The sequence below is a fragment of the Ovis aries genome, chromosome 26, assembly GCF_016772045.2.
Source record: "Ovis aries strain OAR_USU_Benz2616 breed Rambouillet chromosome 26, ARS-UI_Ramb_v3.0, whole genome shotgun sequence".
In the NCBI taxonomy this organism is placed as follows: Eukaryota; Metazoa; Chordata; class Mammalia; order Artiodactyla; family Bovidae; genus Ovis; species Ovis aries.
In genome coordinates, this window is record NC_056079.1 from 5551789 (window position 1) to 5840146 (window position 288358).

General features: G+C 46.3%; 2 protein-coding genes and 1 long non-coding RNA gene across 13 annotated transcripts; 1 reads left to right on the forward strand and 2 right to left on the reverse strand.

The window, feature by feature from the left end:
• The first annotated feature begins 4753 nt into the window (after positions 1 to 4753).
• Positions 4754 to 232647, forward strand: MCPH1 (microcephalin 1). Of its 11 annotated transcripts, none has more exons than XM_060406927.1 (15): positions 4754 to 4921; positions 6108 to 6199; positions 9760 to 9878; positions 27758 to 27845; positions 30855 to 30969; positions 31894 to 32037; positions 35091 to 35180; positions 37030 to 38199; positions 51806 to 51915; positions 75051 to 75088; positions 77303 to 77465; positions 101576 to 101653; positions 220947 to 221184; positions 223274 to 223454; positions 232311 to 232457. In XM_060406927.1, the coding sequence occupies exons 2-15, from the start codon at positions 6188 to 6190 to the stop codon at positions 232342 to 232344; spliced, it is 2580 nt and encodes an 859-aa protein (XP_060262910.1). In that variant the 5' UTR covers positions 4754 to 4921; positions 6108 to 6187; the 3' UTR covers positions 232345 to 232457. The 11 variants fall into 11 exon arrangements, 10 of the variants coding, with proteins under 10 accessions (XP_060262910.1, XP_027818403.2, XP_042097324.1 ...); XM_027962602.3 differs by lacking the exon at positions 4754 to 4921 and adding an exon at positions 5075 to 5125; XM_042241389.2 differs by lacking the exon at positions 4754 to 4921 and adding an exon at positions 5148 to 5227.
• On the reverse strand, positions 43577 to 49714 carry LOC132658693 (uncharacterized). Its single transcript, XR_009598621.1, has 2 exons — positions 49549 to 49714; positions 43577 to 48466 (listed from the first exon to the last, which is right to left on the reverse strand). It is a non-coding gene; the product is annotated as an uncharacterized LOC132658693 (long non-coding RNA).
• ANGPT2 (angiopoietin 2) lies at positions 100841 to 159102 on the reverse strand. Its single transcript, XM_004021671.6, has 9 exons — positions 158506 to 159102; positions 128781 to 128936; positions 125301 to 125422; positions 120725 to 120957; positions 118501 to 118625; positions 113024 to 113125; positions 112094 to 112260; positions 107404 to 107534; positions 100841 to 104647 (listed from the first exon to the last, which is right to left on the reverse strand). Exons 1-9 carry the CDS (start codon positions 158794 to 158796, stop codon positions 104487 to 104489), a joined length of 1488 nt encoding a protein of 495 aa, XP_004021720.1. The 5' UTR covers positions 158797 to 159102; the 3' UTR covers positions 100841 to 104486.
• Positions 232648 to 288358: the final 55711 nt, after the last annotated feature.

Sequence of the window (288358 nt, forward strand, 5' to 3'; positions counted from 1 at the left end):
AGGAACAGGCATTGGAGGGTGTGGGAGGGGGTGCATCTCCCAGCCAGGGCTCCAGTGGAGTGAGGGCACACGGGGATTCGGGAGGGGGCATGATCAGGTCACACCAGCAGCACCTCCGTGGCCCCTCCGACGGCAGCCCCTTCCCGAACAACATCAACTCCTGCCTATCCTGGAAGCAGCATCTAACGTGTCCTCCCAGTTCTACCCTTGTGGTCCTCGCCTTCTGCATCCAGAACCATCTCTTCCCTAGGTTAATCTGGACTTTGGGAAAGAAGCCTTTCACTGTTCTCCCCGCTGGCCTGCCTGGGGATCTGACGGCCCTGCCTCTTCCTGGAGAACTTGGTCCCCAGCTGTTGTTGCACAAGGAAGCGGGAGTGAGACTGGGAGTCACTTGAGAAAGGGAGAGACAGGAGGAGCGAATGAAGGGGAGGAGCGACAGAGGGAAGGAGAAAGGAAGGGAAGGGTGAGGCAGCGAGAGGGAGGGAAGAGTGGGTGAGGGAACAGAGGCATCTTTATTCTAGAGAGAAATTCAAATCTGTCTTAGGAGGCAACAGTAACTGATGGTAGGTTGAGTAGTGGGGGTTAAAAAAACAATTACTTCTGCATATAAACAGTCATAATATGTAAAAAATATTTAGCAGCCAGTATGGCCAGTGGTTACCCACTCCAGTATTCTTGCCTGGAGAATTCCAAGGACAGAGGAGCCTGGCGGGCTACAGTCCACGGGGTCGCCAAGAGTCGGACACGACTGAGCAACTGTTACTTTCACATACTGGAGGATTCTTTAAAAAAGAAATGGCCAAGGCAGCTACCAGTGATAAGGGACACTGGGAGGTTTGGAGGGATCCCATGGCCCCCTGACTGGGCCTAGTGGTAACCATCTAGCTGCTGGATCAGGGCAAGCCAGACGGAAAGGGGGAGAGATAGTGTTGGGAGGGAGCAGGCAGAAAGCCTAAGGTGGTTCAAGACCCCAGCTGGCTTCCAAATGGTGCCGAATATCCAGTATTTCAGGAACTCATGTCGCTGTACTGATGCATCTTGGCTTGAATAGAGCCCCGGAATAGAGACCTTTTTTTAAAAAACAAATTTGAGGTCATACCATATACATTCTGGTGCTCTACTTTTTTCAACTTAACAATATATTGTAAGCATTTTCCCGTGGGGCTTAATTTTTGGGTTTTGCTTTTGAAAAGGATTTCAGGCAATTTAGTTTTGAGTCGGAATCAGGGTGTTGAGGGGCAAATGCTCCAGGCCACAGAAAAATATCTGAAACAACCTGCTTGCTAATGGTGCGTCTACCCCTTTCCTAAGTCTGCGGTCACTGGATACGCTATAGGTGTGTTACGTCGCTTCAGTCACATCCGACTCTTTGCCACCCTATGGACTGTAGCCCACCAGGCTCCTCTGGCCATGGGATCCTCCGGGCAAGAACACTGGCACGGCAAACATCTGTGAATAAATGGAGGAACAGGTTAAAACAAGTGCGGTTAAAACAAGTGATGGGGAGAGATGCTGACTTACATTTTAAAATGTCAACTACGGGGGACTTCCCTGGAGGTCAAGGGTTAAGACTACTTCCAGTGTGGGGGGCCACAGGTTTGATCCCTGGTCAGTGAACTAAGATCCTGCATGCCACTAGGAATGCCACCACCCCCCCCCCCCCCGCAAAATTACAATTACTAAGGTAACTGAAAATAACGACTTAAAAAAAAAAAAAAGCCAGCACTAGCAAAGAAGCATTTCCCTAGAGATGTGTCTTGCTACATTTCATCTACTCACAGAAGGGCAGTATTGTGCAGGTTTTCTGATTTAATTTTACAGAGATCCTGGGAGAAATAAAGATAATGGGCCATGTATTTCTTGGAACTTAAGCAAAGTGGCTGGCCTAGGTAAAAACTCTTGTAAAGAATCCTTATCTTATTTGGACTCATATTTGAGTTAATTAGGATAAGAACATTACTTCTTCAGTCTGCTATAAAGTCCCATTTTTATTGCTGTAAGACATGACAAAGACAGAAAGCTAAAATAATCCATCACTGTTCTTGCAAATCATTTTTGGCTTTCATTGCCTTTACCAGTGCTTTTCTTCCCTTTTCAGTTATTCATTTATCTCAATTCATGTGTGCATGGTTTTTGCAATTTTTTCAACGTTTTTGAGGACAAGCATGTTAGTTACTCTGTATCATCAAATAATATTCTCATTTGAAAACACATGAAACCTTTATTTTAAAAGTGTAAGTTTGAGAAAAGCATAATTTGCCATTATTAGTATAAAAAATGCCAAATTCCCTTCTAATACTAATAATTAAGAGATTTATATTTTCACTAAGAAATTACAAAGTTTTAAAGTTTTCTATCAGACAGTGTATGCTAGTCAAATCTCTCTCCACTGTCTTTTTTTTTTTTTTTTTTTTTTAGGTTTTGTAGAAACATCATAAAGAAAAATGTAACTCAGTGATCTATGCCTCACCTTTGAAATTCATGCATTTCTAGGAAACCAGACCTACTTCTGCCCTAAATGTTGATGCAGTACTGTTGAGAATGGAAGAGTCTAGAGGGAACTTCAGACTCCGGGCACCCGCATTTCCTTCTGAAGCCCTGAGCCTTTTATCTGACTGGCTTGCCAGGCCTTCTCAGCGGCATGCTCATCCTGATGGTAGGAAGGTTGTCAGGGAGGAACCTCTGAAAACTCACCTCCTGCTGAGCTGAAGTGCATGGCTCAGGAAAGTCAATATTTTCAGTCTACCTTTGTCCTCAGTGCATATAAAAGGGCTTTGAGTGTTTATCCCTTTTATTACGGGTGAGTACTGGCAGAGGAAAAAAACTGGCTTTCATTTTTTATACTTTTGCAGAGAGCAAAAATGAAGAAGCGCAGGGAACTTATTTCAGACTTTAGATCCTTTCTCTAGGTTGTTTTATTAGAAACTCGAAATAGACAGGCAACCATGAAAAATAAAACTAGCGAGTATTAGTGTCAAGGCCGTGTTTCTTTGAACCCAGTAGTTTAACTTTGTTCTTAAGGATGAGATGTCTGTAGTTTAGGTGATAGAGTCGCCTTCTGCTGTGAAGAGGTGGTCAACCAAGTGAGAAGCAAAATGAAACTTTGGATAGGGGCAGGGGGTGGGGGTGGGGGGCTTCCATACATTGTCTTTAAACCTCAGGTGACTATTATTTTTGTTTTAAACAATCCATTTGATGTTATTTTTATTTGTGCAATCAATATGCATTTAGATTTCACCATAGTTTAACACTTTTTCTTATCTGTTAGTCCTTCTTGAGCTGAGTTCACACTCCCAGGTAGACTGTGTCCCCATTTCCTCAGGGTAGAATTTATTAGGTGTGATGATGATATAGGTATTGATCAAAGATTTGAGTCCAGGAAGTGGGGTTTGGTGGTTGCACATACTCAACATAATTCTTTAGAAGCACAGTGAGCTCACTGGGCCCTATGAACGGCTGAGTGAACAATTAGGGTTGAATGAATGAATGAATGAAAGGCGAGCAGTCCATAGTCTTGTGCACATACCCCTCTGCTGACTATAGTAAAAAGAGCTAAAGCTATTATTTTCCATTTCAACAAGTTTTAACTGTTAGCAGTAAACTTTGTTACTTTGCACTAGTCAGGTAACCTTTCTTGAACCTGATTTCTTATTGTATAAATTGTATAATATTGCTTAACAGAAACTGTTGTGAGCATGAAGTGATACAAGGTATGAAAGAGAAAGCATTTTTAATTGTAAAGGAGTTGGGGAGGGCGCAAAGGAGGCTTCAACGGTTAGTCTCCAGGTTACAATAATAAATACCTATAAAAGAATAGAACTTTAGTGAGAATCCAGGAGGAAAATACATGTAAGTGCTATATAATAACACTCACCTTATGAGCAGGATTAAATTTGACAACACACCGAAACTTTAATACACCACTTACATGATTAGTGTTTGCGGTGCTGTGTGCTGTGCTCAGCCATGTCCAACTCTCTGAGACCCTATGAACTGTAGTCTGCCAGTCTCCTCTGTCCATGGGATTTTCCAGGCAAGAATACTGGAGCAGGTTGCCATTTCCTCCTCCAGGGGATCTTCCTGACCCAGGGATCCATCCCTGGGTCTCCTGCATTGCAGGATTCTTCACCCACTAGCCACGTAGTGTTCATTAAATGTCAGCTATTATCTCTACTATTATTAATGCTTTTCTACAAGCAAATGAAACTTGGAGAGTGTTAGTAACTCATTAACATCTCAGAGCTAGTTAGTGGCTGATTGGTGGTGGTGTCCAATTGCTCACTCCTGTCCGATTCTTTGCCCGCCATGGACTGCAGGCCTTCCTGCCCTGTAGTGGCTGATATCAGCCCCCAAACTCCAAGTCCAGTCTGATTTCCAAATGAAGCCTGTACTTTAACCATTAGATTATAAGGGAACTCCCTTAAGATTATGTTTCTCTAAGCCTGGTAATAGACTATATCCTACATGATAGAACACAAAAATGGTATTGAAATCATTAAAAATGAAACTTTTCACACGTTTGGTGGTTCCTTCTTTAATACAGACAACATGGGTCCTTTAACGTATTCAGTGTTTCGGGTAGATTAAACAGAGAACGCTTATCAACTAGGGGCAACAGTAGTCCCTTCTTACACATCACTGCAGGGAGGCTCGGGGTTGGGACAAGGTCCCGAAGGACGCAAGCGCGCAGCCCTCGGGGCGGGGCCTGCGCGGCGGGGGCGGGGCTCCCGGGCTGGCGGGAGGCTTGAAACCCAGACGATAAGGAGCCAGGCTACTACTGAGTGCAGGCTGCCCCGCTCCCTCTGGGATTCATCCGCTCTGGGATTTGCGGGCTGTAGGGCTCGAGGGAGACAGCCTGGCTAGGGGGACCTCCCGCGGGGACCGGAGACCCCGGGTCTCCGCGCAGGAGCTGACGCGCCGTGTAGGTACAACCCGAGAGAACCGGCGTCCATCGCCCGCGCGGAGGGGTCTTGGTCCCGCCCGCCGCCCCCTATTGGTTGCTCGGGGGACGCGGACAGGCGGATTTCCGCAGAGCCCGCCCTGCGCATGCGCGCTGCCGCCCTGCGTCACGCTTGCGCGTTCCCGCTGCCCGTTATGGCGGTCCCCGGGGGCCCCGTACTGAAAGGTGAGCAGGCGGGGACCGAGCCGGCGCGACGGCGGCCGGGCCTCAGGACGGGCGCCCGAGTCGCGGCGCCCCTGGGGTCGCCAGCCTGGCTGCCGGGAGGAGGTGGGGGTCTGTCCTCTAGCCCAGCACCGGAACCGCCCGTGACGGTTGGGGGTCCGTCTCGGAGCCCAGGGCCCGCGCCGCCCCACCTGGGCCGGGTCAGGCGCTCGGCGCAGACGCGCGAAGGGCGGGGAGGCTCGGGGAGGGGGGCGGGGGGTGGTTTTCAGCTTTTCCTGGGTTCTGGCGTCTCTGTATGGCCGGGTGGATTTGCGGGGATGGGGCTCTAGTGAAATTAGAAGAAGAACCAGTAACTCCTCTGCCTGTTCTCTGTCAGTGTGACCAGAACCTCTCAGTGAGGAATGATTCCTTCCAGGCACGCCTGAAAGGCACCAGGCTTTGAGCAGGGAGGGTTTCGTAAGCTGTGTTCCCTTCCCCGCAAAGTCTGCCTGTTGGCCGTGTTTTTGTAGGACCTGCAAACTAAAAGTGCCCTTTACTTTTTTAAACGCTTGAGGGGGTGGGAGGAACCGGAGGAGGAGGACAAATGAAGTCTATATCAAATTCAGGCTTCATTTTCCATAAAGTTTTGTCGGAATGCACTTATGTTTTTGTCTTTGACTGCTTTTGTGCTGCAGCCTTCTAACTGAGTGGTTGTTTGGCCCTCAAAGCCTAAGATAATTGCTGTCTGGTCCTTTACAGAAAACAAGACTCTGGCATTAGAAAGTTAGGTTTGGTTTAAGAATTTGGGAAGAGTTGAGAATGTGAACTGTGACGTATGTATGAGTAAAGTTGTTTTTCCCTTGAAATTTTAAAGAATCTAATGGCACTTTTAGCAGAAGAAATCTTAAATTTACTTTTTAATGTGAATAGAATAGGAGAAAAATCTGTTGAAATCTTTGGGCTGAGGGTATATCAGATATATTTCATGCTAGCATTTTGTTTTCAGATGTTGTGGCCTATGTTGAAGTGTGGTCAACCAATGGGACAGAAAATTACTCAAAGACCTTTAGGAATCAACTTGTGGATATGGGGGCGAAGGTAAGAAATTCACTTTATCATTGCTACACCTGACAGTCGTCTGAAACATATGGAGATCTACTTGCGTTTTCTTATTTGGGGAGTTTTTACTTAGAGCACGATGGACAAAGAGGACAGTGGGTAAGTGGCAGCAGAAAAAAAGGAGAGAACCATGGTATGAGAAATTGAGAACAGCTGGGCTTGGGGGTGACACAAGAGGAGAGCTCCAGGGTGGAAATACAGGTCCTGCCAGTGGCTGTTCGGATGCCTGATACTCTTCATCAAAGTGTGGAATACAGGAAAAGGAACAGTTTTTTAAAGGGAAAAGTTGTGAATTTGGGGATATTGGAAATACCTGATAGACATTTGGATGTACAAATCTGGAACTTGAGATTGTCAGGTCTAGAGATCCTGTTTTAGGCATCAGGGACATAAGAGTCGGGTGGTGACTACCCAGGTGATTAGAATGAAGAGTGCTAGGTGGAGCCTGTTTAGTGTTTGCAGGGCTGGTATGGGAGTCATGGACCTCGGGACGGAGACTGGGAAGGACGCCAGGAGAATCCAGAAAACATGCCTGGATGTGGGAGGAGGGACAGACTTCAAAGATGGAAATTCTAAAATGGTGCCTAAGTTTACGAAAAGTTAGGATTGGGGAATATTCTTTGCGCTTGAAAGCTGTAAGGTCCTTGTTGAGTGTCCCCATGTCCAATGAGCTGGGTTAAGGGAGTCATGGAGACCTGAGGAATGGGGTGGTGACAGCAGCAGCTCGAAGCCGGGGTTCAGATGTGAGCCAACTTCGTGGCTGGGGGGTACTTAGGGGAGGGTGGCTGGTCGGCTGGTGAAAGGAGAGATTAACACAGGTAAGATACCACTGAAGCCAGGGCAAGGATTAGGGATGATCAGGGCATAACATAAACTGGAGGGCAGTGTTCTCCCTTATTCAGGCAGAGTGTCTGCTCCTGCGTTTCCTTTGACTCACCCTGGTCCCTGACCTAGTGAGCAGGGGAAAGACCCAAGAGCAGACTAGGGTGACAGTCAGAAGGCAGGGCCTGGGGTTTGCTTTTGAACCTGAGAAGACACTTTTTTTCTGCTAAATCGGAAGGTAAACCCATTAGGATTTCGGGAGGGTTTCCACTTGATACCAGCCACATACTTGGGCTCCGCGTGGTATTGTGACAGGAAAAAGCTGCGAAACATAGGAGTAGGCAGAATGGCTTTTGAGAGTAGTATTAAGGTCTTGGATCTCTTGAATTTTTTTCTTCCCACCTTTTATTTAGCAATTTTTCAAATAGAAAAGTTGAAAGAATGGTATGGTGAATATAGACCCAACAATTAACATACTTGCTTGGACTCCATTTCTCTAAACAGTATATGTATTTTTTTCCTGAACTATTCAAAAGTAAATTGCAGATACCATAATTTGTCCCTACATATATTTAGCCTGTATCTTTTAGAACAAAGATGCCTTCTGTGTGACAGAAGACCGTTTCACATCTGAGAAAGCTACCAGTGATTTCCTAGCAGCTTTTTGCAGTGTTTGAATAAGTTTGTAATTCTGTCAGCATGTAAAAGCCCCACTGCTGTGTATGCTTGGTCTTGTCTGTCTTTACCTTCAGCCATCAGAGTGTGTTTCTGGTGGTGTATCAGCCTGGTGTGAATTTCCATTTTCCTGTACATCTTCCCATACTTATTTTGAAGACCCTGTTCAGGTCTCCACCTCATGTTTGCATTGGGTTTTTCTTTTTCTTCTTGATTTGTAAGCATTCTTTATACTCTTCAGTTGACCCCTTCGTCAGCCCTGTGAATTACAATATTTTCTGTCTGTGGCTTGCCTTTTCACCTTAATAGCATCTTTTGATGATAATGGTAGTTTATTCCTTATGGTGAGCTTCTGTGTGTATATCTTGTTTTAAAAAATCTATTTCTACATGCCAGTTGTGGGAATTTTTCTCTTATTTTCCAGAAGCTTTTATCATTTTGCCTTTCACATTTAGATTTACAGTACATTTGAAATTAGTTTTTGTATGTGGTATGAAATCAGTTCTGTTCAGTCTCTCAGTCATGTCCGACTCTGTGACCCCATGAATCGCAGCACGCCAGGCCTACCTGTCCATCACCAACTCCCGGAGTTCACTCAAACTTATGTCCATCGAGTCAGTGATGCCATCCAGCCATCTCATCCTCTGTCGTCCCATTCTCCTCCTGCCCCCCACCCCCAATCCCTCCCAGCATCAGAGTCTTTTCCAGTGAGTCAACTCTTCGCATGAGGTGGCCAAAGTATTGGCATTTCAGCTTTAGCCTCAGTCCTTCCAATGAACACCCAGAACTGATCTCCTTTAGAATGGGCTGTTTGGATCTCCTTGCAGTCCAGGGGACTCTCAGGAGTCTTCTCCAACACCATAGTTCAAAAGCATCAATTCTTCGGCACTCAGCTTTCTTCACAGTCCAACTCTCACATCCATACGTGACCACTGGAAAAACCGTAGCCTTGATTTTTTCCCAGTGGGTGATCTCAACACCATTTATTGAAAAGACTGTCCTTTAGCACAATGACCCCTTTGTCATTAGGTAACCAGGTTTCAGTGCCCATACAGTCTGTTCTCATGACAAACCCCCCTATCTTAATTACTTTTTATAATAAATCTTACCCTTTGTTCTTCAAGTCAGGGGGTTCTGGCTTTCTTAGTCTTTTGCTTTTCCAGATACATAATTGGAACTGGTTTGTCAGTTTGCAGCCTGAAGCTTCTTTGGGATCTTAATTGGTATTGGATAGGGAACAGCAGATCAGTATGGAAAGAACTGACGTGTTTGTACACGGGAATCTTCTAAAGCATCAACATGATGTATGCCTTTGCTGATTTGGGTTTATTTAATTTTCTCAGTGATGTTTTATGATTTTTCTCTGGTTATTTTGTTGCTGTTATGAATGGTATCTTTTGAATTCTTTTTCCTATTGCTGTTATATAGAACTAGTTATTTTGCATATCTGCCTTGTCTCCAGAAAACTTACCAAACTCTTCTGAATTCTGTCACATTTTTGGGATTTTTAACAATGTGCACAATTGACTCTTACATGCACAGAGCCGTTTTATTTTTCTCTAATCCTAACACTTTTTCTTTTCTTGACATACTGCGCTGGCTGGGGCCAGTTGGATAGAATGGAGATACTCCTCAACAGAAGGGTTTTAGCATTTCCCATCATGCAGTCTTATACCAGCTTTCAGATCCTAATTTACTGTGCATTTTCCTCACTAATAAACATTTTAAGTTCATCAAACGCATTTTTGGCATGTAATTGGTATGGCTATGATTTTTCTCTTTTACTTTGTTAATGAAGTGAATAATGATTGACTTTTTGTTCTAAACCAGCTTTGCAGTCCTGGAATAAACAGGGGTGAGAATGTATTATATATGTTGGTTGATACTATTTGTATATACTATTGTATATATTGGTTGATACTATTTGCTAATTATTTTGTTGCTTTTTTGGCAAGTGTCTACAAGAGTGACACTGGCTTGTACTTAAGAAACTTATGCAGATAGTAGTAAATTCACCTTTGTTTTCTGCCTTTTGTCTGCAGGTTTCAAAAACTTTTAACAAACAAGTTACTCATGTCGTGTTCAAAGACGGGTACCAGAGCACCTGGGAAAAAGCACAGAAGAGAGGCGTGAAGCTCGTCTCAGTGCTCTGGGTTGACAAGTGAGTCCTTTCTCCTGGTTTTTTTTCCCCCTTAAGTTATCTAGTGTTGGTAGAGTGTGGAGATATTTCGCATGAATCACAGACCTAGATAAAGTTTTGTTTCCATCTTTTCTCTGCCTCTTACCGGGGGCATCTGGCGTCCTCAGTTTCCTAGGACGAAAGACGGGTGTGGCGTAACTCCCAGCTTGCCCGGAGGCCCTGAGACAGAGTCTGTGTGGTGTGTCGAGGGAGCAGAGAAGCCGATTGTTAGTCTACTAAGGTGGCCAGTCTCTGCCAGAACACCACCAACTGGCCGTAAGCAGCAGAAATGTATCTCTCAGACTTCTGGAGGCTAGAAGTCCACAATGGAGGTGTCCACAGCGTTGGGTTCTTCTGAGGCCTCTCCCCTTGGCCTGCCGGTGGCCATCTTGTGCCGGGGTCCAGCCCCGGTGGATCCAGGGAATTTGAAGGGGAGACGGAGTCAGTGTCCTAAGTAAGAACTATTTAATTAGAAAAGAGAGATTAGGAAAGAATAGTAGGAAATTTAGTGGAGAAAAGAGGCTGAATAACTTGGTTTACGTGGAAAGCTAATAAAACCTTGAGACAAGAGGTTTGTACCATCTACGTAGGCCACTGGCACCCGCTTGAATAGCGGAGGGTGCCCCGCCTTGGGCTCCCTCTCGCCTTGGGCTCCCTCTCACGTGGGTCTTAGAAGCCAGGGCAAGTAAGTAGACATGGTGAGCCTCCACGCCCCAGATGGGAATTCAGCCAGGAAATTGAGTAAAGAAGACACAGGGAGACCAAGCTGCTTCGGTGAGCGAGGCCCTATAACTTTATTTTCAAAAGGGCTTTTATACCTTTCCCACAAATGATGCTGTGTACATTATCTTCTGGCCTTGGAGGCCTGTGAACATTTTAAGACCCTCTTTTGATAAAGGCTGCTCAACCAGAAAACTTATTTTCCCTTGAAGTGTGTTTTCTTTATATTTCTAATCTATGTCAGCCTCAGAAAGTATCAAACAAAGTTACATTTTCAGGAAGCAAAGGTGCAGCTAAGTTACAACAAAGAAAGAACCAATTAGCTCAAAGGTCTGATGTGGTTAGTTTCAAGGCTACATTTGTTTTTTCTTACATTCTAACTATGTTAACAAATGTGCTCCCAGGTGCACAGTGGATAAGAGATATGAGAACTTAGCAACAAGCATTGGCCCAATAATGAAATCCTACACCAGCACTACTCTAATAACTTAACTCTTTGAAAGGCTTTATGTTTTATTAGGCTTCCGTGCCTCTCACAGTTGGGGGGGCTGTAACAATCACATGGGTAGTTGTAAAAGTCCGGGTAAGGCAAGTTAGAGAGCCATCAGAGGGGTTTGAGCTGAAACACTCCTTTTATATGCAGAAGACTGTTAATTGGAGCTCTAAGTTAACTTTTTCCAGAGAAAGGTGATCGGGGATAGCCCCCTGTTATGTCAGAAGAGTGGAAAGCACAGTACAATAAAGCAGGCAGACTCCGGTTTTGGGGGGTAGATGCTCAGGAAAATCCAGGGGGACCCCTGAGGCCTGATCTCAGCCTTTGCTTTTTGCCAGGCCCCCTTCCTCATGACCTTTGCCATGGGCGGGATTCCCCATGCTGGCTCCCAGCAATCTTGTTTTTGTCTTCACTTGGTCTGGCTGTTTCTGTGTCCTCATCTCTTTTATAAGGACCCTAATCTTACTGGGTTACCCACCCCCAGGGAACCTCATTCAACCTTCACTATCTCCTTCAAGGCCCCGTTTCCAACTGCAGTCACGTCGTTTGGTCTGGGGCATCAGGACTTCATGTGAATTTAGGGGACACAGTTGAGCTTGTGCAAGAATGCAGGAATAGTCTTAGGGGAGGCTTAGGAGGAGGTTGAGGTCAGAGGGAGTGGGGTATCAATGATATAAATCAAGTTTCCTGAAATCCAGATGTAAACGAGTCATACTGCTGATTTTCTAGAAAACTAGAGTCAATTTACACGAAAACAGTAAGGCAGAATATGAGGCATAGACTTTGGCTGTTGATGTGTGAAGCTGCTCTAAAAGAATTAAGCCTTTCAATTAAAAAAAACTTCAACAGTAAGGCATGATGATTGATTGCATTTCTTTGTCTTCCATTGTCTGGGCAGACTCAGATTCCAGCCTCACTCTCCCCTCTTTTGCTTAAAACAAGGTGTTCTTCATTTTGGATGCATCCTGTTTGCCCGTGATTAGGCTCCCGCTACTTGCTGTTTCCTTCTGCCTCCTAATGGGATGCGAGTTTCGCTCGCCTGGCAAGGCATTGCTGGTTTTTTTCCCCACTGTGTGATGACTGTTGTTTCCTTTGAGGCTAATAAGCTGCCCGTGGGAAGGCAGATTCAGATCATGTAGACCTGCTCCCCTGGGCCCAGGTGTATCGTTCATGGTGGTTCTTGCCTGAACCAGCCTTAACCCCGAGTCTTATAGGATGACTGTTTGCCAAGTCCAGCGCTTCTGGCTGTGCCCAGCTGTGTGCTGTGAACAAGAGCCGCCTGTCTCCCACACTGATTGATTAGTGTCAGCACCTGGTTCTTGTATTTTTCAACGGCTTAGAGTTCACAATGTCTGTCTGGTGCTTAGATCATTCAGATTTGGGTAGTGGGAGTCCCTTCAGCCAGTTCCTGTGTCTCTGTGACCTCGTGCCTGCTCCCCCCCAAGCCCCGGTGTCAGCTGTTTCCGCACAGACCGTGAGCCCTTTGAGTGGGACAGCATCCTGGACTGAGATGTGGGGCTGGTGGGCTCCCAGCCGTGGCGCGTCACCCCTTCTCGGCCTTCCAGGCAGAGGCAGGAGACTCATTTGCTCCTCTCTTCCCTTTTCCGTCCCTATTTGAGATTATTTGATGTTTTAGTTTTTAGACTAAAATTCTCTCTGTTCTTTTTATTTATTTTTAGTGATTGCTTTAGGGGTTACACAATAGATCCTTAACTTCTGAGTCTGCTTAGACTTAGTATTGTACCATGCCACATAAAATATAGATAGAGACTTGGCAACTGTGTGTCCGTAGTTTCTGCCCCCTTCCCCTGTGTTAGGGTGGTTGTATGGATTTCAACCACGTCCATTAGAGGCCTGCAAGACAGTGTTGTCGCTGTGCTCTAAACACTTGTCTGTATTTAAAATAAATTAAGTGGAAAAGAGAGTGTCTTATGTTTATCCGTATATTTATTCTTTCTCTTACTCTTCGTTTCTGAGGATCTGAGTTTCTTCTGCTGTTTCCTTTCAGTGTGAATAGTTATGTTTGGCGTTTCTTTCTTTTTTTGTTAATTAAAATCCACATACTATAAACTCACCCTGTTGGTGTACATTTTAGTAGTTTTTAATATATTCTATTCAGATGTTTGTAGCAGTTATCACTGCCTAATCCAGGACCATTTTATCCCCTCAGAATAAGCTCCATAACCGTTAGCAGTCATTCCCTTTGGGCTCCTTACTCCCAGCCGCTGGCAGCCATCAGTCTACTTTCTGTCTTTGGATCTACCTAGCCTGGACATTTCTCGTAAATGGAACCCGACATTATGCAGCTTCTTGTGTTGGATTTCTTTCCCTTGGCGTCATGTTTTGGAGTTTCATTCGTGTTGTAGCCGGTGTCAGTTTTTTATTTCTCAGAGTCACTGAATATCACCATGTTTTGTTTATCTTCATCAGTGGGAAGACAGACATTTGGTTTTTTTGCACTCTTTGGCCACTGAGTAATGCTGCTATGAGCATTTATGTGCAGGTTTTCATGTGAATATATGTATTTCCGATCCTCGGGTATATATGCACCTATGAATGAAATTTCTGGGTTACACGGAACCCATTTGTTTAGCACTTTGTGGAAGTGCCAGTTTTTTGGATTGGGTGTAGCATTTTACATTCCTACCAGTAATGTTTGAGGCTTGTTATCCCTCTTTATGTTGATAGCCGTTATGTTGTGGATGTGAAGTGGTATCTCACTGTAGTTTTGACTTGTATTTCCTTAGTGACCAATGATGTTGAAAAGCTTTTCATGGTTTAATTGGCTGTTTATATATCTTTGGAGAAATGTCTACTCAAACACTGTCCATTTTTTAAAACTCGAGTTATTTTTCTTGTTTGAGATAGAGTTCTTTATTCTGGATACATATTATTTGCACACATAATAAGACCCTTATCAGGCATATTATTTGCAAACATTTTCTCCCTTTCTGTGGGTTGTCTTTTCACTTTCTCGTTGGTATCCTTTGAAGCACAAGTTAAAAATTTTTAAGCCCAGTGTTTCTATTTTTTCCTTTGTTGTTTCAGTTTTAAATGTCATATTTAAGAAATGATTGCCTGATTGCAGGGCGTGAAAATTTACACCTGTGGTTTCTTCTCAGAGTTTTATAGTTCTGTCTTTAACACTTAGGTCTGTGGTTTACTTGAGTTAAGTTTTTGCACATGGTCTGAGCTATGGCGTCACCTTCACTTTTATGTGTGACTGTCCAGTTGTCCCAGTACCACTGTTGAATAGACTATTGTTTCCCCATTAAATTATCTTGGTGTCCTTGTTAAAAATTAATTGGCTGTAGATAACTTGGATGTATTTCTGGATTCTCAGTTCTGTTTCATTGGTCTGTGTGTTTATCTTAATGCCAGCACCACACTGTCTTGATTACTGCTGTTATCGTTCAGTTACTAAGTCATGGCCGACTCTCTGTAACCCCACGGACTGCAGCATGCCAGGCTTCCCTGTCCTTTATTGTATTCTGGAGTTTGCTCAAACTTATGTCCATTGAGTCAGTGATGTCATCCAACTGTGTCACCCTCTGTCACCCCCTTCTCCTGCCTTCAGTCTTTGCCAGCATCAGGGTCTTTTCCAGTGAGTCAGATCTTCCCATCAGGTGGCCAAAATATTGTAGCTTCAATATCAGTCTTTTCAATGAATATCCAGGATTGATTTCCTTTAGGATTAACTGGTTTGATTTCCTTGCTATCCAAGGGACTCTCCAACACAGTTCAAAAACTTGAATTCTTCAGTGCTCAACCTTGTTTATGATCCAATTCTCACATCCCTCTGTGGCTACTGGATAAACCATAGCTTTGACTATATGGACTTTTGTCAGCAAAGTGATGTCTCTGCTTTTTAATACACTGTCTAGGTTTGTCATATAGCTTTTCTTCCAAAGAGCACGTACCTTTTAATTTCATGATTACTTAATTGCTGTAGCTTTACAGTAAGTTTTGAAGTTGGAAGTGTGTCTTCTCCAGTCTTGATTTTCTTCCAGTTCCTTTGCATTTCTGTATGAGTTTCAGGATTTGCTTGTCGGTTTTGGGGAGGGAGGGAAGGGAGAAACTGGTATTTAATAGAGGTTGTGTTACGTCATTAATTATATAGGTGTTGCATCTTTCGATCCATGGCCATGTTTTTATTTTCTTGTCCGTAATTTCTTTCCATTATGTCTTGTAGTTTCCAGTGTGTAAATCTTGCCCCTTCTAGGTTAAATTTATTCCCAATTTATTTTCTTTATGATGCTGTTGTAAATGGAATTGTTTTCTTAATTTCATTTTTAGATTGTTCAATTATTAAAATACAGAAATATAACTGATTTTTGTACGTTGATTTTGTATCTTGCAAGTTTTTGAACTTGCTATTAGCTAAGTGTCTTTGTGATTTTCTTAGGATTTTTTTGTATACGGTGTTGTGTAATCTGTCTACAGAGATAGTTTTACTTCTTCCCTTCCAATCTGGATGCCTTTTATTTCCTTTTCTACTCTAATTGCCCTGACTATAATCTCCAGCACAGTATTGAATAGAAGCAGTGAGAGTGGACATCTTGTCTGGCTTCCAGTCTTAGGAGAAAAGCTTTCTGTATTTCTCTATTAAGTGTGATGTTAGCTTTGGATGTTTTTTTCTTAATGGGTGGACTTTGTCAGGTTGAGGAAATTTCCTTCTTAGTTTTTGTTTGTTTCGATTTATTATTAAAGGATATTGGGTTTTGTCAAAATACCTTTTCTGCAATTATTGAGATATCCATGTGATATATATACATACATATATTTGTCATTCATTTCATTAATGTGGTGCATTAGATTGATTTCATGTGGTGAACTAACTTTGTGTTCCTGGGATAAACTCTGCTTGGTTATGTTGTATACTTTTGTTTTTTCTAACTGTATCAGTTTGCTAGTACTTTATTTTCACTTTTGCAACAGCTGTATTGTAAGGTATATTGGTCACTACTTAGAATGACTTTTTCTGGTTTTGGAGTCAGGCGGTATTGGCATCGTAGAACTAGTTGGGCTGTGTTCTTCTGTCTTCTGAAGTTTATAGGGATTGGTGTTAGTTCTTTAAGCATTTGGGAGAACTCACCAGTGCAGCCATCTGGGCCTGGCCTTTTTGTGGGAGGGTTTTTGATTAGTAATTCAGTCTCTTGTTACGGGTTTACTTAGCTTTTCATTCTTGAGTCAGTTGAGATAGTTTGTGTCTTTCTGGAGCTTGTTCATTGCGCCTAGGCTGTCTGATTTGTTGGCCTGCACTTGTTTGTAGTATTGTATAATAGTCCTTTGTATTTTGATAAGGTCAGTAGCGGTTCATTCCTAGTATGAATTAATATCGCTTTTCTTTTTGTCTTGATCAATTTAAGCTAAAGGCTTTTCAATTTCTTTGATCTTGTCAAAGAACCAACTTTTGGTTTCTTTGCTGTTTCTCCATTGTGTTTCTTTTCTTTTTTAAATTTATGCTGTAATTATTTGTTTCCTTCTGCTTGTTTTGGGTTCAGTTTGCTCTTTTATTTCTCTAGTTAGAGCATTAGAAAATTCATTTGAAATCTTGACTCTTTTTTGATGTGTTTACAGTTGTAAATTTCTTCTAAGCATAGCTCTAGCTTCATCTCATGAAATTTGGTATTTTTGTTTTATTTCAGGTGTTAACCGTTTTCTCTCATGATTTCTTCTTTGACCCATTGGTTATTTAGGAGCTTCTTATTTAATTTCTACATATTTTTGAGCCTTCTGTACTTGGTTCTGTTTTTGGTATCTCATTTCATTCTGTTGTGAGAGGAGAACATATTTTAAGATTTTTTTTTAAGTGGTTGAGACTTGTTTTTATGCCCTAACCTTTGATCTGGCCAGGTGAATGTTGTGTGTGCACTTGAGAAGAATGTGTATTCATTCCGTTATTGTGGATACAATGTTCTATATATAGATGTTTGTTAGATCTAGCTGATTTATACTGTTTTCTCAGTGTTTTTCTGGAAAAGGTTCAGTTTTCATTCCAATCCCAAAGAAAGGCAGTGCCAAAGAATGTTCAGACTACCGTACAATTGCACTCATCTCACACGCTAGCAAAGTAATGCTCAAAATTCTCCAAGCCAGGCTTCAAGAGTATGTGAACCATGAACTTCCAAATGTTCAAGCTGGATTTAGAAAAGGCAGAGGGAACCAGAGATCAAATCGCCAACATCTGTTGGATTATTAAGAAAGCAAGAGAGTTCTAGAAAAACATCTGTTTCTGCTTTATTGACTATGCAAAAACCTTTGACTGTGTGGATCACAATGAACTGGAAAATTCTTAAAGAGATGGGAATACCAGACCACCTGACCTGCCTCCTGAGAAGCCTTATGCAGGTCAAGAAGCAGCAATTAGAATCGGATATGGAACAACAGACTGGTTCAAAATTGGAAAAGGAATACATCAAGGCTAGATATTATCAGTGTGCTTATTTAACTTACATAGTACATCATGTGAAATGCTGGGCTGGATAAAAAGTCTGGAATCAAGGTTGCTGGGAGAAATATCAATAACCTCAGATATGCAGAAGACACCACCCTAATGGCAGAGAGGGAAGAGGAACTCTTGATGAGAATGAAAAAGCTGGCTTTTTCTCAACATAAAGAAGACTAAGATCATGGCATCCGGTCCCATCACTTCATGACAAATAGATGGGGAAACAATGGAAACAGTGACAAACTTTATTTTCTTTGGCTCCAAAATTACTGCAGATGGTGACTGCAGCCATGAAATAAAAAGACGCTTGCTCCTTCGAAGAAAAGCTATGACAAACCAAGACAGCATATTAAAAAGCAGAGACATTACTTTGCTGACAAAGATCTGTCTAGTCAAAGCTATGGTTTTTCCAGTAGTCATGTATGCATGTGAGACTTGGACCATAAGGAAGTCTAAGCACTGAAGAATTGATGCTTTTGAACTGTGGTGTTGGAGAAGACTTTTGAGAGTCCCTAGGACTGCAAGGAGATCAAGCCAGTTAATTCTAAAGCAAATCAGTCCTGAATATTCATTGAAAGGACTGATACTGAAGTTCCAATACTTTGGCCACCTGATGTGAAGAACTGACTCATTTGAAAAGACCCTGATGCTGGGAAAGATTGAAAGCAGGAGAAGGGGATGACAGAAGATGGGATGGTTGGATGACATCACCGACTTGATGGACATGAGTTTGAGTAAGCTCTGGGAGTTGGTGACGGACAGGGAAGCCTGGCGTGCTACAGTCCATGGAGTCGCAAAGAGTCAGATGTGGCTGAGAGACTGAACTGAACTGAAATGTTTTTCTTTCTTTCTTGATCTGTTTAATTGTTCTATACATTGTTGATTGGGGTGTTGCATTCGCCAAGTGTTTCTGTTAAATTATTTATTTCTCCCTTTAATCTTGGCAGTCTGGCATTTCTTTTTATCAGGTAACAACAGATTTCTGTGGTTTTCTGTATCTGAAGATGTCCCTATTTGTTTGTGAATAATGTTCTTAATGGTTATACAATTCTAGGTTGACAGTATTTTTGTTTTTTGCTTCTGTTTTCCACTGCTTAAAAGGTGTTTCCCCTGAGTCTCTGTCCTCATAAGAAGCCTGTAGTCATGCAAATAATTTCTCCACCGTGAGTACTGTATCTTTTTGTGTGGCTTCTTTCAAGGTTTTCTCATCTTTGGTTTTCAGAAGTTTAAAGGTCTGGATGTGGTGCCTTTAAATTTATTCTCTGAAGATTTTGCTGAGTTTTTTTTTTTTTTTTAATGATATAAGGTTATATATTTCATCTAAAAGCATGATAAATTTGGGCTGTTGTTTCTTGAGATTTTCTCTTGTGCCTCTTTTTCTGGTACTACTTTAATTAGCTGGATATCAGGAATTGGTTAAGCTTTCTTGTAAAGAGCCAGATAGTAAATATTTTAGGCTTTGTGGTCTATATTCAAGTGCTCCCTGCCCTGGTGTGGGAAGATCCCTGGAGAAGAGCAAACAAATGAGTGTAAACAATGAAACTTTGTAACAAAACCTGGGCGTGGGCCAGGCGGCCTGGAGGCTGTCATTTGCCAGTCCCTCCCGTGTAATACAGCTTTTGAAATTTTCCCACAAGTTTCATTGACTCTTTCCTCTTATCAGTTCCATCCTGCCATTAAGTCTATTTACTAAATGCGTTTCAGATATTTTTCATTTCTAACATTTCCACTTGGTTCTTTCTTATGTTTGCATGTTTTGTTTCTTAGCTGAGATTTCCTCTCTCTCCTTTTCTCATCTTTCATTACACATGTATTTTCCATTCTGTGGCAGAAGATGCTTATAGAAATTTCTTGTCTGATCATTTCAGCATCTTGAGGTTGGTGACTGTTGGTTTGTTTTCTTTGTTCCTTAAGAATGTGTCACATTTTCTTGACTCTTCTGTAACAGGACTTTGAGTTGTATTTTGGATATTGTAAATGTTATGTAGACTCTGGGTTCTTTACTGTTACTCCAAAGGGTATTGATTTTGTTTTAGGAAGCAGGTGATTTATTTAGCTTTAAACTTTGGACTGTCATTTTAAGACCTGTGCTGGGTATTTGCTTGGATTCAGTCAATTCTTCAAGCCTTAGCTGCAGGCTAACTTGTTTGCCTCATGGACATGTAGGTCAGGGATCAGCCAGAGACTTGGAATTGTGTCCTCAGAACCTGAGGTTCCCCCTCGCTGGTTCTTTGCTTCCTGTATCCTAGCATCATTTGCTGGTGGCCTTATCTGCCCCAGCTCTTTATTCTGGTTCCTTTGGGCAGAAGGATAGCAGGTGCCCATTACTGACCATTCATATGCATTTTTAGTTACAGATGTTTTTCCACATTTTTATGTAATATATCATTTTTTAAAACATACATATGGTCTTTTATAGTAGATTACCCAGTCACTTGGCCTTCCCAGGTAGCACAGTGATAAAGAATCTGCCTGCCAGAGCAGGAGACATGAGATGTGGGTTTGATTCCTGGGTCAGGAAGATACCCTTGGAGAAGGAAATGGCAACCCACTCCAGTATTCTTGCAGGGAAATTGCATGGACAAAGCAGCCTTGTGGGCTACAGTCCACGGGGCCACAAAGAGTCGGACGTGACTGAGCACAACACACAACCAGCAACTTACGCAGCCTGTCTCCCATTAGTGAGTGTGAAGGGTTCCGCTTTCCTTTTCTTTACAGTCAGAAACAGTACAGCACTGAAGCTCTGTGTACATACTTGCTTGCAGAGGTGTAATCTGCTTGTGGTGGTTGTTCAGTCAATAAGCTGTGCCCGACTCTTCGCAACCCCGTGAACTGCAGCCTGCCAGGCTTCTCTGTTATCCACTATCTCCTGGAGTTGGCTCAGACTCATGTCTATTGAGTTTGTGATGCCATCCAACCATCTTATCCTCTGTTGCCTTCTCATCTTCCTGCCCTCAGTCTTTCCCAGCATCAGGGTCTGTTCCAGTGAGTTGGTTCTTCCCATCAGGTGGCCAGAGTACTGGAGCTTCAGCATCAGTCTTCCCAATGAATATTTAGGGTTGATTTCCTTTAGGATTGACTTGTTTGATCTTCCTTCTGTCCAAGGGACTCTCAGAAGTCTTCTCTAGCACCACAGTTCTAGAGCATCAATTCTTTGGTGCTCAGCTGTTTTTGTGGTCCAACTCTCCTGTCTGTATATGACTACTGGAAAAACTATAGCTTTGACTAAACAACCTTTGTCAGCAAATTGATGTCTCTGCTTCTTAATATGCTCTCTAGGTTTGTCATAGCTTTCCTTCCAAGGAAAAAGTGTCTTTTAATTTCATGACTTCAGTCACCATCCACAGTGATTTTGGAGCTCAAGAAAATAAAATCTGTCACTGTTTCCATTTTCTCTCCTGTCTGCCATGAAGTGATAGAACCCAATGCCATGATCTTGGTTTTCTGAATGTTGCGTTTTAAGCCAGTTTTTCCACTCTCCTTTTTCACCCTCATCAAGAGGTTCTTTAGTTCCTCTTTACTTTCTGTCATTAGAGTGGTGTCTATCATCTGCATATCTGAGGTTATTGATATTTCTCCCAGCAATCTTGATTCCAGCTTGTGCTTCATCCAGCCCAGCGTTTCTCATGATGTACTCTGCATATAAGCTAAATAAATAGGGTGACAGTATACAGCCTTGAGGTACTCCTTTCCCGATTTGAAACCAGTCCATTGTTCCATGTCTAGTTCTAACTGTTGCTTCTTGACCTGCATACAAGTTTTTCAGGAGACGTGTAAGATGGCCTGGTATTCCCATTTCTTTAAGGATTTTCCACAGTTTGTTGTGATCCACACAATCAAAGGCTTTAGCCTGGTCACAGAAGCAGAAGTAGATATTTTTCTGGAATTCTTTTGCTTTCTCTGTGATCCAGCAAATGTTGGCGATTTGATCTCTGGTTACTCTGCTTTTTCTAAATCTAGCTTGTATATCTGGAAGTGTTTGGTTCACGTACTGCTGAAGCCTAGCTTGAAGGATTTTGAGCATTACTTTGCTAGCATGTGAAATGAGTGCAATTGTGTGGTAGTTTGAACATTCTTTGGCATTGCTTTTCTTTGGGATTGGAATGAAAACTGACCTTTTCCAGTCTTTTGGCCACTGCTGAGTTTTCCAAATTTGCTGGCATATTGAGTGCAGCACTTTCACAGCATCATCCTTTAGGATTTGGAATAGCTCAGCTGGAATTCCATCATCTCTATTAGCTGTGTTCATAGTAATGCTTCCTAAGGCCCACTGGACTTCACACTCCAGAATGTCTGGCTCTAGGTGAGTGACCACACCATCCTGGTTATGTGGGTCATTAAGACCTTTTTGGTAGTTTTTCTGTGCATTCTCACCGCCTCTTCTTAATCTCTTCTGCTTCTATTAGGTCCTGCTGTTGCTGCCCTGCAGTGCCTATGCTTGCACGAGATGCTCCCTTGGCATCTCTGATTTTCCTGAAGACATCTGTAGCATTTCCCATTCTGTTGTTGTCCTCTATCTTTGCATTGTTCACTTAGGAAGGCTTTCTTACCTCTCCTTGCTGCTCTCTGAAACTCTGCATTTATTGGATATATATGGTTTATCTTCCCCTTTCCCTTTCCCTTCTCTTCTTTTTCTCAGCTATCTGTAAGGCCTCCTTAGACAACCGTTTGCCTTCTTGCATTTCTTTTTCTTGGGGATGGTTTGGGATGGTTGGGTACACCTGGTGTACAGTGTTACAAACCTCCATCCATAGTTCTTCAGGTTCTTTGTCTCCCACATCTAATCCCTTGAATCTTTTCATCATCTCCACTGTATAATCACAATGAATGTGATTTAGGTCATACCTGAGTGGCAAAGAGTCAGACACAGCTTAGCAACCAACACAGTACCTGAGTGGTCTAGTGGTTTTCCCTACTTTCTTCAACTTAAGCCTGAATTTTGCAATAAGGAACTCATGATCTGAGCCACAGTCAGCTCCAGGTCTTGTTTTTGCTGACTGTATAGAGCTTCTCCATCTGTGACTGCAAAGAATATAGTCAGTCAGATTTTGGTATTGACCAGCTGGTGATGACCATCTGTAGAGTTGTCTCTTGTGTTGTTGGAATTTCCATAGGTTTAAATTCTGAAAATGGACTTTTGGATTTAGAGGGCTTATTACATATTTAAACTTTTGATAGATGCTATCAAGTTGCATTCCCTGAAATCTTTCCTACTTTGTAGGTGAAGTGATACAGCTGATTTCATTTGCATTTTCTTGATTTTTAGTAAGGCTGATCTTCTTTGACAAAACTTGGAGGTAACAGCCAAACGACCTTCATTTCATGTGTCGTGTGTTTGTTTCATTAACTGCCTCTCCAGGCCATTGCTCGTGTTTTCCACTGAGAACGTGATCTTTCATGAAATATATAAGGTCACTAGATGTCACTAGAACCCCGTTTTGTTGGGTTATTTTGGGTGTGTTCTTTCTAAGAGCAGACAGCTGTGTAACTGCAGTTGATAGAATTCTGACATTTCCTATGGACACAAACATTTCCATGTTTAAGGAAGAAGAAATACAGATGAAAGAAGGAAGGTCATGCTTAACGGTCACCTCAGTTCAGTTGGAGAAGGTTGACTCCCCAGGTGGTGCTGGTGGTAAAGAGCCCACCTGGCAGTGCAGGAGACGTAAGAGGGGGGGTTCTACCCTGGGTCAGAAGATCCCCTGGAGAAGGAAATGGCTGCCCACTCCAGTATTCTTGCCTGGAGAATCCCATGGACAGAGGAGCCTGGTGGGCTACAGTCCATAGTGTCACAGAGACAGAACTGAAGTGACTTAACTTGCACAGAAGCATGATCAGAAAGTTAGATTTTTTTTTAACAGTCACAAACAAATAGGTGGGGGCACAGTTCCCAGGCGGTGCTGTTGCACATTGGAGAGCCTGCCCCCCGCCCCTGCGTTTGTTTCCTACAATGCACACGTCCTTGCACAGCCACACCGTGGCCATCCATGCTGATCTCACCAGCCACACACCTGAAAGCCATTGGCTTCACCCCAGAAGCCCCCATGGTGTCTGGAAGGGCTCAAGGGGAGAAAGACGAGGAGATGCAACAGCAGCCTCCTGGGGCTGAGTCAGGCTCATCGGGTATCTCCACTGAGGTGGTCCGGGTCTGTGTCATGGAGGGTCAGCTTGGGGGTGCTGACAGGCCCTCTCTGTGGCGGCAGCGCCACCCAGGCCGCTCCCCTGGGGCGAGTTCACCCACTCGGCTTTTGAGGGAGGCACTTTCCAACTGTGCAGATAGCTGTCCCTCCTCATGCTGTGTCTGTGTGTGTACTGTATCCAGAGGATCATATCTTACTCCTTTCAGTGTTCCTTTTAAGGTTTGAAATGTCCGCCAATGGCCAGTGGTAGCCCGTTCATGGTGACTTGTCTTGGCTTATCATTTCTCTATCATTCTCTGGAAACTTCTGTTTTCTTCTGGCATAGTTTAGTTCAGGCTCAGCTTGTACTTTCTCTTTCCCAGCCCTGGATTCAGCCTTTTCTCCAAGGAGCCCTGGTTCCTTTTAGTGGAAAATAGTATTTGGACCTAAAATCTGCAGGGAATTGGGCATGCTCATTGCCACGGGCTGCTGCTCCTACCCCTTCTCGGGGCAGAGTTAGTGATACGGATGTGTATCCATGCCATGTGTTTATTTCCGTGGCATCCGTGTATAGTCCGTCAGTGAGTTCCCGTGGGGCCCTGCCCTTCCAGCCCATGCCTTTCCTGCCAGCTCACGACACCTCCTGTGTGGGCATTGAGATTGCTCAGCAGTTTTGTTATTTCACGTGTAGGGGGCAAGGCCACTCCATCAGACACTTGCTTTGCTGTCCTGGGTCCCCCTTAGTCCTCGCAGCTGCGTTTGGGGGACTGAAAAGGCAGGGTGGTCCCCTCCCATCTCTGCAGTGTGTCTCAGCTTCGGCCTTGGCCAGAGCACCTCATTTAAAGATTCACTCTTGACATAAATATGTGTGATGGGCCCAGGCAGGTGTCCTAGGATTCACTAAATTAAGGAGGAGAGTCATCGGATTTGTGGGGTCCACTGTCCCTCCTTCTGTTGTGCCAGAAGCTTTTACTCTTCAGCATATGCCCTGACGCAGTTCAGGTGGAGTTGGTCAGCCTTTTAAGGGCAATTCCAAAGGCCCTTTGGAAGAGTGGGGTGTAGGGGTTTCTGGTGGGGAGTCCAGGGGGTCAGCATGGCCTGGCAGGGTGAGGGGGCGCAGCAGAGAGAGGCAGAGCCTCAGGGGTTCTAGGCTTGAGCTCAGGCTGCAGCAGGAGCTGATGGAAGGCAGGGATTGCTGTTTACTGCCTCAAACTCTCCCTGTCTGCTTACTGTTTAAAGAGTTTTCATGTGTCCCAGGCGCACACATCCTCTAGTTTGAAGATCAGTGAGCAGGACTGACCATAATAAAGTGCTGCCTCCTGGGAGGAGGCCGGAGCTGGCCGGCGGGCTGGCTTGGGTGCATCTGGAGCGCAGAGCTCATGGGAGAGGGCCTTTGCTGCTAGGTGCGCACGCCCAGGTGCAGCGCAGGACGCCGGACTACCGAGCCGGCCTCTGGGCGCTCCTCTGTGACTGGTGGTGTTTCCCTCGAGCACCCCTCCCTCAGGCACAGCTAGGAAGCTTCTCTTTCCTTTCGGCCGTGCTCAGACCCTGGCTCTCTGACCACTCCCGGAAAGTAGCCTGGACCGTGGGCCCAGCCGCGGGCACGGTGCTGCCTCAGCCTGGCCACGCCCCCACTGAGGCTGGTGGTTGAGGCGCCGCGTGCTGCCCTGCGCCCCTCCCTGAGTCGCTGGTGGGGGCGGGAGCCGAGTCCCCCGTCAGGACTGCGCTTGCGGTCTGGAGACGCTCTGCCCCGTCCTCCCCTTAGGATCTGCTCGTGGTCCCCCCTCAGTGCCCAGCCCTTCCGTGCAGGGATTCAGGCCCTTGTGCAGAATGACTTGCCGATTGGTTGTGAGGGTGCGGGGCGTGGGGTTCCGCAGCAGCTGTGGGGGCTGCGCTGAGGTCCGGCTGGCCTCGCTGGGTCCAGCGCAGGACTTGTTGGGGGATCTGGGCCGATCCTAGGGCTCCGAGGGCGGCAGCAGCCAGCACTTCTCTCAATCACTAGGTGGGGAGTTGGTGTCATTGTTGTCCTTTGCTGAAGAAAAGCAGAAATCCAGCTGCTGAGTGTTTTCTGTTTACACAGTAGACTGTGATTGAGCGCCTGATGAGTTTGGTTTTGATGTAGAGGCACCAGTGTGTTCCACAGCATGTGCGCCTATGGGGTGCTTGCGTCGCTGACGGATCCAGGCTTACCCCCAGCGCCTTGAGGCAGTGTGTCCACAGCGCGCTCCATCCTGCCTCCGGGCGAGCCTGGGGTCAGACGCGCCTCTGCTCACTGGGGCGAGCCTCCCGGGCTGCTGACGGGAGGAGACTTCTGGTCTTGTGAACTCTGCTGATGGTTTCCTGTGAGCCTCAGTTTCCTCGGTTGTTGAGTAGGAGGAAAGGCGCTGCTCCCCACCGGCTGGAGGAGGCTCTCAGGGCCTGGCTGAGCCACACGCCACTGCTGGTCGTGACCTTACCACCTGTTCATGTCAATAGGATGATCGCAGGTCTCATCACGTCTTCTCTTTGGGTGCTTCCCCGCCACCTGTTTTTGTCTGTTTTGTTGCCTGTAACAGTGGGAAACGGATGACATTCCTCCTGAGCAGGCGGAGCTGGTAAGCTGTGCCAGAGGTAAAATGGCAACTTCCTAGGTCCTTTGCATTCTGCGCCTGACGTGGGGAGGATGTAAAGCTGGTTAGCTTTATGTGTTGTGTTCTTGTGAAGGTGAGGAGCAGAAACGGCCAGGCAGAAGGCATCTTACGGAAACAGTTTTGGCCTCAAGTCACACTTCGAGATTTGTAACTGGTGAGGGCTCTCCCTGATGGCTCAGTGGTAAAGAATCTGCCTGCCAGTGTGGGAGACGCAGGTTCGATCTCTGAGTTGGGAAGATCCTCTGGAGAAGGGAATTGCCACCCACTCTAGTACTCTTGCCTGGAGAACCCCAGGGACAGAGGAGCCTGGGAGGGTACAGTCCATGAGGTCACAGAAGAGTTGGACACAGTTTAGTGACTAAACAACAACAAATTGTCAGTTTGGTGTGTCACCTCCCCAAATTTTTTCAAGGAGAAATGCTTAACTGTTTAATACCATACACATACTCATAAAATTGCCTTTTCATCCTTATTTTAGAGACCTTTTTCTATCGCCACACATACATTTGCCTCATTCTTTATTTTTATTCCACTGTATTCCATTTTCAGCTGTTATTTGCATATTAATGTTGAACGGAGTAATAGTCTTATTAACTACAGTCAGATGTGATTGGGGCCTTATTTTAAAAAGACTTAGCAGATTGCTGACAATTATGTAAACATAAGAGTGATAGAAGGTGTTTGATCTGGGATATGGAAAGATGAATAAAATGTTTTAAGATTAAAATTTCAGTATTATATGAAACCAGGAGAGGAGAAACCATAGGGAAGGAAATTGTTTAGAAAATCATTGTAGTTGTTTAGATTTGAGCAGGTGAATGCTCAGAAGCAGGTAGTGGTGCGGGGATCCCCACGGCAGGCGGGAGGTGAGGGGTGACGCAGGAGGAGCGGTAGATGGGACGCTGGACAAGCTGCGGGAGCTGGCTGCTGGGACCGGGGTGGCTGGGACCGGAGTTGCCGTTTGGCCCGGGGTGGGTGCTTGGCCCGGGGTGGGCGCTCGGCCTGGGGTGGCCGGGACCAGGGTGGCTGCTGGGACCGGGGATGGCTGCTCCACCAGAGTGGCCAGGGCCCATACCTGGGGCACCAGGTGGCAGCAACGCCTTGACAAGACATGCAGGAGGGGGATGCTGTTTTGGAGGAAGGACAGGCTTTCTGGCCTGTTTCTGTGGGACCTTCCAGGTCTAGGTTCTTCGTTTTATGGCCTGTCTGCTCTTGAATTACGCATCTACTGGCATGGGCTTCTGCCTTTAGGAGAGCCAGGCACTGATCTTTTTGAAGTATTGAATTTGTATTGCCTTTTGTGTTCCGTAATAAATGCACTTATTTTAAAGGACTCTGTCAGAGTGGCGCGTGCAGGGGTTCTCCCACTGCTGACTGACCCGTGTGCAGATTTAATGCTGTGTGACTCTCACAGGAACATGCTCCTTACCCCCATCTTGGTTCCGCAGGTGCAGGGCAGCTGGAGTGCACATTGATGAGTCGCTGTTTCCTGCCGCCAACGCTAACCAACACCTACCAAGCCTGCTTAAAAAAAAAGTAAGTGCGTGACTTTAGTGTGGACCATGGCAGTTACAGGCTTATTCATTCTTTATTCCTAGAAAATAAAACCTTTCTGGAATATATTCGCATTGTCTTTAAGAATTGCTGTGGGTGATAATATTCTTCTCACACAGCATTGTTTAATGGGTTATAGGTGATTTCATCCCAGGAGTGCTTTGATGGAGTTTGTAAGAAATAGAAGAGACTGGCCATAGGAGAGCTGACAGTTGCCCAGAGACCAGCACCCACGCAGGGGCTCTGGTAACGACTTCAGGACTCAGTTGTGTCTGTAGTGAAATACACTTGATCTGTTGCTCTTTATTATTTAAAAGTTTTAATTGATTTCTGCATCTGAGTGAACTGTTGACTGTGAAATGTCAGTTTGTTGTCATGTGAGAATCCCTGTTGGAGAGATTAGCAGACTCCAAACTGAGTCAGGCAGAGGAGAGCTATGTGTTTCCTGTAGACTGGGGGAGACATTCCCATGGATGTCCCCACGGTTTCTGAAAATGGTAAATCCTGTATCTCTTTCACATTGCTTCTCAGACAACCTGGAACACGCTCACGCAGGGCTGAAAACTTCAGTGTCTGTCCAGATCGCGTCGGACGGTAGTGACTCTGTGGTAGACCTGCACTAGCTGTGTCTGCTGTTTTAAAAACAAGTGTTTATAACAAACATTGACAAAGCACATTTTCATTACATGCATTGAGTAAACTCAGATCAGGCATATTTCTCCTAATTTCCCTTTCCTCAAAAATTGGTTTTCAGTTTGATTTGGGTTCTTGCAGGTTGTATGATCTTTGTTCCATGTGTTTCACACACGTGTGTGGGTGCATAGGTTTTATGTGAGCCAGGCTGTACTGTGTTACATGTACTGCTTGGTGGGTTACTTTTTCTTCCTTGCCTAGGCCGTGTGTTCTCATGTCAGTGTGTGTATGTGGCTCCACTGTCTTCTGCTTTGTGTTAAATAGCATGAACATCTCTTGGGTTCGGGCACCCTTAGATCATTGACGGTTTTTACTAATTACATGGTTCATGTAACCTGTTTGAGTTTATTTCTCTAAGTGGGATATCTAGAAGTGGAGTTACACAGTTCCACCAATAGTGTACACGGGTGCTTATTTTGTGGCACTGACCTGTGCTGAATATTACTCATCTGTTAAATCTTTCCTAACCTGAAGCATTAATAGTGTCTGCTCACACTCTTCGCCACTTAAGCATTTATTCGTTGCTAAAGGCATTCCCTTTGCTCCCCCTCCCAAGTGCAGGTGCAGCTTAAGCCTGACTCCAGGCCTGTCATCCCGCCTCTGGGGAGGCTCTGCTGCGCTCCCTCCCTGCTGCCGGCGTGAGCCCCTTGCTTGCTGTGCTTCACACTCACTGGGTACACTTGTTAGAGCCATCGCACCGTCTGTTTCTCTGTCTGAACACGCTTCCCTCATCCGCCCGCAGCTGGTTCTCTGAGTCCCTTGGAGGCGCCTCAGGGAGTGGCCGTCTGACTCCCGTTCACAGAGGCGGGTCCTGAGCCTCCCCTGCCTTTCCCCTCCTTGCAGCACTCACCCCCTTCTCACGTACTGTCTAGCTGGGCTCATGGGAGCACAGGGCCCCTCGTGGGTGGCAGTGCTTCCGGACCTGCGGCACCTGGGGTCTCTACGTTCTGCTCGTCGCCTGCCCACGTTGTCGCTGTGCCCCTGGAAAGTGCGGGGCTGGCCGCCTCCAGGTGTGCACACCCCCACCGCCAGGGGCCCAGAGTCGAAAAGCTGACTGCTGCTCAGGACCTGGATTCTATGCGGCTAGCGGCTACTTTGGCAGAAACAGCACAGGCCAGCCTCAGGCCCGCTGGAATTAATCCTTCTGACACGCATGCTGTTTGATTCGTTTGTTATGTATATTTTCTGTCATTCCTGCAGAGAATAAGCTCCTTGATGGCAAGAATCTTTCTATGTTTTAAGACCAATGTCTGACATAGTAACGTTTTTGTTAAATGGTGAATGAGTGAGTTATTAAGGAATTGAACAGGGTGCCAGTTGAGAGCACAGTGTGGCACCAGCCTTGAATGCTGAGACGTTCTTCCTGTAGATTGGGACAAGAGGGATCAGACTGGGATCCACGTGAGCACATTGGGCTGAGAAGTGGCTTCCTTGGATATGGGCTTCCTCGTCTGTTGCACTTCGGGTGTGTAGTTACTGGCCGACTGGAGTTACTGTGGCTTAACGGCAGTAAGACGAGATTAAATAATGGTTCTCTTCTCTGGCAGTTATAGAACAATTCCTTCTGTGTCGTTTTACCATGTCGTGATTTTTTTGGCGGGGGCAGGAGTGGATAACATAAAAGTAGCGGAAGTTAGGAAAAAGAGACTAATTTTAAGAATCCTCATGGAAACGATGCAAAGACCCTGAAAATGCCTCAGAAAATGTAGCTATTTAGTATATAGCTCTTTGCCTAGGTGCTCAGTTGCTCACTCATGTCCGACTCTTTGTGACCCCAGGGACTGTAGCCAGCGATGCGTTTTTGTCCATGGGATTTCCCAGGCAAGAATACTGGAGTGGATTGCCATTTCCTCCTCCAGGGGATCTTCCCAACTCAGGGATGGAGCCACATTTCCTGCTTGACAGGCAGATTCTGTACTACTGAGCCACCTGAAAATTCCCGTGTAGCGCTTTATTCTGGAGAAGGAAATGGCAACCCACTCCACTGTTCTTGCCTGGAGAATCCCAGGGACGGAGGAGCCTGGTGGGCTGCCGTCTTTGGGGTCGCACAGAGTCAGACACGACTGAAGCGACTTAGCAGCAGCAGCAGCAGCGCTTTATTCAGTCTTAATTCTGACCATGTTCTCACAGTTGTAGGAAGAATAAATACTATAAATTGACATATAGTACAAGAAATACCTCTCTAAGAAGGTTTTATTATTGATATTACAAAAGATAACAGCAGTGTGTGTGAAAGGTTTCTTTTCCTGTCTTGCACAATTGCAGTGCGGTGTTAATTTTTATGTTCTTCTTGTGCAGCGCAAGTGTATGCAGCCCAAAGATTTTATTCCCAGAACACCAGAAAACGATAAAAGACTGCAAAGGAAATTTGAGAAAATGGCTAAAGAGCTGCAACAGCAGAAAACCACTCTGGGTAAGCTGAGAGGCCAGCGCGCCCTCGGTACTCGTGTCTGTGCTGTGGCCTCGCTTGCCGGCTGGCTCCTGCATCCTGGGGGCGTGGCTGAGGGGGACAGTGTCAGCCTCACAGGTCAGAGACACAAGTCACTACAGGAAGCTTGAGCACAGCCATCACTGGGCCACACTGTTGAACTAACCATTCACCAGATTAATGGAACTATTTCCCCCCCCCCCCCCCAGGGATGATTATTAAAGATGTGGTCTTTGATTAACCCTATTGGAATGAATCCATTTTTATTTCTTCTTTATATGTGTGTGTGTCTGTCTGTATTTTCCCCCAGAACTTGGTGTTTTTATTTTGTTATCCAGAGTAGTCAGATGTTCGATGATAATTCTTGTAATGATTTAGAAAAATACTTTCAGAGATCATCAGACTTTGAAGTACTTCATGTGTTCTTAGTATTTCTCTTTTTTACCTTTTTCACTGGTCGCTCATTCTTGTTTCAGACCAATCTTGACACGTCACTGATACAGATAAGCAGTTTTGTTAAACTATACTGCTTAGCACAGAAATAGAGAGTGTTCATCCCTGTGGGTGTTGAGCCTGAGCATGATGCCCGATAACTTCCAGAAAACTGCCTGAATCCCTTGTCTCCAGCTCAGTCCGTCCTTTGCCCGAGGGGTCAAGTCTCTCACCCCGGTGCCTGCGGCTGCCTCCTGTGCTCCAGGCCGCCCCCTGGCGTGGCTCACATCGAGCCCCCCTGCAGGGCTCGGGGGCCCCTGGAGCTCCCTTCTTGCCACCAAGTTCACCCGTGGGTTTCTGTCTGCCAGCAGGGAAGGGGAAACCTGCGGAAGGGGGACAAGGGTGTCCTGAAACGAATAACGTTGCCGAAGAAGGAAGGCATGTTTAACTTAAAACTGGGTATTTGTTCATTTTCAGGTACCAATGTTCCTGTTCTCTTGTTTGAATCTAATGGCTCGCTGGTGTACAGTCCGACAGGTAAAGTCTACGGGGCCCACAACAGTGCGATGAAGAGGAGGCTGCAGGAGATGAAGGAGAAACGGGAAAACCTTTCCCCCACCTGTAAGTGCTGGCACTCGACACAGGGAGAATTGTGAAATAGGTGGATCAGCCGTGGAGAGGGCTGCTTCTTTTACATAGTTACTTTAGCTGATGTTTCTTGATTCTCTTTCAGAGTAGCCTTTGTTGATACTTCCTTCCAGAAAATCTTCTGCTTTATTCTGATTTTTTAAGAATATATTGGGTTTTTCGTTTTCTCCAGGTTTAAAACCCTATTTGTTGTATACCTTTGCTATTTAATATATTTGGGATTTTTCTTTCTTAAAAAATTAATCGTTCCCCTCTTCTGAAGTTTGCTTTAGATTAAGTGTCTAATGCTTCAGTTTACCTTTTATTTCTTTTATCTTAAATTTTTTAGTAGTACAGCAGCACGTTTTCATAAAGTGTTGGCCAGTGTAGTGTCTGTAATAAAGCTCCGTCTTGATTCCCACCTTATTCTCCTCTGTCCCTGGGTAACCTGAGTTTTGTGTGATGTGTTTCTCCAGGTCTTTTTCAGTGGGTCATCCATGTAGTCATGAAAAAGATTAGGCTTCTGTATCTTTCTTTGCAGTGGTGTAATTTTTCTTTACCTAAATTATATTGTGGCATACCTCTTACTTTAAACCTTTTTTCATTTAGAAGTATCTTGGTGTAGAATATCTCCCCCCTTTTTTTTTTTTAAGATGGTGCATTGTCTGTTTTTCTAGTTTTTCCTTTTAGAGATAGTGCTGCAGTTCTGATTTTTTTTTCTAGCTGCGTGGTATGTGGTCGTTTTCCTTTTTGGCCACCCAGCTTGCTCCCTCCCGTTTGCTCTCATAACCCACATGCCAGTGGGCATGCCTCTGCATGAATATGTTTCTGTGTGTTTCTGTATTTGCGATAATATCAAGTCACGAAGGCAGACTTCAAAGGTTTTGGTAGATATTGTCAGATTGCCCTTCAGAAAGTCTGTGCCATTTCACCCTTTGCCAGTCGTTTATGAGAACTGCAGTGTCTCACCCTTGCGAACCTGGATGGCTTTAGTCTTCATGTCTCTCTCAATCTGAGATGGAAACATTGCAGTTCTCTGTTTAATTCGCTTCTGAGGTCGCCAGTGAGCTTGCTAGTGAGGTTGGAAGTCTTCATATCACTGACTGCATTTAAATGTTATGCTCTGAATCTTTGTACAACTGCCTGTTACGTATTATTTTCTTTCTGATTTGTAAGAGCTAATTACGTGTTACAAGGATCCTCTCCCAGCTTCTTGTGTGACCACTTGTACTTATATAGCAGGCACTCAGCAAATAGACTGTTGAATAACATGCAGACTCTGCTGTTTATTTAACATACGGTGACTTGTAAGAAACAGATACGTTATATTTAAGGTAGACAAACCTGTTTGTCTTCTCCTTCTGGCCTTCAGGATTCCTGTGATGTGTAGAACTCCTCCTGCACAAGGTTTTAAAGTTGTTGTAGCTGTTACATTTTCTTCTGTTACTCTTGCAGTTTAAGGTTATTTCATCTGTCCTGAATCTGTGTTTGTATATCACGTGCAGTGGGCAGTTAAGGTTATAAGGTTAGTTGTGGCCGCCAATAACAGATAAACATGTTGCGTTTCTTTGTCCTGACAAAGGAGGAGGCAGGTCTGTGCTCTGTGGTGTTCTGAAGAGCCTGGGCCCCACCTTCCTGCCCTGCCTTCCTCGGGGCCAGTTTCCTGTGAGCAGCCCCACCAGCTTCTGTCCGCTGCCACTGCCTGGTTCCGCTGGCCAGATGCAGTCCTGTGGCCATTCCTGGTCGCAAGTTAAGTGCAACCATTTATGGCTCAAGAGCTGCAGAGGCGAAAAGGCACTCTAGATTAGCAGGAAATATAATACAGTTCTGTGTGTTTGTTTTCATACGTCTAATTTAATCTTACAGTTAAGTTTAGAATGGCCAGTGGTATTCACGATGACATAGCTAAGCGAACACAGTAGTTTCAGCCTAGGAAGTAGGCAACAAAACCAAATCGTCTGCAGGGCCTGGCAAGCAAGACTGACATGTAGTCTAAACTGGGATGTGTATTTACACTAATTAAATTTGATTCTGTTGTAAGAGGAAGATGGGAATGGTTGTTGAGGTAGGACACAACCAGTGTCCCGGGGGTGTATCCAGATTGGCTCAGCAAGTAATTGCGTATTTGCCATTATGTGTATGTGGAGTGATTTGCCTTAGACTTCACTCCGTTACTTTGCAGTGTTAATTGCGCCACATAACTGCCTTCAGCATAGTTTAAAACAACTGAGAATTTCATCTCTGTGCTTACCTTCCTTATCTTGATTTATTCTCATTTTATAATTGTTTTCTCAGAAAAGTATCCTTCATAGTCTCCTCAAAAAAAGTCTTTGTCTGTGTGACCAAGGTATCGATTTTGTTTCTGATCTGCACGGCCTTTGAAAATAACACCCATGGTCTTGCTTGTTAAATCACTGGTCACCTGAAAGTCCCTTATGAAACCTCCAGGCTTTGTCAGCCTCTGCACACTGCACATTTGGGGCTGGGTCTTTCTTTGCTGCTGGAGAGTCCTGTGCCTGACAGAACGTTCAGCAGTATCTCTGGCTTCTGCCTGCTAGTTGCCCGCAACACGCTCACTGTCCACCCCACCTCACCCGTGACGTCCAGTGGTGTCTGCTGGGCGCCCAGGCGACCCCTGGTTGAGAACCACTGCTTTGCTCAAAGCGGCAGCCGTCTGTGATAATTGTGAAAAAAGGCCTTGACCATGGAGCAGTGAACCTGACTAAGACGCTCTGCCTCTGTTGAGCTTCTGCTTAGGTTCAAGGTGGCCAACTCCCCAGATCCCTTCCAAATTTTATTATCCTAGGGGTTCATGCCTTTTTTGTGAAATGACTTGTGTAAACTATGTTTTAATGATTTATCAGCAGTAAATTTGAGTAAGACTTCATTTTTGTGCTCTTTGTGCTGCTGAAGTCTAGAATAGGAAGTGCAAGGAGTAAGTTGTGTGTGTGTGTCGTACAAGAGCGGAACGAGTGGGCCTGCTATCAGCCTCATCTGCTCCTAGAGCCCAGAGCCGTGTTAATGAGGGGTTATGATTGTGCTTTCAGCCTCCCAGATGATGGAACAGGCTGATGTTAACACTGTGGACCTTCTGCATGAAGCATCTTTGAACCTTTCACGTGATACTTCGTGTTCAGGTAAAATTATTCTCTTTTCTGTAATATATTTAAGGTTGATAATATGATTTTCCTGTTTGAAGGTTTTTCTAATGAGAAAAACAATTAAAAACTAGAATTGTGAATTTCACCCTGAAATTGGGTGTTGTAATTTACAAAAATAGATGCTATACTAAAATTAAGGCATGAGAAATTATATGACTTAAGCATACTTTTGGTTCCCTTGCTTTTTCTCCTAGATATTTGCTTTCTTGGCACAGAATCGATTGCCCATTAAAAAAAAAAAAAATTGTACGTGAACCATCTGCATACAATTTAAACTATACAGTGAGCTTAAAGTACTGTATTTAAACCATACAGTGATTTAAACTATGCAGTGAGCTTAAAGTAGTGTGTTTAAACCATACAGTGGTTTAAACTGTGCAGTGAGCTTAAAGTACTGTATTTAAAGTATGCAGTGAGCTTAAAGTAGTGTGTTTAAACTATGCAGTGAGCTTAAAGTAGTGTGTTTAAACCATACAGTGGTTTAAACTGTGCAGTGAGCTTACGGTACTGAGAACCAGCAGAGCCAGGAGAGAGCTGGCTCACACAGTGTGTAGTGAATGAACGAACAGGTCAGGAAGTAGGTATAGGTCACAAAAACTACAGGAGACACAAAACAAAGAGGATCTTTGATTAGAATCAGTGTTGGAGAGAATTGGTAAAATTAGAGTTTTGTATTGTGGATGTGGTTTTGTAAATGTGGAAGTCCTTATTTCACTCTAAATGATCATTTTTCCTGGGTGTTGTCTTTCTGGTCGTATTCCATTTCTTAAAACCATGTCACCAGTCCCCGTTAGGGCCGTGTAAATAGCAGTGCTCCATGGCAGGGAATATATTCAAAGTTGTAAACCATTACGGACTGTTTTCTGAAAGCCGCCACAGTGACAATAACAAAGCACAGCCAAGATACTAGGGTGAAACAGAGGCTTCGTTTTGTGCGTGGTTTAGTCTTTAATCTCTCTGTGTTGAAATTATTTGCCCACGTGTCTTCAATTATCCCCATCTTTTTTACTTCTGCCTGATGCACGTTATTTCATGTCAGTTGGAAACGAGTGACAGCTATAATGGAATTTCCTTGTTTCCTTGTGGGATTGCGCATGTTTGTGTCTCATCCTATTCTCCTGTTAGCCCTGTGGCGTGGACACTGATGTCCCCATTCTGCCGGTGAGAACACCAGGGCATGGCAAAGGCAGACAGGTCTGCCATTGGGCTGACCCAGGCTTCGACCAAGGCCGTCTGGCTTCAGAATCTGTACTCCTAGGCATGTCACGCTGTTTGTCAGCCTTTTGAAAAGTGAGCTGAGCTTATTCAGCTGCTATTAATATAATTAAATGTGTGCTGCGTTTCCAGCTGTGGACTTGGGGACACAGCACTGTCCACCTGCTGGGATTCCCCCTGTTCCCTGGGGGCTGCCTCCCTTCTTTCCCTCTAAGTAGCGCATTAATGCTGTGGCTGGGTTAAGACCCCACTGTCGCCTCAGGCGTGGAGTCCATCGCACTGGAGCCTGGACGCGCTGGCCTCCCGTCTAGAGTCCTGGCTTCCTCGAGGGTCCATGACTGGCTGTGGGTGCTCTTCCTGGAGCCAGGCACCCGGCGGGTGGATGTCTGGAGCGCGTTCCCGCCTCCCAACCCCGTCCTATCTGAGCCGCGGGGAGCCCGGCGTTCCTGCTTGGGAATGCTGGCTGGAAGGCGTCCTGACAGAGTGGAAGGAGGACCCTCCTGCACCAAGAGCTGCGCTCAGGGAGCACCATTGTATTGTTATACTGACAAGTATACTTCTATACTAATTTAAACCCTTAAAAAGTGAATTCGTCATTAATGTTTTTCAGACGACTCTTTTGCTGGTGGTCTTCCCGTGTCTGCTGAAGATCTCTGTGGAGGCTCCGCAAGTGGGACTCAGGAGAGGAATCTGGGCGAGTTCATCGCTGAAAGGGGAAGTGACGTGCGTGCTGCGTCACCGGTGCTGCAGACAGGCCGCGTCAGCCCCTCGGCAGCTCCCCATCCCCTGGGTCTCTTGACTCCTCGCAGATCCACCAGCAGTCCTCCCAAGGCAGAGACCCCCCAGCAGAGCGGGGCTGCGGGTGGGGTTGTCACCCCCGTCTCAAAACCATCGCGGCCAGCAGCCCAGGGGCCGTCTGACGGGAAGAGGCGTTTATCTCCTGTGTCCTCCGCTACAAAAGGCCGCCCGGGGGGGCGTGCACAGCGCATGGGCTCCTCAACCAAGAGAAAAAAGACACCGGAGAACTCTTGTCCAGCCTCGGAGAAGAGACAGAAGAGGAGGCGGTCCCTTGGGCAGCGGCCTGCACCCCGACTGCGGTTGTGGAAGGCGGAGAGCGGCCTGCGGTCTGTGCAGAGGGCCGCTGTCAAGAATCTGGCCCTCGAGGAGTTCTCATATGATGATTACTTTTCTCCTGATAATCTCAAGGAGAGGGTCTCGGAGGGGCTTCTTGGGGAGCAGCTGCCCTCCAGACCCCCTCCGCTCCACTGCCAGAGGAGCCTTTCCAAGACCGAGAGGACCAGCCTCCTGGACAGGGCTGACCTCTCCCTCATCGGCAGAAGCCCTAGGCCCGCTGTCGGCACCTGTTCCACAGCAAAGCCCGGCCCCCCCCTGGAGAGGCCTGCGCTCTCCAGGGCAGACGCGGGGCTGGGTGGCGGGACCTCGGGAGGCACGCCTGCTGCTGATGGGACCCCCGGGCCCTGTCCCTGGGCTGAGGCCCAGGGTGAGGGCGATGCCCGCCCCGCTGAGGGTGACACTCTGCACACCCCCAGTGGACTCGTCCCCCAGACGGGACCACAGGGAGACCCCAGCCCTCTGACAGGAAGCAGGGAGGAGATGGAAGAATGGACTGACCCCCAGCTCACGCAGAAAGACGGCGCTCCTCCTGGAACAGCGGAGTCCGCTGCAGCGCACAGCGAGGGTGAACTGAGCGCTGCAGGTGACCGTGCTGAGGGAAGATCCGCGGGGGCGAGGGAGGCGCCAGCCCAAGGAAGTAGCGAAAGTACGTGAGCCCTCTCACAGGTCTCTCCACTCAGAATGTGCAGCAGGGCGTCCAGCTGCCGCATATAACAGCTTTTTCATAAGCAAAATATTTTCTTCCCTTTTTTAAAAAACTTTGAAGAATGTATGTTTGATATTTACAATGGTAAATTCTTTATTCTTGAGGAATAGACAGCTTACTGCCCTGTGGAGTTTCTAGGTTCCTTGCTTAAGCCTGTTGTTACGAGTACATTTCCCTAAGTCCTGTAGGTGCTGCCTTTTGTGGAGAATGGCCTCAAGAGGGTGTCTGTCCTGGTTTCACTGTAGCCTCTCACTCAGCATCGCTGAGCAGAGACGCACACTAGTGGAGAGCTTTTAAAATGGCCTAAGACAGGGAGGCTGTGTACTTTAAAAAGGAAGTTAAGACAGTGTAAATCGTGCATCTGTTTATAACAGTGAGGCTGTTTATTTTAGAAGGGAAATTATGGCAGTGTAAATCATGCATTTTTGTCAAGAAAAGACATAAAAACATAAATGTGAAAGTAAGTTATCAATATTTATTTTTAAAAAGACTACCTGGTGTTAGCTGTGGAGAAATATTTAATACTTTAAGCAAGTAGTTCATTGTAAGAGACCTTCTTAGGTTTCCTTTTATTTGCTTTAAGCATATAATTTAAATAGATTTATTCCTATCTAAACCATGGTAATTAAAACCATGGTAGCAGACTATGTCATTATAGCAAAAGTAACAACAATAGAACAGGAGAAATATCAAAATATCAATAACCTCAGATATGCAGATGACACCACCCTTATGGCAGAAAGTGAAGAGGAAGTAAAAAGCCTCTTGATGAAAGAGGAGAGGGAGAAGTTGGCTTAAAACTTAACATTCAGAAAACTAAGATTATGGCATCTGGTCCCATCATTTCATGGGAAATAGATGGGAAAACAGTGTCAGCCTTTATTTTGGGGGGCTCCAAGATCACTGCAGATGGTGACTGCAGCCATGAAATTAAAAGACGCTTACTCCTTGGAAGAAAAGTTATGACCAACCTAAATAGCATATTAAAAAGCAGAGACATTACTTTGCCAACAAAGGTCCGTCTACTCAAGGCTATGGTTTTTCCAGTGGTCATGTATGGATGTGAGAGTTGGACTGTGAAGAAGGCTGAGCGCCAAAGAATTGATGCTTTTGAACTGTGGTGTTGGAGAAGATTCTTGTGAGTCCCTTGGGCTATACGGAGATCCAACCAGTCTATCCTAAAGGAGATCAGTCTTGGGTGTTCATTGGAAGGACTGATGCTGAAGCTGAAACTCCTGTACTTTGGCCACCTCATGCAAAGAGTTGACTCATTGGAAAAGACCCTGATACTGGGAGGGATTGGGGGCAGGAGGAGAAGGGGACGACAGAGGATGAGATGGCTGAATGGCATCACCGACTCGATGCACATGAGTTTAGGTGAACTATGGGGATTGGTTATGGACATGGAGGCCTGGCATGCTGCAGTTCATGGGTTCACAAAGAGTCGGATACGACTGAGCGACTGAACTGAAGTGAACAACAATAGAAAAGCTTTTTGACTTTCTGATTATATGCACAAATAGGTTTCAGCAGTCAAAAGTGAAAACTCATGAACTTAAATCTCCACCTAAAGATTGTGTTAAAATTTCAGTGAAGCCAAGTTTATGCTTCATTATTTTGTTAAATCCTGAAATCATCTTAACCTTCATCTTTTTTCCCCCCATCTTAATGTTTCTAAAATGGAGAAGTCATAGGGATTGAAATGGACATAGTTGTTTTGTGTATTTTTCCCTTGGGTTGAGACTCCTCAGGATCATCTCAGAGAATTTAGTCTGTGTATTATTAACATTTTTATATCTGAGCTTTCTCATCTATATAAAACTTTATTATATATTTATAAAATACATAAAATTTGACAACCTTTATTTTATGTTCCTTTATGGTTAGTATGTGCTTTTGAAATACTTGCTTTAAAATGATGTCAGATCTAAAGTTAATAGAAAACAGTGGGTATACAGAGGTGTAGTAATTAAGAAGATCCTGTTCTTGAACCTTACATTCTCATTCTTGGTTTCCATCTCAGGTTTTGAATAATACTTAATGATGTGCAAACATAATCAAGTAAAAATTAAAATCTGCTTTCAGGTAGCGTGAAGCACCCTGCAGTCCCAACACTGTGAGCAGTGATCGCCCTCCTCTGGGACCCACCCCACATCCAGGGCCCTGTGGGGTCGTGGGGTGCGGGGAGGACCCCGGAATAGCTCAGTCTGACTCAGAAATGGGTCAGATATTCTTAGTGCACTAATGTCATGACATCTGGATGCCCCCTGTTTTATGTCACTTCAGTAGACAGAAGGTCACTGAATTTAGGGCAGGAAAAGAGCTAACTATCTGGTAACCTAACCCTATCTCTTTGTTTTGTTATATAAAATCAGGACCCACCGATGTTTTAGGAGGTCCATAGTCAGCCCACCTGGCGTTTCCCCTCTTTGGGAACCCAGCACAGGTAACTGCTCTTTGTCTGCAGCCATCTGAGATGGTCGAGAGATGCTGAAACCGTGGAGCAGCAAAGCCCAAGCTGTACTTCAAGCTGTGCCTCTCCAAATCCTCATGTTGAAATAAAAGTCTTTTTTCAATTTATGCTTTCTGTTTACTTTTACTTATTGCCCTTGGTAGTATCTAAGATGTGCTGTAGAGCTTGTGAGAACAAGTTACTGAGAGACTCAAATAAATGTTAGTAGAAAAGTGCATGGAGGGAGAAACCTGATTCATGCGATCAGTCCTGTCTGACTCTCCATGACCCCATGGACTGCAGCACACCAGGTTTCCCTGTCCTTTCTATTTCCCAGGATTTGCTCAACCTCAGGTCCTTCGAGTCGGTGATGCCATCCAACCGTCTCATCCTCTGTTGCCCACTCCTCCTGCTCTGTCTTTCCCAGCATCAGGGTCTTTTCCAGTGAGTTGGCTCTTTGCATCAGGTGGGCAAAGTATTGGAGCTTCAGTATCAGTCCTTCCAATGATTATTCAGGACTGATTTCCTTTAGGATTGAGTGGTTTGATCTCCTTGCTCTCCAAGGGATTCTCAAGAGTTTTCTCCAGCAACACAATTTGAAAGCATCAATTCTTCAGCTCTTAGCCTTCTTTAGGGTCCAACTCTCACATCCGTACATGACTACTGGAAGAAACATAGCTTTGACTAGATGGACTTTTGTTGGCAAAGTGATGTCTCTGCTTTTTAATACACCGTTTAGATTGGTCATAGCTTTTCTTCCAAGGAGCAAGCATCTTTTAATTTCAGTCGCCATCTGCAGTGATTTTTGAGCCCAAGGAAATGAAAGTCTTTCACTGTTATCGTTGTTTCCCCATCTATTTGTCTTTAAGTGATGGGACCAGATGCCATGATCTTAGTTTTTTGAATGTTGAGTTTTAAGCCAGCTTTTTCAGTGTCCTCTTTCACGTTCATCAAGAGGCTCTTTAGTTCCTCTTTGCTTTCTGCTGTTAGGGTGGTGTCATCTACGTATCTCAGGTTATTGATATTTCTCCTGGCAGTCCTGATCCAGCTTGTGATTTATCCAGCCCAGCATTTCACATGATGTACTCTGCATATAAGTTAAATAAGCAAGGTGACAATATACGGCCTTGACGTACTCCTTTCCCAATTTGGAACCAGTCTGTCTTTCCGTGTCTGGTTCTAACTGTTGCTTCTTGACCTGCATACAGGTTTCTCAGGAGGCAGGTCAGGTGGTCTGATAGTTCCGTCTCTCAAGAAATTTCCAGTTTGTTGTGATCCACACAGTCAAAGGCTTTGGCGTAGTCAGTAAAGCAGATGTTTTTCTAGAGTTCTCTTTTTTTTTTTTTTTCCTGTGATTCAACAGATGTTGGCAGTTTCATCTGTGGTTCCTCTGCCTTCTCTAAATCCAGCTTGCACATATGGAAGTTCTCAGTTCAAGTACTGTTGAAGCCTAGCTTGAAGGATTTAGAGCATTACCTTGCTAAGCATGTGAAATGAGCACAATTGTGTGGTAGTTTCAACATTCTTTAGCATTACCCTTTGGGATTAGAATGAAAACTGACCTTTTCCAGTCGTGTGGCCACTGCTGAGTTTTCCAAATTTGCTGGCATGTTGAGTGCAGCTCTCTAATAGCATCTGTTAGGACTTGAAGTAGCTCAGCTAGGATTCCATCACCTCCACTGGCTCGTTCATAGTAACACTTCCTATGGCCCACTTGACTTTGCGGTCCGTGATGCCTGACTCTAGGTGAATGATCACAGCTTCGCGGTTATCTGGGCCCATAAGACCTTTTTTGTACAGTTCTTCTGTTTATTCTTGCCACTTCTTAGTATCTCCTGCTTCTGTTAGGTCCATACCGTTTCTGTCCTTTATTGTGCCCATCTTTGCATGAAACGTTCCCTATTAACCAGTAGTTTCTTCTTTCTAAACTTTTTTAGTTTCATAAACTAAACCAGCACATGCTCAGTGTAAGACAAATCGATAAAAAGAGTAAAACCGTCCTGACCTCGCCTCCTTCTGTTGGTTCATTTAGCAGCTATTTCCATGCAGCTGTTGTGTCCCATGATCCCCTCTGATTCCCAGGAAGATGGGAGAGAAGCGGGCAGTGACTGCTATCTTCCCCCACCCCACACATGCAGAGGCCGTGTCCTGATGAGGATGGGCAGCACAGGAATTTCAGCGTCACATCAGGTGGCAAGAAGCATGAGTAGAAGTGTTCTGGTTAGGGAAGGCAGCCAGGGAGGGCTTCTTGGAGGTGGTGACCTCAGCCCTCAGGCCTGGGCACAGAAGAGGTGCCTTGTGGCTGGGGGCTGTGTTTCAGCCTGTGGAAATGGCGAGTGTGAATGTCCTGAGGTCGAAAATGCTTGCAGGAGCCGCAGTGGGCTCACTGCAGCAGCAGCTACTCTGGGCTGAGAGCGACTGGGAGGAAGTGCTCTCAGGCAGGGGCCAGCCTGGGTTGCTTTGCTTTTGTTTCCAGGTGTGACGAGAAGCCAGTTGACTGATGTTTTGGATGTAACCCCAGGTGCTCGTGCACAGGCCGCGGTCAGTGTGTGCTAGAGACAGGCTGCCAGCAGTGGTGCGTTTCCTTCCAGACGGTCCGTGGGTGTGTTTGCACAAGCGCCTTAAATTCAAGACATTTAGAGTTTACTGCGTGCATAGGACTATGGTGTCCTGGTGTCTTAATGTCATTTTTTGTTTTTGAAACATGTCAGTCATTTCTGTTGTGTCAATGGAGCGGCAAAGCTGCCTCATCTCTACATGTATTTCAGGAGTCAATAAAGTTTTCCAGTAACAAGTCAGAATATTTTAGTCTAAAATATTTTAAACTTTGTGGATCAGGGCGCAAAATCAAGGTATGTAGGTATAGTGAGAAAACCATTTTCACAAATTTTTTATTCATGAAACTTACAAGTTCAGTAAAGTCTTTTGTAATACAATTCTAATGAGGATAGAATTCTCCTTTCGGGGAGAGAGAACTTAATAGGGGTTCAGATTGAGAGCTCTTGTCACCAAAATTGATGTGCAGTTCAGTTCAATCGCTCAGTTGTGTCCGACTCTTTGCGACCCCATGAATTGCAGCACGCCAGGCCTCCCTGTCCATCACCATCACCTGGAGTTCACCCAGACTCACGTCCGTCAAGTCTGTGATGCCATCCAGCCATCTCATCCTCTGTCGTCCCCTTCTCCTCCTGCCCCCAATCCCTCCCAGCATCAGAGTCTTTTCCAATGAGTCAACTCTTCGCATGAGGTGGCCAAAGTACTGGGAGCTTCAGCTTTAGCATCATTCCTTCCAAAGAAATCCCAGGGCTGATCTCCTTCAGAATGGACTGGGTGGATCTCCTTGCAGTCCAAGGGACTCTCAAGAGTCTTCTCCAACACCACAGTTGAAATGCATCAATTCTTCGGCGCTCAGCCTTCTTCACAGTCCAACTCTCACTTCCATACATGACCACAGGAAAAACCATAGCCTTGAGTAGACAGACCTTAGTTGGCAAAGTAATGTCTCTGCTTTTGAATATACTATCTAGGTTGGTCATAACTTTTCTTCCAAGGAGTAAGCGTCTTAATTTCACGGCTGCAGTCACCATCTGCAGTGATTTTGGAGCCAAAAATAAATAGTCTGACACTGTTTCCCCATCTATTTCCCATGAAGTGATGGGACCAGATGCCATGATCTTCGTTTTCTGAATGTTGAGCTTTAAGCCAACTTTTTCACTCTCCTCTGTCACTTTCATCAAGAGGCTTTTAGCTCCTCTTCACTTTCTGCTATAAGGCTGGTGTCATCTGCATATCTGAGGTTATTGATATTTCTCCCGGAAATCTTGATTCCAGCTTGTGTTTCTTCCAGTCCAGTGTTTCTCATGATGTACTCTGCATAGAAGTTAAATAAGCAGGGTGACAATATACAGCCTTGACGTACTCCTTTTCGTATTTGGAACCAGTCTGTTGTTCCATGTCCAGTTCTAACTGTTGCTTCCTGACCTGCATACAGATTTCTCAAGAGGCAGGTCAGGTGGTCTGTATTCCCATCTCTTTCAGAATTTTCCACAGTTTATTGTGACCCACATAGTCAAAGGCTTTGGCATAGTCACTAAAGCAGAAATAGATGTTTTCCTGGAACTCTCTTGGTTTTTCCGTGATCCAGCAGATGTTGACAATTTGATCTCTGGTTCCCCTGCCTTTTCTAAAACCAGCTTGAACATCAGGGAGTTCACGGTTCACGTATTGCTGACGTCTGGCTTGGAGAATTTTGAGCATTACTTTACTAGTGTGTGAGATGAGTGCAATTGTGCGGTAGTTTGAACATTCTTTGGCATTGCCTTTTTTTAGGATTGGAATGAAAACTGCCCTTTTCCAGTCCTGTGGCCACTGCTGAGTTTTCCAAATGTGCTGGCATATTGAGTGCAGCACTTTCACAGCATCATCTTTCAGGATTTGAAACAGCTCCACTGGAATTCCATCACCTCCACTAGCTTTGTTCATAGTGATCCTTTCTAAGGCCCACTTGACTTCACTTTCCAAGATGTCTGGCTCTAGATTAGTGAACACATCATCATGATTATCTGGGTCATGAGGATCTTTTTTGTACAGTTCTGTGTATTCTTGCCACCTCTTCTAATGCCACGTAGTAAGATTTTGGGGACTTCAGCTAATGCCGTTTCACACGGATGGGGACTACCAGATCCTGCTACCAGTCCCTGAGCAGATGTCTTCCTGGAGCGCGTGCTTGCCTAGGAAAGATCTCTGGGATCCCCTGAGAGTGTCCCCGTGTGTTCTTTGTAGCCAGCTCTCCCAGTGCAGATGAAGCACCTCGGTTTTGCAGTCACGTGGGTTTTGAGCAAATGTGTGCTTTGCCCTTTCCTCAAGGTCTGTTAAGTCGTTGCTGAAACTGTAGCTGGCTTGTGGGAAATAGATTATGTTAAATTTTCATGAGAATTGAGATCCCACGGTTTTAACTTCTGGGACCGCAGGGCAGGAAGTGTATAAAGCTGCTTGTTGTTACTTAATGTGTGGAAATGGCTTTCCCTCCCCTTCCCCGCTTGTGACTTCTGACCATGGCTCTTCAGGCAACCACCTGAGTAGGTCTTCATGGTCAAGCAGATAAATCTGACTCCTCCTGGACTACTGCACAGCCGGGCCATTGCAGGTTCCTCACTAACAAAGGTCGCTGAAGGGCTTCCTTCCACTGGTGCCGTGTGGCCATGGGCAAGAGCAGAAGGAGATCCTTCCCGTGCCCGCACCCTCCCCGGTCCCTTGGTCTGATCGAGGCTTGTCTGTGGTTGATGGAGTTGCGTGTCAGCACAGACATGGCTTATCTAAACTGTTCGGTTCTGTCCAGTTGTTAGGTTCTTCTTTTTCATAAATAATAGTCGCCGGTAGAGGCTGATGAAGGCTTCTTAGCACATTTCTATGACCCGAGCTCCATCTACCAGCTCTTGTTGAAGGCAAGTCTCCAGACACACAGATATTTTTAAACATTTTGGCGCACAAATGGGGGACTGTCCACAGATCAGATCAGTGTGCTGAAGTCTCAGGCAATGTCCTTTAAGTTAGCTGTGGTGGTGGTGATGGTGGTTTAGTCTCTAAGTTGTGTCCCCATGGACTTGTGACCCCATGGACTGTAGCACCGCAGGCTCCTCTGTCTGCACCTGATCTGAAAGCTTTACAAGAGGCAGACACGATTCTCAGGGCTCCTTTCTGGATACTGGTCAGCATCAGGCTGCTAGAAAGCCCTCAGCCCTGTAGTTTCTCATACAGCCATTGGGGACCAAGTCTTGGATATGACCCCCAAGTACCAGCTTTGGCAGCTGCCCTATTCATACAGGGGTAGGAGGGTCCTGTGATATTTTAGCTCACCCCTGAATTTAACTGAGAGACATTCCTGGCATCCTTTACTCTGACTGATAAGCTGGTGATACCACCAGTTGCAGCTCATTTCTTTAATCCATTTTGCCAGTTGCCAAAACATTTAGTGTTTGGGAGGAAGGTTTACAGGAGTTGTCTCTAAGGTGTCGTGTTTAGCCTGAGTGCTTCCCCATATCCTCTCCTTTGGAACCTGCCAGAGGAGTTAAGCAGTCCTGGCACCTCGATGTAGGCTACTCAGCCTTAGCAGGAAGGCTGACTACAAGGAAGGTGTTAGAACCTGTTGATTATTTGACCTCATTTGTTTCCTAATTAATCATATGTGTACTCTGCACCTGCTATGTTCAACACGTGAGTACTAGCAGGGTAACAATGATGTGAAGCTCTGTCCCTTTCCTTCAAGCTTAGACGTGCAGGGAACATGTGGTCAGGTAAATCTACATACGAGGATCAGAGATTTCAAAAGATGGAGAGGTGACTCCCGATGGGAGAGGTTATATGGTATTAAAGCTGATCTGCATGTTTAAAATCCATGTGTTAATTATCTGTACAATGATTATAAAGGAAATGATGCCACATCATCTTTTGAAGATTATGAGTAGATTTTAGTTTGGCTTTCTTGGTTAACAAAATGAACTTGATGTTTTGGCAGCTGTGTGTGTGTGTGTGTGAATTGTCAGCTGAGTCTTGGCTTGCATAGAACCTGCGAACTTGCACATACCCCAATTCCCAAAAGTATATATAGAAAGGACTTTCTTCCCACAGTCTCAAAATTCTGCATTCTGCATCACTCTTAAGTAATTCATTATTCAGATTTTAGGAGCTCAGAAGAAATTTCCCCTTGGGACAGTGTTAAAATGTTATAGTATATGCCTTTGTCATTGAAATTATAGACCCTTAAATCAACCCTCTCAAACCTTTTTGGTCTTTGATCTTGCAGAGTGTCTTGTTCTGGTAAACAGTAGTTGCTTAAATATATTATTAGCAGTAGTGTTATTAGTCTTAATTCTGTGTCTTGGCAGTAGGAAGGTGGGGTGTGCAGGGTAGATGTGGAGAGTAAGAGTTTGTTCTGTGTTGCTCTGCCCTGGGCAGGACCTTGCTGTGGACCATCTCTGAAGAAATGTAATGTTTCTTCTCAACCGTGTGTTAAGCTGCCTGCCCATGGTTCTGACCCAGAGAGATCGCCCCTCAGTATTGGAATAGTTCTGAATCCTGCTTATCTCCGCTAGGTGAGGGGAAGCAGTGGTTTAACTGATGCCCTCTGAGAGGCAGCTGGGGTCACTTTCTCACCTTGATGTATCAGTACTTGATGATATTGATAACCCAGACAGATTTTTAATTGGCGAAAGTTCAGGCATAACTTAATGATAAACATTCTGGGGCTATGATTTTTTTCCCTTTGTATTTGGTCTTTTTTCCCTTTGAAATGGAGACCGTGAATCACTTGTATAATGAAGAATGAACATGAGGAGAGAAGAGAGTCTAGGATTTATGACTTTGGTCCTGGATGGTTGATAACACTCATCATACAGGGGTGTGCTGGAGGAAGAGCAGATAGAGGGTGGACGCGGCAGGCCAGCTGAATGTTCCCGGAGGCATTCACAGTAGACGTCCACTAGGTGCTGAGTTTTATCAAGCTGCATCTCAGCTGGGAGGTCTCCGTAAGAGGCATCAAATTAGGAACTTCAGTGATGGATGACTTTCTGAGCTGTGGTGAAATCACCTTTGAGGTGATGACAGCCCACTTGAGGAGCAGACAGCAAGAGTCTCTAGGAGGTGGGTGAGCCAGGACGCTAGGGGTCGGCGTCTGCTCACTGAACTGCTGCAAGGAATGGGATCGACCTGTTCTCCTTTCTTGGCCCTTTCAGCTACTTGCAGTTCACTGATGACATCCTTAAAGAAGACATGAGTCAATGACTGTAGCTCTTTGTGAGCTGATAGTTTAGCATAACTACATAACTCATTTGCTGATATCAGTCTGTGACTGCATGATTGTGAAAACACGTCATTAGCAATGTTTGTCTTAGGTGTTAAGCGACAATGCATAGTCTGGACCTTTATGTCTACGAAACGCTTTGTTGTTATTTAATCACTAAGTCATATCTGACTCTGTGACCCCAGGGACTGTAGCCCGCCAGGCTCCTCTGCCAATAGGATTCTCCAGACAAGAATTAGAGTGGGTTGCCATTTCTTTCTCCCAGGGACCTTCCCAACCCAGGGGTTGAACCCGTTTCCTGCACTGGCAGGCAGAATTCTTTACCACTGAGCCACCTGGGAAGCCAACAGAATGCTTTACAACCTCTTTTCCTGTTCTCAGCTAGAATTGAGGCAAAATGAATGAAAGTAAGAAGCTTGGCATAGCCAGATCTTAGCACACGCTACTGTGTACAGAATACCCTCTCACACGGCCGCTAACCCATTCGCTCCAAGTAAGGTGTGTAGACGCTGAAACCTTCACCAGGGTTGGGCAGTCACCTGGGGCTGTAAAAGGACTAGGACAGGGCAAAAATCCAAGACTGCTGGGGGTGTGATGGGATCCGCATGTGACTGGTTTGAGCCTCGGAAGGAGTCCAGTATTAGGGTCCGTAGGTGGTTTAGCTATCCCACAGTCTGGTTTGTTAGCCCAAGTTAGTTCCCTCAGATTGCCCTCGGGGCATTCAGGCCAGATCCTTACTCTAAGCAATGCAGCCCACGCCTCCCTGCCCAGCCCCCGCTTGCTAGTGGCAGGTGCAGGCGTCTGCGCTGCTGCTCCGCTGGGGGAGTTACCCTTGGGCTCGTAATCTGTGGGTTTTAATTATTTATTTATTTTTCCTCCCTGTTATGTTGCCCTCTGTGCTTCCAAGGCTCGCCACAGACTCAGCAGCGAAAGTGTTTCCTGGTGTTTGGAAACCTCTCTTTTTAAGACTCCCTTCCTGGGACAGAGCTCCGTCCCTCCCTCTTTTGTCTCTTCTTTTGTCTTTTATATTTTTTCCTACCTCCTTTCGAAGACAATGGGCTGCTTTTCTGGGTGCTTGATGTCCTCTGCCAGCATTCAGAAGCTGTTTTGTGGAATTTGCTCAGCGTTGAAATGTTCTTTTGATGAATTTGTGGGGGAGAAAGTGGTCTCCCGTCCTATTCCTCCACCATCTTAGGACCGCCTGTAGGTGGTTTAGAACCTGGCCTTAGAGCATCTAGGGGCTCAAGTTGCAAATGACTAGTTTGAATTCAACAAAATGCTTAACCATTGTTCTGCATTTTGTTGCCACTGAGCTAAACCCTCAGTTTTGAAGGAAGAGTTGAACGTTGCCAGTCAGACCCACCAAACTTAATTATATGTGTTTTATCAGAGAGTCCTATTTTATTGGAAGTACTTGCGCAGCACTCTCATGTTACATGACTTTTAATTCCCGATGGCTCTTAAATCCTTTAATCCTTATGTTGTGTTCATTTCTCTATGTCTACATTGTTGCAGGCTCCCTAAGGAAGAAGAAAGTGTTAGTCACTCAGTGGTGTCTGAGCCTTTGCGACCCCATGGACTGTAGCCTACCAGGTTCCTCCGTCCATGGGATTTTCCAGGCAAGAATACTGGAGTTGCCATTTCCTTCTAAGGATGGGGCATTATCTGTGTGTCTAAAAGTTATGACCAATCTAGATAGTATATTCAAAAGCAGAGACATTACTTTGCCGACCAAGTTCCGTCTAGTCAAGGCTATGGTTTTTCCTGTGGTCATGTATGGATGTGAGAGTTGGACTGTGAAGAAGGCTGAGCGCCAAAGAATTTGATGCTTTTGAACTGTGGTGTTGGAGAAGACTCTTGAGAGTCCCTTGGACTGCAAGGAGATCCACCCAGTCCATTCTGAAGGAGATCAACCCTGGGATTTCTTTGGAAGGAATGATGCTAAAGCTGAAGCTCCAGTACTTCAGACACCTCATGCGGAGAGTTGACTCATTGGAAAAGACTCTGATGCTGGGAGGGATTGAGGGCAGGAGGAGAAGGGGATGACTGAGGATGAGATGGCTGGATGGCATCACGGACTCGATGGACATGAGTCTGAGTGAACTCTGGGTGATGGTGATGGACAGGGAGGCCTGGCGTCCTGCGATTCATGGGGTCGCAAAGAGTCGGACACGACTGAGCGACTGAACTGAACTGAACTGAACTGAAACATCTTCAATGGGCAGCTCCTGAGTGTAGACACCTTGTTGACAAGCATGTTGGCATCCAAGGGCGATGGCGTTTTAGGGAGGCTGTGGCTGGGCCCCGAGTGTCACCCGAGGCTGCCATGTGCCCTCTGTGAAGCTGTGTGCGTTGCAGCTGGTCTGAGGAGTGCTTCAGAGCGCCGGGAACGTCACACAGCAGTCAGGCTCTTTGGGGCAGAAAGAGTGAAATCAAGGAGCATGATCTGAAGCTGCAGCTGTAGGTGAATCATTTCAGTTAAATAACTCACACTCCACTTTTGGTTACTTAGTGTTTCTACACCATTTAGCATCTGACGAAGCCTCATTTGACATATGTTCTATTTGGCTTGTGTGTCTTCAGGACAAGAGTTTGGTCTGAGGTGTAAGTTTGTGGGACATAAAATCACCATCTCTCATTTATATAGATTGTAACCTGAAACTTTGTACCAAAGGCTGTTTTCTAGAGTAACTCAGACTTGCCCCAGAGCTAAGATTTATTTCTTCTAATACAGAACTGCCTTCTTGGAGAAGCTGATTTTTGATCATTAGATCAAAACTGAAGAATCGGAGTTTGAATAATACATAAAGTTTAGGCATTTTTTTTCTTTTAAATTGTTTATTTGACTGTGCGGGGTCTCAGCTATGGCATGAGAACGCTTAGTTGCAGCACGTGGGATCCAGTTGCCTGCGAGGGGTGGTGCGCGGGCCCCCCCGCGCTGGGAGCTGGGCGTCTTAGCCACCAGGCCAGCAGGGGAGCCTCTGTGGGCGTCAGGGTGCTCATCAGGCCTTCAGTTGGACCGGCGGGGTTCTCTGGGACTAGTGCGTTGTCACGTGACAGGTACGGTTGTTTCTGACCCTTGAGTTGTGAATTCCTTGGGATATTGGAGGATAATCAATGGAATGTTATAACTAGACCTCAAAGAGCAAGCAGTACGTAATGTTTATTGTCAAAGACTATACTTTCTTGTTGCCAGAATAAGTGAATTAATTAAAAAAAATTTATTCGGCTTAAGTTGCATTAGTATTTCAGGCCATGTAAACTTGTAGCTAATCTTCAATCCGCTTGGGTTTTAGGTGTGAAAAGTGGACCAGCAGGGCACGGTGTTGTGGCCGGCTCACGGAAAGGCTGCCAGGACCTCCTCAGACCGCGGGAGGAATCCAGGAAGAAGGGGAGAGGCCAGAAGGTCAGTGTGTGCAAACATTGTCTTAAACTTCCCGCTGCTGCCATGCCGTGATGCTCTGCCCTGGGTTAATGCCGCATAAACTGCTCCGTCCAGCTTGCATTTGATTTTTCAAAAAATTAATTATGGGTGGATGCTGGGAAACTCTGACAATAAAACCAAGAGCATTGCTTACATTCAGGACAGAGTTACTACTGGTGGAGCCAACCTCCTTGCGCCCTTTGCCAGGGCATTTCTCGCTTGTAAAAACGCCACCAGCTTCCCTCGAGCAGAGAGCGTTGGCCGAGCCAGCGATTGTTGTTATATCATCTGAGTAGTAAACAGCCACTAGGTAGGAGGTGAAGAGCCCGGCCATCTGGGATTTGTGAGCTGCTCACGGCCTGACCCGAAGCCGTCAGAGGGAATGGTTTTGTGCTGAGACTTGGGTCTTCTGAGGCTGTAGCCTGGGAACCTGCTCGCGCGCGCGCACTCTCTCCTCTCTCCTCTTTCTCTCTCCCCCTCGCCCCCTCCCCACTGTCTCAGAGGGTATCAAGCTCTGAGGCCCACCCGCTGAGGCTCACGTGGGCCACTCCAGGAGGACTTTACATTTGTTGATCCTTCAACATCTGCTCTCACGGCCGAGCTCTTGAATTAGCCCCTTGTTATCCTGTGCCATGTTTTCATGAGGCCAAGAAACTATGATAGAGTGAAACCCGAAATCCAAGTGACAAGGCAGCTGCAGCGGTAAACATGCAGCAACCAGGAGGGAGCCAGTTTTTAGGGGGAGCCACAGATTCACAGGGAAAGGAACTGTCAAGCCCCTCAGCACGTGTGAAGCCCCCTGGGCCGCCGGCTCCGTGTCATGACTGGTGACCGCCCTGAGCCTGGCACAGCTTGCAGACCTGCCCGGCCCGCCCGCCCTGTCCCGGTGTCCCTGTAGCCAGCCGGGGGCCTGCGACCGCATCCAGGATGGGTTTCCATGTCCTGATCTTCTTCCTCAGTGCAGGGTGGCCGCTTAGCCTTTCCTTTGGAAAAAACTAGGGCCAGAGCTGGGCTAGCACTCACTCCTCTGATGCTTGTTATGTGCGCACTCTCTCCTGCCCTGCTCCTTCCCGTGGGTCCTGTCCACCCTGAAGGGGACTGGCCTGCTGCTTCCACGGGAAAGACTGTCCTGGAGGGCCTCCCTGCCCCGTATTCCTAGTCTATCTCTCACCCCTCTTAGCCTTTGGGAACCATGTTTTGTGTTCATGAGTCTGTGTGTTGTAGATAAATTCATTTGCATCGTATTTTAGATTCCACAGATTAGTGATATACTGTGGTGTTTGTCTTTTTTTATTTACTTACTTCACTCAGTATGATTATCTCCAGGTCCATCCGTGCTCTTGCAAAACGGCTTTATTTCATTCTCTTTTATGGCTGAGTATTACATTTACATGCACATACTCACACCATACAACCTCTTTACTCATTCAGTCTCTGGGTTGGGAAGATCCCCTGGAGGAGAAAATGGCATCCGGCTCCAGTATTCTTGCTGGAAGAATTCCTGGACAGAGGAGCCTGGCAGGCTACAGTCCGTGGGGTCGCCAAGAGTTGGACAGGACGGAGCGACTAAGCACAGCACATTATATACACATACACGCACACACACCCTACAACCGCTTTATCCGTTCATCGGTCAGTAGGCATGCAGATTGCTTCCATGTCCTGGCTGCCGTACACAGCACTGCAGTGAACCCTGGGGTGCATGTATCTTTGCAAATTAGAATTTTATCTAAGTATTTGTTTGCCCAGAAGCAGTTACTTTATGTTTCATTTTTGAGGAACCTCCGTACTGTTCTCAATAGTGTCTGCGCCAGCTTACCTTCCCGCCAGCAGGGTGGGAGGGTTCCCTTTTCTCCACACCCTCTCCACCGTTTGTTGTTTCTAGACTTTGTGATGATGGAAGTTCTGGCAGGTGTGAGGTGATAACTCCTTGTGGTTTTGGTTCGCATTTCTCTAGTAATGAGTGACGTTGAGTCTCTCTTCGTGTGCCTCTTGGCCACCTGGATGTCTTCTCTGGAGACGTGTCTGTTTGGGTCTGATCCCCCTGCAGGACTCTTAAGTGGCAGGACTCGGGTTCTGCCTGGGACCTTCTGAGTCGGTGTTCCCTGTGAAAGCCCCCATGCAGTACAGTCTCCCGCCTCAGGAAGGAACCTGGCTCCCAGCCCAGACGGTTCACCTTGTCTTCCTCAGGGCAGAGGACACAACCCGGTTCCCTGTCTTCTGCAGACCTTTATCCTCATCCATCACTCTTGTCCTCATTCACTGCACAGCCTTTTCTCCAGTGAATCGAGCGCTCATCATGCCTGAGGGCAGTGGCCCCCTACTTTATCCCATCTCGGGGATCTGAAGTTGTTGGGGTACCTGACTCACATCCTTAGACATCCTGATGTCTTTAATATGAGGTGCATCTTGGGCTACTAGAATTCTTAAAGATTCCTCCTAAGCTAATTCTAATATGAAACAGAGTTTGGAACCACTGTTATGCCTTAGGGACTATGTCTGGTATAGTTCAAACAAGCAATTTATCTTGGAAGAAGTTCTGTTTGTTTCTGAACTCTTCTCATATAAACTGATTTTATTCTTTAGACTTTTAAGAAAACAAGAACAAAAACAAAATCCTGATTTTATTTGCTTAATGTAAGCTAAGTATTTTAGAAGTGTAAATTTAGTTAGCAAAGGCAATGGCACCCTACTCCAGTACTCTTGCCTGGAGAATCCCGTGGATGGAGGGGCCTGGTAGGCTGCAGTCCATGGGGTCACTAGGAGTCGGACACGACTGAGCAACTTCACTTTCACTTTTCACTTTCATGCATTGGAGAAGGAAATGGCAACCCACTCCAGTGTTCTTGCCTGGAGAATCCCAGGGACGGGGGAGCCTGGTGGGCTACCATCTCTGGGGTCGCACAGAGTCAGACGTGACTGAAGCGACTTAGCAGCAGCAGCATAGAGATGAATGGTCATGGTTTATCACTGTACAGGTTAAAACGAAGAGCAATAACAACATTTTTAAAATTCAATTTAAAATTTTAAAGATACAGTTTCCTGGCAGTGTTTGAGATCTTCGAATATGAGTGTAGGGAGCAGTGTTTACTTTGGTATCTTATGTGATGGCAAGTCAGCGAAAGCACTGAGTTTAGTTGCCTGGAGTTAAAAGCTGACTATGGCGTGACACAGGAGTCGATTGGTGAGTTAAATACAGGCCTCGGATCTGTGGCTTAGCAGTGGAATGCTAGTCCTGAGGGTTATGCTGCTGTCCAGTCATGTCTGTTTTCCCCCACCAAAACTGAGGTCTTACCTGCTTGTTTTCATTCCTTATCAGATTTCAAAACAGCCTGTGTTAAACTGAAATTTCAGACTTTTTAACATAGTCATGTTTTTATGTATAAATATATGTTTAAGGGATTAGATTCCATCAAACGGAACAATTATTGACAGTGTATAAAAAAAAAAAAATCTTGCATCTGGATTTAACATTGAATAAAGCAGTTTCCCTTGTAGCTCAGTTGGTAAAGAGTCTGTCTGCAGTGCGAGAGACCCCGGGTTCCATTCCTGGATCAGGAAGATCCCCCGGAGAAGGAGATGGCAACCCACTCCAGTGTTCTTGCCTGGAGAATCCCATGGACAGAGGAGCCTGGCGGGCTACAGCCCATGGGGTCGCAAGAGCTGGACACGACTTAGTGACTAAAGCACAGAGCAGCTTTACAGGAAATATCTTTCATCTGCTAATGCCTCTACTGGAACAGAGAATTCTCGTGTGTAGAATATAAGATCGTATTTTTCTGTTTCCACATGAGAGCTAGCATCCATACTGTTTCTGTAGTTATGAAAATGGTTTAAAACACATGTGTCTCAGGACCTGATGATCTTTTTTAATCTTAAATTGAGGTAACACCTGCAGGTAAGGTAATGCCCTTTCTGGGCAGCCCTGCAGAGCAAGCCTGTGAGGCTGCGGATCCTGAGTTCTGTGCGGTATAACGGGCTGGAAATGGGGGAGCCTGTGGGTAGAGGTCCCAGCTTGGGTAGGGGAGTAGCCTGGAAAGGATGCGGTGCATCCGGCAGTTCGGGTGGATCCCTCTCATCCTCGGTTGCTTCTGTTGTCAGCCTGCTCCGGGGTCACAGATTTGCAGTCTTGCCTCTGCTTCGGAGAATTCTCATTTCTCTTTCTTTTACTTCTGGGGACTCACTCCATGTATTAACCTGAGCCTTCTGTATCCCATGCCTCATGATTTTTCTGTGTTTGTATATACCTTTCCTTTTTTATCTCCTTCTTTTGTTCTGGGTATCTTCCCTTTCACCCTTCCCCCGTAGAGGTCTATTTTCATTGCTGTTGTTCAGTCACTAAGTTGTGTCTGACTCTTTGCGACCCCATGGACTGCAGCACGCCAGGTTTCTCTGTTCTTTGTGTATCTCCCGGAGTTTGCTCAAACTCATGTCCATTGAGTCACGATGCCATCCAACAATCTCATCCTCTGTTACCCCCTTCTCCTCCTGCCTTCAGTCTTTGCCAGCATCAGGGAAAGATTGAAGGCTCTTTTCCAGTTGGCTCTTTGCATCAGGTGGCCAGAGTATTGGACCTTCAGTATCAGTCCTTCCAATGAATATTCAGGATTGATTTCCTTTAGGATTGACTGGTTTGATCTCCTTGCAGTCCAAGGGACTCTCAAGAGTCTTCTCCAATATCACAGTTTGAAATCATTAATCCTTTGATGCTGTCTTCTTTAGGGTCCAACTTTCACATTTGCCAGCAAAGGTCTGTCTAGTCAAAGCTGTGGTTTTTCCACGAGTCATGTATGGATGTGAAAGTGAAAGTCTCTGACTCATTTCCAACTCTTTGAGGCCTCATGGACTGGGAATTCTCCAGGCCAGAATGCTGGAATGTGTAGCCTTTCCCTTCTCCAGGGGATCTTCCCCACCCATGGGTCAAACCCAGGTGTCTGCACTGCAGGCGGATTCTGCACCTGCTGAGCCACATAGAAAGCGAGGATGTGAGAGGTGGGCTATAAAGAAAGCCGAGTGCCGAAGAATTGATGCTTTTGAGCTGTGGTGTTGGAGAATACTCTTGAGAGTCCCTTGAACTACAAGGAAATCCAACCAGTCCATCCTAAGGAAATCAGTCCTGAATATTCATTGGAAGGACTGATGCTGAAGTTGAAACTCCAATACTTTGGCCTCCTGATGCAAAGAACTGATTCATTGGAAAAGACCCTGATGCTGGGAAAGATTGAAGGAGGGAGGAGAAGGAGACGACAGAGGATGAGATTGTTGGATGTCATCATCGACTCAATGGACATGAGTTTGAGTAGCTCTGGGAGTTGGTTCTGAGCAGGGAAGCCTGGCGTGCTGCAGTCCATGGGATTGCAAAGAGTTGGACATGACTGAGCGACTGAACTGAACTAAAGTCACATTTGTACATGACTAATGGAAGACCATAGTTTTGACTAGGTGGACCTTTGTTGGCAAAGTGATGTCTCTGCTTTTTAATACGCTATCTAGATTTGTCATAATTTTCCTTCCAAGGAGCATGCGTCTTTTAATTTCACAGCTGCAGTCACCATCGACAGTGATTTTGGAGCCCAAGAAAATATACTCTGTCACTGCTTCCATTGTTTCCCATCTCTTTGCCATGAAGTGATGAGACCAGATACCATCATCTTAGTTTTCTGAATGTTGAGATTTAAGCCAGCTGTTTTACTCTCCTCCTTCACCCTCACCAAGAGGCTTGATCAAGCCTCTCCAAGATCACTATTAGCTATTCTTGGAGAAGGAAATGGCGACCCACTCCAGTCTTCTTGCCTAGAGAATCCCGTGGACAGAGGAGCCTGGTGGGCTGCTGTCCATGGGGTCGCACAGAGGCAGACATGACTGAAGGACTTTGCGTGCATGCCTGCATTGGAGAAGGAAATGGCGGCCCACTCCAGTGTTCTTGCCTAGAGAGTCCCAGGGGCGGAGGAGCCTGCTGGGCTGCCATCTATGGCAGTCGATATGATTGAAGCGACTTAGCAGCAGCAGCAGCAGCAGTGCTATTGTTATGATAGACCTGTATATTAAGTTTTAAAGCTTCTTTGATTGTATTTTTCAGTTCTCATCATTCTATTTGGATTTTTTTTAATTTCCAGTGTTCTGCCAAAATTGTTTGTTTTGCTTTTTATTTCTCTGTGCATAATCATACTGTTTCCGACTCTAAGCCCGGTAGCTGTGTCCTCTGGCTTCCTCGGTCTCTCTCTCCCTTGTCCGCTGTTCCTCCTCGTTTTCTGCCATGTGTCCTCCACCATGCCTGTGTGTTTCGGCCTGCTTTCTGGCCGAGTTGAGGCCATCTGCGGTCGCGCTCCTCTCTCAGAGTGGCCAGCTGTCCCCCTGGCTCACCTGCAGGTTTCTCGTCCTCCGTGACTCGCTATCTTCTCAGCTCGGCAGTGTCTCCGGCAGTGCGTCTGTGTCTAGTCCAGCTTCACCGATTGTTCACGGTGGGGGGTTGTCCTGAACTACTTGGTCTGTCATTCCTGGACATAATGGGTGGATTTTAATGGCCATTAAAAAAATTTTTTTTTTCTCTAATTAGAGACAGGATAAATCCTTCTCTGAGAAAAGAACAACAAGAGACCAAGTCAGCAGAATTTTTAAGATGAACATTCAAGTCATTGGTTGCAGAAGACATGCTAACCATCTCTTAAAGAGTTGAAAACAGATATAACTCAATAAAGAATTACAAAATCTGAGAGCTATTATCTCCATTAGAGATTTTTTGGTTTAGTACTCACTTTTAATGGGAAAAGCCATCTTGTTCATTGGTGGGAAACTGTCTTTTTTCGACTTATTACTTTAAATATATGCTTATAAATTCATTGAACCTTTTATTATTTTGAGACTCCAGTTGAGTAGTGCCATTACCTCCATAATCTTAGCTTATAATATGTGGCTCATTGGCAAGGAAATATATTTCTGCCATCTTTTCAGAAGGACAAGCATAAATCGTAACCTGTTTTGTCTTTTGCTTGTTTAATATTGTCAGACACAGAACCCGATGAAGATAAATATAACGTTAATGCTAGTTATACAGTAAATGTATATGAATATGTGGGATTTTTTTCTCCTCCAAAGTATTTCTTCTACTGCTTCTGTTACTTTTGTTATTGTTGTTCAAATATTATCAGCCTTAACACAGTTTTTCTTGTAAGTCATCAACTGGACAAGAAAGCGCAGCTTCCCTAAGAGGGTCTGTTTTTAAGTCTTGTTTTGGGGCCCCCTGTACCCCGCAGGTCTGTCACGAGAGGGCGAACGCTGGGTCAGAGTGTAGGGAGTGTCTAACTGGCTTCATAAGCTTGGAGACTTAGAGCGAAGTGAGGAGCCCAACAGTTAAAATTATACAAGTGCATTTATTATATTTTTGAGTCGCTACGTTGTGTCCGACTCTTTGCAACCCCAGGGACTGTAGCCCAGCAGGCCCCTCTGTCCGTGAGATTTCCCTGGCTAGACCACTGGAGGAGTTTGCCATGCCATCCTCCAGGGGATCTTCCCAAACCAGGGACTGAACCTGCATATGTTGTGTCTCCTGCGTTGCCAGATGGGTTCTTTAACCACTGTGCTGCATTGGGAAGCCCACCCTTATGACAACAGGGGTTAAAAATAAAGAGAAGCAAGAAAAGACACTACATACCCGATCCAGTGCTTAAATTTCTACATCTCTTATACTGAGTAGAAAACAAACGATGAATAATGACTTGCATGTGTTCCAGTAATTGCTTGTTCTCACATATTTTATTAGCCTGTGCGCCTTCCAGGACACAAGCTTTAATCTTTTGATACTCTTCATAATACAGCGTGACACACAAAATTGATGTTTTATAAATATTTACTGAGTGAATAAAGTCTGCATGCATTTCCCTTCTGTTTTTTTTGAGTTCTCATCTTACACTATCCCTAGCGCTTTTAACCATCACCCAGTGATGTCGTATTCATCATAATCTATCTAGGAAAGAGGGCATCTGTGCCGCCTCGATGTAAAGCAGAGCCGATGCTTCCTGGAGCCTCCTCTCCTCCCACAGGCCCCTGAACAAGCTCTCCACTGCGCTGCGGGAGCCGCTGCTGTTTCACGAATGTGCTCTTACCCTTCGCAGTAATTCCAGCCTGGCTGCCTGCCACTAGATAGCGCGCTTGGCTAGAAGCATGTAATCTTGTGGGTTGCTTTGTTTTTAAAGTTTAACTTTCAAGTTGAAAGAGCCGTTGACTCACCCAAATGACAGGTGATATTTATTTTGTTTCTTGACAATTCTGCACGAGCATGCGGTTATTACCCACTTAGGAGAACTGCCACACTTCCTGAAGGATGACCCCCTCTGTAAACATCCCTGTAAGCAACTGCCCATTGTTCAGACACCACACCCCCCCCGCCAAGAGCAGTAAGATGGGGCCCGCCTCCCGTGGGGGCCTTTGCAGATGGTTTGAGAGAGGAGCTGGCAGAGCCTGCAGGGACCGAGATTTCTGGCACCAGGATCTGTAACTGCTTTGATGAGCCATTCCTGGCAAAGCGCACCCAGAGCTGGCAGTGGAAGGGGGCGGGGGGGTTGCTCGTTATGACAGGTGTCCAGTCTGCCAGCGGATGCGACTCTGTGAGTCCACCCGACAACCTGCTGCCACTGGGAGGTGTAACAAGTGCTTGTGGCTCCGTGAGCCTGCTGTTGTTTCTTTTTCTTTTCGTGTATGAGAAAAAAATATTTATATAGGAAACATTAAAAAAAGAATCTTCAAAGAGCACCACCTTTCCTTTCCTGTGTTTTCTGCGCCTGGTGGCTGCTGTGTGCCGCATTCTAACGTGTGCTTCAGAAAGCCTCAGCTGTGTCCCGTTCGGGCGGTGGTGGCCGTGAGGGCCACCGGGCCAGTGCTGAAGCCACTCTCGTGGGCTCCCAGCGGTCCTCTTGGGCCAGTAAAGGTACAGGCCCAGGTAGAGCCCTCCCCATCCCGCGCCCGCCCCCTCCAGAGGTCTGGAGGCAGAGGACACTGCGAGACGTCCCATTAGCATCTGCCGCGGGCGTCTGGGGCCCTGGGCAGATTCCAGGTGCTCGCTCTGGGTGTAGTCACAGCTGCTGGTTCCGAAGGGCTAGCTCACTAGATACGACGTCTGGGGCACGTTAGCCAGGGGGTCGCAACCTTGGTAACCTGGCTTAGAGATATCAGATTAATCTGAGCTGTGCAAAACCTCAAAATAGGAACCTGCTGAAGTAGCCATCTTTAACCCAACAAAACGGATTCTCTGCGAGTAAAGGAGCCGAAGAGAAGGAAAAGACATGCAACTCCGTGTCCCGCCGCTCCTTTTAAATACTTGTTTTTTTCTTTTTCTGGTGGCATTTAAAAAATTTTTGTGTATATATATATATATATATATATATATATATATATTTGGCCATGCTATGTGGCATTTGGGACCCTAGCCCCCAGCCAGGGACTGAGCCTGCGCCCGTTGCATTGAAGTGAAGAGTCCTAACCTCCAGGCCACCGACGTGCACACCTGCTCAGGGGTGTCTGACTCTGCAACCCCGTGGACTGCAGCCCGCCAGACTCCTCTGTCCATGGGATTCTCCAGCGAGAATGCTGCAGTAGGGTGCTGTTCCCTTCCAGGAAACCTTCCCCGCCACTGGGTGGAACCCGCGTCTCTTACACCTCCTGCGTTGGCGGGGGGTGGGGGGGGGTACTCCTTACCACTCGTGCCGCCAAGGGAACTCCCTAAATGCTTTCCTCACTGAGCAGCCACCGTGCCAGGGGACTGTTCCTGCCTAATGTGATGGCTCCCCCCTGCCCCTACCCTCTTCTCAGACAGTTAGAGATCCAAGCGCATCTCCATCATTCCGTCTCTCTGCCCAGTTTGGAAACATGACTCACTTCTGCCCAGTGAGATGGGAAGGGAAGTCTTGCTGGGAGGTTTCTGGAAAGAGCCTCCTGTCACTGGAGACAGCCCTGGGAAGACACCCCCTCCTACTCCTCTGAGCTCTGTTACGCCTGGACCTGCCTCCCGGAAGGGACCGCGTGGGCCAAGGACCCTCCAGAGAGGGGCCCTGGAGAGGGCGGGGAAGGGCCTGCAGACCTCGTGGCTTCTCCCCCAACCTCAGTGCGGGTGGGAGCAGTCATCTGCACGTTGCTAAGGGGCCAGGACGCGCACACGTGGAGACACACGTGTGTGTCCACTTTACACGTGGCTGGTTTTCCCAGCCGGTTCTTTCCCAATCTTCTCTGGAGGAGCAGCACTGTCCTCTCTTGTCACAAGAAATGTATTGCTTCTCCTCTTAAATCTGCTCAACTCTCTCTGCTCTGTTTCAAAGTGACCGCTCTCCAAATAAATACTTCCAAATATGAATTAGTGGATATTAGTAGTTTAAGAAAAGAGAGAAGTTAAAACAGCATCATTCAGATGGAAAGGGATTGAAGAGAAGAGTGGCAGATGGAGCCGCAGCTCAGGATCGGCGAGGCGTTACTGCAGCCTCGTAGAAAGTAGAGCTGGAGGCGCTTCACATAGACTTTGGCACATGCCTTTGTGGCTTTTGGATATGCGTTGGGATTTAGTGAACGTATCAGTGGTGAGACAGGATAACGTACAATAGCTGTGAATCGGGCAGGCTGGTGTGCAGGGATTCTCAATCTGGCCTTCCTTATCAGTGAATTTTCAGTTTTTCAAAAACTTTTTTTAAAGATATGCTGTTCTATTTTTCTGCAGGAATGTCTTCTGCTTTCTACTTCTGAATAATCCACTGGTTGTCATCTAATTCTGTTCATTTTTTTTAAAAAACACCGAAGGGAATTCCCTGGCGGTGCGTGGTTAGGACTTGGTGCTTTTGCTGTCAAGGGCCTGGGTTCCATTCCTGGCCGGGGCACTGAGATCCCACAAGCCTCTTGATGCAGCCAAAATAAGCAAATAAAATAAAAATGTGAAAAGGCACCAGATCTCTCTCAGCATCGATTAGATTGGGGCTTTTTGCTTTGTTTCTGGGTTGTTGTTTGTTTTTTTTTTAACTGTGTCTCTCCAGCTCACTGGGTGACGTTTTAGCACAGAGGTGGGACAACAAATAGCAAACTAGGAATCCGAACCCAGGCTTCGGGTACGGTGTGAGCCCTGAGGTTCAGGGCCAGAAGGGACAAGGGTATGTCTTTGTCTCAGAGTAAAAGCCCTAGCCCAGACATCCCATGAAGTTGCATTTCCCCCCACCCACCAAATTTACCCCACTTGTTTCCCAAAGGCCAGGTTTTTTGAGTTTAGGGTATGTTGAGAATATATGGTGAAAGAACTCTGCCCTTCACAGGAACTGAGCCATCTGAGCAAGTGTCTTTCTCAGGCTGCCCGCAGCGGTAGGATCTGAAGCAGTCAGGTCAGAGAGAAGCGGTCCCACCTCCTTCTCTCTGGGACACTGGGGCTGCCCGGGTCTTGCCTCCTTCCTCGCCTGGCCCCTCTTCTCCCCGGAGCCCGTTCCTGAGTGCAGAAGGGGTTGTGGCACTCCAGTCTAGTTTGTGCAGGCTGCCAAGATGGAATTTGGCAGACTGGACGGCTCATAAAGAGCATTCTGGAGGCTGAGGTCAAGGCCGGGCGGGTTCAGGGTCAGGCGTGGCCGCCTCCTGGTCCATGCACGGCCGTCTTCTCACAGGGAGCTGGTGTGGCAGACAGGAGAGGCACAGGGATCTCTTTCATAAGGTTGCACCCTCGTGACCTCATGACCCCCAAAGCCCCACCTCCAGCCAGAGGAACTTTAGGGGCCAGAGCCATTCCGTTCTGAGGAGTGTGCTCCTTGCATTAGGGCTGCATTGCCTCTGGTCCCCAGCACACTCACGGCCAGGAATCGGGTGGAGGCGCTGACCCCTGGCACTTTGAGCGTTTGATACTAAGTTTGTTAGATAAAGCATCTTACAATATCATGATTTTTGTGTGTATGTGGTTTTTTTTTTTTAACAAATCAGGTATTGATGAATAACTCAGATGTTTCATTTTCTTTATGCTTGTTTTTTTTTCTTTTACTATAAACAGTTCATCTTTATCCAACATATGAGTATCAAAATCGATACTGATGCTTTACTGACCAATAAAACTGATCATTTTATTATTGCATTGTTGTTTGAGAACATTTAGAAAGGTATTATGTTTTTTAGGGGAAAAAAAAAAACCTGAATATTAAGAGTCTCTGTAATTCTGAAATTTCACATAAGGAAAAAATATATTAAAAAGGACAATTAAGTTACAAAAAGATTCACTTAAGCAAGTTAAAGATTTCTGCCCCAGCTTTCTGCAGTGAGCCCAGCTTCAGAGCGTAGATTTTATCATCAAATTAAAAGCAAAGGGATAATACTATATAGGACACATCTAGGGAGCTACTTATTTATAAAAAGCTGGGATCTCTTATCCATAGATTGAGCTTTTTCTGAAGACACTTAAATGATGTAGCTACCAGGGTCTAGATAATAGAAAATTCTCAGGTCTGATTTGAAGACATTGTTCAGAATTAATGTTTTGTCCGATATGATCTGCTCACTTTTATGTTCTCTAGGGGGCTTCCTTGGTGGCTCAGATGGTAAAGAATCTGCCTGCAATGTGGGAGACCCGGTTTGATCCCTGGATTGGGAAGATCCCTTGGAGAAGGGAATGGCTACCCACTCCAGTATTCTTGCCTGGACAATTCCATGGACAGAGGAGCCTGGTGGGCTATGGTTCATGGGGTTGCAAAGAGTTAGACACAACGGAGAGAATGTTCTCTACAGTCCAAATTCATGCAAATATATGATTCTGGCAGTGCCCACGTGCCTAGGGGGTCTTATTTTAGTAGTGATTGAAATCAATAATCTTGGCAAAGACATGGATTATCTCTTTACTTTTAAAAAGATTTATTTTTTAATTGAAGGATAATTGCTTTATAGTATTTTGTTGGTTTCTGCCATACATCAGCATGAATCAGCTCTTTCCTTTTTTTTTTTTTTTTTAGGAAAAGTGTTTCCACTGTTTACTTATGAAATGGTACCTAAACCCAAAACATTTAAAGAATGTTTCCTTTTTAAAGTGTTTCTTTTTTATCGCTACTAAAACAAGTGTGTTTGTTTCATTTGACCTCCCTTTGATCTTACTGAAACAAAATGGACTAGACTATTTCCCAGATACTCACTTTCACCTGCCCTCCCCCAACTCACCACTTTAGAACTTCCAGAAAGTGCTTTTGCTAGAGTTAAGTACCGTGTTTCATATCTGCGAGCTCTCCCTCACTGGTTAGTGGATTATTTCCTAGAGTCTCTCTCCGTGTCAGCTCTGATCCCCTTTTGGTGCTGTGTAGCTGTATTTGGACAAGTGTTTTCCTTTTAAGGAACAGAATGCTGCTGTGCTTTCTTTTTTTCATGAACAACAATGTTAACAACAAGAAGTTTGTTTTTCTTCTTTCTGTCATGGGCGTTCTGTAACAGAAACCCTGGAATGCTTACCTGCATAGATGTGTGCGACGTAAGAGTGGGCGATGACATTCTGCACTAACATACTGAAAGTGATGGGATGAAGGTTTCCGCTTTTCTTGAGGTTGTCCGTATACTGCAGTTTTGCTGTATTTTCATTTCTGAGATCGTCACGCTTACAGCTACAGTGTTAAGATACATGCCTATGTTTATGTTTCTTCTCACGTCTGATGAATCTAGTTAAGCCCCCAGATGATCTGTGAATACAGGTAAACTTTCTGGATCTCCAAGCCGTGTCCCACCAGCATCAGTGCAGGAAGACAACAGAGGTTGTCCCTTGAACCGCTGGCTGCCTTGTTAACTTAGCATCACGAGCTACTGCAGACGATGAAAGAGTTCTTGTGTCCTCTCAAAAATGAGAAAATCAGTGGAGCCTCCCACAAGACATACTAGTCCCGACCCGGGTCAAACCCAGGTCTCCCGCATTCCAGGCAGACGCTTTAACCTCTGAGCCACCAGGGAAGCCCACTAGTGCAAACGAAGGGGCGTCGCTTCTACCAACCTGTTAAAGCAGGGAACGTCTTCCCTTTGTGAACTCAGACCGTTTCCAAGTGACTTGTCTTAAAAGTCTTCTAAAAGTCTCTTTATGAAGGAGGTTGCTACAGTATCGCTGCTCTTTTTAAACTGCACCGCCCACTTGTGGACCTCTTGTCTTGTGTTGAAGAGAAACAGAGGATGTTCACTGCTGATGCGTAACCCTTCCCGCTCTGCTGAAGTAAGTGCTTCTTGGAGCTGCCCCCTGTTCCGAGCCGCACCCTCTCCCCTTCTCCCAGATGACCTCGCCCTTCCGCTCAGCTTGCTCACACGCTGCACTCTCCTGTGCTCCATTGTCCATCAAGGTGCAAGGCCGCCTCACCCCCACGCCGAGGTTCCTTTATTCCACCTCCTCCTGATCTCCTTGAATCCCATGCCTCTATTGCGTCTTCGTAGTTAAGGCTTGGTGCCCATTCCAGCTTCTCTCATCCAGTCTTTTTTTTTCCCTACTGATTATTATATTGTTTCACCTTCTTCCCAGTCTTGCCACAATTCTCCCCAAGACTTACTCTCTTCTGAATGTTGATCTCTGGAGTGACCTCTTGGTAAATGCATACAAACCCCTCTCAGATCCCCAAAGGAGCCCCTTTCTGTCCCTCCCTTTGCGTGTTTGTCCCCTAGACCGCCCTGTCCCGCCTCGCCTGCCAAACTCCTCATCTAAGTCTTACCTGGGCCACATTTTCCTTCAAGACTTCCTGACCACCTTTCCCCTTCAGGCTGCCAGTTTTGTCTCCTTTGTATTCTCGACTACACATAAATCTGATGATACCTGTAGTTTGACTGGATTATAACTTTATATCAAAATGCTTCTCACCCTCTTTACAGCAGGAATCGTCGTTCTTATATCCCTACTGTCTGGTTTTGTGCTTGATAAATTAGTCTGACTTACTTAGTGTCTGATGACCAAATGAATATTAGTATCTGCATTCTTTCTAGTGTAGGATGATTCTGTTTCTATTAATTATTCAAGATTTCTTCCTCTATTCATCGCTTTATATTCAAAATTGACCTTAGAGGACAAACTTGACATTGGAAATTAAAACACTGAAGTAGGAGATCTGATGAGACAGTTGCTTCTTGGGTATCCGCAGCCCTTCTTAAAACTGTTCCTAGACATTTAAAACAAACGTGCAGTAGTGTGACAGACAAAATGTACTGAAATTCAGAAGATGGTTTTATTCAGGCCATGATAATGTGGAGCTCACTCTGTGATGGGGAGCGCTCAGGGGAAGGAGAAGCCCTGGGGTTTCACAGAGCCAGGGACTCAAGGGTGGCATTGAGAGTCTTTGGGCAAGAAGATGTGAGTGCAGGGCGTCTGAATCTGAGTTGGTGGAGCAAGAAAGGTGGCTGGGTGATGGAGAGCAGTGGTGCTTTGGAGTTATCCTTTTCTTCAAACACAAGGGTGGCGGCTTTCCAACCAACACAGTTTCGCAGGCACACAGGGCTCAGATTCCGTTTTCTCAGTCCCAGAGAAAAGGACGTGGTTCCTCAGCAAACAACTCGGACATGATGGTAAACCTTCTGAGCGAGGCAAAGCTGAGTCTCATAGCTTCGGGAATTCTTGCTGATGCTGGTTCATCTGCCATTGGCAAAGATTGGTTGTTTTGGGGCCCTGAAGATTGGGCATTGTGAAAGAGGTATTCCTAAAGTGAAAAGGAGCAAACAATTGACTTAGACGGTTGAACTGTATGAAGACTCGGGAGCTGAGCCTTCAGGACCCCATGAAGGAGCAGCCCTTAGTTTTGCAGGACAGCTTCTCAAGTGTCCTGAGGAGCTCCATCAAGGTTGCCCACAGATATGGCCACCTCTCACACAGAGGCATGTGCCGGACGCTCCCGGGGCCTATGCAGAGAGGACCCTGCCCACCGGGCTCATGTTGGGCAGCAGTGCCCATGGCTCCACCAGAGCCAGGGAGAAAGGCGCCTGCAAGGTCACCAAAGGCCAGACCGGGGTCCTGGCCGCCTGGCGCTGGCCCCTGTTGGTGCCGAGACTTTAGTTTGGGGGACTGTAGGCAGATGCTGAAGGAAACCAGAAACACTGGCGATTCAGTAAGGGCTGGCAGTTTGGGCGAGGCAGTAGGACCTGGGCCAGGGTGCAGATAGGGATGGAAACTGGTTTTTACCTAGAGGAAGAGGAAGTCTAGTAAGTCTCTATCAGACAAAGCAGAGTTTTCGCATCCACCAGTTCCCTGCAGTGGCCACAGAGGTGCAGAGTCATTCAGTGAACGTGGCTAAAATCCAAAGTCCTGGAATGGTGTTCAGTAAACACTGCAGAGTTTCCCATAGAAACGGAATTTTTTTCTATCGTCCCTCCCCCAGTAATCAAAGAAAGATTATTTATGATCACAAAATAAGGCTGGTCTCATTAGCTGTGTTTAGATAGGTGCAGCAAGAATGCTAATTTACCACCTAGGCCTTAGGTTTGATTTTCGGGAAGTTTTCATAAGGAATTGTAGATTGTAACATTTAAAAGCCTCTTGGGGTAAGGAAGCCAAGCCAAGAGCCTGCTGTCAGATTTCACCTGCAGTGCCTATAAATTTGGGTGAATTCCTTTCTTCTGAGGTCCCCACTGTCTGCTGTAGTTCTTGGGCCTGCTCAGAGTCAACTCCCTCACTCCGGGAACACTGTAAGCCAGGGACCAGGCTTGTCATAAATAAGCTACAAGGATATATTGCACAGCACAGGGAATCTAACTAGTATTTTACAGTAACTTTAAGTGGAGTATAATCTATAAAATTTTTGAATCATTATTTTATAACTTGAAACTAACATAATATCGTAGATCAACTATACCCCAATTTAAAAAAGGAGACAGTAAGGAAATCCCTCCCCCCAATTTTTTTTTTAAGTATTTTTTCTTTTTTGGCACTGTTTAAAATACTGGGAGTTCGATTTCCATAATATTTGGGAATTTTAGGAATATTCGGTTTGTAGGCACTTTATTTCTAAGCCAGCAGCTTCTTCAGGAGATTTTAAAATCTCAGTTGGTACCACCATCTCAAGATGCTTTTCTCAGGATGAGAGGGGCCTTTCTGGATTACAGGCATGGACGCACATACACACAGAACACACACAGAGCTTGTAATTTCAATTTTAAAATTTCACTCGTAGCTAAAAATTTCTCTCATGGCATAAACACGGAAATCCAAAATTTAGTCCAGATATCTACTCCCTGGTGGCATGAAATTGTTAATAGTTTTGAGCTGGAAGTAGAAAAACAAGCAGAAAAAACTCTGTCATCTGTCAGGGAACAAAGGTCTCTGTGAACCATCAACCCATTTGCAGAGATCACCAAGTGGTCAGACCGTGAAACCAAAAGAAACAGGCACCAGAGTGAACACTCAGAAAGTCAGTAAACATCAAACCCTTACCATGGCATTGCTGGACTAGAGTCCGGACTCCAGGACTTGACCTGGTCCCGATGCTGGGACCCTGAGTCCCCACTCAGAAAGGGTCCCAAAGATGCCTTCAGCCAGGATTACCTCGGCGGGGAAGCGGGGCCAGTCCCATGCGAGGCCTAGCCCCAGATCTGTGAAAACAAACGCACGAGACAGCCGAGCCCATTCTTTTCAGACTAATGTGACAGGAGCGTGGGGAGCCCTGCAGAGGAAAGGCAGTGGCCTGGGGCTCCCGAGGCAGGTGAGCAAGGGGGTCGTCAGTGAGTCTGGTGGGAACCCCGGGGAGGCAGGAGATGGGCTTTTCCAAGCCTCTGAGGAAGGGCGCCGGCCGGCCGTGGTTTCAGAGCAGCGGAGGGGAGCGTGGGCCCTTCTGCTGCGCTTTCCCAAGAACCTGAAAGGGTGGGAAGAGTTCTTACCCAGCCTTCTAGGTTCCAGGGCACAGGGACCAGGTCAAGTTCAAGTTTGTTTTGGAGAATCAACTTTTCATAGAATGGGAATGCCTCTTACAGGACAGGGAGATCCAGGTCTCAGTCTTGAAGGACCGTTTCATTTTTCAACACTGACTGGTTGGTTCGAACAGAGGTTAACCCATCTTTTTTTTTTTTTTTTTTTTTTTGTCTTTTCAAATAACGTTAACTAAGATGTACCGATCCTCATTAGCTTTGTGCCCTGTGGCTGTCACCCTACGTGTAGCTTCACAGCCAGGGTGGAGCAGGGCCAGGCTACCATCATTAGGAGAGAAGAAAATGGCTGAAGTTTCTCCCCATTTTTATTACTTTCGTTGAAAGGTGACATGTAGCAAAGGTTACATAGATAAACGACCAAGTTAGGAAATGTATTCTCATGAAATCACGTACTGTGAAGGTTATGGTTTACAAAGCTGCTCGGATTCATATCTGCTTTCAGCAGAGTAATTAATCACTTAGCCCTGTAGGAGTACTTCATTGTCTGGTTTCTTAGATGAGACACACGAGGTAGGGAAAGGCCAAGTGGCCGTCATATACGAAGTCACTAACAAGTGAGCTGCAAAAAGATGTACTGAGTTGCAGTCTTCTTCTGGGTCTCCTAGCATCTGATTGTATCTTTTATGCTTCATATATTCTTTCTGGATAATTGCCTGGTAGAAGGTATTTTCCGGCAGTGATGGCATTCTAAGAGGAGGAAAAATACCTTGACTTCTGTGCACAGAGCTTTTATTCTGCTCAGCAGAGCATGCTGAATGCTTGCTGCGCTTCAAGTACTGTAAGTGGTAAATTGATAATTGACCCTCTAAGTGGTTTTTACAGTGGTGGTTATATGCCTTGCCAGTTCACAGAATGTTCACCTGATAACAGTTAAAACTTGCTCTTATGAAGATTTTCAAATAGAGGAAAAGTGAAAGAATTGTCCACGCGTTCCCAAACCAAATTTGTGTTTGCTCCCCCACAGTTTAGTAGAGCCATTTTACTGATAAGAGGTTGTGGTGAAGGAAAGTTCAGGGCCCGAGAAGAACATGCTTGGAAGACCCTAGCTCCCCAAAAACCCTTAGGGTTTTTAATAACCCCCAGTTCCCACCTCACCCTGTCCCCTAGTAAGTACTTCTTTTTTTTTTTTAACACCAAAAACGTTTTGTAGTGGAGTATAGCCGATTAACGACGTTGTGACGGTTTCAGGTGAGCAGCAAAGGGTCAGCCAGACGCACACATGCATCCTTTCTCCCCCAAACCCCTCTCCCCCAGGCTGCCAGGTAACTTCGAGCAGAGTTCCCTGTGCTGTACAGGGTCCTTGTTGATTATCCATTTCAAATATAGCAGAGTGTGCCTGGCCTTCCCCAAGTCCCGAACTGTTCCTCCCTGCCGTGGAAACCATAAGCTCATTTTCTACATCTGTGAGTCTCTTTCTGTTTTGTAAGTTCAGTTCTATAGTTTCTTTTTAGATTCCACATATAAGTGATGTCATATGGACATTTCTCCTTCTTTGTCTAACTTACTTCACTCAATATGACACACTCTGGGTCCGTCCAGGTTGCTGCAGGTGGCATGATTTCATCCTTTCTTAATGAATGAATAACATTCCATTGTATGTATGGACCACATCTTTATCCATTCCTCTGTGGACATTTAGGTTGCTTCCCTGCCCTGGCGATTGTAAACAGTGCTCCAGTGAACGTTGGGTTGCGTGTTATCTTTTCGCTGCAGCCCCTAGTAACTTCTGGTCTACTTCTATCTCTACAAGCTTACCTTTTCTAGAAATTTTGTAAATAGAATTATACAGTATGCATCCTTTTATATCGAGCTTTTTTTCTCTTAGCATGTTTTCAAGAGTCATCCATGTTGTATGTATGAGAACTTCATTTGTTTCTATGGATGAATAATGTTGCATTGTACGTATATTCCAAACTTTGTCTATCCTTTTATCTACTGATGGACATGGGTTATTTTCACCTTTTGGCTCTTGTGAAAATTCACATACAAGTGTATGAGTCCTTGTTTTTCAATTCATTTTGATATATGCCAGGAGTAAGTTTGCTGGCCCTGTGGTAATTCTCTGTTTCACTTTTTGAGGAGCCACCAGATGTTTCCCACTGCGGCTGCATCATTTTATATTCCAGCCAAAAGGCGTGTGGCTTCCAGCACAAGTCCTCATCAACACTTGCTGTTTGGGGGGGGGGGGTTTATTGCTGTTGTTGTTATTGTAACCATCCTAGTAGCTATAAAGTGGTATCTCATTAGGTCTGGTATCTCATTTGAATTTCCCAAATGACTAGTGGTTTAGAGTGTATTTTCACGTACTACGGGGCCATTTGCTTATTTTCTTTAGAGAAATGTCTGTTCAAGTTATTTGCGCATATTTAAAATGAGTTGTCCTCTTTTTGTTGAGTTGTAGAAGTTCTTGTAAACACTTGTCAAATGCATAATTAGCACATATTTTCTCCCATCTTTTGGGCTATCTTTTCACTCTCTTGATAGTGTTTTCTGATGCCAAAAAAAAAGTTGTTAATTTTGATGAAGTCCAATTTATTTAATTATCTTTTTTGCCTCTGCTTTTGGTGCCATAATTTAAGGAACCAGTGTCATGAATATTTTTCCCTATGTTTTCTTCCAAGAGTTATATAGCTTCTGCTCTCAAATTAGATCTATTTTGAGTTAATTTTTTTCTATAGTGTAAGGTAAAGATCCAGGTTTATTATTTCATGTGTGGTTATCCAGTTCTCTCCGCATCATTTGTTGAAGAGACTATCCGTGAACAGTCTTGGCAACCTTGTCAAAAATAGTTGACCATAGATGTGAAGGTTTATTTCCAGACTTTCAATTCTGTATTCACATCTATCCCTATGTAGTACTATACAATCTGAGTGCTATAATTATGTAGTAAATTTTGAAATCAAAGTGTGAGATCTCCATCTTGTGGTTCTTTTTCAAGATTGTTTTGGCTATTTATGTTTCCTTGGAATTCCATATGGATTTTAGGATGGATTTTTCCATTTCTACAAATATTGCCATTGGAATTTTGGTAGAGACTGCATTGAATCTGCTGTGGCAAGTATTGTCATCAATAATATTAAGTCTTCCAATTCATGAACACAGACTGTCTTTCCATTTATTTAGGTCATGTTTGATTTCTTTTAGCAATTAAAAAAATTTTCAGTGTACAAGGCTTGCGTTATCTTTGTTAAATTTATTCCTAAGTATTTTATTATTTTTGGTGCTGATAAATGGAATTGGTTTCTTAGTTTCCTTTTCTGATTGTTCATTACTAAGGTATAGAAATACAAATAAGTTTTGTGCTTTTTTTGTTTCCTGCAACTTTGCTGAATTCATTTGTCCTAACATTTTTTTATGGCTTCTTCATAGAGTTTTCTGCCTGTAAGATCTTCTCATCTGTGAAGAGAGACAGTTTGATTTCTTCCTCTGCAATTTGAATTTCTTTTTCTTGCATAGTTTCCTGAAAAGAACGGTAGCTTGGTTTTGGACATGTCACATCTGAGACCCTTACTAGACCTCCAGATGGAGATGTCAGATAGGAGGAGAGTCTGAGTCTTGGCCTCACGGAGTGGGTCTTAGCTAGAAATGGGAAGTTGGGGCTGTAGGCCTTTTGCTCCTGCAGAAAGCCCTGAGGCCATGTGAGGGCTCCTGGGGAGTGAGTGCAGGTGAGAAAGAGAAGCAGCCTGAGGTGCAGTCAGTCATGGAGAAGGAGCCTGTTGATCAGAAGTCAGGAGCGCTTCCTCTGCCTGCCCCCCTTCACGCCTTCATTCTAGGAATGAGCGCTTCCCACCGATGACGTCCTACAGGCTGCTCCTGGATGGGTCCCTAGAAGAAAGTAAATGCCTTGGGATGACCTCTGCAGGGTTTTACTTGGGGTTGGCCATGTCGCTGGCTCTGTATAGTCCTCATTCTAGGATGACACTGAAGTCAGTATCTTACACCTGGATAAAGGCCTTGTCTCCAGACTCAACCCAGGGAGCTGTGCTCACGTTCCACTTGTATCCAGGACAGAGGAGAGGTGACAAAGGATGTTCTGGAGGGAAACCAAAAACACAGGATGATGGTTGTCCATTGTTGGCTAGCTCTGTGCCGTTTCTGAGGTCTTCCTCCGAGTATCTTTTTCATTCACCTTGTCCCTTCCTTCACTGTCTCTCGTACCCCCATGTGGCACAGAGGCCCTGAGTCCCCATGTGTCTCCCTGGGTCCTTTGGGCACCTTTGGTTCCTTCTCATTCACAGGACCATTCAAGGCACTGCTTTGTGTGCCGTGATGGTTTCGAGGTCATACTGAGCAGCTGGTTCCATTTCAGGCATATCACATGACCTGAAAGAGTGTAAGAATAGTGTGCATTCACATTTGTTTTTTAAGTAAAGAGAACATTTAGGGGACTTCCCTGGTGGTCCAGTGGTTAAGAACCTGCCTTCCAATTCAGGGAATGTAGGTTTGATCCCTGGTTGGTGAACTAAGATCCCACATGATGTAGGGCAACTAAGCCTGCGTACCACAATGAAGACCCGGCACAGACAAAAGTAAATAAATAAAGGTATTTTTTTTCTGATAAAAGAACATTTGCCCTAATGTATATCAAACTATAAAACAGTAGTCATTTCTAGTTGGTGGAACTACAGGGAAATTTATATGTCTAATTATGTATTTCTGAAACATTTAATTCTTTGCTAGAAGCATGCATAAGTAAAAAGTTTTTAATTTTTATTTTCAAAAATTTGCAGTTGCAATTAATAGGAGATGCCAATACACAAATAAGCAGTTCCATTATCTGTGCTTGTGTGGAAGGGATGAAAGAACCTGCTTGAGTCAGGTAGCAGAAGCTTGAACATTATTGTGTACTTACATCTGAGACTAAGAATATGGTTGCCTAGAAGCCTCAGGAAAAATGGTTTCTAAGGATGCAAGAAAAATGTCTCTCTTACACTCTGCTTCCTTGGAAGCGTATTAACAGTTTGGCACCTGTGGAGGCCCACTAGGCAACTGGTAGAATGAATTTCTGGAGGGCAACTGTTTTTTTCTCTTCCACCTCATGTCCTGGATTATTTTGGATTGGTTTGGGGATAGTATCTGGATTTCTCTCTTTTGGGCTATTTTTTTTTTTTCCAGGAATATAAAGTTTTTTTCCTTTGATATATGCTTAAATGTTTACTTTTAAGTGATGTAACTTTTCAGAAAACAAAGTTTATTTCTGTGGGAAAAATACTTTTTATATTTTTGACTGTTTTTTGTTCCTTCTCTTTTGACATCCGTAGCCAACAAGAACATTAGTCATGACAAGCATGCCATCTGAGTAAGTACTCGTTGTTTTGATAACTTTCTCCTCGATACAGAGTTTGGACTTTTCGTTCATAAACTGTGCTGGCACTTGGGCAGCCCTCACGTCTGTGCTATGTCCATGTTGCTCTCTGTAATTAATACTGGAGTCAGAAGAGCACTGGAAATAAGAGAGGTGGTGAAAAGGCTGTGAACGGTTCACCACGAAGACCTTTGAGCGGCTTGGACGGCATTTAGAGGCGTTTTAGTGTTTGCCGCTCCTCTTGCTCGGCTTGATCTGCATGGCTCTGCGAGTCCACAACCCCCACCCCGGGAAGGCCCCGTAAGTGGAGCCTCGCTGGTGGAAGCACTTCCCTTCAAGATCTTAAAGAAATGCTTTAGTGGGACGCTTTCTACCACTGTGGTAAAGCAGCTGTCTGCACATCTGCTGGAAGCATTCACAGCTCCCTAGCGCACTCTTATCATCTCCCTTAAACATTAGCACAATGTTGCACATCCAAAAAAAATACCATGCCTTATTCTTTGCAACAGATTTTTGAATTTTTATTTAAAGAGGAAAAAAAAATTTTTTTTAATAGCAGAAATTTTAGGGCTTTAAGATATCCATCAAAACACTGGGACATCTCAGTGAAAAACAGGCTGCAGAAAGTGCATGCTTCCAAGACTCTGGGTAGCGGGATCCCGTCCCACCTGTGGCATGAAGTGAAAAGGACTGGTCCTTCAAAACCCACATGTTATCTAGTGAAAAAGAAGCACGCTCACGGTTCTTTTTACGTCTTGTGAAATACATTGGTCATCCTAAATAGTTTAATACAGAAACGAATAATTGAATATTGGTCTAACATTTTTAAAAGTCTACATTTTTGCCCCAAATTTGAAAAACAAAAAAAACATTGATAGCTATTTTCTCAATCAAAGGTTTGAAAGTCAAACTCTTCATTTAGGCCATTTTGAATCTCTTTTTGATTCATTCCTGCCCCACAAATACTTGTCAGAAGGTAAGAACAAGACTTAGATGTTCTAAGGTCATATTGATTAGCCGTGTTTTGCAAGGATCCTTGTTATTGATTAGCACATCCAGCGAAGAGCTAGAAGCTCCCAAGACTTGGAATGACAAAATCAGATATGGAGGAACAGGTTTCTAGGGAGCATCTGGCTTAGAGGTTTTCACTGCTTTTTGCTATTGTTTTATTTGCATTTTGTACCCCTCCCCCGATTTAAACATTTTCTGCAACTCCAGTAAGCATATATCCTCTGGTCAAAGTGATGTGTCCGGTCCTGACTCATCCATCTGCTACACCCTGGGGATCCCTGGAAAATTCTCACCAGGGTAGAGGTCAGGCCTTGTATTTCACAAGTGAAGAAATAGGTCTTGTGATCGGCAAAGCCCAGATCATCATAACTGAGAAATGCCATAATATAAGCAGGAGATAGTTGGAGACAATGTGCGTAATCATGGACAAAACTGCCTCTTTCCTTTTGGAATGTAATTTTTGGAGGCGAAAAGTTTCTTAACTCACTGTGCACGTCACAGTGTGGCTCAGAAAGCCTACGTGGTGTTCATGTTTTGGCAGGGATTTCCCAAAGCTGCTGGCAGAGAGGGGGAAAAGCAACATGTCAACGTTAAAGGCATGATAGAAAGGTGATCGTAGAAGGAAGAAAGGGAATATGAAGAGTGATTTGGGAAGAAAGTTAGGGAAGAGAAATATTTAAAGATGAAAAAGGGTACTTAAGGCATTAATGGAATGACAAATCAGAAGATAAACAGTGATGAGCTTAAGTTTAATCCGAAGTTTTAATAAACAAGACATATAAAATTATATGTTTGACTCTTGATAAATGTTTCATTTTTAAAATAAAATAAGTGAGGATCTTGGTTCTGACAGTGCAAAAACTAAGTCCGACAGGACTCAAAAGTACACACTACCGGGTCTGGGTGTCGAGGAGGCCTGGTGCAGGGGGCTGGCCGGCCCCGCCGGGCACCTGGGGAAACCGCTTTTAGCTTTGGAGCCGCTATTTCTTAGCCACTAGAACAGACAGTTGGAGTTGAGATCTGAAATTTATTTCCCCTAGATTTCAAGTTATGAATTGCAGGGAAACGAGAACCACAGAAGAAATCAGTGTACATTTTTTCCTAGTTTTTTTACATTTTAGTTCTTTGTAATCCCCTTGATGTTTATGCATAGGAAACACATCCAACCGTGTGTTGATTTTTCTCCCCGCTTCACAGAAAGTACAGCGTGGTGATCCAGGTCGTGAGCAAACTGAAGGGCTTCTCACTGGCGCGGGAGGTGTGTGGCAGCACCACGCACGTGCTGGCCGGGAAGCCGCGCCGCACCCTGAGCGTGCTGCTGGGCATAGCGCGCGGCTGCTGGATCCTGTCCTTCGAGTGGGTAAGCCTCCGCGTCCGCACAGTACGCATGCGCGCCCCAGGTGCTCGCCCCCGGCTGAGTGGCCGGCAGGTCCGTGTTAGTCCCGCCCTCTCTCCCCTGATTGTCCTCGCCTCCAGCCCTGATGGTCCCCAGGAGGATGAGCAGGTAGGTTTCCAGGTAAAGAGCTCACGGCCACGAGAAGATGTAAGATTAGAGCAGACTTGGAATGAGAACGCCCAGTGCATGTTCTCACAGTCAAATGCTCTTTGTTCTGTGCTTGACCGAGAATTAATGTGACCTATGTTAGCGATGGTTTAAAAAGCCAAAGGAATTCCGTGATTGTTTTCACAGATGGGTCTACTTACTGAGAGACATGTTCGTTTAATCCCGTTTGGATATGTTATTATCTATGCATGTCTATCTTTAACATTACTTGCCCTTATTTCTGTGTATTAAATGCAGAGTTTGAGAGGGTTTTTTAAGTCATTTTTTTCCCCATTATTATTGAAATTGAAATTGTTTCTTACTCTTTCTATTTTTACTTTGACCCACAACCCGTGGTCACTCCAAAGCATTACTGTCTGATGAGGGTAGCATCCTTGGTTACTTGCGTCACTATTTTACATCTGCTAAGTACCCAGCCTCCCTTCTCCTCCCGCTACTGCTGTTGTTTAGTCGCTAAGTCATGCCAATTCTTTTGTGACCTTGTGGACTGTAGCCCGTTAGGCTCCTCTGTCCATGGAACTTCCCAGGCAAGAATACCAGAGTGGGTTGCTGTTTCCTTCTCCAGGAGATCTTCCCAACCCAAGAATCAAATCTGCATCTCCTACATTGCAGGCAGATTCTTTGCCACTGAGCCACCTGAGAATGCTCTGTTAGTTTAAGCCAATAGAATTATAATATGCAAATAAACAGCAGATATATTTGCAAGTTCAGGTGTGGTCTTTTTCCCTTGTTATGATTTAACCTGCATCTCTCTCTGGTGTGTGAGGTTTAAGATATTAGTGGTTGGAGTCATGAAGTGGAAAAGGTTGGAATTCCCCCCACAAAGTCCTGTTTGTCTAGGCAACAATTAGGAATTATCTTACTTAATTATATACAAAGTACTGGTCCACATTTCTTTGTATGCAATGTCATTAATAGCTCCAGCCTCTGTGAATGAATATCCTGTTTGCTTTCTCTCCAATTCACAGTGTCTCTGTTTATCAGTCACCTCTTCCTTCCCTCATGTCTCAGAGGAAGACATTATCTTTTATGAGGCCAGGCAGCTGTGCTCTGTTCTGTACCAGCTTGTCCTCCTGGAATGCAGAGCCAGTGGAGGGCGTGGGCATGAGGGCTCGCCCTCCCCGCTACCGGGCGCGGGAAGCCCTGCCTGGGTGCCCCGGTTTCTGCCCCAAGTCCTGCCAGGGTTCCACCACTGATCATATGTAGAAACAGAGCCAGGTGTGCACTCAACATCAGGCCACTGTGTGAAATTAGCCTCTCTCTGTGGGATTAACTGCTATCCGTGAGCAAGGCGGGAAGTGAAACGTTATCTGATAAACTTCCTGTGCTCAGGCGGGACTGCCTGCCTGGGCCTTCCTGCCCGAGGGAGGAGCCTTGCCCACGGTGACATAGTGAGCGGACTAAGTGTAAGTGCAGTAATAAGCCAAGAAAAGGAACTAAAAGACATTTAGGTTATAGCGGGGAAGAGAGGGAGCTACCTCTGTTCTCAGACCACATGAGAGTCTGTGTGGAAACTGCAGCAAATCCACCAGAAAGCTCTCAGGATTAATAAGTGAGGTCAGCAAATTGTTGGCAAACAAGGATTCAGTCGTACACGGTCAACACTAAGATGGTGGTGGTGTTTAGTTGCTCACTTGTGCCTGATTCTTTGTGACTCCCTGGACTGTGGCCAGGCTCCTCTGTCCATGGGATTCTCCAGGCGAAGATGCTAGAATAGGTTGTCATTTTCTCCTCCAGGGCATCTTTCCAACCCTGGGATCGAACCCAGGTCTCCTGCATTGACAGGAAGATTCTTTACCTCTGAGCCACGGGGGAAGCCCCAACATTGACATACTTAAGTTTAAATCCAACAGAAAAGGGTGTGCAGACTCTGGCCTGGAGGGTTGGAGCCGGCAGAGACAGATCGTGCACAAGGACCGGAAGACTCAGTACGGTTCAAAGACCCTCTCCCCTAAAGTGCTCTGCAGATATAGCGTGTTCCTGCTCACACTCACAGGCTTCACTGATGACGCACAGGCTGACTCTCAGATGTGTATGTGGAAAACGGGACAGCCCAGCTGGGACAGTTTAGAAGGCAAAGCACAGAACTGGAGGCACATGCCTGCAGGGTCCGTGGTACTGTGTTAGTGGTCCTCGGCCATGTTAAATTACTACAAATTTAGAGGATAACCGCCTCCCCCCCAACCCAACCTGAATTCTCACAGCCTCTGAGGTCAGCAGCCTACATAGGCTTCCCGGACTCACAGCCAGGTGCTGTGGGGCTCTGTCCCTGCTGGAGGCTCTGGGAGAGCTCCTGCTTCCTGCCCCCTTCAGCTTCTGCGGGCCGCCCACGGCCCGTGGCTCGCAGCCCCTTCCAGCCGTGATGTCACCAGCCTCTGCTTCACTGGTCACGTCTCTGACTTCCTGCCTCCATCATTCATTTATTGGGACCCTCGTGGTCTCGCAGAGCCCCCCGGATAAACCAGAGCACCTCCCATCTTGAGGTCCTGAGTGTCACTGCACCTGTAAAGCTCCTGTCTTCGAGGCAGGTCACAGACCCCTGGGACTCCTCCAAGGATAGCTGCAGGGCCCTTCTTCTGCCTGCTCTCACGATAATGCCGATGTGTTATTTCCATCAGGGCCGTGTAACACTACTGTGTCCCTGGCTGATGACTTTTAATTGATTTGAATTCTGTATGTTTAGAAAGACCCAGAAGGAGGAAGGCCATGTGAGATGCAGAGCCTGGTGTGGTGCATCTGCACGTTGAGGAGCCCGAGACTTCAGGGAGCCCCAGGGGGAGGGTGCCTGGGCCAGGTTCGCCCTCAGAGGTCTCCCTCCCGCCCCTCCGGAAGGGATCCTGTCTACACCTTCATGTGGGACTTTTAATCTTCAGAACGGGGTTTGGTCATTGTAAGCAAGGAGACAGACTGGTCAAAAATAGAGCTCACTGAGAAAAAACTAAAGAGGAGTTGCTCACAGAAAGACCTAGAGTAGGTCACCCTGGGCCTCCAGCCATCCCCAAACTCTGCATGTTCTTCCTGACACAGAGCTCGCCCACGGTGCTGGCCCAGAGCGAGGCTGAGCCACAGGGGACGGTTGGCTGTGGACCCCCAAGACTTGAGCAAAGGCAAGACTGGGGCGGGGCTGTATTAGTGCCAAAGCCAGGAGCCTGCCTCAGTCAGGGTTTTAACACTAGCAAGACAGTGCAGGACAGCATTCGGTTAACATTTTAAGTAGCACATTTTACCTGCCAGTATAATGATTTCAGGGCTTCCCTGGTGGCTCAGATGGGAAAGAATCTGCTTGCAATGTGGGAGGCCTGGGTTCAATCCCTGGCTTGGAAAGAACCCCTGGAGGAGAGTATGGCAACCCACTCCAGTGTTCTTGCCTGGAGAATCCCATGGACGGGGAGCCTGGCGGGCTACAGTCCATCGGGTCACAAAGAGTCGGACACACCTAAGTGACAGATCACAGCACACGTGATGATTTCACACAGTGGTAAAGCAGTTTCTTCAAAATTTAATGGAATTTTGCCCTTTTTAAGCCACTAATTAAGCCACCGGTTCTTCTGGAAGATACGACTTCTGACAGGTTAATATATTTCACTTGTCTAATGTCTCATACGTCCAGTGCCTTCTACTAAGAAGACTGGAATACACAGGTAGCTGTTCAGAGGGAGAGGATGGAGTGAAAAGGACTGCACTGGAAACGCAGCTTCATTGTACGTCTGTGTGCACGTGTGAACCCAGATGTGCTTGCTCTGCGTGGAGGCTCCCATCAGTTTCCCCTAAGGAATAATAAGTTCAGGACAGCGAAATGGTGAGCTACCCTGCTGCCCCCTGATTGGGGAGTTTAATCATCCCCAGAGAAAATGGTGTGAATTGCCAGGCTGGACGAACCACAAGCTGTCGTCATGATTGCCAGGAGAAATATCAACAACCTCAGATACGCAGATGACACCACCCTTATGGCAGAAAGAGAAGAAGAACTAAACAGCCTCTTGATGAAAGGGAGAGAGGAGAGTGAAAAAGGAGGCTTGAATCTCAACATTCAAAACGCTAAGATGGCATCCAGTCCCATCGCTTCATGGCAAAGAGATGGGGAAACAATGGAAACAGAGACAGACTTTTATTTTCTTAGGCTCCAAAATCACTGAGGATGGTGATTGCAGCCATGAAATTAAAAGACGCTTGCTCCTTGGAAGAAAAGCTATGACAAACCTAGGCCGCATATTAAAAAACAAAGACATCATTTTGCTGACAAAGATCTGTCTAGTTAAAGCTGTGGTTTTCCATGTACAGATGTGAGAGTTGAACCCTAAATAAGGCTGAGCACCGAAGAATTATCCTTTTGGACTGTGGTGTTCAAGAAGACTCTTGAGTGTCCCTTGGACTGCAAGGAGATCCAACCAGTCTATCCTAAAGGAGATCCTGGGTGTTCATTGGTAGGACTGATGTTGAAGCTGAAACTCCAATACTTTGGCCACTTCATGCGAAGAGTTGACTCATTGGAAAAGACCCTGATGCTGGGAAAGATTGAGGGCAGGAGGAGAAGGGGGCATCAGCAGACAAGATCTGAGGCATCATTGACTCAACAGACATTAGTCTGAGCAAGCTCCAGGAGATAGTGAAGGACAGGTGAGTCTGGTATGCTGCCGTCCATGTGGTCACAAAGAGTCGGACATGACTTAGTGATGAACAACAGCAAGGAAAATGAGACAGAGGGTGCTGAGCCGCCCGGGTGCCGGGAACCTTTCCGGCTGGGCAGCCTTAGGGAAGACATCCTGTCTCCCTGAGCTGCGGCTCCTCCTTTGTAAGACACACCCAGTGACAGGATGTCCTTCATAGGATCGCGTGAAGCTAAGAGTTAAAGATGTGTGGTGCTCCTTGAGGCACCTGACAAAAAGTAGGGATTTAGCACGTTAGCCTTACAACAGAAATAACTTAGTAACCTCCTACAAGAACTGTAAAAATCAACTGCTGTATCCTGTCCCCATAGCCTTATATAGGGAAAGAGTACTGCTGAGTCACTTCAGTCATGTCCAACTCTGTGCGACCCCAGAGACGGCAGCCCACCAGACTCCCCCGTCCCTGGGATTCTCCAGGCAAGAACACTGGAGTGGGTTGCCATTTCCTTCTCCAGTGCATGAAAGTGAAAAGTGAGAGTGAAGTCGCTCTGTCGGGTCGACTGTTAGCGACCCCATGGGCTGCAGCCCACCAGGCTCCTCCGTCCATGGGATTTTCCAGGCAGGAGTACTGGAGTGGGTTGCCATTGCCTTCTCCGGGAAAGAGTACATTAACCCTAAATTGACCAAAGGCACTTGCTCTGGACAAGTGAGCACTTGGTTGAGGACTAAGTGAGGGAGGCTGGACATGGGGATGGTCTGGGTGGGCACTGCGGGGGGAGCATCTGCATCCATCCTTGTGTCTTTCCTGATTCAGAGGCCGACTGGAGGATTTCAGTGTGCTTGAGAGCCCACTTCCCTGGAAGGCACTGTGGTGCTGATCTTCTCCAGAACCTTCAGGGTACTATTTCTCCAAGCAGTTGCTGTCAGGTTCCAAAGATAGTTTTGGAATTCGTGTCTATGCATACAGCTTCCCAGCGATGCGCAAACCCTCCCAATGTGTGGAAAACACCAACCCCTGGGAAACCGAAAAGCACAGGATACGCTGCGGCTTAAAGAAAAATGCCTGGTCATGTAATTGTGATGACTCAGAGGCTTCCTCTAGTGGTGGGGGGCGGGGGGGGGGGCGGGTTGTGACGCGTTCACTGATGCTTATAGATGAAGGCCTTGGAAAACACCGTAGACACGAACTGAACCCCTTTCCCTGTCCAACTCCATCTTAAATAAGACAGACATGCTCCCTGATTCTTGAATGGCCTCCTTTGATTTTCTAAAATAATTCAAGCAAACAAACGTGATAAGCTGTTCTGAGAGACAGAAGTTGCGCCTGCTGTTTACAGAGCCACACAGGGTAGTTTCTAAAACTTAACACACAGCACAACGATCAGCGACTTGTTCGTGACTCTGGGCAGGAGCTTCGAAGGTGACGGCTTCTGTTCGGGTCAGTGCTAGAAGAATCCACACGCTTCCTGAAGGATCTCATATCTTTGTGTAAAAGGAACGACTCTCTCCCTGTGGTCTGCCTCCTTTCTGCTCGTCCCCAATGCAATTTGGGGGATTCTTAAAATATTCCTTTTGGCGAGCGCTATCAACTCGCCTCCAAGAAAAACATCACTGGGAATGTTTTTATTTCAGGGTTTGTGTGGTATTCTCTGGAAATTTTTTGTAAAGGAGAATTCTAACAGCTCTTTAAAATTAGATGGTTGTATGTGGCCCGGTTTATCATATCCAAAAAATTATGGTGATTTTATAACACAATTCATTTTGGATTTTTACTTAATCTTTTGTGTGTGTGTTTGAGAAAACCATGTTGGCATCTTCAGCTTGTTTACCGCAGTTCCTCCTTTCACTGTTCACTCTGCTGTTTTCAGCAAAGCAAGTAACTTTTTTCCTGCTTCATGATCGAGTTGTCTGTCAGAAACAGAAATGTAGGCCTGTGTCCTGTTCAAGAGGGACAGGAAGTAACACAAAAGAAAAAGAGAGAAATTGGTTTTACCAGAGTGTCCCTTTAGACTAGTTTGTTATATTTTGTTTAAGTGTGGGGCTCCTTGAATTCTCCAGAAGAAGCGTCTTTCACTTACTTAGTGTCTGCCTCACTCTTCCTGGCATTACCTGAATTCCGCCCCACCTGCATGCCCTCTGTCCCAGGAGAGGGGGCCCTGCGACTTCTTCTCCCCTCTGCTTCCAGTACACGCCGCTCTGTCCCCTTTCAGACACACACAGGAGTGACTCACCCTCTGTGTTCAGGTTAGAAAGTGTTGATTCTGACTGCTTTTGAGTTAGGCTTGATGGGGACACTTAAAGCTAAGTCTCTTATAAATGCAAATTCAGGGCTTAGAAGCTTCATCAGTCTTGCAGCCAAATTTCAAGGCAGTGTAACTTGTAACAGAAAAGTAGAGAAGCACTTCACAGTCAAGGACGTCATAAATCAAAACGTGATGTCCTGGCGGGTCGGTTGTCTTGAAATACGGTGATTCCGTTTGGACTTTTCCACACTGACCTCAGTAGGCGATGCATCTGAGAGATGTACGTTATTAGGGTGAGCGCAGGGTCAACTGTCTGAGGTAGAATGAAATGGGCTGTAATCCCTGTAGTCCCTGAAGCCCGTGCCTGTGTGTCACTCGAAGAATGCTTAGTCACCCTTCTGAGCTCACAGCCAGTGCTGAAACCAGACTGGAATCCGGCCTTTTCCCTGGTACATCCCTGTCCTCCTGAGACTGCTCAGGAGGAATACATCCTGAAACTGTCTTCTCTCTTTTCTTTATAAACCTGAAGTGAGTGGACTAACCATGAGTCATTTTTAGACAGAATGCACTTATGCAGTGTGCCTGTGGCCAGGGTTCCCGAGCTGTTTCCCTGCATTCTCTAGCTAACATTTATTGGCTGCGAGGCGCTGATGATGTGAGAGCTCCACCTCGGGTCTTCAGATCTTACTTGGTTTGATTCCAAAGTCATTTTGACTGTGCCAGAGATTATATTTTGATGAAGCACTTACATTTTAAAAAGCATTTTCACATCCTCTGTCTCCTGGACCCCGTGAGATGATAAACACTGTTGTGTTTAGTGGTGGAGACACTAGGAAAAGTAGCCCTTCTGACTTGGATATCAGGATTGACTCTTTGAAACAGGCTTGATAAAGATACTACCCTAAGGCACTGGGTAGAAGCAGTCATCTCAGAGCACACCTACTCTGACACTTTTTTCTGTCAAAATAATGGATTCTGTTTGAGGACTGACACAGAGCCTGCCTCCCTGCTCCTTTCCCTTGTGGTTCCTGTAGAGTGCCCAACCCCTCCTCTGGGGCCCCGGAAAGTGGCGGCCTGCAGGACTCCGGCACCCCATCCACCACCCTCTCAGCCCACCAGGTGTGCCCATCCCACCCTGGCGGAGCGGGCTTGCCCGCAGCCTCACCACTGCGGACGGATGTGAAGGGGGACCTGTCGGCTTGTTGTTGTTCAGTCGCTAAGCTGTGTCCACCTCTGTGACCCCATGGACTGCAGCACGCCAGGCTTCCCTGTCCTTCACCAACTCCCAAGTTTTCCTCAAACTCACGTCCATTGATTCAGTGATGCCATCCAACCATCTCATCCTCTGTTGCCCCCCTTCTCCTCCTGCCTTCAGTCTTTATCAGCATCAGGATCTTTTGCAGTGAGTCAGTTCTTCATATCTGGTGGCCAGAGTATTAAGGAGGGAGGGAGATACCAGATTAAGGTTCTGTATGTTAAAGCAGAGGTCTCTGTGTTCGGCAGGCAGTGTAAATGCATAATGCTACATGCGAGAGACCCAGAGACCCCATCCTGTTTAGTGCCCATCCGTTTCAAAACACGGCCTTCAGGGCTCTCGCTGTTTCTATTTTATTTTGCTTAACTTGGGGCAGCCAAGCAGAAGTGCCAGTTCTTAACTTTCCCGAACCTCACATTATCTCTTCCTCACTTTATGCTTGAGAATTCTAGGATCTCCACTTAGTCTCCGTGGAACTGAATCACAAATTCCAAGCTCAGTTTCAGAAAAAGCTTCAGTTACACCTAAAGTTACATCTTCGTTATTTAACCTTTGCAACTTTCCGCTGAATCCCTAGACTCCTCTGTGTCTCTGGCGTCCCAAGGAAGCAGTGCTCTCCTTCAGCAACAGCATGAAAGTTTCACCTTCAGGTTTTCACCAGAAAATGCAGCCGTGATTTCATTCTCTGGGACTTTTCGAAAGTGAGATTCAGCCCTGCATCGTCACAATGGCTGTCAGTGACCTTGGGAACTCTGAACTGCCATTCTGTAAGGTTTCTGAGCTCTAACCAGAGTCGCCATAGATTGCCACAGAGCATCCTTATTGTTCAGTCACTGTGCTGGACTCTTTGAGACGCTGTGGACTGCAGCACGCCGGGCTTCCATGTCCCTCACCATCTCTCGGACGTAGAACCAGGCAGAGCATCAGACTTAACCTCTCTCCATCTCTGCATGAGTCCCCTCTGTGAACTGGGCTTCAGTGGGAATAGTGGCATTTTGAAGAGAGCTGATGAGAGAAGTGCTGGAGTTTTAAAAACCATTGTAATGTCTTTCAAAACAGAATTGACAGCATTTTGCTACCTGATGCTTACTATGTGTGATCCACACAATGAGTTTCTCCTAAAATTCATTGCCGTGGAAGGTTCCCTACAGAAAACCTTCTCAGCTCTTCTTTACCAGATAATAAGACATACATAAAAGTGATTTTGCAGCTGAACTAGCAGCTTGCCTTAGATGGCATGATAGATCTACATCTTAGTTCTTTTGAATTGATCTGTATTCTTTTGCAAGAACAGATAATGCTGTGCTTGAATATTAAAGTTTGCATAACCTGATAATCTATCAAGCACTGGTTGTTCTCAGAGAGTTCACAGACCTGAGACACACAAACGCAGTCATTGGCTCTTGTGAAGTGGGGCAGGAGGAGATGCTTCTGTCCTTCACAAGGTCCTTCCTGCCTTCCTCACGGGCTGCCTGCCGTATCACACAGCCTGGGAGAGGGCCTTCAGTGACTAGAGAAGCGCATCTCCACCGGCTTTGTTTCCTATAGCCAGTTTATCTTCGTTTCATTGTTGTTCAGTTGCTCAGTCGTGTCCAACTCTTTGCGACCCCCTGGACTGCAGCACACCAGGCTTCCCTGTCCATCACCATCTCCCAGAGTTTGCTCAGACTCATATCCATTGAGTCAGTGATGCCATCCAACCATCTCATCCTCTGTTGCCTCCTTCTCCTCCTGCCCTCAGTCCTTCCCAGCATCAGGGTCTTTTCCAGTTCAAAAGCACCAGTTCTTTGGTGCTCAGCCTTCTTTATGGTCCAGCTCTCACATCCGTACATGACTACTGGAAAAACTACAGCTTTGATTATAGGGACCTTCGCTGGCAGAGGGATGACTCTGCTTTTAACATGCCGTCTAGGTTTGTCTTAGTGTTTCTTCCAGGGAGCAGCCATGTGTTGCTCATTTGGTCTCACTGGATGATAACAACAAGAGAGACTAATACATAAGTGTTAATTTATGTGCAGGACTTTTTTCCTTTTGTTGTTGTTCAGTCACTAAGTTGTGTCTGGCTTTTTGCAACCCCATGGACTGCAGCGTGCCAGGCCTCCCTGCCCCTCACTTTCTCCCAGAGTTCACCCAAGTTCATGTCCATTGAGTCGGTGATGCCATCCAACCGTCTCATCCTCTGCCGCCCTCCTCTCCTTTTGCCTTCAATCCATGGATGCCTTCTTGAAGTAAAACATTTCATTGTTAAACTGTGAGCAGTATTTTTGGTAGTAAAACTCATGAGGAGAGTTTTGGCCATACCCTCCTTGGCACAAGGGTCTAGGACCAGACCAGGGCTGTTTCGGGTGTGACGGCAGCACCTGGGTGGCAGACACCGGTTGTTTAGTGATCACAAGCTCTTCAGGACAGAGGCTGTGCCTGTCTTGTCTTACGTGGCCCAGGACTTGGGCTGGGGCGTGAGGCGCAGCACTCTGTAGCAGAGTGAATGAGTGAGCAGATGGGTGGCTGAACATACTGTTATTTCTTTTAAAAGTCTTGGAATTTCTTCTAGCCTCTGAGCTAAAAATGTCATTTAAAAAGATTGTACATCATTATAAATTACAGAAGTGCCCATGTAGTTCGTGTGTTTCTTGTTAAGATTCATGAAAATAAGATGACCTGATGCTCATTTAAGGAAAACCATCTTATAACTCAAATTCACGGAAAGAACAAAAAACAGTGATTGCTCTTAGTAGCCATAATATTTGGTTTATTGTCAGTGATGATAATAATAATTTCTACTTTGTTTTCATACAGTAATGTTTCTGCTATTTATTTTAGTTACATTGGAATGTGTTATATTTATTTCTTTGTTTTCATTTTGATAAGAAAAGTAGAGCTTGTGTTATTTATAAAGATGTTTGGACTTCACATTTAAGTACCCTGGTGAAATTCCGGGTCACCATGCTCTCTACTGAGCAATATGTAAAAAGTGGCTCATTGTGAGCAGTTAAGCTCTGAAATCCAAGAATAACCCATCTTCATTTTCGCAGCCTGGAAAAGATTGGGTAAAATATAAGCAGAATGAATCTAACTTCAGTGCCTGCACATGATACAGCCAGACACTTTTGTAAGAACGTTCAAGTACGTATCAACATGTAGCTTCTTTTTCCCTCTTCCCGTCTGGTATCTCCTCTCTGTGAAGTTAATATCTCTTACAAAAGGGAGAAGAATTCTTAGCTACTTATTTTTAGCACTTTATTGCTAATTTTTTTGTTTTGGTTGAATAGGTTGTATTAAGTTTTTGGTTTCCTGCCATGTCCCCACCCCCTTTTTTGAGACAGCTGAAGCAGTGCTTTTCAAACCTTAAAAACCTGTGAATCACTGGAGGATCTTATTAAAATGCAGATTCTGACTCAGTGGGTCTGGGTCTTGGGTTCTTCATTTGCCCCCAGGTGATGTTTTGGCTGCTGGTCTCAGGACCACATAGGGAAGAGCTGGTGCCCAGTGAGCATGTCTGAGAATGGGTACGATGTTAGTCACATAGAAAAGTAAAGAGTGTGGGGCTGCCTTGCTGGGAGACTTACGTACGCTCAGCTTGTCAGTGTTGTGGTTCAAAGTCGTGTCCGACTCTTTGTGACCCCATGGACTGCAGCACACCAGGCTTCCCAGTCCCTCACCATCTCCTGGAGTCTGCTCAGACTCATGTCCATTGAGTTGGTGATGCCATCCAGCCATCTCACCCTCTGTCATCCCCTTCTCCTCCCACCTTCAATCTTTCCCATCATGGTTATTAAAAGTTATACTATTGATAGCCTCAGTGTTTCAAAGTGGAAACTGAAACTTGAGCAGTTCTAATAGATTGCTCACAGTCACAGTGCTTGCAAATGGTGACTTTGAGATTTGAATTCAGCTTTTCCTCCATCCATAGGCCTTGGACTTTCTGACATCTAATTCCAGAGGTAGCCTAGAGGCTATTTTGATTTTTCGCTTCCTTGAACTTTGGTATATCCATTCTGTGACTGCACGCCGCCTCTTTGTGTTTTCGAAAGACTAGTGGGTAAGCGTGAATTTTGTTCCCAGCCTTGCCATTCTCCAGCTGTGTGGCGAGTAAGGCAGGACGTGTCCCGAGAACACTCAGTACTGGTTTACTGTTATTAAACAAGCTTGTTTTTTTGACACCTGTTGCTAGTCTCCCTTCAAATCTTGAAACCTTGAAGCCAAATGAAAGAAGCCAGAAGGTCACATATTGTAAGATTCCTTTCATATGATGGACCTGAAAGGGGAAGGTCCTTGGACAGAAGGCTGAATAACAGTTAACCAGGCTGGAAGAGAGAAGCGGATGAGGAGTAACCGCTTAATGGGTACGGGGTGTATCCCTGGCCTGACCCAGAAGTTTCAAAACTAGACAGAGGTGGTGATTGCTCAACAGTAAGCTAAATGCCACCGGGCGGAACCCTCTAAAATGGTTACTTGTGTATTCTGTGAATTTCACCTCAAGTTTAAAATCCCATGGAAAATTGCCTCACCGAGGCAGACTACTGGACAGGCTTGTTTTTTTTTTTAAGTGACTTGATGGCATTATAGAAAACATTTCTTGGTGTTCTGAGATGTGTTGGAAATACTTACTTTGGAGCAAACATCGTTGCCTTGAAACTTAGCCAGTTCAAGTTGGTCTTTCTGGGAGACCAGACCTCCTCTGTTTTCTGGCTCTAAAGTGTTCAGGACTTAAGCATCCTATTATATGGTTATTACAAGTTACACTGTTGATAGCCGCAGTTTTTTTATCCTGAAGCTTAATCTAGAAACAACTTTATTGCCACAGCACTTGCATTAACTACATGGGTATTTTTGTAATCTATAATAATACATAATATTTTCATATGATAAAAAGGTTAACTGACTTGCCTCTTGTCACAAACCTGTAAAGAGACGGGCATTGGTTTAACCCACTTGCCTGGGTTCTGTGTTAAACAGTACATGATACTGTCTCTTTGTGGAAAAAAAGCATAAATATCATTATTCTTTCTAGAAAAAGTTAAAGCAATGGACCTAGTAGCACATTCTCTTAAGGTTTTATTGTTTCAGGAAAATCAATTACTCTTATAACCGAGGCAAAGAATCTGTGAGATCTGATGAGAAAAATATAATATTATTTTTATAGTTCTGTTATTAGCTTAAAATTTTTAAAATTAGCAGTGACCAGTTTTGTTACTCTTGGATAGGAAACAAATTTGCAAATGCTGAATATATGTTTCTGTGTCTCCACAGACTCTTACAACAAAGGGTTGTGTGTGTGTGTGTGTGTGTGTGTTTTTTAACCCCAGTTGATGTGGGGAAGGATTGTTGTTGTTTTCCAGTTGCTCAGTCATGTCCAACTCTTTGTGACCCCGTGGACTGCAGCACGCCAGTCTTCCCTCTCCTTCACTATCTCCCAGAGTTTGCTCAAACTCGTGTCCATTGAATCGATGATGCCATCCAACCATCTCACCCTCTGTTGTCCCTTTCTTCTGCCTTCAGTGTCTCCCAGCATCAAGGTCTTTTCCAGTGAGTCGGCTCTTGGCATCAGGTGGCCAAAGTGTTGGAGCTTCAGCTTCAGCATCTGTCCTTCCAGTGAATATTCAGGGCTGATCTCCTTTAGGAGGGACTGGTTGGATCTCCTTGCAGTCCAAAGGACTCTCAAGAGTCTTCTCCAGCACCACAGTTTGAAAGCATCAATTCTTCCACATTCAGCCCTCTTTAGGGTGCAACTCTCACATCGGTACATGACTACTGGAGATGGAAGGGCAGAAAGTTTAATTTAATTTAATTATATCTTTTCAGTAATTAAAGGAGAAAATACATATACTTTCAACCTGTTTGAAATCAAGTAGATTCCCTTGGATTAAATCTGTGGCACAAGTTTCTAAACCATCAGATTTGAATTTTAATTACTTAATTGGCATTTTATACAATATGAAGTTCTTTGTATTCAAAGAGTATTGTTGACTTTTCCCATAGAGCAGACACCCCCGTTTTTTTTCCCTTGGCTGCTATGTTCACAGTATGTTCTTAGTCCCAAAATGCAGTTGAATTTTAGCAGTTGTGTATGGTAGGTGGTATGGTCTGGAGACAAGTCCAAAAACAATGATTGATTAGCCTGGCTGTTTAGAAACTGGGAATAAACAATACTACAGTTACACTAAGACATCGTGAATGTTAATAAATGGTTTCAAGCCAATTAGTAATGCTCTCAAGTAAGTTACATCGGCTTCCTTTGTAGTTGTGGTTATCAACACCACAGATCCCTTTCATAATTTGCTTCTCTCTCACCGACCTTCTAAAATCTCTTATACATGGAAATAAGTATTGTTTTCCCTTTTTTTTTTTGAAATGCAAAAAATTAAGGGTAACTTGTTTAGTGTCTTTGCTTGTTAAATACTCTGAATAAATTAATTTTTAAGACTACTGAAGAAAATTTTTTAGACAGTAAACTATTAAGAAATTAAAGTAAATATTACCCTGATGTCTCAGTGGTAAAGAATCTCCTGCCAACGCAGGAGTTGTTGTTCAGTCACCAAATCGTGTCCAACTCTTTGAGACCCCATGGACTACATCACAGCAGGCTTCCCTGTCCCTCACCATCTCCCAGAGTTGGCCCAAGTTCATGTTCATTGAATTGGTGATGCCATCCAACCATCTTATCCTCTACTGCCCTTTTCTTCTGCCTTCAGTCTTTCCCAGCATCAGGGTCTTTTCCAGTGAGTCACCTGTTCGCATCGGGCACTCAAAGTATTAGAGCTTCAGCGTCAGTCCTTCCCATCAGCATTCACAGTTGATTTCCTTTAAGGTTGACTGGTTTGATCTCCTTGTTGTCCAGGGAACTTTGAAGAAACTTCTCCAGCACCACAGTCGGAAAGCATCAATTCTTCGGTACTGTGCCTTCTTTATGGTCCAGTTCTCACATCCATACTTGACTACTAGAAAGACCTTAGCCTTGACTCTACGGACCTTTGTCAGCAAAGTGATGTCTTGTTTTTAACACGCTGTCTGGGTTTGCCATACCTTTCCTGCCAAGAAGCAATCGCCTTCTAACTTCATGGCTGCAGTCACCATCTGTGTTGATTTTAGAGCCCAAGAAGAGGAGATCTGTCTCTGCTCCCACACTTTCCCCATCTGTTTGCCGTGAAGTGATGAGACCGGATGCCATGATCTTCCTTTTTTTAATACTGAGTTTTAAGCCATTTTTTTCACTCTCGTCTTTCACCTGCATCAAGAGGTTCTTGAGTTCTTCCTCCCTTTCTACCACTGGAGTAACATTATCCGCGTGTCTGAGGTTGTTGATATTTCTCTCAGCAGTCCTGATTCTGGCTTGCAATTCATCCAGCCCGGCATTTCACATGATGTGCTCTGTGTGTGAGTTAAATAAACAGGTGGCAGTAAACAGCCTAGTTGTACTCCTTTCTCAGTCCTAAACCAGTTAGTTGTTCCATAGAAGGTTCTAACTGCTGATTCCTTACCTGCATAAAAGTTTCTCAGGAGACAGGTAAGATGGTCTGGGATTCTCATCTCTTAAAGAGTTTTCCACAGTTTGTCATGATCCACAGAAGCAAAGACTTCAGCATAATCAGTGAAACAGAGGTAGATGTTTTTCTGGAATTGTCTTGCTTTCTCTATGATTCAGTGAGTGCTGGCAGTTTGATCTCTGGTTCCTCTGCCTTTCCTAAACCCAGATCGAACATCTTTAAGTTCTCAGTTCACGTGTGCTGAAGCCTAGCGTGCAGGATTTCGAGCATAACCTTTCTAGGTGAGAGATGCGTGTGACTGTCCGATGGCTAGCACGCTCTTCAGTACCGCCCTCCTTGGGAGTTAGGGCGACCTCCTCCAGTCCTTGGCCACTGCTGGGTGTACAGACTTGCTGACATACTGAGCGCAGCACTGGGATGTATGTGCATGTACTCAGTCCTGTCTGACTCTTTTCGGTCCCAGGGACCACCAGGCTCCTCTCTCCGTGGAATTTCCCAGGCAAGAATACTGGAATGGGTCGCCATTTCCTACTCCAAGGGATCTTCCAGACCTAGAAATCAAGCCTGTCTTCTGCATTGGTGGGTGTATTCCTTACCACTGTGCCTCCTGAGGAGCACCTCGATAGCTTTGTCTTTTAGGATTTTAAATAACTCTGCTGGAATTCCGTCACCTCCATTAGCTTTATTGTCTGCTGTGCTTCCTATTCCTAAGGCCCACTTGTCTTCACACTCCAGAATGTCTGGCTCTGGGTGAGTGACCACACCATCACAGTTATCTGGGTCTTTATGATCTTTTTTGTACAGTTCTTCTGGGTATTCTTTCCATCTCTTCTTGATCTCTTCTGTTTTGTTAGATCTTTACCATTTCTGCCCTTTATTGTGCCGTTTTTCGATGAAATGTTTCTAATTTTCCTGAGGTGATCTCAAGTCTTTCTCCTTCTTTCCTCTAGTTTTTCCATTGTCCATTGAAGAAGCCCTTATCTCTCCTTGCTATTCTGTGGAACTCTGCATTTAACTGGGTGTACCTTTCCCTTTCTCCCTTGCTTTTTGCTTCTCTTCTTTCTTCAGCTTTCTGTAAAGCCTTCTCAGACAGCCACTTTGCCTTCTTGCTTTTCTTTTTCTTCGGGATGGTTTTGTTCACTGCCTCCTGTACAGTATTATGAATCTCTGTCCATAGTTTTTCAGGCTCTCTGTTTACTAGGCCAAATATCTTGAATCCATTGGTCACCTCTGCTATATATTCATAGGGGATTTTATTTAAGTAATACCTGCCTGACATAGTGGTTTTCCCCACTTTCTTTAGTTTAAGCCTGAATTTCGCTATGAGAAGCTGATGATCTGAGCCACAAACAGCCCCAGGTCGTGTTTTTGCTGACTGTATATAGCTTCTCCATCTTTGGCTACAGAGAATGTAATCAATCTGATTTTGGTATTGACCATCTGGTGATGTCCCCGTGTAAAGTTGTCTCTCGTGTTATTGAAAAAAGAAAAGTGAAAGTGACGTCACTCAGTCGTGTCCGACTCTTTGCGACTCGTGGACTATAGCCCACCATGCTCCTCCGTCCATGGGATTCTCCAGGCAAGAATACTGGAGTGGGTTGCCATTTCCTTCTCCAGGGGATCTTCCCAACCCAGGGATCGAACCCAGGTCTCCCACATTGCAGGCAGACGCTTTAACCTCTGAGCCACCAGGGAAGCCCCCTGTTGTTGAAAAAGGGTGTTTGCTATGACCAGTGTGTTCTCTTGACACAGTTCTGTTAGCTTTTGCCCTGCTTCATTTTGTACTCCAAAGCAAAACTCGCTTGTTACTGTGGGTATCTCTTGCCTTCCTACCTCAGCACTCCAATCTCCTGTGATGAGTAAGACATCTTTTTTTGGTGTTAATTCTAGAAGGTCTTCTAGGTCTTCATAGAACTGATCAACGTCAGCTTCTTTGGCATTGGTGGTTGGGGCATAGACTTGAATTACTGTGATGTTTAATGTTTTGCCTTAGAAAAGAACCAAGGTCATTCTGTCATTTTTGAGGTTGTACCCAAGTACTGCATTTTGGACTTCTGTTGATTATGAGGGATACTCCATTTCTTGTAAGGGATTTTTGCCTACAGTAGTAGATATAATGGTCATCTGAATTAAATTCAACCATTCCCATCCCTTTTAGTTCACTGATTCCTGAGATGTTGATATTACTCTTGCCATCTCCTGTTTGACCATGTCCAGTTTACCTTGATTCATGGACCTAACATTCCAGGATCAGATTTTACTTTGATCACCAGACAGATCCACAGCTGAATGTAATTTCTGCTTTGGCCCGGCTGCTTCATCCTTTCTGGAGCTGTGAGTAGTCGCTCTCTGCTCTTCCCCAGTAGCACACTGGACACCTCCTGACCTGGAGGACTCATCTTTCAGTGTCATATCTTTTTGCCTATTTATACAGCTCATGGGGGCTCTCATGGCAAGTATACTGGGTTGGTTTGCCAGTCCCTCTTCCAGTGCCTCGCATTTTATCAGAACTCTCCACTGTCTCGGGTGGAGGCGTGTCCCTATGGAGACATATGACCCATTTGTCTCGGGTGGCCCTGCAGAGCGTGGCTCATAGCTTCACTGAGTTACGCAAGCCCTTTTAATCACAACGAGGCAGTGATCCATGAAGGGGCAATGCAGGAGATGCGAATTCAGTCCCTACATCAGGAAAATCCCCTGGAGAAGGAAATGGCAGCCCACCCCAGTTTTCTTGCCTGGGAAATCCCATGGACAGAGGAGCCTGGCAGGATATAGTCTATGGGGTCGCAAAGAATCGGGACACGACTTAGTGATTAAATAACAAAGTGACTGTTTAAGAAAAAAAATTAGTTTAATGGGTTCTGATTCAGAAAGGGGCATTTAGTTCTTTTGACCCTTCAGAATGTTCTAACTATTTTATGGGGAATAGAGAGTTGAAGAACCTAATAAAAGCTGTGATAATTAGTCAGCACCAGTACCAAATAAGAATAGGTGATTTTTTTTTACTTAAAAAATCTTGTGCTTTCCATAGACACATTAATTTATACTCAAGAACAATTTGCGTTTATGCTATCATAATAAACCAAATTAATCTGCCTCACAAAATTGTCCAGGCAACTTTAATGCTTTCACTACTCCTCTCTGCGTTGTATTGGAAGTCCTAACCAGCAAGAAAAAGTATGCACATAGACTGAGAAAGAAATAGAACTGTCTACTTATGTAAGACATGATTGTTTACATAGATGATGTGACCATGTCTACAGAAAAACTCCTACAGCTAGTGAGTTGAGTTAAGCAAGATTACAGGTTACAAAGACAATATACAAAGTTTGGTTGTATTTTTGTTTACTAGCTATGAACACCTGGAATCCCTTTTTTTTTTTAATGCCATTTATATTAGCAACCCCAGAAGTTGAAATATTTAACTAAATCTGACAGAATATTTGCAGGATCTGTATACTGGAAACTACAAAACACTTAAGAAAAAAATTTTAAGAGACCTAAATAAAAGGAAATAGATACCAGTCCACCAAGATGTTTCTGTAGACATTGACGAGCTGGTTCTAGGTGCAGCGCACGTCTCTAAGAGAAGGGCTAAGTTGGAGACTTCGCGTGAGCGGCATCTAGTGAAGTGAAAGCAGCTCAGTCGAGTCCGACTCTGCGACCCCATGGACTATACAGGAGTCTAGGTGGCTGGTGGAGAACTCTTTGTACTGTTTTGGCAGTTCTTTCATAAGGGTGAAATTACCCCCAAATAAAATGTTTTCAGAATCAAGTGTAATTTATGAGGCCTCTAATAGAAATGGCACTCCCTGACATGTTGTTTCCCAGCCCAAACTCTCTCCTAAAATATCTTTCTGATATTTTATTTGCATATTTCTAAATAAAATGCTTTTCCTGGGTTTTTGTTTTGTTTCCTTTTTTTTCTCATAGACATCATCTATAGCCGTCCTCTATAGGAGATTAAAATGTGACCGTATAGCTTTCACTGTGACGTACACGTCCCCTCCCATCTACCCAGTGTGGTCTGGCTTTTGTTTGCCATGCTATATATGCGTGTAAATACGCACTCATTCACATCTGCGTACACACAGGTGACTATGTGCATGCTGTTTAAGCTGAGTCATATTATATACGATGATGCTATTTTGTTTCTGGTAATTTTTGTTTGTTTTTCTTAAGCTAATCATTGACAGTCATTAAGCTAGTCATTGACAGTCATTTTCATTACTTCGGTTTATTTTTTTCCTATGTGCCTACTACTAACTCACTGCAAAAATTTCTAAAAGCATTTTAGCTTTTTCTCCGTAACTGTCTGCACACCGGATAGTTCTCCAGTCCCATCTGGTTTTCTTGGGGTTCCCACCCCCTGAATCCCTTTGTTCTTCTGCTCCCCTCGAGACTGGTTTTCCCTTGGTCTCCCAAGCAGCTGGTATCCTGGGGCTTCCCATCACTGTCATCCCAGGAATTCCCTTTGGTTTGTTTTGTTCTCTGTTTTCATACTAGAGGCTCTTATCCAATGAGGAGAAAGTCATGTTTAATAATGAGGACTGATTGAAATCCTGTTTGCCTGAGTGTATAAATCTTCTGATAAGGTGGAGGTGTTTGACAGAGGGAAGTCCATGGGTCATTATCTGTGTATCTGTTTTCCCCTGAGCTGACTTGTTTCCCTGACAAATCATGGCTCTGTGCTCGTGTCTTGGGGTGAGGGCTCTGCTGTAGACGTTGTCCCTACTTCTCACCACTGCTCCCAGAAAGTCTGTCTGATTTTAGTCTTATTCCAGAAGAGGGTGGGCAGGACGTAGGAGATTTCTCTTTCTCATTCTGTTCTACACTGCATTTTCACAGGTTAGTAGTAACCACTTTCCCTGCCTTCCTGGTAATCTGTGGAAGGAATTTAATGCTGACTCCCTTTCTAGACATTGAAGCTTGAGCTTTCTTTGCTCTTCCAGGTCAGTTACCACTTAACCCACCTGCTTCGCAACTTCAAAGCATCATCATGTTGCATCTGCCTTTTTCCCCATTCCCCTTAGTTCCATCATTTTTGTTGAGGCTTACGGGATGGTGAAAATAAGCTATACTCACTTTGCTCTGTTTAATTGTAGCAGGCTTCATTTTCTTCCTTGTGTCCGATGCTCTTTTTGACCTGCATTTAAGCTCAGAGCCATTGTCTGGCTCGGGTTCACTGTAGTTACACTCCTCACCCTGTTCAAATGATGAGGCAGATATAAAATGAGAGAAAACTGTTTGGGTTTTGCCTGGTATGGAATTAATTGCATAGTCAGTCCTACATTATGGGAAGCTCTCTGATCGTTAACTATTAATCTAATAATAGAGCAAGAAGTTGGGTCCTATTTAAATTCATCAACAGGGTTCAAGTTTTATGAGTAACCATTTTTAAAATGTTAGAAATGTATTCATTTGCAGCCCTCATTTTAAGGGCTGTGTTCATGGGATTTGGTCCTCTGTATTCATGCAGCCCCATTCTTGCTTTAGATAGCTTCTCGATTATTTTCATTCTTTCATGTTTATTGTGAGAAATATATACCCAGTTAACCTTTTATTTGTTTATTTAGTACTGACTTTTGTTTACTTATTTAATGTTTTTACTTATTTATTTGCTCTGGGCCTCAGTTGCTGCACATATGGTCTTCAGTTTTCCTTGCGGCAAGCAGAATCCTTAGTTGCAGCATGCTAACTCTTAGTTGTGACGTGTGGGATCTAGTTCCCTTACCAAGGATCAAACCCAGGGAGCTTGGAGTCTTAGTAGCCACTGGACAACCAGGGAAGTCCCTAACCTTGTATTTTTAACTAAACTTGCAGCCTTACCTGCCATCTTACAGAGTAGATTTTCCTGCTTTTGAATACGCTACTAAGGTAAAGATAAATCTAGCTAATGAAAACACTAAAGCAAAAAATTTGCACTCTAAAAAAAATGTACAGTCTGATTTGATGATTTCATTACAATCGATGTTTTCTGCTATCTGTACAGTACTCATTCCTTGGACGCCTACATAAATTAAATTTATTAATTCACTCACCAAAATGCTACTGTAGATGCCTGAGGGTTTTATTTTCAAAATATTTAGAAAGGGACACATTCAGAGAACGTAAATTTTCTCCCAGAGGTTGTTTAAGTCGGTTGACGTTTTAATGTGGATTGCGTCTGAGCTCACATTCCAAAGCCGTTTTTAAGGCTGCTTCCCTGGGTTCTCTCGTTGCAGGGCTGCGCTTCTCGCTGTGCTGCTCCTCCGCGTGCTTCCTGTCGGAAGTGAGCCTGAGCTTGAAACTTGCCACGGTTTATTTCCAGGCCTAATCATACGAGTTTGTAGGGAGCTAATGTGTCTCTGAAAACGATAACACACATTGACTGATAAAAAGTAAGGCAAACAGTATGTTACTGCAGTGGGTTATTTTAACCACCCATAAAGAACTGTGTACAAACATGATTTCAGTGTAGAGTTATAATTTTCTAATACCTTCTTTCATTGAATTAAGATATTCTTTTTTTTTTTAATGTTAGTTATGCGGTAAAAATCAGGGGGAAAGAAAAAAGAGAATTCAATGACAAAATGCCCAGGTACACACAGATCTGTTTGAAGATTAGGGTCCCTGAGAACCCAGCTCATTGCTTTGTCTCTAACGGAGGCAGATTTTCTCCGTTTTTTCACCCCTTTCCCATTGTGTCAGTGTGAGCGCCGCAGGCTGTTTGTTGCATCTTTCGTGACGTGTCTTCTGACTCTCCTGCCCAACAGTTGTGCTTGCACCGATGTCCTTGGCACACGGGGCTGGAAACAGGGTGTGCTAGCAAAGCTTCCCTGCCGTGTGGAGCCGCCAACCCTGCTTTCTGACTGCCTCTTCCAAAGCTCCCTCTACTGCAGCCAGAAGAAAGCGCCTGCCTCAGTGCCGTCCCGAGACGTGGCCTTCTCCCCATGCTGAGGTGCCTTCTCCTCTCTCCCCAGTCTCTGCCTTTGCCTCGTGAACGTTTACTCAGGGTCAGCCCCTCTGTGGACCCTGCCGTGGCTCTCCCGGCCTGAGCTAGTTTGCCTCCTCTTGTAAGTGTGCCCAGCACTGCTTTGGAGAAACCAGCCTTTATAGTTTCCCTTCATGCCTCCTGCAAGAGGGTAAATCCTTCTAGGTCTGGGTTTGGATTTCCAGGACCCAGCTTGGTAGGCTGTCAATAAGTTGTTCACAGATGAATGGATCGTGAGCAGAAAGAAATGGCTGTTGAATAAGAAAACACATCTGTTGAAAGTAAGATCTGGGCCAGTGCTGAGAATGGCCACTCAGACCCTATATTCCATTCTTATCTTTATTCCACCGTCATACTCACTTTGTCTCAGAAACAAAATGCTGTGCCATGTTGGGTAAGTACTAGGTTTAATATTAAAAAGGAGATATTTCAGACTGATATTCCACGGATGGTTCCGAAGTTTAGAAACTACCAAAAAGGAAGGTTTAGACTTCATTCCTAGTAAGTCCACGAAGGACCCTTAAACTTTACATCACAGCTCTGGAGAAACAGAATGAATTCACTGACTGCAGGAAAGAAGGAAATTGCAGATTAAAAGATAAGTGTGAGTTACGGGATTCAGTTTGTTTATTTTAGTTGTAGTTCAATTCACACAGATATTCAGGGAGTTTGGTCATAGAGATGAGTGCAGAATCTCAAATGTTGTCGAAGTGAAAACAAAGGCATTGTTGCGATTATTCTAAAATGTTCTGATGATGATGATGAAGCTTGTTTATGGCATGAGACATTTTACTCTTCTGAAGGGTGAGAAGGGTTTCCCAGTGTGTTATGGAAAGCTTCTCCTAAAGATATTAGCAAATGATAGAAATAAAGTCACACCCCAGAAGTTTCGCTTTTTGAAATTAAGTTTGTGATCTATCTTCTCCAAATATATGGAGTGTTTTAATTAATAAGAGTCTGTGTTATTTGCTTAAGATGGTCTTAACACCTGTCTAAACTAAAAACTGGAATTTAGGAAGATGTAGTGTTTCACATGTTTAGAAGTAGAGTGGTGTTCAGTATTTGGCCTCACTAAGATATAATAATAACCCAGGCTTCTAGCCATCCAGAGATGTTTTTCCTTAACCAAGCATTCATTAATATTTGTAACATTTACACAACCTGAAGATTCTGATAGCCCTTCCGTGTTGAAGATGCTTGCTTCAGATCCGTGTAGTGTGTAGTTACTGCTGGGGTTTTTTTGTTTGTTCTGTTTTCGGTTTGCTGTATCTTTAAGGTGGGCTATTGTCTGCCAAAAGCCTGACAGATTTATTAAACGTGCTCTGCTGCTTCTGTCACTTACAGGTGCTGTGGTCTTTGGAAATGGGTCACTGGATTTCCGAGGAACCATTTGAACTGTCTAACTACTTCCCTGCAGCTCCTGTAAGTCACACATTATTTTATGATGATAAGTGCAATTTGGTATTTTCAGGAAATTATTGTTGGCATGGATACATACTCAAGTTTTTAAAATTAAATCAATAGCAATTACGCTTATAACTAAAATGGCACATCTGCGAAAGTTAACACATTTTGTCTATTTGTGAGAATAAATGTGAGACCATCCCTCAAAAAGTCGTGAGAAATATAACCCCCCAAAATTTAATTATGAAAGTCCTTAGGATCGAGAAACACAGAAATGAAAGAAGACAAGATTCTTGAGAAAGTGCTATTATGTCTTGCTTACTACTTCAAGTAATAATGCTGTTACTATTAACAGATAGAACTGATAGGTATAAAAATTGCTGCGTGCTAGCATTATGATGTTGTCTTTCTGTTTTGGTGGTTTTTCTAAAACTTAACTTCAGCTTTACTGACTTTCTGGTATTTTAGATTCTTAGTGGGAAAGTTCCAGGTTCCAGTGTTTTTAAAGATTAATAAGTAGGTAATTTCAGGTTTGTTTGGAAGGCAGATTGTGCAGAAGTTGGCTTTTGTTTTCAAATGTTAACTGGTTTGTAACAGATTATTCTTTCAAAAGATTATACCTGAAAGATAATTGATGATCTGTAATCTGTGACCCATCTCCAGGTTTTTCAGCTTTGAGAATGCCATATGACTGTCACATAGTAAAGAAATTGAACTCTGCCTTCCTGGGGCTTATTTAGTTGTCGTTTCTGTTTCCATTTTTGAGATTGCTGTTTTGATTTGGTCTTGGCTTTATAAATGTTTTCTTAAGAAGAGGAAAAATTCCTCTCAGCAAGATGTGTTGTTTGAAATACCAGGTAAGGAGTTGAAGTGTGAAGTAAAGATGCAAATTCCCCCATTCTCTGCCATGAGAGAGTATATGTCACACTGAGAACCACGGTGATGTTTACCTCTGAAACTCACCTTATCTGCCTCCATGGACAAGTGCTGTAAATTAAGTGGATTGTTGCCAGTTCTTCCTGTAATTCCGTTTCCCCACCTCAGCATCTGTCATATGGTCATTGAGATATTATGAAAACGTATGGTATCTTCTGGAGCAGGGATATTTTCTTATTATCAGTTGTTTTTTAGCTCGGTGCAAAGCCATGTGTACAGTCAACCTCTGTTGAATTTACAGTGCTTTCTTACACGTACTGAGTAGCTGTTCTGAGACGGGAGGTTACTTGCTTGTTAATGTATTTGTTGGGAAGATACAAATGTGTTCAGAGTCTGCTCAGCAACACCTGGGTGTTATGAAACTAAGTTCAGAAAGGGGAGATGTGGTGATGAAATAAATTAGGTAAGAAAAAAATGTAGTGGTAGAATAGTGTGAGGTGAGACAGATACAGGTAAACACTGGCTGCAGACTTGGCTCTAAGTTTCCTAACATCTGACTCAAATGTGAATATATGAGAAATGGCTTCCAAATTATGGTGCATAACACAAATGTCATTAGTATTAATTGTATCCTAGAGCTTTAACAGAGTTAAAACTCTAGGAGTTTTCACAGTCCTGAGCTTAAATCTGTGCTCTCGAAATGTTCTGTAAATATTTGCATATTCTATTATATAAATATCAGATTTTGGTTTTGCACTCCAGAACACTTTTTTTTAAGTTGACTGCTGGTTTAGTAGGATTTAAGTTATTGTTACTGATGCAAATTATGGTTTTCCCCTCACTAACTTGTGGGGTGAATCTAGCTTGAGAAGTAAAGCTTTGTAAGTATTTCAAATGGAAAGGTTTCTCAACCACAAACTACATTGTAGCCTACTTCCCTAAAATACGTCTTGGTAGAAGAGAAACAAGACTTCTGTTCTAGAATAGTAAGTAAAAGATAGGAAAGCCTATTTGTCATGAAATTAAATGTATAATTTTCTTCATTAAAAATCAAGATTTTCCTTGTCATGAAGCACAATCATTTGTTTCAGAGTCAAATTACAATGCTGTAAATATTGTCATAGAAGTTAAATGTGGTCATCTCACCTAATAAGTTATATTTAATTACTAAAAATACCTTCATATTTAACAGCAAGGCAGGAAAAAATAGTACAATCTTCATATATACTAAAAGAACACATGTTTCTATTAATAATTTCAGAGATCCTGAAAGTTTTCACCATGGAAACTTTGAAATATATATATTTGAGCATTAACTTAAAACTAAGCTGTCAATACACACGTAAATATGCTGTTCTCAAAATGAAAATTTAAAGCTCCTAAGAGGAGGCATGAAAATGCATTAGCTATGTTTTTCCTTCTCCAAATATTGAAACTACTAATAACCCCTTCTCACAAAAATCCCTGAATATATAATGTATTTTTATGGCTTGCAGAATTTTTTCTTCCTTTTAATTATGATAGCGATGCTGAATTTAGGACATATAGATATTTACACAGTCTATAAACAGTGCTTGGAAAAATGCAGTTCCAAGGTTATCTCTACTACACAGCATAAGTGTTCTGTTTTCCAGTTATTTACTGATCATCTCGCGCATAACATTCTTGGTTGTGACAACAGAGTCTGTAAATTGTCAGTCTCGTTCGCGAGCTTAAATTTATCTCCCCGAAGGCTTTCTGCCGGGTCACCACACCAGGCTGTGGCTTGTCTGGGGTTGTGCGTCGGTTCACTGAGTGATGCGGGTTCAAGGGATAAGCCTCACGGGGCTTGCACTGGGAGCTCACGGCCCCTTCCGCACCGAGAGCGGGCAGTTCGTCCAAGGCAGATGCGGAGACAGTGCGCAGTCTTTTACTGCTTTGGGAGCAGGTCTCTGGAAACAGGGCAAGACATTGTCCCTCAGGTGTGTGCCAGAGTTTAGAAATCTGCTGGACGGATCATCATGGTCGTGGCCTTGAGTGAGTAGCCCGAGCCCTTCCAGTAGTACCACTTAATACCGTTGAACTTATTTGTGTTCTGCCTCTGTGGGTAGTACATTCCATTCAGGTTGGAGGGACCACAGGCATCAAACCACCAGCCTGTGAAAGGGAAGCACAGAAGGAATTAGCAGCCAGGCAGCCCTGACTGTCTCACCGCTGAGCGGGAGATGCCAGCTGTTCGGAGAGCCGCATCCCAGGCCTGTGACGCGCGCGCCCGGCGCCGCTCCCGAGTGTGGGGAGAGCCGCCTGGCGGGGGGAGCGTGGCTCTCCACCTCTGCGCTGATTGGACCATGGCTCCCTAAGGCACACGTTCTTAGGAACTTGCTTACTCCTCTGTGCTGTGGGGAAGGGCCAGTCACCCGCCAACAAGGCTGGGAGAGCCAGGGCACAGCTGAAAGTGGGGAGGGTCAGAGCCTGCAGAACGGGTGGCTGGGTCTCATGGGGCCAGGCCCACCGTCCATCCTGTCCCAGCCACACGGTGGACGGGACCGACTCGGGCTGCCCTCCCGCTAACAAAGAAAGCCTTTTTGTTGAAAGCGTGGCCCTAGATTTTAAGTACTCAGTGGAACTAGATAAAAAGCAAATCTTCAAGTCCCAGAAACAAAAAGGAAATTTAAGGCTGTAGTGGTGTGTGCCCTAAAGTAAAGTGGGGGTCTCGGGGGGCGTCCACACCTACACGTGAAGGACTAGTCTGGGGTAACACCATTCTCCAGGGCCTTGGGTTTGTGAGGAGAGGAGTGACCTCAATCTACATGCCTTAATCCAGATAAATCTTCATATTGTGTTGGGAGGACATACGCAGTTGATGCCATTTGTATAAAATTTTAAAACACAGAAAAAAATAACAACTATTCTTGATATCTCCAAACCTAATAAAAGAAATAACGTGACCATTACCTCGGGGCAAGTATTGATAGGGCCTGTTTTATTTCTTTAAAAGTATTCTGGGGCGTATATTCTATTCTGATACTCACATGCTGCTCTGTGGTCACCAATTATTCCATCCAGATGCCTAAACTCTTTCCTGGGGGTAACAGCTCCATTACTTGATTCAGATTAATGTTGATTTAATAAGACATCTGCGTGTGAGGCTCATAATCCTTCATAATATTCAGGAATATTACACACTTATGAGTCTGTCCATTCCACAGCCTGCTGCCTGACTCAGCTATTGAATTTACTATACATGCAAGAAGTTAGCTGGCTTCTCTGTGGTCCAAACCACAGCTTGGAATCTGACCTCTACACTCTCTCTCTCGGGCTGCATTTCTTCTCTCCCGTCTGCTTTCCACTTTCACTCTCAGCCCTAAATCTTAATCTGAGTAAATAAATCTGTTGTTTCCTTGGTTATTAATGCACTGATGCTCTCCTGAGTAGCTCCTGACGTTCGGGTGGTCTGAAAACCGCTGTCACCCGATGGACAGCTGGGCTCAGTGTGGGAATGGCAAACAGGAAGGATTCCAAGGGCTCACTCCCCCACCTCCTTCCCCTGGTTGGCTTTAAAAGGGATTATTATGGTCGATGGGGGAGACAGGCAGCTTTTACACAATCCGCATAATAGCATTCTCTGGTTGAAATAATTACTGAAGGGGGCCTGGCTAATAAGGAAGGCTTACGTTACCATCATGTACTTACACATAAAATACATTCTCTAAGGAACCGTAAGACTGAGTTTCTTAATGGAGCCTCCGTCTCTCAGTATCATTGAAAGACTTGAAAATTACTTTATTTCAAATTATTTTCTTAAATAAATCCTTTCGCCTGTAAACAGTTCTTAACTGCAGTGCTAACATATGGTAAGTTTAGATCCTTTTCTTGTTGACGCAGTCCCTCATATTTGTAAGATTTATTGACCCCAGCTCTTTCCTCTGGTTTTCCTGGGTGAGTAATGAATGAATTTTTGGTGATACAATTCGTGGCCTCTACAGATTCAACACTGCCAGTTTCCTGTTTGCCTCTACATTTAGTCTGCACTGTTGGCAGAATTTTCGTTGCTGATTTCAATCTTTCAGTGTTTTTAAGAACTAACTTTGACAGCATTTGCCAGACTTTTGTCTGGTCTCAGTCACAATTAACTGGCTCTGGTTATTCCACTTTAAAAGTTTTAGGAATCGGAAGAATAGGTTTCCTAACAGTTGGTCCCTATCACTAAACTCTGACATGCTTCTGAGAACTCACCTAGCCATTTAAGTGACTGTTATATCGGATTTGTTTTTGAATGTGGTTTCTTTTTTATTTTGAGAGATCTAACATGGAAGGTATCAATAGAAGGCAAGAACAGCCTGAAAATAAAGGCCTTAATTTAAACTGGACTATCATTCATTTTAATTTGATGCACAGAAAAGGAGTTTATTTAGTTATTTTCTTTGCATTATAAGTGTTTGCTATATATTAATGACATCTTTTTAACAAACTGAAAAATTCTTGTTTGAACTATAAGTTATTCATTGGAAACATTCCTATACTAATGAATCCACGTCACTGCTTTGTTGCCATTTCGAATTCTTAACCTTTCTAATACAGCAAGGTGGAATTAAACCATCTTTCTAACATCTGATATTCAGCACAAGCTCAGGAGAGTTTGCTCAGGGTCACATGGCCCCTCTCCCTGCCAGGGCCAGGTCCTGAGGAGACACAGTTGGCCTAGCGACAATTCTAGCTCCATATCACATTCGTGCGTAAAACTCAACAGTCCGAAAAAGTGAAAAACAAACCTCCCTGCATTGAGCAAGTCTGTCTAGTTATGAAATTTGGACACTGTCACCGATCACAGGTTGCAGTCTGAATAGCCAACCTTTCACTCTCTGAAACCCTTCCTTGCCAAGACAAATAGGAAGAGAGAAAAGTCCTCCCACCTCCTGTGAGCATCTGTGAGCATTTGCAAATGCATTTGTCGTTGTCTGCATCCTTCGTGCTAAAATCATTTCCTGGCTGGCTTATGCTGCTTATTTTGCCGGCTGTCCCTGTGAGGCCTTTGAGGTGAATCCTGTGAGCATGCAAAGAAAAACAGAAAAAAAAAAAAAAAAGGCAAAACATAATTGGCTTGGGTGGTTGATTTATCATAGTGGAAAGTTTTTTGCAATGAAGAATTTCATTCTACAGAAGCGTGTGCTATGCTGGTTAGCGCACTAATGCATACCCGGGACAAAATGTTTTTGTGCTGGTATAAACAGGAACCAACTTATCATCAAACCCTTAGGCAAAGAGGAATGTTTTCATGAAAGCTTCACCGAGTATCACTTGCACAAGCATCAGCAGGGACTTCGGGGCCCTATAATTTATTTTCCTGCTGCTTTCAGATAAACAAAAGAGGGGAAAATACGTTGTGAAGAGATCCTCTTTCCATATCATGGAAATAGTAATCAAAGGCCCGAAATGACCAGTGGGGGTGGGGAGGGCAGCAGACCAGGAAGGAGCGTTGCACTTGGTGTAGAAGTCTAGTGAACCATGTAGAAAACAACGCCTGTAGCTGCTCGGCCTCATTTGTGAACAGTATTGTAACAAACCTGCCAGACTGAGAAACAATAAGCGTGCTATTCATTAAACTCTAGATGATGGCCCGGGCTTTTTGTTCAGGCGCCAAATTGTGTCCAACTCTGCAACCCCATGGACTGCAGCACGCCAGGCTTCCCTGTTCCTCACCATCTCCAGAGTTTGCCCAAGTTCATGTCCATCGAGTCGGTGATGTCATCCAACCATCTCATCCTCTGTCATCCCCTCCTCCTGCCTTCAGTCTTTCCCAGCATCAGAGTCTTCCTCAGTGAGTCAGCTTATCACATAAGGTGGCCGAAGTATTGGAGCTTCAGTTTCAGCATCAGTCCTTCCAGTGAATATTCAGGGTTGATTTCCTTTAGGATGGACTGGTTGGATCTCCTTGCAGCCCAAGGGAGTGTCAAGTCTTTTTCAGCACCACAGTTCAAAAGCATCAATTCTTTTGCGCTCTGGCTTTTAGGAGATTGCAAAAATCTGGCTCCCCCCAGCAGCATGCCTGCCCAGGAGGAGGGGAGCAGGGCCAGGGGTGGGTTTGCCCCGCTCCAGGGGAGCCCGGGCCAGGGAGGCAGGGTCCCGGGGGCGCGAGAGCCTGCGCCAAGCCTGTGTTGCCGTGCGGGCCTTGGGGCCAGGGTCGCTGAGTCTCCCGTCCTGGGGACGCTCCTGTTCTCTAAGCCCCGCAGACGCCACTTGCGAACACCAGGTCACATGTGCTGGCAACTATCTTGGAAGGAGTACAGTTTCTTGAAATTCATTTTGGAACAGAAGGTGGAGCCGGAGGGAAAGGTTGGCCGGGGACCTGTCTCTCAGCGCCCACACCGCGCACTCCCGTGCGTGAGTGTCAGTGCCCAGAATAGCCCCACGGTGGGTGTGCGGCACACGCGGTCTCACAGGTAGGATGGCTGAGGTTCAGAGACAGGAACTCGCCCAGAGTGACACGCCGTATGTGGCAGAGAGGGGACTGGTCACAGCTGCCCCTCTGAGGGCTCCACACTGGGGCACCCAGAGTGTGGTTATGAAGGAAGCCGTTGAGGGCGCCTGGGACCTCACCCAGTAGGTTCCATAAAACATTACCCCTGAGTAACTTCTGTGTCAGTAACTCAGATTTTTTAATTGTTTGTAATATTGTAACTCTGGAAACCTCATCACAAAGCAGGGACTGAATTTCTTAATTTCAGGCCCCTCTTGTGTTCCAGTCATGACCCCGGGCTCTAGCACAACCTCTGTACGCTGGTGTAACATGTTCACGTCAGTTCTGCTCCTCTCTGGGCTTTTGAAGCACTTTCCTTTTTTTTTTAAACTTTTGTATTTGGGGTATAGCCGATTAACGATGTTGTGATAGTCTCAGGGGGACAGCAAAGGCGCTTGGCCATCCATGTGCATGCATCCATGCTCCCCTCCCGCCCAGGCTGCCGTATAACAGAAGGACTTAAGTTCCTGTCCCGGCCCGTCTCGTTAATCGCAGGCAGGACTAAGACGAATGGCTCCCTTTAGAGCCTTCTGTTGTGTGGCCCACTGGATAAAGCTAGCTTTTTTCAAAACTTTTTCAAGAATAGCCACATTCTCGAAATTGCTGTAAATTGGTACCCATCACTTTTATACCACAGTGGAATGGTGAGAGAGGTAATGCCGATATTTAGTAATTAAATCTTAGTGTTTGTATGGAACTGCCAGAATGTTGGTGTGTGTGTGCTCACTCACTTCAGTCATGTCCAACTTTTTGTGACCCTAGGGACTGTAGCCTACCAGGATCCTCTGGATTCCCCAGGCAAGAGTACTGGAGCGGGTTGCCATTTCCTTCTCTGGGGGATTTTCCCGACCCAGGGATCGAACCCACGTCCCCCACATCTCCTGCATTGGCAGGCAGTTCTTTACCACAAAAGTGACCGATTCTTAAGGTTTAATATACAAATAGTTCTTAGTTTTAGTAAAAAGAATCATATTCTATTGATGCACTTATACATTCCTATAACATGTATTTTTTTTAGTTTTCTAACATTTGGGGAAAGTTCCTTTAGCAAAAAACAACTGCTACATGCAGTTGGTGTTCTGAAGTATCTATAGTTATTTCAAGTTTTAGTCACACCCCAGTTTTCTTACCACATTGACATGTTTTATCAGGATAATAATTTTTTCAATGTAGTATCTGCCCTATAATGTCAAGTAAATTAAACTGAGCTTTAAACAAATATGGGCTTTTTTATATCATGTATCTAAAAATTGATTGCGTTTCTAAAGGAAATATCTGTTAAGAACCATCACAGTTTAAAATATTTTTATAATGTCAGCATACAAGGGTAATGACCCATTTTGTAAAATCTTCTTGTGTAAATAGTCTAATCCTTAATTTTTGTGTTCTTTCTGTCTTTTTAATTTCTCTGTTGTAGAGTTCTAACTGTTGCCAGTTGGAAAAATATTTAGCTTGGAGGTAAAACAGTGACCAGCCACTCATGTCTAAAACTTCATTGAGTTTTTGGTCTCTTTAGAGTCCCCTGGGACTGCACTGCAGCCCAGACACCTATCTTTTCACTCGTCTGAGCCCCAGTCCACCCTGGGCAGCCCGGCTCTGTGTGTGATGAGAGCCAGTGGCTGACTTCTTAGAAGTCGTGTCAAAGCTTGTCAGAAATCATGCCTTCAGAAATGCTTCTGAATTTTGGCCCACTGTTCAGCAGGACACTGGACGTTGTGCACATCTCAGGTAGCTGTCAGCAGGCCGGCTTTCAGCCCGTTTTTTCTCGAGCTATCCATTGCGGCCTCCCCGAGAAGCCAGCTCAAGGACTTTAAAAATCGCAGGTTCCCCCCCGCCACCCCCAAACTACTGAGGCCTTGGAACTTTCATCGAGCAGAGGCTCTGTACTGGGCGTCGGTGGAGTTCAGCCAGGACTGCAGGCCAGCTGACGTCTGTCTCCTGTGATGCTGCTGTGGACCTTCTCTTGCCTGACAGCAGAGCAGGTGTCTCACGTGTGCCCTGCGGCCACCGGAGCCACGCCTCCCCCCGTTCTTCCCCAGCCGGTGCCTTCTAGACCCCGTCAGGATGTGCTGGCACCTGACCCCTTGTGTTGTATCTTCCCAGACAGGTTCCTGGGTCACCTGCAGGCACCCCGTCCCCCTGAGCCCCACCAGCAACAGGCGTCCTGAGCCCCTGCGTGACAGCGAGACGCCCCGACCCCTGCACTGCCCTGGCCTCGCACAGCAGGGTGCAGGGCCCCTTTGCTCTGCCTCCACTCTCAGGCCACTCTAGCGCCAGAGAGCCAGTTCCCATTCAGAACTGTGCGTGCTTTTCTTGGAACATTTGAGATTAGCTCCGCCAAGCAGGTGGGAGGACGCAAATACTGAGGCCAAGCTGCAAACCAGCCCGTCTTCCTGCAGCCCAGGGGAGAGGACCCAGCTGCCCAACCACCTAGCTAGTCATGCCTCTCTTGAGCGTGGAGCGGAACGCAACAACTGAATGTGGTTGAACTTCACAAAGATAGATTTAACTTTTAAAACCTTCTAGAGGGAAACAGCATACTCATGCATCTGCTAGGCTTCCCTGTGGCTCAGACAGTAAAGACTCTGCCTGCCAAATGCAGGAGACCCGAGTTCAGTTCCTGGATTGGGAAGATCTCCTGGAGAAGGAAATGGCTACTCATTCTGGTATCCTGGCCTAGAGAATTCCATGGATAGAGGAGCCTGGTGGGCTACAGCCCGTGGGGTCAGTTGGACACAACTGAGCAACTCACACACACATACATCTGCTGTGTTATTGGCATGATATCTTATAATAAGGACACAACATGCATTTATTCTGCAAATAATTACCTGCCAGGCAGGGTTCATCTGTGCTCTGAGGGTACAGAGCAGACACAACAGGCATGATTCTGTCTCATAAAGCTCCCCTTGTATCGTTAGACTGCTAAAACTAGAGACACTTGGCTGAGGGCAGCAAAGAACTGAGAGACAAGCTGCTTTTCCCCATTAAGGTAGCCTGTGAGTCATTCAGATTCTGGTTAATACAGTGGGCTTCTGACTTCAGCAGGTCTTTTAACTCGCTTCAGTGGCGTGTAGTTTCCTCACCTGTAGTTGAGCTCTTCACTCGAGAGATGGAAGTGGTCATACAGCGAGTACGCCTCGTTCCCTTCCCAGTCTCTCAGGTGTATTTTCAGCACGTAGCGTTTCTGACCAGTCACTTGTGAAACAAACTCATTTCCCAGCCAGTGTTCACCCGAAGGGTTCCCGAATCCCTGAAATTCAAGTTGAAAAGGTCGCTTACTTCACCTATTTTTCTTTTCCCCCTTCACATATTTGAAATCAGTAGTCCATCAACTTAACATAGAACAAGCATCAAACATTCAGCAGAAATTCCTTCCTGTGCTGTGAAACGTTGGGGCCTTCCATATAAGGTTTTTAAAAAATCATTGTTAAGAAGCTAAGCTGTTACCAGAAGGAGATTGGTATTGGAATAATTAGAACAACTTGGAGAACCCCCAGTAGAAACATTGTCATAGGGACCTCCCTGCTGGTCCAGTGTTTGAGGCTTCAGTTTCCAATGCAAGGGGTCTGGGCTCAGTCCCTGGTTGGGGAGTTCAGATCCTGCATGCCTGGTGGCCAAAAGCCAAAACATAAAACAGAATCAGTATTGTAACAAATCCAATAAAGACTTAAAAAAATGGTCCACATCAAAAAAAATCTTAAAAAAGAAGCATCACTATAAACACCTTAGTTTGTAGAGGTGTGAAATGCTGTGAAGTAGTCTACCCCTAGAAATGCTGAGCCCACTAGCTTTCCCATGCCTTTGTTTTGATGTTTCATTTACATTACATCGACTGGACCATTCTTTAACGTGGTGGCAGAAACACCAGTTAGAAAGATCTTTTTGGTTTCAAAACAAAAAAAATGGTCAAAAATCATTGGTTAGTTTTAGATTTGTGGTGGTAGTCCTGCACATTGTCAAAGTTAGTTTCCACAAGGAAAATTGTTTTCAGATGGTTTAAAGAATGTCCATACCACTTTATATTCTTTCCAAGTCCTCTGAAAATCAACACTGCCATCTTCACGTCGCTGAATAACCGTCCACCCACCTCCAGCCGTTTGCATGTCACAGTAAGCCTGCAACGGGAACGCACAGTTACTGCCTGGGAAACGTCCGGACTTACATAACAGAAACGAGATGAACAGAGATACTTAGAATACGGCCAGAGCTGATGGGGTTCTCTGGGGTAAATCTCTGTGGTCTTCCAAGAGGCAAAGGATTTTAAGGAAATTGAAAACCATGAATTTAAAATGATGATGAAAAGTAAACAGTAACATAACACGACGTGTGGATGAAAATAGGACCTTGTCATCATCTGTTCTAGGCTAGAGCCCCACCCCGACAGCTGACCCAGAGATCTCTGTTCCTTAGAGGTTTTCTGGAATGGGACACGTTGGCTGATTGGCTCCAAATCTCTCATCTCCAGCCTGCAGAGATCTATTGCTTTGTGTCCACATCCCTGAAAACCTTTATGGTGGCTGCCAGTCCCAATCACCTCTCCAGAGAGTTGTGTAAAAGGGAGACTCTTGGATCGCAGAGCTTCTAAGACTGCTGTGATGCCGTGGAGCTGTTAGGCTTCCTCTGAGTGTGGGATCAAAGTCAGGTTCCATGGTTCACCCGTCAGAAGGAGGGACTGGAGGCTTTGTGTGTGAACCGAGCGGGGCCTGGCGGTTCCGCCTACAGACCCCGACCTCATGCTTCTCTCTACCTTGCTCACGGCCCCTTTTGTTTCACTTCCCTACTCTTTTGATTTCTGCTTTTAAATGGGCTTGGTGGGTTTAAACTTTGCTTAGGACATGGGATTCCTTCTTGATCTAAGAGCATCCATGCTTAATTTCACCTCAGCTGGAATTTTATTATGAAATTAAAAACCCCTGAAAATAAGATTACACAAATAGTTTTAAATAATGAGATTACAGTAGAACGAAGACGTTTTCCAAAAAGTTAAGATTAATTTCCCTACAGCCTCCAAGGTAGTAAATATGAAAGTTAAGGTTCAAAACCAATGAAAAGTATTCTTTCTTTGTTGTCCTCCATGGTCTTTGGGGATAATTTTGGAGGTGGTTTTGGCAGAGTAAGTTTAAATGTGAACCGTACTGCTTCTTGAGCTGAAATCCTAGGGACTGGGGGCTAACGGTACACCCAGACTGCACCCAGGCCTGTCCCTTCACTGAGTGCACTTGTCTGCCAGCCTGTTCTGAGCCAGCCGAGCGCAGCAGCTGGAGCCCAGCGCCAGATCGCCTGTCCCCCTCTCTCTACCACCTTTCCAGGCTCTCCCCAGCACTGTCACTCAGCCCGGATCGCCTTGCTGGTGTATCGTTATGTTTGGAAACATGTTCCATGAAAGAAAATTTTATTTATCAGGAATGAAATGATTTCCCCACTTAAATTAATCAGCCATATGAAATGGATCTGCTTAAGATAACCCCTTATCGCTCTGAACTGATGTTATTATTAATCATTATCATTGCTCTGCATCACTCCATTCCAAGCACCAGGCTCGGTTCCTTGTATGTATTATCTATGATCTCACGGCAACTTTGCTGTGATACTCTTAATTCTACATTTTCGAAAGGAGAAAATATTTGGTAAAGTCAGGTTAAGCTGATCAGAGTCATTCAGCTAGTAAGTGTTGGCATATAGGATTTGAATAAAGCCTGTTTAATTCCTGATTCTGTGATGTGTTTTCTACTCCCTCGTGCTTGCTTCCCAGACGGGCTTCCCTTGTGGCTCAGACAGTAAAGAGTCTGCCTTCGGTGCAGGAGACCTGGCTTTGATCCCTGGGTCAGGAAGATCTGGAGAAGGAAATGGCTACGGTGACAAAGAGTGGGACCTTTCAGAGTCACGACTGAGTGACTCACACACATGCTTCCAAACACAGAGAAGCTTGGCTCTTTTGTTAATAGGCCAGAAGTCCCTCCACCCAGCTCCACACTGAAGTCAGTTCACGGATAATCCTGCCTCTCACTTGCCTCTGGTCCATGAGATGGTCAGTACCACCGACTTCCATCAGCATGTCTTTTAGAAGATCCTTCTAGTAAATTAGCTGAATAAGCTCCATTGGTCTGAGCAGTCACGTGCACACACGTGGACTCTGCTACCCTAAAAGGTGTGCCGGGGTGAAGGGCCTGCATGCTGTGGTCAGTGAGCCTGTCCTCATTCCTTGACACTTACTTCTTCAGTGTCAAAATCACCCTGATGAGTTACTGACATTTAAATCAGAGAATGATTCCATCTTGTTACAGAAATCACTCAAGACAAAGGTCTGGGGTCTGAGCCACACTATCCTCTAACCCCATTAGGGACAATGATAGGATCATGAGAACATTTTAAAATATTTGTCCAGCTTGAAGGGAAGAAAAAAAAAAAACAGCACTTATAAAAACTGAAGCATTATGGCTAGTTGGCTTTTTCTGCTTCCAGAGGAAGATCGTGCTCCAGTGGAGCTCTCCATGTAGCCAGGAGGTACTGATGAAAATGATGGAGCAGATTGCATCGGGGTCAGAAAAGCAGAAGTCCCCAGATAAGGCCCCAGACCCGAGGGCGGTCAGTGCTTCTGATTAGCACACCACAGCACGGTCCACGGGCCTGGCATCTTGCTCTCAAGTTTGATGTCTTTGAGCAAATAACACTCGATTAAAATGTCACGCCTCAGCTCTTGAGGCCATGGTGAATGAGTGATTAAACAGCAAACGGAAGAACGTTAGGAGTCAGGTATCCTGTGAAATGTAGGGAAGGAAACCACTGTGTCTCTTAAAAGCAAAAACAACAACGCTTCTGATAAATGCCACCATGCAATGTCTATCTTGTACAAAAATCTAATGAATTCTAGTTGAAATATTTAAGCCTCTTTGGGAAAGATCTGTCCAGAGAGCTGTTGAGCATCCTTTTCTTGAATTAGAAGATTCAGAGTGAGTTTGAGTGCCCTGCCCTGCAGAGAAGTTGTCCATGGCCCTTTGTTATTGCTGTTTAGTCGCAAAGGGATGTCCAACTCTTTTGCGACCCCACAGACTCTAGCCCTCCAGGCTTCTCTGTCCTTGGGACTTCCCAGGCAAGAATACTGGAGTGGGTGGCCATTTCCTTCTCCAGGGGATCTTCCTGACCCAGGGATCGAACCCGAGTCTCCTGCATTGCAGGCAGATTCTTTACCACTGAGCCACCAGGGAAGGCCCTCGTGGCTCTTGGGGGCAGCCAGAACAGTCACGCTTCTCGTACATCGGCTGGATGGCGGGCACCGAGCCCTGTCCTCCGTGCTCACGGCCAGCGTCACCCCGAAACTGCTCTGTGAGACAGGGGAGCCCGCGGCACATCACAGGTGAGGGAGCAGAGGCTGCAGACAGGGCAGTGACTTGCCGAGAGGCACACGCCAGCAGAGTCAGAGTTTAAGCCCAAGTCTATCAGACTTTCTCAGGCTGTGAATCATGGAGCCTGAAGTCTGGAGGGGAATCCAGAGGTAACTTAATCTGGACCATATATCTTAGAGATGAAAAAATGGGGGTTTCAAAGCTTGTTGTTCCCTGCTGTTCAGTGAGTTGTTTTTACCGCATGTGTGTAAAAGGGCGTGTAAATGCTAACACTTCCAGCCATCACCTGAGACTCCATCAGCCCAGAGCCATATATCATCCTCTTCCAGCACGGAGGCTGTTGGGCTGGTACAGCCACTGGGGCAGGGACACGCAGTGAGGCAGGAAGCGTGACACCGGAGTAGGGCGGCTGGTCCCTCTGGGGCTGTTGGGGTCATTCCACTTCATCCTCCATCCCCTTCCTCCTCCTGTCACTCCTGTCCTGCCGTCCCCCTGCCTCCAGACCAAGGGCAGACCAACATCTGGTGACAGACAATAGCGTATAAGAAGTTGGCCTGAAAGCCAGAGAGCAAAGGGGACTGAGGGCTTAGTACAGAGTCTGCTCATTACTTTTTCATTGGCAACAGACTGTTTGAGTTTGGGTTTTTTTTTTTCCTCCCCCTAATGCACTGCTTCTAGGGTGCTAGGACATTAACTGGCTTTTAAGGTTGACTTAGAACACCATGAATGAATTAGATTTCTTTGGAAAGTATTATTCAAGATAAATTGACTGTTTGTCTTTTCAGTTCGTAATCAAGCGTGTGTTACTGTTTCAAATTCCATGTCTTTGTATATAACCTTGATGTTTGTATTCTTTACAAAGTGTTTTTCTCTATCACCATGTTAAATACTGAGGATAATCCTGAGTTCAAAAGGCTAATACTTTCAGGAACCTCTAACATTTTCATTTTGATGCAGCGTTGAGTGCCGTTTCCGTAAGTGTTTCCGTTCATTCAATTTGTAGCTGCTTTTACAGTTAGTTGTAAACATATTTATAGGCGTTTAACAAATACAGTCGTCTCACAGTTATATAGTGCTTCATACTGATTCTCATGTAAGGCTGTTTTACCTTATAGAAGCCACATTGAAATATTCCCTGGGGAATTGACTCCCCCTTCCCACCCCCACCCACCCCCACTTAAAGCTTAACATCTCCCGCAGCAAATTCAGGAGCCACACTCCTGAAAAATCCAGCATAACCAAGAACACCAAGTTAAACTGTACACCGCCTTCTCCTTATGGTAAGTTCTGGTTCTTGGTTCACTTATGCACGTACTTGGGAAGAAAAGCCCATCAGAGGGGGTAAGAACAGCCTATGCCAGCGTCCCTAAGCCCCTCTGCAGCAAGTCCGCAGCCTTCAGGGCTGGGATGGTGTTCGCAAAGATGGTACAAAAGGACTAGCAGGTGAAACTGCCAGCACCCTGGAATGAACTAACAACGGACACCGTCACTGTGTTCCTCAGTCACACACGTGCAACTGGAGGAGAAAAGCCAGTGTCACTTCAGGATGTCCCTGACGAAGCAGTAAAAATGATTAATTTTATTAAACCTCTGCTGCTGCATGTCTGTTTTTTCTATTCCGTTTGATGAAATGGAAGTGGGTATTAATCATTTCTGCACATCAGAGTGCCTGTGGCTGTCTCAAAGAGAGAAACTGTGACTTTTAGTTGCAAACTGAATGAGCTTTTTTTTTTTTTTTTGAATGAAATACCAACCATTGTTACATGAAATAAGGACTGACGCATAAACTATGGTTATTGAAACTCTCAGATTTTGGAAAACATTTTCTTTACAACTCACAAAGAGAGTCTGACACTTCAAGACAAACAACTGACAGGATGCGTGGCCAAGCCGAATGCAAGGGGGGCACAAGCAGGTCATCTTACACGGGAGGTGGACACACAGAACGGGATGGCTGTTTCTGCATCGTTCACGAGCACCGTCAGTGCTGGGGACCCAGCGGCGGGGCTCCGAGTCCCTCGTGGTCAATGTCTCTTGCTTTGCTCTGCATGCCGCTGGCACGGTGTGAGAACTCTGTATGCAGCTGCTCTGCTTCTGAAACCGCCTGCTTCACGCCAGGGGGCTGAAAACGGGAGGCAGCGCCTTACCTTGATCTCCTCCGTGGAGTTAGGGAACGTCAGTGTGTAGACGCCGCTGGTGGTCAGTCCCGATTTGAATGCCTCCCCGCAGTCTCTGAAGATGATTTGCTCGTCCTTGGCAAGCGAGTATGAAGCTGTTTTTCAAAAAATAGGAAAGCTTTTAAGAGGAGTTTGTGAAAAGATAAAAGCTGATTATTTTGAGATGCACTTATTTGTGATTGTATCACATTTGAATTGTTAACGTGAGATGCTAGTTTCTTAAGCCTTTCTGATAAAGTTCCTCTTTCAGCCTGTTTGGTATTAATTCTCAAAGGTCACTACCAATAATCCACACTTCGTTTTCCTTCCCATCAGCTGTATGTAATGCAAGTACTTTGCAGTCCCCCTTTGCAAACTGTTACTTGTGAAAAAGTCTTTCATCTTGAGACTCAGATAAAGCGATTGCGAAAGAATAAAGAGCGTGCCTAAAAAGGGTGCTGGCTCTGCAGTGGCTGGACCAGTTAGGCCACTCACCAGTTAGGCTCTGGGGGGGATTGTTTTCTTCTTGTGCATCTGAGGCCAACTGTTTAGATAGTAATATTTCTTTAGACCATTGGGTGAAGACTCCTCAGTATTCTTTGGATTTTTAGCAACCATCTCACAGTAGCTTGTCTTAAAGTATAATGAAAGTGTTAATCGCTCAATCGTGTCTGACTCTGCGATCCCATGGACTGTAGTCCGCCATGTGTTAAAGAGGAACCTAAAATTTATTTATCTGTGTCTTTGAAATTCTTCCTTGAAAGTGTAAAACATCTAGGACTATGAAATTCTTTCAAATTTTTTGTTTCAGTCTCAACAGACTTCCCAATCTTTTTTTTTTTTTTTTTTTTTGCCACATTGGAAAAAAAAAAAAATGTTTGTGTGCATCTGTTCTTGCAGGTATGTGTTTATCTTCCTTCTAGAGACTGGCCAGCGCCCCAGGCTCTGGACCAGGTGGGGCGGGCAGGCCGCTCGGGCCAGGGCTCCGTCCACCCGGCCGAGGCGCGCGGGCAAACCAAGCTCGTCCTGCCGCCTGTCTCCTTGCTGCTTGTTTCTGCCAGGATCTGAGCTGTGTGGTTTTCCTCTGCTTTGGCTCATCAAAGATGGCACCTCACACTGTCTCGGTCCTACCAGGCATCAGGTGACTGTCTTTTCCTTTTCTACACGTGTGAAAAAATGCAAATTTTTCAAAATTACAAAGGAGTGTGACTCTCTTTGGAAGGCATGCACTGCAGACCCGCCACGTAGCACAGGTCATGCTTGTTCGTCTGCTTCCTGGTTTAAGTAGAAACCTTGTTTAAACGTCTCTGTTACTGAAGTGGGCATAACTGTATAACTCAAGGGAAACGTGAGAACAAACTTCTTACCGAAATGAAGAAATATCTCTACTTGAGTCACGTGTAAAGTGCATCTGTGTCGAACGAAAACGTTTGGAAGGGCTCTGTGCAACAGGCCATAGTAAGAGCTAGACCCAGTGTTTGAGAAAAAGCAATCTTAAAATACCGCACAGGTTGGGTATCATCTCTCTAGTTAATGACGGAAGATGTATCCCTGCTTCCCTCTAATATGGAAGTTGAAGGATATAAAACAGGAATAAGGAAGGAGAGATGCCGTTACGGGTGTGTGAGAGCAGGACCTTGGCCTTTCTTGGATACCAGTCTTACACAAGCATTGTCTCATTTAACCTTCACAACAACCCTATGGGCCTAGTATTGTTCTTCTCTCCTAAAAAATAAAAAAATATTCACTCTGCTTTAGTAATGGAGAAGGAAATGGCAACCCACTCCAATATTTTTTGCCTGGAGAATCTCCATGGACAGAGGTGTCTGGCGGGCTGCAGTCCATGGGGTCTCAAGGAGTTGCACACGACTGAGCAACTAAGCATGTGGTTTAGTAACACGGCCAGCCCTATACACCTGTGTTAGCAATGGAACTAACTGAAAGACGGCTCTCCGAGCCCAGGAACAAAAGGTTGTTTGAGGTGGTTTACCTCATAATATTTAATTAGTGTAAATATATATTCCTCTTCCCCTCTCTCTCCTTCTTTTTAATTGGTTCCATATTGAGGCCCTATAAAGTATTCATATGAAATATGTAAGAGAAATAGTGGCTTTCTTGGAAAATGAAAGGTTTTTTGTGTTTTTTCAATGAATTTTTGAAGTTTCACCGACTAATGACGAAACAGAGGAAAAACTTATGTGTAAACTTGACTTACGGTTTGATGTTGACATCAGAGTCAGTAAATTATTAACTGTCTCCATCAGATCATGTTGCTGCTTTTGGAGAACTGAATTATTCACCGTGGCAGTCACCAGTTGCTTCTCCAGTTCCTCAATGATGGAATTTTGCCTGGAAACTAACACCTGGAGCTGGTCTTTCTCTTCTTTGATTGACCGAAGTTGAACTATGTGCTTGTCTTCCATGTCTAGGACTTTCTTTTCCAGGAAGCTTGTCAAGGGAAATAATTGTTAGTGAAGGGTTTTCTGATCACCATCAAAGCCATGAGCTTGGTAAACATCTAATCAGTTTCATAATCCTTATACAGTTGTTTATATTTATGGAATTTCTGCTTCTGCAGGGCCCTCTGGTAAGATGTCACAGGAGTTATAAAGTAATCAGATGTTGCCAGAGCCGTGAGGAGGCTCTCAAGCATGCTGAGATCAGACAGAGAACACAGATATGACATAGGCATGAAGAGAAAGTGCCCTGGTGAAAATGTAAGGCTCATGACTAGAAGTTTCCACATGCACTGCCTGTGAGACCATGGATTTTCTCAAGAGGAACGTGGGCATTGAGAAGGTGCCCTCGGTGTTGGGAACTCCTGGGGGTCAGAGCTCCAGGCTGAGAATGTTGCCTCTGCACGTGACCCCCCCCTGGTGTTACTCTATCTGTGGGAAAGTCCACTTACAGTCATGAATCTCTACCTAAAATGAAGGCTTTAGATTAGATGATCTCTGAGACCCCTTCTAGTTCAAATAATCTGTGAGTCTATTATTCCTTTTTGGGGGACAGTAACATTTTCTGAACCTTTAACCTTGGAAACATTACTAAGCTAACTAAGGGCCTAACTACCCATTCCAGGTCTTACCTATAAGCATTAATAATCAGTATTAATACTAATTATTATTAAATTCAGTTGCAGCTCTTAAATTTATCACGGTCCAATTGTCAATTTTTTTCTTTTTCCCAAATCTCTGCCAGTATAATCCAGAGTTCAGTCACATCCTGGCCTAAAGATTGAGTCTCAGAATTACATACAAGCAGGTGCTGAAGAGTGAAGCCCAGCCTCAGGCCATCCCAGACCAGACTAGCTGTGAGCAGGACCACGTATCTCTGTGTGTAAAGCTTAAAAGAGTCTCAGAGATTAGATCTCAGAGCCGTGTCCTGCAAAATGCACATCTGGCCCCTTTACTGGCTTCTGCAGTCAATTTAGTGAGTTGTATTATGCTTTTTTTTTTAATAAAAGGAAATTAAATAAGTGGGATAAGACATGAGGATGAATTCATAGCAAGAATTTTGCACAGAGCAGCAAATGCCGTGGCCAGTGTGGGCAGATGGTGGGCGGGGGAGGGGCGGTGCCGTGGGGACGCCTGTGTCACTGACACTCTGCTCGTGAGCATCTCACTCGGATTCCTGACACAGGATGAGCTGCTCGATCATCGCATAGAAGTTGGACGTTGGTACTGTGTAACTTTATGTTAACGTAGTTCATGGTCTGTTGAGAAATGTGGGGAAATATCAAGGCTGAATCATGTTTCTTTTACGTGTTTTTATTGCCTGTCTTCAGAAGGGGACATCATAAATGACAATGCTTTTCAGTAACAACTGAATCATATATCGGTAATTGTAATTTAATTGAACTGGTGTAAGTAGCCCCTAAATCATTTACTTTTAGAAGGAAAGAAATGATAAGATGAAAAAAGTATAGTAATTTTCAACTTCATCTCATGGTTATTTTCAGGAAGATGTTGATGCTATTAAGTACTTTGACTTCACTGGAAAAGAATTAAGTACTTCATGTTCCACGAAGAAAGCGATCACACTTTGTGAGAACTATTGAAGATAACTTAAAATATGGTCTGTCAAATGTGCAACACGTTCACGAGTTTTTGTAATGATGAAATCTGCAGCTGAAACCTTAGGCTAGTCCACGTCTTAGGCTAGCCTCAAATGTTAAGGAACCTGAAGACAGCATACCAGACTCACTGAACGCTATAAAATCATCAACACGACCTTATTATTTATTTCAAGTTGTTGAGAAAAGAAACACATTATTGCCATTTCATTTTATATTGTGTTAAAAGAGAATATGATTCCTGCAGCTGCTAAAAAGGTTATTCTGCAGGTGTAGATTCGTTATGTATGGTTTTTGTAAGTCCGCTGATAAAAGCTACGTCTTTCAGTATCCTCACTATGGCAGATCGTCAGAAACAGTTCTGTGGCTCCGGTCTGAGTCAGGTGTGTGCGCTTGGTTGCTTTGTCATGTCTGACTCTTAGCAACCCGATGGACAGTACCTGCCAGGCTCCTCTGTCCATGGAGTTTTCCAGACAAGAATACTGGAGTGGGTTGCCATTTCTTTCTCCAGGGGATCTTCTCAACTCAGGAATTGAACCTGAGTCTCTTGCATCTCCTGCATTGCAGGGTGGATTCTTTACCCCTGTGCCACCAGGTTTGAGTTAGATATTTGCAATTCAGGTGTGGAGCTCTGCTGTTGCAAGTGACGTAGGATTTTAGTTTGTTAGAGATGTTTGTTCAGCAGAGTGGTTTTATGGAGAAAATGTTGTGATGTTTGAAAATAACTCATAAATAGGGGCTTCCCTGGTGAATCAGATGGTAAAAATAACTCATACGAAAAGTGGATTGAAATTATTGGAAAAGCACACTACTGGTCAAATGTCAGTTAACCAGGGGAAAACTGTAGGATTAAGGGGGGTAGGGAGGAATGTGAAGGATCATTTAAGCAAGAATTATCAGAAAACACAGCAGCTTCCTGTGTGGTTGGAGTCACTATTTTATACATTGTAAAGCTTTAACATACGAAAGAATTTTATCAAATTATCAAATTATGAATGATTAAAAAATGTAGTGAAAGTTGTTGATTGCATTTCACAGCAGTTCAGGCTGAAAAAAAATTGCATATTGTGTAAGTGAAAGTATTAAGCAGTGTATCTGAATTGAGAATTAGATGCATACTTATCTAGACAAAAGGCAATACCATTTGAAAACTATTTATAAAGTAGTTGTCTGGGTAACATAACTGACACATGTAAGTGATCGTTTTAGCACCATAGCATACTAACACAGGAATTAAGGCGGGAACCACGTCCCGCACCAGAGTGTCCCACTCAGGGGAACACTAAATAAGGCTGTATTACTTTTCATAAGAGAGAAATGTGAAACATTAAAATATTTAGAATAAAAATCTACTTGGTACAGATGAATGGATAGTGGTACATATATACAATGAAATACTATTCAGCGACAAAAAAGAACGGAATTTGAGTCAGTTTTAGTGAGGTGAGTGACCCCAAGCCTGTTAGAGAGTGAAGTAAGTCAGAAAGAGAAAAGTATCATGTATTAATGCTTGCTTATGGAATACCGAGAAAAGATGGTGTCGATGAAGCTATCTGCAGTGAAGGAGTGGAGACTCCGATAGAGAATGGGCGAGTGGGCACAGTGGGGGAGGGGAGAGTGGGGCGGACGGAGAGAGCGGCACCGACGTGTGCGTGCACTGTCGCACGTGAGCTCGGTGGCTGGCGAGAAGCTGCTGTGTGCCATAATACAGGAGCCCGGCCGCGGCCCTGGGACAACGAGAGGGCCGGGCTGGCGGGAGGGGAGGGAGGTGATCCATGAATAACTGTGGCTGATTTGTGGCGCTGAATGGCAGAAACCAGTACAACACTGTAAAACAATTTTCACCCTTAAAAGTTTACCAAAAAAAAAAATCGACTTGCTTTTCAAAACTTTCAGTGGATTTAGTCTGTTACCCACAGGACAGAATTGTTTCAGTTTCGTTCTCAATGAAAGGAAAGAATGGTCGTAAGACAGTAAGTGGGCCATCATTTTTGGCTGTGAATGAAGAATTAGTAGTTGTGTAACAGTGTGTTGTTACATGTCGTAGATGCATGTCCTGATTAGAAACAAGGAGATACACACACCCGGAATGTGAACAGAATTACCCTCCTACGTCCCCACTGAGTAAGCCTATGAAAACAGTCCCCGCTGGTCACCCATAATCTTGGTTTTTGTATGGTTTTTTTTGAGAGCTTATAACATTTTATTTAGATATTAACATAACTGTATTTAATATTAACTTTTGTTTTTACTTTAGCATATGCTTTAAAAATAAACATTGCATCATGAAATGTGCGTTGGTTTACAATAAGGTGTAGTTTTCCTGCTGTAGACCATTTTCCGTTGAAATGAACCAAGTTCTCAGAGGCAAAGAACTTGTTAATTTCAAAATGCCTCAGTAGTAGTTTTCTGTGGATTGATGTAAAATCCTGAGGCAAAATTTGGAGGATTCATGTAAGAGGATCTTTAAGAGGCCCAGAATGGTAAAAAAAAAAAAAAAAAAGTCAAGGACTATTTTAGAAGGTGATACCATTTTGGTGTTTTTCTCCAAACCCTCTCCCTACGTTCCCATCAACTCCTGATCCTTGCACTGTACAGTAGGAAATTCGGCATTTTGAAAGCTGTGCTTATTTATAGTTAATAATCACTTGAAATAGGCTTTCATATCTAGAAAGTATATGATTCTGGATTATACGTCTCTTTATATTTTTATTACCTGTTCTTATCTTGCAGTTTGCTTATTTCACTGGTCTGATCCAAAATCTGTTTTTCCAATTTGTTTGTAGAAAGGGAGTGTTCTAGAAGCTGAAGTTCAAGTCTTGTTGTCTGATTTAATACCTAAATGTAACAAAATAAAATTCCTACTTAGTATTTTTTTAAATTAGATACAAAGTCATCTAAATTATAGGAAAAAATAGATAAAATATTACTTATTTACCCAAGTATCTTATTTTGACATATTTTTCATTTTCAGAAAAGGTTTGTTGTGGTGGAATGCTTAAGTGTGCTAAACATTTTTTTTTCGCCATGTTATTTTGGAAAGGATTTAATAGTTCTGGAGAGTGGTGTCAAATAATATAATGTTCATTTTCTTCTTCTGCCCTGTTTTGTCATTCCACACAGTGGAGTAATCAGGAGCATAAAATGGTCATATTTAATATATCAGAAATGGTTGATGAATGAAAAGAGGCATCTCCTTCGCTCGAGACAGCTGTTGCCCCCATCCCTGCGTCGGTGCAGAGTTGAGAGCCGCCTGCTTCCATTCTGTGAGAGCACAGCTCGCTTTTAGCCTGGCATTTCCTTATTTGTAGTCACTTGTTTAGTCTCCCTCCCTTTCCTTTTCCATGTCTCTTTTTCCTATTTTAAAAGTCATGTCAGCCCTTCAGGAAACGAGAGCATCAGCATGGAGCAGGAGCTGGGTCTCACTCTGCGGGCCTTTCTGACACACACCACGTGCAGTATCGCTGTTCCATTGTGTGCCGACAACTTCAAGAATGAATTCTTTCGCCTTTGGCTGCATTTTAGCAGGAAGAGTGCGGTGACTCATGTCCTCTGTGTCATGGTTACTCAGGATGTGACGTCATGTGTTAAGTGTCAGGCAGAATTGTTGGCCGGAATGAGGGTCCTTGAAAGAAGCATTGTTTGCTTGGGGTCTGTGTCATTCATGAACACCTTGGCATGGCCCCATCACACGGGTTTAGGGACAGCCTGGTCTTCAAAGCTGGATGCCTTCCTGCCATGACGACTCTTCTGTTCATGAGTAAAGACCCCAGCCAGCCCCAAGGTGTGACTGGATACTAACACCTCGAATATAGATAGGGCCTACATCTTCTGTGGGCCCCAACAATGTGCACTGGTTATTGAGAGAAGGAATTGGAAACTCGTCTTTGATTTTGCTCCTAAGGGAGCTCAGTGAGTTCAGCAGGGGAGGGGCGACCGCTGGGTCCTGACTGATCCAGGACCAATGCCATGTTTTCCTATCACTTTTCCGAAGGCCTCCAGCTGCAGGTGGCTCTAAATTACCCAGGTCTCGTGGTTTTCTGTTGTGTCTAAGATCTCAGGCCTCACAGTCTGGTTTAATAGTCTCTCACGCTGACAGGCTCGAAGAATCTTCTAATCAATCAGAACCTTTCATGTTTGAATTTAACCAGCTTCACACAGTCACTGCCCACCAGATACCTGAGTAGGTTGATGCATAATTTGGTCCCTCGATGTCTTTGATTAGGCTCAGCCTCTTATTGTGTTCAGTCAGATAGTAGAGGCCGTTTTCTTTCCAGCCATCTTCCTATTTTCCTGTTTTCCACCTAGTTTTGTAATAGATTTTTTTAAAAAAATCATGTGACTCAACAAAATCTCATTAAATGCTAGTGAGTCTAACTTACAGAGGACGGCCAAGGTTTCCATTATTGCTTTGTATCTGATGCGTTTTTCTTACTCTCACCTGAAACATAAGCAGCGTTGTATTCGGGTCTTCTTGGCTGTGCGTGGCTTTCTCTGGTTGAGACGAGGGGCTCCTCGTCTCCCTGTGTGGACTTCTTCCTGCTGTGGCTTTTCTTGTTTCGGGTGGAGCACAGGCTGCGGGCGTGCGGTCTCCGGTGGCTGCAGCGTGTGGGTATGCGGAGCCTTACCTTCCCCGACCAGGGATTGAACTCGGCCCCCGCATTGGCAGGCAGATTCTTACCCACTGCGCCACCAGGGAGGCCCCAGGACTGTTTTCTGGAGGGCTTGATGGTTCATCAGTTGTATTCTCAGAAGGTGGGCGTGTGATTCAAATATTACTAATCTGTTTGAATAGTTGACCATGGGTATATTTATACATTTACTTCTAGATGTTTGTGTCTTAACTTGTTAGATTTTAATTTACCTTTAAGAATTTTGAGTACCTTGTGATCCATTGTATAAAATGTCTGTATTTACTATTCTGATATTGTGGAGATATTTGATAAGCAAAGAATGTCTTATTCTGTACTCAGCTAAGAATCTTTTGTTCTCCTGCCCCTCCCTTGCTGTCTCTCTGCTTGTCCAGCGGTTCTCGGGGCAGCGATGGGAGAACACCAGCGCCCTTCTCAACATGGGCTGCCTCTATTGGAAGGCTCATGATTTCGCTTCTCCGTTATCGCCTCCTGGCTGATGCTGGGCGTGTCTTGGTTCTTTAGCTTAAGGAGCACATGAATCATAAAATTATACAGGAATAATATGTCATGGGAACCGTTTTCAGTTAAATCTACTTTTTTTTTTTTTTTTTAGCATCGCTTATAACATGGTAGGAAGGTACACCTCATAAGCCTATAAAGAAGTCAGGATTAGAACCCAGCAGGCCGTCTTACCAGTGGTGAATCTTGAACTTGGAGCTTCTCCATAGATCCCCCCACAGCACTGTTTGCCCACCGGGAGTCATTCTATTGGGTCACCTGTGGCGGGCCATCCAGCATGGCTCCAGACGAACTTCATTCTATTGTTTTGCTGTTATTCTTCTAATATTTTCATAGTTCATATTCTTCTTTCCTACCATTAATTGATGGCTCATAGAACCTTAAAGCTCACAGGGAACTGGCCAGCTCTCCAGTTCAGAGTCACCACCTCGGAGGCCTGTGGAAAGCTGGTGCCTCGCTCCGACTCATTCATCGGGTTAGTCATGGAACTCAGGTCTTTGGGCTGAAAGCTAAGCCCTCTCTGAGCCTCAGCTGCTGCTTCTTACTCTTCCCTTTGCTTCCTTCTCTATAAACTCACACCACAAATTGTATAAACTCACACCACAGATTGTTTTGGCAGTTCTATGAGACTTAGGTTTCACCGTAACTCGAGAGATGGGGTTAAGAACAAAATTTCCAGCACTCTGCCTCTGCTCTTCATGCCTCAAGTACACAAAAACGTTAAGGGCTCAGAACTGAAAAGTTCGTCTAGAGTCCAGAAAGCACCAGTAAGACAATGGCGCTCTTATCTTGTAGCAAGTGTGAATAATGTGAAACTGGTCTGAATGTCCTCAGTAGAATAAGCGTAATTTAATGTCAGTATTAAAAATATATATTTCCTGGTTTTAATTTCTATCTAGACACAAATTCTTAACTGCTTATCAAGTCATCCTTTCTTCTGCTTGTTGGAGCTTTCCCTGCTTCTCCCTCGTGTCATTAGGGAACGATTTTGTGCTAGTTTTTGTCAGTCTGGGCCACTCTGGGTTCCCTGTTCCCCTACTTACTTGGGCTTCAACATCTGTTAACTTCCGGGTCTGCTCTGCAGTTTGATTGAGCAGGTTGGTCCCTATTTCTATCATCACAGCGGTCTGGTTCTGCACTGCGTTCTGTTGTATCTCCACCATCTCTTTCTTCATGTTGTCCTGGATGTAATTCTCAAGCTAGAAAAGAGCAAGCATCAGAAACACAGTCATTGGTCAAATGATCAGACATTGTATTCCTAATTCATTTCCCTGCCTTTTAAAACATCTCTTGGAAGACGTGCGCCTTGCTCTGATATGGGGAAATCTTGCTTTTATTTTTTTATCACCAGCAATAAAAAACAGCATGATTTTATATTCACTCAAAATCCAGCAGCTCAGTAACAGCATGTGTGGGAGACAGACTGTTTAGGCAGCCCAAGAAGTCCACCCGGTGGTGAGACCACAGCTCAGAGGCGGGCAGGCGACCTGCCATCGGGCAGGTAGGGCCACGGGATTTCAGTGTGTTGCATTCCTGTGACGCAGAAAATGAAAATTTGGTATAAGGAAGCATCACTTTCTAGCATGTTCTGGACTGTGGTTTCTTGAAATACAGGCTTTAGAAGACACTTAAGCTAGAGCATGAGGAAGGACACACCTTTGGGTTTTCTGGGTAACTCAGGGCCACACTCCATAAAGACCACTCTCCCCACCAACTTCCCTCTTACTGCGTTCATCACACATTAGACCTGTTAAGTTTCTCTGTGGTTTTCCCTGTGGTTTTCCACGGTTTCGTCATTTTCCCGATCAGGCAGACTTAATCATATGCTCGTCTGCTCATCTCGCGGGACTGTCAGGAGGGTTCTCCTGCCTTGAGTTGCTGTGGACTGTGGGTGGGCCAGCTCCTTTTATCATTCGCTTGTGTGCAAGAGCGTCGGGAAGCTCACTCACTGCCATGGCCTAGATGCCTATGTCTTTGGCAGTTAAAATGCACAGTTAAATACAAATGCAGACCAGCCAGGTACATGTGAGGAGTCTGTGCACAACTGTTCCTCCATTTTCTGTGAACTCTAGGTAGGCTGCTCGGCTTTCAGAGAACCACAGAGTCCTCATATATATAATAGGGTTTCGGTTTGGTCAAGAGGAACGTTTCAAGGATTAATTAAGCTATATTTTTAAAGGCATTGTGCCGAAAGGTCTATAGTCTTTCTTAATTTATTCTTGCCTTTTTTATCTCCCTCGCCTTTTAAAAATTGTAACTTTTACAATTTAAATAATGATCTAAAATAACTCATGGATAGAAGTTTGTAATTTCTCCTCCCCCGCCCCTTTCTGCCTGCCTCTCATTCCCCCCCTTCCTCCACTACCCTGGGAATAATGGAATTTTTGAGGTTAAAGTTAAAGCTATGTAAATCATCCAGAAGAGTTGTCTTAGTTACTCTTAACACCCAACAAAGATAATATTTAGAAAGACATATTCTGGGAAATTTGGAACTATTAAAGATACACTCAAGCTGGAGTTTGGTTTAAGTCCATATGCTGAAGTAGTAATTTACAAACTAGTAGAAAGAAGTCTTAATCTTCTCATTGGTTTCTGTAGTTAAGAGCTAAAGAGAAGCAGTTCTATCTCCCGTCATTCTAAATCACATAACTAGAAGGGGAAAATGGATCCTTGATCGTCCCCCACCCTGACTCTAGAACTAACGAGTCAAACGTGGTGACAGTCAGCAAGAGACACGAGAGGCTTGTTTACAACTCGATATTTGAAAGTCAAGTTGCAATTTAAAATTAGATTCAAGAACTTCAAAAGACATAAAAGACCTAAATTTAAAAAAAAAATTTCTTAACTTTATGGCCATATCTTTCTGTAAGCTTGAAAACAATAGGATATAAATGCTTTTTAAGTCACTATTTTTCAGCTTTTCTACGATGACAAAGTCTGTGTATGAGGTGTGCACATCTCGTGTAAAAGCATACATATCAGTGTATGTTAGAGGGAAAATTACAGATCTATATACGTGTTTATACATGTCTATATAGTGTATACCTACATCATTCATTTTTATGTATATAATATATGCAACTGTTTAAAGCAAAATTCTATATGATACTGACCCAACTGCTAACCACCTGAAATCTTTGGGAGAAGAGGAAAGCAGGAATACTCAGTCTTAGATTCTTTTTTGATTCTCAACAAGTTTTGTGCTTTCACACTTGACACAGTGAAATTAAGGTTATAAGAGAAAAGGGCAACATGACAGCTGTACATATATATAATGGAATATTTCCCAGCCGCTACAGAGAAAGAATGTCAGTCAGTTCTAGTGAGGTGAAATGAACCCAGAGCCTATTGTACGTAGTAAAGTAAGTCAGAAAAATAAATACAGTATATTACTGCATATACATATGGAATCTAGGGAAATGTTATTGGTGAACCTATTTGCAGGGAAGGAATAGAGATGCAGATGTAGAAAATGGACTTGTGGGCACAGGGGGAGAGAGAGTGGGACGAATGGAGAGCGTTGCGTCAGCATACATGCACTGTCACGTGTGAAATGTAGCTGCTGAGAAGTTGCCGCGCGGGACAGGGAGCCCAGTCTGGCTCTGTGATGACTGCAGGGCTCGAACGGCGGGGTGGAGGGAGGAGATGCAGGTATAATCGTGACTGATTTGCACTGTTGTATGGAGGAAACCAACACAACACTGTAAAAAAAATTTTTTTAATGTAAATTTTAAAAGCATATAGTTACTCCCCAGAACAAAAGTAACAGCAACAGCCACAGTAACTCTAATAACTAAAGTCTAGCTGACGCTTATTGGTTGCTCCCACGTCTCAGCTGCTGTGCTCACCTCTTTCCATGGACCCAGGTACCATTCTCACTCACATGGGCACTTCTGGACTCTGGGGCAGACTGGTAGTTCAACCCAGAGGCCACACCCCACTTTCTGCCTTTTAACAGCCAAAGTGGTATGTTCCAAAACTAATGTGAGCCTGCCTTTCAATGTCCAAGATTCTCAGGGCCTTAGAAAAGAGAGGGAGACCACCTACCGTGCAGTTAAGGAAGCCGAAGGGGTCATTTTTACTCACAGAAAAGCCTAGATGTGAAGATTACCACTGATGATTTCTCATCTCCTGGGAGCATCATGACAAAAGAATCTTTTTCACTCCGAAGACTAGTAGTAATTTTTAGTGAGAAAGACTCTGAATGTTCAGTATACAGTGTGAAAATTTCCCATTTAATGAAGCCTTTCCCTAAATCAGCATAAGACCAGATCTAGGAATGAAGCAGTTTGGTTAATCCACGCCGACAGCTGTGTTTTAAAAATTCCCATCTCTTGATGTTGATGGATTAGTTATTTTCTAGTTTATTGCCCCAATACATCTTTCTGTTTAGTATCCCCTCTGTTTAATTGCCTTCAACTTTAGCCCAGAAATAACTGAAATCGGCCCAGTGAAATTGCACTCTTAATATAAGGAAGTCTTCGTACGAGAAAGAACATGGGGCAAGTGAGATCTCTCCTCCCACTGGCAGCCCGCAGCGTTTCCCGCTCTCGCCGTGTGCGCTCAGCTGCTCTTACCAAAACAGTTTCAAGACACTCGAGCCTCCCGAGGGAGGGACAGGGTTCTTTCTCGCTTCACATGGGTGGCTTCATGCACTCATATTTTGCAGGGATGTTTGACGTTGCCCTCATGTCTGAACATTATTAGGCAGCAGTTCTGATTTGTGGGTCCAAGCGCCTCGGAAAGGTTCCCATTACAAACTAGAAAGGACTGCGTGGACATTCATCATGTCCTCGTTTTAATCGGTGGTCCAAACACGCTTCCAAGTATGGGTCCTTGAGCTGTTTCTCTTTCCTTTGGATTCATATGGATTACCCACACTCGAATTAACATTGTAAGGCTATTGCTGTGATTATAAGCTGTGTAGATTTTTTGCTCGATATTATTTTTTATTTGTAAAAGAGTTGCACTCCAAACAACATCTTTTAAAAGTTGGCAACACATCGAAGTTCAAGCAGCCAGAGGAAAATATTTTAGCAAAACATAGACATATATGTATTGTTTTAACGTGAAATATGTCCAGAGGTTTTTCATTGCTCCCCCAACATTTGGAAAGATCCGATTTGACAGGAAAAATAAGCCCATTTTCGAAGCAACTCTGGCAGATTGATTACACACCAAAATGTTTTCCTGGCTCTCTTCCTTCTCACCAAGATTATCTTTTTTTTTTTTTTTTTTGCACCAAAAGGAAAGTAATCTTGAAATTGGCTGGGGAAAAGAATGCATGGATAGTGTACAAAGCCCATCCCTAACTTTGAGATTTTGATGTTGCTCATCACTGTTTTTTTAAATTTATCTACTTTTGGCTGCACTGGGTCTCCTTTGCTTTGTGCAGGCTTTCTCTAGTTGCGGCAAGCGGGAACGACTCTCAAGTGGTGGTGCGAGGGCTTCTCATTGCGGGGCTTCTCTGTTGTGGAGCGCAGGCTCTAGGGGCACAGGCTTCAGTGGCTGTGGCGCGCAGGATCCATGGCTGTGGTGTGTGGGATCAGCAACTGGTGCATGGGATCAGTGGCTGTGGCGCAGGGCCTTAGTTGCTCCGTGGTGCGTAGGATCAGTAACTGGCGCATGGGATCCGTGGCTGTGGCGCGTGGGATCCGTGGCTGTGGTGCGTGGGATCCGTGGCTGTGGTGCGGGGCCTTAGTTGCTCCATGGTGCGTGGGATCAGTAGCTGGCGTATGGGATCTGTGGCTGTGGCGCGGGGCCTTAGTTGCTCCGTGGCGCATGCGATCTTCCTGGACCTGGGATTGAACCCACGTCACCTGCATTGGCAGGTAGGTTCTTTCCCACTGAGCCACAAGGGACGTCTGATCACTTCTATTTAAACAGAGCTCCATGTCCTGATGATGCCCTTTAGTTCACTAGGTTTTGCCCATCTGGACGACCTAATCTCCCTAGGCAATTAACAAACAACTTGAGGTTTTCTTGGAAACATTTTATTCTGTAGCACTTCAACTTGGAAACAAGATACTTTAGCTGTTCTCTCTTTCCCATCCAAAAGGATGCTCTTCCTCCCTTGGTAATCCCTCTGACTTGATCCCTTCTTCTCACCCAAGGTGTGCCCTCCTCTGTCTTCTAGATTGCCGTGCAGCCCCTGATTCTGGCCCCACGACCTGAGAGTCAGCGCTTACTGCAGGCTCCTTCCCCCCGCAGCTCCTGCGCTCCGCGGCACCTGGGCCTCTGAGCTGATGTGCAGCACACACCCTTCCTGACCTGTGCTCCGTAATCTCCACACCTCACTCCCTGCGCACACCTGCCTCGTAGAGGCACCAGACACGGAGGCTGCTTTATCCCTCCCACCTCCTTCATCCTTCCGACCTGTGTCATCTTTGCAGAAGGCCTTTCCCTTCCTGCAGTCAGCCCCTACACCACGGCACGCTCTCTTCAAAGAGCCTCGCATGCTTGCATGTTGTGATTTGATGTTGAAAACATTTCATTTCTGTCTCGTTGCTGTTTAAATCTCCTCACACTGCAGGTCTGCATTCTTGTTTGCTTGGGATACGGAAATCCTGTAATCACTCTCCAGCCATATGCCCTAGTGACAACGAGCAGAACATTTACTCCTATAATTAGTTTGAAAACTTGAATGCAAGAGTGTTAAATCCAGGGGTATTCTGTTTGGAAGGCTTCTGACCTAATGTTCTTGGTTCCCTGTCATGAGGAAACCAAAACATCTTTCAAGGTCTTCAGACAGAGAAGTGACAAAGCTGGGCTTTCCTCTCCCCCCTTATAAGGCTTGTTTTATTTTGCTTTGTAAGATCTGGAGATCTTACTGGCCAAGCAGTTGTGTCCTCAGCAGAGGTTAAAGGGGAGAGGCTAGGGGATATGGGTCTTAGGCAAACCTTTGTCGCCTCAAACCTTGCAGGGAACTGGGGGTGAAGGAACAGCCCCACCCTTCAGAGACAATGTTCAAATGCCCCGTGAGCTAGGGAGTCTTTTCGAGTCCTCTTCGTATCAATGCCACACTTGAATCCATGTCTCCCAGAAGAGCCCACATCAAAGCCACTTGCCTTCCATCAGCTCCAGAAGTCTCCCTCTCTGCCCTCCTCCAGTTCCAGCAGACTGGATATCAGGGCGGCGGGGCTCTGCAGCACAGGCCTTCTGGGCAGTTGATAAACAAACCTGCCTGCAGCCACCAAAATAACCACGTGGACCCATGCCACGGAGGATCATTCGAGCACTTCCTACCTATAACTCTTTTGTTCTGGCCTTTTCCACTTTTTTCTGTTTGTCATTTATGAGTGACATTCTGCTGATCCTGTTTTTAGATAACCCTGTTCCTATTTTTACTAGTATAAAGAGACTAAAAGTGTGCTTGGTGCTGCCTGTAAACTGCAAGACACGGTAAGGAGCAGAGCCACGGGCACCAGTTGCTGCTGAACTGAGGTTCACAACTTGTCCCCCTCCTCCTGGGACAGATAAAGTTGTAACCATCTGAGTGCCCCAGTGTATCTGGGTTCCTATGTCTTTGCTTTTATTGTGGGTGTCACTTTATGTTCCTTTTCACTGTTTAGCTTAGATATACTGTCTCTTTGCCTCTTCTGTGTTACCCTTACCATCAGTCCAAATTCTAAAGAGAAAATGTATTTTTCCCTTCCAAATATTCCAGTCATTTCCTACCAATAGAAAGGCAGTTTTTCATCAATAGCATCCCTTTTTTAAATATATGCAAGCATAACGAGGTTGGTATAACAACATAAATTCGTTTGGACATTTCATATGGGAAAAGGGGTCACGTTTTACAGAAGATGCAGCTTTAAGAGGACTTTGAAGGTACATACATATTTACCCAAATATCTGCCAGAGCCCTGGCTCACAGCACCTTGCAGATACTTGTTGGTCATGGAGCAAATAATATGTAGCAGATCCTGTAAGGTCATATGTACACTCATAAACAGCAAGAATAGTCACAGCAGTAACAGCTACAGAATGCTTTCTTACATACACACATACACCTATGCATATATTTCTTTAATGAGCTTTGATTCTCAAGCTACCTTGGCTTGAGTTTCCCCACAGCAGAGCCCGAGACAAGCACACCGGCAGGTAGTTCTCTTAGGAAGAGGCCTCAGGGACCCATCTGGGGGTACAGGCCAGGGAAGCCAGACAGAGTAAGCTGGTTCACACACGTGGACTCCCTCGAACACCACAGCGGCCCCTGGTGAGAAGCCCCCAGGCTCTTCTGAGGGCCCCCAGGAAATGCATTTCAGACCTTTCCGCCTGGATTAAGCACTCCCATCCCGCTGCAGGTTGCACCGCAGGGGCCCTGAGGATGCGCTGGAGGTCCAGCAGGAAGCTGGATCTGTGGGACTAATGCCCACTGACTGCTCCCTGGGGGACTGCCTGGACAGGGTGGGGCCAGAGAACCAGCCGAGGCCTCCAGAGTGGTCCCTGGTAATGGGGGCACCTCCAGGCCTCACTCACAGAGCAGAAACCCCGGGAGGAGCACTCACGTGCCTCCCCAAGGCCTGTGGACCCTGTGACGCAGGTGAGGGGCTCGAGGCCCAGGTCGTGTGGGATTGTGGGGTTGCAGCCCTGACTTCTGTGGCTTGGTGGTGCTGCGGAAGAAACAGCTGTCGTGGAAGCAGCCCTTCGAAAAGGGCAGTGTTGCTAACAGGTTAGAGAAAGGCTGGGGCCAGAGACCAAACTGAGGCCACGATCACCATGTGCGGAAGATCAAGCAGGAGCTCGACAGGCCCGAGCAGTCAGGGAACTTCGCTCTGACCTCAGCAAGTGCTCGACCACACACAAGACGGCCTGCCGACTCCTGCCAGCTTTGGTCTGGTTTCTGGTTCCTGGGCTCTTTTGTTCTCAGCCTGGGAGATGCAAGTGATGCTTCCTACAGAGATGCAAAGAGAACATACAACTATTCTCTCCTTTGTAAAAGGAATTGTTGATTATTACAGTGGGAAATTCATTGAAATTCAGCTCTGGGAAAGAGATTTGAAGATACCACTCTAAAGGCAGAAACTGAAGAGGAACTTGATGAGGATGAGAGAGGAGAGTCTCGTTGGCTTAAAATTCAACTTTCACAAAACTAAGATCATAGTGTCTGGTCCCATCACTTCATGGCAAATAGAAGGGGAGAACGTGGAAACAGTGACAGGTGTTATTTCCTTGGGCTCCAGAATCACTGGGGGCAGTGGCAGCCATGAAGTTGACTCTTACTCCTTGAAAGAAGAGCTATGAAAAACACCTGGACAGTGTATTAAAAAGCAGAGCCATCACTTTGCTGACAGAGGTCCGTCTAGTGAAAGCTATGGTTTTTCCAGTAGTCAGGAACAGACGTGAGAGTTGGACCATAAAGAAAGCTGAGCGCTGAAGAATTGATGTTTTGAAACTATGGTGTTGGAGAAGACTCTTGAGAATCCCTTGGACTGCAAGGAGATCAAATCAGTTAATCCTAAAGAAAATCAACCCTGAACACTATTGGAAGGACTAATGCTGAAGCTCCAATGACTTTGGTCACCAGTGGGAAGAGCTGACTCATTGGAAAAGACCCTGATGCTAGGAGATGCTAGGAAAGATTGAGAGCAGGGGAAGAAGGGGATGACAGAGGATGAGACGGTTGGATGACCTCATTAACTCAATGGACATGAGTTTGTGCAAACTCCGGGAGATATTGAAAGATGGGGAATCCTGGAGTGCTTCAGTACATGGGGTCCCAAAGAGTTACGCACGACTGACTGACCAAGCACATACATACTAGGGATTTGTTTTTCAGTGATTCTAAAACACTCTTGCCTTTGAAAATTATGATGCACCAAGAAAAAAGTGAAGTGAGTCAGTATTTCAGTGTCTTTCTATGGCAGGCAGAACCTTTGAAACATTTTATATATATATATATATATATATATATGTATATATATATATATATTCATGAACATGTATATTTATCAATATAAACACATCCTCACATGTGGAGATGAATGTAGATGCAGATATATCCACCCATTGTCACCTGTCTGTGGGTGACAGACCTTTAGACGCCGTATGGGGAGGAAGACTTTGGAAATCAGGGACATTGTTGAACTCACCAGAATATGAGTGAGGATTCTAGAACCTGCATCCCAGTGCTAGCTGGTATTGGAGTGAAAAATCCCTGGAGACCCAGTGCCCCTTCTGAGACTCCTATCACTGCACTGGTGTACCTGTCCACCCCTGAAAACGTTGGTACTAAGCCGTTAGCAGTATTACTTTTCACTTCTGGGAGGAAGTATTCAGATTGCGAATGTTACTTGTGTCTTATCTGTTTACTTTCTGCTCTTTCTGTATCATGTGGGTTTGCAAAACTCCTGGGTAGCTTTCTAGAGAGATCATCTTTGCAACAGGCTTTTGTTTTTTAACATGAAATAAATGTGCACCGCCATAATTACTATGCTAGACGGCTATGAAAGGGGAAAGTCTAAAGGAATTTAAATGATTTTTGTCTAGAAGATACCTTCAAGACAAACTAGCTCTTTATAAGGAAGGCAGGAAGCTTGTGTTGTTTCTTTAAAAGAAGGAGGTGGGGGGAATGCAGATGGGAATGCTTGAGAATCTTAGAACCCAGCCCCGCACGCCCCGCTGAGAGGCGCGCACCAGAACAGACCCCACAGACCCCAGCCAAGCCTTTCTGCTGCTTTATCTCCTCTGCTAGCAGACCAAAAGGTGTAGGGAATTCCAACAGAGAGAGTTCCAGGACAGTTTTGGAAGGTGCCCAAAATACACTGGATTAATTTGCATGAAAGCTTAGCGATCAAGTATTCCCTCCCTTGTATTTGAGATGTACTACTGACCCACCATCAGCAGGAACATGTTCTTAACTGTGTTTTCTCGGTACACATGATAGCTCTCTTCTGAACCGTTCGTATTCTCTTGCCCAAACACCATTCTATCTACTTTACAATGGATTTGAATAAATAGATTCAACATACATTTATTTGCATACCATCTCCACTGATTGACGCCTCTCTGAGCGGAGTGTGTGTGACTGTGCCTTGTCTCTGGCGGGGAAGAGCTGATGGCTGTCTTTCAGCATCATGCTCTGCTCACAGTTGCTGCAGTAACGAAGCTGGGAAATATTTAAACAACTATGTTCCCTTCATTTTGCTCTTAATGTTCATAAAGTTATAGCTGCAGCTTCCTGAATTTTATGATTTTATAGCAGCCAAAGCTCTTGCTTTTCTGGACCATTAAGGAGGAAAAGTTTACCTCTTCTAATAGATTAGATTATCTCTAATTTGACCGCTGGTTAAGTCCTCTCAAGGGTTAAAAGCTATAAAAGCTTTCATATTTTTATATTTCTTTACATAATTCAGTGGCCTGTGTGCACATACTTTAGGAAATCACATACTTACTTGCCTGTGCTTTGCAGAAGCGAAGCAACCTACAGGTAAGCAAATCTTTTTTTAAACTCACACTAGAAATACAAATTATTTGTTTAATTAGGCTTTGTTTTTCAGATTAATCTCTAAAGCAGTAATGAATTTTTAAAGCATTTTAACAACTTATTTTAAACCTGATCAACATTTAAAAAAATTTTTTTTTCTTAATCAAAAGCAATGCAACGAAAGCAGAGCAATATTCAGTGCCCAGGCTAGGGGGCAAATAGAATAGTATGTTGTTGTTTTTTATTTACTAATTATAATTCATTTCTTGCTCTGAAATTTGATAAGAAATGTATCAAGTATTTGCCAAAGTATGTACTGTTAACCACTGAAGTGTCTGCTCACGCTGCTGGCACTGCGGTTCACTTCGTGAGGCCACAGGGAGACTTGACACACGTCCCCCTTCTGACTGCGGCTCCCAGACCCTCAGGACTGTGGACAGCTGCAGTCTTCCCCAAGGAAAGAAACTCCACCAAGAACTGCAGATGGTGATTATGACCTTGGACAAATCAGCGAGCTTCTAATTATGTCTTCCACGGCCTCCAGACCCAAAATAAGAGTGTGTCTTGCTACAAAATACATGTTGTATCAAACATCTCTCTAAAAAATACCGGTTCTAGGAATGCTGTTGTTTCTGACTCATTTTTAGAGGGGAGTTTATTTCAATCCTTTGTTTCAGGAGCATGTCATTCTTTCACTACTTTCCCTCCAATGCTTAAGTAATAATAGAGATGCAAAATTTGGCCATAAAATGAAAATGTTATCGCTTGAAATGAAGTTTTAAATGCACAATATTCCTACATGATTAAGTACTTATATTCTAAAGAAATTGTGGAATGAAATTTCACTTCAAGAAGGAATCCATTTAAATAAAGACACCCTTAGGGTGTCATAAACTGACTGGCTATATAACTTCTCAAATCATGAGAATTTGAAATGTTTTGTGACCAAGTATAAGATACCAAATTGAAACTGCTAAATGACATTCCTTGATGAGCACTTTTTGCTGCTTCCTGTCCGCAACAGAATTATTATTTTGACTTATAAATATGGTTCCTTGGGACTTGTTTGATGTATTAGTCCACTACAACTCAGTTTTTTTTTTTAATAACTTACCAGATTGCTGGTAAAATTAAATGCTGTCACAAGCAGTCTGTGAAGCAAAAGAAACCCACACAGAAGAGTACTTACTATATGATCTGATTTATATCAAGTTTTAAAACAGACCAAACTACTGATGGTGACAAAACTCAAAGTAATGACTTCTGGTGGGCAAGTGTTTAGGAGAGAGTAGGAGGCGTTATCAATGAGAAAGGAGCATGAGGGACCCTTCTGGGTGCGGGGAATGTTTTATATCTTGATCCCTCTGCTAGTTACACAAGTAAATTCATATTTTAAGGAATCGTGAAGCTGTGAATTTAAGCTTAGTACATTTTATACACTTCCTGTGTTTTAGACCCGAATGAAAACATTTTTAAAGGAAAGATATTAAAAACAAAATGTTTGATGAATTTTACCATGACATTATGGCCCTCGATACTATGAGTGATTTTATTTACCTCTGCCTGCAGCTTTCATCCGGTTAGACCACTTAACGGAATGAACTTGGGAAAAGTGGTTTTAAAGTGACTGTCTGCAGAGAGCTGTAGATAGAGGGTTAAAAGCATTCAGTTAGGTAAATTAGTAATTTAACATTCTGAAACTTGATTCTTTCCGGATCAGGCATAAAAGGCATTTGCTCTTGGAAGACCAAGAAAGAATTCATGCAGTTCCCATTAGTCTAAAAATATATAATAAATAAATAAATGTCTGAGTCATGGGTTGCATTTTGATGGATTTCAGTGCATCAAGTGTAGCAAGAAAATGATTTCTCCTTTGACCAGCTGTGCTATCCATTGACGAGAATACAAAATTGCTTTGAGAAAAGTAAAATAAATGAACTGATCTATTGAATTTAATCATATTTTGAGGTATTCCAATTCCCAGTGGCTCTGGCTTTTGAGCAGCATTATAAAACCTGGAATAAAGTATTTTAGTTATTGTTGGATTCAGGTTGGAAACAAGTTATATGTGTGATTGTTGAAGCCATTTGTGGGTCATCCTTATAGATCAGATTTGGGGACTCAGACATACCTGGGTGTGAATCCTAGCTCAGCTGCCCACTAGCCATCAGGTCAATTTGTTTAACCTCAGATTTATCACTGGTAATAAGTGCCCTTTGTGCTATGTTAGTCTGAAAATTAAATGGGACAAATGAATCAGGGTTCCCAAACTGTGTACCAAGCCACCCTGGGTACCTGCAACAAACTCCTAAAACTCTGGAGATAGTTTACATATTCAAGGGCAGTCCCACAATATTTAACATCTGTCGGTTACTGGAAGAAATAGTAGCTCAAAGGAGCTCAGTTTCATCACTATTAGATTGTACCATTCAGTAAAGCTAGAATTTTGGTGGTTGCTATTGTTAAAAAGCAAGTACTGTACAAAAATCAGCATGGAACTTGAAATGGGGGTGATGGTGTCCAGTCTGATTCCACAGTTTGAGAAGATGGGCAGTGCTAGCCAGACATATTCCATAAATAATTGGGGTCACTTGAGTTTTAGAACATCTTATATAGGACCTTGCATTTGGTAGGGGGTAAGTTCAGTCCACCCTCTTCCTTCCCTTCCCCCAATCCAGATATTACCTTTAATCGCTACCTCTATGATTTGATTATGTTTACTGGAAAACCAGTAAAAGAACCAGTATATCATGTAAGATCTTCATTAAGAAGTATAGTTGAATATCTTCCCAACTTTAAAAACCATTAGGAAAAACAGCCACGCTTCTTGCAAAGTCTTGCTGGGCACGGTGTCCCTTCAGGCGAATGACTTTTACAAGCGGAGAGCTCTTGAGGGGAAACGTTCCTAGCACAGCACGAGTGTGTTCTGTGGCGCAGCTCAGCTGCCTCGGGCCGAGCTGTTTTTGCTGGTGCAGTGGAAGTACAGACTCTGCCAGTTTCACAAAAGTACTGTGGTTCATTTCTGCATGTAATTTATAGTTTGCATGCTTGCCATCCTCACTTGTTCAAAGTTGAACGAGTTTTATAGCATACAGAGACGCCAAATTTACTTGAACACCAAAGCAATTTGGGAAATAAATTTTCAGTGTGATTCTTCAAATGCTTGTGGTAAAAGTACAAGGGACTTGAATCATTTTCCCATAATTAGTTTCAGTTCTGTAGGTCTGCCCCCTCTCCCTAACCCTATGACTTTGCATGTGTGTCTATTCCAATGGAAGCTAGTGGAAAATTCCTATCCCCTTTCGCTCCACTGCCACGAGTTATAAAAAGCATGTCATTCAGAATCGACTTTTTCTTCTGCATGCTTGAATTTTTACTCACAACTTGAAAGAAAAATAATAATAATTTCAAGAGATATTTCTCTATCAATGAGATAAGGGTCCACAGCGTCACTTTGGGCCACCATAGAATGGCTGACTCACTCTGCTTCATGGTCGGATATTTGTATGAGCCAGTGCTTTGGGAGGAATAGTATATGACAACGTGCCTTGTCTTTTCCAGAGCCTCATGACATGCATTCACACAAGTCTGTTAAGATCCACTTCTTGTTGACTAATCAGTGGAAACAAGAAGCAAGTGGGGACAGGGGGTAAAGAGGCAAACAAGTGTGAATGAGGGGTGAGGGCTTACACAAGTGGTGGGGGTGAGACAGGAGGACTCAGGCAGGAAGTGGGAATGAGGGCTGAGGGCTCAGACAGGAAGTGGGGATGAGGGCTGAGGGCTCAGACAGGAAGTGGGGATGAGGGCTGAGGGCTCAGGAAGTAGGGACGAGGAGTAAGGGGCAAGTGGGAATGAGGGTGAGAATTCACACAGGAAATGAGGCTCAGGGGTGAGGGCTCACACAGGAAGTGGAATGAGGGGTGAGGGGCAAATGGGAAGTGAGAATAAGGGGCGGAGGGGAACTAGGAAGTAGGAATGAGGTGGAGAGTGTAAGAAGTGGGGATGAGGGACAAGGGCTCACACAGAAAGTGGGGATGAGTGCAGAGGGTTCACCCAGGAAGAAGGGAACAGCAGCAGAAATTTTCCTATTGTTAGAGTTCATTTGTTTGTTTCAATCAAATTATGAGTCATCTTATCCCCATTTTTTAACCAAAAATCCTTGTGGTCACTGCTGTGATTTGGTCTTGACTCCCACCAGCTGGTTTAATTTTATCAGTGGTGGTGAATTCTTGAAGGCTTCCCTCAGTTGTAGAAATCTGGTTTCAAATTAACATGGTCCACATGCCAGCTTAAACTTTGTGGCTTAGCATCTTTGTTGAGTCCCCTCAGCAAAAGGACCTACATTGGAGTTTTGGCTGTTCTTTGGGAATCAAATTATGAGTTGCTTCTGCTGGAATCTTGGCCTTCTCCTGGAGAGACTGTAGGAGCACTTTGGCTTATGGACGTCAAAGTTAGAACTTAAGTGAAGATTTTTTTGAAATTGCCTACCCTGCATCCCAGCACTCAGGTGGTATGTGCAGACCTCTTTTAATTGTTCCTGAGCCTCTAAACCACTGGTCTTCTGGAGTGTGATTGGCTTTGAGGGGAAAGTCCATGCTAGCCTTGGAGACATCCTGGAAATGACAGTGGTCAACTCAGCACGAGGGCGTGAACCCTCATCTCAATCCTTCTCCCCACGGCCACTCGCTCTTCTCTGGCCAACTCAGGGAAGCAGCTCTGGGCATTTGATGGCCCCATTGCTGTGGTCTCCATGGTCCCCATAACTCCTCAAAAAGCAAAATCAGCCCACCCTTACCCAGAGAGGAGCTGATAGGCGCCAGGGTGCAGAAAGTATAACTAATGGATTTTCACAATGATGACTGTATCATATATGCGAAGAGCTGACTCATTGGAAAAGACTCTGATGCTGGGAGGGATTGGGGGCAGGAGGAGAAGGGGATGACCGAGGATGAGATGGCTGGATGGTATCACTGACTTGATGGACGTGAGTCTCAGTGAACTCCGGGAGTTGGTGATGGACAGGGAGGCCTGGCGTGCTGCGATTCATGGGGTCGCAAAGAGTCGGACACGACTGAGCGACTGAACTGAACTGAACCGAACCATCTAGAAAGGGCTTCCCAGGTGGTGCTAGTGGTAAAGAACCCCCCTGCCAGTGCAGGTAGACGTAAGAGATGTGGGTTCAGTCTCTGGATCAGGAAGATCCCCTGGAGGAGAGCACGGCAACCCACTCCAGTACTCTTGCCTGGAGAATCCCATGGACAGAGGAACCTGATGGGCTGCAACTCATAGGGTCGCACAGAGTCAGACGCAACTGAGGCGACTTAGCACGCATGTACCACCTAGAGAGATTTGGAAAGGAAAAATCCTGGTGCTCCCAGAAGCACCAACCTGGAAAGTGTTTTGTTTAGAACTGTCCCTCTCTGGTGCTGAAAAAGGTGTTGTCAGGGGAGAAGTGAAGGTACAGGCAGAAGAGGTGGTGAGTCACGCCAGGCAGACCTGTGTTTTATACCCAGGTTTTCTCTTCCGTTGAATGTTTACAGAGCTCCTTCTTTCCGAGTTGTCTGTTGTAGTTATTTCATTATCTCCATGTTAGCCTCCCATTGAAACCTCAGTGTAGTATATATTATGTTTGACCAGCCCTCAAAGTATTCCTCAGAAGTCCTTCCTGGGCACCTCAGGAACACCACCAAGACCACTCTGCAATGTATTTTCTCAGAGCAGGTTCTGTTAGACAGTAGATTAGTCCTGAAAATCATTCAAGGAAGCTTTGAATCAGTCCAACTGTGTAGATTCCAAAGATACAAGAAAGGCAATACAGCACACAATTCGTGGGTTTGTCCAGCTAGGTGTTGCCATCCATGAGGAAGACAGGTGCCCACCTACAGTAGTGCAGCAGGCACATAACTTGCGTCATGCTCATACAGTGGAACACTGCCCAGTGATGGAAGAGGGCAAATTTTAATACACTCAAAAACGTGAACGAATCACAGAAATTTAAAAAAAGACCAACAAAGAATATTACTGTATTCCAACTATGTGAGGTACAAAACTTAGCAAAAGTAAAATTAACCTATAGTGGCAAAAGGCAGAATGGAGACCAGCCTGGAGATGGGGGCTCGGGGGACGCCAAGTGGGAGGGGCAGGAGGGCACCACCTGGCGGTCATCACACAGCTTTCCTTGTTGTTCAGGCACTAAGTCGTGCCCGACTCTTTGCAACCCCGTGACTGCAGCCAGGCTTCCTTGTCCTTCACCTTCTCTTGCAGTTTGCTCAAACTCATGTCCATTGAGTTGATGATGCCATCCAACCATCTCATCCTTTCCCGCTCCCATCTCCTTTTATTGTTATGGCTCCGTTGCTCAGTCGTGTCCAACTCTTTGTGACCCCATGGACTGCAGCATTCGTTACCAGGCTTCCTAGTCCTTCACTGTCTATTGAAGTTTGCTCAACCCCATGCCCATTGAGGGGATGATGCCGTCCAGCCATCTCATCCTCCGTCGTCCCCTCTTCTTCCTGCCCTCAGTCTTTCCTACCGCCAGGGTCTTTTCCAGCGAGTCAGTTCTTCACATCAGGTGGCCAAAGTATTGGAGCTTCAGCTTCAACCTCAGTCCTTCCAATGAATATTCAGGATTGATTTCTTTTCTTCGGTGCTCGGCTTGCTTTACGGTCCAACTCTCACATCCACACATGACCACTGGAAAAACTACTGCCTACTGTGTTCTCACACAGCTATGTATATATGTTACCATCAAGTTACACCCTTGCTTCAGACTTGTTCATCCTATTCTAAGTTACACCTAAAAAAAAAGTGCTGGACTCCATAAAACCAAGACAGCTCAGAGTCAGAGGCATGTCTAAGCGAGCATCTGAGTAAATGAAAAGCAAAGGCTTCCCTGATCTCATCTTGCATTTGGGGGAGCAGTGGGCGTGAGTGGACTGAGTTCCTGCTCTTTACAGCTTCTTACTCTGCCCGCCCCTTACTCCTACAGGGCTGTCTTGAGGAGGGTCACATTTCAGTCTTACCACCTTCACTTGCTTATTCATGAGTCCCTCCCTGTGTCTGCAAACAGAGCCAAGTGTGTGCTGCTGTCTGCAGACGCAGCAGCCGCCATCTTGCTGTTAGACGCGAGTGTGTCTTGTGACGCCAACGGATGGCAGCTGCTGTTTATACACTCATGCAGCGTCACTGGCATATGGAAGCTTAAATCATCCAGGCTTGACTGTTCTGTTGCTCTGCCTAGGTTCCAGTCCTCAGAGTGAGAAAGGGAGGCTGTGAGGAGGCAGGACCAGAAACAGGGGAGACCTTGGTGTGAATCCCTGCTCGGCATCCTCATCTCTCTGCACGCTCACACTTCTCAGCCTTCCCTGGGGTCAACGTCTTCTCACTGGATCCCACACTTGTTCTTACTGCTGGTGCTGCACGTGCTTGGGGCATGACCACTGTCTGTGGCATCAGAGTAGCAGGTGTCAGGGGACCACCATGAAGTCAGGTAGCTCTCCTGGTTCACTCAAAAAGATGTGTTATTATAAGAAGCTTGGAAATAAAGAAACTGTCCTAGCAGTGCCATCTGGTACCACTCTGAGCTAGAGTTTCTTGAAAAAAGGGAAGAACAGAACATCTCCCTGCATTAGGCTATCCCGAGAGTAAACGCGCAGATGTCATGAGCCGTTTGCACCTGGTGAACGTCAGGGGCTGTCTTGCCGGGCAGGAGCAGCCTGCCTCTGTCCCGTTACTTAGAACCGCACAGCAACGAAGCGGGGAGAGCCTGTCTCTGGGTCTGCCTCTCGTGACTGCTGTCAAATGAACAATATCCTTTCTGCAAGAACTCTGTAGACTTTTAAAGCAGACCAGCTAAGTATGCTGGCCTCAGAATGAGGTTGGAGCCCCCTTGTTGGGGAAGAGGTGAGGAAGTGGCGGGTCTGTGTTCTCCCTTTAGGATTTTGGACCACTTTAAACTGAAATGGGTAGAGAAAGGGTCCATATTAAGTAGAGAGTTGTTTATTCACCAGATATTTTTATCCTTCTTCCCTCCTCGTCCAAGGACCATTTCTTTTAATGGTAGTGGTATTTCAGGTGAAGAAGGGAAACCTAGGTGGCATAGGGCAGCCTAGTCAGGCAGCAGTGAATAAATAATACATGTTAAATAAACATTGTCCCATTAGAGGGAAAGGACACAGAGGTTTATCATGCTTGCCATAAGCCAAGATGGAGCCGTGCTTGAAAATATGGAGAATTAATTACATCACAAAATAAACACTTGTTTTTTGAGGGGATGTTGTTCTGATTAACTTTGATTCTTTAATTTGTTACATAATTATCCCAACCATCACTACTTTTAAGAGCATTTCACTGTTGCAGTTAAGTCACAGCCAGTTCAGGTTAGGAATTCCTGTTGCTAATACTTTATTGAATTAAGACTGGGTAAGTTTATTTTAGGAAATTTAAGAACCTATTCCTTAGTAGCTAAAAATAATAAGGAATTTCATACACAAAAAACCAAATGTTAAACATAGATAATTGGCTTGTGGTTGGAATTTGATTATTTTATGTTACTCAGCAAAATATCTTCTCTCCAGCAGCATTTTTGTACCAGCATTTCCCATTAAGAAGATCACTTAGCTTAGAGAAATTTTAAGCTACATTTGTATATAATAATTTTTCAAGATTCCAAAGACTAGATAGTAGTTAATAAACCTCGAAGGAATTCTTGAATTATCTTCAGGCTAATATTTATAATTATCTAGTGAATAATCAAGAGTTGATAAATACTTGTTGATTCCACAAATCCAATGGCAGAGAAAATGCTTGCCGGAGCCCGAAGGAAACAATACATCTTTGGAATTTTGAGTCTTTTCTACCAAGATGTGTGGGTTGACTAGTTAACCCAGAACGCCTGCTTCTTAACACTCATTTCGTTCCTGCCGCCCTCTTCTATAAAAATATAACATGCAGAAGAGTAACACTGTTCTTAGCTTACCGAAAGCTGAAGTGATAAACAATTAGGTTTAACAATGAGACCTGCCTTTGAATGGGCTCATGGCTCACCTGTGAGCACGGTGGGACAGGAAGAGGTGTTCTAGGAGAAGATGCCCTGCACGGTCTCGGAGCCCAGCGTGTCTGCAGAGAGGCTGTCATCCCCCTGGTAGAGTCAGGACCTTTTACAAGCACACTCAGAACTGCCGCTGTCCATGTTGAAAGAAAGTTCACTGTCTTACAGAGTAGAGATGTGCCTTGAGGTATAAAGTCAGATCGTTTAACTTGATGAGACTGCGTGGACTGTAATCTTTAATATGAGAGGTAGTACAGATCTTGATAAGTGTCTTTCTGGTATCATTATTAAAATTAATTATAATGATAGTCCCGGAGGTCCTGTGACGTCTACACTTTCCAGCATACTTTTGCGTTCATCATCGTATTTGAAACACATAGTAATCCCCTGAGGTGCCTGCTGTAGGCAAGGAACGCTTATGTTTCTGAAGGTATACTGTGGGTGTTCAGCTAGTTAAGTTAGTTGAATAGTCAAGAGGGTCACTGAACAAGTGTACAGTTAATCATGCTACAAAAAACAGCTCACTAAATGAAAGAGGGCAGTTTGAAAAGGCTACATACTGTGTGATTCCAACTATGTCACATTCTGGAAAAGACAAAAGTATGGAGTCGGTAAAAAGATTCATGGCTGCCAGGGGCTGGAGGGAGTGGAGGTGAGTAGGCAGAGCGTGGAGGATTTTTAGTGCAGAGGAAGTACTCTGTAATAGTGGGTACATATGGCCAAACCCACAGAATGCACAGCACCGAGAGTGAGCCCTGGGTGCTGAGGGGGTGTCCGCGGTTCACTGACTGTAACAAATGTGCTCTCGAGTGGCGGCCACTGAGAGTGGGGAGACTGTGCGTGTGGGCGGTGGCAGTAGGGAGCTTATGGGGAATCTTTGTACCTTCTGCTCAGTTTTGCTGCAAACCAAAAACTGCTCTAAAAAAAATTAGGCCTCTTTTTTTTCTTAAGATCACTTACTACGAAGAAGGAACAAATGAAATGAAAAACTTGTACTCTGTAGCTTCAGGTTACACCCGTTAACCTAACCAGCTGTCCTGGGTTATATATTGGGTTGGCCAGCCCAATAGTTATCTGCATGTTTAATGCAGACACTAAAATGCAGGAAAATAACAAGTGCACCCAAAGGCACACTTGTTAACAGTGATAGCATGGACCTCATGTGTAAACATGGTTTATTTTAGATTTGTTTTTCTTTGAATCTGACCAGATGTTTCTAGGAAATCTCTTCTTTTGGTGTGGAGCGCCTTTATCCCAAATTCTAGAGAATGGGAACACGTCATTCCCTTTGCCCTGCATGCACGCTCACTTGCTTCAGTCGTGTCGACTCTTTGCGACCCCATGGTCTGTAGCCCGCCAGGCCCCTCTGTCCATGGGATTCTCCAGGCAAGAATACTGCAGTGGGCTGCCATGCCCTCTTCCAGGGGATCTTCCCGACCCAGGACTCAAACCAGTGTCTCCGTCATTGCTGCTGAGCCACCAGAGAAGCCCCCTCCCTTTGCCCTAGTTTGGCTCAGTTCCTGGGGCTGTCTTGGGCCTAAACGAAACCCCTGAAATGGTCTCAAGTTCTTTTCACCGCTGCCTTTTTCCATCAGGGTGGCGGTCTTGAGGGCCTCAGAGGCTCCTCTGGGGCGGGCTGTCAGACTGTCTTTATCAAGTCACAGCAACTCAGCAGGTTCTACTGATGGTGTAGCCTCCTGCCCATAAGTTCCTAACGTTAGACAACTCTGCTTTTGAACAAACCACCGAAGAGTGCTTTTGGCGGCCAAAGTGGAAGCCTCCCGTGGGAAGCATGCTCAGCCCATAACTAAACGTTAACTCATGACACGCAGAGGCTGGCCCGCAATAAAAGTGCAAATGTGTGTGTCCTGGAATGGTGAAGACTCATATAGGTGGCAGGCTTGTCGCCAGATTAATCAGCAGATTAAGTTACCCCAGTGGAATCGTCCCTCTCCCTGCGAGAAGACTTAATACGTGATTGTTTATATGGTCTAGACAGAATGTAACAAAATCAAGAAATGGAGAGGTTGAACACTGGCTTCCTTTTAAGACTTGCTTAATATTCTCTACCTTAAAGACCACCAACCATTGTGAATACTCTGCACACACAAACAATGGGGAACTCTAGGAAACTGTGTCAGCAGGTTAAAGTGTTAGATTTCCCAAGACCTCTGCATCTGAATACCTCTTCCCTTAAAAATCACTCTGTCCGTGAAAAGATATAAAACCACACACGTGGTTCAAAACGACAGCTTATATTCTTAACGTATACACTCAGCTTTCTTGATTGTTAGTTTATTATGTATTAAGCATTGGAAGTGAAAGCGTGGTAGTGTTAACTTGTCGGGTTAATAGAAAGATTGTGAAAGGGATTCTCGAGGGTTAAAAGATGACTCAAAGGAAGGAATGAGGCTGATGTTGGAGGAAAGCAATTACCAGCCCGGGCACCCCAGGCAGGTTCCTATGGAGGTTTTAATTAGGTTCTAGTTGAGCTGCAAAGATAATGGTTTTAGCTGGCTGAAGGGGGTGATGATGGTAAAGGGATTAGGCCCACTTCTCAGAGATTTCCAGTGGATTTCATAGCTTTAGTCAGCAATGCTTGCCAAGTTTAGGATACGAAAGAAAGGAGGTTTCATGGGCAGGTATCTAATTGAAATACTGATTTAAAGACAGACAGCTAGCACATCTGACTGTCAGTTCAGGTGGCTGAGGAACATTCATCCCTTCATTCTCAAACCATACAAGAAAATCATTTTAATCCCGATCAGTGTCAAAACTCTTAACATTACCCATAAATCTTTTTTACTGCTTTTGATTTCATCAGATCACTGAGCTTGACATTAATTTTTCATTTTAAATGTGAATAGTATGACATCAAGTTATTTGGGGTCGTATTTGTCTGTAGAATGCCAGATGGGAAATACACCCCAGTCATTTCGTAAAGTCAGTGGAGGACAGGGCGGGTCACATGTTACTCTTCTGGGGCTGAATTTTCTTTGCCTGGACTTTCGAGTGGTACTGTGAAATTCAAGCTGTCACGCTCACTCAGCATCCAGAAGAGGGTTATTTTATGCATGCTCTGTAAGAATGTCCATACTTTCTCTTGGTTATCATATAATTTGTTTTCACTCTTCTGAACTCGAGGGTGGAATTCCATGTGAGTCCTGTAGACACACAACATTCCCAATTGCTTTCTTTCTTCTTCTTAGCAGCTTTGCTACCATCCCCACACAGGACAAACCGCAAACGCTGCCTGGTAACCAGGTTGCCCACACCTGTAGCCTTCATGTTGCAAGACTGCTGGAGTACCCTGGTATTGGTGTGCCAGGGTGTGCCCGGAACGCCTGTGCTTGTCCTAAGACAGGATTCACAGGTGGTGGGACTTGCCTCTCTTACTGACCTGGGATGTCAAGCAACTTACTTAGCCTCTCAGACTCACTTCCTTTTTTATTTTTAATAAAAAAGAATTACAAGTTATCTGATAGGTATAGGTATATAATACTGTAGTGTGTACAGCACAGCATGTTTTTAAGTCATCATCACCATATGGGCATGTATATGCTCAGTAGGAAGGGGGCTTGTTTTGAGTGCTACATAGCATGTGTCTAGCGCATGCTCTGTGTGTGTGTTATTTCCCACAGCCATCTGTTACTTTGGTAATCAGGAAAAGCGACCATTCAGAAGCAGTTTCGATTGCTTTTCGTTTTATAAAAGAGGCTCCAGTGGGGTGACCACCCTGTCTGCACTGTTCCCCTGCCCCCTCCCACCCCCCAGCATACCTCGACTCCCCTCCCTCCCCTCATGCGCCTAGACTGTCTCCCTTCACTCGGAGGCGTGGCACTACCACCTTCTGACCGCAAGTTCCAGCAAGAGCGTGGGGGTGTCAGGCCCCGTGTCCCCAGCAGGGCAGACCCCAGTCCTTGTCTTCACCCCACTGGTTCACCCCCAAGCACCTCGAGCACTGCCTGGGCACACATGGGCCTTCAGTGCTTATTTGCTCATCGAATAAATGGACTTTGGTGACACCTGCCCTAAACACCAGAACGTGAAACACCCCGAAAGGAGGCTCATCTGTGTTAATGAGCTGAGAAATGGCCTTGCACTCATACTCACCCACACTCGCCCTCCCGGTGATTTTCTGCTCTTTGCAGCCCCACAGAAAAGTCTGCTTTTTGTCAGAGGAGGGATGTGCGTGCTTTTCCGTGTTTGTTTTTCCTCTCCGGGTGACCCAGGAGAGACTTCTGCACTGCAGCCCACACTGATATTCCCTGACCGTGTTTATGAGTGGTTAAAAATAGGTGGGGTTGTGTCTACTACATCTGTGTTCAGGAGGTATCTCTGGGACACAGTGAGGTAAGGTGTGCAAACGGCTTTGAATTTATTCAGTGCCACCTCTGTTACTATATTACAACCAGTGCTTCAGTGATAAAAGTGGGAAGTTGAGTGCCTCTCTTTATACCGGAAGAGTTCTAGAATAATTGAGAAGAAAAATCTTATCAGATTCCTTCAAGTCAAGGAAAGATGTAATGAAGATAGAGGGGAAACAATATGTACAGACGCACACTTCCAGTGGACCCTTGAAGAGCGTGAATCAGAACTCCCTGTTATGTGCAAGCTTAGTCACTCAGTTGTGTCCAGCTCTTTGTGAGCCCGTGAACTGTAGCCCGCCAGGCTCCTCTGTCCATGGAATTTTCCAGCAAGGATCCTGGAGTGGGTTGCCATTTCCTCCTCCTGGAGATCGTCCCTACCCAGGAATGGAACCCATCTCTCTTGCGTCTCCTGCATTGACAGGCAGATTCTCTACCACTAGTATCAACCAGGGAGCTGGTCCACTTATACCCAAGATTTTATTCTCCAATAAATACATAGTGCAGTACTACACAATTCACAGTATTTAGTACCTATATGTGGCTTATTTTTTTATTAAAAATGTAAATTATTTTATAGGTTTAGATATGTGTGTTCTATAACATATACTTTCTATACACAGTTATATGGATGGCTCAGACAGTAAAGAATCTGCCTGCAATGTGGGAGAGCCAGATTTGATCCCTGGGTCAGGAAGATCCTCTGGAGAAGGGAATGGCAACCCACAGCAGTGTTCTTGCCTGGAGAATCCCATGGACAGAGGAACCTGGCAAGCTGCAGTCCATGGGGTGGCAAAGAGTCTGACATGACTGAGCAACTAATACACACATACATATTTACACCAAGTGCATATGTTTGTATAGCTATAATTATAGGAGACAAAGGCTAGTTTGGTGAGTCGTCATTACCAGTAAGTAATAGAGATGCTCTGCAAATTATGAGCATCTGATCTGGAAGCAGTCTGTGTGTGTTCATGGCTCATCGCATCGCCCTCTTCATCTCAGCCCAGGACCTCCAGAGCTGCCCGGGCCTGGGGTCCTTTGGGGTCCAGGATGTGGAACCGTGCGAGCCGCCGCCTCTGTCGCAGCAGCCGTCCCACTGATGGCCCCTCCCAGTGCTGACAGGCTCCATCACCCTGTTCTCCTCTCCAGCCCCCAACTCTCCTTCCTCTCTTATATATTGCACACACCCCTTTAGTCCAGATTCTCCTTTACCTTCGTCTTCCAGATTTTCCCCTAAATGAAATCTTTCAGCCTCTTTTTCTGTCACTGTGAGCCCCCCAAAAAGAAGAAAAGATTCTGATCACTGTATAATACCACCATTCATGTTTTAAGAAGAAGGAAATGTATTCGTTTTGACATTAAATTGTCGCAATAAAGGGCTAGCTTCCCTTGTGGCTTAGACTGGGGGGAAGGTTCAATCCCTGGGTTGAGAAGACCCCCTGGAAGAGGACATAGAAACCCACTCCAGTGTCCTTGCCAGGAGAAGTCCATGGACAGAGGAGCCTGGCAGGCTGCAATCCATGGGGTCGCAAAGAGTCGGACACGGCTGAGCAGGCATGTAAACGACAAAAATACATCGCTCAGTGTTCATCTTACGGAAGGGCCCTGTACTTCAAGAGGAAGCAGAATTTGCATCCTACTTTCTACTGTTTAACTTTTTAATTTACCTGGCCCATATATTACTCTCACATTTTTGTTTTATTCTTAAGAGGTACGTATGGCGAGAGCGTTGATTGGCACTGTTGTTCTTCAATTACACACATACAAAGTTTCAGTTACTTAATGGAATAAAGTAAGTCCTGTGGACCAGCTTGAGCATCTGATCACCATTTGTAAGGTGACCAACATCCTCTTCAAGTTGCATACAGTGCAGTAACTGGCTTACAGAGTAGACTCCTGGGTTACAACCTGTTTGTAAACTGTAAAGGACCACATTGGTTAAAATCAGCCAATTTTCAAAACACAGTATGGAGACTAGCTGGTTGTCTGCGTCTGACAGAGGAGTCAGCTATGGTGGAAGGTGTGTGCACAGGTCCACTTCCTGCTTGGAGACTCTGTGGGCAAGCCTGCATCTTCACCCCGGAGGACACCGGCCTCGTTAACCCAGGATGTCAGACAGCCCCCCTCAGTACGTGGAGGCCACCTGCCCATGGAAAGTGGATGTTATGTCTATGCTGTATGCAATACAAACTATCCGCACAGTAAGCGCGTATTTTTTTGTAATATATGTGGGTAGGCACACATTGTACTCTGCGTCATACAGTAAACACTATACTAAGCTTGCCTTTTCCTGCCTTAAATCTGCTGTGCTTCTCCTGCAGCAGTGAAACTTTCATCGTCTCTCCTTCCTTATTATGATGATACTAATGTCTGACTAAATAGTAATGGTAGTCATCTGCTCACAGTCTTGCCTAGACGGTTTAGTCAGCTTGATGAAGGCACGGCAGTTGCTTCCAGCAGTGAACAGTCACGTGTCGTGGCTCAGGCACAAGGGCAGTGCGGGCGGTGGGAACAGCGGGTCTGTCCCCGCAGCACCAGAGCCTTGGCTGAGGCTGCATGGAGTTTGCTTGCTTTCCTTTAATGAACCAAGCTCTCATTTGTTTGCTTGTTTTGTTTAGGTATGCGGCTGAGGAGTGTTTTGTAGGCACACAAGATCACTCACACTCACGCACTCACACACACATACACACAATCAGTCCCTGGCAGGTTTTGTAGCCACACAAGAACACACATACATGAGCCTCTCACCATCAGTTTTTCCCTTTAACCATAGTTTTTGTTCTTAGTAGCACAACTACTGCTCCCTGTATTTCAGCTAACGAATAGTTCTCATACTCTGTTGAAAGCATATAGCATCCTTGGTTGTAAAGAAAGAAAAGAATCTCCATTCAGGTTTACAGTTCCCAGCCTGTGCTTCTATCATTTAAAAAAATAATAAGATTACAAGGAAATGTCTGCATCAACTTAAGAGGCATTAGCTTTATTTTTCAAAACATTGTTTGCAAGCACAATAGGCTTTGCAGTTGTTTATAGCTTTTAAAGTATTCATCAGTATGAAATAACTGTTTATTTCCTTTCCCTGTTTCTTCTGATTGAGAACAAAAAAAAAAAATTTTGATACAAGATACAATGCACTCTGCTAAGTTGTTTGTCAGATTTTATAAAGTGCGTTTACTGTCCCTGGGGCAGAGGGTTAGAATAGCTGCAGGATTAGCAAGGGGATGTGACCCCATGTGGTGCTCTCTAGATCTCTGGGTGTGCTTGGTCCCTGACCATCACGATTGATCTTGTCCTTGCTTCCCAGCTGGCCGGTAAGGGCGCCTTCCCTGCGCTGTTCATTCATGCTCCCCTGCGCTCATTCAGAAGTCCACCGCTTCCTCTGCCTGGCCGGCTTGAGGGGCAGAGTGGCATCTCTCGATGAGGTGCAAAACTGCTTTCTTAGTCCGAGCTCCCAAGGGGCTACTAGCCACAGAGAAGGAAAAATGGTGTTCATCTACCCTGAGATTCACCAGGCACTTGGTCTTATTTTCCTTCTCAGCAAGTTTTCTTAAAACCTTAAAAGGTTGTTTCCCCCCACCTTCCTCTCTCCTTCTTAGTGTTAATCAGGGAAAGAAAGGAAGCATGGAATCATAAAAAGAAAAAAAAAAAAAAAAACTGCCCTGAAGTAAAGGAAATCTGCAGAACACAGCATGGTGCCTTTCTTTCTGTCATAATCTATCAATAGGGGTTCAATTGTTGATCATTGTGGCTTATCTGTCTTCCCATTACATGTTATTTTCTCCCTTATGAGAAACGCAGTGTTTATTATCACAGGTGGCAAAACACCGAAGTAAAAAACAAGCAGAGGTTACATTCAATCACTGTAAGCGGGTCTCATGTTGGCGTTCCTGCTATCATTCTGAAACCAGGAGCCAGTAAAGCAGGCGAGCGCACACCCTGACTTTCTCACATGCGCATAACCCGGAGAGGCTGAGAGAGCAGGTGTGAGCCCTGAAAAGATCAACACGAAGTCACTCGCCGGCTAAAGAGAGAATTTAGAAACACCATTGTGCTACTGTTCAAATATTTGCTCATTGAACCTGGAAAGAAAAAATGTTGGTCACCTCGTGTCAGATTCCTGGTCCTCCTTCTCTAAACAGCATCTCAGAGATGGAGGAGCAGGGGGTTGTTTATCTAAGAGAGAAATACGAGCTCTGTATGTGGAGTTCCAGGTATACCTAACGTGGACTTCGTTAAGCAAACATAATTCAGCCGTCCTGAATTTGGCAAGACACTCTTTTATGTTTCTTGACTGTGTATCCTAAGAGACGACTCGCTGGTCTGGTAGACTGTTCACTGTGAACAGTGCGTCTCGCATCCCGCTCCACGTCCAGCAGCCCTGGCGTTAAGCGAGCGGCGGGCTGCAGGGCAACCTGGGAAGACATAGGAAGCCCGCGAGCAGATGTTGAGGATGGAAGTTTGCCTTCCAAACATGCGAACCTGTATGGCTGCATACTTTCTAAGTTTAACATCACTATTTGCACATCTGTGAATTTTAGGAGATTTTTTTTTTTTTTTTTTGAAGCACCACAGGGAACTTCTTAGGAAAGAGAATTTGCCCAGAAGGGATCATGCTCACAGACAGGACTAATGAGTCTCATATTACAGGGCAAGTCTCTCTGATACATTTCTGTTGTTTTCTGTTCTTTGATTTGAAGCGACCCCTCTTGTTACACTGAATGCAGTGCCGAGAGGGCTTTCATTCATCTCGGCTCAGGACCAAAGCAATAACGTGGTCATTTCCTCTCTGAAGGTAGGAGAGCTAATGAGAAACACAGATTAGGAGCCAAGGTCTATTCTGAGATTAAGATAACGTGTCCTAACAGAAGGTTTACAGCGAAATGAAAGAGTCGGGCAGAGAGTTGAATGGGGGAAAGCGGGTTGTTGTTAAAAGTTCCCATCTGGCTTGAAGCCATTGTCCTCTGCTGTGCAAGCACCGTGGTGCGATGTCGCTGCGATAGTCAGTGAGGGAGCTCTGTGTGCAGTCTGTCTGAGCCCTCTTTAGAATAAACACAGCCCACAACAAGAACAACTTCAGGGTGGTTTGGGGTTTGTATAGACAGCTTCACGTATGGAAATGACAGCTTGTGAAAGCAAGACTGAGCTTTCAGTATCCTGAGTCCAATTCTCTGTGAAAAGCCTGAAGCAGTGGGCTCGTGGGAGCCCCAAGAACACGACCACCTTGTCACAGCGTCACCGCGGCCAGGTGCCCTGCACGCCCGCCCCGCATGGGGTCACCTTCAGAGCCGCTGGAGGAACTGAAGGGGCTACACCACTAACTCTGCTGGCACGCTGGCAAAACTCACCCCCACCGACAGATGACAAGCGCTCGGCATAAAACCCCCGAGGTTCTGAGAAATGGATGGTCTGCTTTACTTAATTTCCTCCCGTTTACCCGGAGCCCCGATCTATTTTAGTAAATAAATTCAGGAAATTGGTAAAGCACTTTACTCCATCCGTTATGTATCCGTAATTAAGGCGATTGTCACGTTTTTCCTGGCTCCGGCACTGTGTTGCTCACAGCTTCCCTCCCGCGCCTGCGACCGGTTTATAAGGTCCCTATAAAGGGGTGTCACGGAGTTTAAACCACTGGCACAAACAACACAGCCCATACGTTGTGCAGAGAAGGGCACTTCCTCTGTTCATAAAGATTCCTGACCTTAGAGACGTCTCTCCACTGATCCTAGCACTGTCTCCCAGTAAAGCGTGTCCCTGTTCAGCCCCGGCTCCTTTGCAGGGCAGCACAGGAGACAGCAAGTGGCCGTTCACTCAGAGGTGTCAGCCACCACCCCCCTGCCCTGGCCGCCCCCTCCTGTCCACCCGCCGGGCTGGCAGTGAAACCTGAGCCGGCGACGCCGTGCCCGGGAGCGGCGCCTCCTCACCTTCATGAGCCACTGCGTGTTGTTCTCCATGATGTTCTCCAGCACCTGCAGCCTCTGCACCGAGTCGTCGTAGTCAAGGGGCGCGTCCCTCTGCACGGCGTTGGGCACGTAGGCGCTGGAGGGCGAGCGGCAGTGGTCCGTCTCCGGCAGGAGGAACGTGTAGCTACAGGCTCCGTGCTGAACCTGATACTGTTTCTTCCCAGCAGCGATGTCCGTGCCCTTCCGAGAGCCGCTGTGGGCTGTGGCTACGGCCAGATCACAGCTCAGAGTCAAGAAAACAAGCTGCCACATTCTTTCTGTCTGTCGGTAATAAACCACCCGCTCAGCAAACTTCCAGGCGCATGAGAGTCCCGGCGCTAAGCTGCCCTCTCAGACGCGGGGCTCGGGGGCAGAGGCTCAAGGTCCATCAAGGGAAGCCTCCTGTTCCCTCCTTTCCCAGCCTTGGTCTCTGCTGCCGTCTCCTCTCTGGCCTCGCAGCAGACTGTCAGATCACAGTGGGGAGAAGAGCCCTGCTCCCCGTGAGGGCTGCATTCGCCTTCCAGACCCACGTCAGCGCTGCTTTGTCTCTCTTCCCCAGATTCTCCAGTGTCAGGGTCCGAATCAATCACTTTCCTTTCCTTATATGATAAGTTGATAAGAGCAGGCAGACATGTGCAGCCGGCGGCTCCGCCCTCCCGGCTTGCGCGTTATCTTCCTGTAGGGGGGTCACCAGCCAGGCCACAGGAAAAATCCGGGCTTGATGTGTACTGTCCAACCGGGACTATATGCTGCAGAAGCCCTCTGGGAAAAACCGATCAGTTACAGGACCCCTGGGTATTTCAGAGGCACCACCCTAATTGACTGTTTCCTAGAGAGAGCCTGTAGGTCTCCTGTGTCTGAAACTGATTTCACAGCGCGAAGCTGGTAAATATCTGGGGCAATAGCTTTAAAGTACAATGAAAGTTCCTGTTTTTTCCTTTAGGAATAAAAATACTGCAAATATGTCAGGACTTTGGTTTATTTTTGTTATTACAAACAAAGAGGAAGAAGTCTCGCTCTTGTAAACTCTGTGCCTTTTCATAGGGAAAATAGTTTCGTTGGTATTACTTGATTTTTGAACCATTTAGCCAAGTATGCAAAACTTTCATCTTAAAACAGCTGGATAGGAACATCACACTTTATTCAATTTGTGTTAGGAAAGTCAGTTTCTGAGCACTGACATTTCATCTTTTAAGCAAAATACCCACTCCAGTACTTAACGTAAACTTAATATATTACTAGCCTGATTAATTGTCCACTAAATTAGAATCCATAGAAAAATCAGAATTTAAGAGGGAGTTGAGAGTGGCATATATGAACTTCTCCTTTATTAGGTCAGAATTTGCTCAAATCCAATCATTTTGTAACATATCATCCAGGATCAGTTGAATCAGTCCCACTCAGTGCTGGACTCCGGCAAATCACTTCTTTTTCATTAACCCCAAAGTCCTTGTCTGCCAGATTCAAGGGCTGCGTTAACTCCCAAGGTTTTTCTGTTTCAATTCTGTGGATCCATAAATCCTCCAGGGTACTTCCTTCAATAGCTAAAACTTGACGTTTGGGGGCTGACAGTATGCTCGCTCACCAGCCAGTGTGCATGGTGGGGGTCGGGGACAGGGGGAGGCGCCGCTACGTGGAGCCCCTGAGAGGGTCTGTCCATGCCCAAGGGCACGAGATTCCACCCAGGCAGCAGTGGCCAGCTCAGCACTGACCCAGTGGACCTCGTCCTCCTGTAAGGCCAGTGTCCATGTAATCATGCAAGTGAATTGTGTCAAGAGACCTGATTAGACCTTCAGAGACATCCCTCCTGTGCAATGACAGATATTTTTATTATGATATCTCAAGCTGTTACTTGCCCTCAGCATGGCATTGTCACTTAATCCACCCACAGGGTCCTGTTATTGAATGTTTGGATAAAATAGGTCATGTCATTTTTCTAAGAAGGGGTTTGTAGATGCCCCCAGATTCTCAAAGGGCTTGATGGCTCAGGAAGCTAGAACTTAATTTTGGTGCAAGGTCTCCACTAAGAGAACAAGTTAAAGATACACCTATTCAGGCTACTAACTGCAGAGGGACACGTGTAGGATTTGAAGACGGGACTCGTGTTAGAACCCTGATTCTCGGAGATCTGCAGCAAATGCTTAACTCCTCTAAGCCTCAGTTTCCCTACCTGCAAAATAGGAGGGTTCTTTCTCAGCAGCACTTTTAGAGTTAAAATGATACGAAGTAATGCATGTAACTCAAGAAATATTACTTTCCTTCTCCAGCACTTCCCATTAAAATTTCCACTGTCAGATATTGTCGCTGTGTTACTCTCTGGCTGACCATGAAGCAGAAACACAGGGGGCGCTTTTTTCATCCAAACTGCTTCCCCATTTGCAAGCGTATATTATAAGGTAATAATGTCGCACATGTGGTTTCCAAGATCATCTGTCTGCTTCTCAGGCAAACAGGGTGGTTTAAAAAGAAGCCGCAGAAAGAGCGGGCACCACAAGTAGTCCTTGTCTGCTGGGTGCTGGGGGGCGTGATGGCGCGTCGGACATAGAGGAGCAGAGAGAGTGAGGCGGGGAGACCCCGGCCCTGGGAGGGGACACCCAGGAGGAGCGCGTGTTGCCTCCAGGGCACCGGTTCTGCCGCTGGTGGGAGGGGGTGCTCCTTTGTCCAGGCCCTCCGGCCCGGGCGTGCAGTGGGCAGCCTGTAGGTACGTGGAAATTCTTCCCTGAGGCTTGGAGGGGAGTGGGGGTTGGCAGGCGTGCCCCGTAAAGTGTCCAGGAGTAAGTATTTCAGGTTCCTGGGCCACACGGGCTCTGTCACAGCTGCTCAACTCTGCCGTCGTAGTGTAGAAGCCATCAAGAGAAAACCCTCGAGGATGGGAGGTGGCTGTGTGCCAACGAAGCGTTATTCGTTGACACTGAAATTTGAACTTATCATAATTTCCACGTCATGAAATATTCTCTGGATTTTTTTCAGTCTTTTAAAAATGTAGGAACCATTCTTAGCTCACTGGCCGTTCCGTGGGGACCGCAGGCGCTGGAGGGGGTTGCGGGGGGGCTGTGACACAGTCTCCAGGCCTCTCTGGGCGCAGGCAGTGTAAGAGGGAACCTCCAGGAGCCTTCCATGCCTCAGAGCAGCGCCCGTTGTCCCAAGGACGAGAACTGTGAGACAGGCCGGGGGAAAGGGCTCATTGAAGGGACGGGAACATTCGACCAAAAAGAAAAGTGCCGCTTGGAAGCTGGATCTAAACTCCAAGAGGGAAGAGGCCCTGGGAGAACTGTGTCAGTGTGAAAGCAGAGCAGCGCCTTCAGGGCTGGATGGTGGGCTGAACGTTGCACCACGAGGAAGCGGGGGAAGACGGGCGCGTCCACCACAGCCAGCTGGAGACCCCAGAGGGACCAGCAGGGCCGAGCGGGGGCTCCCTGGGGCCGTCAGGCGGGAAGACTCTGCCCTGGGCGCAGACTCACCCCCAGCACGCACTTGTTTCCTGAGCGCCGGGCAGCAGGCAGCAGTCGCTACTTGCACCCCAGCCTGGGGATGGAGGCTGGATGCAGCCTTGACTGCTTCTCAGAGCTGTTCAGTTTCAAAGAGAATCTTGAGTTTCCGTCAATGACTTGCTGACAGGCTCACTAAAGGCAGATGGGGCTATAAAACGAGAAATATTATTACAGCCTTCCCAAAAGCTGCCTTCCTGCCCAGCCAATTTTTTTTCTTCTTTTTTTTTGTCCTAACAGCTCTGCCGAACAGCTGTGTGTGGTGCTATTTATTTTCTTAATAATGTTTGTTTTCTCCCCTGTACTGTATGTCATCAGCTGAAATTCCGGAGGCTCCCATTTATTCGCTGTAGCGCTGTATCAAGTTCCCCTTTTCCACTTTGCCATCAGGGAGTAAACCCTCATTTGATGGCACCAGCAGGACCATGTGGCCGTCTTCCCTGGTAGAGAGGAGCGCTGCGGAGCTCTGACGAGGGCGCCTCTGCTCGAGGGCGCCTCTGCTCCAGGCCGCCCTGCAGAGCAGACGTGCCGGACCAGTGGGAAAAGCCTGGTCATGGCTCCAGAGACGTAGGTCCAGAGTCGATGTGGGACTTGCTTCTCTTGGATCTGGGATCTGATTGACCCCAACCTTCCCAGGACCACCCATGAGGTGCTGGATTGCTGGTTCTGGAGGCCAGAAGCCAAGAAACAGTGCCAGCTTGAACTCAGTGCAGTGCGGGGCAGCCCCCAAGGCATGGATCACCAGACAGGGTTTCAGGGAAACCTGCGTGACTTCTGCTCTTTCCAGGGAGCCTGCTTAATACTCATATCTAACGGGTTAGTTATACTGTTGGACTAAGGAGGGACAGAAGTGGGTCAGCTGTTGCGGGGGGGGGTTGGGGGTGGTCATTGCCGTCTGAGCAGCAAGCGTATGTGGCAAGTGTCCACTCCGAAAGCCCGTGGCTAATGGGGAGTAATGAGAAACCACGCAGACGTACTTAGGGGCGCATTGATGTCCCATGTCACCTGGCGTTTTGTGCCAGTCTCTTTCCATCGCGTCTGGGCAGATCCCCAGAGTTGGTCTTGCACCCGCTGGTCTCTGCCATGCGGCGAAGTGGCCGTCACCATGGCACTGATGTCCGCAGGCCTCGGTGGCTGGGCCGGCATGGGCTTAGTTTTTCAAAAGTGCTGTGCTGGTGTGAGAGGACCTCCGGGTGCTGAAATACCCCTGCTAGGTGACGCTGAGGACAGTCTTGGCTCTCAGCCGTTCACAGACAGCGGGCTCCTCAGGACCCCAGGGCATGGGGCCTTTCACCCACCTCCCTCTCCCACCTCCTTCTGTCCTGACCTTTTTAAAGTCAGTTAAATCGGCCAGCATGTTTACAGTTTAGTGTGCAGTGTACAGGGGAAGCCATTAAGAAGCTCACTGGACATCAGATTGTTACAAGAGAAAAAGTTACTCTTACTACTTTCTTTTCCCCAAATTGTATGCAACAATGAATGAGAGCCGAAGAAGCCACAAGGAAAAAGGAAAGAAAGGGCAAGAAGAGGGGGAAGGGAACAGAAAGTGAGTATTTCGGCTTCTGGAAGCAGGCCCCCTCGTGGTGAGTCACAGAAGAGCTGTCTCTGTTCTGCGTCTCGTCCGTGGAACGGACCTGAAGGGGCTCGCGTGGGGTCCAGAGCCGTCTTGCAGAAGCCGTGGGCGGCCCCTCCCTGGAGGAGCTGGCCAAGTTGAGCCAGTGTTAGATGCCGAGAGGGCAGGCTGCGGGGGTCAGTCCCCAGCTGCAGGGTCTGAGGACGGTAGCAAGGAGAAAGCCTCTTAAAGAGAGACAGAGGAAAGAGAGACAGAGGAAAGAGACAGAGGAAAGAGAAGGCCTGTAGATGCCAGTACACACACGTGGCGCTGTGGGAGGCTGACCTTGCTCCTGTGACGGACCTGGAAACCAAGGCTCGGCGGGGCGAGGCCACAGGCCTCCGCCAGCCCCCCACATCTCAGGGCCTTTCTTTCACACTCGTGGATTTAAGTGGAAGTTAAAGCAGTGCTTTTGTCTCTTGCTTCTTTAGTATCTGTTCCGTTTTGGTTGCTATGGCGTGTGGAGTCTTAGCATAGCAAGCAGGACCTTTGCTCCCTCCCGGGGAAAGCACCCACGCCCCCCGAGTTGGAAGTGCAGAGTCTTAACCACTGGACCGCCAGGAAGTCCTAAGCCATGACTTCTTTTTAATCCCGATTTTAACATGGAAAGCTCAGCCACCCTTGGAGAACTGTGGGGAATCTCCATCACGTCACATGGCTGTCACCTCTGCGCTGCACAGACAGCACACCACAGAGACGTAACCCGTTCCACTGGTGGGTCCACCTTCTGTGGCCTTCGGCCACCCAAGTGGGGGCAGCCTGTCATGGACGGGGCCGCCATGTGCCCACCTGGATGCGGGGTCTGTCTGCCCATGGGCGCATGGAGCGGCGCAGACTCAGCCTGGTCGTTCTCACCGAGGAGGGACTCTGCGGAGGTCCAGCCTCTGGTCTGCCTGCATCAGTTACGCTGTCTATGTCCGTCCTTGCCATCTTTCCAGTTTCCTGGTGTCAACTTTTCTTTTTTTCTCCTTTCTTTGCCTTTTTAATTTCATGCCCTGTCGCTGGCTGAAAGAGGGTGATGTTCCTTTGAGAATACGTACAGTTTCTGAAACGAAGTATGCTGCCCAGTTTAGCACGATTTTCTGTCCTAGCTGCAATTAAACATACATAGCATTTGCCATAAAAGAGCTGGCCTGTTCCATATAGGGGAGAGCTAAGTGGCATTTACTTAGAATCAGGTACTGGCTCCATTAAATTCACCTTTGCAGAAGATGAGGAAATGTATAATTTGTTAAAATAAGTGTCTGCCTGCCGGAGGAGGAGAGAAAGCCTTTGCCAGATGTGTTTTCAGGCAATTTCCTTTCCTGGGAAATAGCCATCTTCCCTGCATGCCCCTCATGTTGTCACTTTCAGAGCAGATAGACTTGAGTGCCGGGCGTTAAAGGGCAGAGGCCTCGATAGCATCACCTTATCTGAGACGATGATCTTCCTGCTTGCAGCTGTGTGACTTCTCTTTGACAGGGAGCTGTAGGCATCTGTGTGTCAGAAGGTTAGCACTGATGGAAGGGTCAGAGTTAATACTGAGAAAAATATTTTTCATTCTTATTTAGGTTATTGGTTGTCATTCTTATTTAAGTTAGTTCAGTCAAAGAAGTACCAAACCCTCACGCATTCTAACTTATCTGAGTGTTTACTGTGTCATTATGTCTGAAAGACTTTTAGAGAAGTTTGTTTTTGTTTTGTTTTTTTAAGGAAACTTAGAAGATTCCTGAATCTTTGACAGTTTTGTACTGCCATGAACCAGCAGAGCATCAGCTCAAGACAGTTTGCTTTGTAAAGCCACATTGTGTATAATATGGAACCTGAAGAACTGAAAAGAAAAAGCTTTTTATTTATGAGAAACTTGGGAAATATCCAAGTAACTATTTTTCTAAGATTTCATGATGAATTCCCTGAATTTTTAGGAATATGTTAGTTTATGTAATTCTTCTGTTACATGCAGTTATCTCAAATGCTGTTTGATTTTAAAATATTTTCATCCTCCAATATTTTTGTTTTATCTTTCCATCAAAAAAAGTGCCTAAAAGGTCAAGATACAAGTCATAACTTTAAAAAGGCAGTGAGTGGATGAAATTCTAAAACAATAGATGAGTGCATTAGCCTGATAATATTTCTGCCAGTAATTCTGTGTCCTGTTTTCTGCCCGTATGTAGAAAAAAAAGGCTAAACATTCTCTTTCAGTGGATTGATGTCAGTGATTACTGTTTTGCTTATGACCAATGAAAAGTCAATAAAATCTTTCCTTTGACTAACACTGTTGTTAGAGTGTTTTGAAGTGGGCTTCAAAACAGAAAAGATTTTGAAGTGGGCTTATAAGTTGTAATTTTATACTAAATGTTCCTAATTTCAGCAAAGCTACTGAGAAGTCAGATCCTATTGCCTGTGAAAAATGTGTCTAGTCTCCCTGCCATAACCATCCTACTGAAGAACTGTCCAAATTCCTCTCAGAATGAGTTTTCTCTTGAGAGTGGCCTAATGCCATCGAGATAAATCTCTGTTTAATCTAAATTTATAAATTTTTTATCTTAATTATTGAGAAACCTTTTAAAATAAGAGAGATAAAAATGTCATGTGTGTTATTTCCATGAAGATATATTATCTTTCTTGGTTATAGGTTAGCATAAATAAAATTGCTTATGTCAAAGAAGTAAAAATAATAATAATAAAAGCACGTGACCCCCTTTTGGTATTCCTGTCTGTCTAACTGACTTGATGTTAAAAAATCTTCCTGTGGGAAATTAGGCTTGATTGTGGAGTTACATGTACTAAAAGTCATTTTTGAAGAATTATATATAGTTTTTGAAGAATTATAAGTATAATAAATAGTTATGCATAAAAGGAAATGATGTTTGCATCCAAGTGTATAAAAATACTCCATGCCATTCCTGTTCCTTCAGGAATCTAAGTACGGGGTCTGCCAGGGATTTCTGTCCTTCCTGGTAATCTCCTGTGTATATGCCCTACTTTTCCTCTTAATCCCATCTCAAGCAATGTCTTTTGTACTCCATTAATAATGAACTGTACTTCCCAAAGTGTTCCATTTTAAGGAAAGGGCCTAAATTCAAAGAAAGACTAATACAAAAGAAAAAATTAAAGGAAGTAAGTTGTACAAAGCCTGTGAAGAGAGGACATTTATAGCAGTATTAAGATACCTAGTTCCTGGCATCTGTTTCCCTCAAGAGAAAAAAAAAAAAAAATCTCAACAATAGTTTTTGAAAGCCTTAAAACGATCCTAGTAGAATATTTACAGGAAAAAGTATATTATTGACTCACCTATCCCCAAAATCTTGATGTGTGTTTCAGGGACATTGTTAGTTTATAGGTCGAAAAGTCTTGCTTGTCTACACTAGGAATTAAAAGCAAAACAAGAATCTGCTGTGGATGATACCTAGAGGAAAATGCTGCTTGTAATACTCACCTGCTCCCTCTGCTGGCCTGCTAACAGGGAGCAGGCGAAACTCTCCATGTTCTCTAATTACAGTCATTAAGAGAAATGACACGCAATTTAGAACTTAAAGCAGTAGCCACTAATACACTGCCCAGAACACTTTCATTATAATTTTAGTGCAAAAGGATACCACAGCAGATGTTAGACACCTTCAGTGTAGACACACACACGCAGTGAAAAATGCTTTCAAGCATTTGGTTAGCACGTAGAGAGCCAGAATCTGTTTCTCTCGTCGTCGGATGATCAGGTTGCTTCCCGAGTGAGTGAAGCCATGTGATTCTCACAGCAGGAAGGGGAGAGGTCTCTGCTGTCCGGCTCCTTAGAGGACAAGCTTAGAGACCTGATCTTGCTATTAGCAAGTTTGTTAGAGTCTTATGAGGTAGATCACTGCTTTGTACATGGCATAAATCTTAAGCCTAGGTTTTTCTAGATGAAAGTAAATAGCTGAGTAGCCTCCATTCTTCTTGACCCTTGATGGTCCAGCAGTGCCTGTTCTGTGGACTTCTGCTCTGGATGAGACTGATAGTGATAGTGAATAAAGAAATCCCAGTCTGGTCAGTAAACAGGTAGTCCAGAGTGTCACTGAGACGTCACAAGTGATTGAAGTAAAGATCTGCAAGGTATGGTGTAGTCGGCACGGTGAAGGAGAGAAGTGAAAGTGAACGTCGCTCAGCCGTGTCCGGCTCTTTATGACTCCGTGGACCATGGGATTCTCCAGGCCAGAATACTGGAGTGGGTAGCCTTTCCCTTTTCCAGGGGATCTTCCCAACCTGGGGATCCGACCCAGGTCTCCCACACTGCATGTGGGTTCTTTACCAGGTGAGCCACCAGGGAGGCCCAAGAATGCTGGAGTGGGCAGCCGATCCCTGCTCCAGCGGATCTTCCTGACCCAGGCATTGAATACCAGTTGGCATGGTAACTTTTTATAAATCTGTCATTGCTTTGAGGGTCTTTGTTATGATTGAATTGTATCCCCTAAGCATTCATCCATTGATGTTCCAGCTCCCAGTCCGTCTGGGTCTGGCGCTATTTACTAATCGAATCATCAGAAATGTAATTAGATAAAATGGGTCACACCAGAGCAGGGTGAGGACTGATCTAAATGACCGGTGACCTTATGATAAGGGGAAGTGTGGAAGCAGACTCATCCACAGGAGAACACCCTGTGAAGATGAAGGCAGAGGTCAGGGTGAGGCTTCTGCCACCAAGGACCCCCAAAGGTTGCCGACAACCCCCAGAGGCTGGAGAGAGGCTTGCTCACATTCTCCCTCCCAGCCGTCAGAAGGAACTGGTCCTGCAGACACTCTGAGCTTGGACTTCCAGCCTCCAGACCCGTGAGAGAATAGATTCTGGTTGTTTAAGCCAGTCAGTTTGTGGTTATTAGTTACAGCTGCCCTGGTGCTGTTTAGTCATTAAGCCATGTCTGACTCTTTTGCGACCCCATGAATTTTAACCCACCGCGCTCCTCTGTCCGTGGAATTTCCCAGGCAAGAATACTGGAGTGGGTTGCCGTTCCCTTCTCCAAAGGATCTTCCCAGCCCAGAGAGCAAACCCTGGTCTCCTGCACTGCAGACAAATTCTTCATCATCTGAGCCACCAGGGAAGCCTCCCAAATAATTAAATAATAGCTTTTAAAATGTTGCTGTCTTGCAGCCCCCACCAAACACTGTGACTGTTTGGCGGTTGTGCTTACTATTTAAGACTGGAGAAGTCCAGATAGCTCAGATATTTTTAGGTGGTATGTGTTAGTCACTCAGTCATGTCTGACTCTTTGGAACCCTGTGGACTGTAGCTCGCCAGGCTCCTCTGTCCATGGGATTTCCCAGTCAAGAATTCTGGAGTGGGTAGCCATCCCCTTCTGCAGGGGATCTTCTGACCCAGGGATCGAACCTGGGTCTCCTGCATTGCAGGCAGATTATTTACTGTCTGAGCCACCAGGGAAGCCCACTAAGGTCGTGATAACCATGCAAAGCTTTATTTTGCTGCAGTAAAACTATCTCTTAGAAATCCCAGGCCTCTTTAGTTGCCCTGTGTAAGGCTCCTCCTTCCTGGAGGCCCAATTCCAGTGCTACTTCCTTTAGGTCTTCTCCCTCATGTTTGCAGGGAGAATGCCGGACGCCACCCTCACGGAGACCCCTCGTCTGTCCCCACCAGTGGAGGTGCAGTGAGGCTCCTTGATGAAGGGACGATGGTTCATTATTCCCACTAACCATGAGGAATAAGGTCATCAAGGCCCGAGGCCACGCCTCCTTAGGTCGCCTCTAGTGTGTTTCCAGATGACATCTGGGCATCCACCCCAACCTGCTCAAAGACAATGGCGATAAAGATGCAGGCTGGGTGATGTCACACGGGGCTCCCCTCCTGCAGATTCTCTGTCTCAGTCACGTGCCGTGACGGGCCTCCTTCCCTGACGAGCCGAGGGTCTTGGCAGCGGATCCCACCCTGGACCAGTTGCGAGATTCTCCCATTCATCTGCCCATCTACCTTCTGAAGGTGGCCCAGGGGCTGGCAGGTTGTTGTAAGTCCTTGGTCTTTTCTCAGTAGTCGGATGCCTTTTCCTCAGACTGTCTGCAGTGTTTGTGCCATAGCTGCCATATTTGCAAGCTTCTGTTCTTCAGCTTTTTGGGGTTTTGTGGGGGAGGGGGTTGGCTCTGTCCGGTCTTCGTTGCTGCGTAGGCTTTTGCAGTTAAAATTGCAATGAGCAGATTTCTCGTTGTGCGGGCTTCTCTTGTTGTGCAGCACAGGCTCTAGAGCTTGGGCTCAGTAGTTGTGGCTCATGGGCTTAGTTGCCCCACAGCAGGTGGAATCTTCCCAGACCAGGGATCGAACCAGCGTCCCCTGCATTGCAAGGCAGTTTCCTAATCCTTGGATCAGCAGGGAAGCCCAGGCTTCTGTTCTTCAGCCTGAAGGTCCTGCTGGGGTTTTTTCATCGGGCCTCTCTCCTATCACCTCATTTTCTCTGGAGCCTGTTGTATTTGAATGAAGCTGGGTAGCTCAGAGCAAAAGAGCCGCCCCCCGGTGCAGAAGACCCTGGAGACGCAGGTTCGATCCCTGGATCAGGAGGATCCCCTGGAGGAGAAAATGGCAATCTACTCCAGTATTCTTGCTGGGAAATCCATGGAGAGAGGAGCCTGACGGGCTACAGTCCGTGGGTCGCAAAGAATCGGACATGACTGAGCATGCGCACACCAAACTCTGAAATGTAGGTAAGTCCCAAATGGAGTTAAATTATCAAATGCATGGCCGCTGATAGTTAAGCGAGGCCAGTAAGCACGCCTGCAGACTCTGAGTACGCAGAGCGTGACTGAGTGTCTCGTGAACGTGCTTGAGGTTTCCTCTGAAGGAAAGTGTTGTCCTTCAGGGTGATTTTTGAAACGGTATATGCTTACCTGGCTGCCCTGGTTCAAAACGTGTCTAGAGCTTCTTCCCAAGCTATTCTAAGCTGCTATAGAGGAGCTGCTCAGCACTGCGGCTGTCGCTCAGTCGTGTCCAACTCTTTCTGCCCCATGGACTGTAGCCCACCAGGCTCCTCTGTCCATGGGGATTCTCCAGGCAAGAATTCTGGAGTGGGTTGCCATTCCCTTCTCCAAGAATAGCTGTTTAGTAGGTGACTAAAAACATACTATCATCAATCCTATCGGTTTTCAGTGTTTTCTGTTTTATTCAATTCAACATGTATGAAAGACTCTGTACTTTGTTGTTGTTCAGTTGCTCAGTCATGTCCAGCTCCTTGCGACCCCATGGACTCAGCACGCCAGGCCTCCCTGTCCATCACCAACTCCCGGAGTTTACCCAAACTCATGTCCATTGAGTCAGTGATGCCATCCAACCATCTCGTCCTCTGTCATCCCCTTCTCCTCTTGCCCTCAATCTTTCCCAGCATCAGGGTCTTTTCCAGTGAGTCAGCTCTTCGCATCAGGTGGCCAAAGTATTGGAGCTTGTTAAAAAAAAAAAAAAAAGCAAATTAAGGAATTTTCATATAGTCTAGAAAGAGCTTGAGATGAGTCTCATCCATTTCCTTCATGGGGAGCTAAGTGATCTGGACCTAATGAATCCAGAATCTGTGACTTCCACCTGCTGCCAAAGTAGCTCTAAAAAAGTCAAACCAGCTCAAAGTTGGGTGTCATGGAGACCAAGGTCTCCTTCGCATGAGAGCCCCTTTCAGGCATCAGAATATCTCCTGTTTCTGAACTGGACATGAGGGTTTTCCTGCCACGTTTAGGAGAGCCTCATTTGCCTTCTGGGTACATCAGAAGTGGCTCCTATGGGACTTCCCTGGTGGCTCAGTGGATAAGAATCCACTTGCCGGTGCCGGGGACACAGGTTCAATCCCTGGTCCAGGAAGATCCCACATGCTGCAGCCCAGCTAAGCCCGTGCACCCCGCCTGCTGAACCCCACATGCCCCAGAGCCCGTGCTCTACAGCGAGAGAAGCCACCACAATGAGAAGCCTGCCCCCTGCAACGGAGACTGGCCCCTGCTCTTGGCAAGCAGAGAAAGCCCTTGCACAGCAGCCAAGACCCAGTCAGTGCAACCAAAAAAAACAGAAGTGGCCCCTGCTGTCACCAGCCACCCTGGCTTTGCTTCTCAGGTGCTGCACTGTCCTCGTCAACTCTGGGGCCCTGATTTTGGAGTAGAATAAGCTGGAGCCCCTGTGAAGTCTCCTGGGAGAGGGAAACGGGGGGAAATTCTTTCCCCAAGTGGTGTTTCTAGGAAAATATGCAGCCAGAACCTGCAGCTGTTCGCTCTCCAGTATCAGCTCTAAACAGCATTTGAGTTGGCAAAAAGAAAAGTGAGAGAACAATGCGGCCTGAAGCCTGAAACTTTGGGAAACCCCTCTCCATAATGTGCGTGTTTAGGGCTTACAATTTTCCTGTTTTCAGGACATAAGAGCTGTTTTCCAACTTTTCTGGGCCTGTTTTTTGGGTTTTGGTGTTCTTTTTTTTTAAAAGTGTTTTAATGATTGAACATGAAAAATACTTCTTGATCATTTTATAATATAAATCTCACTATTTAATTGGAGCTTTTCCCTTTTTTTCCAGAATAGACTATTTCATTACTGCCAAAATGCCAGTATAGCTGGGAGAGAATGAAATTAGGATTAAATGCAATTCAGTCAGCGGCCAAAGCTCTGCACGCAAGATGCATACTTTGGACATCTGCAACTCGGGGATGCCAACAATTTCAAAAGCTCCATCATCCACAAAAAGAGTTTAGGGTAAACAGACCCATCTTGGTGACCAACTCAGGCTCGTTTCAGGGCCTGAGCAGATGTGTGGGTTCTCGCAAAGCCGGGCAGGTTAACAGAAAAGGCACATGATACCTTGTACGGTTCAAACTCTAATCCTAGTTCGTGCGAGTTAGGTTAGCTGTTGAGAGTGGGGTTTGGCTTCTCTGGCCCATAGACTTGATTATCCCTGGAGACACTTCACAGGAGATTTTAAGCAGAAATCTGAGCAGAGGGCCAGCCCTCACAGAGCTGGCATGGGAGGTGGATGACAGGCCGGGCTGCAGGGTCTCAGGGGCCAGGGAGGCCTCGACTCTGGGACCTGCCCTAGGTGGAGCTGCCTCCAAGGCTGGGAGGACCTCTCTCCCTCCCTCCAACCCCCTCCATCTCAGCCTTACCCACCTGCAGCCCCCACCCTCCACCTGTCTTGCATGGGAGTAAGCAGCAGGCGATCTGGAGAATTCAGGGAGGTGAGCAAACACTGGGCCGTAGGTTAGAGCCCTCCCTGGGTCTGGTCCCCACCTAGTTATCGGAGAGAGCTCACTGGAATGGATGCGACTGACATCCCGACTCATCCCTGAGACGGGCGGCACTCAGCCTGCCCAGGGGCAGACGCCAGGCGTCGGAAACACCCTGTCCTCACAGGAGGGGAGCTGAACCGTCAGCCTTTCACCAAGTCTCGCCCATCAGTCAGTAAAATGTTCCTCTTGTGAAAACTGCTGTGTGTATAATTAACAGGCAGATTCTGGATACTTTTTCATACTTTCATTGTTACTGTGAGCATGAAATTCACCCCTAAACGGAAGGCTTAATGCCAAGTGGTTTGTGTATTATCTTGACTGAGTGTAATGAGATGGTTTCAGCAAAATAAGACAAATAAGCAAAGGGCACCCAACATCTCTTTATGTCCTCAAAGCAGATGTCACCAGCAGTCACGGAAAGGGTTCTTGGTTACAGGTGAGGGAAACCAGTGCCTTCTGATTTATATAAAAATGGAGTGTCTTTGGGAAAGATATTGGGTAGTTCTGAAAGTATATCAGTAATAATGAGGCTGGTGGGGGTGGGCTGAAGCCAGAGTCAGCGCCCTCCAAGACCGGCCTGGGGAGGCGTCCCTTCCCTGTTGCCGCAGCAGGAGCCGTGGGTCTGCAGCCAGCACCCAGGTACCGCCAGCTCTCCCCCACTGAGGGCCTCACCCCATCCCTGCTTCTCTGGGTCACTGGCGTCAGTTCCAGTCCCTGGGTGTGTGGGTCTCCGGGTGGGTTACTTGAGCCCTAGCAGCTGAGTGAGCTGGGAGAGTGAGACTCTGGCATTTCTAGACTCCGTGGTGGGCAGGCAGCCCAGCGTCCCACAAAGACTCACGAGGCAGGGTCTGTCCCAGCAAACACGGGCGCTCAGATGCCAACCGACCACAGAGAGGGCCCCTGTCCTGAAATGATGCGACGCCCACCAACACTGCAGTTCATTAGGAGCACTCTAATGCAAACATTAAGTGGTGTCCAGTGCGCACTCTCTTATTTCAGCCGGTGCCCTTTACCATGTTAAACCCAAAGGATCTCCTCATTCGGGAGAGACTCAGAGAGAACCCCCATTTACAGACGGAAAACAGATGCCGGAAGGCAAGTGGCTTCCCCAGAGGCCACGACGCTGCCCAGCATCGTGTGAACGCGGTCTTCTCATCCCTGCTCTTGCAGACAACTGTGCGTGTGACGCGCCTGTGCTGTGTCTCAGTAAATACAGGCATTCACTCACAGTCAGCAGCTGCATCGCTTCCTAAATGGAGGGGGCAGCCGCTGCTCGCACCTCCTTGCCGTCCTGAAGTCTCATGCCCTGTGCTGTTCGTAGCTGTGGGCAGGAAGGGCAGCGGTACAGGGCACGCGAGTAGAGCCCAGAAGCGCGCAGTTCAGGGAGAGACATGGCCACTCGACCTTCCTGTGGTCTTCGTTTTGGTCATCAGCTTGTAACAAATGTGAAAGCAAAGCAGTGCCTTCTGACAGTTCTCGAGAGACGTTCTTCTAAGAGAGGAGGTCTGTGAAGAAACTCACTGCGTGTGATTTGAATGTTTAGTACCTGATTTCCCACAGTTCTGGAGAAATTATAGATTACGTTGGAACCTAAGCTGGTCAGCACTGGCTCTGATGTCACTCCACTTGCCTCGGGGTAGCCTCCAGCCCTGGGCTCAGTGGTTGCCTCGGGGGGTGTTGGGGGAGGGCGTGCAGACACCCCAGCATCACGTCCCGTGTCAGCGGGCTGGCAGACACAGGTGGCAGTGGTGGCTTTCCTGAGTGTGCGAAGCCCTTGGAACGATGTGTCTCATGGAACAAAGTGTTGCCTAGATGCTGTTCCTGTGCTTGTTCACCGGCCAGGGACTTCCACCGTCTCTCTGTCAGTCCTCCAACAACTCCCCAAGGTCGGCAGCCCTGCGTTACAGCTGAGGAAGCCGCAGCTTAGTGAAGTGCAGTGACCTTACCGAGCTCAGTTCAAATCCAAGTCTGACTCCAAAGTAAAGCCTGTGCGGCATCCACTCACTTAACCTTTGAACACTGAGCTGGGTTCGTCACAGTCCTTGACTTGGTTGCTCATGAAGGGTCTCTTTCTTTTTTTTCTTTTTTAAATTTATTTTATATTGGAGTATAATTGATTAACAGTGTTGTATCAGTTTTAGGTACAGTCGCCTCTGCTGTGTGTGTTAGTCGCTCAGTTGTGTCCAACCTTTGGGACGCCCATGGACTGTGCCTACCCGGCTCCTCTGTCTGAGATTCTCCAGGCAAGACTACTGGAGTGGGTTGTCTTTTCCTCCTCCAGGGCATCTTCCCGACCCAGAGATCAAACCCAGGTCTGCTGCCTTGTAGGCTGATTCCTTGTTCTCTGACCAGGTAACACGTCACCTGGTTCTCTCTGGACCTAGTACAGTCAATTCTGTACCTGACAGGGTGATGGACAGGGTGATCGGGGGAGACAGCGCAGGCGTGCGGACTCCCTCCCTCCGCAGGCCAGTGTCCAGGGGGAGACAGCGCAGGCGTGCGGACTCCCTCCCTCCGCAGGGCCAGTGTCCAGGGGGAGACAGCGCAGGTGTGCGGACTCCCTCCGTCCGCAGGGCAGTATCCAGGGGGAGACAGCGCAGGCGTGCGGACTCCCTCCCTCCGCAGGGCAGTGTCCAGGGGGAGACAGCGCAGGTGTGCGGACTCCCTCCCTCCGCAGGGCAGTGTCCAGGGGGAGACAGCGCAGGCGTGCGGACTCCCTCCCTCCGCAGGGCCAGTGTCCAGGGCCGCGGGGCCCAGGCTCACCAACACGGGGAAGAGTCATTCCCGCTCCTTCAGCAGAGAAGCGTCTTCTCTCTTGAAGACTGTTCTCCTTCCCATTAGCTTTCATCATAAACACTTCCAGAGAATACTTTATTCTCAAAATGTTGTGAAATTAAAATTAAAACCACGTTAAAGCACCAACTTAAATGTCATTTTTGTGATAAATTATCACAGACTTATAAACGTATCAACTAAGTTTGTTCCAACTAGAATATCAGATGCTGTGTGAGCTAGAATCCCTGAGACTTATTTATTTTATTCAAACTGCTTTTAAAATTTTGAAAGCAGCTTTTCAGGTTTGTAATTTACCTTCCAGAACAAACATTCTACAATTTTGTTAGTACCTTTGTATTTATTCCTATATTCTATGTGGGCATCTTTGTTTTTGCATAGCTAATAGAGTAAAATTTGCTGACATATTGAGTACAGCACTTTCACAGCATCATCTTTCAGGATTTGAAACAGCTCAACTAGAATTCCATCACCTCCACTAGCTTAGTGATGCTTTCTAAGGCACACGACTTCACATTCCAGGATGTCTGGCTCTAGGGGAGTGATCACAGCATCATGATTATCTGGGTCGTGAAGCTCTTTTTTGTACAGTTCTTCTGTGTATTCCTGCCACCTCTTCTTAATATCTTCTGCTTCTGTTAGGTCCAGACCATTTCTGTCCTTTATCGAGCCCATCATTGCATGAAATGTTCCCTTGGTAGCTCTAATTTTCTTGAAGAGATCTCTAGTCTTTCCCATTCTGTTGTTTTCCTCTATTTCTTTGCATTGATCGCTGAGGAGGGCTTTCTTATCTCTCCTCACTTTTCTTTGGAACTCTGCGTTCAAAGAGGAATGTCTTTCCTTTTCTCCTTTGCTTTTCACTTCTCTTCTTTTCACAGCTATTTGTAACACCTCCTCAGACAGCCATTTTGGTTTCTTGCATTTCTTTTCCATGGGGAAGGTCTTGATCCCTGTCTCCTGTACAGTGTCACAAACTTCTGTCCATAGTTCATCAGGCACTCTATCAGATCTAGTCCCTTAAATCTATTTCTCACTTCTGCTGTATAATTATAAGGGATTTCATTTAGGTGATACCTGAATGGTCTACTTTCTTCAATTTAAGTCTGAATTTGGCAATAAGGAGTTTATGATCTGAGCCACAGTCAGCTCCTGGTCTTGTTTTTGCTGACTGTATAGAGCTTCTCCATCTTTGGCTGCAAAGAATATAATCAATCTGATTTCGGTGTTGACCATCTGGTGATGTCCATGTGTAGAGTCTTCTCTTGTGTTGTTGGAAGAGGGTATTTGCTGTGACCAGTGCGCTCTCTTGGCAAAACAGTATTAGCCTTTGCCCTGCTTCATTCCGTACTCCAAGGCCAAATTTGCCTGTCACTCCAGGTGTTTCTTGACTTCCTGCTTTTGCATTCCAGTCCCCTATAATGAAAAGGACTTGTTTTGGGGGTGTTAGTTCTAAAAGGTCTTGTAGGTCTTCATAGAACCATTCAACTTCAGCTTCCTCAGTGTTACTGGTTGGGACATAGGCTTGGATTACTGTGATATTGAATGGTTTGCCTTGGAAACAAACAGTGATCATTCTGTTGTTTTTGAGATTGCATCCAAGTACTGCATTTCAGACTCTTGTTGACCATGATAGCTACTCCATTTCTTCTAAGGGATTCCTGCCCACAGTAGTAGGTATAACGGTCATCTGAGTTAATTCACCCATTCCAGTCCATTTTAGTTCGCTGATTCCTAGAATGTCGACGTTCACTCTTGCCATCTCTTGTTTGACCACTTCCAGTTTGCCTTGCTTCATGGACCTGACATTCCAGGTTCCTATGCAATATTGCTCTTTACAGCATTGGACCTTGCTTCAATCACCAGTCACGTCCACAGCTGGGTATTATTTTTGCTTTGGCTCCATCCCTTCATTCTTTCTTGAGTTATTTCTCCACTGATCTCCAGTAGCATATTGGGCACCTACCAACCTGGGGAGTTCCTCTTTCACTATCCTATCGTTTTGCCTTTTCATACTGTTCATGAAGAAGCAAGAGAGTTCCAGAAAAACATCTACTTCTGCTTTATTGACTATGCCAAAGCCTTTGACTGTGTGGATCACAACAAACTGTGGAAAATTCTGAAAGAGATGGGAATACCAGACCACCTGACATGCTTCTTGAGAAATGTATATGCAGGTCAGGAAGCAACAGTTAGAACTGGACATGGAACAACAAACTGGTTCCAAATAGGAAAAGGAGTACGTCAAGGCTGTCTATTGTCACCCTGTTTATTTAACTTCTATGCAGAGTACATCATGAGAAACGCTGGACTGGAAGAAGCACAAGCTGGAATCAAGATTGCTGGTAGAAATATCAATAACCTCAGATATGCAGATGACACCACCTTATGGCAGAAAGTGAAGAGGAGCTAAAAAGCCTCTTGATGAACATGAAAGAGGAGAGTGAAAAAGTTGGCTTAAAGCTCAACATTCAGAAAATGAAGATCATGGCATCTGGTCCCATCACTTCATGGGAACTACATGGGGAAACAGTGGAAACAGTGTCAGACTTTATTTTGAGGGGCTCCAGAATCACTGCAGATGGTGATTGCAGCCGTGAAATTAAAAGACGCACACTCCTTGGAAGGAAAGTTATGACCAACCTAGACAGGATATTCAGAAGCAGAGACATTACTTTGCCAACAAAAGTCTCTCTAGTCAAGGCTATGGTTTTTCCAGTGGTCATGGATGGATGTGAGAGTTGGACTGTGAAGAAAGCTGAATGCTGAAGAATTGATGCTTTTGAACTGTGGTGTTGGAGAAGACTCTTGAGAGTCCCTTGGACTGCAAGGAGATCCAACCAGTCCATTCTAGAGGAGATCAGTCCTGGGTGTTTATTGGAAGGAATGATGCTAAAGCTGAAACTCCAGTACTTTGGCCACCTCATGAGAAGAGCTGACTCATTGGAAAAGACCCTGATGCTGGGAGGGATTGAGGGCAGGAGGAGAAGGGGACGACAGAGGATGAGATGGCTGGATGGCATCACTGACTCAATGGACATGAGTCTGAGTAAACTCCAGGAGCTGGTGATAGATAGGGAGGCCTGGTGTGCTGCGATTCATGGAGTCGCAAATAGTCGGACACGATTGAGCGACTGAACTTAACTGAATAGTCAAGGGCTTTCCTGGTGGCTCAGTGATAAAGAATCCACCTTCGAATGAAGGAGACACAGGTTTAATCCCTGGAGATCCACTGGAGAAGGAAATGACGGCCCACTGCAGTAATCTTGCCTGGGAAATCCCATGGACAGAGGAGCCTGGTGGGCTATGGTAGTTGACGCATAGGCTTATTTTCCACACCCCCACCCTCGGAATGTAGACTCTTTCCACACTGGGGATTGAACCCGTGTCCCCTGCATAGGCAGGCAGATTCTTAACCACTGAACCACCAGGGAAGTCCCTGTATGTACCTTCTGTTGCCCTGGATTTTGCGTTTCTAACCGCTGTGAGGATGAACTTTATTTCAGTGGCTCTCTCTCTGAAGGTTCGCCGTATGAGCTTATTTAGCCTTGGAAATTCTCACCAGTCCTGGAGATGCACTGGTCTTCCTGGAAGGCGTGCAGTCTGTACATTGTCCTTGATCGCCTTCAAACCTTCCTAGACTTCCTGCCTTGGTCACTTCTCCGAAGCTCTTGCCAGTTCCCAGGCTTGCTTGTAATTGAAACCCTCAGATCTGTATGTTGAATTTGTCGGTAAAATTACAAATGGAATTCAGAATCAATACTCCCTTTAAAAACAATACTACAGGTCTGAAACCTCCGGGAGGAAGGGACTCTCAAGTTCATCTGAGATGTGAATTCCTCGTCTTCCTAAATGTTTGTATTCCTATCACAATCCAGGGTTTAGTGAACCATAAAAAGTTAGAAGTTAGTGCAAACAAAGTCGCCCACAAAAATATCTCAACTGATTTAAAGGGAGACATAGCAGATGGAGATTGTTGTTAAAAGAACTCTTACCCGACTAATGCTTTTTTATTTTAATCTCTGCTTATCCCAGACCTTTGTGCCTGCATGTACTGATACATCCAAATCTACCACAAACTTACTGCTAGGATGCAGTTCCTTCCAGCCCATTATGACTGGGGGAGGAAATTTTTGTAAAGGTTATCTTACAAGGCATTTCTCAGTGTTGGCTACAGCTTCACTTAATCTCTTCCAAAGTTTGACAACGCTCGAAGCAGTTTACAGTGACTTTACGGTACAGATGGCCCTGTCCTGCTTGCGTTTTTCTGAACACAGGCGTATTCTGATGAGATGGCGCTTTCGGGGCAACCCCTTGCCAGCAAACATGGGCCTTGCGCTAAACAAGTTGGGTCAAACTGCGTCCCCTAGTTACGCTGTTGTCCCACTCTGGATGAACAAGTAGCGAGACGGAGACAATCTCAGAGTCTAAAAGCCCAAATAAAACATCGAAAGCTTCCTGTTGAGTCTAATTGGCAAATTTGATGAATAGGCCACATGAATCAGTAGATAACCCCTCCTCACCCCACCCCATTTCCAGCACTCTTGGCAGCACCAGAGAGTCATATTTTATAAATATAAGCTGCCCTCCAGCAATTCAGTTTTCAGGAGTTGCGGGGGTGAGAGTATTTTTTCTCGTCTTTTCGGACCAGTACACATCTCTTGTGTTGTGCATTTTTCCTGTAGCAAATAAATTACTTTTGGGCAACACAAAGGAGGCTCTTCTGCCTGCCTGGGACTCCATGGGGAAGGAAGTGTGGGTATAACCACTCGACTCGGGTGGGCACAGCGTGTGTGACGGGGCTGTGCCCGCCCCCTGCAGGGTAGCCAGCGGTGGCCCGTGAGTCTCCTGTTTAAATGAGGCCGTTTGGGTGAGCCTGCGGGGCGGTCGGATCTGGCTGTGGTCCCCACCACTGGAGCTGTGCCTGCCAGGGACCCCAGCCCCTCTGAGGGGGCGTCACGGGCCTCTGTCCACCCACGCTTCCACCTCCTGTTGCTTCCGGCAGGGCCTTACCCTGCAGTCCATGGACGCTGTCCCTTCCCCTCCGCCTCAGGGTTCCCTTCCCAGCGTCACAGAACAAGAGAGCACTGCGTTTTTCTCTTCTTTTATTGAACTGTGTTTGTGAGCTGAGGTGTCACCCTCACCCTCGTCGCTCAGCGTGAGTTCCTCCGCATGCTTACAGGTCCCCCTTGTGTATAAGAAGAGGGAAACTACAGGTCACTGCTGTTTTCTCCTCTTTCTAAAATGAAGCCCAGTGACCGAAAACCTTGGTCTCTGTTTTATTCTTTATGACCAGTTATGCCAGGGGGTTGCAGGGCAAATGAAAATATGTATATAATCTTCAGTTTCTGAGCGAAGTTACTGAGCATCTGCCCTACTCCAGTCATTGGGGTTGGAAATAAGCGTGTAATGTATTCTGTGTTCTGGGAGGCAACACAGAATAAAGGAAACAGAGGAGACGTTCAGCGTAGACGCAGACACCGTGAGCTCGCCAGGACAGACCTGGGGACAGCGATGCTTCTGGAAAGGGAGGAGGAGGGCTGGGTGGCCGTGGAGAGCCCGTGAGCAGGTGTGGGAGGCTCATCCGGCGCGCTGTTGGACGGCTGGGGGTTGGGGGTTGGGAAACAGGCCTCCAGGCCCCAGAGCTGGCTCCGCCCCCCGTGGCGCACCCTCTCGGTCCGCCAGCCTCCCGTAGCCCGGGCATCCTGGCCTGAAGCCCAGCGTGACAACCCCCATCTGCAGGAACACCCCCAGAGTGCAGGCTCTGGGAGGGGGCGCCAGGGACCAGCGATGCCCCCGACCCGCACCCAGCGCTTTCCGTCAGCCGGGAGCCCGCACGCCCATGCAGGTTCCCCCTGGTTTGGGTTGTGGCGACGCGTGGGGGTGTGGTGTGAGCAGGCTGGAGCATCTCTGGGGGTCTGAGTTACAGAGCCCAGAAGACTGCCCAGTGCCCCTTTCTTTTATGAAGCCATTTGAAGCGGCGCAGGACTCCCTGGGTCCGCAGATGCCGGGCCCTCCTAGCTGACCGCCTTGGCCCCGTGGGGCTCTAGCTGTCTGGGCTCCAGCGCTGCTATTGCCGGATTCCTCTGGTTTAGATTTTGTAGGCTGTTTGTTTCCGCTCACGATGGCTCATCTGCCCACTCTATCAAGCTTTGACTTCCCTACGATCCCATCCGGCGTTTCCAGGGCCTCGCCCGATGACCCCTGGCAGCCTCACTCTTGTGTGACAGGGCTGCACCCGGGATCCAGAAAGTTGTTTGTTTCCCGTTTGCTGATTGGCAGGCTTTTGAGCCACTTCCAGTTTTTGATTGTTGGGAATCTGATTACAGCTTTTGGCGTACATCTGTGTAAGGTCACATATCTCTTGGTGATTTTTCAGGGGGATAGCAGTCTTGGGTGGTTTACTGTGGTCTTAAAAAGCCCACAGAGATAAGGCTGAGCCCAGGGCTTCTCTGTAAGAATGCGTTTCTACTTGAATATAAGAATGTAAGGGAGCTTTGGTCGTGAGAAAGAAGCGAATGCTTGTGGAAACCTTTCGTAAGACCCCAGACACACTCAAGTCAGAGGGCCGCGAACTCACCGTCCCCAGAAGCACACGGTGGGGTGTGTCTCTTGGTCACCTAAGCTGACCGTGTCATCTGTGCTGAGCCTGAGCAGGTGAGCGTCCTCTGACTGATGAGTGTCCAGCCCACTTGACAAAGGCCTCCCAGGGACAGAGGCACCCAGAGCCCAGGCTTCCTGCCATCTGCGGCATCTCTGGACCGTCCCATCTCACGCGCCTCAGAGTCTGGTCATTCTGGGCAAACAGGTGAAGGAAGAATTTCCAGTTTGCCAGCGGAGGCTGGGAAGGGACGGAGGGATAGGTGTGTCCGTGGCAGTGGCGGGTGGGGGTGCCGACCCGGCCCAGGGCTGCCGCTGAGCACAGGGAGGCACACAGGTCCCTCACCTTCACCTCCACGGGGAGGCGGCCGTGGCTGCAGAGCAAGCATCGTGTACCTGGGAGCCAGGAGGAGGTGTGGGCCGAGCACGGAGCTGTCAGTGTGTGAAGGGCACCAGCATTTATTGGAGCAAGAACTGAATTCAGTTAGACTTTAAAAAAGAAAGAAAGAAAGGAAAAACCAGTTTTAAAAAAGGAAAGCTCTGAAAAGAAAGTTGCTTTCATGGGGCCGTCCCTGGGAAGACAGGCCTTGTGGTTGGAAAGAGCAGTCTGGTCAGCTCCCTGAGAGCAGGGTACCCCCAGAACAGGAGGACAACCCCAGGGCAAGGCACACTGGAATTACAGGAGAGAGTCCGTCGTTTGCCGGGGGGACCCATCAGTTTGGGCCAGCACTGGTTTGCTTGGGACAATTAAAACGCCCTGTGTCAGCTGGCCTCTCACTGTCCCCCAGATGGACACAGAGCAGAGTCAACCGTTGGTCCACATGCTTGAGACACTTCTGGTCACTGGCCCGGCCAGGACACTGGTGAGTCTCGGCCAGGACCTGGGCTCACAGCTGCTCTTTCTGCCCATCTCCCCAGCTGTTTTCGGTCCAGAGCCAAGCACCGCCCACCTGCACCATCCTGCTCGGTGGGCTGCAATCCCAGTACTCTTGGAAGAGACTCTAGGGGGAGATGGCACCTGGCTTGTAATTGGCTTATAGGGCATCAGAGACAATGATCCAAAGGCTGAAGGGGCAGAAGTTACAGCAGTGAAAGAAAGGAGGGGCAGCCGCTGGAAACGAACTTCTGCTCCTCAAGTGGATTCTTCTGAAACAGTCAGTGTGTGAACACTGGAGTGTCAAAGTCATCCAACTGCCTAGGCAGATTTTCAAGAACCTTCCCCAGTGTCTCTCCTCCTGCCAGAGTCTCGGGAAGGCAGGTTTGTTCTATAGTGACCGACATTAGAGCAGTGTTAGTGACACAGAAATGGATTGAATGATGCTTTTCCACTTACTAAGGATTTCTTTTTTTTTTTTTTTTTTTTCCTTAAACCACTGACATTTCACTTTATGCGACCCTTTTTTGGTGTAAATCGAGGCTGGGATGGCGAGTGCGGAACACTTATTTATGTGCTACGCTTCCTCTCTTTTCCTCATATTCTATCACTAAGGATATTGACTTGAAAACAGGATCTTAGTACCCAGTGAGCTCACCTACTGCTGGTTTCCCCCCAGACATTCCAGGCTTTGTGACATCAGTGTGTCCTGCTCGGGGTGTCATTTGAAGAGCAGGCATCTGGAAATGATGAAATCCTGAACAACAAAGTCTTGTTTTCAGGAAGAGGCGTTCGTGGGGGAGGGAAAGGAAAGGAAGCTTCCTGTGAGTACCTACTGTGTGCCGAGCACCCCGCCTGTCTCCTGGTGGTGATGCTCTGCTAAGGTGAACGCAGTCAGAACAGGTGAAAACCCGGTCAGCCGAAACCGACCCAGCTTTCCTCTGATTTTTCAAATGCTGTTTGTGGTGTTTGTGGTAACTAAATAAACTGCGTGTCAAGTATCAAGGATTTATTGACTCTTCAGTCAGAATGCAGCGTTTGAATGCATTTATGCCTTATTTGTCAAAAAACCAGGATGTGATGATACAGCAGTATATGGTGGACAAGTCTCCATGTCCGTGCTTACTGAAATGGAAATAACACAAGAGAAGCTTCCATTCATGAATACCTTTTCTTTAAACTACCTGAAAGCCACGCATAAAAAAGACACACGTGGTCCCCGTGAATTATCTTGTTCCACTATCTTTCCAAATGGTACCTTCATTTTGAAACTTTTTGCATCAGAAAGTTCTTTAGAACAGCAAAAAGTCAGGCAGTGAGGAACAGCCATTCAGTACCAGAAGAATGACTGTAAATTTTGCAGAGTTTGAACAGTTTTTTCCGCAAGGGGTTTCGACAGTGTGGAGTCTGTTATGACAGCAAGTGAAAGACTTAAGGTTCCAACTGCGTCATTGTTATACACAGAAAAGAGTAACGCGTAAAGCAAGCAGAACAGTGGTGGAGGCAGGGAGGGGCTGACGTTCCCATCTGTGTGTGTTAGCCTGCGTTCCTCTCAGGTGGGGAGAGAAAGAAACACTCGGTCTGCGTTTTCTGGAGTGTTTCATAGGCCAGTGCAGCCGAGGACAAAGCGGTGAGCCCCGCATCCTGGGTGGGGAGCGGACGAGTCGGCCCCCTTGAGTCCACTTGGCCCTAGGCCACTGGAGACTGGCTTGGTTTCTGGGTTCAGATTGACAAGGGGCTTAATCTGGAACACGGCTCTGAAACCAGTTTTCCTCGTGTGGCACGTCCAGTGCCAATCCGTGTGGAGACATTGTCACAAGCAATAACTTCTCACGGAGACATGCCGGAGTGAGCCAAGGAGGCTGAGGAGGGTCTGGTGTCAGCCGTGACGTTCCAGCGAGCAGGCCTCGGGCTCGTAAAGGCAGGGAAAGTGTGTCTCACCACTGTCTTCTGTGAAAGGCTGCATAAGTAGATAGCTGTTGAGGGGGAAAGGTTTAAAAATTATACACTTTAGAAACATAAGCTTTGAAGGGCAGTTTTTTATTTTGTTTTGTTTGGCAACACCACTCAGCTTCCGGGATCTTAGTTCCCCTACCAGGGACTGAACTCAGGCCACTGGACAAGCAGGGGTCCCCAAGGAGCAGTGCGGCGTTTCCGTTTCATTCCCATCCGTTCCCCAAGACAAGCCCTGCAGTAGTTCTGTGAGGTGGTATTGGTTTGAGCTGTGCTTTGTGAAGGAGGAAGCCGAGGCTGCCGCGGGCCCTCTGACCCTCCCTGGGCAGTGGAGATGGCCTCAGACCGGCCTTCCGACCCCACGGCCACCGCCCTCGGGCCGTGATGATCTGAAAGTGACTGTCTGACCACCTGCCTGCCCCGCCCCCCCAGCATCCCCGGGAGCGGACCCTTGCTGGGAAGCCCCTCCCCGCTAGGCTTCTGGACGCTGGGCTCCAGACTGGGTGTAAAGGTTTGCTGTGCTCTCATTTGCTTTTCATTCAAACACAAACAGTTTCCCTGCAATAGCTTCTTTCCACTTTTTAAATCAAAGTTGCTCTAACAATTCAGGCTGTACTTACTTATTTTTAAAGGGATCTGGGCCCTTGTTTTTCTTTTGTCCTGTGTGTATGTGTGTGTGTGTATGAGCTTTATTTTTCTCAAGCTGCTGCCTCGAGGCTGCGGTTCAGACACTCTTTCACTGAGGATTTCTGTCTTTGCTCAGACAGAGAGGAGAGCTCGGGCAGCTTTATGAACCCAGACTTGGGGCAGGCTCTCGGTGTTTGTTTACAGAGCTGTGAGGTGCTGCAGGATTGCTGGTGAGGGAATCCTCGGCAGAGACAATCTCCTTTCCCCTGCAGAGGTTTTTCTCTAAGACTGAACTCCAGATCTTGCCTGCTCCCCCACACATGCGGCTCCTGGGCGGGAGCACCCGGTGCCCTGCAGTCAGCCCACAGGCAGACAAGCTCTGCAGAGGAGGAGGTGAGGGCCCCCGCCAGCCGCAGTGCCTGCTCCCCCGGCCCAGGTTCCCTGCGGGGGTGCCGGTGGGCCGCACTGCACTCAGTGGGCTGCAAGGGGAGCCGGTGAGGCTGGGGGGCCCCCGGGCCAGGCCTGCCCCATGGCCTCCCTGCTGCGCACTCCGACAGGCCTGGTTGGGTGTTCCTGGGCAGGATCCTGGGGAGGGTTTATTGCAAAGGACAGCCTGTCTTAAGAAAATTCGCTGAAGCAAATCAGCAGAGCGCCGAGAGCCAGGTGACAGCACAGGAGAGCGTCTACCCAGAACACGAGCCTGTGATGGGAGCTATAGGCTCAGAGCCCTGCTGTTCTCATCGCAGTCCAGCCTGAGACAGAGCCCCACGGCCAGGGACCCTGCAGACCCTGCCTCAGGACTCATTCGGGGCCCCTCCGTGGAACTCCTACCGAGAAACTAGAGCTCCTGCTCATAGCTAATCAATTTTGAAAGCGGTCAAATAGGAAAGTTTCTTTTTTCCTACCCCCCCTTTTTTTTAATCAACAAAAAACCTTTTCAGTGTCCTTCCAGACGGGTTTTCACATACTGTTAGCGTGCGTTCCTGTGTGCCACTTTTGCTGTTTGACGCTGAAGGGAGGAAGCCGCGAGTGCCACGCTTTTCATCTGAGTGCAGAGGAGGCCGTGTGGCCCTTTGAGTTTTGCTCAGGTCTCAGCCTGGTCTCTATCTGACCCATCCCTCACCTCGGGGTTGAGCCTAAAAGACCCCCGTGCCACATTTCAGTAATTCTCACCGTATTTCAAATTTTTACTCTATTTTTTATGGTGATCTTTGGTGTTAGGTATCATGAGGTATGGGCTTCCCTTGCCGCTCAGTTGGTAAAAAATCTGCCTGCCATGCAGGAGGCCTGGGTTGGTATGTCTATATGTGCCCCGAAGACCCCACAGGGAGAGTGTCCCCTGGGCACAGAGCTTGCAGAGGGGAAGGGAAGAGGGGCTCCTCGAAGGCTCTGGCAGGAGAGACGGCGGGTTCCCAGCAAGCCGAGCATCGGAGTTGGCAAGCCTGTAACATCCACCATCCCTGGGACAGCTCAGAAAGGGAGCAGAGGCTCGGGCAGAGCTCACGAGCAGGAGCTCCGACCTGGAAGACAGCCCAGCCCCCGCCCCGACCTCCAGAGCGTCTCAAGATCAGGAGTGAACGCCCTCGCCCAGGCCCCCCGAAGCCCCTCGTCCCTCACACGTCCAAACAAGCGGAGGCCTGGAGGGCAGTGCCCCCAAGACCGCCTGCAGGGGTGGTGTTCTCACCGCCTCAAGGCAGAGCAGGCTTCCTTGAAGCTCAAGAAGCTTTGTGGATGGGTGAGCCGTGCTGGCGACCCCAGGCTGCCCCATCTCCAGGGTTCTCCAGGCGGACCACTCCCGTCTGCCCTGCATTTAGCGGTGGCTCTGTGGGTGCAGGCGGAGGGACCCTTGTCTCGTGTGTCACTGCACGAGACAGTAAGGACTGCGGAGTGGGTGCGGGGTGAACAGGTGGGCGCTCTCCCGCCCGTTGTAACTGAAGGACAGCGAGCTGGAATCTGAAAGTGTTAGCAACATGGGGCTGGGATCGCCTCGAACTTTGCAGAGTTTCTCCTGCAGTCACACCGTAGCTTACCCCTGTGTAGTTCCGATCTTGACTCGCCAAAATACAGTGCTTTTAAAGTAAAAGAAGTGCCTCCCCAGTGGCTCAGGTGATAAAGAATCCACCTGCAATTCAGGAGACCCAGGTTCGATCCCTGGATCGGGAAGATCCCCTGCAGGAGGAAATGGCACCCCACTCCAGTATCCTTGCCTGGAGCATCCCATGGACAGAGGAGTGTGGTGGGCTGCAGTCCAAGGGGTCGCAAAGAGTTGGACTCCACTGAGCGACTACGCACACAAAGCACAGAAAACGAGCTTTGGCCTCGGTTGCGTCTGGTACGTGCCTGCAGGCACACGCGCGTGCACAGGCTTTCACACACACCCTGCCTGACTGGGGAGGAGCAGGGAGAAGGTCCTGATCCCTGTGTCTCAACCACGCATTTTCAGAAGCCTTACAGCTATTTAGATGGTGCTTCTCAACCAAATACGTGGCTTTTAAAAGTTCTGATAAACGTGAGCATTTAAACAGTCCTGGGAAGTGAGAATATTCCTTTCAACTCAGGCTTGCGTGGTTATAAATAGAAAGGCCTCCTCTAATCTCAGAATCTTAAAAAGAAACCTTGATGTTGTTGCGTGATTACCTAAAGGAATGCCTTCCTCTTTGGGCCGGAAGGATATTTTTAAGAGAATGAGAAGCTTGTGACAGGAATTATCGATACCTTTGGAATTCTCCTCTCCGGTGACTGGGTCATTACCTGGGAATGGTTCAGGGACTGCATGACGCCAGTCCCCACGCTGTTTAAAGTGGAGCATAGCTTCGTGAAAGAGTGAGAGAGCGAGGATGTGCCTTTGTGCGTTATTCTTGCCGTGATGAATGATGCTTGTTTTCCTCTCCACTTTAATTAGAATGTTTCTACATTTGCCAAAGAAAATGTTGGAATGGAGACAAAAACCCGAAATTATAGGAACAGGGCTTGATGTAATAGCTTATTTGTAAAGGAAACACAACTTGTTTGGTATTTTATTGAAACAGGAAGTTCAGAACCTCGGCACACACAAGCACAACAAATTCTCAGGTGCTCGTTGAGTCATCTGTTGTTGGAAATAGTCTCCTGGTAGTTTTCCCCTGGATTTACTTTTTTAACTTCATTTTGGGTTTTTTTTTGTTTTTCTTTTTAAGCAATGGGAGTGGATGGATATAGGAAATTGCAGAGAGATTCAGTGAGAAGTTGGTTACATTTTTTTTAAATATCTGCTATCAAGTTTAAATAAAGTAGGGAATTATCTCCTTTTCCGTATGTGTACATGCAGTTTGGGTGGCTACCAATCAATGTACAAAATAAGGAAAAACGAAGGGAAATGAGCATTTACCTCAATTCTGTTGCTATTTCAAAAGCAGTCATTGGTGAGAGGAATGGATTTGAGGTTAATACAAATTTCAATTTGGTATGCTAAAAAAAAGCACTGAATTAATATAACAGTCTTTTTTTAAAAAAAATCAATATTGTAAGTTCAGAGTTTAACTGAAAAGATAAAACCCAAATGATTTCTATATAGTAAGTTGAACTGTAAAGATTAAAAAAAAGCAAGAAAAACTTTGTGAATCCATGTTCTATTTACTGTTGTTTAATAAAGTAAGCATTTCACAGCAGAAACTAGAAACACTTTCCTTCCCAGTTTTAAAAACTTACAGACGTGATTGAACTGAGTTCATGTTGAATCAGAAATCTTCAGATTTAATTTCCCATCCTTTTTTTTCCTGCTGATTCTTTTTTTTTTTTTTTCCCTAATTGGAGGGTGGTTGCTTTACAGTGTTGCGCTGCTTTCTGCCATGCATCAGCATGAATCAGCCACAGGTATACGTGTGTCCCCTCCCTCTTCAGCCCCCTCCCACCCCACCCCACCCCTCTGGGCTGTCTCAGAGGGCAAGTCGGGCTCCCCGAGGCTTCCGGCCAGTTCCCGCTGGCTCTCTGCTTTGCACATGGTGGCCTATATGTTTCAGTGCCGCTCTCTCCATTCATCCCACCCTCTCCTTACCCACCATGTCCCATCCTTTTCTGAAAGACCAGGCTGGGCTGGTGCTTTAAAACATGCAAAACCCTGGCAAGAGCTCAGCGTTGTGAAAGCTCACTGGTGCACTAACAAGCCAGGCGCTGCCTCCGGGGCGGGGTCCCCAGAGAGCGCCTGGGAGTCGGGGTCCCAGCCAGCGGGCTCCAGTGCTCCTTTAACTCAGGGTGGCCTGGGCTTCCACCCTCTGCTATGGCACAGTTACAGAGTGCCTTCCGTTCAAAGACGCCCAGAAAGCTGCAGGCACACACTCTTCAGGAACCTTGGAAAGGGGCAGATGCTAACCAAGGCCTGCTCTTTCCAGAAGCAGCAGTGTCTGTCTCGTTGCAAACTAAGACTTTTTTAAAAAAAAAAAGAGCGACCTGAGGTTCAAAGCAAAATTGAGGGGAAGGTACAGAGGTTTCCCGTAAACCCCCTGACCTACCCACCCCCAGACAGTATCTTTGTTACAACTGATGAAAACTGCATAGACATCTCATCACCCACAGGCATAGTTCACGTTCCGGTTCACTCTTGGCATTGTCCATCCTGTGCGTTTGGACAAGTGTGTAATGACATGTGTCCGTCCTTACAGTGTCGTGTGGGACAGTTTCACTGCCCTAAAAGTCTTGTTTTTCCCCCATTCGTTCCTCTGCCGACCCCTGGAAACTCTGGTCTTTTCAAACTGCCTTCCTTCACACAGAAATACGCATTGAAGGTCCTTCCTTGTCTTCCATGGCTTGATGGTTCATGGATTTTTAGTGCTGAATAATACACCACTGTCTGGACGTACCCCCATTTTATTTAGCCATTCACTACTGAAGGATATTAGTTGTTTGCAAGTGCTAACAATTATGAATACAAGTGTCATAAGCGCTTGTGTGCAGGTTTTTGTGTGGACATGGATCAACCCTGGGGGTGTGATTGCTGGACTGTATAGTAAGAATGAGTTTAGTTTTCTAAGAAACCAGCAAACTGTCTCTCAAAGTGACCTGTGCCGTTTCACATTCCCATCAGCACTGAACAAGGGTTCCTGTGGCCCCATACCTCGTCAGCATTCGGTGTTGTCAGTGTCTGGGTTTTGGTCATTATAATGGGCGTGCACTGGGCTTCCTTGGTGGCTCAGTGGCAAAGAATCCTCCTGCTAATGCAGGAGACTGGGGTTCAATCCCCTGGAGAAGGAAATGGCAGCCCACCCCAGGATTCATGCCTGGAGAATTCCATGGACAGAGGGGCCAGGGTGGGCTCCGGTCCATGGGGTGACAAAGAGCTGGGCACGGCTTCGCTACTAAATAACAACAGCGGCGAGCATGCAGTGTTCGTGTTTTTCTAATGACATTTCGTGTGGAACACATGCAAATAAGCCCCTCTGCCATCTGTGGACCATCTTTGGTGAGGTGTCTGTTAAGGTCCGTGGCTCACTTTCCAGCCCAGGAGGTGCCGCCTTTTGAAGTCTGCAAGCCTGCCACTTTCAGCATGTTTATGGTGCCCCCGCATCATCGGTGTAAACTTGGGCTGTGGTTCTGCTCCAGGGCTGCCCCTCGAGGCTCCTCCCGGGCTTGTTCTGCACTCACACTGTGCAGGTCCTGCAACACACACCCATCTCAAAGCAAGGTCTGGGCTTGCGATGCCCCTCTCGTGCTTTGAGGCTCACCCGAGACTACAAATGTGACAAGGCGGGAAGTTACGGCTCTGTGATGAAAGATTTCTTCTAGTTAGATTTCCTTTTCATCACCTAAGTAACACTGAGCAAAACAGTATTACCACGAAATGAAAGGGAGGAACCTGCACGCATCTGTGGAAATGCGAGGCTCTGGGTGTTTGCTTTGTGTCAGCTTTGAATCGTCAGTGGTGAAGGTCACTAACCCTAGAAACGCCGGGAGGCAGTGGCGGAAGGTCTAGAAGCTCACTCTGCCCCCAGACACGCTGGGTGGCTTTCCGAGCTGCAGACGCCCTCACTTAGAGGCTGCGCTGCCCAAGTGACGCAGCGCCTGGAGGAAGTGCAGCCTGCTGCCTGTTGAACACGGTTTGATGCGCAAACCTTGAGGCAAGTAAAAAGCGGGCGCACCCATCCAGGAACGCTGCCTGCACCCACGCAGAGAGAGAACGGCCCTGCAGAGGTGGCTTGAGGCCCCTGGATCAGCATCGCCGGGCCTGCAGCCCTACACAGCGAACCCTGGAGTCGTCTTCGCCCCTGCCTCCAGGGCCTCGGAGCTCCCAGCTGTGTCTCCCAGGGGTCTCTTCCCTCCACTTGCACTGCCTTCAGCTCGCCTCAGAGATGTGTCTTTGGAAAACACAGACCTCATCCTGTTATCATCTGCTTTTACATCCGTTTTGACTTCCCTTTGCCTGCAAGATCAAGTTCATACTCTGTAAGGAGACATTCAAGACCTCGCCCAAAACTTGTTCTCAGCCCACCTTCCCACTGTCCCAAAATGCCAGACACAGGGCTACCCACGGTGCCCGAAACCCAGCTGTGTGTGGCCGTCTGTCCCCTGGCAGGGCTCCCCATCACTCCCCCCACGCCCTCACCCCACACACATCCTTTTCCTAATTATCCTAGGGACAAGCTTTTCTGGGAAGCATTCCCCAGACTTTCCAGGAAAAATTAATTTCACCTTTTGTTATGGCTTTACAGTATTGTTTTCGTATCACCAGTATAAATTGTTGTTGTTGATCAGTCATGTCCAGCTCTTTGTGAACCCATGAACTGTAGCCTGCCAGGCTCCTCCCGTCCATGGGATTTCCTAGGCAGGAATGCTGGAACAGGTTGCCATTTCCTTCTGCAGGGGATCTTCCTGATCCAGGGATCAAACCTGGGTCTCCTGCATTGGCAGGTGGATTCTTTTACTGCTGGGCCGCCAGGAAAGCCCACCAGTGTAAATACTACAGTATAAAAAGGATCAAAAAAAAATTAAAAGAAAAAAAAGGATCATTCATGTAACTTAGTTTAGTAAATTGTGTATGTAGATCTTTTCTGCTAGATTATGAACTTCTTGAGGGCAAGGTCCACATTTTGCTTTTATTGATTTATTTTTCTTTTTTAATCATCTGCATCATACACTGAAGATACACGTCCCTTGGGTTGAAACAGACTCTGACTGGAGGGGGTGAGACGGCAGCGGGCGCCGTCGGGCTCTGACTGGAGGGGGTGAGACGGCAGTGGGCGCCGTCGGGCTCTGACTGGAGGGGGTGAGACGGCAGCGGGCGCCGTCGGGCTCTGACTGGAGGGGGTGAGATGGCAGTGGGCGCTGTCGGCCTCTGACTGGAGGGGGTGAGACGGCAGTGGGCGCCGTCGGGCTCTGACTGGAGGGGGTGAGACGGCAGTGGGCGCCGTCGGGCTCTGACTGGAGGGGGTGAGATGGCAGTGGGCACTGTCGGGCTCTGACTGGAGGGGGTGAGACGGCAGTGGGCGCCGTCGGGCTCTGACTGGAGGGGGTGAGATGGCAGTGTCCAGAATGGCCTGGGAGACCTGAGAGCTGTGGCACCCGAGGGCTTTAATGTCCGTCACTCCAAGCCTTTGTTGTGGCGAGACAGAACCGAGGAGCATACACTCGCCTGATGGCACCCACTGGCCATTCTGGACTCCTGTTTCCTATTCTAACTACCTAACAGTACCATACAAGTCGAGGTCCGAAAGGCCTGTGTCCTTGAGCAGAAAGATTCAGGACAGTGCTTGCTGGGAGGATGGAAGGTCTTTAGGGGCCACATGGTAGAGGGCTGAAGTCCAAACCAAGGCCATGACCCAGGTCATTTGGAGCTCGAGAGAGATGCATTCTCTGACTGTTGTGAGGATTTCTGGGCAGCAGGGTGAAGGCAGAGGAAGCTGGATCTGAGAGCCCTGGCAGGAGGCGTCCCGACCTCCACGTGCCACAGAACTTGGTGGTGGCCCTGTAGCCGCTGCACTGGGGGGCGGGGGTGGGGGGTGGAAGTGGGAGGCCTGGAGCATACCCGTGGGCAGGCCTCTAGCCTCATCCGCTTCCTCTCCTGCTGGACTCCTGGGCAGCCTTTGTTGTGGGCTGGTCGGTGTGTCACCCCGCTGTTTACAGCCTCAGGTATGTGTAGACAGATCTTATCTCCTTCCCGCTTAGTCACCTCTTGGCCCGGCTCTCCTAGTTCATTCTTTTCACCTCTGCCCCTGCGTCTGACCTCTTGCCACTCTCGCAGGGGTGTTTGTTTGTGCTGTTGGATTTTATTCCATCTTGATTAGTTTAAGAGATGCAGTAAATTAAATACGGCCAGCAAGTATGGTCTTGAAGGAAATAGAAGTTACGCACGTATGTATTAGTGTTTGTGAGCAGCTCGGGTGTCTAAGCCCCGGCATCTGTGGCGTCCCACAGGCCTTAGTGTGCAGCCTGTGTTCTCCCAGTTTCCCCAGGAAGGAGTCCACTCCAATTTTTCTTATTTTTAAGAAGAAAAATCAGAAAGTGACAGCTGCATAGTGTCTGGTTCTTCTTGAGAATACATCTGTGCGAATCTCAGGGTCTATAGGACTGTGCTTATTTTCATGATCCTGTGAATATATATGCTTCTCAAGAGGGCCTGCTCTCTTTTGTCATCAAATCTCTCATCTCTTTTCTTCTTAGTTTTTCCCTCCTCTTCCCCATTCCATGTCTGGTCTCTAGTGAGCTTTCCGTGCCTTACCCCTTGTCAGAAAATCCTGGTTGAAAACACTTCTAGAAAAAAGTGTAGGAGAAAATCTTCATGACCCTTGGGGCAGGGAGCAAACATTTCTTAGGACACAAGCACAAGCGCTAACCATTGGTAAACTGAGCCTCACTGTGATGCAAGTTAAATTCGAAAGACACCATTAAGAAAATGAAAAGGCAAGCCCCAGACAGGAAGGAAATAATCTTATTATACACTTGACAAGGAACCTATATTCAAAATATATAAAGAATTCTTAAACCCTACCCAGGGCATGATGTGAGAGCAGAACCTCACAAAAGAAGTTATGTCAAATATTATTAATCATCTGTGAAAGTGTTAGTTGCTTAGTCGTGTTGGACTCTTTGTGACCTGATGGACTGTAGCCCACCAGGCTCTTCTGTCCATGGAATTCTCCAGGCAAGAATTCTGCAGTGAGCAGCCGTTCCCTTCTCCAGGGGTCTTCCCGACCCGGAGATTGAACCCAGGTCTCCCCCGTTGCAGGCAGATTCTTTACTTTATTAGTCATCTAGGAAATGCAAAATAAAATCACAGCGAGCTTGCGGCCACTCACCCACTATGGTCAAATTAATGCCAAAACTAAAACGCTAACTTCTGGCAAAGACGTAGAGCAACTGGAACTCGCGGTTTGCTGACAGGAGTATAAACGGCGCAAACGCTGTAGAGAACTGTTTGGCAGTTTCCTACTGAAGTTTAATGTATACCTCACAAGTGATCCAGGAATTCCACTTCTAGGTATTTACCAGAGAGAAAGGAAAGCCTCCATCAACAAAAAGATCTGTGACTGTCCATAGCAGCGTTATTTGTAATATCTAATAGCTGGAAAAACCCAAATGTGCGTCAGCAGGTGAATGAGTGAGAACTGTGGCGTGTTCATCCAGGAGCACAGCAATAAACACGCCCGTTGTTGTTCAGTCGCTCAGTCGTGTCCGGCTTCCCAGTGCTCCAGGCTTCCCTGTCCTTCACTGTCTCCTCGAGTTTCCTCAAACTCATGTCCATTGAGTTGATGATGCCATCCAACCGCCTCATCCTCTCCCTGTCTTCTGCCTCTGGTCTTTGCCAGCATCAGGGTCTTTTCCAGTGAGTCAACTGTTTGCATCGGGTGGCCGAAGCAAAGCAATGGAGCTGAACTTCAGGCACGGCACGTGAGCCACGGAAGGTGTTCACAGCACGCGCGTGTGTGTGTGTGTGTGCATGGACAGTGCATGTCCTTCCCTTCATGTGAGCCCCAGGGGCAGGCCACGGCAGTCCAGGGCTGGGGGCTGCATTGAGTGCAGGGGACACGGGGAGCCCTGGGGGTGATGGGCGTGTGGTCACGGGGTGTATGCATTTGTCAAAATCATCAGATGGTGATGTTTAAAATGGGAACATTTTGGCAGCCTCCCTGGCAGTCCAGTGGTTAAGGCTTCGTACTTCCACTCCAAGGGGTGGGGTTCCATCCCTGGTTGGGCAACTAAGATTCCACATGCCGTGAAGCACGGCAGATAGACAGACAGGCAGGCAGATGATAGATGGCAGAAGAATAAGTTAAGCTCATACACATTGCCAGAAAATGAGACTCTTGGTGGTTTCCTCTTGCCTGTGAACCTAAGGTAGTGTGTGGCCCATGCCAAGGACATTTGCATTGTAAGATTTAACTGATGCTGCAGACATTGGCAGGGGGTGCATGGGAGGGTAGTTGGGAACATCTCCCCACTTTAAGTAAGTTACATAGGTGCGAGTTATTTATAAGGCTGAGCTGGGTTTCCCACCAGTGAACGGAAAGTAGCCATGCGAGGTTACAGAAGGAGGTCACAGCCCTGAAACTGTTACCGTCACGCTCATCCTGAGTTTGCACAGTCACTATCACGCATGCGGTGAGTCTCTGCAGTGGTAAAAAAGCAGGTCTAATAAGGTGTTTGTGTTTGATCTCCACCAGTTGGTGGTCTTGTTACTAACGTAACGGTGGAAGTGGAGACCAGAGGGGCCAGGTCCCTGGAGCCCCTTCCTCAGCCACCCTCACCCCCAGCTGCTGCAGGCTGGCTCCCCAGCGCCACGGGCTCTGTGCAGCTCCCTCATCGCCCCCTTCCCAGGACCATTCTTCCGCAGCTGGCAGGCATGTGCACCCACCGTCCCGTGATGTTTCAGCCAAAAGCAAAGCCTTTGAAAGAGGAACAGAAGCAGGACCATTCAGATCTGGTCTGTGTTGAGACTCCAATACCCAAATGATGAATTTAAGCAGAGAGAGAAAAAAAAAAAAAAACCTCCCTAATAAACCTCCAAGAGTATTTAAGTGGGTTTTATAATATGATGGAATGTTCCAGCGAGTGTCTAAATTCCCCAGGATATCTTGGTAGTACAGGCAAAACTTTTGAGAATTATAAACTTAAGTGCAATAGAAGCTTTTGAAATTAGCTGGGGGGAAATTGGGTTGCTAAGTACAAAAGTGTAACAGCAAAGAAGTTAATCAGAAGGAACAGTCGAATCAAAACCATCCAGGCAGAAAGAGCAGTCAGACGTTATCCAGCACCACCACTCCTCTTCAAGGTGACGACTCGGCCTGGAGACGTGAAGTCAGCCCCCCTGCACCCCTTCTGCTGTTTCCTGAGAACCGACGGCTCCTTCTCACACCTACGCCTGCTCCATAAGGGGGGGTGGGCATCAGGCATCTTGAGCCCACTGCTGGCTGTGAGCAGAGAACCAGCAGGAACCCTGGAGCCCAGCACCCTGTTCTTCCTGGGCTCCTAAAATCTACAACAGTCATCACATTCGGGACATTTTTTATCCCCTTTTCCTGCTGCTGACATCCTAAAGGGATCTTTCCTTGCTGTGAGCTTGTCAGATGCCCTTCTCTGCCCCCACCCTGGGCTGCTCCTCCCTTGGGGCGTCACGTCCACTGGTTTTGCTCAGGCATAATGGTTTTGAAACTTAGGGGCACGGGGGGTCCCTGGCCCCTCTCTGTGACTCTTGTTCCCAGAAACCACGCGGGGCGGATCATCAGGAAGACATTACGGCCAGGGCTGCATTTCTGACCAAAGACTCAGCAGCAAATAAATCATGGATGTGAGCAATGCTGAAACCCCGACATGATGCTGCAAACCACCAGTGTCTTCTGAGACACGCTTCATGCGCTTTGAGCAGCGGGACCACACGTGCCGGCCTCTGAAGGGACGCTCTGCCCCCTGGGTCGAGTCTGGGGAGGGATGGGGTCCATGGCCACTGGCTAGTGCCTTCATTCAAAAGATGCAGAGAAGCTGCGCTTCACTTTTCAGCTTTGGAAAGGTTTTCTTCATGCAATAAAAAAATGTTAATTTGTTTTGTAAAAACAAAACATCAGTTTGGTAAATTTTATTTTCATAGAAAAAAGTGTATAAACATGGTTTTAAACATCTGGCAAGTTCAGTGGCGCCTGTAGGGAGCCCACAAATCGCTAAATCCAGTAGCGCCAGAAGATCTCGGAGACGGCTCTTTTCCCTCATCCTTTGCAGAATGTGCCTGATTGAAGGCACACTGTTGCTTGTTGTTAGCTCCTCAGTCACGTCTGACTCTGTGACCCCATGGACTGTCGCCCGCCAGGCTCCTCTGTCCACGGGATTCTCCAGGCAAGAATACTGGAGTGGGTTGCCATGCCCTCCTCCAGGGAATCTTCCCAACCCAGGGATTGAACCCGAGTCTCCTGCATTGGTGGACGGATTCTTTACCACAGAGCCACCTAGGAAGCATAAGGAAAGATAAAATTTTGAACCCTGCAGGCAACAAAGTTGTTTCACTTAAACCTCTGTATAGAATAAAATAAAACATCTCGCAGCCCTCGAAGAGGCGGAGAGGACCTTTTGAGGAAACAAATGTAATCCATCTCAACTCAAACCTGAAAATTCACAGTAGTGGATTTTCAAGTGAACTCAGAACAAATAGTGGGGTAGAAACTGACCTAAAAATAAAATTCACAGTAGGTCATTTTTGTAAGTCTCAGTCCAAATTTGGCTTTGAATAAAAGCTTCATGAAAACAGCGGACCTACGTTAGGAGTCATGCCATCCTCTGTTAAATGCAATTATGCCCTAGTCAGATGGCCAGTGACGGTCAACCCCAGCGAGGAGGCAGAGGGAGACGCCTCTTCTCCCCCAACGCTGAGCTCCCTGATCTCGGGGGTAGAAAACGTGGAGACCAAAACAAAACCCAAAAAAGGGTCGGCAGCCATGGGAAACCAGGAGGCCCGCGTCCCCGGGCTGGGTCCTGTCCAGGGTGCGCTTGGCGGGGGAGCAGCTGTCCGCCCAGGAGAGGCTGGTGGAGACCAGGGTGGGGCCGGCTGAGGGTGAGGATGGCCAGCCAGGCGGACGCTGGTGAGGTCACCCCCGGAGGTGCGGGCTGGCCCGCCTGCCAGGTTGGGACACACCCGGACCCTCACCATCGCCGCTGCCCACAGAGAGCAAGCCCAACTCCGGGGCTGTGGTGGGTGCGTGGGAGAGGAAGGTTGGGGACACCCTGAGGACCACCCCGAGAGCAGAGGACAGAGGCCTGCACCAGGAGACTCATCCTCGAGTGGGCACAGATCTGCTTCAGAGTTGTAGTTGCCTCGGCTAAACTGATGTAATGGTAGGGTTTTTCCCCCGTCAAGCTTTTTGAGTCACGGACCACATTTTATTCTTCTCCGGGTGCTGGATCGGGGCAGGGCAACCAGTGCCCACTTGCCCAGCACTTCCTGCAGATCTTTTCAGCCCGAGGTCGCTGCAGCTGCACACGGGCCTGTCCAGCTCCCCCTTCAGAGCCTCTTGGATTATTAATCCCGTGGTTCTCACTCTAGGATCACCTGGGGGGACGTTCTGACTTTTAACTTCTGCTCCCCAGGCCACCCAGGTGATGCTGTTGGTAAAGAACGTGCCTGCCAGTGCAGGAGGCCTTAAAACGCATGGGTTTGATCCCTGGTCGGGAAGGTTCCCTGGAGTAGGCCATGCAACCCACTCCAGTGTTCTTGCCTGGAGAATCCCAGGGACAGGGGAGCCTGGCAGGCTACAGTCCTTGAGGTCGCACAGAGTTGGACATGACTGAAGTGACTTAGCATGCACGCACCTCGGTCACAGCCCTTTAATTAAATCAGATTGTCTGGATGGGGATCCTGGCGCTGGTATTTTTAAAACTGTAAAACTCGCCCAGGTGGCCTCAGGATGCTGGCCAGTTCAAGAACCAGGGTTGCAATCCTTTCTCAGCCAAGCAGCCCACCAGAGTCACCCAGGGGCCTCTCAAACTCCTAACACGAAGGCCTCCAACCCCCGGAGGCTCCGACCTGCCCGCCATGAGGTGGGTCCTGGCAGCATTATTTTAAAGCTTCCCAGGTGAAGCCAACCCACAGCCTGAGGAAGACTGGCTCTGGAGAATCAAGAGCACAGAGCCCTGCCTGGGGCTTGGTTTTTCAGCCCTTTCCAAAATTTTGCCAAGAACCCCCAACTTTAAATTACACTATGGATTTGCTCTAGTGTTTTTATACGTTTGCAAATTTCTTGCCAACTACCTGACAGTTTTTAAAGGATCAAATAAAACAGTTCTATAAAGCCAAGAAGTTATTTCCATGTGTATTTGATCACGATTTTGGGGGAGGGGGCGGGGAAAGTGAGTGCTAGAAGCAATGAAAAGTGATTCAGGACCAAGTGCGGCTGGAACGCCGACGTAGTTCCCACTGGAGCCTGCAGAGCCAGCCCTCAGACACGGGAGGAAAAGAACCCACCGTGTCCCAGGCTTTGACCTATTTCTTGCAGTTGTTGAAAACTATGAGGCATGAAATCCAGATTTATGACTTTTTAAAAAGTTATTTGTGGATTCCCTAGACAATTCTGTTCCCATCACTTATGTAGCTTTTAAAACTCAAACGACGCTTTCAAAAAATCCAAGTTTGGCGCACGCCAGGCTCCAACGTCTGCCGTCTTAATTCAGCGAAAGGAAAGGGAAGACGCCTTCTGCCCTTGCTCACGCTGTGGTTTGTCGTGAGGAGACAGGAAGGCACGTTCATGGGTGACTTTGGGGAAAGCTCAGCAGGGTGATTCTCCTCAGGCACTGTCTGCACAAAAGGATTGGAGGGAACTGTCTTGGGAAAGTGGACCCTTCGCCCTGGACTCGGCCCTCCTTTCGTCCTCGCAGATCTTCTGCCTCCTGGAAGGTTCGTTATGGAGAGCCGTCACCTGTGGTGCAGGGCCAGGCGTGCCCACGCCGAGGCTCGCCTCACCTGCGCCTCCTCCACCCCCATCAGTCTCTCTCTTTTTCTGTTTTTTTGAATGCATTCTTTGGAATCTCTTTCAATGTGAATTTCTGAAGCATTTTAAGTCATTATAGTGATAAAACCAATGCCGATTGCCTATCAATTATCTCCCAATAAAGCTGGAAAAGCATAGAAAATAATTTTTTAAAAAATTTTAAACCAGTGTAGGTTTATGGAAACCATACCCCGTGCCTGACAACACATGTTTCTGCCTGCGGCTTTTTCTGCCAAAAACCATAAGGATCTCTGAAATCATTCACACCCTTTTCACTGGTCTGCAGTCTCCTTGCCTGGTTAGGATCTGATCTCCCCATTGTCAGACCATTAAAAGCCGCCTGTTTCCACTCCTCCTAAATCTGTGCAGGGGTGGGGGTGACGTGCCCCCAGGTCGTTTCTTCCCACAGGGAGAGCTGCTCCCACCCCCGGAGCCAGAGCCCCCGGAGCCAGAGCCGGGAGCCGCGCGCCCCTGGGGTGGCAACTCCCGCTGGTCCCATGTGGACTCCACCCCCCCTTTTCCCCCCACCGCCCCGTCCAGAGAGGACTCCCGCCCCTGTGACAGCTCCCGCCCATCCCGTGTGGACTGCGATCCCGTTGGGCTGTGAGAGGCTCCTGAAGGACTCGGGCCCGGTGTTAACCCCAGGGGCGCCACCATCCTCCTGGGGAGCAGGCTCTGTCCCCTCCTGGTGCCCCTGCCCTGAGCACTCGGACTGTCCACACTTACGGCGCTGACTACATATAAAACCTCAGCCTACTCCAGCGCTAAAAATTACTATTCTAACAGTCGTGCTAACACCCCTAACCTGATTATCAAAAAACGGCCCAATCTGGATCAACGCTGCTACTCACAGCTTACTAAACAGCTTCACAAACCTGCTCCTCCTTGATCAGTTTAAGGACAGCAGCCTCAACTTCTTGTTAGATTTCTCCTCCAACTCCCTGTCAACGCCACTGCTAATTTTAACTAGATGACTACTGCCCCTTATATTAATAGCTACCCAACATCACCTATTGAAAGAATCCTTAGTCCGAAAGAAATTGTATTTTACTCTATTAGTTACATTATGTCATGCGGGTCTCTCAGGCCCGTGTATGATGGCAGGAAGTGCAGGAGAGGGGCACCCTGAGGCCACCAGAGGGGTGCTGGGTTCCAGCAGTCCTCAGGAAGCCCAGTCCCACCTTAGCGAGGAAATCAAGCTCCCGGCTGGACTGGGGCCGGGGGGGGGGGGGGGGGGGTGTCAGGAGTTCAGACCACGACAGAGAGAAGGACGGTTCTTGAAGACCCAAGTATCCGCAGATACTTTCTGTCACCAGGACTGTGTGCTGTGCAGCTGCGGTTCCTCCCGGGGCTCCAGAGGTGCCAGCCCTCCCTGGGTGGCATTGGAGGGTCGCTGAAGGCAGGGCGCAAGCTGTCTGTGTTGGGACTCGCCTGCCTTGAGTGTCTGTCTGTCCATGTGCCCACTCAGCAAGGTGGCCGCAGTCTGCGGAACCACGCAGTTTCCCAGCTGCAGAACGGAGCGAGGGATTGGCTCTCCCTCACAGGACTTTTGCGGGGATTAAAGGGGGTGCTTCCTGGAACACAGCTGGAATACCTGAGCAAGTGTGTTGCACGCAAACGCTCAGCAAATGGCGATTCTTGTTTAATATCTCACCTGTTAATTTTAACAGCTGCCGCCTCCCCAGTCTCCACAGCCAGGACCCCTAGTCAGCTGCTTAGGTCCGCCAGAGCCCTAGGTGTCGTGCCGCCGGTGCTGGCCTGGGGAGAGGAGGCAGGTCCCCACCGAGCGCTGATAAATCAGCAGCTCCCTCCCAGGAGCCCGGCGGTGCTGCGCCGACCTTCGCTCTGCCTTCCAGCCTCTCTGCCAAGCAGGCGCGATGATTATTGAAGCTTGTAGACGCAGAGACCTGGGGGCTCCTGCAAGGCCGCTCACACTCAGTGACGGCTGACCCGAAACCCAGGTTCTCCCCGGAACCCAGACTATGCTGGCCCTGGGGACACGAACCGTGCAGGGAGGTGACGAGGCAGTCGGTGCAGGTAGAGAAGCCAAAGGTCTTCCTGAAGTTTGGAGACTGAGTGACTGAGATGGTAAGGGGCTGCTGGAAGGCGGTTTATATCACAGATGGTGCTACACTAGACGGCCTCAGATGCATGGAACAGAGGCTGGGGAGGAACAGTAAAACTGAGTCAGGAACAGAGCTGCTGCGTCTCACAGGAAACAGCTCTTTCCACCGCAACATCATCAGTCCAGTCGCTCAGTCATGTCCGACTCTCTGCAGCCCCGTGGATTGCAGCACACCAGGCCTCCCTGTCCATCACCAACTCCCAGAGCTTACTCAGACTCTTGTCCATTGAGTCGGTGATGCCATCCAACCATCTCATCCTCTGTCATCCCCCTCTCCTCCCACCTTCAATCTTTCCCAGAATCGGGGTCTTTTTAAATGAGTCAGTTCTTCACATCAGGTGGTCAAAGTATTGGAGCTTCAGCTTCAACATCAGTCCTTCCAATGAATATTCAGGATTGATTTCCTTTAGGATGGACTGGTTAGATCTCCTTGCAGTCCAAGAGACTCTCAAGAGTCTTCTCCAACACCATAGTTCAAAAGCACCAATTCTTTGAACTCAGCGTCTTTATAGTCCAGCTGTCATATCCATACATGACTACTGGAAAAAACCACAGCTTTGACTAGACAGACCTTTGTTGGCAAAGTAATGTCTCTGCTTTTTAATATGCCATCTAGGTTGGTCATAACTTTCCTTCCAAAGAGGAAGTGTCTTTCAATTTCATGGCTGCAATCACCATCTGCAGTGATTTTGGAGCCCCCAAAAATAAAGTCTGACACTGTTTCCACTGTTTCTCCATTTATTTGCCATGAAGTGATGGGACCAGATGCCATAATCTTAATTTTTTGAATGTTGAGCTTTAAGCCAACTTTTTCACTCTCCTCTTTCACTTTCATCAAGAGGCTCTTTAGTTCCTCTTCACTTTCTGCCATAAGGGTGTTATCATCTGCATATCTGAGGTTATTGATATTTCTCCTGGCAATCTTGATTCCAGCTTGTGCTTCTTCCAGCCCAGCATTTCTCATGATGTACTCTGCATAGAAGTTAAATAAGCAGGGTGACAATATACAGCCATGGTGTCCTCCTTTTCCTATTTGGAACCAGTCTGTTGTTCCACGTCCAGTTCTAACTGTTGCTTCCTGACCTGCATACAAATTTCTCAAGAGGCAGGTCAGGCGGTCTCGTATTGCCATCTCTTTAAGCATTTTCCAGAGTTGGTTGTAGTCAAGACAACATTATAAATACGTGTACATAAGGACTTCCTTGGTGGTTCAGTGTCTAAGACCTTGCACTCCTAATGCATGGGGCCAGGATATGATCCCTGGTCAGGGGATGGATCCTCAGAAGAGAAGAAAACAAACAAACAAACAAAATATATATATATACTTCCCTGGTGGCTCAGAGGTAATGAATCTGCTGATAACATGGGGAACCTGGGAACCTGGGTTGGATCCCTGGGTCAGGAGGATCCCCTGCAGAAGGGAATGGCAACCCACTCCAGTCCTCTTGCCTGGAGAATCCCGTGGACAGAGGAGCCTGGTGGGCGACAGTCTGTGGGGTCAGAGGGTCTGTGGGGTCTGAAGAGTCGGGCACGGCTGAGTAGCGGGCGCTGCGCTGTGCTGTGCTGTGCTCTTCCGTCGCCCAGCCGTGCCCAGCTCCCTGGGACCCCATGCACTGCAGCATGCCCGGCGGCCCTGTTCCCCACCGTCTCCCGGACTCTGCCCAAGTTCCTGTGTGTCGCCTTGGTGGTGCCGTCCAGCCATCTCATCCTCTGACACGCACACGGGTACACACGTACGTGTACATACACGTGCATGGCCTCCAGAAAGCTCTAAGGTGTATGTCCTCCGAAAGGAAGAGCTGACGCTTGCTCACCCCTGCAGCTGTGCTGAGCGCCCTCTGGCCAGGCTCCTTGCCTGGGGGGGCGGGGGGGCAGGTGTGCGCCCGCGCGGGAGCTCGGGAAGCAGTGCAGCCCCAAGGCCGGCCAAGCTCCCACCAACCCCGCACCTGGTAGCTTCCTGAGCTCCAGCAGCCTACTTCCTTTCCACGCCATCAGTCTCTCATATCAAACGGGAGAATAATGTAGCGCCGGCCTCGTTCAGTTTTCACAAGGATTGAGAGTATCGCTTTTCACTGCAGTTGGCTTACAGTGTTGTGTTGGTTCCAGGTGTGCAGCAGAGTGACTCAGTTTTGCATGGACGTCTGTGCGTTCTTCCTTTCAGACGCTTCTCGTGTCGTAGGTCACTATACCGAGTACAGCTCCCTGTGCCGCACAGTAGGTCCTTGTTGTTTGCTTTGCAGATAGCAGTGTGTATATGGTAACTCCAAACTCCTGACTGAAAGCCCTCCCACCCCTTCTGTCCCCTTTGCGAACCATAAGTTTGTTTTCTATGTTTGTGGGTCTTTTTCTGTTTTGTAAATAAGTGCGTTTGTATCGTTTGGGGGTGGAGAGGGGGTTGCTTCCCAGGTTCAATCTCGGGGTCGAGAAGATGCCCTGGAGGGGGCGTGGCAGCCCACCCCAGTGTTCTTGCTGCAGAGCCCCGTGATTCTGCGTGTGAGTGCTGCCCCGTGGTGTGTGCCTTCCTCTGTCTGACTCCACTGCTGTGATCTCTGAGCCCACCCGTGTCGGTGCTCACGGCATTACTGCGTTCTCTTTATGGCTGGGTGATAGTGCGTTGTGTGTGTGTAGCGCATCTCTGTCCGTTCATCTGTTGATGGACGTTTAGGTTGCTTCCATGTCTTGGCTACTGTAGATAGTGCTGCAAGGAACACTGAGATATGTGTGTCCTTTCAAAGTATGGTCTTCTCCAGATGTATGGCCAGGAGTGGGATTGCAGGATCATATGGTAATTCTATTTTTAGTCTTTTAAGGAACTGTCTCCATACTGTTCTCCATAGTGGTGCACCAATTTACCTTTCCACCAACACTGTAGGAGGGTTTCCTTTGCTCCACACCCTCTCCAGCATTTATGATTCATTAGACTTTTCAATGATGGCTGTTCTGACCAGTGTGAGGTGATACCTCATTGTATTTTTAGTTTGCATTTTTCTAATTATCAGTGTTGAGCATCTTGTCATGTGACTGACTGTTTGTCATCTGTATGTCTACTAAAAGTTAGCATTTATAAAACACTTAGACCACAGCAGCATGTTAAAGGCCCTGCGGGCAGAGGGAGGCTGCCAGGGGACTGGTGTGGCGAACCAGAGATGGGGAGTGGGGGGAGGGGGAGATTTGGCTGCACTTAGGAGTAGCGGCTGGTCCATGGAAAGAATTTGCGGAGTTCTGGTTTTGTTCCAAGTAATGGGAAGCCACTGAAGGGGTGTGGGTGTGGGTGGGTGTGTGTGTGGGTGTGAATGGGTATGTGGGTGTGTATGTGTGTGGGGGTGTGTAGGGGTGTGTGTGTGTGTGTGTCTGTGTGTGTGTGGGTGGGTGGGTGGGTGTGTGTGTAGGCAGCATGGTGAGCAAAAGGAGCCAGAAGCCAGAGTATGCGCCTCTGTTGTACTTGAGGTGCAGACGGGGCGAGGGGGATGACAAAGCTCAGGACAGTGGTCGTGTCAGTGCTGAGGGTGGTGGTGGGTCTCTGGGGTGGGGGCGACAGACAGGCGAGCCGTCCCGGCGCCTGGAGACCGTCACCACCTCGGTGGCCGTGGTTACACCGGTGAATGAGTGTGTCAAAGCCTGGGCTGGGACTTATGGTTAGTGCACTTTGTCCACTTAACGTTTAATACCTCCACTTTAAAGAAGAAAACTGTGAGTGATGAGGACACTTGAGTCCCCGGAACAGAGCCTCCCGAAGCCCTGCTGGGGCGGCAGGGCGGCTGGGGGTGAGATCCGGCCCCCAGGCGGCGTGAAGGGCAGGGGAGGAGAGAGACTCGGAAAGCAGCGGGGTGTGAGTGCCCAGATTGTCGCTTGCCTGGGTCAGACTCCAGGGTCCCTTCACGTCCTCGTTCTGTGACCTTGTTCCCTCTCTCTGCTTTATTTTCTGCCGTGAGCTGGAAACAGTGACAGTCTCTCTTCCATAAGCTCATTTCAAGGATGCAGCGAGGTAATTCACCTCCCGGGTTCAGAAGAGCCACACACAGTAGGCTCTGAGTAAGCTGTTACTTAGTGGGATGCGGCTGGGGCGAAGAGCGGAGTTTAGGCGTGCTGAGCGCCCCGCGCACCCAAACAGAGCCCGTGGGGCGGCGCTGGTCCCAGAGCCCAGGGCAGGTGCACAGGGAGGGCAGCGGGGAGGAGCTGGGCATCTGGGCCGCGAGCTGTGCTCAGGACCTCGGGCCCAGAGGGAAGGGGCCAGGCCGAGGGAGAGCCCCGTGGGTGACGGGGCCCAGGCCACGGTGCAGTGTTCAGAGCAGGGAGGGGACACCGCCACACGTGGAGAGGCTCTGAGAACCCAGAAGGAGGAGGTGTCCTCCGTCAGATGCTGTTCTGAGCCGTTCAGCCCATGGCTATGGGCTCCCGTGCACTCCCACCCCTGGGAATCACCCACTCGGCACAAGCCACAGCTCAGGGGCGCACTTCCTGGCTTTAACCACCTTCGCCTTCGTCCAGCCCAGCCCGGCATCACCCGGTGGGGACCCAGGAGCCGGGGTCCTGGGCTCTGTTCTTCGCCCATCCGCTCTCCTCGCGTGTGGCCTTGTGCACCTGTCTTGCCCTGCTTACCAGTAAGATGGAGAAGCTGGGCTCCAGTCATCGTCTGCGTGTAGGAGTGTCTCCCCGTAAACGCGAGCAGCTTTGAGAAACGCGCTTCTTTTAGATCCCCGTGCACCTGTGCTTCTCACACAGCTCTGAGCCCAGTCTGTCCCGTGTGTGTTATGTTTACTCAGCGAGAAGTAATTTAAAACATGTTAACAGCGAACCAAGCAGATGTATTACAGGGTAGATAACTATATAGGAGACCCTGCAGGACACTCCCTCTGACAGGGGCGGCTCTGCGCTCTGCCATCAGCGTTTGGGGACCACTAATCCCAGGGACGGTGGAGCCTAGTGGGCTGCTCTCTGTGGGGTTGCACAGAGTCGGACACGACTGAAGCAACTTAGCAGCAGCAGCAGCAACAGCCAGGTGAACTGAGACAAAGAAACTGCTCAATTACACTTAGACGTCTTTGTCCGTGGCTTTTCACTCTTCCTCACCCTTTCAAACTGTGTTCTCGGTGTCGGGTGGAGCCCTCTCTGATCACGTACAGTAAGTCATCTGTGCTCCAGTGTTCCCCGGCGTCTGGGATCAGGGTGCACAGCGTGTGGTTGGCTGCTGTTTACAGGCCTGCTAGCTCAGGGTCCGTCAAAACTGCAGGCCTCCACAGGGCAGGATCCTCTTGGCCCTGACGAGGCTGCTCAGAGAGGAGAAGCAGCAGGGAGCGGGCACTCGGGCGCTCGTGAGAACGGAGGCACCAGTGTGGACACGGCCGGGCTTGTGCGGGGGATGCCAAGAAATGCGGCGAGACGGAGGCCAGGGAGGGCAGGTGGGGCGAGCAGACCCCGGGAGCAGGTGCCGGGGACTGGGGGCACACGGGGTCCTTCATGGCAGCGTGTCTGGGCCTCAGGACCGAGCGTGACAGCAGAGAGGGGAGAGACGGAGGGGCACGTCGGCGGGCCGCTGCTCCCAGGGGCCAGTTCCAGGGGGGCTGGCCAGGTAGAGACAGGGCCGGGTTATCTCGGGATAAGCACAGCCACTGCCCGTGAACGGTAAGGCCGTCCCAGAGGGCAGAGGGCGCCGCAGGGTGACTGTGAGTGGGAAGCCAAAGGCGCCAGGACAGGCTGGTGGACAGCGTGAGCATGGACTGAGCGGGGTCCGTGGCTGGGAGTGGACAGATGCACCGAGAAAAGGGGTCCCAGGACCCGAGGGCACAAGAGAGGTCGCGGACAGGGAGCCTGAAAACTCAGTGCTCAGAACTGACAGGAAATCTAACCTGGGGACAGGGTCCAGAAGCTGCAGAGAGAAGCAAGGACAGTTTCTCCATTAAAAACTGTAGGGATTTATGCAGAGCTTGAGGGGTCATTATGTTTTCCTACGGTTTTCAGGCAGATATCAGAATTGTTTAAGGTGTGTGTGTCCTGTTTGTTTCTTTAGCACTTTAAGAAACCCCCAGGACCGCAGACACGGTTTGTTCCCTCTCTCCAGCCAGCTCACTTCCCCTGGGATAGGGTTGGCACATCTCCTGTGGTCAGGTATAGGCTCTGACAGTTGTAGAAGGTGACCCTTCTAACTCTGCCTCATTTCCACAGTCACCTTGGGGTCCCCTGTCTCTCCTCTGAGGCAGCACGGAGGTCTGTTTCCTGAGCTGGCTCTTCCAGAGCGGGGTGTCACCCAGGCCATCGGCCTGCAGGATATGTGGAGCCGCCGAGGCCTCTGCTGAAGACACGTGCCCGCCCCTCCCTGAGAGAGCCGGGCACACTTGGGGGTGTCCAGCGGGGTGTGGGGCGCCCTACCAGGCTCCGGGCCAGTTGTGGCCTCGCGGGTGCCTCCTCCCCTGTCACGGTGCAGGACTGGAAACTCACAGGACCGCAGGTCTGTGTCCAGGCGGCTGGATGCACGGTAGAAGTGGTTTTGCTCTCCTCCGTCAGACAGCTATTACTGAAGCCGGGGGAGAGGCACTGTTTACCGGAACCTGTGAGACCTCAGCAGCCCGCCTTTCCTACAGTCGCGCGTGGTCTCTTACCCCCGCCCTGGACCAGGCAGCTTGAGATGGGACAGGACTCCTGTTGGGTTGCGCTCTCGTCGTCGCCTCTGGAGTCCAGGCCCTCCCCACCCCCGCCCTCCTTCGTTTCTTGCTGGAATTCTTGCGGTCCTTTCCTTGCAGTCTCCTGTCCTGGTCTCAGCCCCTGCACACCATCTGCACCGTGGTCTTCTGACATCTGGAGTCCACGACCTCTCTGCTCGCGGCTCTCATAGCTCCCCCTAACTTGATGTCGTGCTGTAGAATCCTGACCCGTCTGTGCCTGCTTACCCAGCCTCATTGCCTTCCTTCGTACAGACTTTTAAAAGCCAGCTTCTGTTGCTGCGGACTCCTGCTCCCACAGACATCACCCCCGTGATCCCAAGCGGTTCGTGCCAGCGCATGCCATCCCACCACCTCCGAGTCACACGCCGCCGCCGTGAAGCCTGCCCGGCTCTTGTCCCATCCCACGAGGTGGCGTGCCGTGTCCTGCTGGAGTTTCTAGGACATCCTGTGGAAGCAAACACCGTGTCCTTCCATGTGTTTGTCTTTGTTCACTAGCCTGACAGACGCGCAAATTGTCAGAGGGACTCGTAAAGAGACCAGCAGAGGAGGAGAGGGTGGGCACCGGGGCTCCAGCCGTCGGGCAGATGAGCTCACCGTGGCTCGGGGTGGGCGGTCAGCGGGCTCTGCACCTCAGCGCACGGGAAAGCTCTGCTCCGACTTCAGATGAGGACCCGGGTCCCCAGGACCTTGGTTTCCTCGCCCGCAGGAGGCAAGGCGAGCCGTGGCTGAGAGGGTCTCCAGGATCCTTTCTGGTGCCCAGTTCTGCCGTACCCCAAGACGGTGCCACCAGCCAGAGGGCACAGTGCAGAGCAGAAGCGCCTACTGTCGGGCTCTGCCATCCCCTCCCCTGAGCAGCTCTGGGCTCAACACCCAGGCACCTGTCCTCAGCCTGGCCGCCCCACCTAGGGACCCCCGCCAGCTCAGCCCCTTCCTGGACCCTGACACAGGGCCTGGCCCCGTGTGTGCCCCCTGGAGCCGCCCCTTCTGCGGTGGGCATCCTCAGCTATTTCAACTGTGATTTCACCTTCTTCTTATTGTTGACAAACATAGAGGCAGAGCCCACGGCCCTCCCTCCCACCTGACCAGTCTCTCTGGCGGGCGTCGTCTCTCTGCCCGGCCCACCCCACTCCTCCGCCGCCACTCAGCCGTGTGCACAGGTCCTGTAGATGCAGAACCGGCAGGACAGACAGACGCACATGTCATACGCAGAGCAGACAGATGGAGGGTCAGGAGGTTCAACCCAGTCCCAGGCTGGACCCAGGAGTGCGGGCAGCCCTGCACAGCGCAGGGAACAGCCGCGCCGTCCCTTTGCCTGTTTGTTCTACTTAGGACCCCAAAGAATCAGAAGGTCTAGGGACACCCTCCCAGACACACCCAGAAGTCATGTCCCTCAGCCCTCTGGGCGTCCCCCGCCCCACCAGGATGCACAGAATGAGCCATCACACTGACGTGCTATCCCCGGAAGCCTCTGCAGCGCCCTCCCTCCCCCAGCTGCCGTGTGAGTCCACTGGCGCGGCCGAGTCCCAGGGGTGCGGGCCTGTGGCTGGCAGCACGCTACAGGGCACCTTCAGAAAAGGCCCGAGGGAGAAGGCGCACTTTTGTCCTTGGAGGAAAAACAACACAGAGACAGATGTAATGCTGAAAAGGTGTGTTTTTTCACTGTTATTCAGTCTTTCATATTAACCCTGAAAATGACTCTCTTTGTTGTCTAGGTCTGTCCATTTTAACATACATAGATTTGCATAACCACTGGAAGCACAGGGAATTGGGCAGGGGGAAAGGCAGAAATCAGGGATTCTGTGGTCTATTAACACCTGGCCAATCAGAACTACACTCCACAGTGCGTTGTCAGCCCTGTGGTTACGTTACTGTTACTAAAATGGGCAAGTGCGTCCTCTGTCTGGGCAGGTGTGACTCACTGCACAGATGGGGGTCCGGGGCCTCTGTGGCCATGAGGAGCAGAGACCGCATGGTGCGGAGGGCGCGGCGAGGACTTTGGGGCCTGACTCCCACTGCGGTGGTGTGCGATCTCAGGCAAAGCAGGAAGAGCCCACCTCCTGAGCTTCCCGTGAGAGCACCAGGTTAAAGGGTCTGTGCCTCCTTTTCCGCGCACAGCTCAGAAGTGCCTGTGGACACTGACTTCCAGAGTGAGCCCTACCTGCAGGGAAAAGCAGGATTGCTAATGAGCTCCATCTCCCACGTCTGGAGTAAATGAACCATCAGCCCCCTCCCACATGTGCTCAGGGTACGGGATGCATCGCAGGGGTCACTGAAGCTAGAAGCCGAGGACAGGGGTGCTCCGCTCAGCCTTGCTCTCTAAACTGTATGCCCCCCTTGACTCACTTCTGCATGAACAGACTGGAAGGCTCTGAGCTATTAAGTCAGTATAGCTTTTTTCATGAAAACCCAGATGCAAAGGCAACATTTTTTAAAGCAGAGCTAGGATGTCTTCCCCGAGTAACTCAGCTGGTAAAGAATCTGCCTGCAGTGCAGGAGACCCCCGTTTGATTCCTGGGTTGGGAAGATCCCCTGGAGAAAGGGTAGGCTACCCACTCCAGTATTCTTGGGCTTCCCTTGTGGCTCAGCTGGTAAAGAATCCGCCTGCAATGCAGGAGACCTGGGTTCGATCCCTGGGTTGGGAAGATCCCCTGGAGAAGGGAAAGGCTACCCTCTCCAGTATTCTGGCCTGGAGAATTCCGTGGACTCTGTAGGCCATGGGGACACAGAGTCGGACGCGACTGAGTGGCTTTCACTTTCATATAAAATGAAAACCTTACATAGGGTGTCTTTCAGTAATGGCCCTGCTCCTTTACAATCCAGGGGTCAAACAAAGAGTTCGTGACAGAGAAAGGTTCCCCCTCGTGACGCTGTCCTCTCGTCACCTATGTACACACGCAGCCTTGCACGTATCCGCGTGCGTAGTGATCCTTTTAGGTCGCCGTTCACGGAGGAAAACAGGAACGCTGCCGAACTCCAGCCCAAGTGCACCCTGACTACCAACCTGTCTTGTTGTTCTAGAGGCTCCTTTCGTCCAGAGCTGTCAGCAAACTCCACTTAATCCCCTTTTCTTCCATGATTTCTCCTAAACCAACCTCCTGGGTCCTGTAAGGGAAAGACTGTCCTTCGCTGGAGAACTGCCCTTCTTAACTGTGCACCCGAGTAATCCGATCCCAGCTGTCATTCCCTCCGAGCTGTTCCGCAACTCTAAGCCGTAAACACGACCTGTTCGCGCATCGCACACAGTTCCTGTCTGTGGGCTTGGAGTGAATTCTGTCCGTCTCTGCCATGGGACAGCCAATTTTTTGGCCCATTTGCAACTTCACTTCAGTATTTCTCATCTGTATAGGTGTTATCTGGTTCTCCTTTGAACCAGTATAGCATTCTCTTAAGAGTTGAATAAAATGGATACATGTTAAATGTTCATTTTACACTGATGTGAGAGTTGAAGGAAAAGTGACAGTGTTAGTCGCTCAGTTGTGTCCAGCTCTTTGAGATCCCATGAGCTGTAGTCCACCAGGCTCCTCCATCCATGGAACTTTAAAGTTACCTTTTAGTCTTGTTTAGTCAGAACCTTCTAGGTCAGCGCGGATAAAGCTGGTCATCTCTGCATCCATCTCTGCGGGAAAAGGTGACATGCCACTGAGCGGTGCCTACAGCAATGCCCCCAGGCCCCGCCCAGACTCTCTTTCTGGCAGTTGGCTGCATTTGGTGTGTGCTGAAAAGTCTGAATCTGAGTTAGGATTTACATCCGATTCCCCAGAATTGCCATCCATAAGGGACTGAGAAGGCAGTGAAATTAACCAACAGCATGTTGGCGTAAAATCTGCGCCTTTGATGCTTTCCTGCTCCATCTTGAGGTGCAGGCAGGCATCGGGGTAAGGCCGCAGGGAACATGGTCAGAGAGGACACGGAGCCTTTTCTGCTGCTCTCTTAGCCTGCACTGCCCGCTGCCTCACAGTCCTCAGCTCAGTTTTTACAATGTGCCAGTGGGGACAGGGGCTTCCCTGGGTGGCCCAGATGGTAAAGAATCTGTCTGCAATGCAGGAGACGTGGGTTCGATCCCTGGGTCGGGAAGATCCCCTGGAGAAGGGAATGACTACCCACTCCAGTATTCTTGCCTGAGAAATCCCATGGACAGAGGAGCCTGGTGGGCTACAGTCCATGGGTCGCAAACAGTCAGACACGACTCAACAACTAATACTTTCAGTGGGGACAAAACGTTGCTTTGCTGGAGAGGAAAATTTTGCTAGACTGCCTCCATCAGACCCTTTGGGCAGCATCTCAGTAGCAAACACATGACTTGTACCTTCCACGCCGAGCGTGGGCTCCGGGGCACTCTGGCCGCACTGAGGCTTCTAAGGCCCATCGATCACAAGGAATCACGGAGCAAAACCCCTGGGGGGCTGGGGAATAACAAAGGGGGTTCTGGGGGAGTATCCCATTCTTAAAACCTCCCACCTCCTGAAATGGCCTTAGCTAAAGCTCAGCAGTAGGCAGAATCGTGTGTCCTGTTATATTTATAATATAAATAAACCTTGCCAGTCACCACCATTTCCATGGCAATGACCTCCTATACATGCACGTCCCTGTGTACATCAGAGAGTATGTCTGGAGGGTAAGTTTCCAAATTAACTTTTAATTTTAAATAACCTAAATCTTGATTAAACTTCCCCAGAAAATTGTTTTACTTAGGACTGGAAAGTCAACAAGCACGTAGCCTCAGTTATTTTGAGTGAAGAATCAGATCCTTCTAATTCTTTGCTTCCTCTGATTTCAAGCTGAATAAATAAATGGAAATATTTCCATTTACTGACTTTTGCAGTACATGCTTTAAACTGAGCTCAGGGACTGCGACTTAATCAGCTTTGCTTCCTGGCACCTTGCACATGCCTGGTAGACAGTAAGCGTTCAATAAATGTGGGCGGGAGAAGAAGAATCAAATTAGCTCTGAAGTCACACTCTAAACATGAGAAAGGCCCACACAGGTCCTTTCCGCTGGGTTAAGAAAACAGGTTTGCGTTACTGCTTTTCCGTATACCAAGATGGATCCTTGATGAAGGCGAAAGTCTGTCCCTAGTACGTGTGTGTGTTGTGTAGAGTTTAGAAAAATATGCGCAGACTGTCACCTGTGGTCAGTGGCAGGGTCGTGAGAACCGTCGCATCTGGATGCTTGAGACTCTGGAAACAAAAATCCCAACAAAAAGTAACTGAAAAGTCGAGACATCTCTGAGAGCAGACACAGCATCGGGGCGGAGGTAAGAGGGGCCCCCTGGCTGGTCCCTGGGCCTCCGGCTCACGCAGTTCACTCGGGTCGAACTCCCAGGCTCTCCCTGCCACATCCTGCCTTCCCGGGTGAGTGAGATCTTCTCTGCCAGGCCATGTCGCTCCTCGCTCAGTGCTCGAGAGCCCCCCGGCCTGTGCCGCTGCCAGCTTCTCGGTTCTGAAGCAGCCCGCTCCTTGGGGATTGCCTTGACAGAGCGGCCGGCCTGAATGCCTGCCGCTCCCCATCCCATGCAGCTGAGCTGGTTCTCGAGTTGGAGGGTCATCAGAGGAGCACCAAGGAGTCCTGCTGGGTTCTTTTCCCATTGCCTCTCCCTCCTATCAGTCAGAGAGAGGATCGTTACTGGAGATCTACAGTTGGCTAATGTATCGGGTGGAGCTGGGACCCACCCTCGTGGCCGAGGAAACACTTCCGTCACCGAGTTGCTGACACTGGCCTGAACAAGCACGTCACCCGGTGGCAAGCGGGGTGTGGCTGCTGGCTGTGTCCTGGCGCCCCGGCCAGCACCTTCTGTTTCAGCTGCCTGCACACAGGAGCCCTCGTGTTGCTGGTGGGTGTCCCCAGTAGCTAGGGCCTGGCCGGGCTCAGTGTCCAGCAGAGGAGCTCTGGCCCTGTGGGCTCCCAGGGGACGCTTCACAGAGCTGCCTGCGGAGAGTGTATGGTTGCACCCGGCGTCCCTTGCTGTCAGGAGACACAGCTTGCTCTCCCGCAGAGGCTGGCGCCCCGTCAAGGTCGGGCTCTTCCCTAGGCCATCCGAGGTGAGGGACACGGTGAGCGTGCGTGGTGTGGATACTACCCTCGTCGAAATGTGCGGCTGCTTCTGAGACACCCTGGAGCCTCCCGCTGGCCCCACGGCCGCTCCGCTGTGGGGCCTTTGCTGGGGACTTGGGTCTGTCCTCAGAGCAACGAGAGTTCTTTGAAGCACTTGGGTTTCTGTTTCCCAAAGCACAGTGAGAAGGCTGGAGCTGGGAGAGGAGCCCTGCCTTGGACGCCTGTCTGACGGGGCAGGGGCCCCGCTAGGGCTGTTCTCACCCCATCACGGAGGGAGCCAGCCCCTGCGCGTCAGGCCGCCTGCATACTGCCCCGGACAGGGAGCTGGCCCGGTGTGGTGTCAGCCTGGGGCTCACGCAGGAGGGGAAGGAGGAGCGGGGATGGTATGTTTGCACTTGGGGCGGGGGGAGAACCTTTACTGGTATTGGACAGGGCTCTGCTTTTGGACCCTTTCAAGCTGTTTCCCTCCACTTCTCTGTCTCTGTCTCAAAGGCCTGCAGCTGGGCCAAGGCTCCTCCACACCTGATGTTCCTAGGCTCTCTAGAGTAGGTGAGGGCTTGGTCCAAGGGAGCCCTCTGCCTGGGACAGCCGTGGTGGCAGACTCCAGGCCTGAGCTGCTAGCAAGCGTCAGCTAGCGATCTCGGCACCACTGGCCGTGGAGGACACGCTGGGGACTGACCCTTGGTGGCAGAGACTGTTGACCTCACAGAGAGAGTGCGTGCTCAGTCCCTTCAGTCGTGTCTGACTCTCTGTGACCCTGCAGACTGCGGCCTGCCAGGCCCCTCTGGCATGGGGCTCCCCGGGTGGGAATTCTTCCCAGCCCAGAGATGGAGGCCGCGTCTCCTGCGCTGAGTCACCTGGGAAACCCCCCCCCACAGACACACACATAGACACACACACACAGACACACACACACAGACAGGTTGTCTCTCATCATTTGAGCGAGTTTCTGCCTAAAGCTGGGCTTCCCTGGTGGCTCAGGCAGTGTAGAGTCTGCTTGCAACGCAGAAGACGCGGTTCCGATTGCTGCATCGGGGAGGATCCCCTGGAGAGGGAATGGGAGCCCGCTCCAGTGTCCTTGCCTAGGGAGTCCCGTGGATGGAGGAGCCTGGAGGGCTGCAGTCCGTGGGGTCGCAGGAGTTGGACACGACTGAGCGACTGCACCACCACCACCACTGCCTGAAGATGGTTTAGCTTAGTTATGTCAGCTCTTATGCTATCGTTAATAATCTGATGACCCATATAATAACTGTTACAGTCTGTGATCGTTTCATGAGTCTCACACTCTCTTTTGATGTCCTTGAGTGTCTGAATCAGAATGATTGGTTCTCAAGTCTTACTGTCAACGATCCCAGAAAAGAGAAGCAATTCAGATTGCTCTTTGAAATGTTTTTCCTTTTCAGTGTTTACTCACGTCTTCTGGTGTTAGGTCCTGAAACCTAGCTACAAAAATATAAGGAAGTACTCCAATGTGGCTATAAATGCAAAAATCACTTGTTAGATGTTGGTGCAGAAGAGAAACTGGAAGTTCAAGCTGACGCTCGGCTTTTACTCGGTATGTTACTGTTATCTGATCCGTCATAAAATCTAGGGAAGGGGAGGACTATGCATCAGTTACATTTGGAAATCTTAATATAGCTGCGCCCAGCGTTCTCAGCAGATGGTAGTAGCTTCCCATGTCAGCCTGCCCCTCGCAGCATAATTTACGGAGCTGAAATACGGAAGAATGGTGGTTGGGATGGGGACTCGATTAGAAGACGGAACAGCCTCTGGCTCTTGTCTTTTCCCAGCTCTGCCTCAGATTTATGCTGTTTTGTAAAGTGGATGTACTAACTTGTTTGGTAGATATTTTTTCATACCTTTGCCACTGAAGTTCTGACACATTTATGGAAGTAGTTTGTGCTTTAAAAATGTAAAGAATAGTAAAGTTTATGAATGAAAGGCCTGCCTTCCACCACCAGTCCTATCCCAAAGTCATTACCATCGGGCCTAACCCTGCCAGACTGCTTGCTTTGCATGGGAACCTCGTTCCAATCAACCAATCAATACTATGGGTGGGCACTCAAAAGGCATTTAGAGTCATACGCTGTCACTGTGCTACAGTCATTTTCTTAAATCGGAATATGATTACAACGTTGTGCTAGTCTCTGCTGTACGACGGGACAGACCAGCTGCAGGCGCACGAATTCCCCACCCTGCCCCATCCCACCCTCCAGGCCATCACAGAGCACCAGTCAGAAGACATTGTTTTCCAAAGAGCATGTATAATACCCTCATCATATGGAAGCAACATATGTGTCCCCAGACAGGCGGCTAAAGATGTGGGGTATGTGTACGCGCAATGGAGGATCACTCAGTCACGAGAAATAAAATCTTGCCATTTGCAATATCATGGATAGACCTAAGGGGCATTTATGCTAAGTGAAATAAGTCACACAGAGAAAGAGAAGTATCAGGTGGTGTCACTCGTGTAGAGACTAAGACGGCAAACGAACAAACAAATCAAAACAGTGACAGAGGCACAGACACAGAAACAAACTTGTGGCCACTGAAGGGGGAGCCGTGGCGGGCGGGGAACGGATGGGGTGAGCTGGGGGTGGGGGATGGGCGGGGAACGGATGGGGTGAGCTGGGGGTGGGGGATGGGAGGGGAGTGGATGGGGTGAGCTGGGGGTGGGGGATGGGAGGGGAACGGATGGGGTGAGCTGGGGTGGGGGATGGGAGGGGAACGGATGGGGTGAGCTGGGGGTGGGGGAGGGGAGTGGATGGGGGTGAGTTGGGGGATGGGAGGAGTGGATGGGGTGAGCTGGGGGTGGGGGATGGGAGGGGAGTGGATGGGGTGAGTTGGGGGATGGGAGGGGAGTGGATGGGGTGAGCTGGGGGTGGGGGATGGGAGGGGAACGGATGGGGTGAGCTGGGGGTGGGGGGATGGGAGGGGAGTGGATGGGGTGAGCTGGGGGTGGGGGGATGGGAGGGGAGTGGATGGGGTGAGCTGGGGGTGGGGGATGGGAGGGGAGTGGATGGGGTGAGCTGGGGGTGGGGGATGGGAGGGGAACGGATGGGGTGAGCTGGGGGTGGGGGATGGGAGGGGAACGGATGGGGTGAGCTGGGGGTGGGGGATGGGAGGGGAACGGATGGGGTGAGCTGGGGTGGGGGATGGGAGGGAGTGGATGGGGTGAGCTGGGGGTGGTGGGGAAAGGATGGGGGGATGGGAGGGGAATGGATAGGGTGAGCTGGGGGTGGGGAGGGGTGGATGGTGAGCTGGGGGTAGGGGATGGGAGGGGTGGGGTGAGCTGGGGGTTGGATGGGGTGAGCTGGGGGTGGGGGATGGGAGGGGAATGGATGGGGTGAGCTGGGGGTTGGGGGATGGGAGGGGAATGGATGGGGTGAGCTGGGGGTGGGGGGGAATGAAGGGGTACAAGCTTCCAGCTGCAAAATAAGTGAATCATGAGTATGAAATGTACAATGTGGGGAAAATGGTCAAAAACGATGTGCTCTGTCTTTATATGATAACAGGTGATGATAATGAGGCCTATCATGGTAATCATTTTGTAATGTAAGAAAATATCAAATCACTATGCATACCTGGTTCTAATATAACTTCAATTATACTTCAGTTAAAATTCAGAATACCTCTTAAAAAATTTTTTTTGGAGGGGGGACGTTAAACTGAGGATATGGAGAGAAACAAAAGTTAGGAGGTTTCCCCCCGACATTAAAAGGACAGAGGAGGACAGGGCCTGGTTTGGTCAGGCTACCGACTTAGAGGCCCTCGTTGCCCAGGTCCACGCCATTCCGTCTTCCCACTTGGCTGTTCTCAGCCTCGGGAATCCGGGGTGTCCTGTGTCAACAGGCCGAAGTTGCTCTTATAGTGAGTGAGGAAAAGCCGCCCCCAGCAGACCTGCCCTCAGGCCCCACTGGCCAGACTCCAGCCTAGCTTCACGCAGGCCTTTGTAAGGAGAGTCCCCGAAGTGGGCTTGGCCCAAGCCTGAGTCTCCCCCCCCTCCCCCGCCCACGGCAGGGAAGGGGCGCCCACCTTGAACAGCTGGCCCTGCAGAGGTCAGCACTCAGAAAATGACCATGCCTTCCTGCTCAGGAGGAAAGGACAGAGTGGATTCGAGCAACAGAAAGCCAGGAAGGGTGCCCTGACTTTGTTCCTTTGCTGTGTCGGTCCTCACCTCCTACCGCCAGCTTTGACGACATGTGACCGAATCTGACTTGAGGGAGGTTCTCGATCCCCAGCTGCAGGGCTGCGTGGCCCCGTGACTCACTGCGTTTATGGGTCTTCGGCTTTCTCCTGCAGCTCAGCTCACAGTTAACCAAAGCAAATCTCTTCCACGTCAGTATCTTCATGTGCAAAATTAAAGGAGCACCCCACTTGCCTCCCAGGGATGTTGGGAGTAACTGACGGCATGAACGAAGGTACCACACTGGTAGAATTGTCATCTGCCCTGTTAGTTCCTGAGTCGAAGGGAAGATATATATCAGAGCTTATGGCAAAATTCAAGTATACGGCCGGATTTAAATCTATCACATTCGTTTCACTGACGGTGGAACCTTTTCCCTTTTTTTTGGAGTAGGCTCTTCTTTTCCTGAAAACGAAAGCAGCGTGCGAGCCCAGTGCAGGAACAGCTCTTCCTGGGGTTTAGCCGGAGCGGCAGCCTGAGGAGGGCATCCTCTGCTGCCTTGCCGCCTGGGGTCACGCTGGCCGCCCCCCGCCCCCGTCCTCTGGGCCCTGGGTGCCCCCTCCTCTGAGGCGCGCCTCCCTCTCCTCCCACAGACCTCCTGTCAAAACCTGCAGTTGCCCTGAGCCACAGACCTGTCCTCAGGGAAATTCACGGGTTGAAGTCTCCAACCCTGACCACCTCCCCGGGGCTATCTGCGTGTAGAGGAGTCCTTTAATCAGAACACAGGGGCCTCCCCGCCGCCCCCAGGCCAGCCGCCAACCCTGACCCATCAGGGCAGGCTGCACCGTCCATTCTGAACCCTGCAGGGTCTCCAGGCCAGTACCCACCCACCAGCACGCAGCCCTCAGGCCCCACCTGGCCCACGGGCACGGGGCCAGGACTCCCTTTGCGTTCTCCTGCTGATGGGCGGGTGTGAATGGAGCAACTCAGCGCTGATGCCGCCCACTGCGGGCGCTCTGAGCTGGGTGGAGGGTGCCCTCCCTTGCAGCGGGCACTCCAGGCGAGCCTCCTGCCTCCAAGGCCCTCCCATCACTCAGGACCCAGAGGCCGTCCACCTGGCTGAACCGAACAGTTGATTGCTTTCCAATAATTTGGTTTAGAATCTGTAATAAATCTAAGGCCTAAACTTTTTCTTTTTTTGCTTGTAAATTTGCTTGGTAAATTTGCTGCTGCAGAAAATGTCATCTACTTGTAAATGTTGTCATCACCCCTGGATCCTCAGAACCCGTGGAGGACAGACAACCCAACCTCAGCCTTTCCTATTTCAATCAGCCTGTTCTCGACAGTGAAGAGGTCTAGAGTAACCCCCGCCCCCGTCTTTCCCCACAGCTCTGCCGCCAGGAACGCCTGTCTTGCGCCGGGCAGTACCGCGGAACCCTGTTTGCCGACCAGCCGATCATGTTCATCTCCCCGGCCAGCAACCCCCCTAGAGCCAAGCTGGGGGAGCTGGTCGTGCTGTGCGGGGGTCGGGTCACACAGGTCCCTCGCCAGGCCAGCATTTTCATCGGACCCTCCCCGGGAAGGAAGAAGGAGACGGTCAAATACCTGTCGGAAACATGGATCCTAGGTAAGCATCCACACGCGGGTTCCTGGAGGGAGGGGCCGGTATGAAGTCAGAGCCTCTGTCCTGCGGTCCTGGGGGTGACGGCTGGGGAGAGCATCAGGCCTGGTGCACTTCTCACATCATCTGCATTAAGAGGCCTGTAGTTAAAGAAATCGTGTTATTACCAGCTGTCACAAGACCACCTATCTGTCCAGGTGAGCTCACGGGGACAAAGGAAGTCCTCTTAGACTTTTGCCGCCTGCCCTCCCGGCTTGCGTGCAAGGCCCGGCCGGCCCGCCCCACCCCCTGCAGCTCCGCCGGAGGCCCACTGCCCCTGCCGGCCGCCCGCTGCCCCTGCCGGCCACCCGCTGCCCCTGCCGGCCGCCCCGCTTCGCGTACTCGCCTGTCATGCTCACAGTGCTGTGTTTTACAGCAAAGCGACCTTCGGCTTTTATTTCCAAAAGCTGGTGTGTGGCGTGAATGTGATGCATGTATCGGCGTCAGTGTTGCCGTGCTGTGCAAAGGCCCCCCGGGGGTTCTGCGGGGGAGGGGGGATCCCAGGTGAGGCTGGAGGCCGACCCTGGTGGGGGGAGCGCCGTCTGTCCCCGGATTTGGGGGGCCCGGGACACCGGGAGGAAGGGGCGCAGGGCAGCGGAGCCGGCTGCGTGTGATGCAGTGGAGCCAAGGTGGGGGGGGTCGACAGGGGTTGGGGTCAGGTCCACTGGGGTTCAGCTGCACGTCTTCTTCCACTGCATTTCGACAGCCGCGTGTTGGCCCGACTGCCGTAACTGGACCGCAGGCCCGCGGCTGAGATGGCAGGAAGATGTCCTCTCCCCTGCTTGCGGGGGGCCGTCTTTCCCTGTGTCCTGGGCTGGATGTCTGATCAGCGTCCACAAGGCTGGTTTCTCTCCCCTGCTTGGGGGGGCCGTCTTTCCCTGTGTTCTGGAGGCTGGACGTCTGATCAGCGTCCGCGAGGCTGGTTTCTCTCCCCTGCTTGGGGGGGGCCGTCTTTCCCTGTGTCCTGGAGGCTGGACGTCGGATCAGCATCCACGAGGCTGGTTTCTCTCCCCTGCTTGGGGGGGGCTGTCTTTCCCTGTGTCCTGGAGGCTGGACGTCAGATCAGCGTCTGCAAGGCTGGTTTCTCTCCCCTGCTTGGGGGGGCCGTCTTTCCCTGTGTCCTGGAGGCTGGACGTCAGATCAGCGTCCGCAAGGCTGGTTTCTCTCCCCTGCTTGGGGGGGGGGGTGCCATCTTTGCCCTGTGTCTTCACATGGCTCTCCCTCGTGTCCCCATCTCTTCTTCTTCTGAGGATGCCAGTAACTGGATCAGGGCCCATTCTCATGACCTCATTTTAATTTAGTGACCTCTTCAAAGGCCCTTTTTCAAAACACAGTCCCATTCCAAGGTCCTGGAGGTTCGGTCTTCGACCTGTGGGCTTTGTGGAGGTTCAACCCCTGACACTGGATTACCCATTTCAGCACTTTTGGCCAAGCTGCTCCTGTGGCTTCTTAGATGTCTCCCTCTCCCTCTCCGCCTGAGTTTCTTTCTCAGCCTTCCTCCTGTTCACTTTTCTTGTCTCTAAACCCCAAACTCATGGCTTCTCTCACCCCATCCTAGATGTTACCCTTCAGCACCAGGATTGCCTTGGGGCCACAGACCAGTACCCCCGTCGGTCAGCTCAGCGGCAGCATTAGATTAGAAATAAAGTGCACAATAAATGTAATGTGCTTGAACCATCCCAAAACCAGCACCCCCCTCCACCAGTCTGTGGAAAAATGGTCTTCCGTGAAACTGGTCCCCGGTGCCAGGTCAGGGACTGCTGGTTTAAGATTGGCAGAGGCCGTGTTTGTTCCGGTGGCACTCATTTATAATAACCACGCTCGTGAAGATCTTGTAAATGGCCAGTGGTCCTCCTTTGATATAGGATCTTTCACTTTCTGGTGCACAGTCATTTGTCATCTGCCTGGAAACTAACTTCAAAACACCTATGGTTGTAGCTACAGTCCAGAAGCCAACAGAGGCTGTTTACTCTTTTCCACATGCCAAAAATACAACCTTCAAAACATCCTATGTTCTCAAACAGGTTTTTGTTTTGTTTTGTTTTGTTTTTTTAAGAAAACCGTGTGTATCAAAATGATACCAACTGGAGACCAGAACTGTGCTTTGGAAAGAGTCTCCCTCAGCTGACGGGACTGCGCACATGGCTGATACCAACAGTCCCACGGACAGCTAATCTTTCCAAAGCCTGCGGTCGTGCAGGGGGCCAGAGGCTGGTCTGCACTCCTACTGCTTCCAGGTTCGGGAACTCGGCCGGCCCCTTCCTAGCGCTGGTGTGTTTCTGTGCACACATTGTGTGCATGCTGGCTGCCGGCCTGGCTCCCCCCAGGGTCTGGCCACGTGACCCCCTGCTGGTGGGTCCTCAGGAGGCAGACGCCTACCTGCTCGAGGCCCCGATTGTCATGCCCACCGGCCCTTTGGCATTCTTTGAGTCTCAGAGCTGAAGCTGCAGGCCCGCCTTTCTGTTTCTTTCCTCTCCCGTAACTCATGTCCTGTTTCTGACTTGTCACTGCTCACACCATCTGCGAGTGCCCTTGGCAACATCCGGGTATTGTGTGTCCTGGAATCCTTGGCTCTCCGCATGCTGAAATCCTCACCCATAACATCAGTCCCCTGCCAGTGCGCGCTGGGTCCTCCGGCTGTCTCCCCAGCCTCGTCGTACGAGTGTTGCACACTTGAAAAACATGTGTTCCGTTAGTGTGTATGCATCTCCCTCTGAGTGGAGCTCCAGCTTTGTGCCGGTGAAGGAGATTTCATTTTTACGTCTCTCCACGTGTGCACAGACCTACAGAACACACAGTCTAGATCGTCACCTTTTCTGTGTGTGTTAGTTGCTCAGTCGTGTCCGACCCTTTGTGAACCCATGGGCTGTACCCACCGGACTCCTCTGTCCATGGGATTCCCCAGGCGAGAGTACGTGAGTGGGTTGTCATTGCTCCTCCAGGGCATCTTCCCGACCCAGAGATCGAACCCAGGTCTGCTGCCTTGTAGGCTGATTCCTTGTTCTCTGACCAGGTAACACGTCACCTGGTTCTCTCTGGACCTAGTGCAGTCACTTCTGTACCTGACAGGGTGATGGACAGGGTGATCGGGGGAGACAGCACAGGCGTGCGGACTCCCTCCCTCCGCAGGGCAGTGTCCAGGGGGAGACAGCGCAGGCATGCGGACTCCCTCCCTCCGCAGGGCAGTGTCCAGGGGGAGACAGCGCAGGCATGCGGACTCCCTCCCTCCGCAGGGCCAGTGTCCAGGGCCGTGGGGCCCAGACTCACCAACACAGGGAAGTCATTCCCGCTCCTTCAGCAGAGAAGCGTCTTCTCTCTTGAAGACTGTTCTCCTTCCCATTAGCTTTCATCATAAACACTTCCAGAGAATACTTTATTCTCAAAATGTTGTGAAATTAAAATTAAAACCACGTTAAAGCACCAACTTAAATGTCATTTTGTGATAAATTATGAAAAGCAGGACTCAAATTTTATCAACTAAATTTGTTCCAACTAGAATATCAGATGATGTGTGAGCTAGAATCCCTGAGACTTATTTTATTCAAACTGCTTTTAAAATCTTTAAAGCAGCTTTTTAGATTTGTAATTTGCCTTCCAAACCAAAGATTCTAAGGTTTTTTTTTAAGTACCTTGCATTTATTTTTATATTCTATGGGGTCTTTGTTTTTGCAGGCCTAATAGAGTCAAAGGCTTTCCTAGTGACTCAGATGGTAAAGAATCCGCCTGCCAATGCAGGAGACACGGGTTTGATCCCCAGGTCAGCAAGATCCTCTGGAGAAGGAAATGGCAACCCACTCCAGTATTCTTACCTGGGAAATCCCACAGACAGAGGAGCCTGGCGGGCTACAGTCCATGGGGTCGCAAGGTATCGGACAAGACAGGACAACTAAACAGCACCGAGCAATAGAGTCGCACTGGCTGGACGAGTAGGAGGAAGGGGGGCCGTTGGCACCACCCTCTCGGTAGAGGGAAAGCAGACACTTTCACCGTGACCTCACGTCCGAGCACTGTGAGCCGTCAGATAGGCCTTTTATCCCTTCATTGTATCTTAGAAACAATGACCCAGTGTATTTTAGTGTTTTCTTAAAAAAAAAAAAACCTCACACCGTCCTCCCACCACCTGGTGTTGCTGGCCTAGAACAGCGTGAACTTAAGCCATCTCCACTTCAGGCTCCACACGTGAAACCTAAGCCGTGATCAGTCACCTGCTCTGAGCAGAAGCTCACATCGGCCGAGCCGCCTTCTGCCGAGGCCACCGGACCGGTCCCGACTGTGTTCCCGAGCCATTCCCCAGGGTCTGCTTTCCCTGAAACAGCAGCACACTTGGGCCAAGATTCTTGATGAATCATTCAACCAGAGGGGGAGTGGGGATTTCTAAGAGAGAGCACACTTGTGGAGCTTGAATATGTATGGAAATAAACAGGAAAACAAAACTCAGATTCCCGGCACCAGGAGGCAGAAAGTTACCTTCACCTGATCTTGGTGCGACCGGTTACCTTCTGAAGCGCTTTCCAGGAGTTAGGCTCCCCGTACCCCACAGAGCACCGTTCCTGTCTTACAGGTCAAGGAACAACAGGTCTGGGGTTCCCTGCTGGCGTGGGGGCTGGCAGGGGGCACGGGGCGTCCATCGAGGGTCAGTGGCCTGAGCTGTGACCATTTTTCCCTCCTTTTATCCCCTCCTGTCTTATCAGGTTGAGCTTGGCCTTTCTCATAAGACATTTCCAATCTCAGGCGCCCCTTCCAGCCTGGGCTACGTTCAAGTGATAAAACATACATTTTATGCTGTTGTGGGAACATGATGTAATAATCTCAACAGCCTTGCCAAAAAAAAAAGTCTCGCCTCGGCATGATTTCCTCATAACTTATAAAACAGCATTTGATTTGAGTGTCTCCCCATGTCAGTGTTTTCAGGAAAAAGGTCCCTGATAGTGTACGGGCCTTGTGCGTGCTGGCAGGCTCCCTGCCGCCTGGAGGAGCGAGCAGAGAGCAGCCCAGAGCTGCACGCTCTGCACGGGGCGTTTGTTACAGCCCTGGACTGACGGCTTGCTGATCAAGTCAAGTCTGTCAGGGGTCCTCGGAGCGTCTCAGGCCATGTCTCCACTGTACAGGTTAAGAACCAAACGTGGAGAGGTGATGTAGACAAACAGCAGAGTATTCTTCTGCTCTAAAGAGAAGGCTGTTCTGAAACCTGCACCAGCACGAGTGGGCTGGAAGACACTGCGTTCAGGTGGGATAGGCCAGTCCCGAAAGACAGGCGCCACGTGACTCCAGCCTTACAAGTCACCTGAGCATAAGCAAGCTCATAGGGACAGAAATACAGAGGTTAACTCAGCCTGGAAGGGGAGGGGAAAGGAATGGGGAGTCGCTGTTTAATGAACACAAAGATGACATTTGGGATTGTAAGAAACTCCTGGACAGGGGCGCTGGTCGTGGTGGCACAGTGATGTGAGTGTGCTTATTGCCGCTGAGCCGTGTACTCAGAACAGTTTAAGTGGCAACTTTCAGCTCATGTCTGTCTCACCACAAAAAAACCACCACCTCCCCCTAGATAGTTTTAACAAAAGTTTTACCAAACATCTCAAATCACTGAAGGACAAAAAGAAAAGAGAAGCTATTTCATCTCATTTTACACGGCTAGCCCAAACTCATTTGTGAAGATGGATGTAAAAATCCAAAATAAAATATTGGCGAATTAAATTTAGCAGTATGTTAAGAAACATATAATCAGGTAAGGTTTAACTGAATAATGTAGAAACAAATATCATTAAATCTTTTCTTCTAGTCCATTGATTGTTCTCAGCAGATATTGAAAGTATTAAAGAAAATCCAGTACCCACTCATGATTAAAAACAATAACAACAACAATTAGGAATAACAGAACTTTCCTAAATGATGAGGAGTATAAAAAAACTTACAACATATTTGCCTATGATACAGTATATACATAGAAAAATTGAAGAGAGTCAAGAAATGGTTATAATCAATTCAGCAAGATTCTTAAGATACACTTACTAAAATCATCAGCATTTCCATGCCCAGGAATAAATATAAAATATATAGAAAAAATAGTGACCTCAAGGCTAGCCCTGTGATATCTTTTCACTCATATATCTTGGGTGGAAAGGAAAAGTTGTCATGCTAGGAATAAACTAGCCAGTCTTCTCTAAGACAGCACAAATTCTTACTGCACCCTTGGTTAAGTATCAGATAAGTGAGCACCTCTACCCCAATATCAGAGCAGAAAAAAAGATTGAGACCTGCTAGGTTAGACTGTCTCCTCCAGACACTCTGCACGGCATCAGGTCATCCATTCAGCCAGTCTGTGTTTGTTGAGCATCTTCCGTGTGCCAAGCATGTTCTTGGCACTCCTGGAATAGCAGGTGGCAAGGCAGATGCAGCCCTTGCTCTTTGGGGGCTTACCCTCTAAAGACGACAAGAGAACATTTTCTAAACTCCTGGTGGTGATAAATACTATGAAGAAAACAGGCTGGAATGTGGAGAGAGACCGTGAGCTGGGCTCCTCGCCGAGGCCGGATGGGCTTGTGTGGCGCTGAGGGAACAGTTAGGGTCAAGGTGAGAGGTGGGCAGAGGCCGTGGATCCAGGGGATGACGGGGAGGCGGCGGCGGAGCCTGAGCCCACAGGCCACGTGGACAGCGGTCAGCTGTGTGGTGTTTGTTCTAAGAATGAGCAGAAGTCACCAGAGGATTTTAAGAAAGGGAAATGGGCTCCGAGACGTATTTTTAAAGAGAAGCCAGAGAGGCTTAGGCTCTTACAGAGATTCAGGTGATCGGTGGTGGTGGTTAGGACCAGGGTAATAGTGATGGAGGTGATGGGAAGCTGTCAGATGTTAAATGAAAGTGCTGAGTCCAACTGCACCCTCTGGCAGGTTGGATGCTGTGCCATGTGAGGACAGAGAGGAGGGGAAGGGCAATCCTAGACTTGGACTCCGAGCGCCCGGGAGGACGGTGAGGGCCTGGGACTCGGGATGCATGGAGGAGTAGAGAAGGGCCTGGCTTGTTCAGAAGAGGAGACAGCATGTGGGCGGGCAGAGACGCTTGGTGTGGGTCCAGAGGGAGACGCGGGCCGGGCTCAGCATCAGAAAGGACTTGGCGACCTTCAGCACCTGTCGGGAACCCTCACTCCGCACAGCAGAGAGAAGAAAGTATCGCGTGAATGTGTTAGTCGGTCAGTTGTGTTGAGCTCTGCGACCCCATGGACTGTAGCCCGCCAGGCTCCTCTGTCCATGGAATTCTCCAGGCAAGAATACTGCAATGGGTTGCCATTCCCTTCTCCAGGGGATTTTTCCCAACCCAGGGATCAAACCCACGTCTCCTGTGTTGCAGGCAGACTCTTCACCATCTGAACCACCAGGGAAGCCCTGCAGTCACGAGCTGACCCCTTATGTACAGATACCTGGCTGCACAGACCCTGCCATTTCCCAGCTCTAAAATTCGTGGCTCATTTTGTCAAGATAAAGCTCCGGCAAGGGCCCTGAGGGTCCCCGAACTCTACACACAGGACCACATCTGGCTGTTGGCAACCAGAGTCTTAGTTCAAATAAAGTGACTTATCCGCCCCACCCTTAAAAACAAGAAAAAGCACTGGCAGCATGTTGATTCGACATCCCAAGCACACGACCACACAGAAGCACGGCCAGTGAACTTGAGCGTGTGCACATAACGTGTTCCAAGACCGATCTGCTGAAAACAAGGAAAACCTGGGTTTCTCTCTTTCCAGTTGCAGTTTCATGGGAGCCGCTCGTGCGTGATCTGTCCCCTCTCAGCTAGCGGGGCCTGGCACTGCGCTAACATCTGTCTTGTGGTCATGTTTTATGGGGTGTTTGACGACCGTACCTCTGACATGACATTTGAATTTGGGGACGTGGCAGTCTTCAGACGCCAAATGAACTTGGACAGAAATCCCTCTCCCTGGGTGTGTTTACAGTTGGGAACGTGGAGCTGGGAGGCGCCCCCTGGACACTTGGCGGCCCCTCAAGTGCTCCCTTGCCCCAACCGCGATCGCCACCATGCACCCCTCATCCCTGCTCAGCAGTCCAGGGGCGAACCCCTTGGGCAGCACCGTCCCAGAGGGCGGAGGGGTTAGCCACAGACTTTCCTGTGGCTTCTGTTTTATCTTAATTTAAAGCTAGATCCTTCTCCAGTCAATATTTTTTTGCCCGCCACACTAGCTGGACGGATATGTAGAGTGACACTTGATTTCATGGTCAAGGAAGTCAGACAGCAGAGAAATGCATAAAACCCCCAAATCCAACTACCCTTCCCTAAAGCAGCTACACTACAGACAAAGCTGTCTCTTTCAGGTTTACCATATATTTACATAGAAATAAATGTATATAAACACATGCATCGAGGGTTTGTTCTCCATAAACGGAGAAGCACACAGTCATGAGCTTTTATCCAACTCTGGGTCTAGAAGGTCCTTCCATTTTCATGCAATTGCTTCATTCTTTTAACCGTCAGAGGTGCTGTGATTAATTTATACACTCCTTACAATTTGATGCTGCTGCTGCGTCGCTTCAGTTGTGTCCAGCTCTGTGCGACCCCATAGACAGCAGCCCGCCAGGCTCCCCCGTCCCTGGGATTCTCCAGGCAAGAACACTGGAGTGGGTTGCCATTTCCTTCCCCAGTGCATGAAAGTGAAAAGTGAAAGTGAAGTCACTCATATTTGGGGTTATTTCCACTATTTCTGCTATTGTAAACTGTATGTGTGTGTGTTCTAGTTGGAGTGATTCAAATTCAATTTTAAGAGACCATCTTAAGCTCTGATTAGTCTCGCCCAATCCCAGACAGGAGTATTTTTGTAAAATAGATTCATAGATGGGGAATTACTGAAACCTGGGGTGTGTGTCCTTTAAATTTTGATGCACACAGCTTCACTGGGTTGCACTCTAACAGTACTTTGATATTCCTGTTTCCCACACCCTCACCAGTTCCAGACTTTAACCATGTTTTCACTATCTGGTGACCTCATTACTTAAGGCGTATGCTGATTACTGAGTTCCTCGTCAGCACGGAGCAGGGACTCGCAGCTCCTGAACTGCTGTTCTTGTCCCCTGCCTGCTTTTACATCAGGCTGTTTCTCTTTTCCACATTGCTTTACGCTGATTATTTAATATAAACTCTAACCTTTTGTGATAAACATAAAATCCTCTCAACTTGTCTCTCTCTATTTATGTGGTGTTTTCTGTGGGTTTCACTTTTTAATTATTATTCTGGATGGAACAAAATACCTCTCTTCCTCCACAGCACGTAAACTGAGGTTTCACTTAGAAAGCTTTCCCTGCCCTGAGCTTTCACCTAGTCTCCTGTTTCTATTAATGCTCTTACAGTCTTTAATGTTTAGAGCATTAATCCATCTGTATTCATTGTGGGATACAAGGAATCATCTCATCTCTTTAATAGCTTATCGTTCTTCACTGATGTTTATTTTTTTTGCATGCGGGATCTTAGTTCCCCGAGCAGGGAAGCATGGAGTCCTAACCACTGGGCTGTCAGGGAATTCCCTCCACTGGTTTATAATGCCACCTGGAATCATCTCTTGAACTCCCACATATGCATGGGTCAGTTTCTAGATTTTGTTCTTATCCACTGATCTGTTTATCTGTTCTGTGTTCATTATATACTGGATTTTTAGATTAGGTAGGAAAGAGCGCCATCCTATTTGCAGTCTTCTCTGGCTTTCAAAAATGACATCCTGTCAGAAATCAGTGTAAAAAATGGAATCAATGGGGTTTTTACAACCTGGAAGAATATATGGATTATTGTATAACCAAGTAAGTCTAGGGAACCTTTTCTACCTGTGATTCAAAGTCCAGATGCAATAAAAGACTGGTATAATTTGAATATATAAGTAAACATTTCTATAAGAAAAGTTAAAACACAAGTAACAAACTGAGAGAAAGTGTATGCAATACATATCATGAATAAAGGGCTAACATTCAAATATAAGTCACAACAATCGCTAACTGTATTGTGGAATTAAGTGGTGTATGTGGTGTCAGTGATAATTGTTCCAGTCCCACTGTACACATTACATTTATATAATGTGTACGAGCTATATAACAAATAGTAATGATCCTCCCTCCTGTGATTCAGTTCCCAGCTCAGACCACCTGTGAGGAGGTGCATTCATCTTGGAGGGCTCTGATTAAATTCCAGGGCACTGCCTTGAGCTACAACTAAGATGAGCTGTTTTTTTTTCTTCCATTTTGTTTTGTTTTTCTTTTACTCATAAAATAAGCCCATTTTTTCTGCTTTGTATCTCAAAACTGTCACAGCTTTCCATGTTCTGTTGTTCATCATCCTGACCTCTTTAAGTCCTTCAGACACAGTTGTTCACCCACTGGATAATGTTGCCGACAGTAAGTTAACTTTGTCAGTCAGTCAGCGCTGACCACCCACTGCACGCCTCTCTCATCCCAACAGCAGCAGAAGGGTCAGGGGCAGTCAGCTCTCCAGTGCTGAGAGCACAGGGCTGCTGGAGCCGGCTGCAGGCCCACCTGTGCCGGCCCCCTCTCCTGCACCTGGGGCTGGTCCCAGGCCAGGGCGCTTCCTGTGGTTCTCAGAAAACAGTTAGTTATGCTCTGCCCTGTACCAGGGAGTACTTGCCATAGCAAGATGAGAATTTGAGTCTCCTGTGTCATGGACTGTCCACTGGAACGTTCCACCATGAAGGGCATGTCCAAGTGTGCTGCGTCTAAGAAGACGTGGATTCCAAGCGTTTGAAATGTTGCTGGTGCAGCTTAGGAGCTGAACTCTTCACGTCACTTTATGTTATCCTGCTTCACTTTCATTAGGCACGGGTGCCATTGTGGACACACGTGTGGATCATGAAGCCCAGGACCACTGAAGATTTTAAATACGTTTAGTGTATCTGTGATAAGGTTGGAAGAGGAAATGGCCACCCACTCCACTACTCTTGCCTGGAGAAGACCATGGACAGAGGAGCCTGGCGGGCTACAGTCCGTGGGGTCGCAGAGAGTCGGCCACAGCTGAGTGACTAACACTACTGTAAGGTTTTTGTCTTTCCGTACGCGGGCCATTACCAGTGCTAACTGCTTCTCTCCCTCTAGATTCGATCAGTCAGCACAAGATCTGTGCCTCTGAGAACCACCTGCTGCCGTGATGCAGACGCCTTTCAGCCCACAGCAGCTGCGAACAGCCCACCACTCGTCCTCGGCCACAGAAGGGATGCCTTCGTACGCCATCACGTCTGTGCGCGTGTGCAGGGTATGAAGAAGCGCCTTCATGTGGCTTTCTGACGTCTGACTGTGTGTCTCAGAGAAGTGCTGACCCCCCCATTGGGCCTTTTCTACATAAACCCAGTCTGTGTGTCCCAGAGACGATCATAATGAAGTCCCAGAATTTGTCGTTGAAGCACTGTACTGTTAAATAAAGGTGGAAATTAAATTGTGTTTATTAATGAGAACAAAGAACCCCTGAGCTTCTTGGTTATCATCTGCGAGGTATGAAGGATGCTGGTCTGTTATCACAGTTACACCTTAGGTCCCTGAGATTCCTTTCAAAACAATTAATGAGGACAGGTGTCAGGAGCTGTAATTAATGATTATTAGCGCCCTGGAAGTCGCCCTGGCTTCTGCGAGCTTAGTTTCTGGCGAGGAGAGCACCACCCGCCACAGACCAGGGTCCCCACTGGCCTCCAGGATGCCCGCCGTCCCCTGGAGGAGATGGGGATTCGGGATGAATTCTACACACGCAGCTGCTCAGCTTCTCTCAGAGAGAAACGCTCAACAGAGCAAGGCTGCAGGTGCTGCTACAATGCCCTCATGATTCTGTTCCCTCGTGTTACTCATCTCAGCTGCGATTTCTACCTCAAATAAATATTGTGTGCATGCATGCTAAGTCGCTCTGAGTGACCCTATGGACTGTAGCCCCCTCAGGCTCCTCTGTCCATGGGGATTCTCCAGGCAAGAGTGCTGGAGTGGGCTGCCATTCCCTTCTCCAGGAGCATCTTCCCGACTCGGGGATTGAACCCACATCTCTTATGTCTCCTGCGTTGGCAAGCAGGTTCTTTACCACTAGCGCAACGTAGGAAGCCCCAAATAAATATCAAGTCTCAGCAAATACAAGGGATCTACGTCTAGAATAAACCTTAGAGAAAGGCAACAACAATGCCCATGGAAATAAGGAAGTGTTTTCTCTTGGTGTAAACATAGCATATGCCCCAGGCCCCTCTTAACACTGCTGCCCAGCAACCTTGAGCCTCAGCACTGCTTGGCAAGCCTGGGTCCTTCCTCCCTCCGCATACACCCTGTTTCACGATGTCGTCCACTACATCCTGGGCTTGGCTACTTTGGGGCTCAGGTATCAATACTTTGGCAGAGCTCCTCTGATACCAGCAGTTCCTGGCAACTGAAATGTGCTGACTCCCGGTGGGGACAAGCCATGGAGAACTTCATCCCCCGGCTGTGGGGCCACAGAGGGCCACCCAGACAACGTGTCCGCCCAGGCCTGCATCCTAACAGCTGAGTCCTGGTCCCTGATGCTGCCTGCCAGCAGCCACTTAGGATTCTCTTTCTAAAAGCTGTCCCTTAGGAGGTCACTTGCTTAGAATTTCCACTAAGCATTTTGTATGTGGTATCTTGTTTAATCCTCCCAGCAATCCTAAAAGTTAGTTACTACAAGTTTGCACCCCTTATCCAAACACAGAGGACTAAAAGTGTCTCAGCATTCTGAATTTTTTTTAATTTTGAAAGGTATGTGGCTCTCACCACTTCTATTCAACATTATATCAGAGATTCTACTGAAAGAAGGAGGCCAGAAAAGGGATTAAAGTCATATAGACTGGAAATGAAGTAAAAGTATCTCAGATCACATATACTATATGTAGGAAACAGTAAGGAATTAAAAAAAAAAGATAATTCAAAATGGAATTAAGAATACAACTCTTTGCAATATCATCTAAAAATAAACTAAGAATAAACTTATACTGAAACCTACAAAAACATTTCTGGGAGAAATTAAAGATCCAAGTAATTGGAGAAATATACCAAGATGGATTAGAAGACTATTCATAAGAGGGATAATTTTCCTCAAAATTTATTTATATAATGTAATCATCAAAATGCCAGTTGTTTTTTTTTTTACAGAATTTGAAAAGCTAACACTAAAATGTATATGAAAATGCAAAGAAGGAAGTAATTTCTTAGAAAAAGAACAAAGTAGATTTACACTACCTGGTTTCAAAATTTACTGGCATAAAGGTAGAATGCAAATCAAGAGAAGAGACTAGAGAATCTAGATATAAACCCCATGTTTATAGTCACCTGATTTCAACAAAGTTGCCAAGGCAATTCAATGCAGTAAGATAGGAAAAAATATATATATATATCCTTACCTCACATGCAAAAAGGAAGTGCACAGAGATCCCCACCTCACACCACACACAGTGAACTCAGAGAGGCCAGAGCTGACTCGGGGTTTGTCAGCCGCAGCACTACGGGCATTTCCAACAGGAAGATTCTGTGCTCTGAAGGCTGTTCTGGGCACTGCGGTACGTGGAGCCCCATCACTAGCCTCTGTTAGATGCCACTGGCACACTCCACCAGCTGTGCCCCCCCAGACTGTCTTCAGGTATCCCCAGATGTGCTCTGGAGACCAAAACTTCCCAGCTGAGAACCACTGACCTAAAATTGTTAAATGTCTAGAAGAAAACACAGCAGGCAATCGTGAAAGGTTAGCAGGGATTTCCCACATGTGACACTGAGGGCGCAATTCATACAAAAGTAAAATGAACTGGACCTCGTCAAAAGTACAAGCTTTGCTGTTTGAAAGAAACCATTTAGGAAAGTAAAAGACAAGTCACAGACTAGGCAAAATATTTTCAAAACATCTGATGAAGGAACCATGTCCAGACTATGTAAAGAGCTTCTATTCAGTGGCGGAAATCAAACCAATACTGTAAAGCAATCATCCTTCAGTTAAAAACAGATAAATGAAAAGCGAACAAGACATTTCACACAGAGCACGTAGACATGACTAAGTACATGACGCTCAACATCAGTGGTCATTAGATGCGACGCGAAAGCACACGCGGACGCCGCCATGTGCTGGGAACGGCTGCAGCCAAAAACTGACAACGCAAGAGCCGACCAGCACGTGCAGAGCCTAGGACTCACGCGCTGCTGGTGTGGCTGTGTCATTCAGCAGTTTCCTTTGAAAACGAAACACACTTGCCGTGTAATCCAGCAGCTTGACTCCTAGGTGTGTACCCGAGAGAACTGAAAATGTGGCTGCAGAAGGACGTGATTCACACCAGCCAAAAGCTAGGAGCAGTCCATCAGCTGATGAATGGGTAAACAAAACCTGCTGTATCCACACCGCAGATCACTACTCGGCGATGCTGCTGCTGCTGCTGCTAAGTCGCTTCAGTCGTGTCCGACTCTGTGCAACCCCATAGACGGCAGCCCACTAGGCTCCGCCGTCCCTGGGGTTCTCCAGGCAGGAACACTGGAGTGAGTTGCCATTTACTTCTCCAGTGCATGAAAGTGAAAAGTAAAAGTGAAGTCGCTCAGTTGTCCCCGACTCTTAGCGGCCCCATGGACTGCAGCCCACCAGGCTCCTCTGTCCATGGATTTTCCAGGCAAGAGCACTGGAGTGGGGTGCCACTGCCTTCTCCGACTCAGCGATAAAAAACAGCAAACAACTGATAGAGGCAGCAACGGGAACCATCCCCGAGAACAGGGAAGGAGAAAGAAGCCAGACTCCAAAGACTACGTGCTGTGATTCCACTTAGATAACGTTTCTCGAGAAGGCAGAACTATAGACAGAAAACAGATCTGTGATTTCCTGCCACTGGGGTTAGAAATGGGAATAGACAGCAGACATTTTGGGGTGATAGGAATATTCTAAAACTCGATTGATTTTGGTCATACAACTGTATCCATTTACTAACATCATTGAACAGTACATTTTCTGTGGTAAGTTTTACGGAGTGTGAATTATACCTCAATAAAGTTATTGGCTCGGTTGGTAAAGAATCTGCCTACAATGCAGGAGACCCAGGTTCGATCCCTGGGTGGGGAAGATCCCCTGGAGAAGGAAGTGGCAACCCACTCCAGTCTTTTTGTCTGGGAGATCCCATGGACAGAGGAGCCTGGTGGGCTACAGTCCATGGGGTCATGAACAGTCGGACACAACTTAGTGATTAAACAACCACCGAAGTTATTAAAATAAAAAAAATTTAAAAGCTACATGGCAACCTTGGAGCTGTGCCTCTCAGATATCACCTTTAAGAAAGAATCTTCTGTTCAGCTGGAATGAATAGCTAACTGCTGGTCGCACCTTAAAGACCCACCTCAGCTTTCAGACCAAGGCCACGCCCTTCCTGGGTGGTCGGCGCCCAGCGGGTGTGGGGGGCCTGGCTGCTTCCCCCGATAAAGCCTCCCGGCCTCCAGGAGCCCCGCCTCCAGCTGCAGCGTGGCCGAGGCTCTCCCTGCCCGCCCCTCGTCCTCTCAGCTGCGTCGCAAGCGCTCTTCTTGGGATCCTGCTTCCTGTCCTCTCTACAGTCTGCACGAGTTGTTCCCCACAAACTCTCTGCGCCCACCAGTCAGCCCCCCACCCCGAGACTCCCCTGACAGTGAGCACGGTGCTGTCTGTGGCCCCACCCCCGAGCCCTTGGAGGCCGCAGTCTCCCGTTTCTGCCATGATACAAACCACGTGGAGTGGGACACACGGCTGGTCGTCTCACAGACACTCGGGTCAGACTTTTGCCCGTCTTTCAGAAAACCTCGATTTCAGTGCCTTTCGATTTGGCAGTTGCAGACTGGGGACTGCAGGGCTTCCGTCATTATCTGTAGATACTCTGCTTTCCAGAGATCACATCACTTCTAGAGAAGAGAGCCACCGAAAGCAGAGAAGGACTCCAGACGGGACACGGGAGTCCCTGCACGGAACTGCCAGCTCGTCAGGCTTACCGGTGCAGCTCTGAGAACGTCCGATGGATGGGTAATGACCTGGGTTTGAAGTGTTTACTTGTGGATGGACCTAGAAATTGTCATACTGGGTGAAGTCAGACAAAAGAGAAATAGTGTATGACATCCCTTACATGTGGAATCTAAAAAGAAGTTACACAGTTGAATTTATTCAAATTCAGAGAGACAAGACACAGAGAGACTCACAGAGAACAAACTTACAGCTCCCCGGGGGAAGAAGATGCGGAGGGGATAGTTAGGGAGTTTGGGACTGACATGTACACTCTGCTTTATTTAAAATGGATAATGAACAAGGACCTGCTGGACAGCACAGGGAACTCTGCTCAGTGTTATATGGCAGCCTGGATGGGAAGGGAGTTTGGGGGAGAATAGATACACGTATATACTTGGCTGAGTACCTTCACTGTCCCCTTAAACTATCACAACACTGTTAAGTCACTGTTTTTTTGCTGTTGTTCAGTCGCTAAGTAGTGTCCAACTCTTTGCAACCTATGGACTGTAGCACGCAAGGCCTCATTGTACCCTACTGTCTCTCAGAGGTTGCCCAAGTTCATGTCCATTGAGTCAGTGATGCTATCCAACCGTTCAATATCACAGTAACCCAAGTCTGTGCCTCAACCACTAATGCCAAAGAAGCTGAAGTTGAACGATTCTATGAAGACGTACAAGACCTTCTGGAACTAACACCAAAAAAGAGTTGTTCTTTTCATCATAGGGGCCTGGAATGCAAAAGTAGGAAGTCAAGAGACAGGTGGGGTAACAAGCAAGTGTAGCCCTGGAGTACAAAATGAAGCAGGACAAAGGCTAACAGAGTTTTGCCAAGAGAACATGGTCGTAACAAACACCCTCTTCCAACAATGATTCTACACATGGACATCACCAGAGGAAAAGTGAAAGTGAAGTCGCTCAGTTGTGTCCGACTCTTTGCGATCCTGTGGACTGTAGCCCACCAGGCTCCTCCATCCATGGGATTCTCCAGGCCAGAATACCGGAGTAGGTTGCCACTTCCTTCTCCAGGGGATCTTCCCGACCCAGGGATCAAACCCAGGTCTCCTGCATTGCAGGCAGACTCTTTGCAGCCAAAGATCAAGAAGCTCTACACAGTCAGCAAAAACAAGACCAGAAGCTGACTGTGGCTCAGATCATGAATTCCTTATCCAAAATTCAGATTTAAATTGAACAAAGTAGGGAAAATCATTAGGCCATTCAGGTATGGCCTAGATCAAATCCTTTATTTTTCAGTTTACACTGGAGGTAACAAATAGATTCAAGGGCCTAGATCTGGTAGAGAGAGTGCCTGAAGAGCTACGGACGGGAGGTTCATGACACTGTACAGGAGACGGTGATCAAAACCATCCCCAAGAAAAAGAAGTGCAAAGAGGTAAAATGGTTGTCTGAGGAGGCCTTACAAACAGCTGAGAAAAGAAGCGAAGTGAAAGGCAAAGGAGAAAAGGAAAGATATAAGCATCTGAATGCAGAGTTCCAAAGAACACCAAGGAGACATAAGAAACGAACAATGCAAAGAAATAGAGGAAAACAATAGAATGGGAAAGACTAGAGATCTCAAGAAAATTAGAAATGCCAAGGGAACGTCATGCAAAGATGGGCTCAATAAAGGACAGAAATGGTATGGACCTAACAGAAGCAGAAGATATAAAGAAGAGGTGGCAAGAATACACAGAACAACTACGCAAAGAGGTCTCAATGACCCAGATAACCACAATGGTGAGAGCACTTACGTAGAACACGACGTCCTGGAGTGTCATGTCAAGGGGGCCTTAGGAAGCATCACTGCAAACAGAACTAACGGAGGTGATGGAATTCCAGTTAAGCTATTTCAAATCCTAAAAGATGATGCTGTGAAAGTGCTGCACTCAGTATGCCAGCAAATTTGGCAAACTCAGCAGTGGGCACAGGACTGGAAAAGGTCAGTTTTCATTCCACTCCAAAGAAGGGCAATGCCAAAGCATGTTCAAACTATGGCACAATTACACTCATCTCACACACTAGCAAGGTAATGCTCAAAATCCTTTAAGCTAGGCTTCAACAGTATATGAACCAAGAACATCCAGATGTACAAGCTGGATTTAAAAGGCAAAGGAACCAGAGATCAAATTGCCAACATCCATGGGATCACAGAAAAAGCAAAAAAAGTCCAGAAAACATATACTTCTGCTTCACTGACTATGCTAAAGCCTTTGACTGTGTGGATCACAACAAACTGTAGAAAATCCTTAAAGAGATGGGAATACCAACCCACCTCTGCCTCCTGAGAGATCTGTATGCAGGTCAAGAAGCAACAGTTAGAAGCAGACATGGAACAACAAACTGGTTCAAAACTGGGAAAGGACGACGTCAAAGTTGTCTACTGCCACCCTGCTTGTTTGACTTCTATACAGAGTGCATCATGGGAAACGCTGGGCTGCATGAAGCTCAAGCTGGAATCAAGATCGCAGAGAGAAATATCAATAACCTAAGATACGCAGATGACACCACCCTAATGGCAGAAAGCAAAGAGGAACTAAAGAGCCTGTTGATGAAGGTGAAAGGGGAGAGTGAAAAACCTGGCTTAAAATTCAACGTTCAGAAAATGAAGAGCATGGCATCCTGTCCCATCACTTCATGGCAAATAGATGGGGGGGAAAATGGAAGCAGTGACAGAGTATATTATCTTGGCTCCAAAATCACTGCAGATGGTGATCAGAGCCATGAAATTCAAAGACACTTGCTCCTTTTAAGAAAAGCTATGACCAACCTAGACAGCATATTAAAAAGCAGAGACATTACTTTGCAGACAAAGGTCCGTCTAGTCAAGGCTATGGTTTTCCAGTAGTCATGTACGGATGTGAGAGTTGGACAGTGAAGAAGGCTGAGCACAGAAGAATTGATGCTTTTGAACTGTGGTACTAGAGAAGACTCTTGAGAGTCCCTTGGACTGCAAGGAGATCAAACCAGTCAATCCTAAAGGAAATCATCTCTGAATATTGGAAGGACTGATGCTGACGCTGAAGCTCAATACTTTGGCCACCTGATGTGAAGAACTGACTCATTGGAAAAGACCCTGATGCTGGGAGAGACTGAAGGTGGGAGGAGAAGGGATGACAGAGGATGAGATTGTAGGATGGCATCACTGACTCAATGGACATGAGTTCATGCAAACTCCAGGAGACAGTGAAGGACAGGGAAGCCTGGCGTGCTGCGGTCCATGGGGTCGCAAAGAGTCAGACATGACTGAGCAACTGCACAACAATGAATACAACCATCTCATCCTCGCCCGTGCAAAATAATGTTTGTTTTTAATGTTTGCTAGTACCTGTCACATGCATGTGATTACCTTCATATTACCACAGTGGTCCTTAGAGTCAGTGTGTTTCCAAGAAACCTTAATTAACAGTTGTTTTCAGCCTTTGTTAAATGGCAGAACCCTTGAAGTGAGGTCACGTGAAACCTGCAATAGACAGGACAGCTGTCAGGAGAACTGCTCTGGTTAAAGACTGAGGAGGGAGAGAGGTCCAGACCTTGGCCCAAAGGTCCTGACCTTGTCCATGGGGTCACCCCGCACAGTGCCTCTGTGGATACTTCTGATGCGTCTCAAAACCGCTTATCTGGTCCAGCCCTCCACTTCACTATCAGAGAAGCTGCCCCCTCCAAGATCATTCAGTTAGCGAGCAAACAGTCTAAACTCAGAACCCCTTACCCACACCGTGGCCACTCTTTACATCAGAGATGGCACAAATGGAACCTGTCTATGCATAAGGGATAGGCTTGATCAAACTCAGTAAACTGCTTGAAAGGCAAACACTGGAAAGGATGAAATTCAGATGAGGCGTCGTTTGATGTTGTCAATGAAAGTGTCTTTGTGTTTGGCAAGCCACTCTCGTGTGCACCACGTGCCACTGTTTTTAATAGAACGTTTTTCACCATGTGACACATTAAATATTATCCTCTCATATTTTTACAAATCCCATTTAGGGGCTTAAAAGATTTAATTTCTACATAGTTACTTAAAACCATGTCCCTTTGTAACTGTGTTTGAAAAGCATTTGAGAAAACTCTGAGCTTGAGAACTTAAAGAAGGGTTTAAAGAGGGCTTCTCACACTCAAACGTGAATTTGCACTGTGAAAACGCAGACTGTGGTTCTGTAGATCTGGGTGGGGCCTGAAATGTTGCTTTTATAAAAAGCTCCCAGATGATGTCATGGAAGCTGCTGGAATAGCAAGGGTCTAGAATACTCAGAGGGGTATGATAAATGCACACAATACTTAGTTGTAGACAGGAATTAATGATTTGGAGATTCTAATGTCTTTTTCAACCAAATTCTGTTTCTAGCAGAGTCTTGCAAATATGCTGTAAAATTCCTGTCGAGGTATTTCTGTGAAAATGCCTAGGGCAGGGACTCAACCCTGACAGAACGTTAGAATCATCTGAGGAGTTTAGAAATACACAACTGAACTTCACTAGGGGCTCAGGGGTTAGGAATCTGCCTGATGATGCAGGGAACACGGGTCCAATCCCTGCTCCCGGAGGATCCCACATGCTGTGGGGCGGCAAAGCCCAAGCGCTGCAACTGCCGAGCCCTCATTCTAGAGCCCGTGCTTGCCAACAAGAGAAGCCCGGGCACGGCAGCAGAGACCAGCGACGCCAAGGGTAAATCAGTCTAATTCAGCAAAAGCATCAACATGCACAACCACCAGGGGTTCTGACATAGCTCGTCTGGGCATCTGTATATCTGGGGGATTTCTCTGTTTAGTTCCATGCAGTTTTATGCATGTAAACTGCATGGAGCTAAATTAAATAATTACCATATGATCCAGCAATTCTACTTCTGGGTATTTATCTGCAGTGAATGAAAACATTAACTCACAAAGATACCTGTACCTCCGTGTTCACTGCAGCTTTGCTTACAATAATGAAGACTTGGGAACAACCTAAGTGTCCATAGATGGGTAAAGAAGAGGCGATCGTGCGCCACACGATAGAGAATCACTCGGCCATGGACAAGGAAATGCTGGCGCTTGTGATGACACAGGTCGGCGTTTAGTGCCTTATTCAAGTAAAATAAGTCAGAGAAAGTCAGAAACCTATTTTCTTGCTTATACGTGGATTCTACAAAAAACGAACTCAGAGATAGAGGACATGGCTGAAGGTGGTCACAAGGTGCAAATCCCAGGTATAACAAGTGAATCCTAGAGATTTACATGCTACACAGTGACTATAGTTAATGTCGCTGTATTGCATACTGGAAAGCTGCTAAGAGAATAAGTCTTAAAAGTTCTGTTAAGAAAAAATTATATAACTGTCAGTACTTGTGGTGATGGATGTTAACTAGAGTTGTAGTGATAATTATATGTATATCAAATCAGTATGTCACACAGCTGAAACTAATATAATATCATGGTAATTACGGCTCAATAAAAAGGAGGAAATAATAAAGTAAAACCTTTTTCTAGGACCCCTACCCTTCAAAACAAAAAACTATATAAGGACAATACTATAAAGGAATATTTTGTGCAATCATATATACAGTATAATAAAGCAGAGTAAAGCATACCCATATACACATATGATGGTCAACCCAAATATTGCAAGATGGATACATTAACAAAGGAGGACATGATGTGTAATTATCTCTAAATAAATAGGAAAATTTTAAGTCAACATGTAGTGATGATTGAAACTCTTAGCGTCATCTTCTGGTAGGGGTATTTTCTAAGCCAAATGGTGAAATTAGGCTTAATGTTTAAAAAGACTGAAATAGAATAAGGTTACTTATTCTCATCACTGCTATTCAACACTTACTGGGGGTTCTAGCCATATGGCAAAACATAAGAAGTCTAATGATTATGAAGAAAAAAAAAAACTGTCCTAACTTGCAAAAGTTAAGAGTTATCTATACTGAAAAGCCAGGAATATTTTCAAATAAATTATTAGAGTTCAGAAACATTTGGGGCACAAAAATCAATATAAAAAATAATGTATTCGTGGGGGCTTCCATGTTGGCTCAGAGGTAAAGAGTCTACCTGCCAATGCAGGAGACATGGGTTCGATTCCTAGTCCAGGAAGAGCCCACATCCCACAGGCAGCTGGGCCTGTGCTCTGGAGCCGGGTGCTGCAACTACTGAGCCCACACACTGCAGTCACTGCAGCTACACCCTAGACCAAGCTCTGCAATGAAAAGCCACCACGATGAGAATCCTTCACACCACAACTAGAGGAGGGCCCATGCGGCAGCGGAGACCCAGCACAGTCGGAAATAAATAGACTTATGAAAACGCGTTCCTGTATACAAGCAACTTGAAAAAATATACATAAAACATCCAAAAGCATACTTTAAAAACATATAAGTTGTGCGTAGAATACTGGGGAAATTATAAATTATTAATAGAATACCTTCAGTTCAGTTCAGTCACTCAGCCGTGTCCGACTCTTCGCGACCCCATGAATTGCAGCACACCAGGCCTCCCTGTCCATCACCAACTCCTGGAGTTCACCCAAACTCATGTCCATGGAGTCGGTGATGCCCTCCAGCCATCTCATCCTCTGTCGTCCCCTTCTCCTCCTGCCCCCAATCCCTCCCAGCATCAGGGTCTTTTCCAATGAGTCAACTCTTCGCATGAGGTGGCGAAAGTATTAGATTTTCAGCTTTAGCATCAGTCCTTCCAATGAACACCCAGGGCTGATCTCCTTTAGAATGGACTGGTTGGATCTCCTTGCAGTCCAAGGGACTCTCAAGACTCTTCTCCAACACCACAGTTCAAAAGCATCAATTCTTTGGGGCTCAGCTTTCTTTATAGTCCAACTCTGACATGACCACTGGAAAAACCATAGCCTTGACTAGACGGACCTTAAAAACATCTAAATAAATGAGGCTAACATGAAATACATTAAGTACACAAAAAGGGATACAGCGTATATGTAGGAAGATGATATAGTAGAGATGTTAATTTCCTCCGAAATCTATAAAGTCAATTCCATTGTTTGTGCATATGTTTGTGTTCTAACAGGCTGATTCTCAGAGCTTCCTAATATTTAAAACTCTCCTGAACCAAGTATGTGACAAGGCTTGTTCTACCAGATAAGATGAGTCATAATAGAGCGATAGTAATTAAGATAGAGCAGGTAAACGTAGGGGTAAGGGTAGATACACAGATCGACAGAAAAGAATAGCAAGAAATGGACCCCATGTGTATGGAAAGTTAGTATATAACAAAGATGGTCTGACAAGTTAGAGGGACATTATGGAAAACTGTGTTGTTCCTTTGGGGAAAAAGACTCTACTTTACACCATATACACAGAAACATCAACTCCAGATGGACTGATAGTTCAAAGTCTAAAGCTTAATGAATATAAGAAAAGTTCTGTAAGTGGGAAGGATTTCTTAAAGACACCACCATCCATAAAGCAAAAGACAGAAGTTGTGTTACATAAATTTTAACGAAAAAATAATATATTAAAAGTGAAGACATCCATATAAAGAATAATTGCCAAAACAAAGTTAAAATACCTACCAACAGGCAAAACACGCTGTAAACACAGTGACTGGGGGAAGATGCTCCTGCAAGGTTCACATACAAAAGAACATGAGAACATCTACAGTGGAGATAAGAATAGACCGTGCATACGTATTGAAAGGCCTTTTTCATACTGCAAACCTTGCGCAATACCAGGTGATTCATAGTGGAGAACAACATGCTTCTCCTAAGCTTTTCCCTCCCACCACCCACTTGAAGCCTCCAAGTTCGCCTCATCTGTGATAAAATCAGACATAAAGGTGTAGCAACATCATTTTTCATGGCCCAAAAGCTAATGAGAAGCAGTCAATTCAAAATGGGGCTGAATCCCAGCATGAAAAGTAAATTTGAATATACAGATATTTAAGAAGCAGAGGAAATGTGGAGCAACGTACTCTCTACTCTGAACCCAGGGCATTCTCTGTCCTTCCGCAGTCAGGCTGATAGCAAACTCCACCTGTACGTTTCCGCTCCGGTCGTCATCAGCACAGTCCTAACAGAGCACCCCTCTCCCCGCTAGGCCGGGAGAGCAGGGGGGACGGGGAGGTGAAGAAGGGGGAGAGAGAGCGGGAATATTCACCTCTCTCACCCCGAGCTGGGTTTTTCTTTTTACTTCCTTAGTAACAGTCAACTATGATATTTATGAGGTTTTCCTAGAAACATGCTTATTTACAACCCTTATGCACCATTAAATCACGCTTTTCATTTTATTCATCAAATGTTAATGGTTCTACAGACACCCACCTCTCCCATCCAAGGTTCTCACTCAGGCGCCAGAAGCTCTGAGTCCCAGGCTGGGAACTGTTGGGAACTGCTGGGAAGTGCACACAGTGGAGCAGTAGGACACCCACATGTTTTATTTGTATTTGGGGCCATGCTGCGCCACCTGTGGAATATCGGCTCCCCAGCCATGGATCGAGCCCAGAGCTTTGCACTGGAAGCTCGGAGTGCTAACCACCGGATTGCCAGGGAAGTCCCCCTCACCCCTGAGCCTGGGAGGAGTGGTGTCACTGGAAAGGATTGGGTGTGAGTATCTAGGGAAAGACTGGGGAGAAGCGGTAGAGGCAGGGGGTCAGGATGACTGGATGAGAAGGCTTTGGGGGGAAAGAGGAAACCAGCACAACCAAAGTCTGTCTCGGGGCACCGCTGATCTAGCAGACACAGCCCTCTAAGCCTGCTCTGAGAGCTGAGCCATCTCCCACCGCCGCCCTCTCTTGGAGCGATCCGCTCCTTACCCCAGGGAGACACCCGCCAGCCATCTGGCCGCCCTGTTAACAAGAAGCGGAGACCTGGCTTCGGGACCTGGCGGCCTGCGTGGTCAGGCCAGAGGGCCAGCATCTGGGGAGAGCCGTGTGCTAGGCGCGGAGAAGCCCGAGGGTGTGGAACATGCAATGTTTTCCTTTACCCACGTGCAGCCAAGACGGGCAGCCAGCCAAGGAGATCCCCGAGATTAGGGTTAGTTGCAGGCCTGGTCGTCTGCCAGGCGAACTCTTTCTGTGGTTGCTCTGTACCCACCTGAGACTGTGCTAAGTCGCTTCAGTCATGCCTGACTCTGGGACCCCATGGACCATGGCCCGCCAGGCTCCTCTGTCCTTGGGATTCTCCAGGTATGAATACAGGAGTGGGATGCAGTTTCTTTCTCCAGGGGATCTTCCCCACCCAGGGGCCGAACCTGCATCTCTTACATCTCCTGCTTTGGCAGGTGGATTCTTTACCGCTGTGCCACCTGGGAAGCCTGCTCGCAAAGATTCATTCACTCAACAAGTGTTTACTAAGCCCCTGTTGTGTGCGAGGCTCTGCAGAAAAACAGCGAGTAAGATAGCTACTGTCTCTGCGCTCTTAAAGGGAACATTTCTATGGGAAAAGCAGGTTAAAATATCTAACTTTATATTCGTGAATAAAGGAACAGGAATGGAGACAGAGAATCGTGGGGAGGGGAGCTCGTTTAGATGGCATGGCCAGGAAAGGCTTCTAAGATGCCAACATTTAGCTATCTAGCTCAGAATCAAAGAGCTAGCCATTTAAAGAGTGAGAGGAAAAGCTTTCTAGATGGGGGAAATAACACACGCAAAGATCCCAGGGTACGAAGGAGCGCTCAGTTGTGTCTGACTCTTTGCGACCCCATGGACTATACACTCCATGGAATTCTCCAGGCCAAAACACTGGAGTGCATAGCCATTCCCTTCTCCAGGGAAGCTTCCCAACCTAGAGATTGAACCCAGGTCTCCCGCATCGCAGGCAGATTCTTTATCAGCTGAGCCACGAGGGAAAAAAGAGACGTTATCTTTAAAAAAAAAAAAAAAAAAAAAGCAAACAAGGACGAGACTGGTATGTGATAGGGTGGGAGAAAAATAAGAGACAGACCAGGTACAATGTGTAGGTCATGTAAAAATAAAGTGTTGTATCTCATGACAAAGCTACTGGGAAACCAGGGAGGGATTTAGACAGAAGAATGGTATGATCCTTTTATAATGACTTCAGCAGCTCCTTAGAGAATGAATTGGAAGGGGACAAGAAGAGAACTGGGGACCAGGTGGGAGGCTTTGGCAGTCTTCTAGGCAAGAGATGGCCATGATGGTCAAGATTCTGATTTGTAATATATTTTTGAGATAGAAACCATAGGATTTGCCAAAAGATGGATTCAATGTGCAAGGTAAGAGAAAGAAGATCCAAGAGTGACTCCTAGAGAAACAAAGAAAAGAAGGTACAATCTGTAGGACGTTTACCAGGTTAACCTTTAAAATGCACTCCAGTATACAGTAGGTGCAGACAAAGACTGTTTGGTTCCACTTACATGAGGTGCCTAGAAGCGTCGAATTCACAGAGTCAGAAAGTACACTGGTAGATACCAGTGGGGCAGGGGGTGGGGAGGGGGAATGTGGATCTTTAGCGGGGACAGAGTTTCAGTTCAGGAAGGTGGAAAACTCGGGAGACGGATGATGGTGAAAGTTGCACAATAGGAATGTACTTAGTGCCACGAAACTGTACAGTTAAATATGATTTAAATCATCTTAGATTATGTGACTTTCACCACAATACAAGAAAATCTGAAGAAAGAGTCACTGCTAGAGTCTTGCTGAGTGACTAGGCAGGTGACGATTCCATGTCACGGCTTTATGAATGAGAAGTAAAGGTGTGGAGCACGGATATGGCAGCCTTTATGTTATACTGCTGCAACAAACAGCCCACACGTGTTCACACTGGCTTACAGTACTTTACTGCGATGAATTATCTCAGCAGCTTATTTTTTGGTCCCACTATATATCCAAACGGCTTCCCTGGTGGCTCAGCAGTAAGAATCCACCTGCCAATGCGGGAGAAGTGGGTTCAGTCCCTGGGTCAGGAAGATCCCCTGGAGAAGGGGAGGCCACCCGCTCCAGTACTCTTGCCTGGGAAATCCCTGGGACAGAGGAGCCTGGAGGGCTACAGTCCTTGAGGGTCGCAAAAGAGTCAGGCACAACTTAGCGACTCAGCTATGACAAAAATATCCAAAACTGTAAGCCAGATGCAGCTCTGTTGTGTATGTGTTGCTAGGACCCAGACTAGAGGATTGCGGTTTTCATTCTGGAGACCACGGGATTTCGGCTCTTGTTTCTTCTGTCTGCCTTCTGATGGACGAGGATAAGAGGCTTGTGCAAGCTTCCTGACAGGAGGGACTGGGTGTGAGGAAAACTGGCCCTAGCTCTTGTGGGCAGAGCTCAACAAATCCTTAATCCAATTTTTCGCTGGTGGGTGGAACTGTGTTCCCTCCCAGGAGTTTGGCCAGAGGCAGCCCCGTCCTGGAGTTGTCAGTCTCTATGCTGGGGCTCACGGCGACCTCCTCCAGGAGGACTTTTGCCAACACGCCGCACCCCCCATACCTGCTGCTGCCAGTGCCCCTGCCCCCACAGCAGGCCACAGCTGACCCTCTTCAGGAGAGTCCCAAACACAGGCAAGTCCGGCTCCGCCTCATGCCGGGCCCCCGCCCCTTTCCCCTGGGTGCTGGTGGGCACAAGGTTTTGTTTGTGCCCTCCAAGTCTCTGCTTCCCCCAGTCTTGTGGAAGTTCTGTAATCAAATCACACAAGACTTCAAGCCTGGGGATTCCCAGTCCCTCTGCCCGATCCCCAGGTTGGGGAGTCTGCTGCGGGACTGAGAACCTTCACATCAGAGCGAGAATTTCTTTGGTATAATTGTTCTCAAACTTGTGGGTCACCCACCTGCCACTCTATGGTCATGACAGACAGTTCTGACCGAACATGGTCCACTGGAGAAGGAAAGGCAAACCCCTTCAGTAGTCTTGCTTTGAGAACCCGAAGAACAGTATGAAAAGGCAAAAAGGTATGACACCAGAAGATGAGCCCCCCAGGTCAGTAGGTGTCCGATATGCTACTGGGGAAGGGCGGAAAAATAGCTCTAGAAGAATAAAGAGGCAGAGTCACAGCAGAAACGGCACCCAGTTGTGGATGTGTCTGGTGGTGAAAGTGAAGTCCAATGCTGTAAAGAGCAATATTACATAAGAACCCGGAATGTTAGGTCCACAAATCAAGGTAAATTCAATGCGGCCAAACAGGAGATGGAAAGAGTGAACACTGACACTTTAGGAGTCAGTGAACTAAAATGGAAATGAAAGTGAAAAGTGAAAGTGACGTCACTCAGTCGTGTCCGACTCTTTGCGATCCCATGGACAGTAGCCTGCACCAGGCTCCTCCTGCACCAGGCTCCTCCGTCCATGGGATTTTCTAGGCAAGAGTCCTGAAGTGGGTTGCCATTTCCTTCTCCAGGGAATCTTCCTGACCCAGGGATCGAACCCAAGTCTCCCGCATCGTAGACAGACGCTTTACCATGACATTATATCTACTACTATGGGAGAGAATCCCTTAGAAGAAACAGAATAGCCCTCATAGTCAATGAGAGTCTGAAATGCAGTACTTGGGTGAAATTTCAAAACAGAAAGACAGAATGACCCTCATTCATTTCCAAGGCAAATCATTCAATATCACAGTAATCTAGGTCTATGTCTTGACCGCTAACGGTAAATAAGCTGAAGTTGAACCGTTCTATGAAAACCTACAAGATCTTCTAGAACTAACACCAAAACAAGATGTCCTTTTCATCATAGGGGATTGGAATGCAAAATTAGGAAGTCAAGAGATACCTGAAGTAACAGGCAAGTTTGACCTTGGAGTACAAAATAAACCAGGGCAAAGGCTAACAGAGTTTTGCCAAGAGAACATACTGGTTATAGCAAACAACTTCTTCCAATGACACAAGAGATGACTCTACACATGGACATCACCAGATGGTCAATACCAAAATCAGATTGATTATATTCTTTGCAGTGGAAGAAAGAGAAGCTCTATATAGTCAGCAAAAAAACAAGACTGGGAGCTGACTGTGGCTCAGATCATGAACTCCTTATTGCCAAATTCAGACTTAAATTGAAGAAAGTAGGGAAAACCACTAGGCCACTCAGGACCGACCTAAATCAAATCCCTTATGATTATACAGTGGAGGAGACAAATACATTCATGGGATTAGATCTGTTAGACAGAATGCCTAAAACTCTATGGACAGAGGTTCATAACACTGTACAGGAGGTGGTGACCAAAACCAAGGCAAAAAGAAAAAAAAAAACACCAAGAAGGCAGTATGGTTGTCTGGGGAGGCCTTACAAAAAAATAGCTGAGAAAAGGAAAGAAGCAAAAGGCAAAGGAGAAAGGGAAAGATACCCAAATGAATGCAGAATTCCAAAGAATAGCAGGGAGAGATAAGAAAGCCTTCTTAAGGAAAAACTGCAAAGAAATAGAGGAAAAGATTGAATGGGAAAGTCTAGAGATCTATTTGAGGAAACTGGAGATACCAAGGGAACATGTCATGCAAAGATGGGCACAATAAAGGACAGAAACAGCAAAGGACCAAACAGAAGCGTCAGAGATCAAGAGGAGGTGGCAAGAAGACACACAACTGTACAAAAAAGTCCTTAATGACCCAAATAACCATGACGGTGTGGTCATTAACCTAGGGCCAGACATCCTGGAGTGTAAAGTCAAGGGGGCCTTAGGAAGCATTAATACAAACAAAACGAGTGGAGGTGATGGAATTCCAGCTGAACTGATTTGGTCCCTAAAAGAGGATGACGCACTCAGTACATCAGCAAATTTGGAAAACACAGCACTGGACATGGGGCTGGAAAAGGTCAGTTTTCATTCCAATCCAAAGAAGGACAATGCCAAAGAATGTGCAAACCACCATAAAACTGTGCTTATTTCACATGCTAGCAAGGTCATGCTCAAAATCCTTCAAGCTAGGCTTCAACAGTGCATGAAACTGAGAACTTACTGATGTAAAGTTGGATTTAGAAAAAGCAGAAGAACCAGAGATCAAATTGCAAACATCTGTTGGATCATAGAAAAAGCAAGGGGATTACAGAAAAAACATCTGCTTCATTCTCTAAAGTGTTTGACTGTGTGGATCAAAACAAACTGTGGAAAATTATGAAAGAGATGGGAATACCAGACCACGTGACCTGCCTCTTGAGAAATCTGTATGCAGGTCAGGAAGCACCAGTTAGAACTGGACATGGAACAACAGACTGGTTCCAAATAGAAAAAGGATTACGTCAGGCTGTATATTGTCACCCTGCTTATTTAACTTATATGCAGACTACATCATGAGAAAAGTTCAGCTGGATGAAGCACAAGCTGGAATCAAGATTCCTGGGAGAAACATCAATAACCTCAGATATGCAGATGACCCCACCCTTATGGCAGAAAGTGAAGAAGAACTAAAGAGCCTCTTGATGAAAGTGAAAGAGGAGAGTGAAAAAGTTGGCTTAAAGCTCAACATTCAAAAAACAAAGATCATGGCATCTGGTCCCATCACTTCATGGGAAATAGATGGGGAATCAGTGGCAGACTTTATTTTGCGGGGCTCCAAAATCACTGCAGATGGTGACTGCAGCCATGAAATTAAAACTCTTGCTTCTTGGAAGAAAAGTTATGACTAACCTATACAGCATATTGAAAAGCAGAGACATTACTTTGCCAACAAAAGTCCATCTAGTCAAGGCTATGGTTTTTCCAGTAGTCATGTATGGATGTGAGAGTTGGACTATCAAGAAAGCTGAGCGCTGAAGAATTGATGCTTTTGAACTGTGGTGTTGGAGAAGACTCTTGAGAGTCCCTTGGACTGCAAGGAGATCCAATCAGTCCATCCTAAAGGAAATCAGTCCTGAATATTCATTGGAAGGACTGATGTTGAAGCTGAAACTCCAATACTTTGGCCACCTGATGTGAAGAGCTGACTCATTTGAAAGGACCCTGATTCTGGGAAAGACTGAGGGCAGGAGAAGGGGACGACAGAGGATGAGATGGTTGGATGGCATCACCGACTCAATGGACATGAGTTTGAGTAAACTCCAGGAGTTGGTGATGGACAGGGAGGCCTGGCGTGCTGCGGTTTATGGTGTCACAAAGAGTCGGACATGACTGAGCGACTAAACTGAACTGAGCAACTGAACTGAACAAAACAAACTGTGGAACATTCTTAAAGAGATGGGAATACCAGACCAACTTACCTGCCTCTGAGAAACCTGTATGCAAGTCAAGAAGCAGCATTCAGAACAGGACTTGGAACAAAGGACTAGTTCAAAATTAGGAAAGGAGTATGTCAAGGCTAACCCTGCTTATTTAACTTACATGCAGAGTACTTCATGTGAAATGCCAGGCTGGATAAATCACAGGCTGGAATCAAGACTGCCCGGAGGAATATCAGCAACCTCAGATATGCAGATGATACCACTCTAATGGCAGAAATAGATGGGGAAAAGTAAAAACAATGACAGACTGTATTTTCTTGAGCTCTAAAATCAATGTGGATGGTGACTGCAGCCATGAAATTAAACAATGCTTGCTCCTTGGAAGGAAAGCTATGACAAACCTAGACAGAGTATAAAAGGGCAGAGACATTACCTTGCCAACAAAGGTCTGTCTGGTCAAAGCTATGGTTTTTCCAGTAGTTAAGTATAGACGTTGAGTCAGACAAAAAAGATGGGTAACTGCCAAGGAATTGATGCTTTTGAACTGTGATGCTGGAGAAGACTCTTGAGAGTCCCTTGGATAGCAAAGAGATCAACCCAGTCAATCCTCAAGGAGATCAACCCTAGATATTCACTGGAAGGACTGATGCTAAAACTCATTCATTGGAAGGACTGATGCTCCAGTACTTTGGTCACTTCGTGGGAAGTATTGGTCGAATACTGGTCACCTCATGCAAAGAGCTATCTCATTGGGAAAGACCCTGATGCTGGGAAAGATTGAGGGCAGGAGAAGAAGGTGACAGAGGATGAGATGGTTGGATGGCATCATCGACTCAATGGACATGAGTTTGAGGAAGCTCAAGGAGATAGTGAAGGACAGGGAAGCCTGGCTTGCTGCGGTCCACGGGGTCACAGAAAGTCAGACATGACTGAGCAACTGAACAATAACAACAACAAATGGCGGAAAGTGAAGAGGAACTAAAGAGCTTCTTGATGAGGGTGAAAGAGGAGACTGAAAAATCTGGCTTAAAACTCAACATTCAAAAACCAAGATCATGGCATCTGGTTATATCACTTCATGGCAAACACAGGCAGAAAAAGTGGAAACAGTGACAGATTTTATTTTCTTGGTTTCCAAAACCACTGGGGACTGTGGTTGCAGCCATGAAATTTTAAAAATGTATGTTCCTTGGGAAACAATAATACAAGCCATCTAAATTAGGGTTCTGCAAAGAAATGTAACGAATAGGATATGCATGAAAGTGATGAAAGTGAAAGTCGCTCAGTCGTGTCTGACTCTTTGCGAATCTATGGACTATACAGTTCACAGAATTCTCCAGGCCAGAACACTGGAGTGGGCAGCCTTTCCCTTCTCCAGGGGATCTTCCCAACCCAGGGATCGAACCCAGGTCTCCCACATTGTTCTCCATCTTACTTGGGCTTCCCTCATAGCTCAGTTGGTAAAGAATCTGCCTGCAGTGCAGGAGACCCCATTTTGATTCCCGGGTTGGGAAGATGCCCTGGAGAAGAGATAGGCCACCCACTCCAGTATTCTTGGGCTTCCCTGATGCCTCAGCTGGTAAAGAATCCACCTGCAACGTGGGAGGCCAGGATTCGATCCCTGGCTTGGGAAGACTCCTGGAGAAGGGAAAGGCTACCCACTCCAGTATTCTGCTCTGGAGAATCCCATGGACTGTATAGTCCATTGGGCCGCAAAGAGTCGGACACAACTGAGCAGCTTTCATCACTTTCATCTATATCTTAGTCAGTACGTTTCTTTGCAGAACCTTAATTTAGATGGTTTGTATTACTGATTTCCAAGGAACATGCATTTTTTAAATTTCATGGCTGCAACCACAGTCTGCAGTGGCTTTGGAAACCCAGAAAATAAAATCTGCTACTGTTTCTACTTTTTCTGGACATACGTAGATATATATTTTTGGAATGGGGAACATCCTTCTAATTATTCCAAACTGTCAACTATGAGAGGACAGTTGTTTTTAAAAGTCAGCATGAAAAAATAAATGAAAACAACCCAGATCAAAAGAAAATCTACTCAGGAAATTATAACTCATATTACTAAATTATCCTTAATATACACAGAGCATCTACAACGCAATAAGGAAAGAATAATCAAAGGGTTTGAACAGAGCATACACTGAAAAGAAATACCAAGTGGCTCTTTCACTTATGGAAATATCCTCAAACTCCACTGAAACACCACAAAAAAAAAAAAAAAAGTGCAAAAGAGAGCCAGTAGTTCCTATTTTCTCTTAGCAGACCATGGAGATCCAAAAGTTTAGTGACTCCCTTTTAAATATACTGGAGAAGATACAGGCAAAAGGCAATCCATATTTTACTGTTGGAAATGTAAATTTTACAACTTTCCTAGAAGGCAGTTTCATTTTAATATAATTGTAAATGGACATGCTTTTCTCCCAACAAATGCTACTTCTATTAATTTATCATTCAGTTCAGTTCAGCCACTCAGTTGTGTCCAACTCTTTGCGACCCCATGGACTGCAGCACGCCAGGCTTCCCTGTCCATCACCAACTCCTGGAGCTTGCTCAAACTCATGCCCATTGAATTGGTGATGCCATCCAACCATCTCATCCTCTGTCATCCCCTTCTCCTCCTGCCTTCAATCTTTCCCAGCATCAGGGACTTTTCCAATGAGTCTGCTCTTCTCATCAGGTGGCTAAGTATTGGAGCTTCAGTACCAGTCCTTCCAATGAATATTCAGGACTGATTTCCCTTAGGGTTGACAGGTTTGATCACCTTGCTGTCCAGGGGACTCTCAAGAGTCCTCTCCAGCCCCACAGTTCAAAAGCATCCATTCTTTGGCACTCAGCCTTCTTTATGGACCAACTCTCACATCCATACTTGACTACTAGAAAAACCACAGCTATGACTATATGGACCTTTGCTGGCTAAGTGATGTCTCCGCTTTTTAATGCCCTGTCTAGGTTTGTCATCACTCTCCTTCAAAGGAGTAAGCGTATTTTAATAATCTCAAAAACGTCAGAATGATCTGTTTGTTTCCATGGCAAACCATTCAACAGCAAAGTAATCCAAGTATATGCCTCTACCACTTAATGCAGAAGAAGCTGAAATTGAACAATTCTATGAAAACCTACAAGACCTTCTAGAACTAACACCAACCTAAAGGATGTCCTTTTCATCATAGGGGGAATGGAATGCAAAAGTAGGAAGTCAACAGATACCAGGAGTAACAGGCAAGTTTGGCCTGAAGAGAAAAAAAAATGAAACAGTGCAAAGGTTAGCAGAGTTTTGCCAAGAGAATACACTGGTCATAGCAAACACTGTCTTCCAAAAAAGACAAAAGATGACTGTACACATGGAGAAAACCAGATGCTCGTTTCTGAAATCAGATTGATTATCTTCTTTATAGCTGAAGATGGAGAAGCTCTAGAGAGTCAGCAAAAACAAGTGCTGGAGCTAACTGTGGCTCACATCATGAGCTCCTTATTGCAAAATACAGGCCTGAATTGAACAAAGTAGGGGAAGTCACTAGACCACTCAGGTATGATCTAAATCAAATCCCTTATGATTATATAGCAGGGATGACAAATAGATTCAAGGGATTAGATCTGGTAGACAAGACAGAGCGTCTGAAGAGCTATGACGGAGGTTCTTAACATTGTACAGGAGGTGGTAACCAAAATAAACTCAAAGAAAAAGAAATGCAAAAAGACAAAGTGGTTGTCTGAGGAGGCCTTACAAATAGCTAAGAAAAGAAGTGAAAGGCAAAGGAGAAGTGAAACCCTAAGGAATTCACAGTCCTAGAGAATAGCAAGGAGAGATAAAGTCTTCCTCTGTGGTCAGTGCAAAGAAATAGAGGAAAACAACAGAATGGGAAAGAATAGAGATCTCTTCAGTTACACTGGAGATACCAAGGGAAGTTTTCATGCAAAGATGGCATAATAAAGGAAAGAAATGACAAGGACCTAACAGAAGCAGAAGAGTTAATGAAGAGGAGGCAAGTATACCCAGAAGAACTATATAAAAAAAGGTCTTAATCACCCAAATAGCCTCGATGGTGTGGTCATGTGCCTAGAGCCAGACATCCTGGAGTGTGAAGTCAAGTGGGCCTTAGGAAGCAGCACTGCAAACAAAGCCTATGGAGGTGATGGAAACCCAGCTGAGCTATTTCAAATCCTAAAAGATGACGCTGTTAAAATGCTACACTGAATACGTCAGCAAATTTGGAAAACTCAGCAGTGGCCACAGGACTGGAAAAGGTCAGTTTTCATTCCCATCCAAAGAAGGGAAATGCCAAAGAATGTTGAAGCTACTGTACAACTGCGCTCATCTCACATGCTAGCAAGGTAACGCTCAAAATCCTTCAAGCTAAGCTTCAATAATATGTGAACTTAGAACTTCCAGATGTAAAGCTGGATTTAGATAAAGCAAAGGAACCAGAGACCAAATTGCCAATATCCATTAGATCATAGAAAAAGCAAGGGGATTCCAGAAAAACTCTACTTCTGCTTCATTGACTACACTAAAGCCTTTGACTGTGTGGATCACAGCGAACTGTGGAAAATCCTTAAAGAGATGGGAATACCAGACCACCTGACCTCCCTCCTGAGAAACCTGTATGCAGGTCAAGAAGCAATAGAACCACATATGGAACAACGGACTGGTTCAGGGTTGGGAATGGAGCTCATCAAGGCTGTATATTGTCACTCTCCTTATTTAACTTATATGCAGAGTACCTCTGATGAAATGCCAGGTTGGATGAATCACAAGCTGGAATCAAGATTGCCAGGTGACATACCAACAATCTCAGATATGCAGATGATACCACTCTAATGGCAGAAATAGATGGGGGGTGGGTGGGAATGGACAGACTTTAAATAAAGTGACAGACTTTATTTTCTTGGGCTCCAAAATCACTGAAGACGGTGACTGCAGCCATGAAATTAAAAGATGATTGCTCCTTGGAAGGAAAGCTATTACAAACTTAGACAGCATGTTAAAAGGCAGAGACATCACTTTGCTGACAAAGGTCCGTTATAGTCAAAGCTATGGTTTTTCCAGTAGTCAAATACAGATGTGAGAGCTGGACCATAAAGAAGGCTGAGAGCCGAAGAATTGACGCTTTCGCCAGTGGTGCTGCAGATGACTCTTGAGAGTGCCTTGGACTGCAAGGAGATCCAATCAGTCAACCCTAAAGGAAATCAATCCTGACTATTCACTGGAAGGACTGATGCTGAAGCTGGAGCTCCAATACTTTGGCCACCTGATGCCAAGAGCAGGCTCACTGGAAAGACGCTTATGCTGGGAAAGAACGAGGGCAGGAGAGGAAGGGAACCACAGAGGATGAGATGGTTGGATGGCATCATCAACTCTATGGACATGAATTTGAGCAAACTCAGAGATAGTGAAGGACAGGGACGCCTGGTGTGCTGCAATTCAGGGGGTCACAAAGAGTCATACGCAACTAAGTGCCTGAACAACACCCAAAAGAACGAACAACAGAAGGTGAAGAGGAACTAAGAATCTCTAGACGAGGGTGAAAGAGAGTGAAAAGGCTGGCTTAAAGCTCAACATTCAAAAACTAAATTAATGGCATCCAGACCCATCCCTTCATGGCAAATAGGTGGGGAAGAAGTGGAAACTGACAGATTTCATTTTCTTGGGCTCCAAAACCACTGCAGATGGTGGCTGCAGCCATGAAATTTAAAAACGCTTGCTCCTAGGAAAGCAATAATACAAACCATCTATATTAGGGTTCTCCAGAGAAACATAACCAATAGGATATACATAGATATATATGCATTTTTTTCTGAATGGGGAACACCTTTCTAATTATTCCAAACTGTCAACTATAAGAGGACAGTTGTTTTTAAAAGTCCACATGAAAAAGGAAATAAAAACAACCAAAGTCAAAACGAAAGCAACTAGGGAAAATGTAACTCAAATCACAAAAGGTAAATTGTCCTTAATATACACAGAGCTTCTATAAAGCAATAAGGAAAGTATAATCAAAGGATTTAGACAGGGAATACCATGAAAAGAAAAATCAAGTGGCTCTTTCACTTATAGAAATAGACTCAACCTCCATCATTCAGTCACTCAGTTGTGTCCAACTCTTTGTGACCCCATGAACCGCAGCATGCCAGGCCTCCCTGTCCATCACCAACTCCCAGAGTTCACCCAAACTCATGTGCATCGAGTTGGTGATGCCATCTCATCCTCGTCCCCTTCTCCTTCTGACCCCAATCCCTCCCAGCGTCAGGGTCTTTTCCAATGAGTCAACTCTTCGCATGAGGTGGCCAAAGTATTGGAGTTTCAGCCTCAGCATCAGTCCTTCCAATGAACACCCAGGACTGGTTGGATCTCCTTGCAGTCCAAGGGACTCTCAAGAGTCTTCTCTAACACCACAGTTCAAAAGCATCAATTCTTCAGTGCTCAGCCTTCTTCACAGTCCAACTCTCACATCCATAGTGAAGTCGCTCAGTTGTGTCCGACTCTTTGCAACCCGTGGACTGTAGCCCACCAATCTCCTCCGTCCATGGGATTCTCCAGGCAAGAGTACTGGAGTGGGTTGCCATTTACATGACCACTAAAAACCATAGCCTTGACTAGACAGACCTTTGTTCGCAAAATAATGTCTCTGCTTTTGAATATGCTATCTAGGTTGGTCATAACTTCCCTTCCAAGGAGTAAGTGTCTTTTAATTTCATGGCTGCAATCACCATCTGCAGTGATTTTGAAGCCCCCCCAAAATAAAGTCAGCCACTGTTTCCACTGTTTCCCCATCTATTTCCCATGAAGTGGTGAGATCAGATACCATGATCTTAGTTTTCTGAATGTTGAGCTTTAAGCCAACTTTTTTTAAAATATGAACTTTTTTATTTTAATTGGAGGCTAATTACTTTACAATATTGTATGGGTTTTGCCATACATCAACATGAATCCACCACGGGTATACACGTGTTCCCCATCCTGAACCCCCCTCCCACCTCCCTCCCCATACCATCCCTCTGGGTCATCCCAGTGCACCAGCCCCAAGCATCCTGTATCATGCATTGAACCTGGACTGCTGATTTGTTTCATATATGATATTATACATGTTTCAATGCCCTTCTCCCAAATCCTCCCACCCTCTCCCTCTCCCTCTCCCTCTCCCACAGAGTCCAAAAGACTGTTCTAGCCAACTTTTTCACTCTCCTCTTTCACTTTCATCAAGAGGCTCTTTAGTTCCTCTTCATTTTCTGCCATAAGGGTGGTGTCATCTGCATATCTGAAGTTATTGATATTTCTCCTGGCAATCTTGATTCCAGCTTGTGCTTCTTCCAGCCCAGCATTTCTCATGATGTACTCTGCATAGAAGTTAAATAAGCAGGGTGACAATATATAGCCTTGACGTCCTCCTTTTCCTATTTGGAACCAGTCTGTTGTTCCATGTCCAGTTCTAACTGTTGCTTCCTGACCTGCATATAGGTTTCTCAAGAGGCAGGTCAGGTGGTCTGGTATTCCGTCTCTTTCAGAATTTTCCACAGTTCATTGTGATCCACACCGTCAAAGGCTTTGGCATAGTCAACAAAGCAGAAATAGATGTTTTTTCTGGAACTCTCTTGCTTTTCCATGATCCAGAGGATGTTGGCAATTTGATCTCTGGTTCCTCTGCCTTTTCTAAAATCAGCTTGAACATCTGGAAGTTCATGGTTCACGTATTGCTGAAGCCTGGCTTGGAGAATTTTAAGCATTACTTTACTAGCGTGTGAGATGAGTGCAATTGTGTGGTAGTTTGAGCATTCTTTGGCATTGCCTTTCTTTGGGATTGGAATGAAAACTGACCTTTTCCAGTCCTGTGGCCACTGCTGAGTTTTCCAAATTTTCTGGCATATTGAGTGCAGCACTTTCACAGCATCATCCTTCAGGATTTGAAACAGCTCCACTGGAATTCCATCACCTCCACTAGCTTTGTTCATAGTGATGCTTTCTAAAGCCCACTTGACTTCACATTCCTGGATGTCTGGCTCTAGGGGAGTGATCACAGCATCGTGATTATCTGGGTCATGAAGATCTTTTTTGTACAGTTCTTCTGTGTATTCTTGCCACCTCTTCTTAATATCTTCTGCTTCTGTTGGGTGCATACCGTTTCTGTCCTTTATCGAGCCCATCTTTGAAATGTTCCCTTGGTATCTCTAATTTTCTTGAAGAGATCCCTAATCTTTCCCATTCTGTTGTTTCCCTCTATTTCTTTGCATTGATTGCTGAGGAAGGCTTTCTTATCTCTCCTTGCTGTTCTTTGAAACTCTGCATTCAGATGCTTGTATCTTTCCTTTTCTCCTTTGCTTTTTGCTTCTCTTCTTTTCACAGCTATTTGAAAGGCCTCCTCAGACTGCCATTTTACTTTTTTGCATTTCTTTTCCATGGGGATGGTCTTGATCCCTGTCTCCTATACAAAGTCACGAACCTCCATCCATAGTTCATCGGGCACTCTGTCTATCAGATCTAGTCCCTTAAATCTATTTCTCACTTTCCCTGTATAATCATAAGGGATTTTATTTTGGTCATACCTGAATGGTCTGGTAGTTTTCCCTACTTTCTTCAATTTAACTCTGAATTTGGCAATAGGGAGTTCATGCTCTGAGCCACAGTCCACTCCTGGTCTTGTTTTTGTGGACTGTATAGAGCTTCTCCATCTTTGGCTGCAAAGGATATAACCAGTCTGATTTCAGTGTTGACCATCTGGTGATGTCCATGTGTAGAGTCTTCTCTTGTGATGTTGGAAGAGGGTGTTTGCTATGACCACTGTGTTCTCTTGGCAAAACTCTAAACCTCCATCATAACCACCCCCCACCAAAACACAGAAGAGAACCAGGAGTTCCTATTTTCTCTCACTAGATTCATGAAGATCCAAAAGTTTGGTGATTCCCTTAATAATACACTGGTGATGAGGCAGGAAAACTGCAATCCATATTTTACTGTTGGGAATGGAAATTTGACGACGTTCTTAGGAGGCAATTTTATAATATTTTAAATATTGTAAATGTACACACTTTTCTCCCAATAAATGCCACTTCTATTTATTTGTCATACAGACAAACTCAGAAAGGATACATTCAGGTTTTGTGGAACCTGAGGCATATATAATTTTTCAGGGCCTTCACTGGGGAAAGGAGTCAAAAAATTTTAAATAGAACAAGGTGCACACAGAGCTCATCATAGCCTCACCTTGGCAGGAAATAAAGCAAGCAGTCCTAACCAGACGTCTTAGCCAGGGGCACAGAGGCCCATCCTGACCTCACCCCAGAGTACTCTGGTAGCAGGTTCCACGCCCAAGGACAGTATCAACAGACATGTCCAGAAACCCAAACTGAGCGGAACGGTGAACAGCCGCCTCTGCCAAAGCAAATTTGCTAAGACTGAAAAGGGACACCTGCTTAAATGTGTAGATACCAATGTAAGGACCCAATGCCATTAAAGATCAGGTACCGATGACACCACCAAAGAAAACAAAATTTAATAACTGACCCCAAAGCATGGAGCTCTATGAACTCTCAGACGGAATTCAGAACAACTCTCCTAAAGAAGTTTAGTGAGCTACAAGAACACACAGACAACTAAACAAAATTGGGAAAATTATACATGAATAAAATGAAAAATTAAACAGAAATAGAAATCATTTTTTAAACCAGAAATCCTAGGGCTAAAAATATACACAATAATAATACTGAAGAGTTTAACAGAGAGCTTGAAAAGCAGAATCAACCATGGAAATGAAAGGAACCGTGACTGGAAAGATATGGCATTTCAAATTATTCACTCAGGAGCAAAAAAGGAAGGGTGAGAAACAGTGAGGAAAGCCTCTGGGAATTTTGGGACACAGTGAAAGAAAGAATATTTGTGTTATGGAAATTCTAAAAGGAGAAGATAAAGTGACAGTGATCAAATTTAAAGCAATAATGTCTGAAAACTTCCCAAACATGGAGAAACATATTCAGGTTCAAGAGACCCCAAGGACTCCCAATAAACTGAATCTAAGAGGGGAACACTGAGAAACACCATAATTTGTGTACAAAAAAGTCAAAGAAAAATTGCAAAGCCATCAAGAAAAAGGAAGTTACATAAAAAGAAACCCCCACAAGATTATTAAAGAATTTCTCATTAGAGGCAAGGCCAGAGGAGAATGGGATGACATAATTTTTCAAGGGAATAAACTCTCAACCAAGAGCACCATACTCAGCACAGCTGCCCTTCAACACGAAGGAGGGATAAAGATTTTCCTGAACAAACAGTAGCTAAAGAATGTATCACCACTAGACGCGCAGCATTTTAAAACAGTCATTCACCATGATCAAATCAGATTTCTATCTGGGATGCGAGGATGGTTCAGGGTACACAAAGCAATCACATTAATAAAAAAATTATTTTATAAATAAACATTTATTATCTGGACATGTTTTGAGGTTACAATTAACTTCACCACTATTTCTTTCAGAAACAACTTGAGGAAGTTAAAATACATCATTTACAGAAATGCCTCTTAACTCTGCTCTAAGAAATTGCTATTTACATTATGGGGTCCCCACTGATTAGGGGTATGTTTGGAGAGGGAGACAGGAGATAAAACTTTATATAGCACAAGAGAGAGAACAAAATAATGCTTCTCCTTTGTAACATTTGTCTTGGCACAGGCAAACAGAACATTTACACTTGATATAGGCGTATGTATTTAACCTTTTGCCCTATTTTTTTCTATAGTCTTCTCTAGAAACTCTGCTGAATTGGATTCAATTCCGTAGGCAAGAATTCTTCAAAAGATGAACCAATTACAGCCTCATAAACTCACATTGAAGGCATTTTTTTTAACCACAAAGCAGGGATGCATAAAATGGTCAAACCATCAGTGATCAAACTAAAAAACATAGAATATTCACAGTGTGAAGAATCAAAAGTCATATGATCATCTAGGTGCAGAAAAGCCATTTGAGAAAATTCAATATCTGTTATTGAAAAAACTCAACTAATTAGGTATAGAAGGGATGTCCTTAACATAATAACAGCAATATCTGAAAAGTCCACAGCATATATCACACTCAGTGGTAAAAGTCAGGTAAATGTTTTGGAGATCAGCAACATAAGGGTGGGGACTTTCCTGGTGGTCCAGTGGCTACGACTCTGTGCTCCCTTGCAGGGGGCCTGGGTTCGATCCCTGTTTGGGGAAGTAGATTCTACATGTTGATCCCATATACTATGACTAAGACTTGGCACAGCCAAATATATATTATTTTTAAAAAGAAAAAAGTACATAAGGGTGTACATTCTCACAACTCCTAGTCAATATAGCACTGAGAATCCTTGACACAGCAGTCAGCTGAAAAGAAGTAAAGGTACCATAATTGGAAAGGAAGAAGTAAAATTGTCTCTATCTGCTATTGACATGATTTTATATGTAGAGAAATTCTAGGTTCACTTCAGTTCAGTTGAGTCTGACTGTCTGCAGCCCCACTGACTGCAGCATGCCAGACTTCCTGCCCTTCACTATCTCTTTGAGCTTGCTCAAACTCATGTCCATTGAGTCAGTGATACCATCCAACCATCTCATCCTCTGTCACCCTCTTCTCCTCCTGCCTTCAATCTTTCCCAGCATCTGGGAATTTCCCAATGAGTCAGCTCTTCCCATCATGTGGCCCAAGTACTGGAACTTCAGCTTCAGCATCAGTCCTTCCAATAAATATTTAGAGTTGATTTCTTTTAGGATTGACTGGTTGGATCTCCTTGCAGTCCAAGGGACTCTCAAGAGTCTACTCCAACATCACAGTTCAAAAACATCAATTCTTCAGTGCTCAGCATTCTTTATGGCCCAACTCTCACATCTGTACTTGACTACTGGAAAAATTGTAGCTTGGACTATACAGACCTTTGTTGGCAAAGCGATATCTCTGCTTTTTAATATGCTGTCTAGGTTTGTCATCACTTTTCTTCCAAAGAGCAAGTGTATTTTAATAATCTCAAAAACGACAGAATGACCTCGGTTAGTTTCCATGGCAAACCATTCAACATCACAGTAATCCAAGTCAATGCCCTTGCTGCTAATGCAGAAGAAGCTGAAATTGAACCATTCTCTGAAGACCTACAAGACCTTCTAGAACTAACCCCCAAGAAAAAAAGATGTCCTTTTCATTATCGGAGATATAAGTGCAAAAGCAGGAAGTCAAGAGATACCAGGAGTAACAGGCAAGGGGGCCTTGGGGTACAAAATGAAACAGGCTAAAAGCTAATGGGGTTTTGCCAAGAGAACGCACTGGTCATAGCAAACACCCTCTTCCAAAAACACAAGAGACGACTCTACACATGGACATCACCTGATGGTCAATACCAAAATCAGATTATATTTTCAGCAGCTGAAGATGGAGAATATCTATACAGTCAGCAAAAACAAGACTGGGAGCTGACTGTGGCTCAGATCATGAACTCCTTATTGCCAAATTCAGACTTAAATAAAGTAGGGAAAACCACTAGACCACTCAGGTATGACCTAAATCAAATCCCTTCTGATTATACAGTGGAGGTGACAAATAGATTGAAGGGATTAGATCTGATAGACAGAGTGCCTGAAGAACTACGGACGGAGGCTCATGACATTGTACAGGAGGTGGTGACCAAAACCATCCCCAAGAAAAAGAAATGCAAGAGGGCAAAGTGGTTGTCTGAGGATGCCTTACAAGTAGCTGAGAAAAGAAGAGAAGCAAAAGACAAAGGAGAAAGGGGAAATACATACCCAACTGGATGCACAGTTCTAGAGAAAGCAAGGAGAGATAAGAAAGCCTTCTTAAGTGAACAGTGCAAAGAAATAGAGCAAAACAGCAAAATGGGCAAGACTAAATGGCAACCCACTCCAGTATTCTTGCCTGGAGAATCCCATGGATGGAGGAGCCTGGTGGGCTACAGTCCACGGGGTCGCAAACAGTCGGACACAACTGAGCGAGCAACTTAACTTAGAAATTCTTCAAGAAAATTAGACATACCAAAGGAACATTTCATGTGAAGATGGGCACTATAAAGAACAGAAAGAGCAAGCACCTAACAGAAGCTGAAGCGATTAAGAAAAGATGGAAAGAATACACAAAAGAACTATACAGGAAAGTTCTTGATGACCCATATAACCGTGATAGTGTGGTCACTCACCTAGAGCCAGACATCCTGGCAGAAGAAACATTTGCAAAACTGAAGAATCATTCATGACAAAAACTCCCAACATAAGTGACTATAGACAGAAAGTAACACAACAAAATAAAGGCAGTCTATGACAAGCCTACAGCTAACATCATACTCAACTGTGAAAAGTTGAAAACTTTTCCACTTAGATCAAGAAGAAGAAAGAATGCCCACTCACCAGTTTTATCCAGTGTAATATTGAAAGTCCTTGCCTGAGCAATAAAGCCAGGGAAAGAAAGAAAGCCAGGACAGGCATCCCATCAGAAAGGAAGAATTAAAACAGTCACTTTTTGCAGATGACATATTATATGGATATATAGAAAAACCTAAAGAATCTACAAAAAAATGTTAGAACTAATAAATTACTTCAGCAATATTTCAGGATACAAAATTAAGATTCAGAAACCTGTTGTGTCTTTATACACTAACAACAAGCTAGCAGAAAGAGAAAATAAGAAAGCAATTCCATATATGTTGCATAAAGAAGATTAAAATATCTAGGAATAAATTTAAGCAAGACGTAGAAGACCTGTACATTTAATGATTTAAGACATTGATCAAAGAAACTGAAAACACAAACAAATGAAAAGATATTCCATGCTCATGGATTGGAAGAATGTTGCTAAAATGTCCATACTACCCAAAGCAATATACAGATTCAGTGTAATCCCTATCAAAATTTTAAAGGTATTTTGCACAGAAATAGAACAAACAATCCTAAAATTTATATGAAACTGTAAAAGACCTTGAATAGCCAAAGCAATTTTGGGAAAGAAAAAGGAAGCTGGAGGCATCGTGTTCCCTGATTTTAAGCTATATTACAGTGCAACAGTAATCAAAGCAAGATGGTATTGGCATAAAAACAGACAGAGATCAATGGAACAAAATAGAGAGCCCAGAAAGAAACCTACATACATATGGTCAATTAATGTGCAACCAAAGAGCCAAGAATAGATGATGGAGAAAGGACAGTCTTTTCAACAAACAGTGCTGGGGAAAGTGGACAGCAGCTTTCATTAAAGAATGAAACTGGACCACCATCCTACCCCGTACACCACCTCCTCAGAGATTAAAGGCTTGACTGTAAGGCCTGGAACTACAAAACTCCTGGAGGAAAACTTAGGAGCTGTGTTCCTCGACATTAGTCTTGGCGATGATTTTTTGGATTTGATGCCAAAAACAAGTTCAACAAAAACAAAAATAAACAATTGAGACTACATCCAAATGAAAGCTTCTTCACAGCAAAAGAAACCATGAAGAAAATGAAAATGCAACCTAACAAGTGGGAGAAGATATTTAGAAATCCTGTTATCTGTTAAAGGTTTAGTGTCCAAAATATAGAAGGAACTCATAGAGCAAGTCAACTCAACAGCAAATAAACAGACATTCCAATTTAAAAACAGGCAGAGAATCAGAACACTTTTCAACAAAAGCCTATAGGTGATCAACAAGTCCATGAAAGATGCATCACTAATCATCAGGGAAATGCAAATCAAAACCATAATGAGGTATCACCTCATACCTGTCAGAATGGTTATTATCAAAAAAAGACAAAAAAGAGCAAGCGTTGGTGGGAATGTAAATTGGTGCTAGCCACTATGGGAAACAGTATGGCGGTTTCTCAAAAATGAGTGCTGGAGCTACCGTATTACCCGGCAAATCCACTTCTGGGTGTTTATCCAAAGGAAATGAAAACACTAAGTTGAAAAGATATATGCATCTCCGTGTATATTTAGTGTGATGTGCAAAATTCAAGATGCGGAAGCAACCTAAGTGTTCATCATTTAAGGGATGGATAAAGAAAGTGTGGTATACCTGTGCAATGGAGGATTACTCAGCCTTAAAATAGAAGGAAGTCCTGCAAGGTGGATGAGCCTGGAGGACACTGTGCTAAGTGAAATAGAAAAAGACAAACACCATATTATCTTACTTATAAGTGGAGTATAAAACAGAGCAAATGGAATTCAAAGATATAGAGAATGGATTGGATTGGTGGTTGCCAGACGTAAGGGTTGGGGAGTGAAATGGGTCAAACGGTATAAACTAAACTATTTTTTTTAACGTTCTTGGCATATAATTGTGACTACAGCATCGCAACTATCATTAACAATACCACACTACATATTTCAAAGTTGCTAAGAGAAAAGATCTTAAAATTTCTCATCACAATATAAAAATACATATAACTATTTGTGGTGATGGATGTTAACGAGATTTACTATGGTGATCATTTCACAGTATGTACAAATGCTGAATCATACTGTACACTTGAAACTATCATGCTAAAAGTCAATTATATCTCAATTTAAAAACAAAAATAGCCTGGACAAGTGGAGATAGCCAAGGAGCAGGGTGGGGTCAGAGGATGGAAAATTATTAACAGGAAATTTTGGAGCAAGGAGGGATTCTGAATAAACTGACCTAACAGGATTTTTTAAATATTTATTTATTTATTGGTCTTAGTTTCAGCACATATGGTATCTAGTTCCCTGACCAAGGATCGAATCCAGATCCCATGCATTGGGAGCAAGGTGTCTTGACCACTGGACCACCAGGAAGGTCCCTAACAGGGGTTCTTGCTGGAGGCAGACCATGTGGTTAACCTTTACCTGGGAGATGAGGCACTGGATCAGATATAAAGTAGTTGTTGTTCTAGGAGCAAGTGTCTTTTAATTTCAAGGCTATAGTCACCATCTGCAGTGATTTTGGAGCCCAAGAAAATAAAATCTGTCACAGCTTCCACTTTTTCCCTTTCTATTCACCATGAATGATGGGACTGGATGCCATGATCTTGGTAGAGGTTCTGATTAAACAAACTTAGCAGAGTTCTTGCTAAACTGGGATTTGATAGGTGGGTCCACAAGAAGGTTCAGGAGATGGACTGAAGTTGACCAAGAGTCTTTGTCCGTAGTCACAGCACTTCCTGTCTGGGCACCTCGGAGCCCAAAGGTCAGCCCGAGAGCAGATGCCGCACACGCTGCCTTATCCAGGGAATCCTGTCTTCCCCAACACGCATGTCAAACCAGCCACTGATAGGAATTCGCAGCACAGATTAAGAAATGCTTGGCCAACAGGCCTCATTCAAAACAACTGAAACGGTGGAGAATGGGTAGAAAACGTCTCTGCTTACTCTTGTATTTAGCAATTATTTAACTCACAACCATAAGAAGGAAATGGATCTATTTTAAAGTGACCTGTGCTTGTAATTAAGGTTTTGTGTTTCCTGTTGTGAATTCTGCTTCAACTTTTACTTTGCTTCAAACTATAAAGTCTGTTTTCTGTGCCAGGAAAACAGTCTCTACTTTGACCCCCATAATATTTGGACTGTTAACTGAGACGATAATGAAAATTATTGAACTGAAACTGAACAAGCACTTGCAAAGATTCTGCAGGCTAAACTGGTATTTTGTTTGGTATGCATTCCCAGTTTAGGCGTTGATGTTTTCCCAAAGGCTCAGGACCTTCCAAGTCCTAACTCCACCTAGACCTCGAAGATACTACCCCCTCCCACCATTCCTTTATTAATCTGGTTTCAATTTGTCAAATGCTCAATTCACAGCTTATCTATGGGAACAAATGGCTTTCCCGCTTTAATATTTCAGTTTAATATCCCTTTCTGCAAGCCAGGAGATGAAATTTCAGCCAAGCCTACAGAGAGAGGAATTGTCAGGGGGATCCTTTCCTGGGGATCACCCAGCCATCCATCTGTCCATCCGTCCGTCTGTCAACGTAAATGCGGGGATGGGGCGCCTTTGTGGCTGTCCTATGGGTTTGCGGCCACAACGGGGGCCCAGACAGAGCAAGAGAAGTGACTGCCAGACCTAAAGCTTGGCATGAAGAACCAGCTGTCAGCCAGATAATGCACTGGGCCAGCGACATGAAACCCAATCATTAAGTGTTGGGGGGACTGGTCAGAGAGAGAGAAAGACTCTTTGTCCCAAGTGTGTGGAGCAGATGACGGCGGAGTGCGGGAGAAGGGCTGTGACTCACGAAGCCACGAGGTTTGTTACCAAAACAGATCTGGGGACATTATCTGGGGATGGAGCCAAGGGCACAGCAGGAGATGGAGGCTCAAGACAGACCCCACTGCAGAGGGTGATGAAAGACTGTCCCCGTGTCCCCGTGGCCGCAGGGCCCGGAGAAGATTCCGGAGGCAGCCCTCCAAGGTGGTCGGAGACAGAGGAATTCAGCTATTTGGAACTCTCTGGCAGTTTGCCTTTCCTGAGCAATTCCCACCCCACCCCACCCCCTTTTATGACTTATTGGATTCAGGGGCCACCTTGTAATATCCTTTGAGACCAAATTAGGCTTTAACGCATAACATATTCATGCTCCAGGGCTTAAGAGTTCACTTCCTGCACTAGAAGAGCACAGGAATTGAGGCAAATGACCCCGATGGGCCCCAGCTTTGATGGACCCATCACCAGAGGCAAAGCAATCAGTTTTAAGACGTGGGAATCTTTTCCACTTCATTGTTCAGGCAAGAATTCTATGGCTTCCCGCAGGCTGTGTACACCTGCTGTTCCCCGTGTTGAATTCACAGTGTTTGCCAGTATTTACCTTCTAGCTCACACCCAAAGTGTATTCACAGGCAACACAAACAGCCCAGATCCACAAGACACTTTTTGAGCATCCTTTCTACTTTGGGTATAGACACACACACACGACTCCAGGGACCAGAATAAGTGATCAAGCAGCTGCACTCAGAGCCAACAGCCCTGGAGGGAGTCAGGCCGGAAAGCAACGGGAGTCCGGTTGCTATGCAGTGTAATGAGCTCAGCAAAGGCTGGGGGAAGAGTGCGGAGAAAGGGGTGATTCGTCCTGGAAGGAAAGGGAAGGGTTCAGGAAATGCTTCCAAGAGAAACTGACACCTGAGTTAGCTTTTGGATGATGCTGAGGTGTTCAGCAGCAGGAAAAGGCAGTAAGGAAGAGGCTGCGGGGCAGCCTGTGGGGTCAGGAGCTCTGAGCTTTGAGTAGGAGGGGAGCTTATAACGCTGGAGGAGACACCACTGACGGCTGAGCCCGGACCAGATGGGAGTGTCTGCCTGCTAGTTGTGAGAGGCTCCTGGAATTCTCCAGGCAAGGGATGCTGGGTGATAGACTCAACGCTCCTGGAGATGCAAAGGAGGAGATGGACTAGAGGACTGTTTAGGAAATGGAATGCACAGAACTCAGGATGGAATTGCCACGCAGGGTAAGAAGACAGGGCTAAGTGGGGATGAGTCTTCAGATTTAGGGATACAGTGTTAGAACCCTCAGGAAGATCGCATTGTATTTATTTATTATTTTTAAGCATTTATTTATTTTTACTTTATTTTACTTTACAATACTGTATGGGTTTTGCCATACATCAACATGAATCCGCCATAGGTGTACACGTGTTCCCCATCCTGAACCCCCCTCCCACCTCCCTCCCCATACCATCCCTCTGGGTCATCCCAGTGCACCAGCCCCAAGCATCCTGTATCCTGCATCAAACCTAGACTGGCGATTCGTTTCTTATATGATATTATACATGCTTCAATGCCATTCTCCCAAATCATCCCACCCTCTCGCATTTCAAAAGGAAACATATCCATAAGCTAATGGGACAAAATGTATTAAGTGGTTAGTAAGTGAAAGCTGTTCAGTCAAGTCCGATTCTTTGTGACCCCATGGATGGTAGCCCACCAGGCTCCTCTGTCCATGGGATTCTCCAAGCAAGAACACTGGAGTGGGTTGCCGCGCCCTCCTCCAGGGGATCTTCCCAACCCAGGGACTGAACCTAGGTCCCCTGCACTGCAGGCAGATTCCTTACAGTCTGAGCCACCAGGACAAAGTGTATCAGAGCACTTTTGCCATGAATGGAGCCTGCCGTCCAGGGGATACAAAGGGGTCAAGTTCCTGTTGCTGAAGACACTTGTAGAAAGACAGGAGTGGGGAGATTAAAGGCACAACCCTGTTTCAGAAGCTTGTTCAATATTCAAAAAGTAGGTGCCGGGTTTCTAAATCTAATCACTTGCGGGATCCAAAAGAGTAAAGAGGTGACTTCCATCTTCAGCAAGATAATGAACATTATTGTTTAGTTGCTCAGCCTTGTCTGACTCTTTTCCAACCCTGTGGACCTGAGTCCACCAGGGCCCTCTGTCCATGGGACTTCCCAGGCAAGAACACTGGAGTGTGTCACTTCCTTCTACAGAGGATCTTCCCGATCCGGGAATCAAATCCACACCTCCTGCACTGGCAGGCAGACTGTTTACTGCTGAGCCACCAGGGACATTTAAAAGGCGTAATGAAATACAGAGGGCTTCCTTTCAAATGACTGGATCCACTCACAAACTCTAGGGCTAGAAATGAAAGAGGCAGGTCATCATCAAAACTGGGGAGACCCTACTGATCTTAAAGTGTGTGTGTGTGTGTGTAGGGGTGAGGGGAAATTGGAATGAAGAGCACTTTGACAAAACTGGGGCTCAAAAAGGGTTACACTCCTGGAAGTGTGCTCATCGGGGGAAATGACTTTTCTACAAAGGCAAACAAGAAAGTGGTTTGTCCTTATCACCAAATCCTTAGGCATTTGGAAGTAACACACACCTTCCAGGGAAAGTCTTCCTCAGCCTGGGCTTCTGGTAATACTCACAGATAAGTAACCATAAATCTGAAATCACACATACTTCCAAACAGATCACCATGACCATCTTTAATAGAACCAGACCAACCAAGATAGATACCAAATCATCAGACATAGAGTATAAAATAAGAGTGTTCATGGAATTTCCTGGTGGTCCAGTGGTTTGGATGCAAGGCTTTCACAGCCAGGGCGTGAAATCAATCCTTGGTCAGGGAAGAAAGATCCCCACAAGCCACACGGCCAAAAAAAAAAAAAAAAAAGAATGTTCAACATGTTAAATAGGAGGACTTAAAAGCAAGAGAAAGGAGCAAAAAATGCTACAAAATAAGATAGGGTTGAAAAAGAACCAAATAGAATATAGAGTAAGTTTTAAAAAATTAAACAGTATGTAAATCTTCCTGAATCTCTGCGTTTAAAAAAAAAAAAAAAAGCTGTGATAGTGAAACCAATGAAGTTTCATCAGGTCCTGTTTGCTTATTTTCATTACTCTAGGAGGTGAGTCAAAAAAGATCTTGCAGCGATTTTTGCCAAAGAGCATTCTGCCTATGTTTTCCTCTAAAAGTTTTTACAGTGTTTAGCCTTACAATTCAGTCGTTAATTGATTTTATTTTTGTGTATGGTGTTAGTGAGTGTTCTAATTTCATTCTTTTACATGTAGCTATCCAGAACCTACTATAGAGCACAGGGAATTCTACTCAGTGCTCTGTGGTGACCTACACGGGAAGGGAAGCCAAAACCCAGGGGCCACATACGGCTGATTCACTTACTGTCCAGCAGAAACTAGCGCAACATTGGAAAGCAACTATACTCCAAAAAAAATTTTTTTAAGTGATTTCAGGCAATTGTTTAAAAAAAAAAAAGAACAAAACAAATCAAGCTATTTTCATGAACTTGAAGACGCAAGCATATGAAGACAAAGCACCCCCATCCAAAAGATCTGTGTGGTACCAGCGTCTGTACAGGAGGAAAAAGGAGGCGGCTCTGGGTCAGTGGCTGATGACCTCAGAACAGAGCATCCCTAAATAGCTAAGTTATTACCAGAAAGCCCAGTGGGGCCAGTTTGAGAAGAGCACCTGGGTTTTGCCCAGTTCGTTAGCATGTCAGTACAGAGGGCTCACAGGAAGAACACTGAATTGTCCTGGAGCTGTCTACACTCTGTAAGCTGACCCACCTGCGTGCCTCTCTAGACTAGGGTTCTACACTGAGGAGGAATTGCTGGGCATGGAGTCAAACTTGATCAGGACAGAAGAAAGAGAGGATCAGGATCAGGCATCCACAAATTTCTCCTGTAATGGACTAAATACTAAATGTTTTAGGCTTTGCGGATCAGACATTCTGTTACAACTACTCACCTCTGCAGTTACGGGGCCAAAGTAGCCACAGATGACATGTAAGTGAAAAGATGCAGCCGTGTCCCAATAAAACTTTATTTACAGACACTGAAATATAAACTTCATATAATGTTCATGTGTCAATGATATCCTTTTATTATTGTTTTATTGCTGTTTCAACCATTTAAAAGTGTAAAAAAAAAAAAAAAAAAAGCATGCTTAACACAAAGAATATATCAAAACCAATGGTGGGAAAGATTTAGTTTTCCAAGTCCTGGTATCAACCAAAGTAGGGTTAGAGGAGAAAACACAAGAAACTTCAGATGCTCAACATCACTAATCATCACGAAATGCAAGTCAAAACCTCACACCTGATAGAATCGTTTTTACCAAAAAGACAAAAGGTAAAAAATGTTGGCAAAGATGTACAGAAAAGGTAATCCTTACACACCTTGTGGGTGGGACTGCAGAATGTAAAATGGTGTAGCCACTGTAGAAAATGGTATGGAGGATCCTCAGAACATTAAACCTGACCTACCATAGGTCCCAGCAGCCCCACCGCTGAGAATATATCTGAAGGAGTGAAATCAGTGTCTCAAAAAGACACCTATACCACCATGTTCATTGCAGCGTTGTTCACAACAGCCAAGTATGGAGACAATCTAATGTTCATCAGTGAATGAATGGATAAAGATGATGTGGTGTACACACACAATGGAATATTCTCCAGCTCTGAGAAAGAAGGAAATCCTACCATTTGTGACAACGTGGATGGACCTTGAGGGTATTATGCTAAGTGAAGAAAGTCAGAAAGAAACACTCTATTTAGAATCCCAAAAATATCAAACTTGTAAAAGTAGAGAGTAGAATGGTGATTACCAGGAGACGGGATTGGAGTGGTATTAAAGGTCCAACTTTGCAACTGGTAGATAAATAAATACAGAGGTCTAAGGCACAGCATGTGATTGCAGTCAACGAAACTATATTATATACTTCAGAGGCATTAAAAAAAAAACTAGGTCTTAATTGTTCTCATCACAAAGAAGAAATGATAATTATGTGAAATGATAGAGATATTAGCTAACACACAGTGATCATTATATTGCATATAAGTGCATCAAATCAACATGTGTACATCTTAAACTTACACAATGTTGTATGTCAGTTACATCTCAAAAAATAAATAAATTAAAAGAGGAAAAAAACTAAAAAAAGCAAGCCATCTGTACACAAAAAAAAAAGGCAGCAGTAAAGGGTGAAGTTAGAAAACCACCTAGGACTTCCCTGATGGCCCAAGTGGCTAAGAATCTGCCTGCCATATCAGAGGACACGGATTCAAACCCTGCTCAAGGAACTAAGATACCACAGGCCAATGTGCTGTAACTTCTATAGTATCCTGAGAACCACAAAAAGACCCAATGCAGCCAAATAAATAGAAAGTTATTTAAAAAAAAAAAAAAGCCACCTTAAACCATGCTTCATCCTAAAAGTTCAGGCAAACTAATTTTATAAGAAACAAGCAATGGAAAATTATCAAGGTCAAATCCCATACAAAATTACTGTAAGAAAAAAGAGAAGTAGGATAATCCTGCACAGACAAAAAAGAACAAAGACAAGATCACAAAACTGATCAAAACTATTGTAACTTTAAGAAAATTGGGTAAGACATAAAACAGAAAAACTCACCAGTGAGGCAACAGAATTAAGAATTAGAAATAAAGAAAAATCAATTTCAGAAGCAGAGGCTACACTGTAAGGAATATAATAATAAACAGAAAAGAAATGAACAAATATTTTTAAGGATATCACAAAAAGTGACAAATATTAAAGATAAGCAAAGGATATTAGACCCAGGAGCTCTTGAAGGGGGAAAAAAAAAAGAAAGAAAAAAACTGAGTTAGTACTAAAAACCACAGCTCAAGAACTTTTCCTGAATTAAAAAAAAAAAATCTGAAGCTATATTGAAAAAGTATATCACATATCTGAGAACACTGACCCAAAATGGTAAGAGTACTAAATTTTAAAGACAAAATAAAAGATCTGTTGGACATCTAAAAAAGCCAAAAAATAAACAAAAAACATGGTGACTATTAAGAAAAAGTATATTATCAAACTTTTTAACAGAACAACTTTATGAAAAGAAAGTGAAATAATGTACTTAGGACGCTCAAGGAAGAAATATATATAAGAATTTTATATCCACCAACTGACTTTTAAGTATAATCAGCACAAACTGTTACCAACATGCCAGAATTCCGAATATTATTCATGAGTCTTCCTGAGCAATCTATTAGACATCAAGATTCAACCAAAATGAATAACGACATTGACTTAAATATTGGTGAGGCGCATATATAATACATACATCACACACGCATATACAAATGAAGGTTAAGAAAGAGATGGTATGTAATGACTACAAGCTTTGACAGTGTAGCTACAGTACAACCATTTCAAAAATGATGGAGGGAGAGGAAAATAGAGGAAGAATGAGGGAACACACGCCAAAAAAAATGTAATATTTTCAGGATCCACATTAGCGGTAGTAGTGGTATTAATATTATTCTGAGACTTCTGGGTATATAATATGGCTTAAAACCAATGAATTTTTTATGGGATATTCTAATTCTATCATTTCCTGTGTGTTTGAGAACTAGATTCTCAGATATGAAAGGAAGATGATACAGGTATGATTGAGAAGAGGTTAAGCTCTATAGACTCTGATTTGAATTGGACTCATGATATTTTCAGAGAAGGCAATGGCACCCCACTCCAGTACTCTTGCCTGGAAAATCCATGGACGGAGGAGCCTGGTGGGCTGCAGTCCATGGGGTTGTGACAGAGCGACTTCACTTTCACTTTTCACTTTCATGTGCTGGAGAAGGAAATGGCAACCCACTCCGGTGTTCTTGCCTGGAGAATCCCAGGGACAGTGGAGCCTGGGGGGCTGCCATCTATGGGGTCGCACAGAGCCGGACACGACTGAAGTGACTTAGCAGCAACAGCAGCATGAGATATTTTACTTTTAATATACATATTAAAATATATATGCATAATACATTTCTTAGTGCTGTTTATAAAACACCCCTTAGGGACAAAATTGTGGTCTGGAAATATCATTCCTCACTAAAAGAAATCTAGCCTTCTTGAAGAAATGGCTGATTTCATGTCTGCAAAAAGAAAAGTTATGAGACGAATGTGGGAAATCTTGTATCAAACTTCAACCAAGACTGTTAAGGTGATGTCAAATGATCTAGAAGCTGACTGGAAGAGGATCCCATTGGATGCAGTGCAATGCTTTGAGCTGTGATAAGCGTAACTGCAATGATTTAGAGCCCTTCAGTTTAGTTCAGTTGCTCAGTCGTGTCCAACTCTTTGCAACCCCATGGACTGCAGCACACCAGGCCTCCCTGTCCATCACAAACCCCCAGAGTTTACTCAAACTCATGTACACTGAGTTGGTGATGCCATCCAACCATCTCATCCTCTGTCATCCCCTTCTCCTGCCGCCTTCGATCTTTCCCAGCATTAGGGTCTTTTCTCATGAGTCAGCTCTTCGCATCAGGTGGCCAAAGTATTGGAGTTTCAGCATCAGCATCAGTCCCTCCAATGAATAGAGCCCTTCAAAGATGTTTAAAGCCATGACTTCTTAATGCTCTTAAAATGACAGGAATGAAAAGGAGCTGATTCATTACCTTGAAAATTGACAAAGAGAAGCAATCAAACATTTGCTTCTTTGTAAATTGTCCCACTTGGTAAACAAAGAATTATGAGGGAATGTGTATTACATTTCCAACTAATAAATGAAAAATGATCACAGACTTAGAAAACTGACCTTTGCAACCCCCTGTGAATGGAAATCAGTTGGAAGGACTGATGCTGAAGCTGCTGCTCCAATATTTTGGCCATCTCATGTGAAGAACTGACTCACTGGAAAAGACCCTGGTGCTGGGAAAGACTGAAAGCAGGAGGAGAAAGGGATGACAGAGGATGAGATGGTAGGATGGCATCACCGACTCAATGGACATGAGTTTGAGCAAGCTCTGGGAGTTCGTGATGGACAGGGAAGCCTGCTGTGCTGCAGTCCATGGGGCTGGTAAAGTGACTGAGGGACTGAACTGATGAATGGAAACAGAAATTTAGCATCAGTATCTCTGACTCCTAAGATCACAAAATAGACAGCCTGGCTTTAGGAGAATATAATGCTTCTAATTTGCTTAAAGGCATTGAGCCTGAGTGAGCCAGTCAGTGGTTTCAGCTGCCAATTTTCAGAAAATGCAGAGGACAGAGGAACACGCTGAATTGCACCATAGGTCTGCAACCACCAAAATCCACATGGTGGGAAACTATAGATCAGACAACCTGGGTTCCTCCAAAGAAATTGGATAAACTGTAAAGGAGTAAAAGGAGATAAATGAGGAACATATGGATACTTAAAAGACATACTGAAAAAAATTAAATGGCCAAAGATAAGAAAAAAAATATTTAAAGAAAATGTCTTCAAATTAATCACAGCTCATGAAAGAATCAGCAAACTAGAAAATATGTCCAAAGAAACTGCTCAGAATGTATCACTCCTTTCTCCTTTCATCCACTGATGGACACAAGTCATTTCTCTATCTTGGTTATTGTAAATAATGCTGCGGTGACTGGGGGAGGGGTGTGCATATATCTTTTCAGACCAGCATTTCCTTTTTAAGGGGATAAACACACAGTAGTGAAATTGCTGCATATGTTAGTTCTATTTTTAATTTTCTGAGGAACCTCCATACTGTTTTCACGGTGGCTGTACCCATTGACATTCTTATCAACATCCTCACCACTTATTTCTTTTTATCATTATAGTATTATTGTATTATTAATTATATCATATTATATCATTATAGTATTTTTCTTTGTTATCATCATTATTATTACTTCATTGCAGTAAAATATATACAACATAAAATTTACCATTTTAACCATTTTTAAGTGAACAGTTCAGGAGCATAAAATACATTTGTTGAGCAACCATCATCACCATCCATTTCCAGAACTTTTCATGCTGCCCAACTGAAGCTCTGCACCCATTAACTAACTCCCCATCCTAAGGAACTCCCCACTCCCCCCCTCCCCGTCTCTGGTAAACACCATCCTATTTCCTGTCTCTATGAATTTGACTACTCTAGAAACCTCACGTAAGTGCAATCAGTATTTCTGTATCTGACTTATTTCATTTAGCATAATGTCTTCCAGGGTCATCCATGTTGCAGCAAGTATCAGAATTCCATTCCTTTCTAAAGCTGAATGTTATTTCATTGTATAAATAGAGCACATTTTGTTTATCCATCTGTCCGTGGCTATCTTGGACCAACACTTATTTCTTTTCTTTTTCATAACAGCCACTCTGACAAGGGTGAGGAGATATCCCATTGTGGTTTTGATTTGCATTTCCCTGATGATGAGTGGTGTTGAATATCTTCACATGTATCTGTTGACCATCAGAATGCATCCCAAAAGGACATGTAGAAAATATGAAAGAAGTTAAAAAATGAGAAAGGCCAATATATGTCCATGTCAAGTGTCAGAACAAAATGGTAAAGCAATGGGAGTACAAAGATATTTAAAGAATACTTAATATATAACTTTAAAAATAATGGCCAGTATATGTATGGCTGAGTCCCTTCACTTATCATAACACTGTTAATCAGCTCTACCCCCCAATATAAAATGAAAAGTTAAAAGAAAATAATGGCCAAGAATTTTCCAGAATTGAGGAAGCACTATAGTATACAAAGCAAAATAAATAAAAATAAATTCATGCGTAGATTCATGCATCTCCTAGTCACACTATATACCAAAGACAAAGACAAGATTACAAAAGCAACCACACAGATCGTCTACCAAAGAATATCAGTATCAACGGCCAACAGTTTTCTTAACAGCAACAACGGAAGCTAGAGGAAGGAGAGTATTTTCAACGTGCTAGAAAATCATTGCAGATCTCAAGAAACAATATATGAATAAATTTAAACACACATTAAGTTCATTGGTAATAGTAAAACCTAATCAGCAAGGTTAGAAACAGAGAAATATGAAAACATTCAAAATATGGTATCCCTGTAAGATGGAAGCAGTGATCGGTAAGCATCTTCAAATCCTTGGACTATTCAGAGGACAGTAAAACAGTCATTCACTTTGGACTGTTAAGTATATATGAAATGTTTCCAAGGCAACCACTTGTTGTTCAGTCACTAAGTCATGTCTGACTCTGTGACCTCACGGACTGCAGCATGTCAGGCTTTCTTGTCCTTCACTATCTCCCGGAGTTTGCTCAAACTCATCCATTGAGTGAGTTGGTGATGCCATCCAACCATCTCATCCTCTGCCATCATCTTCTCCGTTTGCCTTCCATCTTTACCAGCATCAGGGTCTTTTCCAAAGAGTTGGCTCTTTGCATCAGTTGACCAAGTATTGTAGCTTCAGCATCAGTCCTTCCAATGAATAGTCAGAGTTGATTTCCTTTAAGCATTATTTTGCCAACAAAGGTCTGTCTAGTCAAGGCTATGGTTTTTCCAGTGGTCATGTCAGAATTGGACTATAAAGAAAGCTGAGTGCCAAAGAATTGATACTTTTGAACTGTGGTGTTGGAGAAGACTCTTGAGAGTCCCTTGGACTGTAAGGAGATCCAACCAGTCTATTCTAAAGGAGATCAGCCCTGGGTGTTCTTTGGAAAGAATGATGCTAAACTGAAACTCCAGTACTTTGGCCACCTCATGCGAAGAGTTGACTCATTGGAAGAGACTCTGATGCTGGGAGGGATTGGGGGCAGGAGGAGAAGAGGACAACAAAGGATGAGATGGCTGGATGGCATCACTGACTCGATGGACCTGAGTTTGAGTGAACTCTGGGAATTGGTGATGGACAGGGAGGCCTGGCGTGCTGCGATTCATGGGGTCGCAAAGAGTTGGACACAACTGAGCGACTGAACTGAACCGAACTGAACTGAACTGAACTGACTGAAGACTGACTGGTTGGATCTCCTTGCAGTCCAAGGAACTCTCAAGAGCCTTCTCCAGCACAAGTCAAAAACATCAAAAGGTAACCACTAAAAGCACAGAAATATGCATCTATGTTCTAGATGTGTGACAAGAAATAGATGGAATGCAAAAGCAGATGAAAAGCTAACTCTGAACACTGCTTGGAGCAGAGAGAATTTAGAGTTAGTAAGTCGACAAGCCTCTTGAAATTTTTCATGGGAGCTTAGGACAGTATTAGCCCATTCAGAAAAAGCAAGTGGCTGCCTTTTTGATAGGCTACAATGAAAAAGAAGTGAAAGCAAAGATTCCTTATGCTTTCCTACCTGGAGCTCTGCTTTGTAACATTTGCTACATTCCTTCATTGTTAAAATGCTTCAGGTTAATTTTAAAATCTGTCCTCAATTTAAAAGCTCCATCAGGGAAAATGGACTTTAGATAATTAACATCCTTCTCTTCCTTTCGTCTTCTCAGAAGAGCAGCTGTATCTCCCCCCTCTCCATATCAACTGCCCCCCACTGCCTGAGCAACACCCCTGTGAGGACTTGAGGTACCCCTGTGCTGGAATCAGGGTGCTGCTGGGGCCCGGCTCTGGCATTCACTTCGGATACTGCAGGGAGATGGCTCAGTTCTTTTAATAGCAAGAAAAGATACTTTATGATCAGAATTGAACAGATGCGAGGGTTGGGCCATAAAGAAGGGTAAGCGCCAAAGAATTGATGTGGTTTTTTTTTTTAGTTTTTATTTTTTAATTTTAAAATCTTTAATTCTTACATGTGTTCCCAAACATGAGCCCCCCTCCCACTTCCCTCCCCATAACATCTCTGTGGGTCATCCCCATGCACCAGCCCCAAGCATGCTGTATCCTGCGTCAGACATAGACTGGCGATTCAATTCTTACATGATAGTATACATGTTAGAATGCCATTCTCCCAAATCATCCCACCCTCTCCCTCTCCCCCTGAGTCCAAAAGTCCGTTATACACAGCTGTGTCTTTTTTCCTGTCTTGCATACAGGGTCGTCATTGCCATCTTTCTAAATTCCATATATATGTGTTAGTATACTGTATTGGTGTTTTTCTTTCTGGCTTACTTCACTCTGTATAATTGGCTCCAGTTTCATCCATCTCATCAGAACTGATTCAAATGAATTCTTTTTAACGGCTGAGTAATACTCCATTGTGTATATGTACCACAGCTTTCTTATCCATTCATCTGCTGATGGACATCTAGGTTGTTTCCATGTCCTGGCTATTATAAACAGTGCTGCAATGAACATTGGGGTACATGTGTCTCTTTCAATTCTGGTTTCCTCAGTGTGTATGCCCAGCAGTGGGATTGCTGGGTCATAAGGCAGTTCTATTTGCAATTTTTTAAGGAATCTCTACACTGTTCTCCATAGTGGCTGTACTAGTTTGCATTCCCACCAACAGTGTAGGAGGGTTCCCTTTCTCCATACCCTCTCCAGCATTTATTGCTTGCAGATTTTTGGATCGCAGCCATTCTGACTGGTGTGAAGTGGTACCTCATTGTGGTTTTGATTTGCATTTCTCTGATAATGAGTGATGTTGAGCATCTTTTCATGTGTTTGTTAGCCATCCGTATGTCTTCTTTGGAGAAATGTCTATTTAGTTCTTTGGCCCATTTTTTGATTGGGTTGTTTATTTTTCTGGAATTGAGCTGCATAAGTTGCTTGTATATTTTTGAGATTAGTTGTTTGTCAGTTGCTTCATTTGCTATTATTTTCTCCGATTCAGAAGGCTGTTTTTTCACCTTGCTTATATTTTCCTTTGTTGTGCAGAAGCTTTTAATTTTAATTAGATCCCATTTGTTTATTTTTGCTTTTATTTCCAGAATTCTGGGAGGTGGATCATAGAGGATCCTGCTGTGATTTATGTCGGAGAGTGTTTTGCCTATGTTCTCCTCTAGGAGTTTTATAGTTTCTGGTCTTACATTTAGATCTTTAATCCATTTTGAGTTTATTTTTGTGTGCAGTGTTAGAAAGTGATCTAGTTTCATTATTTTACAAGTGGTTGACCAGTTTTCCCAGCACCACTTGTTAAAGAGATTGTCTTTACTCCATTGTATATTCTTGCCTCCTTTGTCAAAGATAAGGTGTCCATAGGTGTGTGGATTTATCTCTGGGCTTTCTATTTTGTTCCATTGATCTATGTGTCTGTCTTTGTGCCAGTACCATACTGTTTTGATGACTGTGGCTTTGTAGTAGAGCCTGAAATCAGGCAAGTTGATTCCTCCAGTTCCATTCTTCTTTCTCAAGATTGCTTTGGCAATTCGAGGTTTTTGTATTTCCATACAAATCTTGAAATTATTTGTTCTAGTTCTGTGAAAAATATGGCTGGTAGCTTGATAGGGATTGCATTGAATTTGTAAATTGCTTTGGGTAGTATACTCATTTTCACTATATTGATTCTTCCAATCCATGAACATGGTATATTTCTCCATCTATTAGTGTCCTCTTTGATTTCTTTCATCAGTGTTTTATAGTTTTCTATATATAGGTCTTTAGTTTAAGAATTGATGTTTTTGAACTGCGGTGTTGGAGAAGACTCTTGAGAGTCCCTTGGGCAGCAAGGAGATCAAACTTGTCCATCCTAAAGGACATCAGTCCTCAATGTTCATTGGAAGGACTGATGCTGAAGCTGAAGCTCCAATTCTTTAGCCACCTGATGTGAAGAACTGACTCACTGGGAAAGACCCTGATGCTGGGAAGGATTGAAAGCAGGAGGAGAAGGGGACGACAGAGGATGAGATGGTTGGATGGCATCACCAACTCGATGCACACGAGTTTGAGAAAACTCAGGGAGACAGTGAAGTACAAGGAAGCCTGGTGTGCTGCAACCCATGGGCATTGCAAACAGTCGGACACGACTGAAAGACTCAACAAGAACAAGAGGCCAGTAAAACATCGTCCTTCCTTCAGCTGGAAGCACAGGGCAACCCTGTAACTCTCACAGTGAAAGCTTTCCTCAGCTCTCTTCTCTCCATCCATCCAGCTGATTCCTTTGTATTGCTTTTTAACAATTTAAACTGAATTATCTGTTCTTTCCTTCAGCTTTACATTATAATTTTGATGGACAACTTATTTATAACTCCTGAACCACTGGGTTTTACCATGAGGTTCTTATTTCATTCAGTTTTAAAGAAAAACCACAAAACATGGTTATAAATCTTCAAATCTTACTGACCAGCTGGATGCGATCCTTGTTGACAGGCAGCTCCTCCAGATGCCTTCTGGAAGTAAAAGTGACAGAAGATAACATTTGAATTTACATCTTCCTGGTTACAAAACGGGGCTTCCCAGGTGGCGCTGGTGGTCAAGAGCCCCCCCTGCCAATGCAGGAGACATAAGAGATGCGGGTTCGATCCCTGGATTGGGAAGATCCCCTGGAGGAGGAAATGGCAGCCCACTCCAGTATTCGTGCCTGGAGAATCCCGTGGACAGAGGAGCCTGGTGGGTCCTTGGGATTGCAGAAGAGTCAGACAGAGCTGAGTGACTGAACAACAAGGTACGAAACACTGACAGTCCCCAAATTAGTGTGTTATTTGAAGTTTCAAGTCAGGTGTTTAGAATTCTATGGACACACTGTCTTCCCTGGTACTTGCCTCCTGGTCTGGCCACCAGGTAACTATTTTCCACAGCATCATTGAGGAATTGTGTATTTACAATAGAAAATAATGCCACAGAACATCCAATTTTCTTAACCACTTACAGTACAGGCACAGTTCACAGGACCCCAGTCGCCTAACCTGGGCTTAAGCTGCGTCTCCTCCGCTTTTTTTTTTTTCACCAGGCAATTTGGATTCTGTCCTCAGCCGCCCACTGGGCCCAGGGAAGGGTGTGAGAATTGCAGGACCTATTGTAAAGTGGTGAGCAGCGCTCAGAGCACAGGGCAGGCCTGTGGTCTCCACCCAGGGGAGGGCGCCTATCTCTGGACTCTTTAAGAGGAGTGGACGAGGAAGACGGCACGGGGACCCCCAGGGGCCTCTGGGCAGCCCGCCAGTGGGCAGACAAAGACAGCCCTGGAGGGGCAGGGCCCTCCCTTCCTGGGGCAGCAAGGAGATTGCGAGTCACCACAGCCATTAAAAAGAATGAAATGATGGCATTTTCAGCAACACGGATGGACCTAGAGAGTGTCATACCAAGGGGTAAGTCAGACAGAGAAGGAAAGATATAGCCTGACATGTGGAATCTAAAAAGGATACAAGTGAACTTCCTCAACAGAAAGAGACTCACAGACTTAGAGATCAAAGGATTGCCAGAGGGGAGGATGGGGGAGGGGACAGTTTCGGAGTTTGGGATGGACAGGTACACACTGCTGTGTTTAAAATGGATAGCCAACAAGGACCTACTGTATAACACAAGGGACTCAGCTCAGTGTTACGTGGCAGCCTGGATGGGAGGGGAGTTTGGGGAAGAATGGATACATGCATATGTGTGGCTGAGTCCCTTCACTGTTCACCTGAAATTATCACAACATTGTTAATCGACTATGTATGTGCATGCTAAGTCGATTTAGTCATATCCGACTCTTTGTGACCCTATAGACTGTAGCACACCAGGCTCCCCTGTCCATGGCATTCTCCAGGCAAGAATACTGTAGTGGGTTGCCATGCCCTTCTCCTGGGGATCTTCCTAACCCAGGGATTGAACCCATATCTCTTCCATCTCATGCATTGGCAGATGGGTTCTTTTCCACTAGTACCACCTAGGAAGCCCCTAATCGGCTATACTCAAATACAAAATAAATAGTTGAAAAAAAAGATTGGGAGCCACCCAAACCCTTCACTCAGCCCGGTCACTCTGACCCTGTGATCAGGGTTCAGACCCCTTTCACAGCATTCAGTGTTAGCGAGAGCACTTCCTACATCAGGGGACTCCTGTTTAGGGCACCCCTGGGATGACACCACTTGGGGGGTGGTGTGCAAGTCAGGCTCCTGTGGCTTAGGGAAGAGGAGATGGCAGAGGAGACACGTGTGCGTTGGAATCAGAACTTTGCCACCTGGAGAGGAGGAAAGCGTTCCACAGTCAGGGCACTCCCAGCGCTTCAGGGCCACAGGCAGGCAGAGGATGGTGAGCCGTGGCCAGTTAGGGAGGGGTGTGGGCCTCGGGACGCAGGTCGGGTCCTCCCACCCCCTCTACACCCTCCTCACCGGGCCACGGAGCAGGGCAGCTGGGATGGCGAGGGGTGGGCGAGCCAGCAGGAGCGCGACAGGTTCCCTGGGCCCCCTCGGCCAGGACCTGCCCGGCCAACACTGGGCTCCCCGAGGAGGGGCCAGTGCCCCAGGCCTGGAGTGAGAAGTGGGGGGCTGTTGGCCCAGAGGCCCTATGGGTCCCCGGTTCCGGGGTGACTATGGTACATGCAGAACCACCACTAACCCTCCCCTCACTCATCGGTCCCAACTACTGAGTTGAGTCCTCAGAAAAGAGCTTTAGGACCTCCAGGGGTGCCCCCGGTGGGGGGGGGGAGGCCAGAGAAGAAGGGGTCCCTCACTTCCAGGGAGGCCCAGAAAGGGGGTGAGGGTCCATTGGTCCCAGACCCTCAGCGCTGGGGTGTGGGGGGACGGATGTCTTAGCGCGGGCCTCTGTGCCACTCTCTACATGTTGCCTGTGCCCGGGATCCCTGCCCTGAGCGCATGTGTCCGGCGGCCTTCGTCCCATCTGCCAACGCTCAGCGAGTCGACAGTACTGGCGAGAGGCTCCAGTGAGCTCAGAGACACTCGCTGCCTGTAGTTCCTGAGGCTTCAGCTGCTGAAAGGAGAGTATGGCTTTTCATGCACCATGTTCTCTGTCCTGCATCCTGGCTTCCTACCCATGCTCGTCAGACAGACGGGGAAATCCTCTCATGCCGAGGGCTCCAGAAGGCACCGTACAGGTAAGACAGCGAAGATGCAGGTTGAAGCCCCAAGGAGGGACTGGGCTCTTCTCTTTGCTCATCTTCTCCCACTAGGGGTAGAAAGGCAAGCTTTGGATCCAGAAGATTGGAACACTTGGACAGGGGAAAACAATCGGAGAAGCTGAATGGACACTGTCAAGTGCAGCATTTCCTGAACCCAGTGATGCCGCCTGCAAAGAGGCCCCTGATCAAAACTGCAAAATGGGAGCCCTTCTGGGGTCAGCTCTGGTTCCCTTTGTGAGCTGCCTCCCCCCACTTCTGAGAAGCCCAAAACTCACCTGTGTACACAGGGGAGCCCAGACTTTTAGGCCCAAATCAGAAATTGTGTTTCGTGACTATCTTTATCGCTCATATGGATAAAGTAATTCACAGCTTTTTCAGAGCTCGAAGGCACAGGTGGGATGTGCTTGTCACAGCAGGAATGTCTGCTCTTAAGGGTGAAGTAGCTTCCCAAGGGTGACCACTCCTCAGGGGCTACAGGGAGACTCAGATCTCTCCAGCCTGGTTCGAAAACTATGTTCTTTCCAAACAAATTTCCAGAAGACGAATATGTGTGAGAACCCTTTCCTTGGGAATGAAGAGGCCCTTTGCAAACCCATTACTTCAGGTTCACGGTGCTCTGCCTTCTGTTTCCCAGCCCCCCCCCCCCCCCCCCCCCGCCCCATGAAATAATAAACATATGGGATTCGTATTGCAACCACACTGGACTCCCGAGCACCCCAGGGAAATCTCTGTCATGGAGGAATTCCTGGAGGAGGGAACGTGGGTTGGCTCAAGAAAAGCACAATCATAAATGACAACGGTGCCAGCCCTAAGTGGTTGCTGCAGTGGGGCTGTTATGCAAGTTCCTTCATGGTACCTGGTTTGCCAGCAGGTATCAATTAAACTCATAACACTTCTCAATGAAAAGGGAAAACGGGAGGATTTAAATCAGTTTGATACATTTAGCTGTTATGTGAATGTTCTCAAACCTAAATACTAATTTTGAAATGATTTAGAATTAACTACTAAGATAAGGCTATCTCTTCCAAACAAGAGAAATTACCCCTGAAGAATTTTAAAAAGAAAAAAAAAAGTAGTTTGTAATACTTTTCATGAAATGGATGAGATTCTCGAACTCATGAATAAAGCCCCCCCCAAAAATGTCATAAACAAGAAAAGTTAAAATCATGTAAGGAATTGATGATCCCATCTACGCTGAATTATGTTGATATAGTAAAACTAAGCTGTAGAGATTTGATGAAGGAAGTAGAGGTTAGAATCTCACATTCTCGATTGTAACTCTACAGCCTGCTAAGAAATATGTCCCATTATTTACCACTTTCAAATTTAATAAATCTTCCACTAACAATAATATTCAGAGACAGAAATGTCATAGTTCTCCAAATTCCCTGGTTAAAATGGTTAACCAGAAACCTTTTCTGAGTTCAGTCCTTCGTTTTGAAAATCTTTCAAGTTTTTTTTTTTTTTTTTCCCCTCTGTTTTCTTGTCCTGGTAAGTACAATGTACTCACCAGAGAATCTTTCTTCCAGAATCTCAGAATTATTGTGCTGTGCTGTGTCTGTGGAAAGTCTAAGAGACTGGGCTGAATTTGTAACCACCCTGGAAAACAGCCCGTTGCTTTTCTGATACTTGTCTGGTAGGAACGCACTGAGGTGAGAGTAGACTCTTCCAAGAAACAGAAGTAGGAAGTGAAGCCAAGGGATCTATTTGAAGTATCACTTCATTGGTTCTGCCTCAATGAATAAAGGTCTCCTCCAGTTTCCCAGGCTGAGCAAACACACACTGAACACCTACTTGACATAGAGGTTTCAGAAAGACAGAATCTTTGTATCTGAGGCATTCATAAACTAGGATAAACAAAGAGTGAAAATTAAGCCTACCACACAGAGTTGTATTTAAAGTACAATGAAGATAGGAATTAAATAGATGCAGAAGGAAGGAGGAGGGACTATGACAGGGCAGAAGACCCCCGAGTTAACTTTGGAAAATGTGAACAGGATTCTGCACAGAGGGAGGATGGTGTAGACGCCATTCTGGAAAAAGGAAACCACACCGATCAAGGCA

What these genes read in the sequence shown, in the direction of transcription:
- ANGPT2 (XM_004021671.6), bottom strand. Translation starts at nt 158,796, where the DNA reads ATGTGGCAGCTTGTTTTCTTGACTCTGAGCTGTGATCTGGCCGTAGCC. An exon ending in TAACAGATGTTGAAGCCCAA is followed by an intron (nt 125,423 to 128,780) that starts GTAAGTAGGGGA and finishes TGTTACATTTAG; the next exon opens with GTATTAAATCAGACAACAAG. An exon ending in TCTGATGTCAACATCAAACC is followed by an intron (nt 118,626 to 120,724) that starts GTAAGTCAAGTT and finishes TTTGAAAAACAG; the next exon opens with CTTCATACTCGCTTGCCAAG.
- MCPH1 (XM_027962602.3), top strand. Translation starts at nt 5,095, where the DNA reads ATGGCGGTCCCCGGGGGCCCCGTACTGAAAG. An exon ending in AGAAGGGGAGAGGCCAGAAG is followed by an intron (nt 51,916 to 75,050) that starts GTCAGTGTGTGC and finishes TGACATCCGTAG; the next exon opens with CCAACAAGAACATTAGTCAT. An exon ending in ACTACTTCCCTGCAGCTCCT is followed by an intron (nt 101,654 to 220,946) that starts GTAAGTCACACA and finishes CTTTCCCCACAG; the next exon opens with CTCTGCCGCCAGGAACGCCT.